At 42.8% G+C, this 287,373-nt stretch overlaps 10 protein-coding genes and 3 long non-coding RNA genes across 23 annotated transcripts; 9 read left to right on the top strand and 4 right to left on the bottom strand.

Annotated features, from left to right (window-relative positions):
- Positions 1-9,211: 9,211 nt before the first annotated feature.
- On the top strand, positions 9,212-10,556 carry bhlhe23 (basic helix-loop-helix family, member e23). The gene has a single exon (XM_053849939.1). It carries the CDS (start codon positions 9,488-9,490, stop codon positions 10,169-10,171), a length of 684 nt encoding a protein of 227 aa, XP_053705914.1. The 5' UTR covers positions 9,212-9,487; the 3' UTR covers positions 10,172-10,556.
- Positions 10,557-33,669: 23,113 nt separating this feature from the next.
- LOC128749644 (solute carrier family 17 member 9-like) lies at positions 33,670-42,572 on the bottom strand. The gene is made up of 13 exons (XM_053849441.1): positions 42,265-42,572; positions 41,801-41,998; positions 41,237-41,376; positions 41,061-41,160; positions 40,846-40,976; positions 40,679-40,775; positions 37,982-38,078; positions 37,360-37,447; positions 37,240-37,274; positions 37,053-37,168; positions 35,093-35,148; positions 34,944-34,973; positions 33,670-34,658 (listed from the first exon to the last, which is right to left on the bottom strand). Exons 1-13 carry the CDS (start codon positions 42,366-42,368, stop codon positions 34,480-34,482), a joined length of 1,371 nt encoding a protein of 456 aa, XP_053705416.1. The 5' UTR covers positions 42,369-42,572; the 3' UTR covers positions 33,670-34,479.
- A 1,136-nt stretch (positions 42,573-43,708) lies between these two features.
- LOC128749852 (glucose-induced degradation protein 8-B homolog) lies at positions 43,709-45,970 on the bottom strand. Its single transcript, XM_053849806.1, has 5 exons — positions 45,762-45,970; positions 45,329-45,458; positions 45,057-45,253; positions 44,668-44,865; positions 43,709-44,526 (listed from the first exon to the last, which is right to left on the bottom strand). The coding sequence occupies exons 2-5, from the start codon at positions 45,444-45,446 to the stop codon at positions 44,353-44,355; spliced, it is 687 nt and encodes a 228-aa protein (XP_053705781.1). The 5' UTR covers positions 45,447-45,458; positions 45,762-45,970; the 3' UTR covers positions 43,709-44,352.
- A 267-nt stretch (positions 45,971-46,237) lies between these two features.
- On the top strand, positions 46,238-66,953 carry LOC128749499 (dynein axonemal heavy chain 12-like). Of its 4 annotated transcripts, XR_008412936.1 has the most exons (75): positions 46,238-46,628; positions 46,802-46,889; positions 46,967-46,993; positions 47,066-47,255; positions 47,430-47,499; positions 47,566-47,724; positions 47,786-47,981; positions 48,049-48,237; positions 48,301-48,454; positions 48,879-48,970; positions 49,040-49,218; positions 49,284-49,419; positions 49,492-49,617; positions 49,687-49,821; positions 49,907-50,100; positions 50,169-50,403; positions 50,476-50,661; positions 50,730-50,930; positions 50,998-51,192; positions 51,270-51,391; positions 51,461-51,596; positions 51,678-51,824; positions 52,232-52,351; positions 52,484-52,640; positions 52,696-52,868; positions 52,938-53,090; positions 53,158-53,397; positions 53,466-53,711; positions 53,787-53,906; positions 53,975-54,084; positions 54,237-54,420; positions 54,481-54,621; positions 54,684-54,767; positions 54,834-55,022; positions 55,100-55,219; positions 55,288-55,476; positions 55,534-55,685; positions 55,762-55,900; positions 55,965-56,131; positions 56,190-56,445; positions 56,503-56,799; positions 56,856-57,034; positions 57,117-57,309; positions 57,377-57,538; positions 57,789-57,983; positions 58,156-58,289; positions 58,350-58,512; positions 58,584-58,664; positions 58,747-58,923; positions 58,987-59,118; positions 59,185-59,274; positions 59,343-59,483; positions 59,571-59,812; positions 59,881-60,028; positions 60,107-60,252; positions 60,440-60,654; positions 60,728-60,920; positions 60,980-61,172; positions 61,236-61,408; positions 62,066-62,206; positions 62,276-62,434; positions 62,505-62,800; positions 62,870-63,123; positions 63,218-63,358; positions 63,426-63,563; positions 63,722-63,955; positions 64,028-64,216; positions 64,461-64,564; positions 64,634-64,838; positions 64,907-65,044; positions 65,116-65,207; positions 65,277-65,344; positions 65,419-65,639; positions 66,572-66,830; positions 66,913-66,953. XR_008412936.1 is itself a non-coding variant. In XM_053849163.1 (73 exons), the coding sequence occupies exons 1-73, from the start codon at positions 46,480-46,482 to the stop codon at positions 65,613-65,615; spliced, it is 11,856 nt and encodes a 3,951-aa protein (XP_053705138.1). In that variant the 5' UTR covers positions 46,238-46,479; the 3' UTR covers positions 65,616-65,756. The 4 variants fall into 4 exon arrangements, 3 of the variants coding, with proteins under 3 accessions (XP_053705138.1, XP_053705141.1, XP_053705140.1); XM_053849163.1 differs by lacking the exons at positions 66,572-66,830; positions 66,913-66,953 and having other exon boundaries at positions 65,419-65,756; XM_053849165.1 differs by lacking the exons at positions 46,238-46,628; positions 46,802-46,889; positions 46,967-46,993; ... (2 more) ...; positions 66,572-66,830; positions 66,913-66,953 and having other exon boundaries at positions 47,623-47,724; positions 47,794-47,981; positions 65,419-65,756.
- Positions 66,574-68,994, top strand: asb14b (ankyrin repeat and SOCS box containing 14b). The gene is made up of 9 exons (XM_053849734.1): positions 66,574-66,717; positions 66,778-66,830; positions 66,913-67,044; positions 67,114-67,272; positions 67,336-67,581; positions 67,650-67,818; positions 67,874-68,408; positions 68,469-68,622; positions 68,816-68,994. The coding sequence occupies exons 1-9, from the start codon at positions 66,593-66,595 to the stop codon at positions 68,992-68,994; spliced, it is 1,752 nt and encodes a 583-aa protein (XP_053705709.1). The 5' UTR covers positions 66,574-66,592.
- Positions 68,995-69,886: 892 nt separating this feature from the next.
- On the top strand, positions 69,887-88,561 carry LOC128749274 (dynein axonemal heavy chain 12-like). 3 transcript variants are annotated; one of them, XM_053848689.1, is made up of 73 exons: positions 69,887-70,058; positions 70,188-70,275; positions 70,349-70,375; positions 70,441-70,630; positions 70,702-70,765; positions 70,846-71,004; positions 71,066-71,261; positions 72,126-72,314; positions 72,381-72,534; positions 72,598-72,689; positions 72,921-73,099; positions 73,173-73,308; positions 73,379-73,504; positions 73,571-73,705; positions 73,781-73,974; positions 74,037-74,271; positions 74,354-74,539; positions 74,607-74,807; positions 74,870-75,064; positions 75,137-75,258; positions 75,322-75,457; positions 75,535-75,681; positions 75,795-75,914; positions 75,992-76,148; positions 76,204-76,376; positions 76,443-76,595; positions 76,663-76,902; positions 76,972-77,217; positions 77,292-77,411; positions 77,474-77,583; positions 77,643-77,826; positions 77,888-78,028; positions 78,173-78,256; positions 78,317-78,505; positions 78,572-78,691; positions 78,761-78,949; positions 79,039-79,193; positions 79,263-79,401; positions 79,465-79,631; positions 79,690-79,945; positions 80,003-80,299; positions 80,356-80,534; positions 80,599-80,791; positions 80,854-81,015; positions 81,077-81,271; positions 81,340-81,473; positions 81,552-81,714; positions 81,786-81,866; positions 81,937-82,113; positions 82,181-82,312; positions 82,379-82,468; positions 82,537-82,677; positions 82,765-83,006; positions 83,090-83,237; positions 83,316-83,461; positions 83,520-83,734; positions 83,808-84,000; positions 84,060-84,252; positions 84,316-84,488; positions 84,930-85,070; positions 85,147-85,305; positions 85,377-85,672; positions 85,732-85,985; positions 86,043-86,183; positions 86,292-86,429; positions 86,490-86,723; positions 86,812-87,000; positions 87,103-87,206; positions 87,272-87,476; positions 87,545-87,682; positions 87,764-87,855; positions 87,928-87,995; positions 88,071-88,561. In XM_053848689.1, exons 1-73 carry the CDS (start codon positions 69,937-69,939, stop codon positions 88,262-88,264), a joined length of 11,823 nt encoding a protein of 3,940 aa, XP_053704664.1. In that variant the 5' UTR covers positions 69,887-69,936; the 3' UTR covers positions 88,265-88,561. The 3 variants fall into 3 exon arrangements, with proteins under 3 accessions (XP_053704664.1, XP_053704665.1, XP_053704666.1); XM_053848690.1 differs by lacking the exon at positions 73,173-73,308 and having other exon boundaries at positions 72,921-73,025; XM_053848691.1 differs by lacking the exons at positions 69,887-70,058; positions 70,188-70,275; positions 70,349-70,375; ... (3 more) ...; positions 71,066-71,261; positions 72,126-72,314 and having other exon boundaries at positions 72,387-72,534; positions 72,598-72,649.
- Positions 88,562-88,757: 196 nt separating this feature from the next.
- Positions 88,758-98,974, top strand: tasorb (transcription activation suppressor b). 4 transcript variants are annotated; one of them, XM_053848696.1, is made up of 23 exons: positions 88,758-89,167; positions 89,895-90,040; positions 90,137-90,229; positions 90,307-90,379; positions 90,718-90,809; positions 90,892-91,026; positions 91,100-91,224; positions 91,312-91,343; positions 91,457-91,559; positions 91,647-91,750; positions 91,835-91,944; positions 92,193-92,265; positions 92,352-92,426; positions 92,505-93,401; positions 94,057-94,352; positions 94,427-94,523; positions 94,598-95,379; positions 95,601-95,723; positions 95,906-96,065; positions 96,204-96,312; positions 96,963-97,141; positions 97,212-97,319; positions 97,416-98,974. In XM_053848696.1, the coding sequence occupies exons 1-23, from the start codon at positions 88,876-88,878 to the stop codon at positions 98,507-98,509; spliced, it is 5,298 nt and encodes a 1,765-aa protein (XP_053704671.1). In that variant the 5' UTR covers positions 88,758-88,875; the 3' UTR covers positions 98,510-98,974. The 4 variants fall into 4 exon arrangements, with proteins under 4 accessions (XP_053704671.1, XP_053704670.1, XP_053704669.1 ...); XM_053848695.1 differs by having other exon boundaries at positions 97,413-98,974; XM_053848694.1 differs by having other exon boundaries at positions 97,212-97,346.
- A 2,382-nt stretch (positions 98,975-101,356) lies between these two features.
- On the top strand, positions 101,357-149,816 carry LOC128749753 (uncharacterized). Of its 2 annotated transcripts, none has more exons than XR_008412986.1 (4): positions 101,357-101,481; positions 102,727-102,823; positions 123,169-123,330; positions 149,713-149,816. It is a non-coding gene; the product is annotated as an uncharacterized LOC128749753 (long non-coding RNA). The 2 variants fall into 2 exon arrangements; XR_008412987.1 differs by having other exon boundaries at positions 101,393-101,563.
- Positions 110,516-114,046, bottom strand: LOC128749752 (amphoterin-induced protein 3-like). Its single transcript, XM_053849657.1, has 2 exons — positions 113,912-114,046; positions 110,516-113,075 (listed from the first exon to the last, which is right to left on the bottom strand). The coding sequence occupies exon 2, from the start codon at positions 113,026-113,028 to the stop codon at positions 111,640-111,642; it is 1,389 nt and encodes a 462-aa protein (XP_053705632.1). The 5' UTR covers positions 113,029-113,075; positions 113,912-114,046; the 3' UTR covers positions 110,516-111,639.
- Positions 149,817-154,800: 4,984 nt separating the features above from the next.
- LOC128749466 (metabotropic glutamate receptor 7) lies at positions 154,801-250,068 on the top strand. 2 transcript variants are annotated; one of them, XM_053849103.1, is made up of 10 exons: positions 154,804-156,369; positions 194,047-194,263; positions 208,902-209,037; positions 210,966-211,120; positions 213,537-213,674; positions 216,433-216,633; positions 226,062-226,201; positions 230,140-231,075; positions 243,295-243,547; positions 249,106-250,068. In XM_053849103.1, the coding sequence occupies exons 1-10, from the start codon at positions 155,890-155,892 to the stop codon at positions 249,153-249,155; spliced, it is 2,706 nt and encodes a 901-aa protein (XP_053705078.1). In that variant the 5' UTR covers positions 154,804-155,889; the 3' UTR covers positions 249,156-250,068. The 2 variants fall into 2 exon arrangements, with proteins under 2 accessions (XP_053705079.1, XP_053705078.1); XM_053849104.1 differs by lacking the exons at positions 243,295-243,547; positions 249,106-250,068 and adding an exon at positions 236,646-243,273 and having other exon boundaries at positions 154,801-156,369.
- Positions 250,069-254,989: 4,921 nt separating this feature from the next.
- On the top strand, positions 254,990-263,560 carry LOC128749906 (uncharacterized). The gene is made up of 6 exons (XR_008412993.1): positions 254,990-255,066; positions 260,729-260,811; positions 260,935-261,284; positions 261,351-261,452; positions 262,218-262,312; positions 263,501-263,560. It is a non-coding gene; the product is annotated as an uncharacterized LOC128749906 (long non-coding RNA).
- A 515-nt stretch (positions 263,561-264,075) lies between these two features.
- On the top strand, positions 264,076-268,272 carry LOC128749905 (uncharacterized). The gene is made up of 6 exons (XR_008412992.1): positions 264,076-264,732; positions 264,837-264,931; positions 265,599-265,655; positions 266,926-267,619; positions 267,706-267,780; positions 267,850-268,272. It is a non-coding gene; the product is annotated as an uncharacterized LOC128749905 (long non-coding RNA).
- Positions 268,273-271,448: 3,176 nt separating this feature from the next.
- LOC128749904 (dystroglycan 1-like) lies at positions 271,449-283,082 on the bottom strand. The gene is made up of 3 exons (XM_053849907.1): positions 282,841-283,082; positions 277,216-277,736; positions 271,449-275,481 (listed from the first exon to the last, which is right to left on the bottom strand). Exons 2-3 carry the CDS (start codon positions 277,570-277,572, stop codon positions 273,172-273,174), a joined length of 2,667 nt encoding a protein of 888 aa, XP_053705882.1. The 5' UTR covers positions 277,573-277,736; positions 282,841-283,082; the 3' UTR covers positions 271,449-273,171.
- Between the last annotated feature and the right edge of the window lie 4,291 nt (positions 283,083-287,373).

Below are 287,373 nucleotides of genomic sequence, written 5' to 3'. Positions count from 1 at the left end.
CTACAGTGAACAACCATGTCAGTCACACGCACATGAACAGACAGCATGCAGAGGCACTCGTCTCAATTGGGCTAAATATGAACATGCATGTGACCGCAAAACAACAACATCATGGAATCTCTGAATAAATCTGAGCTGTTAGTCGGTGCCTTATTATCCGATATTACCAGCATTTCGTAATGGTCAGAGTTGCGGGTCAGGGTCAGTTCTGTGTCAAGAGATGCGCTAAACTGAAGTTGGCTTTGTGGAAAAAAACTGCATATATCGGCTTAAGAGTTTAAGGGTTCGGTGAGTCAGATATCGGCAAAGTGTCAATATTTACCGCCCACTATTTGAGTCATTACAATGACAGTACACCTTAACCCACAGGAAGTTCAGCAGAGCTAGTCTATATATTATGGTATATAGAATATAATATATTATTTCAAGGTTATTTTTATCTGGAAAACCTCTCTTCAATAGCTCCACCCATTTCCAGGTCTATGGGCGGAGAAACAGGTGCGGTTGATCCACTAGCTGGATTTTCTGATCTTTGACATCCGTCCTGACTCTTCCCACCTGACGGAAGTTTTCTGCGGCTCCATTGATTCCAACCCGGTTTATTAGACCCATTAACCTCCCTGAACGAATTTGCCGCTCACCAGCGCCACCCTCAAGCTACATGGCTAAGAGGAGTTCGCGTGACTGATCCCTTCCCAGATACACCAAAAAGGACATGCAGTGTTTCATATCATTAGCATAAACAAATTAGGGCATGGCTCCCTTGTTAGACCAAATATGTCTCATTAGTGCCACGGCTGAACAAACCTCCTGATTAGGCCTCACCGGCTCTTTGAAGCCGGCGAAAGGAGTCTATTTTTTAATTAAGCGCATTTGCATTTGCTAATCAGAATCTAATTATCGGGAGCAGAAATGTTTCAATGCAGCAGCACGAGCAACTTCGTGCGGTGCTGATGGCTTTTATTGACATTTGAGGGCGAAAATGCAGTGAAAGAAGAGGGAGAATGTTGGAATGATCTCGCCACAAATAGCTTCCAAAAAGTCATTCACTAGAGCCGGAAAACAAATGACGTACATGATAAAGATCCCCCTGGTTGGTCTGTAGCTTTGTGAATTCGCCAGCTCCAAATGAAGTATCCAAACAAAAAGGAAGGGCTTGTGTGTAAAAATAAACTTCCCATCTGGTACTCAGTGGATGACACAGCCTCTTTTGAGGGGGTCTCCGATGGACAGGCTCCAGAAGAAGGTTTTAAGAGGCAATCTAAAAGGCTTCTTCCTCTCTTCATCTGCTGATTCACGTTTGTAGGTGAGCAAAACATGGCTGACGCTCTTGCCTCGCTCTTTTGGTGTTTCTCAGAGAGCTCCGGGTATATATATATATATATATATATATATATATATATATATATATATATATACTGTGAAGCAGCCGGGATGTGGATCAGCACCTCGAAGTCTGAGGCCATGGTTCTCGACCGGAATAAGATGGTTTGCTCTCTCCGGGTCGGTGGAGAGTTCTTGCCCCAAGTGGTGGAGTTTAAGTATCTCGGGGTCTTGTTCTCGAGTGAGGAAAAAGGGGAGCGCAAGATTGATAGACGGGTTGGTGCAGTGGCAGCAGTGATGCGGTCGCTGTATCGGACCATCGTGGTGAAGAGGGAGCTGAGTCACAAGACGAAGCTCTCGATTTACAGATCGATCTACGTTCCCACCCTCACCTATGGTCACGAGCTTTGGGTAATGACTGAAAGGATGGGATCGCGGATACAAGTGGCTGAGATGAGTTTCCTCCGCAGGGTGGTTGGGCGCACCCTTAGAGATAGGGTGAGGAGTTTGGTCATCCGGGAGGAGCTCGGGGTGGAGCCGCTGCTCCTCCACATCGAGAGGAACCAGCTGAGGTGGCTCGGGCATCTGATCCGGATGCCCCCTGGACGCCTCCCTGGGGAGGTTTTCTGGGCATGTCCTACCGGGAGGAGACCCCGGGCAAGACAGGACTCGCTGGAGAGATTATGTCTCCGGTCTGGCCAGGGAACGCCTCGGGATCCCCCGGGAAGAGCTGGATGAGGTTTGTGTGGATCGGGAAGTTTGGGCTTCCTTGCTCCGAATGCTGCCTCCGCGACGGATAAGAGGCAGAGGTAAGAGGTATATATATATATATATATATATATATATGATCATGGATGAGGCAAAATGCTGAGGGGAAAAAAGTTGAAATGATGTTAGTGAGTCTTCCTTGCTCCGAATGCTGCCTCCGCGACGGATAAGAGGCAGAGGTAAGAGGTATATATATATATATATATATATATATATATATATATATATATATATATATATATATATATATATATATATATATATATATGATCATGGATGAGGCAAAATGCTGAGGGGAAAAAAGTTGAAATGATGTTAGTGAGTAAACACAGGCACTTCCTGTTTAAAGTGTGGGCCAAAATTGAAGTCATGGGATATTATTTAACGTTTGCCTGTCATCTCGCCTAGCGTAGAGTGGTGTGAGAGATATTCCGTGCAATGATTCGAGGGTGACAGGGCAAATACAGTCTCCATGTGTACAGTGCATGAGTGGAAGAGAACGGACAGAGGTGTGATATCATCAATGAAATAACCCGCCCACACAGCATCTGGTGCTTTCTCTCAGGCCGTCTGTCTCTTTACCCAAATGTTGCTCAGTGGCTTCCTTCCTCAGACTTCGCCCCTCCAAAGTGTGCGACAGGAATTTCAAATGTAAAGTTCCAGCTTGACCCCTTGACCACGCTGGTCATTCCTATCATGATCCACTTCCCAATAATCCTCTCACCCCGCTGCTGCACAACTTCTTATCATAAAATACTGCAGATGTAGAAGTATTTATTAAGAACTCTATTATGAGATCAAACGTCCTGGCTGAGGGAAGTTTTATATTAATAGCGGAATCCAATTATAAGTTTGGCTGAAGTGAACTTACTAGAAATCTCATTTGCATTTGAATATTTAAGTTTGATGTGAAGATGAGCGTGACGATGGGGCAAAACGGCGGAAGCCATTGGTCGATCAAGTCAGTCTCACCTGACTTTTTTTTTTTTTTTTTAAAGGCGGGAATATGTATTTTCCGCTTCCAAAATGCTTCCTTTATGGCTGGATTCTGAATCTAGGTCAGCTCGCGCATAATTAAAAAGCACTCTTCTGCTTGGAAATGGTTTGTTTCTCCCACTGACTCAAGCTGGAGCCAAAAACCAGCATTGATAATGTAATCCAATTTTAGATAGCATCCCGGATATTCCAGGAGATTGGAGGGTGAGAAAGTATTAAAGGAATTATTATCAGACGTGTTGACTAAAAGTGATGAGCGCCTTCAACAAATGAGGGCATTTTCATCACACAGCAGTTCAGCGTGGGGGAATGATGAGTGTGACACCAGTGTGTGGGAATAAGTCGGATTTGATGGAGTCTGCGCTTTGTTGTGGAAACACTCTGGGATAATGATATGCATCTCTCGTCCCTGTTCCCCTCCCGCTCTCGCTCGCGATAACGAGGGAGCAGACAGCCGAAAAAACTTCACAGGAAGGAAAGAATTCAATGCTCGATCTCTGGTGCCGTCGAAGTGTGTCATCTTTGCGTCTCGTACCCGAGATGCTTGTTGAAACTGAGGTGATCAAGACATGGTGCAACTCAAACATGGCCTGAATCTTTGCAAGCAATTCGGAGTAAAACAAAACGGATTTTTGAGGAAGTGAAGTTTGGATTTATGATGCAAACATATAGAAAGTATGATCTGGTTATAATGATCAAAACTTGAGTTCTCCTCCTTCTGATCTGACTTAAAACGTACTTCAGAGACCCATAATGTACAGCAACAGTTCCAGCTCTGGCTTTTATTATCTTCAAGCAATATCCGCCACAAATGTCGTCATCCATCGTGTGTGAGTCGGCCACCGCTCACACGGGTTCACACATGTATGTCGCAACCAAGTCCGACAGCAACCCACCACCCTCCAGAGCATCACGCTCTGATGGATGCTAATAGGAACCGACGCAGGGGTGTCCCCCGAGGGAGGGAACATGGCCAGGCAGGGAGACGAAGCAAGGGTGTGCATGCGTGTGTGTTGGAGAGTGGGAGTCATCATTCTAATCCGCTCCCTTCTTCACCGAGCTGAAGTGAAGGACTGAACCACCCAATGAATAAGTAAAGGCCTCGGCCCCCTCCAGCCTGGAGCTGTGCACAGGAGCACTTAAAACCATTTTAACAAGAGAGTCACTTCATTAAATATGGACTTCCTCTTCGCAAAAAACGGCCCTAGAAGCAAATCTCTGACATATATTGTAAAATATGGGGAGTGCATAAATTAGATGTGTAAAACTGAGGGGTGGGGAGTAATGCTTCTCAACTGGTTTGGTCTTGGGACCGCCACCCACAGGTGACCCAAATGAAGCCAAAAAAAAACAAAAAATTCAGTTTGAATCTCATTTGTGGCACAATATGATTGCTCAGTTATAGTTGAACATAATTAAAGACCTTTTTCTTTACATTTCATGACCCAGTTTTTGGTTCTGATCCACTCTTTTACAACTGAGTGATTCAGACGTTTGGTTCGGTCACAGAGAAATCGATAAAGCTTGAAGTTCAACTTCTTAGAAAGAAGAGAAGGATGAGAAGATGAGTGATATTGTCACAGCTTTCAGTCGTATTGTTCGCCCCTAAACTAAGACATCATCTCTTCACCACATTCTACAGGGCCAGAGGTCTTGAATTCCATATAGCCATACCCCAAAATGTCTGTCAGTTTCCTCCTTATTGAGTCGAAAACTTAGCTTTTGGAGAGGTGAGTGTTTCAGCCTCAGGAGTTTGAAGCTGCCTCTAGGCAACACCTGAGCCTGGATCCCTCCTGTGTAGAGTTTTTTCAGCTGTCATCCCCATCTTCTGGCGTCCTGCACCTTGTGTCCCTGGAAAACTATGAACCGCTGGTTGGTAAGTTAGTCAGAGAAGCAAGTGCCTAAGAGTTTTTTCTCTGCTTGAAAACAAGTTAGTTATTGCTCAATTTCACTCAAAATTCAATTTAATTTTGGTGTCCTCTAATCTTTATGTAGCTTGATGCACAATAATTGCAAAAAATAAAAATAAAAAAAAAATAACCAAAACTAGCCTCCACCGTTTCTTTAAATTCAGTTTCAGCTTGCTTTATTGGCATCTTTTTGAGTAGATCTGGAAAAAAATTAACCGCTGTCAACGTAGCGTGTCTGCAGGTTTCCATCTAGTCATCCAGATGCATGTAGTTTGAAGTTTATCTCATGACATTCTGCGTGGCTTTTATCTTGCTTCAAATGAGAGCTAGCTTTTGCTCATTTTCCACTTACTCTCATCCGATTTTGATTGAAGATAGCGAGCTGCGGCACCTTTTGATGGGGCGAAAGAGACTCCAAAATGGGTCAGAGTAAAAATATCTTCAACAATTATTCATAGAACCCCGCCTATCTCCACCATACCTCGACTCTGTGTGGAGGGAAAAAAAAAATCTGCATTGCACCGCAGTATGGGCGAAGCAGCCGAAGAAGAGGCTGTTAGCATGGGTGGTGATTCAATGTCCCTTTGTAGCAAAGGTTCACCAATGGTCATCTACGGACGCTTCATTCATCTTTCATTCTGACAAGACGTCAAACTGATTGAAAGATGTGAAACAGCCAGCAAATTTGAGAGATGTGTCGTCGTGATGGGTGGAGCAAGGAGACAGATTCCAGCGAAGGAGAGAGGCATGATGGTTGCCAAGTCCCTCTGGGGCCGCACTGTAAATCCACACACTAATCAGAGTCGGCAGCGAGAGATCAAAGGACTCTGTTCCAGCTTCTCTCTGAGCAAGACTTTGATGTGAGTGTGAGTATCTGTGCGTGTGTGTGAAAAATGAAAATGAGTAACAAACTAACGCTAAATAAATCTGATTCATATTTATTCATGTCTAGAGGTATAAAAAGGTCAGAAATGGTGTTGAGTTTGGGGCCAACCCCAGTGTCTGACAAACATGACATGCTTGAGTGCCCTGGCTTCAACCATGAATGAAGATAAGGACGCAAACATTCTTTGAATTATTCTGTTATGAAACTGGCAGTTTGAGAACAACCCCCGCCCCAAATTTCTGAGTGAAACTTGTAGCCTCAAGCAATTTCTTCACGCGAGTTGCAAGACTTTTAGTTTGTGGTGTCCCCCAATTTACTGGGCAGAAGAGAGACGGCCAGGTGACGCCTCAACCTTGAAGACAAGCGATGAGTTGTCAGCCTTTATGATCATTACAGGGACTGGTCTCAAGGATCTGTCAGATTGAGCACTACAGTGGCAAAGCTATCCTCGCAGCAGTAAGCTCTTTTAAAACGATTTTCACTGTCAAATTCATGCTGCACATTGACGCCTATCTCAAGATGGGGTTGCTCACCTGTGTTCATAAACGTGACGTGACTGTCGCTTCGTGGCCATTTGTTGCCACTGCAACTTGAGGAGAAACCACCCCGCTGCTGCTGAGCTGCAGTTACCATGGCGACGCATGTCCTCAGCAAAGCGCTTCAAAAGCCTCAAGTACTTATTGACTGATATATTGACACTTGTGATGCTGCCATTCTCCATGAAATAGGATAAACGTTAAAGGACTGAAAGGACTGCGGTAAAAAATGTTTCCCAGATAATATTTCTCAATTAATAGACTGATAACAAGTTTCCAGTTGATGTGTTTACATCCTGTGCGACAAAAATTACATTAAAAAACATATCTGAATGAATTTAATGGCAAATATGGCTTTAACAAGAGTGAGAGTTGAGGCTCACTTTTATCTGTCACTTTTTGTGAGTATACATATGTTGTGGTTTTACATTTCTGATATCCGTTTGCAAGAAAACAACGCTTTAAATCGTTAAATGTGAACTGTATCATCCTTTTTCTTATTGAACCTTGGATTTCAGGTAAAATGGCTTGCGTCTCCTGGATTTAGGTTTCAGTTGAAACATACTTTGCTGCCGTCTACTGAACATTAAATGTATTGCATGAGTGTGAATTTTTTAACTCCTCATTCATTGTGCTTGATCATCAATATCTACCATGGCAACAGGCCCTTGTTTGATCATCGCGTTTTCTAACCATAAGAATCAGCCCATCAGTTGTGCATCAACTACTGTGTGATGGTTATGAGTCCTGTGGAATAAGTTTATGAAGTAGCTATAGGTGAAAACGTCACACAAAGCGTGTTCAGCGACTCTCAGATCTTTTGAAATTCTGTGCGCAAATATATATTGCGCACAGAATTATATATATATATATATATATATATATATATATATATATATATATATATATATATATATATATATATATAGTTCAGATTTTTATCAGGCACCATCATTTTAAAAGAAAAATTTAAATATAATTTAAATCACATCCCATGAGAGAATGATTCCTGAGAATAAATTAGATTTTAAACTTATATATATTATAGTTTTGGTTTAAGTATCAAGTTTACAGAAAACGTTGTCCAATTTGGTCTAATTGAAAAACAATGACTCGCAAATAAACGATTAAATAAAAAATTAATTTGCATGCTTGCCTTCTAGCAAAGGGAAATAAAAATTAAAAAATCAAATGCAAATATTCTATTCGTCCACGCGATGACGCCAATGCTCAAGTGAAACGTGTTGGACCGCCAGCGAGCATGAGCTGTTTCCAGAGTTCGAATCGAAAGTTGAAAATACGAGCATCCTGCGTCGTATTTTGTCCAAGATCAGGTAGTGTCCCGTGGCCCTACCCAGGTGAAAAGACAGTGAGATAAGAAGGTTCAGCTGGACAAAAAGAAAAATGTGGTCTCCTTTTTCAATCCAGTGCAATGGACTACAGGAATCTTTATTTCTATATAGGGTTCATTTTCAAAATGATGAAAATAAGAATTCAGATTCAACACCTTTTGCCTGTATTGATGTAGCATTTTTCCAAATCATTTTTAATCATTGCGTCACTAAATGTGGTCTCTGTTGCAGTGGTTTCTCTAAGCTCAGACTCCTGACTCATGGGTTCCTCACTCTTCTATCCTTGAGAGGTGGGTTTATAGTTAAGATCAACAGTTTCATGACTTTTCCTCCCTGCCTGAGAACATTGTCAGCAGCGAGGTGGGGCCACTTTGTGTTTGTATTCCCCAAATTCTTCTTATTTCTGTCAGTTTTGTGCTCTTTCTCTTCATTAAACGGTCCTTTTAATTTTGGTACTTCGATTTCGCATATATATTTTTAACTTTGGCATCTCTTTCTGAGCGTAATGAAGGTGTAGCCAGCCAGTCAAGGATGGCAACAAACATGCTGCCCCTGAAACCCCTTCCCAAATTTAAAAAAAACATTGTTATTAATGCCATTAATAAAACGTTATTCGCGGTGAATTATTTTAGGTGAACTAATATTGAAGAAAACTGAGATGCAAAAAGCATCTCGAGTCTCCAACATGTTTCTGTACCACATGTCTCCCCTCTTGTCTGCTCCCTCCCAACAACAGCCTCTTCATCTCTCACACTTCGAGCTCAGCTTCAGTCTCTTCAGAAACCTTCCCTTTCAGCCATGCTGCTACAGCCCCACGTGTCCCCACCATACCTTCACTCTCTTCTTCACCTCCTTGAAAACCCTCTATGAGTGAAAACAGTTCCCAACTTCACATGTTGATCTCCAAACTGGGGGAGACCCCGAACCATGTCTATTAGACATTTTTAAAAGGAAGCTGAGTGCAGATGAATTTCCTCATCTCACCTCATAAAGTATTTGCAAAGAAAAAACTTCATTTACTCCTCCTTTGCTTTAAAATCTCATCCACTGTGTACTAGCTTTGCTGCGCAGTTTCAAAGCAGCGGTGTTTGATGGACTCATAGTCACTTGAACAGTGTGTGTCGCTGACTCTTTGTCTCTGTTTCTGTGGCTTCCGACTGAAGGATCTCCACTCTTTCTACAAGGTAAGCGAACTTCCTGGCGTTGTTTCCATGGCTGACAGCTGGTTTACCGCGATACATGTTTATAAAGTGAATAAAGGACTGGGGACTATTGTTTGATTGTGAGGCAGTGGCGTGTAAAAGTGACAGAAAAGAGACCCGGCTGAATGGAGAGGCGCAGACCTGCGCTCTCGGCCAGTTAATTAAAAGGCTCCTGTGATTGGACGCGCTCATAATCCCACTGGGCCTCTCCGCTACTAACTTGTGAGCAGAACACATCCCAGTCACAAAGTGCCCCAAGGCAAAGGGAGGAAGGAGACGCCAGAGGAGGCCGGCTACAGCAGGAGAGGCTCCTCACCCAGAACAATTACACAAGAGTTTGTGGCTATGTGCGCAACAAGGGGGAGCAGCGAGCAGAGGAGGTGAGCGCTTGTTCAGTCCTTCAAGAGTCAGTGGGAAAGGAGTGCGGAGACTCGACAGCAACTCCTGAAAACTCTCCAAGTGCGCATCCCGAGCTAGAAAAGTCAAGACAGCAAGGCAACTCTTGGATCTGAAAATGAATGTCAATGAAGAGAACCTTCTCAAGTCCATCAGCAACGACGCGCTCCTGGACCTGACGCAGCGCTACGGACAGTCCGCGTTCGGCTTCGGCGCTGGCCATGGTGCTGGAAGCCCCGGCCGCTTCCAGCTCACCCCCGCCGCCGACTTCCTCTCCGGACAGACGGCCAAGTCGAACGAGAGCGGCGGGGAGCACACCAGCGACGACGAGGACGGCTTCGACTCGCTGGAGTCCAGGAAAAGAGGCTCGTCATTTGGGGACGACAAGCCCGGGGGGCCCCTGGCCAAGAAGTCCAAGGAGCAGCGGTCCCTGCGACTCAGCATCAACGCCCGGGAGAGGCGGAGGATGCACGACCTGAACGACGCCCTGGACGGACTCAGAGCCGTGATCCCCTACGCGCACAGCCCCTCGGTGAGAAAACTCTCCAAAATAGCGACCCTTCTGCTCGCCAAAAACTATATCCTCATGCAAGCGCAGGCTCTGGAGGAGATGAGGCGGCTCGTCGCCTATCTGAACCAGGGACAGACCATAACCTCGCCGATCCCCACCGCTCTGGCGCCCTTTGGCCAGGCGGCCGTGTACCCGTTCTCCGGTTCGGCTCTCGCCACCTGCGCCGACAAGTGCTCCACTTATTCCGGGACACCGTCCAGCCTCTTCAAACACTGCAACGACAAGCCTTGATTTCACTCGCTCTCACCTTCCCCCAACTTTTTCTTTTCTTTTCTTTTTTCTTTTTTTTTTTTTTAAATCCAGGTCTAGTGTCGGTCACTCTCCTTCAACGTCCATCTGTGGAAAATAGACGTAATATTAAGTTTAAGTTGCGATATTGGCGCCATTAAAATGACAATTGTTTTTGCTTGAATATTTCTTTTGATTTCATTTAGTTATCTATGCAACATTGAACAACTTAAATTGATGGCTGAAGTGAACTCTTGCACATCACTCATGATTGTATTTACACCTGCGAATATAAACAGATTTAAGAATGGCCTGAAAACACACTGGAGATGTTGCAACGTGAATTTCATATATTGTTTATATGTCTTTATAATTAAAAACATATCTATGCTCGGACTGGCTTGACTTTATTTTCGTCCTCCTAACTTCCACCCCCCCAAATATTCCTTCTCACCCTTGACATGAAAAGATGGGTCGGAACAAGCTCAGTGGGGCTGGTGGGGCCAGTTTGTGCTGAGGGGAAGGGCGCGCTAGTCGCCCCCCGGGGCACCCAGGACCTGTCTCTGGGTATTTGGGTGACAGCAGACTCTTACACCCTGGATATCCATTAACACGATTTCAACCGCTGTCTTTAGAGCGCCACTAAATTTACTGAACGTTACAAGGCCACTGTTCTTTTGCAGGTTTTTGGGCACTCGATGCAGGGACTGTGACTTAAATATACTCACCATAGTGATCATCTAAAATATATATTTTTAAGGCTGGACTTGCCTTCAAATCTGTGGACTAGCGAAGAAACTGCCAAATTTTGAACAATTTAAATACATTAGATCAAACATGTTTCACGAGTGGTGTTTAAGATTGTAAAAACTAAGCGTATATTATAAATTAATGAACTAGTGTCAGGCAAATGTATGAAAACTAAAGGTGTAATAAGTATGCTATGGCTTGCTACAGTGACAGAAAGTATAACATAACATGCATAACATCGGCTTAAATCTGGAAGTAGCGTGATCTAAAAAAAAATCTATTCTAAATCAAATTTGTATTTTTCAGTTTGTTTGTATGAAATCTATCTATCTATCTATCTATCTATCTATCTATCTATCTATCTATCTATCTATCTATATGGTTTGCTTAAATATTTATTTGCCATCAAATAGCGCGCTTGTGATATTTCAAATGGCATCCTCATTCAAGGCGTAAAATTGAAATTTTTTTTTGCGGTTAGATATTGTGGTGGCATGAAAAAGTTGTTGCACAAGATTTTTAACATATTCATTTATTTTGAAATAATATACATGTAGCAAAACTATATATTCCTATTAACTACAAAATGTATTGTCAAACAGAAATAATCCTAAAAATAATGATTATTATTATTACAAGGTATTTGCACAAGATAATAAAAAGTATAATAGTGATTTAAATATATATGTGGATGTCTTTTGATTTGTGTTAAGCACTCGCTCCTCTCAAAGTAAGTCTTCACACACTGCTGGAGCGACAGTCGGAGAAAGTGGATAAGTGTCTCCCTCTCTTACAATTTCGCCATGTGACACAACAACAGGCCACCCATGGCATCTTAAATGGCCCCTCTGATGATACATGTCTTGTTTGAGAGCCCCTGAGACAGTCGGGCAGTGGGGATGAAATGTGACAAATGCTCCTCATGATGTGAAGGCTGCAGCGCTGTGTTCCATCAGTCTGCGCTGCGCCTAATTGCCATAAATGAGATGGTTGCCTTTTTGCACAGACGGATGGGTGGTCACTCTCCCTCCCTACAGGCCCCTAATGTTGAGCTGGTGAAATATATGTTTTATTGTTGCCCCTTATTATCCTAATGGCCGTCAGTGCATGGTGGCACGGTGTCAGTCGTGGGTTGGCCGCCCTGATTCCGCTGCAAGTATTTATGGACCTTTTAGTCGACTAGCAGAAACCAATGAATTGTACACAACACCTTCATTTATCTTTTCGCAATGTTCACTCTTTTATAGTATGATGAGGTACTGTAAATATGACATGTGAGCTTTGCTTAAAAAGGATAAATCCATTTCTAGTTCCACTTTTCATCCCATTATATATAGAAATATTCCTTTTTTTTTTAAGACTTAGAAGCTGAAGTAACAGTATGAGCTGATGTGGACTGTGTTAGACAAAAAAAAAACAAAAGTGGATAAAATCCATCCAAATTTTTGCAGTTAATGTGGACAGTAGCGACTGGTTGTTGCAAAAAAAATGTATATTGGCTGAGTCGGTGCCACTTCACACATATTTGCTTTCGCCTTTTAAAGCCATCTGGAAGCAATTTTTCAAGCAGCAACAGTGGCCTTGATTGTTATTAATGAATAATAACTGGCTAATTGATTTCAGCTAATGACGTGGCCATTTCCTTGGCAATTGTGTGCAGCAAGGTTTAGAATGACAGTAACGTCGCTCCGTCGTTTCGCTTTGTTCGGCTCTATCAATGCAATTTCAAGTGCCAGTCTCATCAACTCCGCCGTGAATAAAAATGGCCGTCCGTCTCTCCGCTGCCTCCACATGCGCCCCAGTGCGGTTCAGAAGTCTGGACCGACTGTGTGATGTCTGTAAACATTTGTGTTTCCTCTCAGTGGGATCCAAAGAGAGTGATTTCATTAGCATGGCTCAGAGCTTTGAGGTATGTTTGTGTGCTTTTCTCCAAACCGATGGTATAGTACTAAAACCATATGCCCTTAAGTGTGTACCTCGGCCTAATGCTTCTGACAGCGCTGCTTTCTCTAATTAAGTTCTCTCCATGTGCGAGCGTTTGTGTCTGATGCACATTGTAGCGCTCCACCTCACACACAGTCTCTCCGCACACGTACTGTACTAGCCACAGAGGCCTTGGAGGAAAATGAACACGCTTCAGCTATGATTAAGTCTGGGACGACCAAAGGGGCTCGCAAGAAATGTTTCTTTTTTTATTGTTTAAAATTGCTCACGCAAGCATGGTCGCGGCTTTAAGATGTCAGGTGACGCAAGGAGTTGTTTATGAGCTCCTCTTTTTGTGTAAAAGCCAAAGGAGCGCCCCGAAAATCCTCTGACGTCATAATCCCTCAACCCTGAAGCAGCACCTTGTCGGACGCAGTGAGCTGGTTGCTTGTGATTTTGTGTGAAGATGTGTTAATCTGTGATCAGAACTGGGAAGTGGCGGCTAAACATGGGGCACCTGAGGAAGTGGTAGGAGCCAGGCTGACCACAACTGTATCCCATGACACCTTCTTTGTGTTGAATACTCTTTCATTTGCGAGACTGTCTTCCCCTCGTTCCCATCCCCCAGTTTCCATCTTCGGTTTTTGTTGGTCTTGACAGACGATCCAAGCTGACAAACGGGTGCATCCGTTACTGTAGCAGTGCCTAATCTCTGTAATGGCCCTACAGATACTGGACTGGTGGTGAGCAAACACTGACACGTTCATGCCAAGCGCACCTCCAGTGGGGAGGAATGGCGCACGCGAAGCCCCGAGGTCAACCATTACCATCCCTGTGTTCAGCCTTTTGTACCCACCCTTCCCAGTCTCTCCTCCTCTCTCCGCTCAGCACCAGCTGAGGAGCACCGTGAATTTGTGGGGAGCAGGGGGAGCGCGTTATCCTCATTAATTAATGACAAAAGCGATGTAATTGGCCATCCATAATCCACCAAGCGTGGACGGCGTGACAGGCCGGGCCGTCCTGTATACTGAGAGCCACTTCCAAACACACATTCGCAGCCGCTCCATTTGATGTTAAACAGCATAAAGCCAAAGAGAAAAATGTGGCAGCTCACTTCATAGCGCTCTTGACACCGGGGCGTGGGAGGGTCCGCAGGGCCGGCGCTACAGAACCGGGCTGCAACATGGACACCCCCCCACCTGCCCCCCACCCACCTTTTTGAAAAGACAAGATTAATGGCAGTTCCTGTCTCAGACTATCTTGCACTCGTCTAATTAAAAGCGTTGGAACATGCGCGTGGCCAAGGATCAGTGGCTTTTAATGAGGAGCTTGTAGGCTGATTTGGGCCTCATTTTCTGCTTAATAAGGCCAGTTTAAAAAGTAATTTTGGGGGCGATGTGACGGCTTTAAACCCGCTCATTACCAATGAGAGCAAGTGGCTTAACCACTTCAGGAAACGCTGTGTTTAATTAATATTGCGTCAGGTGCGCGGGTGAGCTGACAGCCGCGGACGGTGGACCACCAGCCCATGAGCAGTGGAGCTCAAACTGATGAAGAACTTTCAAGGGCACTGGTTCCATTAAGCTGCTTCATTACGGCCTCCATCATGAAACGGAACAATAGAAACTGAACATGGATCTGTTTGTGTTCACGTTTTGTTGCCCCACCTCACTCCCCCCCAGCCCAAGAAGACTCCTATTGAGGTCACTCAGTTTAAGAGCTTTAAGAGTCTTGCAACAACTTTCACTGTGCGTGGTGAACACTTGCAGCGACGATGAGGGCTACAAAGGCTCTTATGGCCTCTTCATCCCATTGTGGTAATCTTCTTAGTCCTTTGACTCCACTGTTCAATATGGAAAGAGCAGAAAAGAGCTGGACTTACGGAGCTTTCGGTTTCCAGCGGCTCAGTTGCTGGGATTGTCTGCTGTCCAGGACCAATTACCACACAAACAGGCTGCGCACTTTCCACGATGACACGAGCCACAAATCAGGGAAAGCAGCCGTCTTGATCATTTAATGGCCCAATAAAGCTCAACGTTATCGCTGCTCAATACTCATCTTTTAAAAACAAACAAAAGTTATGAACACACTGACACTTTTTCAAAGATATTACCTTTAACCGCAGCTTTATTTTTGATGATTCTTATAGCTCCTATTAAACTAGGAGTTTGCTGAGTGATTGATCTGGTCAAATTTGTAGTCAAAGTTACTCTGTCCTTGATGTGTAAACTGTCCTCTTGCTGCGTCTCTGTGATCTTCTCCGCACCACAATTGAGGAATTTAGTTGGATCACCGTGATTAAAGGGCACCTGGAAATAAAAGCTATTAAAATAAACACACAAAAACATGCTGAGCTTTCAAGAGTTTTTGTACTCTAGGTGTGTGTCTGGTTGTCTGTTCATGTGTGATGGACTGGCAACCTGTCCTGGGTGTTCCCTGTGTCTCGCTCCAACTGGTCCAGATGGAAGCCAAAACCAAGAAGCCCCCCCACCCATTTAAATAAAAGCCAAGATGGCTGACAAGTAAAGACTAATATTATTGAGGAAAAGGGACAGTAATTTATGATTATGTCCCTTCATTTTCTGCAGGTTGAGAGGGTCGTAATGGCTAGAAGTGACTTCTCCTTGAGCTTTTGTTTGAGCACTTGGAAGTATTAACCGATTGAAACCCAAAGGAACCCAATAAAGTGATGTGAAAATGTAAAGTTAGTAAGCATGAAGCAAGTCTGGATTTATTCATCTCTAATTGCACATTTTGGTCAAGAAAACCATCCAGAAAATGAATGCAAGACAAGAGGTTTAAATTCAGGGGTGAGATAAATGCGAAGTGTGCGCAGTAATCTCCACAGTGGGGCCCTGCTTACACTACTTCCATCGTGTCCACTGATAATATTCACACTGTACACCATCCTATCAGGTGATATCACAAGTATTTGACGGATTAGCGCCATAAGAGGGGGGTTTATTCTGTTTTGTCGCAGGGATAATTCCTCTGAATATTCCGGCGTTTTCATTCTAATATGAAAATGGATTTTGTCTTTTTTTTTTATCGCCCAATTGGAGTCTTCAGGACACAGCGACAGACGAGGGCACCATTTGATTTGACTGAAAGAGAGACACAAACAAATACAGACGGACGAGGCAATGTAAAGAGTGATTGTTTTCAGCGAAAACCTGATCCATATGACTGTCCCTTCCGTCGTCTTTGTTTGGCGACGTCCAACTTTCTTTGGTTAAGATGATTATTTTCCTGAAGATTGGCTGTAATGCTGCAAAGCCCGAGTGCCTTGTTTTTCCCTTTCACAGAATGCAAATAAGAGGATAATAACACCGGATACCATCCCTGCTGACAGTTATTGTTTTCCAATTGTTTTGGTCCCGACTCAAACGGCAGAAAAAACACCTCATGTTTGTGTCCCGAGGTATCCCCTGCTGTTTTTGTTGTGGGAGATGGAGTCATATGTTCGACACAATTAGAGCATCACCTTATTGAAAGACAATATTGCTCCTAATTAATAAACTGCTGAGTGTGTGGGGGGGAGAAAGTGCCCTTTCTAACCTGCCTGTGTTATCTGGGTGGTCCAGTTCACATCTCCGCTCTCAAGGTTGCGGTGCTCAGACGATGGACAGGAGACAGCTGCCCATCAGTCTCCGGCTCCGACGGGCCATTAGTGCACCAACAGTCCAATGTTTGCGTGGAGGTGTTTGTCATTCGTGGCTTTAATTAGACAGCCTTGTTAATGGAGGAGATGACTTTGGAGCTTGAATGACACACTGTCATCTCAGGGCGGCGAGGATAAACTAGCAGAGAGTAAAAGTGAAGGGTGAAAGCAGGGTCATACTGAGATTATTTATGAATGGATGACTGTGTGGTGCTTCTTAATGGTCCCCATACTGTATCTCTGTGGCTCCAGGTCACCTGCCGTTCCCTCTGTTGTGTTAAGGATAATCCCAGGAAGTGAATTGGAGCAACAATAATGTGAAGCATGCCTCTTATTGTAAGCCCAGGAGTCTCTTACACACATATGCACGCACGCAGGGGGACAGCTTCTCACCGCTTTGGAGGAAATCCATGTGTCCACATACCTCTTCAGAGGTGTCAGTATGCTTCATGATAAGACAATATTTTGAGGCACAAAAAGACTGACCAGGTGTTTAGAAGCCAGTGTGGATCCTGTAGTGGGTTGCCTGCCAGCTTTAAGGACTTAAAGGTGTCAAAGATGTGCTTTGGAGCAGCAGGTGGAGATGTTGACAGAGCCAAATCTGCTGCGTTGTCTTGCCCCAAGTCCTAAGCTAAACTGCCTTCCTCATTGGTTGTCTTCCTCCTCTTCCGCTACCTGGTTCTGCCTCCACCCATCTGGTCTCCACAACTCCAAACTTATCACATCAGCTCTGATATACTTGTTTCAAAACTCGTCAATTGAGAACCAGCACTCCTTCAATTTCTTACTCAGATTCTTCTCTTTGTCTCAGAGGTACTCAAACACAAACCTGAAAGGGCCACAAATTTTTTTTAAACAAGTCTGCATTACATAAAGTTATAAACAAAAATAAAAATTCAACCTCTTCATCCCAGACTTCTGAAGCACATGTGTGTGGTGCTGGTTGGGAGAATAAACACAAAGGTAATGTTACTATACGTTTTTGACTGTTTAATAACTATTTCTAATAACTGTTTCTGTGAAAAAAAAATTGAATTTGAAGCGAAATCTCAACTTCAATTTAAGAACTCCAAAATGACACGAATATACAAAGTGAGACAATGCATCTAAACTTTGAACTATTCTATATATTTACAATAACACACTTGCACTCTTGGACTGGAAACATTCCGTTTATTTGCCAGTTGGTTTTGGGTGGAACTCAGGCTAAAACATGTGATGCAACTCTCCCAAATTAGCCGTCTAACTTACATGAAATCACTTTTCTCAGGTGATAAACATTCTATCAGAGTGCAAACCAGCCCTGTGTTTGTCACGCTCCTTGTTAGTGAAGGCACAGCTGTGCGCATGATTATTTTTTTAAACCTCAATATACATTTTGAATTACTCAATAGTCATTGCGGAATAACTTTTGAACCAAGATGCAGGGCTACAATGTGTTTGGGTACAACCTAGTGCAATAGGAATCAGGACTCCTGTTGTGATAGTGATGTGAGTGTAAAAGCTTCAGCTCTTTTTTTGTCAGATGATTGTTCAATTTTCCAAATAAGAGAAACCTTAGAGGAGATTTGGTCATTTAAAATGAACAAGTCGGCTACAGACCGTACACCTTGTTACTCTTCTGCTTCATACAATATGACCCCTGCCTGTGGTCTCCACCATCTGGGTAGGATTGAGCAACCTGGTGGTCTTTCCACAGTCAAAGTGGTCTCCACTGTTCCATTCTATCTACTCTCCCTTTTTTTAATCCCAGTGCAATGGCACGTTCTGTTGTTTTTAGCCCCAAACTAAAGTGAATTTGAATAAATGTCCAGCAGTTTGTCCAAAAGTACATCCGCTGTAATGCGACAAGCATGTCCAAAAGCTTACGCAGCTTACATGTTGATACAGGTGCATCTGTGCTGACGTGAACGAAAACATGTTTACCTCGAAACAATGAAACAAATTATTTTTTATTTTCTTGGAAATGTTACTAAGCTCACAAATCATAATCTTACCCCTTTTTTAATATGACAAAGCATGGAATTTGGATCTATGGCAGGGAATTACACAGTATCCCCCCGACTGTACACACACGCACACACACACACACTCACACATGGATTTATGATTCTTCTTATGAGGTGAACATGGGATTTCTGGTAATGTCCCAGCTCCATTTTCATTTTAATCATGGCAATGGGATCAGACAAGCTGGTGGGGCACGGCTGAAGGGGCTCGATTGACTGTTCTGATTGAGTTTTCTTTGTTTGCCAGATATGTAATACAGTCTGCTTAAGAGGATTTTCTGAAGACATTATTGTGTTATTTAATCACTGGCAAAGGTTAACCTGCTCTTGTCCGGCACCGGACAACCAGATTGAACTGAAAACTCTATTAATTATAAAGTCTTCATGACAAACAATCCAAAAGCATATTTTTATTTTTTTGACACAAAAGTAAATAAATGAAAAAGCAACAGACAAAAGAAGAAAAAAATGTTATTTTCACAGTAAATATTTAATGAATTGTTATTTCAGCTGCGAGTCCCATTTTTCACTTGCTGTATAGTGATTTCATCTTCACTGCGGTTGATATTCTGGGATTAAAATTGTGGATTTCTCAACACAAAAGGCCACATAGTGTGAGGGAGTCACTCTAAAAGCCGTCTAAATATGTCTGAATATGTAAATAGAGGTCGCTAATATGTAAACGGTCCTGCCGTCTGCCACTGGGGAGATTAAAGGGGTGGAGGTGAAGGGGTGACCCCCTTTGTTTAATGTTCCGTTTTCACTCTTAACTCCTCATTAAAAGGAGTAGCCGTTATCATCACCCCACCCCGACCCAAACATAATCATGATATGCAGATCTAACGCTCACAGATCAAGTGAGTGCATTATAGTGTGCTGGCATGTGTGCGTCAAAGTGGGAGGAGAGTGTTAAGCCTTGCATTAGCTTTGCTCAGTTTGTGGGGTTGCCTGCATCAGTGGAGGTATTATTCCCAGGCTTCCCAGTAGGGTGCAACTCTTTTCACCACCATATTCAACTGCACTCTTTTCTCTCTCGTATTTTGAGTTTACATTTTTACAAGATGAATATGATACCTTAAAACTTCTATGGTTTTCTTAGTGATTCTAAGTGTAAAGAGATGGAAATTGTATTATTTTTTTTACATAAAATAATTATGATTGACAGTACGTTTTTAAAGAACATTCCAGGCAGATATTTTCCAGAAACTTTAATTTCTTAAACTTTAATTTTCATAAAAACGCACGTGCATGAAACCCAATTTGTTTATTTTATTATATATTTTTACAGTGGTTATACTAAAATAATCTACTTTATTAATGTTAGAATCCTAAAAAAAATAATCCACCAAAATACCTACCGAAAATATTGCATATTTTAATACAGCACACCCTGTTTTGTAATCTTTTTGGCTCTGAATGGATCACTACCTATTTAATATCTATTATAATTACTGTAAAATATTCAGAATACCTCCCTCCCCGGGGTATTTGGGGCCTTATAACTGTACTGTGGCTCTGCAGCCGACTTGCTGGCTGGTTGAGTGTGACTGCTTGGCTTAGCGTCAGCTGTTGGCCCAGCCAGGCTCAACTCAGATTGCTCCAGATTAGGAGATGAGGCACTCTGAGAGGAACTATGATCCATATTAAAGCTGCATAAAATGAAAATTGCAAAGATTTAGAAGCGGATCATAGGCCACAGAGAATTTAATCACAACCTGGCGGTGTTTGTGTGTGCGACGGTGTGTATGTGCCTCGCCATGTGTGTTTATGCAACACACAGAAAGCAGTGACATGAGGATTATCAATGTAGGCTGTATTTACTTATCAAGCTAGTGTTCAGAGATGGATCACAAATGCTTTATCTGTCCGGCTGCTTTTCTCAGTCACCCCAGAGCTCGGTGCTGCTCAAAAAAAGTGAGGTTTTTTTGTTAAGTTTGGAGATGAGCGCGCTGTGTTCACAGAGAGAGACTCCAACAGACATGCGTTTGTTCGCTGGTGCCGTTTGAGTGGGCGACACCAGCGAGTGCGCTTCATGTGTGAGCACAGCCGGGATGATACTGTTCCGGTGTCCTTAACACGTGTAATCCCCCTGAAGCCTTAAATACAGTCACTCTGTTTTCCACCGGCCATCGAGGAGTAATAGATAGCTACAGAGATTGTAAATTATTTTACAGATTACAGTTGTTTTATAGCAGGTTGCAATGCCAGGAATAACATCATTGTTTTTGACACATTATTTCAATGAAGATGTTTTTTCTGTGCAAGAATAAAAGAAAATTCAGAACATTATTATTATTTTAGAACTGTGATAAATAAAAATAAACTCCAAATATTGTGGTATAATTTCTTTTTTGGAAATTTCATGCGAATTGCAACACAGAAACACTTTTCCAAATTCCTCATAAAGTCCCCATCTAATTGTGATGATCAGTTTGATGCTGAAATGACTTTCCTTTTTCATTTGGCCTGCCCTCCTCTGTTCTCTCATTTCTTTTCTTCTGTGCCTCATTTCCAAATCCTCCAAAAGCTGTGTGTGTGTGCGTACACACAGGCATGCGTGTCCTTGTGCGAGTGTGTTTGCACAATTGTCAAATACACAAATATGGACGCACACACACACAGATTGAGCAGATGGTGACCGTATTCATTTTTTCCCCGACTAACATTAACCATTCATTATAGACAGCAGAGTAAGCCAATCCCACATCCGCCCCCATGCAACATGTACAACACACACAGTCGCAATGTAATATTGCCATCAGCCCGGTGACAGTCCTGAAGTCCTGCACACCCCTCGGTCAGTGTTGATACTCTCTCCTTCCAGACGGTCCCAGCTCTGCTCTGACTCAATCTGTTGACATTTCTGATTTGGTCCCCATGACTCAATTTTCTCCGCCAGCCCACAACAGGACTGAGGGAACATCTGACGGTTCCCTGCCTCCTCCGTCCAACCCTTTTTCTTTGTCCCTTCCGCTTCACTGTCTGGCTTCTCCTGGCAACTTCCCCACAAGTATCACAGTTCCTTCCACGCACTTGTCTCCCATGTAAATCTTTTTCGGTCTTCACCCCCCAAAAAACCTGCTGGTCTGTAAATCGTGTTTAATCTCTGGCTGGAAGAAAAGATGAGCATTAATCCACATCTGTCATACAAATGTCTCCCGTCCATATTTCAGACCTTATTAGGCCTCGGTGTTAAGCCTCCTCGTCTTTGTCTGTGACCCAAAATGTGCAGGGGGCAAATATTTAAGACTCCTCGGCTGATGAAAGTTTGAAAAAGTGAGTGCTTTTACCAGTCCAGCCAGACGCCACCCGGCAGGTGGACGGCTTGTCTCGCTTCCATTGAGCAGCAAGTCTTTAGCGATGATCAATAAAATCACTGAAAACACTTTGACCACAGGAAAGAAGGTTTTAAATACACCACGACTGGCACTTGATTTATGAAAAATATATGGGTTTGCAATTAAATATTTGTGACTCCAGTATTTTTTTTTTTTTTTTTTTTTTAACTGAAAATTTATGCCCATCAGTGCAATCTACTTTAGTTGTTTTTGTTATGACTCTGGCTATTAATAGATTCAAAGTTTTAATCTAGTTTAATTGCACAGCGATTTAACCTGCGATTAATCGCAAATTATCTATTCTACATGTAATTGCATTGATTAATTATGTATGTAATTCATTCATTGAAATAATTGTCCTGCCTCTGTAACCAGATGGAGCACATTATTTTGCCAGTGGGAAGCACGTACGTATGCATCAGCCTCTTTTTATAGCAGCTACTTTTTGGTGTATTTTGGTGCTTGGGGAAACATTGTGGGAGGGGCTTCTAGAACAAGGAAGTGAGGATGCTCAAAAAAGGGAAAAAAAATGCAGCTTTTCTCAGCCAACAATTTCCTGCCACCCACGGCTTCCAAGACATTCCCAAGCCAGAGTACAGAACTCTTCACCTGGTCCTGGGTTTGACCTCTTTTGGACCACCACTTAAAGCAACTTTCATCACATTTTATTTCATAGACTATAACGTTTAGACTGACTAACAAATATTGACTGTTAAAAATGTCTCCAACAGACAAATGGAACGCAAAAATTCTGAGGTGAAAAAGTATTAAAAACTAGATCTTCACTGTAGAAAAAATTGAGTTTGACCGATCATCTCAGCTTAGAGTTCTTAATGATTTAAGAAAAAAATATATATATGTATATATATGTATATATGTATATATATATATATATATATATATATATATATATATATATATATATATATATACATATATCTATTTTTTTGCATTTTGTTTACCCAAATGAAGTGTGAAAGTGATGCTTCTACTCCAATAATATACTATAAGTATCATCAATGCATTAAATAATAAGCACAAGATGAAATATAAAAAAATCTATTTGAGTTTAAACTGAAGACAATAAAAGAAATAAAAGCGTGTTTCCTGTGCCCCAAAATTGAATCTAGTTTCAACCACGTCATCCCTGCTGTCGTTTTGTTTCCAGACACGTTTGTTTCAAATGCTCATCATCCATTAACGTCAGCCTTCCTCTTGTGTTTCCCCGCGTCTAGGTCTTTCTCTCCTGGTCCCTGCGAGTGGCCTAAAACTGTCCACAATGACTTCATCTACAGGGCGACAGACCTCGGAGAGGCTGGTGAGTGAGGAATGTAAGGGGATTGCAGTAATTACTGGGATCTGTGCACCGTATTTATCTTTTCAAGGGACGAGTGATCCTGCCATAAAAAGCTCAACATTTGGCAGTTAACTAATGCACACCATTAGATTGATTGTGCTGGATTTGTGTTAGTGTGTAAGCATGTAAGTAAGCACGCGGCTTTTGATGTGTGTGTGTGTGTGTGTGTGTCCCATTTTTCCTGCTCTCATGCTTGGTGATGTCCGTTAAATAATGCTCGCTTGTTCCCCGTAATCCTGATTAAATAGGGTTTAATGTGTGTGTCTGTTACACTTTCTCACAGAGTCTCCGACTGTGACCTTCGCTGACAACCCCCACGCAGAAGCGACTGCACCATCGGGCAGGAAGAGGAGTCAGGTAGCCGGTGTGAATCCTGATGTTCCCCCAAAACCACCGGGAGGGAATGAGTGACAGCGAGGTGCAAATTTCATAACAATAAAAGAATTGTCTAATTGAACACGAACCCCCCAGCAGCTTTCAATAACTGACATCAGGAGGAGGGAAAAAAAATAAAAGAGTGGAAATAATGAAAAGAAAATGAAATTATCACTCTTCTTGGATGTGGCAGAGAAACAAACAGATTGACCATGCTCTTCTTTCCAAAATCCTCCCCCGTGCAGGCAACATGTTCCTCACGTCCATCTTGGCTGTTTTTTCAGATATTTGGTGTTAGTGTTTGTGTGTGTGTGTGTGTGTCCGTGTAAATGTGTGTGGCGCTTGTGAAGACGGAGGCTGCACCAGGCTGTCCAACCTACACACAAACCGTCCCGTCGTTAAATCACCTTACTGTTCCATCCACCATCCACTGCCCTGAGCGTGTTTTTGATCTGATGTCTGTTTTGGTGGAAATGAAAGACGTTCCGGGAAAGGAGAGCGAAAATAACAACGCAGGGGTATTGAGAGAGCATGCATAAACATTGGACGCCTCAGACTATTCATTCCGCACCAAGAAAAAAAACTAACTTTCACCAACTTTGTCACTTCAAACTCTCTTCTTTGTCCTCTTTCTTCCGCCGTTTCCTTATTAATTTTTATGTTTCTGACCTCAGCGACGGACATGAGTACACAGATATATTAGAGTAATTATCAAATTTTACAGTGCCATTAAATGTCACCGGGATCCAGAGTTATAGTGTTAATACAATATAAAGGCTGCACTCGAGATGGATGATGTCTTTATGCTGGATCAGAACCAGTTTAATTTAATCAACACTGTCAATGGCTTCAGCAGTTCATTTCACATACCATACATGTTGATATTAATGCCATAATGTTGGATTAAAAATGACTTTGATCGGGGTGTTAAAAAGCTTTATTTCTCCAGCGAGTGTCAGAGTAACAAAGTACACGATACAAGGCGAGTTTTGGTTTGATTCTCTTCATTAAAAATAACACTACATTGCAATACGTTTTTTGTGATTTGATTCTCTACCCTCTGCCAAGAAGGGTTTGATCTCTGGGATTTCTCTGCTTGTCTGATAGCATAATGGCAAATAAATTCTCAGGCAGAATTAAATTAAATATTGCTAGAGCTTCATCTGCAATTTTTCATTTATTTTTCCAAGACGACTGGAGAAAAAGCATCCATTTCTTGCTTGAATTGCCCCTGGAAAATGGAGCGAAAAGCTGTTTTTTTTTTTTTTTATTCAAAACTTTTATCTTATTTGTTTTTATAAACTTTTTACTTATTACTACTTTTATTTTTAAAGTTTAATAAAATGTGACTCTATAGGTCAATGCTTCCCTTAAGTCTACAAAGTAACAGACTTCAAGGAAAGTTTTAAAAAATCCCTCCATTGCTCATGACTCGCCGCATCAATCCACCTGATGTTAACACTAGAATGACTTTTGAAATATGTGGCCGCATCGTAAGCCAAAAAGGTGATGCTCAAAAGTGTGGTTACAGTGTTATTACAGAGTAGTGGACCCGAAACAGAATTTTTAAAACTAATACTTAAGGTAATGCTTGGATTTCATTCCAGTCTCGTAGATGACTCTATTTTCTCAGGCCTCCGAGGTGGACGCATGAGGGACAGAAACTGTGGGCGTATTTAAATGATATTACAGGTTTGTCCAGGTTGTGTGAATCGACAGGCTGATGGTTCCATTGATGTGTGTGTGGGAACGGCGCACACAAAATATTTGACAGGCTTTGAAATGTAATGATTTTTTTTGCCGCTACACTTGGGCGTATCAGAGACATTTGGCTACTTCTAAGTACAGTTGAATATATTTGTCCAGGAGCGGCTCTGCTCGACAGTGGACAGCTTGTTAAAAAAAGTTTCCAAATGGCATTGTGCGTTCAAACATTCCTGTGTGCTTTAACTGCAGTGTGGAGCTGTCGACAGCAGACGCTCAAACACACTGATTGGTTTTGGTTTGTGTCAACAGACCAGCAAATGCTTATTTGCAAATTGATTTATACAAAATTAGTATTGAAATTGTCAGATTTTGTTCAGGCTTATGGCAACATTTTTACTGTTATTATTTCTAAGGGTTGAATGCAGATGTTATTTAACCTCTATAATGGCAAATCCTGTATGTGGATGACAGGATTAAACATGGATATGTGAACAGGTTAGAGCTGTGAGATCAAGACAACCATACTGGATATTACACATCAGTTTCCCAGTAAATGAAGAGAGGAATCATGACCTTTTTGCTCAGCTGGCCACTACTTCATTTGTGGATGCAGAGTGGATGATGCTTGGGGAGACCACGTGGCTGCCTCGATGTTGGATAAGTCTAGAGAAGAGAAAGAGAAAGAGAAATATTTCAATTGTGACTTTGTTGGTCACAAAGTATTGCTTCCTTCATGCCCATATTGTAGCGCAACAGTCCACAATCATGCCGACATTGACTTACATGAAAAACAAGTGCTTTTGTCACTTAAGTTTGTCGGGTTCCGTAATGCTTCTGCCATCTACTGTGTGGGAAATGAGCACTCTCCCAGTGCTTTTCTAAATCATGGTGTTATTCAGCAGCAGCTCAATATCAAAGAGATGCCAAACTCCCGGGTTCCTTTCTGAACCCTCTCCATCTTCCCTCTCACCGGGCCTCCGCTCCTGTCTGTCTGTCTGTCCCAGTCGATGTGAAATATTTAAACACACTTTGTTGTTTGGGGACAATGCCCTTCAGCAGATGGGCCATCGCTGCACAGACCCAATGTATGCAAATCTCCATACAAAGCAGCCCAGGATGTTTTCAATATAACACAAGTGCCTCGGGCCCTGTTTTAATCCCTCTTTACCCGCAGCCAACGCGCCGTTTCATCCAGTCAAACGCCTTAAGCGCTAAGTCAACTTGGACATCTGGCCACATAACTGAACCCCAAAAAAAAGTCTGACTGTGTGTACAGGAAGTGGTATGCTGGTGTGAGGTATGAACAGGTGATGAGGTGGTTGGACTTCATCAGGATGAAGGGGAGGTGTCTGAGGTGCACCTCCACACCGGGGGAAACAGGTGTCAGTGTGGCTTTCTTCATTGTGTCTTAACTTGTTTTGCTGCTTTCTCGCTTGTTTTTCTCACCCTCACCCTCTAGGAACAAGCAGCCACACACACACACACACGCCGCCAGACTTTCTGGTCACAGCGCTGATTTCTGTCGTTGTGACATGTGAAGGGTGCTACACTCAGCCAGACACCTGGATACACATGGCATCATTCACTACCGTGTCAAAGTCCATGTGTGTGTTTTGGTTGGTGTATGCCTGGCGTGTGTGTGCGGCGGTGGGGGGAGGTCACCGCCGAAGGAAGCCTTTCCCGAGGGGTAACTCATCAGCTTTTCCTGGATGCGCCACAAGTTAAAACGCTTGTGGCAGTGTTGTGTGTCCTCGCTGACCTGTGCCGCAAAGAACGCACACGTGTGCAAGTGTGTCTGGTAGCTACTTACGCAGTACTCATGGGAGATTGGTCAGGAAGCACTGAACAATGGCTGCCATTTATATCGTCTCTTTCAGTGTCACCTGAAAGCCAAATAATTTTCTGCTTTAGTCTGTTCGTGTTTGGCTGTTTATCAGTGTTCCAGAGTCTAGTTTAGCTTGTTGACAATATTGGTGAGAATTAAGATGCTACAATAGGAGTCAAATTAGGTGGTTTATCATCGAAAATGCCTCAGCAGGGAGGTGACAAGGAGAGTGCGGGCAGGGTGGAATGGTTTGAGGAGACGGACAGGGTTGATCTGTGACAGAAGAGCAGCAGCAAAGGTGAGACTCAAGAGTCAGAAATCTCAGTGGACATGTTGGATGAATAATATCAGAGGCAGGGATGAAGTAAAATGGTACAAAACTATGATTCATTTCCAGGTTAAAACAGTTATATTTTATTGAAACCTATCACATGATGGTGTCGCTGATATTTTGCTTTGAAATTAGCGCTCTCCAAAGTCATAATTATAATGCAGGTCAATGAAAGCCACTGGAGTCCATGTCATGTCCTGACTTTGATGTGGACTTTGAGGGTGAAACTGGGTCCAACTCGAGACTGAAAACAGAACCCTACCCTACTACTTTGTGTACAAAGGGAATGATGGAATTTATTGTTTACACTGCATTTAGAGCAAGTCAGAGCTTTGTTTTTACCCCACACTCACCTCTCATATAAACAAGATGGTGGTCTTTCCAAAATAAATTCCTTAAATGATCTAACACCATTATTTGTGAATGTTTTCAGCTGTTTGGAAGCTGCGCCTCTGCTCCACACCTTTAGCATGTCGAGAACTGTTTATGTAAAAAGTAGTGTTAAAGATAGTTTAAACGCTTTGTGCTATGCATACATTTGTGTGTGTGTGTGTGTGTGTATTTCAGCTAAACAACCGTGTGTTCCTGTAAGTAAATTTGGTTGAGGCTGTTGTTTGTAGAGTGCGGGTGCCTGCAGCTTGTGTGAGTGTGTGTAGATGTGGGGCAGGGGAGAGTTAGCATGTGCATGTGTGCTTAAACCTAAGGCCATGATAGTGTCTATTTGTGTGTCTCAATATGTGTGTGTGTGTGTGCTGAAGAAAGCGTGTAGGTGAGTGCAGGAGACAAACCTGTCAGTTTCGCAGCTGGTTACCGTGGCTGGAGGGCTCAGGCTGGACCAGGGTGACACTCGGCATCACAGCACCACACAACAGAGCCCGAGGAAAACACACCATCATATACTGTAGAAACTCATACACACACATACCTCGGTTGGCGGCTCTCTCTTGTAAGACCAAGAGACCAGTGAATCACACCACCTGGGCAAGTCATTGTATCTTGTCATGGATTTTTTTCCTTCCTTTTTGGCTCAATAGAGGTGCGAACAACATCACAGAACAGATTGCTTGGCAATGGACTGACCATCATGTTGTAAGGAAGCGGGGCGGGGGGAGGTTAAGAGAAGCGGTGGGAGAAATAAGAGCAAAGAGAAAAGGCTTCTTTGTATAAACTTTAGCAGAGTTGGGAACAACGGTTACATGACCGGGTTTTCATGCTTAATAGTTGATGGGATCTGACACGGACTTGGACCGTCCCATCTTACTTCAAATAGAGGCCGCGTCGCCGTCCTTTGGTCTCGTCACGGGACGGTGTTCATAGAGTGTTCCAGAGCGAAGAGGACGCTGTGGAGAGAAGCGCCTGGGGCCATCTACCCACACCCCACATCCATCCCCGCGCATTTCCATCCCAGCCAAGACGGAAGTGATGGTTATCTCTTTAGGCGACGCCAGAGATGATGGCCTTTTAGAAGATATCTTTTAATACGTGTCATCCAAAGACGGGGAGAAAAAAACAGGTGCGGGGAACACTTGTTGAGGTAATTAAGATGACGCGCGCGCGCAGGAAAATCAGGTGCTGAATTCAGCTGACAGATTAGTGAAAGTGAATTCAATTACAGGAACTAAAGTAAGCATGTTGACACGTGGACTGGAACTGTGTTATGACTGCTGCTGTCAAGGGAGGTTCCCCTGTCTAAAGTTTGCACGGCAAATGATCGTGTGGCGTGTGCGTGCGTGTGTGTGTGTGTGTGTGTGTGTGTGTGTGTGATCAACTTCTGCTAAATACTAATTACTGAATACTTAGTACGGATGCCCTTTCTATTGGGTCCCTTTAGTATAAACATTCATTATAACTCCTTTTCTCCTTTGTAGCGGCATCATCATTATTCCGCTGCATCCCCCGGAGGGCGCGGTGGAGCCGAGGCCGGGGCCGGGGCCAGACCGGGCTGGGGGAGACAACAGTGTAGAACCAGAGCGCCAGGACCCGGCAATGCACACAAGTGATATTTGTGCGCCGAGATAAAAAGCATTTACCTTTAGATGTTGGCTGATATGAATATTCAACGTCCTTATTGAAATCTAATTTGGGTCTCCTTGTCTCAGGGGCCTTTTCATCAGTGCCTGTTGCCCGAGGCCACTGCTGATTGACAGCCAAACTTTAGTAAAGAGCAAGCAGGAAAAAAGGGGGGAAATCTGGTAGTGATGGAGATGTGAGCCATGTGAAGCTGGGGAGAACTGAAACAGATGAGGGGGGCGGGGGGGCTGAGCGCTGGAGGGTGGGGTATTTAACCTCCTCACACGCATACACAAACACAATGCCGCACATCATTAAAACTATTGACTAACATTTAAATCCCTTAAGGTTATTTCCTCACCGAAGCCGTGTCATTACCACTGGCTATTATTGCATTCTAATTGGGTCATACTTTTACACAAAGTGTTCTGATTAAATCGACGCCATGAATCAATCTATCTGGATTACTGTACTAACTTCAACACAATGATTTGTGTGATTTATACACACTAAACTTACAAAATACGACATACTTCTGCTGGAAAACTACTAAATAAGTAGTATGCATCCAAACGGTTTGGTCACAAGAAAATGATTTGGTGTTTGCATGAATTAGCATGTTGCTAAAAGTGCCCAATAATAGTAAATAAGAGGTTTTAAATCGTATTGCTACATGCATATCCGTAATATATGTTGCTGTGCAGTGTTTTAGTAATGTGTGAATTAAAATGGCGTCGGATGTAAACTAACAAAAACACTGTCCTACATGACAGGCTAATCTGAAAACAATGATAATAATACTAACTGACCTTTTCTCATCCAGTTTTTCCGTTCAACCCCCTCACTGTTAACACAGAACTTGAAATTTGACGTGATTTATTTATTGATTTAATTTTGTGTGTGACCAACACACACGCAAGGTCATGGTGACGTAATGTTATCACTGGACTAGTAAGGAACCAGGCAATCCGGCAAACAGTTGTGTTTTTTTATGTTATTATAAACAAAGCATTTACGTTACTTTTGGGGCACTATTTTATTTTTTATGTCTTTAAAATAACTAAAAGCACTGAGAGATCACAGACCTCTGTCAAGTGGCATGGCAACAGGCTGACAGATGCATTAAAAAACAGGGACATTTCATAGTTTCTCATCAACCTCGTGGGCCAGGTAATGCAGATAAACTCCCACATGTGGCCCACTGGCGCTTTGAATATGGAGAAATGTGTTTTTGGCGAGAAGCCACAAGATTTTGAATTATTTTTGTTTGAATTTGCTGTTGGCTTTCCTTATCAAGCATGTTACTTTCTCACAAATAACTTTAATCTTTAAAAATCATCAGTAAAAATGAGCCTCTAAAGCTCTCTGCTGAAGGCCAAGTTACATTTTGCTTTTGAAAAAAATATTTATTATTTACACTTGTAACTGGGGAAGGACTGAAAACAAAAACAACCTTTAGCACAGAAAGAACATGGCTGTTGTGAAGTCATGGTGTTGGTTTAAAGTTTGCCAATAAAATGTTTTGTTTTGAATTATGAACTTTATATTGCATGTTGTTTATGTTCTGCAAGAATATTTTCATTATTTTGTCACTGATTTGTTATCTGTGAATGCAATGAAGTGTATTTTTTATCATCATTTTATCACAGTGGTGCTAGTACAGTAACTGGCATAATAGGTCCCAATATATCTGGATATACATTTATATACAGAAGATACTCAAGCTTAAACACTTGCTAATGATGTACACAAAGCATCAACACAATGAAGAATTGATGTTTTAAAAAGATAAAAATATAATTTTGGCTTTAGGTGCAGGAAATCTGTGCAAATGTTGAACCCATTCTCAGGGCTGTGGAGTCCATGTCAGGCCTTCACTGTCACCCACGTGTGCCCTCACCCAGTGCTGTCCTCATCTTGCCAGGGATCTGGGTTTATGTTATGACTGCGCAGGTGTGGGTCGCGTCCCTCTGGGTTCTATTAAAATATTGCCCCTCTCAATAGCTGCTCCATTTGGTCTGCAGACTTAACACAGGCCATATGTCGCACATGAGGCAAACAGCTGATGGGCTTTAATTGACAAAAACCAACATATTCAGTCCTGACTCCGGCGTGTGCTGAGCGTGTCAGTTCTATATAGTTTCTGGCTTAACTTTTTAACATTATTTCTTTAGTGAGGCGAAGAAGAGAGCGCAGGCAGGGTGGAGACGACTGAGCAGAAAAAAAAGGATGAACATAGATGCCACCTCAAATCATTTCGTAGTGCGTTCCACTTGAGTGATTCCCTGCCGGTACTGTAAATGACATACTGTCACCACAGGCACTTGCAAAGCGCGCCGTCGGCGTCGCCGCCAGCAAACCGTGACCTCCGTCGCTTCCAAATTGAAGGCATCACAAGAAGCCGCAACTTGAATCCGTCTGATCCCACTTCCATTGCTCCGAATGGAGGCCGACTATTTGAAAAGTTAAAGGCTCAACTTTACCGAATGATATGTGCACTCTCCAGCGCTGATACATTTTTGAAGACGAGGATTCTTTAAAGAGCTTCAATTCACCTGGGATGGCTGAACATTAACAGGCGCAGCGCAATTAGCACATAAAGCCTGTCAATGGCCCTCACCAGCAGCACAAGTCTCTAAGGGTGGCCGCGCTCATAAAGCCTCCTGATCTATTACTACAAAGTCATTAATCCTCCCCACACAATGACCACTCTTCAGCTGGGCCACTATATTATGAGGTGGCCCTATATGGCAGTTTAGCTTCCCGCTAATTAGCATTCAGATCAGGTGCCGGAGAGACAGAAAAGAAGGAGACGACACAGCGAAATGTCATTAACTTGATGTTAATTACTAATTAATGAGGCTATTTCATTTACATGTATCTTTTGCTCTCGAGTGAAGCGGCTTTTACCGGGATAGTCCAGTGGACAAGCTGGGGGAGGGGGCCACCCTTTTTCACGCCCTTTCATCTGGGCTAATTCAATACAGCAAGCGCCTCATGTCCACTTCGGATTCACACGAGTTTATGTCGCGGCGAGTTGGCGGATCACCTCCTCACCGCTGTTTCATCTGGACTCGGGGAGTCAAACTTTGCAGAGTTGATCGACTCGGACCCCTCCTTTTCATCCGTTGAGCCATCAGTCGCCATGGCGACCGGAGCTGTTCTGTCCCACGAGAACGAGTGGGTTGGGTTGACTAGCGTCTGTCCGTTCACACGTGGGCAGTGCCAAATAGCCAACATGGCACACAGCGTCCTGCCATATGGTGCCACCAAATACGTCTTGCTGGAGATCTGGGCCTATAGAGAGACCAGAACCAACTTTGCACCTCACTCCTCACTCTCTAGCTATAGGGTGCAAGACTTTGTAATAGAATCTTAGTTACAGAAGAGAACTCTTTGAAAAAATTGCTGTTAAAGTTTTTTTTAAATCTTGCTTTGTACTGATCTCCGCCTCTAAGCTAAGATTAACACAGTAGCACCAGTTCAAGTGAAACAATAGGATTTGAAAAAACAACTAATGAAGTGGTTCATGGTAGCAGGACAAATAAGTGAATCAGACCCAGACTTTTGATGATTTCATTGAAACTATTTTGGTTTCTGATCCGCACAAATTGTGAACACACAATTTGTGTAATTTTTAGAACTTTTAAAAACATAGTTTTGACTCGATATGATAATAAAAAAATATTATCTATTGGGACAAATTACTCCAAGATGCCACTTGATTCGGTTAAAATAAATAAATAGAATTGAATGTATAATTGACGGTGATTAATTGAATTTTAATATTTGACACCAGAGTCATAAAACATTTGTTGAATCATTACCCATCGTCTTAAACATCAGAGTCTAACTCATTCAGTCTCTTTCATCATGCATTTGTTTTGGTAGTGACATCACATTATATAATGTAATGCCCCTGGAATTAGTGCTCTGAATCTTTTTTTTTCATTAAATGAATTGGGAGTTACTGGATTTTCATTTTATTTACATTCCTACAGTGGATTTCACTGCAATTTTAGTTAATTTTTGACAATTTATAAAAACCGTTTTGGGCTACCAGCTGCACAAAAGCATATTAGCATAGCATATGTACGTTTTTATAATGTTACAGCGGTCGTCATTTTGTATTTTCAAAGCGTTTGTGTTCGCTTTTTAAAGCTGACGTTTGAAGAAACGTTGCCCGTCACAGTCACGACGCAGTGCTGCCTCCATGTGGCCAAAAGCTGAATGTACACACCCGTCAATGCTGTCAAAATATATATTTTATTTTAAAGCAGGCTTTAAGATACAAATAACTCTATAAAAAAAGTTTGCGTACAGAAATCCGTTCTTTTTGGAATCATATAAATATGTACATTTCGCGGGGAAAAATGTAACAAAAGCTGTACACATGCAAAGGATGACATCAGTGACATAAATGAAATAAGGTCAAATCTGCATTTGTTTGCGCAGGGAAATGTAACACAATACGACTTCTGAAATCAGTATCGAAATATACAACATGAAACATAAAAAAACATGTTCAGCAAGGCACAAAAATAAAGAATGCATAGATTAAAAAAAAAGCAAAAAATGTTTAAGCTTTTGCTACAATTCAAATATTTGCACCCCATTCTGGGATTAAACAGTTCTGCATTCTTTGTGCATAAGCAACACGAATCTCCTGCGGAGCTGTAAAAAACATTCCCCAAAAACAGGGTGAAAAATAATTCATGTGACTTACATTAAATACAAATACTCACGCAGAGTAAATGACCTCGAAGGTGTAACAGTGAGATAAATTAGTAACCACGGCGATGAGGGCTATAGAGGGTAAACGCACAGGACACTGTGCTGCCTTCAAGGGAATTAGTGGGAGGATAATGATGTGTCACTCAGTCTCTCTCGCGCTGATGATTCAGTCAGACGTCTCCTCCTCCTCCTCCATGTTGCTCCAGCAGTGCAATTCTCCTCCAGGTATAATGGCTGAATTTGTACAACAGTGTGAATGCTGACAAAGGTGGGGTGAGCTGAAGTCGTCCTTTAGATGTGGATGTTGTGGTGTCGAGTCTTGCTGGAGTCGATGTCCACGCGGCGGGCTTCGGCGAACGCCAGGAAGATGAGGAGGCCGAGGAGATTGACGGAGGTGATGAGGGCAAACACGGACGACCACGAGTTAGTGGCCTCGATCAGGTACCCTGAGAAGTACACCATGAGGACCCCTAGGAGTAAAAACACACACAAAAACTGGTGAAAAAGGCGCCCCATTTTAAATATGCAACTTAAACTGTGCGCTTTTTTGTCTTTAATATTCATCAGACAAAGTCCCATTTTTGATGAATAATCCATCGCACCGAGGCGTCGGAGTGATTGGCGGTTTGGCGCCGTCGAAACTCACAAAGGTGTTTTAATGAACCCACCAAATCGCTCCGTCAAAGGGAAGTGATTTTTGCAGATGCTTGTTAAAGATTTATGGCAGATGTCTGACAGAAGTTCCCACGACTCACCTGAGAAGGCTCCGCATGTGTTCATAACACCTGCAAGTCAAGCGCAACATATTAAATTTAACAGGGATGTGAATTATTCAGAGGCGTTTCAGTGAATGATAAATCAGCGTTCTGTATTGATGATTATTTCATGATGTTTTTGTACTCACCAAACAAAGCTCCGGCACAAGACGGGGCGAGATCTTGGACGTTTGTGGACACGCCGCTGCAGCAAAGAAGCAGTCAGTTTAATTGATAAGTACAATCCTCACAGCACTTGATGAACAACGCTTATTAATATGAACAAATCCCAGCTGCATGTTGAGAATATACAACTCCCCAAAAAGCTTACTTTGAAGTTCTGCTGCTATACATGGTCAGTTGACTGTTGAAATGCATTGGGAATGTATTGACATGAGCCACAGCTAAGAGGTCAACAATAAGTAATACTGCTACATCATCGACTGATACCCTCTAATACACTAGTAGCAGGTTTAAAATTTACATTTATTGTCGTTCATTCGTTACATCTGTGGTCTCTGCTGCCCCCTAGTGGAGCGCAGCAAAATGGCGGGGGGAAGGATTCACAACTTTGATTTGAATTTTGTTCCTTATTTTCATGGTTGGTTGTGACAGTTGAACACAGAGCACAGAATTACTCAACAGAGTGAAACAATTTTCAGTCGTATTATTGCCACAAATATCCAATATGATTCCTATGAAACAATCCTTCCTTAAAATACAATGAAATACATACATGCAGAGCAAATGGCAAGACAATTATTTACATTTGTGGGATATAATTCAAGTCATTTTTATCCAGAAGTTCGGATATCAGTAGCTTAGACTGATGATGAGAACTGATGTTTATCGTGCTGCTTTCACTTCCCAATAAATGTGTACTAACCACTTAAAGACATGCTGGCAAGTCATGGAATAGAAGTTTTAAGGGTGTCCACCTAAACTTAAGGACATCTCTGTGAGACTATGATGTCATAAATGCTCTTCGTTGAACAGAAACAACTGCTTCCAGTAAAACAAAATGACAGCGTAAGAGCACAGTGGCTGCTGTGTTCCGCTCCTCAGAGAACACTTCATCATACTTGTGGTCACGACCTGACAGTTACCACTTTTCTGGCCTCACACTCCTCCTGCTCTTTGCATTCATTTGCGTGCACTGTGAAAACTGATCATATAGTCTGGCATTTTCCTGTCACGATTACATATTTACAGAAGCTGGATGAAACACGATACATTCAGTATAGTTTGGAAGACATTTAAATGTATTAAAAACGTTTACAATAGTTAATCACTCATACTTATAACTCCACCAGTCACACAGCAACACAAGTTATGCATCAGGGCTCTGTTTCTTTGTTTGTTTGTAAACAATAAAACACTCCAAAATAGACTAAGCAAGCTGGCTTTCAACATCCTTGGCACATCCGGTCATGTGACTAGAAGCTTTACTTTGCATTTACCAATGTTTTGAAGGCTTTCTCATTCACTACCTGCAGAGTGACATCTTCTTCACGTTTCAAATGTGTGCGTTCTAGTCGTTATGCGGCGCTGCTGCCATTGTCATTTTGAGCTTATTGCACTTGGAATATTAAAAAAATAAATCTATTTATAAAAGGCATAATTGTGGATTTATAAACAGTTTTTACAGAAATCGAAAAAAAATAAATTAAAATATATTAACAATATTAATAAATAATATCAATGAATATATTAAGAATGATAATATGAATCCATTTTCGACTAGAACTAGAAAGAGAAAAGGCCAGGGAATTTTATAATCATTCAAATGGGGTGGATCTAACTGAAATAATTTGAATAGATGACCATGAAAAATATTAATATTAATACATGTATTGTGCTCCTTGAACACACATACATAGCATGAACATATAAAATGACACTACAGAAACATTTCTACATATATGCGTCAACAACAGTATGTATTGAACTGATTAAGAAATAGAAAAAATAGCTACAAGTCAAATATATACAATAATAAGCTCTAACTGAAATAATTTGAATTGATGATCATGAAAAATATGAATCATGATATATATAATGTGGCCCTTATATCATCCCAGAATGGAAAACCACTGGCAGACTTTGTACCTGTGACTGAAGGTGGTGAGGCCCATGACGGCGGACACAAAGGCGACAGCCCAGGGGAAGGTTATATTACCACACAGGAGGAGGGTAAACACACTGCAAACACCCATGGAAAAGAACTAGGAGGCAAACAAAATGTCAGGATCCTATGTACACATGTCATAACTCAAAACAAACAGCAGTTTATTACCTGCATTAGCTTCCTCACGGAGGCCGTGTCGTAGCCTTCCAGGAGCAAGAACACACAGTTACACCATGATGGACTCTCGACATGAGCAACATTAGCCATGCACACTTCCGCACATATTACCTTGGCTGATGAGGTGGTCGGACAGGCAGCCGCTGAAGAGGGACGAGGGAATGGCCACCAGCCAGGGAATGACATTAAACACCCAACCCTGCAGGGATTCAGACATGGTGGGCGTTAATGAACTTGACCAGGGTCAGTGTGATATCATGTGGCTGCAGAGGAAACTGTAATCTGATAAAAGAGCACTAAATGATATGATATGAAAATGGATAAATAGAAATGACTTTGTCAAGATTTAATGCTTTATAATATCTATTTGTCGGCCTTTACTCAGCATTTATCTCGCCTTAATAATTAGCAGAATAGTAAATAAAAATACAAGCTAAAAAAATGTTGAAGTAAGAAGTTTTATTTTAATACAGAAATGGTTAATGTGTTACAGTTATGAATGAAAAAGGCAACAAAGAGGTTTTATCCGGGGGCAAATCAAACAGTGAGTAAAAAGTTAAACAACCAGCTACAGTTAACAGTGCAGAGTCTGAATAGAGATTAGGTTTTAATGTCATTTCATTTTAATTAATGAATGGAATACTTTTGATCTTTTTTAGTGATTTAATGATGTATGCACAACAGTGTTACAACCCAACCTTTCATTTTTGACTATGAAGCATGTCACTGATACCTTGGCATCAGGGAACGTGTCCTTAAAGAATGTCGGCAGCCACGACAAGAGTGTGAAGAAGGTACTCGCCGTGCAAAGGTGTGTGACGATGACAGCACTGATGAGGACCAAAAAAAAGATGAAAATTACAGCATTCTTAACAATTTCCATTATAATCTGTAGACACAAAAATTGCCTTCTGTGACACCACTGCATTTGGATCCATTTAAGTTCTAGAACATCTCAGAATGAAGTAAAAAATGTTGATTGAAGTATTGTGAACTACATAATAAATGTTTTAGATGGAAATATAAACCTGACACTTTTACCAATTCTCCCAAATACAATTGGCACCAACATAACTAAACATGTTTTTTTTAATCTAAATTTGTCTAATTTCATGACAAAAAATATGCCCTTACACTACATATATATATATATATATATATATATATATATATATATATATATATATATATATATATACAGGACTGTCTCAGAAAATTAGAATATTGTGATAAAGTTCTTTATTTTCTGTAATGCAATTTAAAAAACTAAAATGTCATACATTCTGGATTCATTACAAATCAACTGAAATATTGCAAGCCTTTTATTATTTTAATATTGCTGATTATGGCTTACAGCTTAAGAGAACAAAAAAATCCTATCTCAAAATATTAGAATATTTCCTCAGACCAAGTGAAAAAATGTACAACAGCAAAAAAAACAAATTCAATCATTTGAAAATTCCCATTAATGCACTCAGTACTTGGTTGGGAATCCTTTTGCCTGGATTACTGCATCAATGCGGCGTGGCATGGAGGCAACCAGCCTGTGGCATTGCTGAGGTGTTATGGATGCCCAGGATGCTTCAATAGCGGCCTTTAGCTCAATTGCACTGTTGGGCCTGGTGTCTTTCAGCTTCTTCTTCACAATACTCCACAAATTCTCAATGGGGTTCAGGTCAGGGGAATTGGCAGGCCAATCCAGGACAGTAATGCCATGGTCAGTACATCTGTGACTGGTGGTTTTGGCACTGTGGGCAGGTGCCAGATCATGCTGGAAAATGAAATCATCATCGCCATAGAGCTTTTCAGCAGACGGAAGCCTGCATTGCTTTAAAATCTCTTGGTAAACACATTCATCTATTCTGGACTTGATGAAACACAGTGGACCAACACCAGCAGCTGACATGGCTCCTCAAACCATTGCTGACTGTGGGAACTTCACACTGGATTTCAAGCAACTTGGATTTTGCTCCTCTCCAGCCTTTCTCCAGACTCTGGCGCCTTGACTTCCATATGAAATACAAAACTTGCTTTTGTCTGAAAAGAGGACTTTGGGCCACTCTGCAACTTTCCAGTGCTTCTTTTCCATAGCCCAAGTCAGACGCAAGACTTCAGAAGTGGCTTGACCATGGGAATAAGGCTATTGTAGCCCATTTCTCGGACACGTCTGTGAACAGTGGCTTTTGATACCTGGACCCACAGTGCCAAAACCACCAGTCACTGATGTACTGACCATGGCATTACTGTCCTGGATTGGCCTGCCAATTCCCCTGACCTGAACCCCATTGAGAATTTGTGGAGTATTGTGAAGAAGAAGCTGAAAGACACCAGACCCAACAGTGCAATTGAGCTAAAGGCCGCTATTGAAGCATCCTGGGCATCCATAACACCTCAGCAATGCCACAGGTTGATTGCCTCCATGCCACGCCGCATTGATGCAGTAATCCGTGCGAAAGGATTCCCAACCAAGTACTGAGTGCATTAATGGGAATTTTCAAATGATTGAATTTGTTTTTTTTGCTGTTTTACATTTTTTCACTTGGTCTGAGGAAATATTCTAATATTTTGAGATAGGATTTTTTTGTTCTCTTAAGCTGTAAGCCATAATCAGCAATATTAAAATAATAAAAGGCTTGCAATATTTCAGTTGATTTGTAATGAATCCAGAATGTATGACATTTTAGTTTTTTAAATTGCATTACAGAAAATAAAGAACTTTATCACAATATTCTAATTTTCTGAGACAGTCCTGCACATATATATATATATATATATATATATATATATATATATATATTTTTTTTTTTATATATATATATATATATTTTTTTTAAGAAAAGTATAATTTCTAATACGTCATTACTTCAGAAGTGTGCATGCATCAACCAGGCAAGTGGTAGCCATTGTTAGCATTTTCGTTCCCATACACAGCATGAAACATAACAGATATGCATCAAACAATAGCATGTATTGAACTGATTAAGAGAAATATAGAAAAATAGTTAGAACTCAAATATATGCAATATTACAGGCGCTCTTCCCATTCTTCACACTCCAAGTGGCCATCTTGGATTGTAAAGGACTGTCCCACCTTTTTCATCCTGTGGTCGGAGCTGGGAATTGCCCAGTTCCAACGAGAAATGGAAGACAGTTTTATGCCCATAAAACTCTGTCACAATAATAACACAAAATGTTGCTGATACTGATAGAGATTTACACCTTTTTTAAGGTCATATAAGCAAAAAAGGCAACACTAAGAAAAAAAAAAGTCTGCACCTGTTACTTAGAATGAGCCAGTTCCCTTCCAGGTTGACTTTAAAACAAATATTAGCTCATTCAGATTTGAGAAAAATTGTAGTTTCAATCAATCTTGCCGCGACAAACTTTCACACATTTGAACAAGTCTATTTGTCAAGTATCATAAACCCACCAGACTGCGGGCTGCCTGAGGAGCCGGAGCCAGTGGCGCTTGGTGAGCTTGGACTGTCCTGCGCCGCTTCCCAGAGACTCCAGGGTAATGATGGGTCCTGCACACACACACCAGCCAGCGTTACATGCAAATCATGCGGTGACACAGGCGGCCCATCAAAACCGAACCTTCTCCTTTCAGCAAATATTTCCACATGAAGTACGCCCACAGGACAGAGAGGAGACCAGGCACGTAGAAGACACTCTCCCAGCCGTACAGGTCCAGCATGAGGGAGCCAGCCCCTCCAATCACTAGCGTTCTAGCAAAGGAGACATGTCATTTTAAGCATTGCGAAATGAAGACAAGCTCAGGCATCTAAACACAGCAATTACATAAGACTCACCCCAGATAAGAGCCACTACCCACAGTGCTCATGAGGAAGCCCCGCTCACTCTCCACAACCTTCTGGGAGCACAGACTCGCCAGAGAGGGATAATGAACTCCTGCCCAAAACAAATCAACATGCTCAAGGATGGGATGTAAGGAGGCGACTTTAGAAGACGAAAGGAAGGGTCCAACCTTGCAACAGCCCCATGAGGAAGCGCGCCAGGGTCATGGAGATGATGGGCTGGGAGCAGAAATGGGCCAGGACGGGAGTGAAAGCAGTCATCGACCCCCAGGCTGCAGCAGACAGCAAGAGAACCTTCTCACCGCCCACTCTGGAGAGAAAAGTGGATCATAATCTGTCAGTAAAAGGATCAAGATAAGCCACAAATTAAATTCCCAAGAGTAGTTCAGATAAATAACCTTCAATAACTCTCTAGAATAAGGCGGAAACCAATGACTATTTTGATCGTCGACCTGTCTCCTTTTAGAATTATAGTTGACTGGTCATTGCAGTTCAACTATAGAGTGCCACTTCTTGAAAAGTGTCCCTTCATTCCTATCTTTTTCATTGGATTTCTAACAGTTAAAGAGTTGGCTCATGTCTTCGACATCGTCAACATGAATCTCCTGAATTCTGACAGAACAGGAAAAACGGTGAAGAGGAACCTGACATCACGGGGAATGTTTGGTATCAAGAAAACACCCTTGAAAGTGAATCACAAAGGAGGATTTGTTCCGCCGTGACTACCCCCTCACCGGTCGCTGACGTAGCCTCCAAGAACTTGGGTGAAGCAGTAACCCCAGAAGAAGCTGCCCAGCACCATGCCCGACTCTTTCTTGTTCCATCCGAACTGCTCGGCCAGGCTGACGGCGCAGATGGGCATCGCCACGCGGGCGCAGTAGAGCAGGCAGGTTCCAAGGAGAAGCACCAAAGTCCATACTCTGGCAACAGGTCTGAAAGTGGAGAGCTTGAGTCAATAAACAGCCAAATTTAAGGTTCACAAATGAGGTTATAGACAAACAAAAGCAAGAGCTCAACTCCAAGTCATTTGAGAAGGATAAAGCTCATCTTCATCTTTGACTTACAGCTCAGGAAGTAGTTTGAATGTGAAGAATAATCTGGGTCAAACTGAGCCGTGAAACTCATCTATGGGCGTGAAACTACGCGCAGTTTCGATTCACATAAGAACTTGGCTCAAGAAGCCGCCTATATTTCTCACCTTGTCCAGTTGGTGTCCGGCCACTTCTTGTCCGGCGGATGGTTTTCCTTGTGACAGACCAAGTCAGGGCTGAAGCTCTTGCCATATTTTTGGATCACGGCCATTCAACGAGGTAACGACTTCTTCTCTCCACACCCGCCTGTTCACTTTCTTCCCCGTAATCACACGGACGCGGAAACGTCCACAAACATTCCTGAAAGAGTTGGAACAATCATGGCTCGAAACGTGGCACGGAGAGGTGAAAGGATGACCCGAGCAGATCACGGGTCCGGTGGCGGAACCGCTGCTGGAAGAGCCAGTCTGTTGTCCTGATGTAAAGGAGGAGTTAATCCACGTGTCAGTTTCTGCTCGCAATCTCCGCGCAGTTCTCTCTGCGGCCGCTAGGGGCAACCAGGAAGTGGATTGGTGTTTTCCCTCAGAACCGGTCTCGAGAGTCCAGTCAGCTGATTCCCTCTTCACTGCATCACAGGAGACGCCGGGCGGTGCTTCTGCCCGAGTCATGACTCTGCAATATGCTGCAGGAGCATCAGCTTTCTGCCGGCCAAAAATGCTCTGGCTTTCACATTAATGTCGCATAAATACCGGATAATGACATAGTAATGCATTCATTATATGCCATCGCGTGCACGGCCTTCAAACAACAACCCTAAATCGTCCTCAAGAAAGGTCAGATATTTGACCTTGAGCTTGGCACTGTGAAACACCCCTTGTATGTTTAGGGGACATTGAATTCATGACCTCTAGAATTTCTTACCAAACAAAAGAACACAACTTTCCTTTGCTCTCCTTGATGCCATTTGACCCTAGAAAGCACCACATTTGTCTCTCTTTCTCCGCTTGTTTTTCATTTCCTTTGGCCTAGCAACCATACATTAAATAAAACTAATGAAGCTCCAAATGAAAGACATTAACTGTAGCGGCATCATGTACTTTATAACTGGGAATTAGTCACAGGATTCGTTGAATGAAATCAATGTTTTGTTTTCAACGTAGTCCACTGTGACCTTTGTTTCTGGTACCTCACTACTGATGGGGTGCTTGTCAGGTCAAGGACTTTCAGCACAGCCTTTCCTATGAAATTGGATGCGTCACATGACTGATCTTTATCTTTCACCAAATTTCAATCATTTCAAAATGTTTTTTTCTTCATTACATTCATAATTTTTAAGAAATCCAACAAGGAAAAATGGTCTACTGTAGTTGTACCTCTTTTCATTGGTAAGTTAGCATCCTGCCAATTTCACCTTACATAGATTGAGGTTTTCCTCACAACTGCTTCAACACCTACACGGAGAAAAAAAAAAAACACCAGGCAGATCGAACAGGGATGTCGTTTCCCAGGTTTAAAATAATTTTATTGTAAAATCATGAAAAGAAAACATCAAATTTTCTCGAAAGACCTGCTGATGTCATACACGAAAATACTCAAACCAAAGTGTCTGTGAATATAGATGTATATTATTAACATTTATGATATTGTTGACTTTAAGCTTATACAGTCACAGCACACGTTCTCTAATAAATCTTGCCGTTTCACTTTGTTTACCGTCATATAATGGTGACATGATGAACTTCACAGTAGTTGAAACATTCCGAGTTATTTTGTTTGACTACCACGCAAAGTACAAGCTGATGACATTTAGCTGAAATAAGTATATCTCGTGTTAGCGATGAAAACCATTTAAAAAGCAGTGCAGACTTTCCCTGGACAGCATTCCGAGCCCATTCAAAGTGGTCACACAAAAAGTAGCCTAATTTAGGCTTAATTCACACATTCCTAAGCCAACTTTCCCTGCCAACAGACAGAAAAACTAGTGAATCTGAAATATGCAAAAAGAAAAAAAATACAAATTTACACATACAATAGCAAAATGATAAGGAAGGTCTGCATGTTAATCTAGTGTGAAAGGTATTTTTTGAAATGCCATCAATCCAGTTTGCACCTTCTAAACCCCTAAGTATCAAAAAAACAACCCTTACAAAAAAGGTTGTACTATCGATTTATGAGTCAGTTTCTTGGGATATAAATAGATAAAGGAAATGTGTCCATTCTGTAACTCTCTGTTCTCTCTGTGTTCAACATTGGTCTTATTTGGGGTCTTCAATAGTTCCCTTGCTCAGGTCGGTCATTTTGGGATACTTCACTTTCTTTTGGTCGAGTTCATTTTGAGCCCAAAGCAGGAGCTTCAGAAGTTTGGCCAGCTTGGGTGTGGATTCTCTGTTTTCATAGTCCAACACAGACTGGTTCACCTCGCTCCATACCTGCAGGTGAAGAGACCAATCCACAGTATCAGACACACTACATCACGACCCTTAAACTCCAAGATCAGTTATAGCTGATCTTCAAAATACAGTACTCCAGTCATGAATTAACACCTGAATTTCCGATGCAACTAACTTTACCTTTTGCCGTTGCATCATGTTGAGCAGATCTCCAAATGGTGACTCTTCCGGGTTGTCAAAGGCGAGCAGGGCCAGTGTCCGCTCCATCTCAGTGAGACACTCTCGGCTCTCCTCGCCCTGCTCTGCCAACTGAGACTGAGCAAATTCAAGAGCAGCCTCGGTCTCCCTCAAACGAATCAGCTCAATAAGATGCTGTTGCTGTATATAAATGATAAAGACAAACACATGAATGAATTTCTACAGCAGTGGAAAATAATCATTCATATTGACATTACAGAACTATATCTAGACAAAGATAATCCCAACTATTTGAGACTCAGTGCATAGATGAAGATTCCATTTTAATAGCTGTGTTTTTATGTCACTAAAGGACGAAGAAGAATTTTTACCTGAAGGTGAAAGTAGAGATAACGGTTGGTGTCGAGCAGCTCAGGATGAAGACTGTTAATCAGAGCGATTGCATCCTGGATCTGTCCCTTCAGGATCATCTCTCTGATTTTAATTCGCTCATCCAGTGAATCCAGGTCCACACTGGGCTCAATCCCAGACTCCATCCTGAACTTCTCTGCAGCCTCTTTGAATCCCTCTGTCAAACAAACGAAATGATCCTTATCTGAAAGACTGAAAGACGTTGAGACGACGACTGAACGTCACTCCTCACCTGTGACAAGGTAATTCATGATGAGCCTGTTCATATCAGCCCTCTGAATGTGCACATTGTTCAGTTTGTCCATCCACTCCTCCCTCGTTATGTCGTCCGGCTTCTCTGCATAACTCATGTTGACAGTATCCTGCAGGAGATATTTCAGGGTTCGTCACCATGCAAAGCTACTGTCATAAAACATTTTGAACGCCGTCAAAACGGCGATGTTCGATCAACAAGGTAGCCGGGAACAAGATGAGGCCTCAGACGAAAACACAACACCGAGGCCTGACTTTCAATCAGCAGGAACCAAAACAAACGTATCTTCAGATAATTTTGCTCAATCCTAGCAATCGAAACACCCCCGGAACGTTGATGCGTTTCCTCGTTTATCGAACATTGTGGAGTTCGACGACCTAATGTGAAAATTAAAGCACATTTAATGACAAACCTGTTTTAGTCGCTACTTCCCAGCAGTAGCTAGCAAACGGAGAAGCGGTCCTTCTTCTTCTTCGATGCTGACGTCGCGTGCTTACAAATTCACATGCACGTGCTGCCCCCTGCAGTCCATTGAAAGAATTGCGGAAGATTTTTGCGAGGATTTATTTCGAAGTACGAAAAACAAAACGATTCATGGACTTTCCCTCCCGTTATGAAATTAAAAATAGCTATTAGAGCTACACGAGTCTCCATTGCAAGCAGAGTAATAAATCATAATTTATTTTCACCCATATTAATGACTCCTCAAACATCCTTTTCCTCTTTGTGTATTGTTCATTGTAGTAGTAGTATAGTTGTTGTGCTGTTGGTTGTCTTTGATTTGGTTAGTCAACGACATGATGGATTTCAAAGGAGAGTGCCTTTACACTCAGGTTATAAATACACTGAATCATCCAATGAAAAGACAGATGAAAGCGCAGAAGTCGAGCGAAGTATGTGCTGCAAAACACAGTTTAGAAAGGTGAAAATACTGCAAACATCAGCACCAGTTAGTACTACTTCACTTATTTATTATTACTTTTTAATTGATAAAAAAAATGTTATCAACACAGAAAGTTGCAACTGAAGACGGCGCTACCATCTTCCCTAGCTATGTCAGAAGCAGTGTATTGAGACGTAACTCTTCTTGAAACTGGTTTGCTTCGAAGATCCAGCGGATATAAGTCATAATGGATAAGGGGAAACTGCCAGGGCCCTCCTCTGCAGATGGCAGAGAGGAGGTGGACACAGCAGGTATAGATGAGGAGGAGATGCGGAGACAGAGGCTGATCATGCACCAGAGGAGTAGCGAGGAGCAGCACCAACTGCACATGAAAATGTAGGTTCAGTTCGAAATCATCAAATAATTCTAATAATAATGAGATTAGATGGCCATTATTAGTGCCACAGTGGGGAAACGCACGGTGTCCCAGCAGCCAGTGACAACAAAGACAGTATACAATATATAACAGTATATTATGAAATGATAATTTCTTCTTTCATTCTGACTAGGGTGTCCGGTGCGATGGATTTCTACAGGCAGAGCATCGAAAAGGGGCATGTGAGCAGTCAGTGGGCAGAGCCAGTCTTTCCATTCCCAGTGAGATCATTTTCCCATGATTCATCTTTTATTCTTTATTGTGCAAAAATAGTTTACTGTGTGACGTCACGTTGCAGATGCTGACCGATGAACGCAGACGACGAGTGAGTTTCCTTCTCTAGTTTTATATAACTTGCTCTCCAAAGCTGTCGGATGACATTCTTTCCTGTGTCCAGATGAACTGGATGTGTCTGAAGCATTTCATGGAGAGTCGTCCGCTCTCGCCCATCCCAAGTCCCTGGTTAGACTCCATCGTTGGACGAGTTCCATCAAAACTTCAAGATAGTTTTGAGAAGTATTGCCTGCTCCAAGAGCTGTGCAAGGAAGTCAGAGAAATGTTTTATGACGTTATCATGGAGCACATAGGTACACAGTGGTTTTCTTCTCCTGCTCCTCATCTTCATCTCGTCGTGTCCCCCACTGTCATATACTGCAGCTGCCTCTCTGAAGTCAACCATCATCATTTCCAACCATATATCATTAACAAAAGCTAGCATTTTTATCCACAGAAAAAGACATTTACCGTCTCCCCCTTTTCAGTGGACACAATCCTAAAGAACCCAGAAACTGAAGGAACCATCATCGCAAAACAGACATCTGTCAAGCTAAAGTAGGCCTCAACTACATCCCGAAAAGAGTCATCCTTCCCTGCTTTGATGTTCACTTCTGACTCCAGGATTCTGGAGTATTCTTTTTTATGGAGGAGCAGCTTCACTGACAGCCGGAAGATGATCAAGAAGAGTCTGAACATCCTTCATCCAGTCATGCAAACTCTTTTGGATCTGTGCTACTCTACCTTCACCCCAATAGTGCTCATCAATTTCCCCACTTACAAGTAACATGACAAAATCTTTTTTTGTGTGTGTGTATGTGTTTTAACATGCATATTTGTCAAGAGTTTCAGGCCCTTTTGACTGCAAAGCCCTTCTAAAGAAAGTAACAGAAGACTGCCGGAGGCAAGAGAACCACATCATGAACACCTGGTTTCCAAAGGTCATACACCTACTAACTAATGAGGAAACTTTGGAGGGCGTGAGAGAAGAAAGAGTAGATGCCTTCTTTAACTGTGCATCAACACTGTTGTCGAACCAGGTGGGATTTTCTCACGTTTTCTCTAAAGAATGATGTGTGTTTAACTGTTTCTTTCTCATTTTTCCAGCTGAAATCTTTTCTTCAGAGGAGTGTCGAGGAGTTTGTGGACTTGTTTGAGCCTTTTGATGATTGCTGCACGCCACTCTATTGTATGGCGCTGACATTCAAGCGAGAAAAGATGGGCATTTTCCCCACTCTGGATGATCTGGAAGTTGCTATATTTGAAATTCTTAACTGCATCACGAACACATTGCAGGTGAAAAAAATTTAAAATGAGTTTACCTCCGGCTCTAGAGTAACAAAACACTTTGCTCAACAGAAAGTGAAGACAATTCAGTCGTGGCTGACACCCATCTCTATTCGATATGTGGACGCTAAAGTTGCCGATCATGTCCTCGCTTGGGCTCGGGAGACCGTCAAGCGTGTTGTACGAGGGAATCTAGAGGAGCCTGACCAACATTTCAAGACTTTTGGTAAAACTTCTCGAAAGGCTTTACTGTGGAGCTTGTCTAAAAACATCACAATTTATCCGCAAAACTTACTTAAAATAATCAAAATCACACTTGCTTTGAGTGGTGAAGTTAAATAATGTATTTAGACTGGTAAATCTATTCATTCATTTGTCCACCTCAACAGCCAGAAATCCTTCTCCAAGCAAATATTCCAGCAGCAGATAGTGTATGTAGCAACTACTAACCGTACACGGGTAATAGGTGCAAGTGCATATATTCAACACTCCTGCTCCAGAATTGTTATGTGTAGCATTTATTTAGCACAGGAACTGTCAGATTTGTGACAGTATAAACATTATGGCACACCACATTGAAAATCATGGTGAAAAATCTGAGCCACACAAACAAACCTGAATGTATTTGTATTTTATTTTTTTATCTGCAGTCAACAATTACAGCTGGTTGGTCGACGGAACTGCAAAAGCCAGAGTGGAAAAGTTCATCAAAGGGAATCACTCTTTCGACCAATACATCGAGGTATCACATCTGTTTTTAGCTTGTCGTGTCCGTCGACTGGCTGCCTGATATTGTGTGCGTACTTTGCAGAAAGTGGAAGAGTTCAGCAACCTGACCATAGAAATCCTGAACCTGTCCGATAAAGTCAACTTCGCCATGGTCCATCTGGACTGTGAGGAGCTCAAACAGGGGCTGGTCAATAAAGCGAAACACTTTGCTCAGGTCCTTCTGAATAAAATGATGGATGATCTCCGGGATCAGAATTTACAGTTAGTTCAGTTACTGAGCGAGTAAAACCCGACTGTATTTAATTGATTTATTATTTGTTTGCAAGGATCTGCTCTGACTTTGAAACCATCAAAGACACGGCGCTGATGGTTCCAGAAACGACTGAGGAAATCACTCAGATGTTGGAGTACATAGAGTTTACTAAAACAAAAACCATTCCTCGGTTGAAGGAAACTATAACGGTAATAAATGTCATATGACAGTGGAGATCGTCCGGCTGTGTATAACCTCTAAATATAACCATGTTTTGGCAGGATGCTTCATACCGTCTCATCTACCTCCTGGATTTCCACGTCATGGATAAAGACGACCCTGAATTGAACACCACAGTCTTCCTCTGGCTGCAGAAAATGATGGATATATTTGACAACAATGTGGAGGTAAGCGAAAAGGTTCATGTATTTCACAACAGGTTCCCTCACAACTGCATTGTTTTCCAATTTTTTCAGCTCGTCCAAAAGTCGAAAGATAAGGAACAGAAGTCACTACTAGAAAGACGAACGAAATTAGTGGAACATTTGGAAAAGTTGGGGAAGAGTATAGAGATTTTGCCTTATTACTGCGAGCTTCATATGATGGAACAGGTACCTCTGTTTTTTTTAAGTAACTTTTTCCCTGGTTCGGACTGCACTAGTTTGCTGTAATTTTATGTTCTTTATGTTTTCACAGTACATGGCAGAAGTCCGAACTTTCAAGAAACTTGTTCAGGAAGCCGAGGATGAGATTATCTTCATAAATAAGGAGGAGAAATTCTTTGAATTTGAAGAAACTGAATATCCCGAAGCTCAAGTCATCCAGGAGACGATTGAGCCATACAACAATCTGTTTAAATTTGTCCTCAACTGGCAGTGTTTGGAGCAAAAGTATTCCACAAATCCTGGTAATTTATGGTAAAAAAAAAAATGTCTCATGACTCTTATTTTTCATGTAGATGGATGGACGGGTCCTTTGACGACCTGGACGGCGAAAAAATGGCGGGAAAAGTGGACGAATGCTTCAGGGAGATGTTCAAGATGATGAAGTTTTTCCAACAGAAGCCTTTCAAACCTGACGAAGAGACGGAAAAGAAGATGGCTAGACGGAGACCGGATGAAGATCCAAGCAAACAGCTGAGTCCCACGATGCAGTTGTGCACCAATGTTATGAATCAGATTAAAGAATTTAGGGTATTCTTTTTGCCTATTAATAATGATATTTATTTATGGGCCTGCCTCTAATGATTTGGTCTGTTCTGACAGGAATATATCCCGATTGTGTGCGTGCTGTGCAATCAAGGGTTGAGACCACGTCACTGGGAAAAAATGTCTGAAATTGTGGGCTTTGACCTGACGCCGAATGAAAGCACCACGCTTCGCTCAGTGCTAGCAAACAATCTGACAATCCACTTAGAACCGCTCGAGTCCATCAGTGCTGCTGCAACTAAAGTGAGGACAATTCATCAGTCACTGTTCTGAGGCTCATTTTTGATTTCATGTATTTTTTTCCCCCGCAGGAATTCTCACTGGAGAAGGCCATGCAAACCATGCTCACCATCTGGAACAATATATCCTTCAACCATCAACTCTACAGAGAGACAGGAGTGTCAATCCTGACCGCAGTGGATGAGATCCAGACCATGCTGGATGACCAGATTGTGAAGACTCAAACCATGAGGAGCTCTCCCTTCATCAAGCCTTTTGAGACGGAGATCCGGGTTAGCTAAAACCAAATAAAGCTTGAACTGTGATCCAGATTTGGAGTGAATAATACCTCTTTGTCAGGAATGGGAGGCACGTCTGCTTCACATACAAGAGACGATAGATGAGTGGCTGAAGGTACAAGCTTCCTGGCTCTACCTGGAGCCCATCTTCTCCTCTCAGGACATCATGCAGCAGATTCCAGAGGAGGGAAGTCTCTTTCAAATTGTGGACAAGAACTGGAGGGAGGTCATGAAGCACTGTGTCAAAGACTCAAAGGTTGTTTTCAGACAAATGAAAATGAATTGGAAAAGAATCACAGTTTGCGCTAAAATACTGGCTCTTGGTTCCTGTAGATTCTACCGGCAACGTCAATGCCTGGTTTGTTGGAAAAACTGCAACAATCCAATGAACATTTGGACACTATAATGAAAGGGCTAAATGCCTATCTGGAGAAGAAGCGTCTCTTTTTCCCAAGGTAACCAGATTATGGTGATAGCTGTTGGAATGATTTCTTTTAATTCCAGTTTTGTTTTTCCACTTACAGGTTCTTCTTCCTGTCCAATGATGAGATGTTGGAAATCCTGTCCGAGACCAAGGATCCTTTGCGAGTACAGCCCCATCTTAAAAAGTGCTTTGAGGGTATTTCCAAACTGGATTTCCTTCCAAATCTGGACATCCAGGTGCGACCTTTACGTTCAAGAGGCTTTTGTAGTGTAGGATTCGCATGTGAAAGTCCCAAATGAATTCCTGTGGAATTCCAGGCCATGTATAGCAGTGAGGGAGAGCGTGTGGCGTTGATCGACCTCATATCGACAGCTGAAGCCAAGGGAGCCGTGGAGAAGTGGCTGGTGCAGGTGGAAGACTTGATGCTGCGCAGCGTCAGAGATGTCATCGCGCGTTCCAGACTGGTGAGATCATGTCCTCATCCTCAACCTCCGTCTGTCCAGTTCAAGAGCTGTTCAATATGGGTCTAATTGGTCTCATTTTTGGGAGAATGATCATGTCGAATTATATTGTAAACCTAACTTAACCTGATAAGGAAAGACATTATCATAGGCTGTTTGAGCCACTGCAAATTCTCCTCCATAACTTATTAAAGGGTTTATCATCTTAAAAATGGGTCAGTTATATTCCCATAATTTTTAAATAAATGCTGCCTTAAATGAGGAATTTATTTTTCCAAATTTACCCTATTAGTTTTTTCTTATTTTGTTACATTCTGGTCACTCCTTCACCTTATTTAACAAGAAATCTTTTGGGATAAAGTGTCTGCCCTCCATCATCATGTGCAATCATCTAGACGTGTATTTTGCAGGCCTATGCTGAGACTAAAAGAAGCCAGTGGGTGAAAGAGTGGCCTGGGCAGGTGGTTCTCTGCACCTCTCAGATCTTCTGGACGTTGGAAGTCCATGAAGCCATCAGATCTGGCCCTGGGGTAAGTTTTTCCCCCCGAGGAATTTATGAAAAATCTAAAGCAATGGCAGCTATAACTTTATCTGTCGAGGTGATTTCTCTCATTTGTGACCACTGTGAAAGCATAAGTCCGTTTTCTATTTTCCCTCTCCAGGGTTTAGAGAATTACTATGATGAGCTTCAGAGCCAACTGAATGACATTGTGGAACTGGTGAGAGGGAAACTGGCCAAGCAAACACGAACCACTCTTGGAGCTCTGGTCACCATTGACGTTCACGCCAGGGACGTTGTCATGGAGCTCATTGAGAAAGGTGTGTTCTGATTGAAAGGTGCTGCCAGGTGGGACGCTAATCATTTTTTTATCAGGTGTTTCCAAAGAATCAGACTTCCAGTGGCTCGCACAGCTCCGATATTACTGGGCCACCGATAACGTCCGTGTCCGCATCATTAACTGTGACGTGAAGTACGCCTATGAGTACCTGGGGAACTCCCCACGCTTGGTCATCACCCCACTGACGGACAGATGCTACAGAACACTGGTAACGCAGAAAGATAATCCTAAAAAAACACATGGTAATTAACATTAAAAACCATTGTTTCTGTTAAAGATTGGGGCGTTTTACCTGAATTTAGGGGGGGCTCCTGAGGGTCCTGCTGGAACTGGAAAGACTGAAACCACCAAGGACCTTGCCAAAGCCCTGGCTGTGCAGTGTGTGGTCTTCAACTGCTCCGATGGGTTGGATTACCTGGCAATGGGCAAAGTATGATGGTCAGAATTCTCTGCACTTGTGTCTCACTGTCACACTGAGCTTGCCACCGTCATTCCAGTTCTTCAAAGGCCTGGCTTCATCTGGCGCCTGGGCCTGCTTTGATGAATTCAATCGCATCGAGCTTGAGGTGTTGTCTGTGGTGGCGCAGCAGGTCCTCTGCATCCAGAGAGCCATTGAGCTGAAGCTGAAGCAGTTTGACTTTGAGGGCACCATGTTAAAGCTTAACCCCAACTGTTTTGTGTCAATCACGATGAATCCAGGCTACGCAGGACGATCAGAGCTTCCTGACAATCTTAAGGTAAAATTAAAATGAATAAAATTGTCTTTATTTTTACATTTTTATTGAAATACTTTTGCGCTCCTTAGGTTCTGTTCCGAACTGTCGCCATGATGGTTCCTAACTATGCATTGATCGCAGAGATCTCACTGTATTCGTACGGCTTCTTAAACGCCAAGCCTCTCTCTGTCAAGATCGTGATGACATACAGGCTTTGTTCTGAGCAGCTGTCGTCCCAGTTCCACTACGACTACGGCATGCGGGCCGTGAAAGCTGTTCTTGTGGCCGCCGGAAACCTGAAGCTCAGTTTCCCTGATGAGAACGAAGACATATTGGTACTCAGGATTACTCACATATGCCTAGGATGGGTTCATTTGTTATTGATCTTTTTTCCTTCTCTCAACTACCAGCTCTTGAGGTCCATTAAGGATGTTAATGAGCCCAAGTTCCTTTCGCACGATATCCCACTGTTTAATGGAATTACAAGTGATTTGTTTCCTGGAATCACACTCCCAGTGGCAGACTACAGGGTCAGATAGAAAGTCATAAATAATAATGAAGTATAATAGAGTCGCGGCTAATGTCTTGTTTTTCACAGTTGTTTTTGGAGGCCGCTGAAAAATGCTGTAAAGAACACAATGTCCAGGCAACGGAGGTCTTCATACAGAAGATGATTCAGACCTATGAAATGATGATCGTCAGACATGGGTTAGTGATGCTTTGTCTCATTATTATGTCTCAGCTATGGATGTTATGAGATTATCTGTCAGGAACATTATGTTGATAATGGAATTTGCTGTTCTGTAATGCAAATATTTTCTTTTCATGTAGTCAAATATATATATATTTTGGAATACCAGGTTTATGCTGGTTGGAGAACCCTTCGCTGGGAAGACTAAAGTGCTGCAAGTTCTTGCTGACACCTTAACATATATGAATAAAAAAGGATACGGCGAGGAAGAGAAGGTCATCTACAGAACTTTGAATCCAAAGTCCATTACCATGGGGCAGCTTTTTGGACAGTTTGATCTGGTGTCCCATGAGGTGGGTCAAATCTGACTTGAGAAATAAACGAGAAAACAATATGAATATTCATGTTCGCAGTGGACAGATGGGATCGTGGCCAACACCTTCCGTGAGTTTGCATCAGCTGAGACGCCGGAGCGTAAATGGGTGGTGTTTGACGGTCCCATTGACACTTTATGGATCGAGAGCATGAACACTGTGCTGGATGACAACAAAAAGGTAGCCAGACTAAATGCATTCTGAATTTAAGTATCAGTGATGAATGAGTCTTGCCTCCACAGTTATGCTTGATGAGTGGAGAGATCATCCAAATGTCCAATCAGATGAGTCTTATATTTGAAGCTATGGATCTCTCACAGGCCTCGGTAAATGATCCTTTTAAACTGCCTTAAACAAGTGAACACAATTTGACCACTGCCTTTTCCATCTAGCCTGCCACAGTCAGCCGGTGTGGTATGATCTACATGGAACCGTCTCAGCTAGGCTGGGAGCCGTTGGTCATCTCCTGGATGAACACCCTCCCTGAAACCTTCCAAGAGCCAGAGTGCACCACGCTGATGATGGATCTGTTTCACTGGTTACTGCCACCATCCATTCGGATGTTGAATAAAAACTGCAGAGTAAGTACATGCTGGTGAATCCACATCAATAGTCAACAGTGATATGTTGTATTTCATTTTTTTTTTGTTGTGTTTAGGAGGTGGTTCCAACCAGCCCCAGTAATACAGCAGTGTCCTTGTGCCGCTTGTTTGAGATGCTGCTCACAGAGCCAGTTAAGACGGAGCCAGATGAAAAAACTCTGCGTGTTTGGATCATGGTAATGGCACAGAAATGTTCTCATATATTTTGTGGTTGCCTCTGTTGACTGTGTTTTTGAAATCACAGGCAGCCTTCGCATTCTCCCTGGTGTGGTCTGTCGGTGGCAGCTGTGATACAAGCAGCAGGGAGAAGTTCAGTGACTTTGTGAAGGTGATGCTGACAGGAAAGTCGGAAGAGCTTCCAATCCCAGACACTTTGGGGAAATGGGAATGTCCCTTTGACGACAAAGGCATGGCGTACGACTACAGCTACGAGGTACAGCAGCATTGTATTGGTTTCTCTCTAAGCAGAGCCTCATTGTACGTTGTTCAGTTTAAAGGAAGAGGCAGGTGGGTTCACTGGAATGAAGCCATCCAGGACATCGAACTGGGGGACAAGAACACAAAAGTGCAGGACATAATTGTCCCGACAATTGACACAGTCCGTTACACCTACCTGATGGATCTTTGTCTCACATATGCAGTGTAGGTAGATCCTCATTAATGTCCAGACTTTTCTCAAGGCGATTTCTAAATCATCTTTTTCTTGGCTTCTTTAAAGGCCCATTCTTTTTGTGGGTCCGACTGGAACTGGAAAGTCAGTCTACGTGAAGGAAAAGTTGATGAACAATCTGGATAGAGAGCTTTACATACCCTTTTTCATCAATTTTTCAGCACGCACAAATGCGAACCAAACACAGGTGAGGTGATAGTTTTATGGGTAAATCCATCAATTGTCTTGACAGTTCTTGTTGAATGCTTTAGAATATCATGATGTCCTGGTTGGATAAGAGAAGGAAGGGGGTCTTTGGTCCCCCAATGGGAAAGAAGTGTGTCATCTTTGTGGATGATATGAGCATGCCTGCTCTGGAGCAGTTTGGAGCTCAGCCTCCTGTGGAGCTGCTACGACAGTTTATAGACCATGGGAACTGGTATGAACCTACTAGAAATGATAGAAAAGCTAGAGACATAAAATACTTGTCCTGATAGGTATGACCTGAAGGACACCTCCAGAATCACCCTGGTGGACCTCCAGCTCATCTCAGCTATGGGTCCCCCTGGTGGAGGACGAAACGCTGTAACATCTCGATTCCTGCGTCACTTCAACATTGTCAGTATCAACGCCTTCAGTGATGACACAATGGTTCGCATCTTTTCAAACATAGTGGCCTTCTATCTCAAAAATAACGCATTCCCTCCTGAGTATTTCACCGTGGGCAACCAAATAGTGACGGCCACCATGGAGGTAAGTCCTCTTGATCCTGTTGCTGCTTCCAAATTTGAATCACTTGGACATCCACAGGTGTACAAGAAGGCGATGGAGAACTTGCTTCCCACTCCAGCAAAGTCCCACTACACTTTCAACCTCAGAGACTTCTCTCGTGTCATCCAAGGCTGTTTACTCTTGAAGAAGCAGTCACTGGAGAACAAACGCACTATGATACGGCTGTTTGTCCACGAGGTCTTCAGAGTGTATTACGACCGCCTCGTGGACGACCAAGATCGAGCATGGCTCTACGAGCTGATCCAAGGCATCCTGAAGGATCATTTCAAAGAGTCATTTGACCAAGTGTTCGAACACCTGAAACAAGGAAACAAAGTAAGTCATGTATTTCCAGCGAGTTTAGTTTAAAAACTGAGTGAGATGTGTCTTAGTTGGTGGAGCAGGACTTGCTCAGTCTGCTGTTCGGTGACTACATGGAACCTGACCTTGAGGACGACGCACGCTTGTATATGGAGATTCCTTCCATGGACAGTTTTGCTGAGATTGTGGAAGGTTGTCTTGAGGAATTCAACCAAACCCAACGAAATCGGATGAGTCTAGTGATATTCCGGTAATGCTGGAGTCATTCTGCCATCGCAATGTTATTTAAATAAGCATAAATCAATGTAGTAAAACATTAATTTGATTGGTAGCTATGTGCTGGAGCATCTCTCACGCATCAGCCGTGTGCTAAAGCAACCTGGAGGCAATGCTCTTCTTGTGGGAGTAGGAGGCAGCGGACGCCAGTCCATCACCCGTTTGGCCGGGTTCATGGCCCACATGAACATTTTCCAGCCTCAAATCTCAAAGAGCTACGGGATGCAGGAGTGGAGAGACGATGTTAAGGTCAGAATTTGTGGACTTTACAGGACCGCAGAAATAATTGGATTTATGTTGATCTTGATGGTGACAGATGCTGCTGAAAAACGCTGGGGTGAAAGGTCAGAAAACAGTGTTCTTGCTAACTGATGCTCAGATTAAGGACGAGGCTTTTCTGGAAGATGTGGACAGTGTTTTGAACACCGGAGAAGTGCCCAATCTGTTTGCTGTGGACGAAAAACAGGAAATCATGGAGGTGAGCTTTTATATATTTTTAAAGAATTTATATTGTACTTATTTTGTTGTATTTTATGGTTGAGCTGTGTGGAGCTAAGCTGATGTAAGTGGTTCACTGTGACACTGCTGAAGAGAGGCAAAATGTCTGAATCCACTTCATAAAAATTGATGATTTACTTGCACTGTCAAGAAGAACTTTTCAATGATATGGAGCGCAATCGATGTGCATCAATCATGGAAAGTCATCTGACTTGATCTCTTCCTTCCAGACAGTACGTCCTTTAGCCCAAGCAGGGAACAAGAATCTGGAGTTGAGTCCTTTGAGTCTCTTTGCCTACTATGTGTCACGCTGCAGAGCAAACCTGCACATCATTGTGGCCTTCAGTCCAATTGGAGATGCTTTCCGAAATCGCTTGAGACAGTTCCCCTCCCTCATTAACTGCTGTACCATCGACTGGTTCCAGGTAAAGGCCAAGGGTGAGAGCAAGGGTTTCAAACTCAGTCCAAGTTACAGGCCAAACAAAATGTCGATCAGTCATCTTTAAAAGTTGGTCCCGATTTGGACCCCAGGACTAGAGTTTGACACCTGTGATTTAGTGGTCCTTCATGAGTTGATACATATGTCTATGTCAACAGCCCTGGCCTGAAGAAGCTCTCGAGCGTGTCGCTAATTCTTTCTTGGAGTCTCTAGAAATGAATGACAGGGAGAGACAGGATGTTGTGGCAATCTGCAAAACATTCCACACCACTGCAAAAGACCTTTCAACCAAGTAAGACTGTCTTTTGAGCTTGAAGCTTTAGTTCTGCTTTTATTAAAACTTCCATTGCAGGTTCCTGACTGATCTAGGGCGACATAATTACGTGACACCGACATCCTATCTGGAGCTGATCGCAGCTTTTCGTCAGCTGCTCACTCAGCAAAGGGACAATGTTTTGAAAGCCAAGCAACGGTACACCAATGGTCTGGACAAGCTTGCCTTTGCGGAATCTCAGGTAACATTGTTTCGTAAAATGACTGGAGGAGGTTTTGCTACAGAATGTTTGTTGTAACTCTGTGTGTCCAGGTTGGGGAGATGAAAAAAGAGCTGATTGATTTGCAGCCGAAACTGGAGCAGGCCAAAATTGAAAACACGAACATGATGAAGGTAGTTGCATCGTTGCAGCCTTTTCACTTTGAGGGTTGCCACAGTCGATCAGACCAACTTTCATCAACGATAATTGTCCCAGGTGATTGAAGTGGAGTCTGTGGAGGTGGAAGCTAAAAGCAAAGTGGTGCGGGTGGATGAAGAAGCGGCGACTTTGAAGGCCGCAGGTGCTCAGGCGCTGAAGGATGAATGTGAGAGCGACTTGGCTGAGGCCATCCCGGTTTTGGAGGCTGCTCTTGGCGCCCTAAACACAGTGACTGTAAGCACCTGTTAAAACAACTGGACGAACCACTCTGAGTGTAATTAATACGTGTTTGTTTAGGCCTCTGATGTCACGATTGTGAAGTCCATGAAAAACCCCCCTGCTGGTGTGAAGCTGGTGATGTCAGCTGTCTGCGTCATGAAGGAAATCAAACCGGACAGGATCGCTGATCCAAACACGCCAGGAAAGAAGGTTGCTTTCTGAAAAAAAATGTCTTTGAATATCTGTCTAGTTCTGAGCTTATTCTTTGGATTCCAGATCATGGACTACTGGGGTCCAAGCAAGAAGTTGCTGGGTGATATGAACTTTCTGAGAGATCTTAAAGAGTATGACAAAGATAATATTCCGGTGAGTCACAACAATGTGTTTCCATTAAGATAGTCAAGCGGTAAACCATGCTCATCTCTTAATATAAGGTCGCTGTGATGCAAAAGATCCGAAGTGAGTTTATCAATAACGAAGACTTCGACCCTGCAATCGTGGCTAAGGCCTCCTCTGCTGCTGCCGGACTCTGCAAGTGGATCAAAGCGATGGAGTCTTACGACAGGGTGGCAAAGGTGACCTTTATTTTTCTTTTTGTTGCCTTCATTCTTTCTATTAAATTCCATTTATCTACATTCATTTACCACTTGTGTTCCCAACAGGTTGTGGCTCCTAAAAAAGAGAAGCTTGCAGAGGCTGAGGAGTCCTTGGCTGCCACCATGGCCGTTCTGGATGAAAAAAGAGCAGAACTGAAAGAGGTCATGGACCGTCTGGCTGCTCTTGAGAAGACCTTTCAGGAGAAAACAGATGAGAAAGCACAGCTGGAGCAACAGGTGGAGATGTGTGCCCGGAAGTTGGAGAGAGCTGAGAAGCTCATTGGTGGACTGGGTGGAGAGAAGACCAGGTCAGACTAGTTTCTGGCTTTAAATTATAGTTCAAATACCTGTAAGTGACTTTAACTGTTGTCCTTAGATGGTCCAATGCAGCGGATGATCTACAGAACACATATGACAACCTGACTGGAGATGTTCTGATCTCAGCTGGGGTCATCTCCTACCTAGGCGCCTTCACTGTTGGATTTAGACAGGACATCACCAAGACATGGACTCAGTTGTGCCAAGTAAAAAGCATGTTTTCTTTACAAAGATATCTGTCTTATACGCTTAAGATAAAATTGTATTTCCCTCTGTAAATGTAGTCCAAGAACATCCCATCATCAGATGACTTCTCGCTCAGCAAGACTTTAGGAGATCCCATCAAAATCCGAGCTTGGAACATCGCTGGTCTTCCCAGTGATTCTTTCTCTGTGGACAATGGCGTTGTTGTCAGCAATTCACGTAGATGGTGAGGATCCCTTTCACTGAGCACAGTTCAACATGGAAATGACACAGGGGTTTCCTTGAACATGATGTACAAGAGTCACAATTTAAGGAAAAATCTGTTGTCATTACCAAGGCCATCTGGGTGCCTTTTGTACATTGTTATACTGTCTTCTGTCACATCAGACGTATACTGCCTCTCTGCTCCCCAGGCCCCTGATGATTGACCCTCAGGGTCAGGCCAACAAGTGGGTGAAGAACTCAGAGAAGGAGAACAACTTGAATGTGATCAAACTGACTGACGGGGACTACATGAGAACTCTGGAGAATGCCATTCAGTTCGGAACACCCTTGCTGTTGGAAAACGTCGGTGAGGAGCTGGACCCTTCACTGGAACCTCTACTGCTCAAGCAAACTTTTAAACAAGGTAGGGATGGCAATGTCAGGCGGGGTTTGATTCTCTTGTACTTTCAAGTGAATGGTTTTATTCCCTCCTCAAGGTGGTGTTGAGTGTATCCGGCTGGGGGAGAATGTGATTGAGTACTCCTTCAATTTCCGCTTTTACATTACAACCAAGCTGAGGAACCCCCATTATCTACCAGAACTGGCGACCAAAGTCACCTTGCTCAATTTCATGATCACCCTAGAGGGTTTGGAGGATCAGCTGCTGGGAATCGTGGTGGCAAAAGAAAGGTAACACCAATGTTGTGTGGTTTCATTGTCGGTTCAGCTGAGCACCTGTGTCACGCCAGACCAGAGCTGGAGGAGGAGAGAAACGCTCTGATCTTGCAGTCGGCGGAAAACAAACGGCAGCTGAAGGAAATCGAGGACAAGATTCTGATGACACTTCAGTCGTCAGAGGGCAACATCCTTGAAGATGAGAGCGCCATTCAGATCTTGGACTCTGCCAAGATCATGTCCAATGAGATCAGCCAAAAACAGCAGGCAAGTGGCGCAACACATGTAACCGCGATATAAGCATATAACAAAGAGGATTCTTGTCCTTAGATCGCAGAGAAAACTGAGATCAAGATTGCTGAGTCAAGAGAGGGCTACAGATCAGTTGCCAACCACTCATCCATTCTGTTCTTCACCATTGCCGACCTCACCAACATTGATCCCATGTACCAGTATTCTCTCACTTGGTTTGTCAACCTCTACATCAAGTCAATCGGAGACAGGTAATTCACGCATATTTCTTTTGATATTTGCACTTCACTCTTGGAGCCGTATACACATTTTTGGACTGAGTTAACTGATTGATTTTCCTATGCTATAGCTACATTGCTTATTCATTATATACATGTTCTGAAGGACTGTCAAGCTAAGATTAAAATAATGGTCGATGGGCCTTAATATGATAAGAAGACTAATCACAAAAATAATCACATTTTATGTCTTAATTTACATAAAAACCATAAAGGAAACATGGACAAAGTATGTTATATACAATATAAAGGCATTTTAACTCAAATATTTGTTTCATATTTTCATTTTATATCAAAATATATTTTAAAATGCTATTTATTAAAATGTATTTTTTATGGACAATAAATGCTCATGATATTTAAAATGGAAAAACAAATAAATAAAATAATAACTAAATAAATAATAAGTAGAGTTGAACCGGTGATGATTTTATGGGAAAGCACAAAGGAATTTGGTTGCATTTCAACATTAGATTCGATCTCCTTCATTTGTCCCACAGTGGGGAAATTCCTTCACATGATCAGGTTTATAGTTTTACCCTGACCTCATGTGGACTGGGTGACAGCTATGCGTTCGCATGTGTCCTCCGGGCCAGTGTAACACTAGTTTACACTTTTATTCCGCCTCAGTGAGAAGTCTGATGATCTGGAAGAAAGACTGCAGATCCTCACCGACTACTTCACCTACAACCTATACAGCAACGTCTGCCGCTCTCTGTTTGAGAAGGATAAACTGCTTTTCTCCTTTCTCCTCTGCTGCAATCTGCTCCTGTAAGCCCTCGTTTCCATTACGTCAGTCTTTTGAATTCTGTTTTAGCTTAACCCAATACTTTTATTCAGGGCAAAAAAAGGCATTGACTACGGCGACTTCATGTTTTTCCTGACTGGAGGAGTTGGTCTGCAGAACACGCTTGCAAACCCTGACCCCAGCTGGCTCCAAGAAAAGAGCTGGGATGAGATTTGTAGAGCAAGCGATCTCCCTGGATTGCAAGGAGTCAAGTAAAGGAACTTGAATTCTTCACTGTGAGACATATTTTAATTCTTAATGAGCCTTGAATTTGTCTACCAGGGAAGCATTCATGGAGAATGCAGCGGACTTCAGACCCATTTATGAAAGCAAGGACCCCTGTAACGCCCCTGTGCCATCGCCGTGGTGCACCAAGCTCAATGAACTGCAGCAGATGATCATCGTCCGCTGCCTCAGACCTGACAAAATAGTCCCAGCTGTGGTTAAGTATGTCACCATCAAGCTGGGGAAGAAGTTTGTGCAGCCGCCACCTTTCGACTTGACCAAGAGCTACCTGGACTCCAATGCCACCATCCCGCTTGTGTTCGTGTTGTCCCCTGGAGCTGACCCCATGGCGAGTAAGTCCAAACTCTCAGTTTAGTTATTGTATAATGTGACCTAAATTCTAAAAAGACATACCTTCACAGGCTTACTGAAGTTTGCAAATGACAAGGACATGGGTGGTAGTAAGTTCCAGTCCATCTCCTTGGGCCAGGGTCAGGGACCCATTGCGGCCAAGATGATTTTCTCTGCCATGCAGGATGGAACGTGGGTGTGTTTGCAGAACTGCCACTTGGCTGTCTCCTGGATGACAAGTTTAGAAAAGATTTGCGAGGAATTGCACCCAGATTCATGTCATCAGAATTTCCGTCTGTGGCTCACCAGCTACCCGTCACCCAAGGTGAGAATGAATAAATAAAACTTTCTTTTCAGTATTTTTCTGTTAGAGAGTAGAGTAGCGAGAGTAGAGTTTTTCATTTCCCCTTCTGCTCCAGTTCCCAGTGACAATCCTGCAGAATGGGGTGAAGATGACCAACGAGCCCCCGACTGGACTTCGACTGAACCTGCTCCAGTCTTACATGACAGATCCTCTGTCCGACCAAAACTTTTTTAACAACTGCCCGTCTAAGGAGTTGGTGAGTTGCAGTAGTTTTGATCTAAAAGGCTGGTCACTAACTATCGGTTTTGATTGTCTGCCCTTAGATTTGGGAGAAGCTTCTGTACGGCTTGTGCTTCTTTCACGCTCTCGTTCAAGAGAGAAAAAAGTTTGGTCCTCTTGGCTGGAACATTCCGTACGGCTTCAACGAGTCCGACCTCCATATCAGTATCCGGCAGCTCCAGGTGAATCCTTATATTTTGAAAATATATATATATATATTTTGAATATATTGAAGAATTAAATCTCATGAGTCACCCTAAAAAGTGTTTTTTCTTTCGTGAGTTACTGTGGCAGGCTTTGTTCCTTTAACTATTTTCAAAGAGTTGTGTTTGTGTTGCAGTTGTTTGTAAATGAATATGATGAAGTTCCCTTTGAGGCCATAAGCTATCTAACCGGGGAGTGCAACTATGGAGGACGTGTGACAGACGACTGGGACCGACGGCTGCTGCTAACCATGCTGGCTAACTTCTACAACCAGGATGTGATTGACAAGTCCTGCTACAATTTCTCCCCCAGTGGGGACTACTACTCTCCTCCGAAATCTAAATACACCGAGTACATCAAGTTTATAAAAGTAAAACTTCCTGTCACCATTTGAGTCCATATTTAATTCACTGATACAGCGTGTGTTTTTCTCTCCACCAAGGGACTTCCTTTAAGTCAACAACCAGAAGTCTTTGGGATGCACGAGAACGCAGACATTTCCAAAGATATTCAGCAAACCAAATTGTTGTTTGACTCACTGCTTCTCACTCAAGGAGGCGGGAGTAAAGGAGGGTCAGGGTCAGGGGGCGACAGTGCCCTCTATGACATCGCCAATGATATCTTGACAAAGGTATTGACCTTGGAATGATATGAAGGAAAATGATGCAGACAAGCCCCTATTCACTGCCAATGGGGATCTGTCTGTTATCTGTCTGATAACTGTCATTGTGTTTGGCAGATTTATTGCACTACTGTAGATATAAGAGACAAGAGTAATTCTGACAACCTCCCTACATGCACTTTGTTTCTCAGCAATTCTTGGAAATGATAAACAAATATTATTAATATCCTGAAAACATGATTTTATTTTGTAGATGCCCCCCAATTTTGACACGGAGGCTGCTCTTGCCAGGTTTCCCGTCCTGTATGAAGAGAGCATGAACACCGTCCTTGTTCAAGAGATGGAGCGCTACAACGTGTAAGCATCGCCACTTTTTAAAATTCTTATTCCCAACTGGAATGTTCATAACGTGAGCCACCTTTCCAGGCTGACCAGCACCCTGCGTGTTAGCCTGCAGAACTTGCTGAAGGCCATCAAGGGTTTGGTGGTGATGGACGCAGAGCTAGAAGCAATCGCTGGCTCTTTGCTCGTAGGCAAAGTTCCAGAGAGGTGGGCCAAGCGCTCGTATCCGAGTCTCAAACCTTTGGGGAGCTACATCACTGACTTTCTTCTCAGACTTAAGTTTTTACAGGTAGCCTTTAACGCCCAATGATGTCATCAGTGCAAGGACTTGATTCTCTGTCTTCACCTTTGTCTCAGGTTTGGTTTGAAAGCACTAAGCCCAACGTTTTCTGGTTGTCGGGCTTCTTCTTCACGCAGGCCTTTCTGACTGGAGCGATGCAGAACTACGCCAGGAAATATCAGATCCCCATTGATCTCTTGAGCTTTGATTTCGAGGTTGGACCAGTATCATCTGCATTAATAGCATTAGTGTAAGATTGTCATAATACATTCATTTTATGACACAGGTTCTGCCAATCGACGAGTCAGACACCTGCCCTGATGATGGTGTTTACACCATCGGATTGTTTTTGGACGGAGCACGGTGGGACAAAGAAAGGTAACACCCACACAAAATATTTGTTTCTAGAAACTTTATATAACTGCATGCTTACCTCCTTCAAATCAGTGGAGTCCTGAATGAGCAGTATCCCAAGATTCTTTTTGACACTATGCCAATAATCTGGATTAAACCAAGTAAGTGTGAAGATGGATTCCTATTGAAGTTGACACCACTCCCATTTCTCACCTCCATTCCTTGCTGTCGTCAGTTAAAAAAATCGGCACGGCTCAGCAGGCTCAGGTGATGTACATGTGTCCGCTCTACAAGACCAGTGAGAGGAAGGGCACCCTCTCCACCACGGGCCACTCCACCAACTACATCATTTCAATGACACTGCCCACCAGCAATCCCCCTCAGCACTGGATCAAGAGAGGCGTTGCATTGCTCGCTCAGCTGGACGACTGAGATGGGAAGGTCACCCTTATAGTGGTACACAGCACTGTTGTTTTATAAAGATATGGCTTTTTAGAATTTTACATCCAGAACTCAATGTGATTTTAAAATACGAGACAGTGACAACACTATGGCTCTGTGGTCTTTATTTCTGTCCTTCTCATGCATCTTTACATGCAACTGCTCTGATTTTTACTTTTGGTTTGTAGTCTCTTGTAAATATTAATATATATTTTTCGGTAACAGGGGCCATATTGGTTTGAAATGTATTTACTATTAAAGGATTGACTGGTACACTCAAGTGTAGGAGGTCAGCAATGGTATTGCCACCTGCTGTCTACTTGCGCTCATTGCAGCCAATGTTATTTCAAGTGCAACTTATATATATTAAATGTGAGAGGAAAGGAGCAGATTCTTTTTTCAAGGGTATTTTCCTGGGCAAAAATTATTATCTATTTTATTTGATTAAGAGGGTCACGTTTTGTCAAATAGGGCCATTTCGGGTGATTGTGGGCCCCAATGAAAACCACTGGTTCCAATGGATTTTTGCTTCAAAATAACAGCGAACACCTGACGTTGTTTTGGAGCTCAGTAGGTCACAACAAGTCTGGGTTGGCCCTGTGAGCGGCTATTTATGGCATAAGAGATATAAATACCGGCAGCATGTGTGACACCAAAGAGCTCTATGGCAATGTGCAGTCGTAAAAGCTGCAGAGAAGGATCGCACCGTTCGACTGAAGGTAAATGCTGTTCAAAATACACAAGTTATTCTACATATTTTAAAGTTCTCTTCTTATGTGTGGCATCTAGATAATTCTGGACTGAGTTGCTACGAATGTTAGCAGTTTTCCGGTTCCATTTAATACACACTAATCTGACTAGTATTGGCTTTTAGATATAACACGAAACACGCATGCAGAAAAGAGAAGAAACTTTTGTTCTGACTGTATGTTGCGACCTGTTTGCAGAAGCTACTGAAGGACTGACAGATGACCTCTGACACGAAAGAAGACTTGGACCTGTCAGAGGATGACTTTGATGAGGATGAGGCAACACAATATATCATTGAACAAAGCCTGATTCAATACCGGAAACTAAAAGGACTCAATCCAAGGTCTGTTTTAAGTGTTAACTGTCCGTTGTAATTTCTTATCATACTTTTTCTTTTATGAAGTGACGGGGATCTAAGTGACAATCCAGATGAGATTTTTAAGGCAATCAAGGAAGGTTTGATTCTAATTTTTTTTGTCTAATAGTTCTCAGTTTTCTCTTCATACATTGCCTTCATGCCATTTCCTGTTCATTCCAGGTGATGTGGATTTGATCAACACTCTGGCCGAACAGTCGGAGTCTTTGTCCCGAGTCAATGAACATGGATGGATTCCTCTGCATGAAGCTGCGGTGCATGGAAACAAAGACGTCCTGGAGATTATCTTCTCAGGTTTCATCCAGAAACAACTGCTTCATTGAGCCTTTTTGGATATTGAGATTCTCACGTTTTGCGTCACAGCTTCGCCACCGGGAGCAGCTCAGTGTCGCACACTGAAGGGGGAGACACCGTTGTTTCTAGCTGTGGTTTACGGACGGAGAGAGAATGCAACCTTCCTCTTGCAAAATGGCAGCAGCCCTGATCTTCAGAATGATGAGCAGGACTCACCCCTGGTTGCGGGTATCACCACCTTCATCTCAATTTCTTGTTTTGATACTTTCAACTTTTATCTGTCCCTCCCAGCCATTTTGAACGACCAGTACGACCTGGCGACGCTGTTACTGCGATATAACGCAGAGGTGGATCAGATCGGCCCATTGCAGAGGACAGCCTTGCATGAGTGTGCCTTTTTAGGCTTGGAGAATTTCGTCTACCTGCTCTTAGAGTCTGGCGCCAGCCCGAATGCAACTGACATTAAAAGGAAAACTCCATTGGCTCTGGCTGCACAGAACGGTCACCTGAATGTTGTTGAGGTTCTGTTAAGCAAAGGTACCACTCATATCTTTTACAATTTTTCGGCTTCACTGAAAATCCCTTTTTATACTTCTATTTTCAAGGGGCTAAAGTTGACTGCGAATCGGACTCTGGCACTGTCCTGTTTGACGCAGCAGCTTCTGGAAATCCTGATGTCATATCTCTGCTGCTGGATCACGGGGCAGACCCCAATATTCCTCTATACAGCGGGCACTTACCGATTCACCGTGTGGCATACCATGGGCATATACTGTAAGAAACAAACTGGCTTTTAATGATGGCACATCCTTATGCATTTCTTTGACAGGGCCTTGGAACACCTTGTCCCGGTCACAAATCTCAGCGCAGTGAAGGACAGTGGAATGAGTCCTCTTCATTCGGCGGCAGCAGGAGGACATGCCAACTGCGTGGAGCTGCTGCTGAAAGCTGGCTACGATCCAAACTTTATGCTGCACCCAAGGGTGCGTCGCAACTACGACGATCAGCGGCGGTCCGCTCTTTTCTTCGCCGTGTCCAACAACGACTTGCAGTGCAGCCGCTTGCTGCTAGAGGGCGGGGCGATGGTGAACCAGGACCCCATCAGCTGCCTACAGTTGGCTCTCAGACAGGGGAACTATGAATTGATCAACACCCTGCTGAAGTTTGGGGCGAATGTCAACTACTACTCCCGTGTCAACACCACTCACTTCCCCTCTGCGATACAGCATGCATTAAAAGACGAAGTCATGCTGAGGATGATCCTGAATCACGGCTATGATGTCAAGCGCTGCTTTGACTGCCCATATGGCAACAATTCACACGACTATGCCCCCTGGACCACCACGGTCATCAAAGATATGGTGGTGAGAAGAGTCGACAGCACTATTCAGGCGATATAATAAGAGAGTCTATTTTTTTTCCAGTTCTGTGAGGTGATATCCGTGGCCTGGCTTCAACACCTGTCTGCTCAGGTCGTACGCATCATGTTGGACTACACCGACCACGTCAAGTTCTGCACGAAACTGAAGGAGACATTAAAAGATCAGAAACAGTGGCTGGAGATATGTCAAATACAGCGTAAGAATTTGTTTTATTTTATTAGAGGATTCTTATTACACACACACACATGTATATATATATATATATATATATATATATATATATATATATATATATATATATATATATATATATATATATATATATATATATATATATATATATATATATATATATAAAATTGCATCCCTGACAATGTTATGTTTTTCAGAGAATGCTCGGAGCCTGAAACATTTGTGCAGACTCCGAATAAGGGACCACCTTAATGGCCTGAGGTTGAGAGCACCTCTCTTCATCAACTTCCTTCCTCTTCCTCCCAGACTGAAGGGTTACCTTCGCTTCAAGGAGTATGATATCTACAACAGAGGGAGCATTTTTCCCTGTTCATGAAAAAAAAATCGGATTTTAAACAACTTATTTTATACTGCTTTAAATAAAGTTTAAGACATTTCTTTGTTTTGTTTTGTTCTTGAGTGACATATTTAGCAAAATGACATGAAAAGTAAATTATATATGAGGATTAACTTTTCAGGAAGCTTTAGTAATGAAGAAGACTGAGGACATTTTGGTCGCGTTCTGGACCCAGGAAGTGGAGCTGAGCTAGCCTTTTGATGGTGTACTTCATAATGAAAATAATTTCTTGAGACAAAAACCGGTAATAACAATTTTATTTGCATTCTGGGGCAACAAATTATTATTTTTCCATTATTCATATTTTGGTCACAATTTGAGATGGCTAGACACAGGAAATGGAGTGAATTGAAATGGACTGCCTTCTGATTTATTCATCACACAAGAAAAAATGATTTTCTCTATCAAAATTTTCGTCCATCCTTTCTGTAATAATAATAATGTAATAATATTACACGTCAAACTCAAGGCAAGGAGAATGAATCCAGTAATTTTATGTAGCCTGCAAGAGCATTAAATACCTATAGATGGCTCAAAACAAAATGTAATACAAAGTAACATTCAACAAAAACTAGACCACCTACAATATATGTTCTAACCATGACACACAGAAAAGCTGAATGCAAAGATCACCTCCAATCCAAGATTGAACCATTGTTTAGAACTAATGTGGTCTCCAAATTAATGAATTTATTTGCCCCTTTGATCATCTTGATCTTGACCTGTGTGTTTGATTTTTGTCTTTATTTGGTCATTTCTTCATTGGATTGTTTCCTTTCTGCTGTGTCTGATCCACTCCCATCCCATCAAAGACTATAAAAGAGTCCGAAGGTCTGTTGAGAACACAGATGCTTTTTAGTTTTGTGTTCGTTTTTTGCACTTGTTTTACGCTTTTGTTGTCTTAGAAAATAACCTGCTGCCATGTCACAGGTGGAGCAATGCGAACGAGTGGCAAACCTGGGGGCAGAAATGGATGAGAGGCAGCAGAGGCTTAAGAAGCCGAGGCGAAGTCAAGAGGAGCTAAAGGAGCTTCACAATACACGGTTAAATGAATGAGCCAGATTTAATTATGAACGGCCAAAAATAATTAATATTCTTTATTCATTTCTTTGAGCTGATACAAAGGGTCTTGCAACTTGTATTACTATTTTAAAATTATTTTTATGTTCCAGTGCCTCCAAGGCGTCGGCTAACTATGACCAGACCATTGAGATGGAAGGCGTGCGTGGCCTGTCCCCTGAGCCCCAGTTCCCTCACACTGTATGACTTTTCTCATGTCTTCTTACCAAACTCAACTACACTAAAATAATGCCTGAAACCCTTTTCTTTACAGATGTTGAGCGAGAGAAGAAAGCGAAAGGTTTGCATATCGATTTCTCGATCTGAAAAATGTAGCTGTGAACTCGATTATGGCTCCCATTGCAGATGAACTACATGAGCTTGAAGAAGTTTGTAGAGCGTCGTCCGCTTCCGCCGATCCCCCAGCACTGGCTGAACTCCATCGTGACCAGCCTTCCTACAAAGCTGAAAGACAGTCCAATGAAAAATGCAATCCTGGATCACCTCTGCACAGAGGTCAGCAAAAACTTCCTTGATGTGATCAAGAAGAACACAGGTATCAACAAGTTAGTCTGGTGTGGATTACAGAGTGGTGTATTCTGAAGAGCCCTTTCCTCCTTTGTTTAGTGGACACAATACTAAATGACCCGGAACTGAGTGACTCTGATTTCAGACTTTCGAAAGAACTAAAGTAAGACACAGGCAAACCCCCCCCCAAAACATATTAACATATTACATATGATATGACTCTTTTTTTAAACTTTTTTTTAGAATTCTTTTTTTCTCTCAAGCCCGGTACGATAGCTTCATCAAGGGTAGAAAAGCAACCGAAAAGTATCTGCACATCCTTCATCCAGTCATGCTGACGCTGCTGGATATCTGTCACTCAACCTTCTCGTCCTTGCTGCTGGTCAACTTTTCGCACTACAGGTGAGCTCATACCAATATAGCTGAATTGCTGTCATCATTGCTATTAAATTTTGCGGTCTAGAGTTTCAGGGCCTTTCGACTGTATCGATCTTCTTAATAAAATCAAAAAGGACTGTAAAAAGGAGGAGGAGCATATTATGCACACCTGGTTTCCAAAGGTTATTCACTCGCTGACAAGCAAGGAAACGTTGAATGGAGTACCTGAAGTTCAAATAGAGGCCTTCTACAATTGTGCATCGACTCTTCTCTCTAATCAGGTGAGACTGAAACTGTTAAAGACAATGGTTAAGTTAAGAAGATCATTTTCTTATTCACAAAGTTTGACCAATGATCTGAGGGACTCTTGTTCTTGCTGGTCCACTTCTTCTGAGGTTGTGGATGCTGCATTCTAGTGGTACATCTTCAAGCTCTCTTTGTGGAGTATTTAGGGCATATTCTTTTCAGGGCCTCCTGGGTCTGCTTCCTTTCCAGATGTCCAAGGCCCTTAGCCGAGCTTGAAGATGTCCAGAAACTTGCGGAGATAACTCATTTTCACCCCAGGTCCTTGTCATTTCATTCTCTACCAAAGCACAGTGAGAGTAGAATCATTCTGATGGCGCATTTATGCTCCCTTTATGTACGAAATTGTACTGTCATGCATTCTTTTCGTCAAAGGTTTATGACAACGACAAACTCCAAAATACTGAGTGACTGTGGAAGAAGTATTGATAAAGTGCCTCTTGCACAAAAGAGGAAAACAGAGGCAGCATTATAGAAGGCAGTGGTCAGTTAAACATCGGACTTTCCACCATTGTTATGTCTTCTTTGTGTCTCATTTGAGCGACATATCGGGTAGTAACAGCAACACTGCCACTGTTGTTTCCAGTGGTATTGCTCCGTTTGGCCCTTAAGCTTTGTGGAAACGTGCAGAACTACTCACTCGCAAACTAGTGCTTTGGAAACAATTCAACCAGGATTATAATTACAGCAGAGCATTCAAAAGTTTTGTATTTCACCTACTCCCCATTGGGTCCGACATTTCCTCCCTACGATATACACTCTGAAAACTTGCTCCAGAATGGACACCTTCGGAAGTTTACTAATGGAGTGGATTGACTGACTTGTGTTTGTTTCAATTTTAGCTAAAATCGCTTCTTGAGAAAAACATAGACGAGTTTGTCAGCTTGTTCCAATCCTGTGGTGACTGCTGTTCGCCCCTGTACCACATGGCTTTGACTTTCAAGGAAGAGGTGATGAACATTTGTCCGACCCTGCAAGAGCTGGAGGCAGCTGTTTTTGAAATTCGCAGTGCCATCACCAACACTCTGCAGGTACGGTTATTACATATAGTTAAGATGATGATTAGATGCTAACTGACCCATCATGGCAACCGACAGACGGTACAGACAGTTCAGTCATGGCTGGCCCCGGCAACAATCATGTACGTCGACGCCAAGGTTGCCGATCACATCCTGGCCCGGGCAACAAACACTGTGCAGAGAATCGTACGCAAGAATCTGGAGAAACCGAATAAGCATTTCCAAAATTATGGTATGAATCATATTTTGGAAAAGTATGTATGAGCACACAAGATAATTCTGATGTGTCTTGCAGTTAAAAAGTACAAATGGCTGGTCGATGGAACTGCAGAAGCACAAGTCAAAAAGTTTGTTGAAGAAGAGCACTCATTTGATGAATATATCGAGGTACCCTCTATCAGTCCATGCATCCATCGACAGAGCGATCCATTTATCCATCCCTTTGACCCATCATCCCTCCATCAACCAATCCATCCATCCTCCAATCCATCCATCCGTCAGTCCATTCATCCATTCACAGATCAATCTATCAGTCAAATCCATCGGTCAATCCATCCATCCATCCTTCCATCGACGGATCGATCCATCATCCATCCATAATATTAATGTCCTTTGCAGCGGGTGGAAAAGTTCTGTGCCCTGTCAAAGAAGATACTGGACCGTCCAGACCAACTCAACTACACCATGGTGCATCTGAACTGCGAGGAGCTGAAGCAAAGTCTGGTAAACAAGGCAAAGTACTTTGCTGGAGAACTTCTCAATGAAATGATGTGCAACCACCGCAAGATGAATTTACAGTACGTTGCAGATCCTAAAGACTTTTATTTCCATTCCATATAAATCAAAAAGATGTTTATTTATTGTTAAAAGTATCTGCTCTGAATTCGAAACCATCCGAGAGACAGCTTTGAAGGTACCAGAAAATACGGACGACATAATCGAACTGATTGGTTACACTGAACGCACCAAAACACAAACGATCGCTTTGCTCAAGGAAAAACTAACGGTAAACTTTGACCTTTTAGCATTTTAAATGTGCATGCAAGTATCACTGTCTGCATCTTGTGTTCCGACAGGACGCGTCATACCGAGCAATCTATCTACTCGACTTCCACATCATGGATTCAACAGATCTGAAGCTGAATTCTACAGTGTTCCTCTGGCCTCTGAAAATGCCCGATATTTTTGACTGTAACATGGAGGTGAGTGTTCCTGGTTGTGAAACGGCAATGGACGTTGTTTCATGTGTAATGATCTGTGTTGAACAGGTGGTGCAGAGGGCCAAAGAGAAAGGGAAGAAGGATCTAATCGAAAGGAGGCAGGCGTTCGTCGCCCATTTAGCGAAGCTAGGAGAGAGCATTGAAGTGTTGCCTTACTGTTCTGAACTGTCTTTGATGAAGCAGGTATTTTCCCCCAAGATAGTTTTTATCAGTCTTCCCCTCCACTTGACTAATTGAAGACTTGTCCCTTACTGATAGTACATGGCCGAAGTCACAACCTTTCAGAAAACTGTCCTGGAGGCTGACGAGGAAATCATCTACATCAACAAGGAAGAGGAGTTTTATGAATTTGAGCAAACGTTCTACCCAGAAACTCAAGTCATCAAAGAAACCATCGAGCCCTATCAAAAGCTTTTTGGATTTATCCTGAACTGGCAGGCGACTGAGAAAAGGTGGTCCAATTTCAAACGGTCGTGAGTTGTTTCACTAAACATGACTCTTGTTTTTTGCATAGATGGATGGACGGGTCCTTTGACGAACTGGACGGCGAAAGCATGGCGGGAAAAGTGGATGAATTTTTCCGAGAAATGTTTAAGATGATGAAGTTTTTTCAACTGAAACCATGGCCGCCAGAGGGAGAGAAGAATCCGAAGACACCAAAGCCACAGCCTGATGAGGTGAAAAGCAAGAAGCTGAGTCCCACCATGGAGTTGTGCACCACTGTCATGGAGCAGATAAAGGCGTTTAAGGTGCTGCTTTAATGGATTTATTGTCAGATGTGCTTGCTTAAAACCATTCTGTACTTAATTGTGTGTTACTTTCTATTTGTAGGAATACATCCCAGTTGTGTGCATCCTGTGCAATCAAGGAATGAGACCACGTCATTGGGAAAAAATGTCCCAAATTGTGGGCTTTGACCTGACGCCAGATGAAAGCACCACACTACGCTCAGTTCTACAAAAGAATCTGACGTCTTATTTAGAGCCATTAGAGTCCATCAGTGCCGCGGCAACTAAAGTAAGGGTCACTCATTCTTTAACACGCTGCTTTTTTTTTTACGACTTTTTGGTGTTGTATTTGTCAGGAGTTTTCACTGGAGAAGGCAATGCAGGTGATGCTAACTGTTTGGAATGGCGTATCCTTCCACCACCAACCCTATCGAGAAACCGGAGTGTCAATCCTGACAGCAGTGGATGAGATCCAGACCATGCTCGATGACCAGATTGTGAAGACTCAAACCATGAGGAGCTCTCCCTTCATCAAGCCCTTTGAAACAGAAATCAGAGTAAGTTAAAGACATGTTGAAAAATTTGAACGCAGACAGTGACAAATGTTTTTTCTCTGCAGGAGTGGGAGGCACGCTTCCTGTACATGCAAGAAACAATTGATGAGTGGCTGAAGATGCAGGCTTCCTGGCTCTACCTGGAGCCCATCTTCTCCTCTCAGGACATCATGCAGCAGATTCCAGAGGAGGGGAAACTCTTTCAAACTGTGGACAAGAACTGGAAAGAGATCATGAAGCACTGTATCAAAGACCCTCAGGTTGTTGTTTGTCAAAGAGCACGATAAAAATTGGTCAGGAACGGACTGTTGATAAGTGATTTCACAATGTAGATTCTGGAGGCAACAGCGATGCCTGGTTTGTTAGATAAACTGCAACACTCAAATGGTCTCCTCGATGTCATCATGAAAGGTCTGAATGCTTATCTGGAAAAGAAGCGTCTCTTCTTTCCAAGGTACAGACATTCATACTGTGCATTCATAGACATGATTTAATGCTTGTTTGGCGAAACCACCAGGTTCTTCTTCCTGTCCAATGATGAGATGTTGGAAATCCTGTCGGAGACCAAGGATCCTTTGCGAGTACAACCCCATTTGAAAAAGTGTTTTGAGGGTATTTCCAAACTGGACTTCCTTCCTAATCTGGATATCCAGGCAAGAAATGATTTCCAATGTAATCCATATTTTGGGTGTCTAACAATGCCCAAATTAATATAATGTTCATTCTACAGGCCATGTATAGCAGTGAGGGAGAGCGTGTGGCGTTGATCGACCTCATATCGACAGCTGAAGCCAGGGGAGCCGTGGAGAAGTGGCTGGTGCAGGTGGAAGACTTGATGCTGCGCAGCGTCAGAGATGTCATCGCGCGTTCCAGATTGGTGAGGTCACTTTAAACGCACCTGACACAAACTTTTAAATAAAAATTAGAAAAGCAGAGTCAGTGCATACCTCAATTTTTTTTCATGCGTATTTCTCAAATTTTCAATTCCAGGCCTATGCTGAGACTAAAAGAAGCCAGTGGGTGAAGGAGTGGCCTGGGCAGGTGGTTCTCTGCACCTCTCAGATTTACTGGACAACAGAAGTGCATGAAGCCATCAGATATGGTCCGGGTGTAAGTTCGTGATCGCAATTTTTTGGAATAACTAGATCAAAGATTATTAAAACAGTGAAAACATGCATCAACTCTAGGGTTTAGAGAAGTACTATGATGAGCTACAGAGCCAGCTGAATGACATTGTGGAACTGGTGAGAGGGAAACTGGCCAAGCAAACACGAACCACTCTTGGAGCTCTGGTCACCATTGACGTTCACGCCAGGGACGTTGTCATGGAGCTCATTGAGAAAGGTGTGTTCTGATTGAAAGGTGCTGCCGGGTGGGAAGCTAATCATTTTTTTATCAGGTGTTTCCAAAGAATCAGACTTCCAGTGGCTCGCACAGCTCCGATATTACTGGGCCACCGATAACGTCCGTGTCCGCATCATTAACTGTGACGTGAAGTACGCCTATGAGTACCTGGGGAACTCCCCACGCTTGGTCATCACCCCCCTGACGGACAGATGCTACAGAACACTGGTAACGCAGAAAGATAATCCTAAAAACACATGGTAATTAACATTAAAACCATTGTTTCTGTTAAAGATTGGGGCGTTTTACCTGAATTTAGGGGGGGCTCCTGAGGGTCCTGCTGGAACTGGAAAGACTGAAACCACCAAGGATCTTGCCAAAGCCCTGGCTGTGCAGTGTGTGGTCTTCAACTGCTCCGATGGGTTGGATTACCTGGCAATGGGCAAAGTATGATGGTCAGAATTCTCTGCACTTGTGTCTCACTGTCACACTGAGCTTGCCACCGTCATTCCAGTTCTTCAAAGGCCTGGCTTCATCTGGCGCCTGGGCCTGCTTTGATGAATTCAATCGCATCGAGCTTGAGGTGTTGTCTGTGGTGGCGCAGCAGGTCCTCTGCATCCAGAGAGCCATTGAGCTGAAGTTAGACTACTTTGATTTTGAGGGCACCATGTTGAAGCTTAACCCCAACTGTTTTGTGTCAATCACGATGAATCCAGGCTACGCAGGACGATCAGAGCTTCCAGACAATCTTAAGGTAAAATTAAAATGAAAAAAATGTGTTTTTATTTTTCCATTTCAATTGAAATACCTTTGCGCTCCTTAGGTTCTGTTCCGAACTGTCGCCATGATGGTTCCTAACTATGCATTGATCGCAGAGATCTCACTGTATTCGTACGGCTTCTTAAACGCCAAGCCTCTCTCTGTCAAGATCGTGATGACCTACAGGCTTTGTTCTGAGCAGCTGTCGTCCCAGTTCCACTACGATTACGGCATGCGGGCTGTGAAAGCTGTTCTTGTGGCCGCCGGAAACCTGAAGCTCAGTTTCCCTGATGAGAACGAAGACATATTGGTACTCAAGATTTATTCATTTGACAGCTGGACTGAATGAATATTTGATCAACTCTGGCTCCTCCTTTTGAATAGCTGTTGAGATCCATCAAAGATGTCAACGAACCAAAGTTTCTCGCCCATGACATTCCATTGTTTAATGGAATCACGAGTGACTTGTTTCCTGGGATCACACTTCCTGAGGCAGACTACAGGGTCAGATATGAATTCATGGATGATACTCATGACTTCTAATAATGCAACATATTTTTCTACAGTTGTTTTTGGAGGCCGCTGAAGAGTGCTGCAGAAACCATAATGTCCAGGCCACCGACGTCTTCTTGCAGAAGATGATCCAGACATATGAAATGATGATCGTCAGACACGGGTTGGTGATGCTTAAGTTTCATTACGGTTTTTAAAATGATATATTTGTGAACATGACAGGTTCATGCTGGTGGGAGAACCATTTGCAGGAAAGACAAAAGTACTGCATGTCTTAGCCGATACACTGACACTAATGAACGACAAGGGATACGGCGAGGAAGAGAAGATTGTCTATAGGACCTTGAATCCAAAGTCCATCACCATGGGGCAACTCTTCGGGCAGTTTGATCTGGTGTCCCATGAGGTACTCAAACATCTCTGCCATTTTCATGAGAAGAAGATTCTGACTTTGTCTCTGACATCAGTGGACAGATGGGATTGTGGCGAACACTTTCCGTGAGTTTGCTTCATCTGAGACTCCGGACCGCAAATGGGTTGTGTTCGATGGGCCTATTGACACTCTGTGGATCGAGAGCATGAACACTGTGCTGGATGACAACAAAAAGGTACAGAGTCATTTTGTATTTATGATGTGCTCTGGTGGTGGAGTCAGGACTGCAGACTGCAGTCTCTCTTCTGGCCATGGAAATGGATCATGCCTGGGCATTCCAACATGAGCCCCTCATCATCACAAATTGTATTTTTTCCAGCTATGCTTGATGAGTGGAGAGATCATCCAAATGTCCAATCAAATGAGCTTGATTTTTGAAGCCATGGATTTGTCCCAGGCCTCGGTAAGTCCTTCTTTTTGTTCGCTGAATGATTGAGCAACAAAATGTGTTATCGCTTCGCAGCCAGCAACCGTCAGTCGATGTGGTATGATCTATATGGAACCATCTCAGTTGGGCTGGGAGCCCCTGGTGATCTCCTGGATAAACAAGCTTCCCAAAATCCTCAGGAAAAGAGAGAACCCCAAACTGCTGATGGGACTGTTCCACTGGCTACTGCCGCCAGCTTTTAGGGTGTTGAGTAAATACTGCAGAGTAAGTTTCACCTGGACATCAGGAGGCATTGATACAAGTGTGTAAATGAAAGTTTTTCGTTCACAGGAGGTTGTCCCTACTGGGACCAGTAATACAGTGACGTCTCTGTGTCGACTCTTCGAGATGCTTCTCACTGAACCTCTGGAATTAGAGCCTGATCCCAAAACTTTACGTGTTTGGATGATGGTAAAAAAATAAAATAAACAGACATTTTCTGCATTCTAGAAATGCTTTATTAATTTTTTTAAATCATAGGCAGCATTTGCGTTCTCACTGGTGTGGTCCATTGGTGGAAGCTGTGATGCGAAGAGCCGAGAGCACTTCAGTGATTTCTTAAAAGAGACTCTGGCAGGAAAGTCGGAAAGTCATCCCATCCCAGAGATTGTAGGCAAATGGGAATGTCCGTTGGAAGATAAAGGCATGGCATATGACTACTTCTTCGAGGTACCTTACTCTTCTACAATGCAACTTTCATTCGTAAAATGTAGCAGATGTTTCAACAATGCTAACTTCAATGACGTTGTTTTGTGTAGTTCAAAACTAAAGGGTTCAAATGGGTTCACTGGAATGAAGCAATTCCAGATAGTGACCTTGGAGACAAGAACACTAAAGTGCAGGAGATCATTGTTCCGACAATCGACACAGTTCGTTACACCTATTTGATGACTCTTTGTCTCAAATATGGAGTGTAAGTATTGTCTTGATACCAAAGTCAGTTTTCAGCCGGATTGCCAGTCAAACTTGATTTCATTTCAAGACCTCTACTGTTTGTGGGCCCCACTGGGACGGGAAAGTCAGTGTATGTGAAGGAGAAGTTGATGAACCACCTGGACCGGGAGCTTTATTTGCCCTTCTTCATCAACTTTTCAGCCAGAACGAGCGCCAACCAAACGCAGGTTGGAATGCATGAGATTGGAGATGTGTTTGCCCAATTTAATACAATAATTTGCCTCTTACAGAATATCATGATGTCCTGGTTGGATAAGAGAAGGAAAGGGGTCTTTGGTCCCCCGATGGGAAAGAAGTGTGTCATCTTTGTGGATGATATGAGCATGCCTGCTCTGGAGCAGTTTGGAGCTCAGCCTCCTGTGGAGCTGCTACGACAGTTTATAGACCATGGGAACTGGTACGAACCTACTAGAAATGATAGAAAAGCTAGAGACATAAAATACTTGTCCTGATAGGTATGACCTGAAGGACACCTCCAGAATCACCCTGGTGGACCTCCAGCTCATCTCAGCTATGGGTCCCCCTGGTGGAGGACGAAACGCTGTAACATCTCGATTCCTGCGTCACTTCAACATTGTCAGTATCAACGCCTTCAGTGATGACACAATGGTTCGCATCTTTTCAAACGTGGTGGCCTTCTATCTCAAAAATAACGCATTCCCTCCTGAGTATTTCACCGTGGGCAACCAAATAGTGACGGCCACTATGGAGGTAAGTCCTCTTGATCCTGTTGCTGCTTCCAAATTTGAATCACTTGGACGTCCACAGGTGTACAAGAAGGCGATGGAGAACTTGCTTCCCACTCCAGCAAAGTCCCACTACACTTTCAACCTCAGAGACTTCTCTCGTGTCATCCAAGGCTGTTTACTCTTGAAGAAGCAGTCACTGGAGAACAAACGCACTATGATACGGCTGTTTGTCCACGAGGTCTTCAGAGTGTATTACGACCGCCTCGTGGACGACCAAGATCGAGCGTGGCTCTACGAGCTGATCCAAGGCATCCTGAAGGATCATTTCAAAGAGTCATTTGACCAAGTGTTCGAACACCTGAAACAAGGAAACAAAGTAAGTCATGTATTTCCAGCGAGTTTAGTTTAAAAACTGAGTGAGATGTGTCTTAGTTGGTGGAGCAGGACTTGCTCAGTCTGCTGTTCGGTGACTACATGGAACCTGACCTTGAGGACGACGCACGCTTGTACATGGAGATTCCTTCCATGGACAGTTTTGCTGAGATTGTGGAAGGTTGTCTTGATGAATTCAACCAAACCCAACGGAATCGGATGTATCTTGTGATATTCCGGTAAGTAGGAAACTGTTACCAAAAATGTTATTTTGTTGTACCTGTCTCTCTCATAATTTTGTAGCTATGTGCTGGAGCATCTGTCACGCATCAGCCGTGTGCTAAAGCAGCCTGGAGGCAATGCTCTTCTTGTCGGGGTAGGAGGCAGCGGCCGCCAGTCCATCACCCGTTTGGCCGGGTTCATGGCCCACATGATAATATTTCAGCCTCAAATCTCAAAGAGCTATGGCATGCAGGAGTGGAGAGACGATCTTAAGGTGGGTGTGAAGGTGAGTGTTCAAGCTCAAACAGTGATTTCATGTGGTTCCTCATAACACAGATGCTGCTGAAAAACGCTGGGGTGAAAGGTCAGAAAACAGTATTCTTGCTAACTGATGCTCAGATTAAGGACGAGGCTTTTCTGGAAGACGTGGACAGTGTTTTGAACACCGGAGAAGTGCCCAATCTGTTTGCCAACGATGAGAAACAAGAGATTATGGAGGTATAAATACGTCAAAATGCATATCGAGAGACATGAATATGAATGAAACCTCTCTTTGCAGGCCGTACGTCCTCTTGCTCAGGCTGGGAACAAGACTTTGGAGTTAAGTCCGTTGACTCTATTTGCGTACTTTGTGGCTCGCTGCAGAGAAAACCTACACATCATTGTGGCCTTCAGTCCAATTGGAGATGCATTTAGAAACCGTTTGAGACAGTTCCCATCGTTGATCAACTGCTGTACCATTGACTGGTTCCAGGTAAAAATCTATAAATTATGACACGTTTTTCAGATGTTGATGCCTTCTCTTTTTATCTGTGCCTGAAGCCGTGGCCTGAGGAGGCTCTCGAGCGTGTGGCCAACTCTTTCCTGGAGTCACTGGAGATGGGTGACAATGAGAGACAAGAAGTTGTTTTGATCTGTAAAACATTCCACACGACTGCCAAAGACCTTTCAGCAAAGTCAGTATTTCAATGAAGATTAGAATTGTCAATTTTCCAGACAAACAGATGTGACGTGGTGGGATGTATTTTTGCCAGATTCTTGAGCGATTTAGGTCGACACAATTACGTGACTCCTACATCATATTTGGAGCTGATCGCAGCATTTCGTCAGCTACTCACTGAGAAAAGGAACGAAGTGTTAAAGGCGAAACAGAGGTACACCAACGGCCTGGACAAGCTGGCTTTTGCCGAATCACAGGTGCAAACCTCAACGTTGTTTTCCGAGGGGTGGAAAATGAAAAAACTCATTATCACTCTGGATGGTTTTAGGTTGGTGAGATGAAAAAGGAATTAATAGATTTGCAGCCCAAACTGGAAATTGCTAAAGTAGAGAACACCAATATGATGAAGGTAAAACGTGAAAATAAATGTTGGAGTTGAATGAAACAGATTACAAAAATGTATTTAATTGCATTTTTAGGTGATTGAAGTGGAGTCAGTGGAGGTGGAAGCCAAAAGTAAAATTGTCCGGGTCGATGAAGAGGCAGCAACTGTTAAAGCTAATGAGGCTTTAGCACTGAAGAATGAATGTGAAAGTGACTTGGCCGAGGCCATTCCGGTTCTAGAGGCTGCTCTTGCTGCCTTAAACACTGTGACAGTAAGCACTTTCCAAAAAAGTATTTGGATCATCATTGAAAAATGGGTTGAAATGTTCCCCTTTTCAGGCGTCTGATGTCACAATTGTGAAGTCGATGAAAAACCCCCCTGCTGGTGTGAAGCTGGTGATGTCAGCTGTCTGCGTCATGAAGGAAATCAAACCGGACAGGATCGCTGATCCAAACACGCCAGGAAAAAAGGTTGTTTTCTGAACCAAAATGTCTTTGAATATCTGTCTAGTTCTGAGCTTATTCTTTGGATTCCAGATCATGGACTACTGGGGTCCAAGCAAGAAGTTACTGGGTGATATGAACTTTCTGAGAGATCTTAAAGAATATGACAAAGATAATATTCCGGTGAGTCACAACAATGTGTTTCCATTAAGATAGTCAAGTGGCAAACCATGCTCATCTCTTAATATAAGGTCGCTGTGATGCAAAAGATCCGAAGTGAGTTTATCACTAACGAAGACTTCGACCCTGCAATCGTGGCTAAGGCCTCCTCCGCTGCTGCCGGACTCTGCAAGTGGATCAAAGCGATGGAGTCTTACGACAGGGTGGCAAAGGTAACGTTTATTTTTCTTGTTGTCGCCTTCATTCTTTCCATTAAATTCCATTTATCTGCTTTCATTTACCACTTGTGTTCCCAACAGGTTGTGGCTCCTAAAAAAGAGAAGCTTGCAGAGGCTGAGGAGTCCCTGGCTGCCACCATGGCCGTTCTGGAGGAAAAAAGAGCAGAACTAAAAGAGGTCATGGACCGTCTGGCTGCTCTTGAGAAGACCTTTCAGGAGAAAACGGAGGAGAAGGCACAGCTGGAGCAACAGGTGGAGATGTGTGCAAGGAAGTTGGAGAGAGCTGAGAAGCTCATTGGTGGTCTGGGTGGAGAGAAGACCAGGTCAGACTAATTTCTGGCTTTAAATTATAGTTCAAATACCTGTAAGTGTAGTTCAAATAATTGACTTTAAATGTTGTCCTTAGATGGTCCAATGCAGCGGATGATCTGCAGAACACATATGACAACCTGACTGGAGATGTTCTGATCTCAGCTGGGGTCATCTCCTACCTAGGTGCCTTCACTGCAGGATTTAGACAGGACATCACCAAGACATGGACTCAGTTGTGCCAAGTAAAGCGCTTTACAAAGAAATCCATCGAATCACTCCAATGTGGAATGTTTAAATTGTATTTCCCTCTGTAAATGTAGTCCAAGAACATCCCATCATCAGATGACTTCTCGCTCAGCAAGACTTTAGGAGATCCCATCAAAATCCGAGCTTGGAACATTGCTGGTCTTCCCAGTGATTCTTTCTCTGTGGACAATGGCGTTGTTGTCAGCAATTCACGTAGATGGTGAGGATCCCTTTCATTACAAACAGTTCAACATTCAACAGATCTGTCTGCTCCCCAGGCCCCTGATGATTGACCCTCAGGGTCAGGCCAACAAGTGGGTGAAGAACTCAGAGAAGGAGAACAACTTGAACGTGATCAAACTGACTGACGGGGACTACATGAGAACTCTGGAGAATGCCATTCAGTTCGGAACACCCTTGCTGTTGGAAAACGTCGGTGAGGAGCTGGACCCTTCACTGGAACCTCTACTGCTCAAGCAAACTTTTAAACAAGGTAGGGATGGCAATGTCAGGCGGGGTTTGATTCTCTTGTACTTTCAAGTGAATGGTTTTATTCCCTCCTCAAGGTGGTGTTGAGTGTATCCGGCTGGGGGAGAATGTGATTGAGTACTCCTTCAATTTCCGCTTCTACATTACAACCAAGCTGAGGAACCCCCATTATCTACCAGAACTGGCGACCAAAGTCACCTTGCTCAATTTCATGATCACCCCAGAGGGTTTGGAGGATCAGCTGCTGGGAATCGTGGTGGCAAAAGAAAGGTAACACCAATGTTGTGTGGTTTCATTGTCGGTTCAGCTGAGCACCTGTGTCACGCCAGACCAGAGCTGGAGGAGGAGAGAAACGCTCTGATCTTGCAGTCGGCGGAAAACAAACGGCAGCTGAAGGAAATCGAGGACAAGATTTTGATGACACTTCAGTCGTCAGAGGGCAACATCCTTGAAGATGAGAGCGCCATTCAGATCTTGGACTCTGCCAAGATCATGTCCAATGAGATCAGCCAAAAACAGCAGGCAAGTGGCGCAACACATGTAACCGCGATATAAGCATATAACAAAGAGGATTCTTGTCCTTAGATCGCAGAGAAAACTGAGATCAAGATTGCTGAGTCAAGAGAGGGCTACAGATCAGTTGCCAACCACTCATCCATTCTGTTCTTCACCATTGCCGACCTCACCAACATTGATCCCATGTACCAGTATTCTCTCACTTGGTTTGTCAACCTCTACATCAAGTCTATCCAAGACAGGTAAGAATCATGCGAGCATGACTGCTTACACATGCTCACCATTTCCTGATCATGAATCACACAGTTCATCTTGTGATTATAACTCAGATTGCTTTAGTTTGAATGAGAAACACAATGCCCTAGATTTGCTCAGAGTTTCCCCCAAAATGTCCTCTGAGCTTTAAACTCGTAGTTTTCAATTTGCCTGTCCATTTACTCTGCCACACCTCCAATAAATGGAGCATGCAGGTTGAATTGCAGCCAACATCTCTCTTTGTTACTAATGGAACTGCTCCCCGGAGGCAAGGGACTTTAGTCTATGAGCAGAAAAAAGTATTTAAAAAATTCCTCCTCCCCCAGCTATCTGGTGATGTTTCTCTTTGATGCCATTTTTTTCTGACGTCTACTCCCAATTCATCCATGCGTGCAAGGTGTTTTCTTCATCTTCATCCTTGATTTCAGCAAAAAATCGAAGCACCTGGATAAAAGGCTACGGATATTGACGGATCACTTCACCTACAACCTGTACAGCAACGTCTGCCGCTCTCTGTTTGAGAAGGATAAACTGCTTTTCTCCTTTCTGCTCTGCTGCAATCTGCTCCTGTAAGCCCTTGTTTCCATTACCTTAGTCTTTTGAATCTTTTGAATTGAGATAACTCAACTCTTTGCTTCAATTTAGAGCAAAAAAGGACATTGAGTATGGTGACTTGATGTTTTTCCTGACTGGAGGAGTGGGTCTGCAGAACACACTTGCGAACCCTGACCCCAGCTGGCTCCAAGAAAAGAGCTGGGATGAGATTTGTAGAGCAAGCGATCTCCCTGGATTGCAAGGAATCAAGTAAAGACTTGACATCTGAATGTGGGAACAGACTTTATTGGGAGTAATCATGTGTCGAATTTATTCTGTAGGGAAGCATTCATGAAGAATGCAGCAGACTTCAGACCCATTTATGAAAGCAAGGACCCCTGTAACGCCCCTGTGCCATCGCCGTGGTGCACCAAGCTCAATGAACTGCAGCAGATGATCATCGTCCGCTGCCTCAGACCTGACAAAATAGTCCCAGCTGTGGTCAAGTATGTCACCATCAAGCTGGGGAAGAAGTTTGTGCAGCCGCCACCTTTCGACCTGACCAAGAGCTACCTGGACTCCAATGCCACCATCCCGCTTGTGTTCGTGTTGTCCCCTGGAGCCGATCCTATGGCGAGTAAGTCCTTGTGAGTCTGACAGTTCTGTTCATTTAAGATACTGTGAAATCTCCTTTAGGCTTGCTGAAGTTTGCAACTGACAAGAGCATGGGCGAATCCAAGTTCCAGTCCATCTCTCTAGGCCAGGGTCAAGGACCCATTGCTGCCAAAATGATCAACTCTGCCATGCAGGATGGAACGTGGGTGTGTTTGCAGAACTGCCACTTGGCTGTTTCCTGGATGTCCAAGCTGGAGAAAATATGCGAAGATTTCAACCCGACAACATGCCATCCGGACTTCCGTCTGTGGCTCACGAGCTACCCTTCACCCAAGGTAATAGTCTGAGTCAGCAAATATACAACATTGTGCACTGAAATCTTCTGACATCAGTTTCCAGTGACCATCCTTCAGAATGGGGTGAAGATGACCAATGAACCACCCACTGGTCTTCGGCTTAACTTGCTCCAGTCTTACGTGACAGATCCTTTGTCTGACCCAAACTTTTTCAACAACTGCCCAGACAAGGAACTGGTGAGTTCACAGAAAAACAAATTAGGAAGCGAATTGCGCCCTTCGTCGTGAGCGTTTTGTGTCAACGTGATCATCTAGTGTAAGGTGCAATCTCATTTTTGATTGCAGATTTGGGAGAAGCTTCTGTATGGCTTGTGCTTTTTTCATGCTATTGTTCAAGAGAGGAAGAAGTTCGGTCCCCTCGGTTGGAATATCCCCTACGGCTTCAATGAGTCCGACCTTCGGATCAGTATCAGACAACTGCAGGTAAACTCTTTTACAAGGTAAGTCAGAGGAAAGGCTTCATCTAGTCATGTTTCATTCCAGTTGTTTGTCAACGAATATGATGAAGTTCCCTTTGAGGCCATAAGCTATCTAACCGGAGAGTGCAACTACGGAGGACGTGTGACAGATGACTGGGACCGACGGCTGCTGCTAACCATGCTGGCTAACTTCTACAACCAGGATGTCATTGAGAAACCACGCTACATGTTCTCACCTAGTGGTGACTACTACTCTCCTCCTAAATCTGCCTATGACGATTATGTGAAATTCATCAAGGTAACCACTTTAAAATGTGATATACAGACACATCATTTAACTATCTTTTAGATTGTCACCCCCAAAACTTATTTTGTCACCCTCTTAGGGACTCCCTCTTGCACAGCTACCTGAAGTATTTGGGATGCACGAGAACGCAGATATTTCCAAAGATATTCAGCAAACCAAATTGTTATTTGACTCACTGCTTCTCACTCAAGGAGGTGGCAGTAAAGGAGGATCAAGTTCAGGGGGCGACAGCGCCCTCTATGACATCGCCAATGACATCTTGACAAAGGTATAATCAGACTGCTTATTAAAAGTAGTCTCCTCCCTCGAGTCTTTCAAAAACCAGAGTGTACCGATATATTAGCCTGTATAATACAGCCTCTGTTCACAGTTGCCTCCCAATTTTGACACCGAGGCAGCTCTTGAGAAGTATCCCGTACTCTACGAAGAGAGTATGAATACGGTACTAGTTCAAGAAATGGAGCGCTACAACACGTAAGACCCACAACATGGAAGTCCAAATCTTTACCACGATCCTTAATGTCTTGTGTTTTTTAAAGGCTGACCAGCACTCTGCGTGTTAGCCTGCAGAACTTGTTGAAGGCCATCAAGGGTTTGGTGGTGATGGACGCAGAGCTAGAAGCAATCGCTGGCTCTTTGCTCGTAGGCAAAGTTCCAGAGAGGTGGGCCAAGCGCTCGTATCCGAGTCTCAAACCTTTGGGGAGCTACATCACTGACTTTCTTCTCAGACTTAAGTTTTTACAGGTAGCCTTTAACGCCCAATGATGTCATCAGTGCAAGGATTTGATCTTCTTTCTTCACCTTTGTCTCAGGTTTGGTTTGAAAGCACTAAGCCCAACGTTTTCTGGTTGTCGGGCTTCTTCTTCACGCAGGCCTTTCTGACTGGAGCGATGCAGAACTACGCCAGGAAATATCAGATCCCCATTGATCTCTTGAGCTTTGATTTTGAGGTTCTGCTTGTTAAATGACACTGATTTTTTTTTTTTTTCTTGACTCAACGTTGTGATTATTTTTGGAATTTCATCGCCCAGGTTCTTCCTCTTGATGATTCTGACTCTTGTCCTGATGATGGTGTCTACACCAACGGGTTGTTTCTGGATGGAGCACGTTGGGACAAAAAAAGGTGAGATCAACTCTGATGTTCTACCTTTCTTTGGTATCTTTGACTCATTATTGATTTTACTTGTCTAAACAGTGGAGTTCTTGGCGAGCAGTTTCCAAAAATCCTTTTTGATACGATGCCCATCATTTGGATTAAACCCAGTGAGTCAGCGTGCTTCATCCTCCTGTTTACATCTTTTAATATATTCATTAATTGACTATTTCTTCTGATTCAAGCTCAGAAAATCAACAGTGACCAACCTCGGATGCTGTACATGTGTCCGCTCTACAAGACCAGCGAGAGGAAGGGCACCCTCTCCACGACAGGCCACTCCACAAACTACATCATTTCACTGACGTTGCCCACGAGCCAACCCCCTCAACACTGGATCAAGAGAGGCGTTGCTTTGCTCTCTCAACTTGATGATTGAGGAGCAGGACTCAACTCTGCTCCATTTCGGCCTCTTTGTAAATAAGAAGCACTGACTTAAATTGTATGCAGTGTAACAATAACAAAGCCATGAATCCATTGTATTGGAGGACATTGAAACAAACGCTGATTCATCCATAAACATCCATTTAAAATCCAAATAGACGTTTGCACTTCTGGTTGTTTTTTCTGGTCAAGAAAGATTCACCACCCTGGTTTATTTTTATGTATAAAAAGCTAGTGTAACCATTCCTTCTTTTATTGATGTCGTGGTGCACAAATACAATTTTATATTATTATTTTTGAGTGTATATTTTATTCGTTTATTCGTTGTTCAATCAATAAAAGTGTCCTGATAATTTGATCATATACACACAGTATGTCATACAGCATCAGTGGTCAATATAGAAGTGCTCCAGTCTGCCTCTAGGTGTCGCAGATCTTCTCGTATGTAAACACAGTGACGGCTGCGTCTGCACTGAGAAGAACATGTACGTCATCTTCACAATGGCGGAGGCTGGCTGAGGAGAGGACTGTGTGTCCATATGATAGTCAAGTAGCGCCGCAATCTTCGCACCATTACCGCCCGTGTTACGTGCACGGTGTCCGAAAATGGCCCTGAACCCCAGCGTAGCGGGGAAGAGGGACCAGGAATGCACCGGGACGGGCGATATCCACCGGGAGACTGGTGAATCGCACAAGAGTTCCACCGCCACCTCGTCCACAGCCAACCAAAATGGCGGTCAGCCTGGATGTGGAGACGGTGTAATGCCCGAAACAGAGGCTTCCGAGCGGCGAAGGAGTGTCCAGGCGGACGCCCGGAGCTTCAACAGTTCCCCTTTACAGAACCAGCGGCGAAGCGAGGAGCTCCCGCGGATACCGAGGAAGATTAGACAACGGAAAGGTGGTGCCATGTCGCTACTATTTTGAAGGGAGCATGTCCTGTCTTCACCATTTCTGGGGTTCTTATCCGACTAGCTAGTTAACTTTACGCTCGTGTGGTTAACTTGGCAATTCGATTCCATTTTAAACGTTTGTTTACTGTTATGGCAGCTGGGTGTGAGTGAAACGCCGGGGTCCTGCAGGGTTAGCATTAGCTACTTGTCAGTGACCAACTCAGTGCAACTTGCTCCGCTGATCTTCTGGTAGTGGACACTATTGACAGTGCAACAAGAAAGCCCACACTGTCAACCTGCTCATATTTATGTAACAGTAATCCAGTAATATCAGTGTGCTTCAAACACACCGTTGCTGGTAGTAGTCACATGCGTTCTGACGCATCGTCTGATCACACTGTTAATGTAACTTACCTCAATGAAGGACACGGTTATGCATCAAAATAATTCACACAAGTGTGAGCCCTTTGAACCCCTCATTCCTACTGGTGACCCTTCTAACATTGAAGTCTCCTGCTGCCATCATTTAACTCTTTTTTTAAACTATCAAATCACGCCTGGACTGATTTACAGATCAAAGTGTACAACCTGTGTGTGTATCCGTGAGTTGAATTACTGCCCAAGTCCTCCTGTTTCTTGGTTATTTTTCCAGTTCAAAGCAGGTCAATCCCTCAACTAGATAGCGCTGGTGTGCGACAATACATAAGCTTATACACAATGTTTGTCTGTCCGCAGGCCTGTACCAGTTTCTGCCACCTGACAGTCGGGAGTTTGATGACTTAGTGAAGATTGTTTCTTCATTTTACTTGGATTCGTCGTCCCGAGGAACCTTCTCATATTCTAAAGCCAGACTCATTTACAATGAGCTCCTGGAGAAAGAGGTTTGTGATGTGTTTTCCAATGCCTCATGTTAGCTGTACCATCTATAATTGGCGATTGTTATTGTGAGATTCTTACCCACTGTCTGTTTTCTCCAGTTCATTGAAAAGCGGCGAGAGATGAAGCAAGAAGGGCGGACTGATCAAGAACTGGCTGAGTCGTACTGCTTCCTCTATCCAGACAAATCTAAAGTTTGTGTGCTGCAAAGTTGACTCATTAGAGCCATGTTCTGTTTGAGCGCTTTCTAACTTTTATCTTCTGCATTTAGCTCCAGTGGATCTGCGAGAAGGGTTTGTCGGTTGGGCACTCCAGGATAATGACAGTGGGAAACCCGTCAGTGGGTAAGAGTCTGGGTTCTTTTTACCTTTTGGAATTTGTTCACTTTATTTTAGGACCTGTGTAGCAGTGTCACATAACAAGCCTCAACAGCAAATATTACCAAATAAAAGTATTTTTAGCAACACGGCTGCCCAAAATAGACCTAATTTTAGCAGCTGTCTTCTAGGTTTGTCAGTACTGGATGTGTAACTCTCATTCACAAGATGGATGTCCGTGTATCTGTCGAGATGTCCTCCAATTTAATAGTGATTTTCATTTAATTTTGACATGAAATGATCTTTGAATTTGTCCATTTTATCCATTGTGATGTCCTCTAAGTGCTTTTCTCTTTTCTTTCCAGGAGTCTATCTCTCAAAGTTCTCTGATTTATTACAAATCAATCCTTTTGAAGTGGGGTCGTCTGGAGATATGATTGTTTTTAAAGTTATGAGGGTAGGAATCATTTGTCCTTTTAAAAAAAAAGCAGGTGGTTTTTGAGTTGATTTGTGAAGTTGTTTTGTTTTTTTCCTCTCAGGGAAAGATAAAGCACATCCACGAGAACATGCCTAAGAATGCAAAAGAACCCACACCCAAATTTGACTGTCATATCTCCAAAAGTGCCAATAGGGTCACGTCCCTGCTGTCCTATCGGGCTTTTGAGCTCACACAGGTAAGCTTTTTTTTCCTCGTAACTGCAAACCTCTCATCATAACACATTTAACACATTGTTTTCCCAATCACAGCAATATTTTTTTGAGTTTGCCTTCGACGAGATCAAAGCAAGGCCTCGGCACCTTTGTCCCTATGCTGTCCTCTCCTTTCATTACAAGGGCAAAGACTCGGCGACATCGTCCTTATCCTCATACAGGTCCTGACTTCCTTTCTGCTCCTGACAGTTTACACTATTTAACTAAAAGAATTGTTTTTTGAAACTCCATTTTTCCTTGCTTAACAGGTTTAACACAGTTTCTTCTGCAGGAGGGAAAGGTAAACATGTCTAATGTTGGCTAACCTTTTGAATCAATTACATTTCATTTTTCACATTCTTGCAGAATTCTACTTGTGATTCAGTCTCACCAGCATACTTGATGTCATTGCAGGGAAGAGTTACAACGTGTGGAGCGGTCCACTTGTAAACAAAGGCCAGGACTTGTTTCCAATCTGTTTACGATCCTCCTCCCGACCTTACCTGCCTTTCAAGTTGTGAGTTGTTGAATGTTTTAGCATCATAATAGTTATTTTTTTATTTTTATTTTCTATGACCAAGTATGATGGTCTCTCTTTCACCAGGCCTGAGAAGTTGGAGTTTGAACGAGGGATGCAGCTGGATCAGGTGAAGAGAAAGATTCCTTCCATCCTCTTCTCATCAAACACCTACATGGGATCAAGAGAAGGTCAGGAAAGCACCCTGGAATATCATAATGCTTAGTGTGCATTCATTTTGACTCGTCAATAACTCTCATTCTTTGTTGAAGCAGTGATGAAGTACGGGATGTCCTGCAGCCTTTTTGATATAGTCGAGGGGAAAGGCAAACCCACGAGTGGCACAATAGCAGCACTCATTAACAAGTTGGAGCGGGACAGAATGGTGAGTCACACACGTTCATCTGCCCTTATATAGTGCTGTCAGTCACATATTCCAAATCACGTTTAACACATACGATTCCTACATTACATTTTGTGTGTAATAGCTTTTGTGATGTGGGCTTTAAAACACATTCCACTACTTTTATCGTGAATAGATTAACCTGTTATTATTTGTGTCATGTGGAGTGTGGTGTGTGTAATCATATTGCAAGTAACACCTCTGTTTGCATTGCCCTCATCTATATTCAGGTGCTGGTGAAAACATTATTTGATCGCGGATTCCTCTTCATACTCTCTTCAAGTCAGATGTCTGAGTCCAAAGGTACCAGGAAAACCCTGTTTATTTCCCTCATGTCTCAGTTCACCTCACCATCAGGGAACCATCGTAATTATTTCCTTGTCCTACAGAGTGGAGGGGGCGGCCTGAGAAGCACCTTCAAGCGCTCTTCATTTTTCAGGAGTCGAGAATGGTCATCAACCACTGTAAGTCCTGAGTGTCCGTTTTTTTTTTTTAACATTTTCATCTGGAGTGATAATGACTGCGATTTCTTCTCCTCTCAGCTTCCAGACGACTGGAACAAGGTGACCGGAGAGTGGAGCAGCAGCCGGTTAACTTCTCCTCCATGCAACCCCTCGTCCCTGCTCTGCATTATGCCTTTTTCAAGTTAAGATCCAATCCAAGCAAGGACGTTGGCGCTGGAGTGGAGCGCCAGGCTACTGACTATTTAACTCGCATTGACTCAGGAACATTGCGACCGTTCATTTTGCCCCATTACAAAAACAATGCAGACGATCGAGCCAACTTGAATCTTGGACCCAAGCCCAAATATAACATGGAATCCATTCTGCGAACTTATGTGCACAATCCTGCCAACTACACTTTAAATGTTGACAAAATGAAGGAGGTTGTTGAACGGTTGAGGACTCCTGCACCTGCCCCTCCACCAACACCAGTCCCAGTCCCTATCCCTTCCCCGGCACCTGCAGAGGCCCCAGTCCCAGTCCCTGCCCCGGCTCCTCTTCTACCTGCAGCCCAAGCACCGGTAGAATATAGTCCCGTCTCCGATTGGGGGGGCTCCGACAGGAGCTCGGACCGGGCTGAGAGAGGCCCGGAACGGTTATCTCAAGAGAAGCCACCAGTCGAGAGCAGCAGCCAGAAGCAAAGTCAAGCTCAGTCAAACGGAGCCCAACCGCAGCAGAAGCCCCTGGTCGACTACCAGTCTCAGTCCCAGAAGTGTCTGTTATCGCAGAACGAGTACGATAAGGACAAAGTAAGCCAGTTACTGAAACTGATTCAGTCTCGAAAGAAAGCGCTGGTGAAGGAACCCAGCAGTGAAAGGGTGGAAGACGGAACCTGGGAAAGCAGCAGTGTGAAGAGAAAGTTTGAGGGAAACGAAAGTGGAGTCGTGAACAAGCACCAACGCACTGAGCCACTGAGAAATGGTGAATCCAGTAGAGGTGAGGAGGCCTGCATCACTTTGCCCATACTCAACTAGTTTGGTCCAGTCAACTCCATTGACTTCTGGTCTCCACTCTTCCACTGAATTTCTGAGATTTGTCTGGGGTGTCACTGCACTGGGATCAGACCATTGCAGACCTCTAAAATATTTAGGCTGTGGAAGTCCTTCCTTGCAGTAGTGACCTTCAATGTTACCCAACAAGCTGCAGTATCATATGTTGGTTATGAGTAAGAAATATATGTTAGGGATATGTCGTTTTATTGAAAAGCAATTCAGAATGGTAGGTATGGCGGCTTCTTGTGCAAAATATTCCAGGGAACCTTAGTAATGTTTATAATACGATGATGTTCAGGTATTTATATTTTATTTTTTACCCTGTATTTCAAAGTAAGATTTTCAGTCAGATCTAAAGCAGCCGGGGTAAAGTTTTCATTCATGCCATCCGCAGCATATTAATCATTTTTTATAGCTTTAGGTAAGGAAGGAGGTAAACCGTGTGTGAAAACACTGACTGTATGTACTGTAACACTGACCAATTGGTGTTTTTGCAGATTATAATACTGTGCAGTGTCTTGTTTATTTAATTTTTGTCTTTAACTTGCCTGACGAGTGTGCATTTGCCCACACATTGTTTTTGCTTTTGCACCTCACAGATGCACGGGACGGGATCCAAGAGGAAGGTGGGCAGAGTGACAATCTAACCGCAGTGATGGAGAGCATGGGCATCTACGACACAGATTTAAGGAACTGTGGGAACAGCTCTTCCTCCACTGAAAATGATACCCAGCGCCTTTGGAACGTTCTAATATCAACCCTCACCAAAGCCATGAATCAGGGAGCAGCTCGAGCTCAGCAGAATCTCGGGGAAACGTCTCAAGAAAGAGTAGAGCCCAAGCAGTCTGAAGCTGATCAACAGAATGAGCCACCTTCGCAAGCAAACTACACTCAGGTTTGATTGTTGATTTTAGGCGGTTTGCTGTGTTTCGTTTCCTTATAATAATGACAGTCTCTGTCTTTGTCCAGGAGGACATGGACTGTAGTCCTGGAAGTCCGTTCACTGCCGACACACCTCCAAACAGAACTGACACCTCAAATAACACAATATGGGTCACAAAAGAAGGTACGTTTATAAGGACAAAGCGACGGATTGAACATACTTTAACACACTTTAACCAGCTTTCTTAACTGTTTTAGAACACCCGCAGCCTCTCGACGAGAAGCCACAGCGCGTGTCTGACAGCGTGACAGTGGCTCAATCCGTAAGTGCGCCAGAGCCAAAGAACCTTGCACTCAGCGAAGAAAGAGCTCCCGCTGCACAGGCAATTTTCCCCGTCATGGAGGAGACTCCCTCCAGGCCAACCATCAGCTTGGACACCATAATAAACCAGGAAATCCGCAGCATGACTTCAGATGTTCGGAAAATCCTGCACAGTCACCGAATGCCCTACAATTCTCAGCTACCTCCGCGGTTGCCCAGACACCACTCCTGGCAGCCCAACAGTTACTTCTCAAACTTTATCGTCCCTTACGTCACTCCAGTCCCTCTCCAGGGGCACGTCAAGGAACTGTGTGACAGAATGGACAAGTTGATACAAGTCTCTTCACCTGTAGTTCTCTCATCATCGGCATTAAATCCTGTAACACCCCCGTCCTCTGGCCAGGCCATCAAAACTAAGGAGGAGCAAGTCACACCCCAAACTACTGGTCAGCTAGTAAGAAAGACTGATGACACACCGTTGGAAACGGTGAAAGAAGTATACTCGCCTTCTCTCACCACCTCAGCGTCCCCAGAGAACGGCTCTCATAATCCGGATCATGCTCCCGGTCTTCTATCAAACAGTCTCATCAGTCAGCTGAAGCCCGAGGTTTTCAGCAGTCTGGTGGAGATCTTCAAGGACGTCACCAAGAACACGGTCAAATTCTTCATCTACTCTGGAGAAGAGGCTGACGAAAGGAGCATCTTCCGGGAGATCAAGGTGGGATTCCCATTCAAACCTGGCTTTAAATAAGGGAAGGATCCATTTATACAGAATCAATCACCGAATGATTTGTTATCGTAATATCTCAATTAATAATGCATCTGTTGAGTGACACAATCTGTTCCTTTACAAGAACTTAATGCATGTGGAGTTGTTCAGTGAGGAAAAAAAGGGACTAAAATGTCTTACATAATCCTTTCTTCTGCCTGTCAAAAAAGGAGTACTTGAAGAGTCTTGGCAACAGTGAGTGCAGCCCACAGACCTTTCTGGAAAACAGTGGCAGTTTAGATAAACTGCTTATCATCATCCAAAATGAGGACATAGCTGCACATGTGCACAAGGTAAGATTACTCTCTGTCAGTCTTCTCGCAGCTTCCTTCCCCACTGTTTCCTTTTATCATCTTTATTCTCCTAGGCTTTATCCCACGTTGGGTGCAGCGTAATTATGAAGCAATTGGAACTAATTGCGTTCATGTCTATCAGTGTAAAATGTGAATTGAAATGGGATCGACTTGTGTTTCAGATCCCGGCGTTGGTGTCTTTGAAGAAGCTGCCTGCCGTCAGTTTTGCCGGCGTGGACTCGCTGGATGACGTGAAGAACCACACGTACAATGAGTTGTTTGTCAGCGGCGGCTTCATCGTGTCGGACGAGTTCCTCCTCAATCCTGACCTCATCACACAAGGTGAGTCTTGATGCCACAGGAAGCACCTGTTTGCTGTTCTTTTCGTCCGATTTCCCTGACTTTTAAACAGAGCTGATAGCCTGTTGAGAACCTCTTAAAACCTTTTAAACCCCTAATTTCGCATTGCTTCTTCTTCAGAACACCTGCAGAGTCTGCTGAAGTTCTTGGAGGAGCAGAGTACACCCGAACATCCGTGGCAGTGGAAGGTACACTGTAAATCCCAGAAGAAACTCAAAGAACTCGCAAGGTGAGAATTTACATTGAAAATAAATGGAGGACAAAAGCACAGCTTGTTCATAACGTTACATTATAACGAATCCTGGTTGTGATATCTTGCACCCATTCAGTAGATGAATGGCTCCAGAAAGAGCACCATAAAACATTTGAATTCAACAATATATTTTTTCGCATTTATTTGCGATGTAAATCCAGGACACTGAAACCCTCATATAACGGGTAAACTAAACTTTTGTGGGCTTCTGTTTGTGGTATTTGATGAAATGCATGGTTGGTTTTATACATGTAACATCAACAATCATTTTCTGCTTTTAATTCACTCCCATCGGAAATGTAAAGCTTCAGTTCTGAAGGAAAATGACATGTAAACGCTGACTGTGCACAAGTAAATTTTGGCAGTGCAGTATAGTGTGGCGTGAATATTTTCCCTCTGTCATCTTTATGCTTTTCTGCCTACGTGAAGATGAATCACCGTTTTGTACTCCTAATTAAACGCTTTCTTTGCCACAGCACATTTTAAAATCTCAGCTGGACAGTTCTCTAAAATGCCAAGTTGTTTTTCTTCTCTTAGCCTTCTGCAGCTTCAGTTCTGCTGTCCAAAAGTATGTTAGGGATGCAGCTGAATATATGCTAATCCACTTTGTGATTCTTACCACATAGGCTGAACAGCAATGCCATGGGTCTGCTCAACCTTCTGACCACGTATCAGAAGAAACATCTCGTGGAGTTCCTTCCTTATCACGAGTGCGACACACCCTCGAGGCAGGCTCCGGATCTGGAGTGCCTGATCAAGCTCCAAGCTCAGCACACGCAGCAGCGCCACCTCATTTTCCTCACAGGTCAGTCAGTATATAGAACTTTATTTTGATGCTTATTGGATTTGGGACGCTGTTGTTACGCTCTTCTCAGAGAGACCATTTGAGATGTTCCTTCAGTACTCTCGAAATGGAATCGTAATTGCCAGCATCGATGACATCCTGACCGGTTTCCATAGCCTGATCGGATCCATCAGTCAAAGTGAGCTTCCCACGCCGCCCTCTACTGGTTAGTATTAGTATTGTCTCATTTATTTATCCTTGGATGTTTTTCAACGGCCCTCTTCTCTCCTAGTAGTGAACGACGAGTGTGTAGGAGAGGAGGACATGTCATTAGACTCTGATGACGGTGAGGCGCCCACGGCGTTGGACAAGGTTCCTGACGACAAAAAGCTTTCACAGCCACCCCCCGAAGACTCGCACCCCGCCCCCATGGAACTGCAGAGGACTCCCGAGGCCACCACGGACTACAGCACACTCAAGAGTGCCATCTCAAACTTCAAGGCCTCCAACCAGATCGGATCTTCAGACCTTGGCAGCATGTCTCCGGGGGGTTTTCACGTGAACCCGCACCAGAGCTTCCTCTGTCCTTCGGGGTCTTGGATGTCCTTTACTGGCTCATCCAGCTACACCGCCTCCCCAGCCTACCCAGGCTCACCGTGCAGCAGCAGCACCCAGGATCAAGAGAGCCGCCCCGCCACCACCACAACCACCACCGCAGCCGCACCGTCCCCACCCGTCACCACGCAAGTTCTCCCCATCCCTTGTACCCTCCCTCTGGAAGTGAAGCCCCCACCGCCGCCGCCCCATATCCTGCTAATGGGGCACACGTACAGCTCAGAAGTTACAAGTGTTGCCGGGACCTCTTCAAACACTGACCAGTCAAACTGCTTGACCGGTGTGGATTCTAGTGCAAAGACACAAGTGGACTCAACTCCATGTGGACCTGGAGATGCCATGTGGGGTACTGCAGGGCTAGTACCTTCAAGCAACTTGTTGGCTGGCCCCTCAAACACAATAGACTCTAGTGGACTTCCTAACAGTGGGGAAGCCGTCGGGAGCAGCGCTGCTACTGGACCGGTTGTCAGGACTCAGGTGAATTCCCATCCTGCGGTACCCAGCAGAGGGGGCTCTACCAGACCTCTGTTACCTCCCCCTCCACTAATGTGTGGGGTGGGTTATGGACAAATGAATCATGGACCACCGCATGGTTCTTTTCGGGGCTACCAACAGAGAGGACCCCCACCTGTGAGACCCTGGCCTCGGCCAGGACGCGGACATGACAGGATAGTCAGGACTGGGGGACCCAACGCTTGGGGCTACCAAGGAGGAAGGGGTGGGCAGGGCTACTATTCAGACTACAACTATTCACACAATTATGCTCCAGACTAGACAATCATGGACCAGAAAGCATTGGCTGGTTGAATGTATATAAATAAATACTGTCATAAATAATTTGAATTCCTAATTTAGGATCCCTTTTTTTTTTTTTACATTTGCGAAACCTGATTCGGGCTGTGCCGAGTGTAAGTGCACTCTCTGTCCTTTAAGACCCTGATCGAACCACTATATTTATATTTGCCCGGCAAGCCAACGGCCTTCCAGCCTATCCAAAACCATCCACCATCTAAGTTTGTCCTGTTTTCAAAGCGGTTATTGAACAAGGGGGTAGGGGATGGGTGATATTTTTTTAAGGAAAAAAAATCATGAATGAATTTCACTGTTGCAGTTGGGTTTTCTTTTTTTTATTTGACCATATTTGGTTGTTTAAAAAAAGTTCTATGAAAATAAAACATTTCAAATATTGTTTGTGTGACAGGGTTTGATGACGGTGTCAAGCAAACATTAAAGATGTTATTGTATTCATAACAGACTGTGCTCTGTGAGTCATAACTGTGTCGGGAGGTGGCGCTCTAAATACGCCCAACTGGCGACTACTTTTTGTCAGTACAGGCGAGGAGACCCGAGGGGGCGCTGTTTTCCTTCAATGAGAAAATGGGTTAACGTTGAAATCTCCAGAGCCCAACTCCAGTTTTACAGGAAGGAAATAAAGCATGAATGCAGTCGGACGACAAACGTCTGAAGAAAGCCTCCTGGAGAAACACAACTTGTAATATGGAAATATTAAAGATTTGTTGTCCATCTCTTAAATTCAAATCTATTTAAGGAGGGTAATCTCATTGTAATTAGATATACTATCATTTTTACAAGGGTATAAGGTCAAGAAATTTGATGGTGAAATTCAAAATTATTAGGAATATGAAACAGAACAGATACAATTCGACAAGAATAGCAATGCAAAAGAAAGATGTCTTTTAGGTCCAGCGCACTAGCGACAATAAACGCGGCTCCAGAGACACCTTAACTGAAATGATGAGCAAAGGGAAGCAGATCTGAGCCATAAATTCAGGCCTAATGTTTCTCAAAGGCAAAACAGGTTTGTACGCCATCTTTCATGGTACGAGTCGAAGGAGGCTGAATCACACATTTGTTTTTTCCCCTCCTTTAAAAGCAAAGCATGAATAATGAATCCAGATTGATTTCGGGGGAATGCTGATTTAATTGAGTTGCAGTCCCCTCAGGAGCCCCGGAGGTGGCTCAGAAGTGTTTGGGGTTCAGACTCAAAACAACTTGGAGCATCTCCACTCAAGCTTTGAAGTCCTCTTCCGGTTTGGCGAGGCTTCTGGCGCCATCTAGTGGAGACCTCCAGGACTCATTCGCGATCCTGAATTGGCAGCAGCTGCGACTCTGGCGTCTCCTTATAACGGCTCAAGTCAAAGCACGGTATGTTTTGGCTTCCACATTACACTTCAGTAGCATTTTACCCCTCTAATATGTGACCCACATTATCTGGCGCCGAGCCTGCTCGTATATCAAAGTTTCAAGTCCCTCCTCCAAACTCGGATCACAACTTCAGAAGATGTAGCTGTCACGCGTCTCCCCATTTTTCCTATTTCCCGGCTCATTAGTCTCGTTCTGGCGGGCCACATTTTTCACATGATTTGCGACATCAGTCCCAAATTGAAAGGGAGTCATGGGCCGATGTGCGATTGAAACAAGTGTGTGAGTTTGAACGTCTGTTTAAAGTGACCTTAAGTGAGATGTAGAGGTCTTCTCACATGTGCCATGTGTCTGTGGAATGAAGGAGCGAGGGAGAGATCTGGAGCTGGGAAGCACTTTTACTCACCACGTGGGCATCACACACGTCCCGGAATTCAAACGTAGGTGTTTTCAATCTTGTGGCCATCTCATAATTAATTCCTGAAGGGCTCATTATTGTGGCTTTTTTGGACCAGGTTATTTCATTAAACAACTGGGACAATATATATATATATATATATATATGGTCAAGAAATGTGATGGTGAAATATGAGGCACCACTATATATATATATATATATATATATATATATATATAATAGTGGTGCCTTGGTTTGTGAACGTCTCGGAATTGGAAAAAAAATGTTGAGATTTTTTTGTTTCGGATTTCAAGCGAAAATCCAGAACTCGAACGCCCCGGAAAAAAGCCGGAAAAAATATAACGTGCGCGGCCCGATCAGCTGCCCCACGACGCGCTTTGTTATTGTGTATAACGCAGCCTTTGTATGCAGACGTGTCCCGTTAGCTACATTTACTGGCTGTTTTTTCTTCATATTGAGGTGTAAAATCTTTCCTGTCTCCGGCTGGAGTGCGCACTCCAGGGTTTTGATGTCCTGTTGTCGGCTGGAACTGGGACAGGGATGAGGCGAGTCTCGGACAGAGCGTTACTTGGTTTATGACTTTGTCACAGCTAAATTGTACAGAAGCGCACATTCAGAGCTGGACACGCACCGGGCACCTCTTCACTTCTGGAGAGACGTCACTCACTCAGCAACCCCTCCCACATGCAGCGGCCACACACATAGACGAATAGCGCACCTGCAGCAGACACTCTACATTCACTCCTACAAAAGACTATTTTGAGGCTTGGAACGCATTATTTCTTTTTCCATTAATTGTAATGGGAAAAATCAATTCCAATTTTGAACAAATCGCTTCTCGAACGGCCGTCTGGAACGGATTGTGGTCGAGAACCGAGGTACCACTATATATATATATATATATATATATATATATATATATATATATATATATACATATATATGCACACACACACACATAATGTATAATCGCCTTGCAATTCATGAACCGTATCAATAGGGGGCGCCGGGGTGCCGACAATGCTAAATTTAACCAAAAGAAAAAGAAACTGTGACACAACGTTGAACAACAACGAGGTGTTGCAGTTTAACTACAAGCTATTATTTAAAAGAGCTGCCCGTTTATTTTTTTGAAATTTTGTTGTGAGGGTCCAAGATTGTCTTTGTGAGTACGGCTTTTTCCAACGAGAATCTCAGCTGAAACTACTTCTATGTCGAAAAACATCATAGGTATCATTGTGTTGAAGGTAGAGACTTAAAACTTAAGCACTTCCTGTTAACACCAACATAGTTATTTTTTTTATCGCGACCGTAATTTATGTTTTCATGGATTTGTATGAATGAGATTGAGCTCACCTAGCTTCTTGAGGTATTGGTGTTGAGTTAGTGAATGAAATGTCAAAGAAAAGTACAGTTTAGTGAAGAGCTGCAGTGACTAGTCGGGATAGTTGACAGTCCGACGGTACATTATGCATACATGCATTAAGAAGAGAAATTGCTGACGTGACCCAACTCAAAACATTGAATGCATGCGACCATTTCACGAAGGAGCCACTATATATTGAGCAATTTAAATTCAAAAATAATGTTTCAAAACGTTTTTTAAAAAGGGCAATGTTTACAAAATGCATGTACATTTTTAATTTAGATTTATTTTCTATATACAAGACTACAATCCGACTTTGCAATGTTCCTCTATCAGTACACGTCCTCTGTATCATAATCGTCAAGTCTTCAGTGACCAGTCGACTGTCAAAACAGGTTGCAGCCCTAATCTATTGTGTTTTTGAACAAAAAAATAAAATAAAATAAATAGTAGTGTTTCTAAATGTTCATTCATTTTGGATTAATGAAAGGCAGCAGAGCCAAGGCAGCAGCTTTAACAGTCCTGCCAACTGTATTTGGTGAGCCTCTCCGGGGCAGATTTAGCGAATCAAAAAAAGAGCATTCTGCAGGGTGTGCAACAGATGTTCTGCAAAAGGCAACCCTCGGCTCAATCATGAAGTTGAGTCTGTTTTCAGATTTGCAAAAAAAAAAAAGCCCTCGAGGGCAAACAGCAGTCCCTCTTTTTAAATCTGAAAAACAAGTCCAGTAATGTTTCCTAAAGCTATATCAGATGCTGTATCTTTAAGAATTCAGAAATCACATGGAGCTGCGTCGCTTTAGTGCTGTATTGTTGTACCGTGATGCACATTATTGAGTACTGCAAACAGTGGAAAACAGACACTGGACTTCTATAGTGAGGTCGTAAATATCTTTTTTAATAGAAATAATAAATCTATATTTCATCACTGTTGTCCTTTAGTGGGAGAGAAGAAATGACACTAGCCAAGCTCAGAGGAAGAATAAAAATTGGGCTCTTGTACGTGAAACAATATCAAACCTGGTCATTTTTTTCTCTCTCATCCAGGCTCATAATATCCAGCTGGAACCTATTGACTGAGGCTGCCTTGATGCTGCTCGGGTTGTGAGCCCAGAGCCTGTCTCCGGCAGGATGAACAGCTCAGGTGTGAGCTCATCATTTTCTCCTTTAGAATGAGATGTGATCCATGGGTTTGATTGAATGGGAATCGATTCACAAATCCCACTCAACATTTACAGTGGGGCGGATGTAAGTTGGAACATGGCCCGAGTTCATTTTCGCTGCGGTGCGGTGATAAACAGGCTGTTGTCTAATGTGCAGCAGGATGCATTTATTTCCTCCCGTTCCCAGAAAGAGCCAGCCAACCAGAGAGGACAGGATGTAGCCAGGTGCCGCGCCGAGAGGAAGTCTCAACCTTTCAGGTGTCCAATTAGAGTGAAATAGGAGTTTAAGTCTTGAACCCGTAGATTGCCAGTATGTGGGTGTCGCGGCGAGAGATGTGCATGTATCTGTCACAGCTGGATGCCTCCTCTTCTGCCAGATGACTGTTTTGACAGCCTCAGTAATAACCCTGCGGTTGACAGTCGAGTCAGCCCTCCGCTCGCTATTGAACTATTCAGAATGAAACTCCCCTTTCACAGTAATTAGATTCTTGAATAAGATGATCTCAAACCCCTCGGAGGCCGAGCGAACGAGGAGAAAACAATTAATCGGGAAAGGGAAGTACACACATTAATTGAGGCTTGACGGAGTGTTTTGCTTTGGAGGAGGGGATATTTTCAGTCTTTTATGAGCTCCTCGTTTTTCCAAAGCGGAGAAATTCGCAGGAAGCAACGTGCACCTTTCTGTGGTTTTCTGGCTTTGACTGTGCGATATTAATGGCAGACTTGATTCGTAGGTCGGTTGCTGGAAGCGTCCTCTGGTATATTATTTATTCAGCGGTTGTCGTGCCAATTGTTTCATCAGAATTGTGCCGAGCACTGGCTGTGTAGGAGCCGATCATCTGACGGTGAAATTAATGATCCGTCTTTTAAATAATCGATGATAAGTGGGTTTGCTGATGATGCTTTGTGTGTCGGCTGGAAACATTTGGAAAGCTTGGTTCACTTGAGGCATCATCAGCGGTGCGTCACCTCATCAAGAGGCCATGTTCCCTTCCGTGTTCCGATTGTGTTTCAACCTCACAACCCACCTCTGCACCAGCTCAGTTGATCCATGCGGTTAGATCAGCCCCAACTAGACGATCCAGAGTCAAGATTATTGTGATCAACATCCATGATACTGGGGACTGGGATTACTTTCAGTGCAAAATTAAGATCTAAATTTTTTCAAAAATAAAGATAGAATTGAAACAGATTAAATATATTTCAGAACGGACGTGTAAGAGTCGGTCGAAGATTGACTTGTGCTGTTTCATTGGTTCGCAGTCTGAGGCCTAGTCAATGAATAAGCACAGCCTCATCGTGGCAGTCAAAATCCTGATCCTCGTGCTAGCATTCAATAAGTTTGCAGCCCGAGTCTAAAGGCTGTTGCTGAAATTGGCACATAAAAATAATAAAAAAACGATTTCAGATCAACTCACATTTAGTAAATTCCACTGGAGACTCATTTAAAGCGCACAACAATCACCACTAAAGAGTCAAACTCAAGCTCTTCACCTGTATTATTATGGATTTAAATCATTGTTCTCTAGCTGAATAACCAACATCAACCCAACAATGAAGAAAAATAAATTCAATTTGTGGTCTGGTGCCAATACATATCATATCCATCCTCTTTGGAGTAATTTTAGTCCAGTAAAATACAATTCCTCATTCCTTCTATCAGCGGTCTCACTTTTCTCTATCCTTATTTTTGGTTTTAATATTCAACATCTCCTCAGCGCTGAGCCATAGTTTCACAGCTCCAACCCCACATGTATATAATGGTGCTGATGGGAGAGGAAGTGTCAGGAGAGGCATTGATTCGCTCATCACTTTCACTTGCAGCCTTTTTAAGCTCTTCCATTAGCCCTTCATTCTCACGACAAGTTGTGCCTGCCTAATCCAAGGCATCGATCGTGTCCTCGATTGGTTATTTTCTCGTCATTTTGGAGCTTATTAGACAGAAAATCCTTTGCAAAGATTTGCATAGCCTTTAAAGGACTGGCTAACTTCGAATGTAAGCTCATTCAGAAGGGTTCAATAATCATATTTGGGTTGTTTTAAGCCAGTCTAGATGATAAGTGGCACCCTTGAGTCGGAATTAATCTGCTCCTGTGATCCATCAACTGATCCACGTCATCGGCCGACGTGTTTTACAGCTGTTTTGACTGAAGTCTGATTACAAAAAAAAGTCGTTTTGGAACTGAAGTTTGGAAAGCTGGAGGCAATCGGAGTGGAAGTCTTCGCTGTCGGTGTCACCTGTCAGAGCTTGCTCGTACTGAATGTCATTGTGAGGCAGTTGTTCGCGGATGCTCGGAGATCAGCGTGTAAAAATGTCTTGACTGAATCAGTGCAGCAACTCAAGCAGACAGAGAGGCACACAAGTCAATTCTCAACTTTTTTATTTTCATTTATAAATTTGAAAAGATCTAACAATGAGTTACTGTTTATTTCCCTTGTAAGGTGTTTTATCTATCTTTATATAGTGGGCGTTCTCGAATTCAACTCAGTTAAATGCTGGTTCATTACAGCATTGCTGTGCACGCGTACAACTATGTTTTGCAGTGTTTTTGGACAGGAATCGCAACTGTCAAAAGGATACTGCAACAACAATTTAAATATTTATTGTGTCCATCAATATGCTGCGGTGGAAATGAGAAGACATTGTCGCAAGAGCTTCAACAGTTACAGTACATTATGGACATTAATATATAGAAAGCCATGGAAGAGAAGATTCTTATACATCACACACGTGACTATCGTAGCGTGCCATTCATATGCCCGCGCTGTGATTGGCGCGGCATCACTCTCGAGGAACCAATTTGCAAATAAAACAAATTGGCCTCGGCTGAAGTGGCTCAGCGGATTGCTATTTATTTAAAAGTCAGCGATTATAAAGCTGAGTGACTGGAAGTGGTCTTAAGTGAGACACTAATGACCTACTTTTTAACAATAAGGAGCTTGTGTGTTTCTGCTCCACCTAAATCAGAGTGCGCACAAGGCAGTCAAACTTTTATTACATTAAGATTTAAAATCCAGAGTCTCTAAAGTAATCCTGAATGACTCATTCCACACCTGCTGTGTCCCGTCAGGCTCTCCTGCCGAAGCTGTCTTTTAATTCTCAGTCATAAATGTGGTCTGACTCCTCAGTCAGATTGTTTGGTACCTCAAATTAAAAAGCCTTTTACAAAAAGATATGTCCTCAGCGTTTTAACCTGTGTACTAATCGTATAAAAAACCAAACAATAAATCCCTGCGTGTCCCAGGAAGGGGGGGGGGGGCAGAGTAAGAGGATTTAAAAACACTGGAAATGACATTGCACCTGGTTTTTATCCGTTTGATAATCTTCTAAAATGCAGCTATAAGTCATGTCCTCATGCAAGTACACAAAATAAGAGTGTCACGACTTCACATGGGCATTAAGTGGGGAATATTTTTTGCCCATGAATTTGTGCATGAGTTGACCTTTTTTTCCCCAAACAAATGTCGCCATCCCCTAGACGTTGCTGCGTAATCTCTGATGCCTGGAGGGATCTCTGACTGAAGACACTGTTTGTGAGACTTGGATGAGATGAGACCTTTAAGTAAAGTGAAACCCAACTTTTTATTGATCAAACCAGAGGTATGAAAGTAAATAAAACCTTTTAATTGTTGTTTTTCCTTGAGGCGACATTTAAGAGATAATCCAGCGCAATAATCCCTTGCTCACTGGTGATTCACCTTTCCCTCCTCCATACTTTAAGGGATATTTCTTTTATTTATTTATTTTTAAATCCTCCCAATGTAGGGCCAACATTGCAAGTCGCACTTGACTTCAAGTCCACAAAAGCAAAGGAAAAATCCCGGATGTTGGGGATCAAAACACCGCGTAGGGGGCAGCACCGCTGCTAAATTACTGGAGAGAACCCTGCTTCATGAATGCGGTGTTGCTGTACAGGATAAATCTCAAAATGGCGAGTTCAGGATTTGTAAAAATTTGACCTTTTACTTTGGCAGCCGTTGAACTTGCGATGCATTTGGGGTCCAATTATAAGTAAGTGGCTCCTGCTGGTGTCTTGTACTTCACCTCTGTTTATCATCTCCTTTGGGACATTGTAACCCAAAAAAAATCAGGTGTGCATCCACAGTCAAACCGCCACCTTGAGTGAGAGTGACGCTTGCTACTGAACGTTACTGGATGGTATTTTCGAATGGGCCGTAGAATGGGATTACCTCTGTAATGGCAGTGTAATTACAATGATCTAATGCTTTAAAACTCTCCGACTGGGCATGTCTTTCTATTTTTATATTTTTTTAATATTTATATTTCTATATTTTGGAAGTGTCCATATGCATGATAGCTTCTGCATATTTAGTTTTTCCTCCACATATTAATGAAGCTGCAGTCCTTGGATTGATCCTTAAAAATATTTACAAATGAGGTTTGGAATTTCAACTGTGGAACTGAATCAAAATGCTGTTGGAAATGTGGCTGGACTGCTCGACTGTGGTCTCTAACAGCAGAAATCATTGGATGTGATGAGATGATCTCTGCAACCGCAGGAGACTGGGAGAGGAGGATGTGGTGTGGTTGGTGCTGGGAAGATGAAAACCACGACATTAAACTTCCAAGAGCTCAATGGGAAAGTAATGTTTATATCAGAAATGTGTTGAATTTAAGCCAGTTCATGCACTGCAGTGCCTTGTTTACGTTGATCTTCTCCCAAGTTTTAGCAACAGAAAATTTTAAGCCAAGCACTGACAAGACGATATGGCCTCTAAAGTATTTAAATATTTTATCATACTGCACTTTGGTGGCACATGCACAATGTGCTGCTTCGTGACCTTCCTGAAAATACACTGACACTCAATGACCAGGCACAGTTACTGCAACGCCACTCAATGGTCTGAGACCCTCATGACCAACCCCCTCCTACTGAATTGCGGCAGATGGACCTTCCGTCTGAGACTCATCGCCCCCCGATCATGACTTGGAGACTTCTTTTTAGTGATCAGACTCCAACAGTAACAGAATTACTTTTCAGTTCAATGTCCAGTTCATCTCCAACAACCTGAAGCTTCATGCCATGGGCTTCCTCAAAACTAACTCTGCATATGCTGTTTCAACTATGTGGCGCTCTTGTTGCTGCCTTGCTGTATCTTAGATATGCTTGAAAGTTGAGGTTTGGTGATGCGTTCATGCCATTTCATAAAATGGGAGCTTTGTGTACCAGTGCAGGGAAAATCAGGCTGAAGGCATTGTGAGATAGGATTTTCTAAAATGTGAAATGAAGTTAGCTGAAAATGGTGTGTTGAGCTGACAAAAAGGGAAACCGTTCTCTGTGAAAGTTGGCTTTTTCATTTTCTGTAACAGTGCGCAATAGTGACCCTGGCATTGTCCTTGTTGTTCACTGTGTGTGCACGATGATGGTGCACAACGACCACAGATGTTGTTGCACATCAAAAGCGCAAAACTTTTCACAGCTGCTGAATGAGCGCTTTGAAAAGTATTTAAAAGTGCTGCCAGATTTCGTTGACAGTAAATGAAGGATTACATGTAATCCAGCTCAATCACTGTGCACAGTGCATTTTGAAATTAAAACCAAAATATTTAATAGATCCTGAAAAGAAAATATTCCTTCCTTCCTCACCTTCCTAAGCCTTTTCTGTTTTTTGTGTAATCGACTTAATGTCCGCATCCCACGCGCTTACGCTCCTTCATCGCGGATCATGAAGTCCTACGTGAACATCTCTCGCTGCTGTTACGGATTGTAAATCTCTTTTTTGAAGCTTGTTGCGCCCAGTTACCAACAAAGTGGTGACTTCCTCTGGCTTTTGTGTGGCAGTTGTTTTGAAGTGTTTGTCGCTCCATGTTTTTCTCTACCCCCTCGCTGTGCTTTTAAGTGTGATCCTGCTTCACATGAAATGTCTTTGAAGAGCGGCCCAATCACCGGTTGGTTGACACGCCTGATTTCTGTCCTTCATTATTCCCATGAAAAGCACCAAAGCAGATAAATTGATGGTCCTTTTTATGCTGACAGATTAATTCAACAGGTTGGTGTGTGGTTTGTGTTTATATATAATGGGTAGCCGCGGGACTCGGCCCTGTTTCCTGCCAGATAAGGCTCCGGTGTTTGCTGTAAGCGATGGCTTATGTACAGAATCATTTCCAGATTATCTCACCGGGACCTAATTCTTTTTTTTTTCTTCTCGATATTGTAATGTTTTGTTGCGTCATCAGATCAGGACGTGATATCAAGTGACACTGAAGATAGTCTATGATTTCCGCTGACGATTTTCAACCATCACTGATCAACCCAAACGCAAGTCAAAAGTTTCAATCATAGAAGTCCCTTTTTGATTCAGCTTCAATCCCCCATTAATCCTCTTTGCTCTCTGACCCACTTTACGCCTGGTCACTTCAATTCTACTGTCAGATTTATGTCACATGGCCACATGGAAGTTCAGGTTTCACTCGCACCCAAAAAGTAGGGACACATACGGTGGCCCAAACTGACTTGGAAATGAAAGCCGGGATTTCTAACCTTCTGTGCCAGACTAAACAAACTCAGTAATTTTTAACAGTGAAATTATTTTTAATTCATGAACCTCTAATTATTCTTTGTTCTTTCGCCTGATTCACTCTGGAGCTGCTTCAGGAGAGACCGTTTCAGTGCCCCTGTGATCTAAAAATGTAGTCACTCATGAATCACTTTTGAAATGAACGTTTACTATTACTCACTATGAATATTGAATCACACGCTCAACTGTTTGCTTTTCTCAGCCACAAAGTGAAGAAAATGCTGTGTAATAAGGTGGCTTTTATTAGTGTCACTGTTGCCCCTATGGAGAAAAGGAATTCATCCTTTGGAACATGAGAGGCAGGATGAGTTAGTGTAAAACTACCAACTACCAGAGGAGTAACTTCATTTTCATGGTTTCCATCGTTTGCAATCGTCCTGTGATGTATATTGCAAGAGGAGAAACCAGATGGCTGCTACTGCTCTGCCTTGAACATAATTTCTCTGTGTGTTTGTTGAGTATTGGCTATCAGGATCATCAAGTCAGGACCGCTATTGTGTGTGGAAATAAGATGTGTTGTGTATTTGAAACTGCTGTGTGGAATGATTAATTATTCAGTTTGCTGCTCTTCATAAACTTGGCTCCTGTACAAAGAAACATTCAAATGTCGTTGGCTGGATATGGTTTTGCATGCCCTGTCAGCAAGTGGGTTACTCATAGAGATTCCAAGAAGTCTTTCCAACTTCAGGAAGTTGTTTTATTGATCGGTCCGACTGCGCACGCTAATGGAAGGAGCTTTTAAAGAATGTCTGGACTGCACCCATCGGAAGACAGGCTTGTCTAAATAGGTAATTTCAATAGCCTCTGTGGGTTTTTTGTGTCGTGAAAAATGCCCCTTTCTATCATTTCTGCTTGTGTGGGATAAGTGACAGCTGGCGTTACGACTTTTTCTTTAAATGTCAAGACAAGTGTGCTGCTCATTTTCAAAATCTATTATAGTGATTCAAGCTGGAGCTGCTTTCTCATTGTGGATACCATGGCTTCATCTATCTTCATCGCTAGTTTGCAGACGTGAGCCAACCCTCCTTGGCAACAAACACAATGTGTTGCCGTCGGGACAGACACCATTTAACATCATAGGCAATTTGAAATCGTCTAAAAAGAAGGATAGTGAGAACATGGTGAGACAAGGGTTGCTTTAATCTGGCACTTATCATGGACACATTTTGTCATATGAATTGCCTCCCCCTCTTGGTGTGAAATGTTTTTGGAAACCACTTATTTACTCAATAATCTAAGGTGTCTCAGTGAGGTTTGGATTTTGATTTTTAGAATGTACTGTATTTCCATACAGTTAATGGAGGATCATGGATCCTCTAGCTTGACAAGTCCCAGTTCATTTTTTTGGGTATAATCTCTCTTGTACGTGCACTAATGTGCACGTATTATGAAGGAGGCGCTTTCATGATCATCTTGAGGAGCTTAAAAAAAGTGTCAACTAGCTTGAGAACACGACACAAGACGCCAAGATCTACAACAGAGATTACGGTTTGATTTTGCCGATTCTAACCACAGTAGCTGACAAGACTGTGGTCAAGACAACAACTATTCATCAAACAAAACAAGAATACATTTTAAACCACCTAGCTACACTTTGCTGCGTATTGTGAACATTATTTTCGAAACAGTTTCTGATTTGTCAGTACCTCATCTCATTTAACAGAAACAGTAGTTTAAACATGTTTTGCAAAGCTCCTACTGATTGAAAAAAAGAGTTTGCTACCCACTTTTAATAAATTCCTTTGAAAATAAACAACTTCTGTATCATTCAGTCACTTCTGAAGCAGCTGCTAGCATCGCTGACAAGAGGAATTACGACCCAGCTACGCCACCTGATCTATTTTCTGCACTCAATTAGAGTAATAATCTTCCCCAGGTTTAAATCCTTGTTAAACACGTTATGTGAAAATGGATCTACATTCAGCCTTGATTCCCTGAGACAGAAGTGTATATATGGCGCAGCAGCGCTGGAGTATACAGAAGTTATTAGCTGATTTGGAGTGCTGATAAAAGCCGGGCTGTGATTCCACACTGTCAGAAGACTCTGGGCCTTAAACTTGAGTTGAACTTCCATTTAAAACCCGGCTTGTCCAGTTTGTTCCTCACTTGTGCTTGATGTAAGTATCAAAATAAAGCTTTATTAACTATTTATTTTTCCTAGCAGGGACTTTTCCATTTGTTGTCGGGGATTAAAGGAGTCCAAATAATGCAGCTCAGTCCTCCGGTGCTATTTCAGTAGTGTCCTCCTCTCATTCGATTAGCATCCAATTTCAGAAGTCCATTGTGTTCTTCCCTCACCTGCCATTGGCTCTATAAATGCCACATGCTTATTCACTTGTACTTTCGGCTGGTCCATTGATGAGGATGCGAAAACGGAAGGAATGTCCGCAGGGTCGTAGGTGGGGATGGATATGGCCGGAGATTTGGGTTGTTTGCAGCTGCTGCAGCGACATGGAGTCATATACAGATAGACAAGGATGACGATCATCGTGACCACACAGCCCAAAAGAGTTGTGTAGCCGGTGTTGAAGGACTCGGCAACAGCCGCTATCACCGTCACGTTCACCTCTCTGGTGGCATTTTGAGCGTTTTTACTATCCACCGCGGTGCACACGTACAAGCCTGAGTCATTGACCTTGGCTGCTTGAATCTCCAGGGTGCCATTAGGAAACAGGCTAATTAAAGTGTCATTTAAGTTGGAGACGCCGAGGTAGCCCTTGCTTGGGGAGAGCCATGTAAATGAGCTCGCTGTGCTGCTCAGCGAGGTTTGGCAGTCCAGGCGCACTCGCTCGCCTTCTGTAACCAACACCTTGGAGAGAAGCACTGTCACAGGCAGCGAGACGCCGCTCTCGATGGAGCAGTTGTTGAAAAAGCGGGAGTGTCTGAGGAACTGGATGGATGCTCGGGGGTCCCCGTAGAGGCTGCACGTGTGCTCGTCCGTGAAATCCTTCGCTGACTCATACCCCCTCAGGTCCCAGTGCCAGAAGACGCTGAACATAGAGCAATCACATATCAAAGAATTATTATGAAGATAAAGACCGCGCTGCACTAAACCAGGCAGAGCTTTCACATCCTCCCACGGGAGACGGGTCAGGCGGTTAGAGGAGAGGTCCAGCATGGTCAGGAATGGATGGCTGTGGTCTTGAATTGAGAAGAACGGGAAGATCGTGATGTGGTTTAGGCTGAAGTAGACCTTCTTCAGGCTGCTTAGGCCGTTCAGCGAGTTGGCCTCCACTTGTGTAATTTTATTGTTGAACAGAAGTAGCTCCTCCAGTCGCCACAGTCCCTCAAAGTAGTGCCGCTCCACAATTTGGAGCTTGTTGGAGGACAGATCCAGATGTCGCAGGCCGGAGCTGTTCAGAAACACCCCTTGCGTCAAAGCTGTGAGCTGATTACTTGACAGCCTGAGATTCTCCAGGCGAGGCATCTTGTGGATAGATCCGGGATTTAACCAGGATATGTGATTGTGGCTGAGGTCAAGGGTGATGGAGACGGCCGGTAGCGAGCGAGGAACCTTACTGAGACCGCAGGAGGTGCAGCTGACCATGTCAGCGGTGCAGAGGCACATGGAGGGGCAGGTCGCCGCAGTCGCTCGCAGGAGACACAGCAGCATCAGGAGCTGACCTGGATGTGTTCCAGTGGTCATGTTTCTGAAAGTCTGAGCTTACAAGCCTTTAATCCCTTCGGTTCTTCCTGGGTGGATAAGAATCAAATAGAAATGACACAATCAAATACCGTTGCTTGGATGCATTACAAAAAAGAAGTTGGATTTTTTTTGTTGTGTACCAGTGCTTTAAACTTGACCTGATGCAACCATTAGCGGCGTGATGTGAAAGCACTTTGTGAATTACATTTTAAAAGTGCTACATAAGCAGAAATCACAAACATGTTGTTCCACTGAAGCTGCAGTAGGGCATCAGTGTGGAGTGGCAAAGAAAGGCTTGTTGTCGTGTTTGTAATGTAGCTTCATTCAGTCTCCCTTTTTAGCATGAACAATGTGCTCGGAGACAAATGTGTGTCTAGATCCCTCTTCTCTGTCACTCATTTGTTTCTCTTGTGCGTCCTTATCTACCAATTGCAAAGTATTAATAGTTAAGACGAATTATTCTCTACTTAAACGCTGCGATATTTGCAATGCTAGAGATAAATAAGTCACTCATGTTGGCCAAAAATATTTTTCTGTGTTAATCAAACTGAATGGAGGGTCCTTAACAACTGCATTAGTCACCGCACATCAGACCCGTGTTGACAAACCAAGCTGAAATTCAATTATTCCAGTGACTGTCTCAAGAAGTCATTAAACAACAGCAACTACTTTAACTTGCTGATCCATGACTTCTAATCTAATTTGGCTACAGCCGCAAACACACTCCCCACAAGTGGAAAATATTCCATTAAACATAGATCCAAAGCAAACTGATGACACACAGACCCGAATTAACTCAGTTCTTTCTTTTTTGAAGTGGAATCCAGTAATTAAATGCAGAGATCTTTGCGCTCTAATCCTTATCTGTGTCTCTGATCCTCACCCCAAAGCAGCCGGGAAACAATTCGCCGCACGCGCCTTTCTCCTCAGCCAAGTTGAGGGTCCCCAGAATAGTTCTCCCGTCTTCCCAACTGAGACCGCCGTTCAGCAAACATCCTGCAGTGCTTTGCAGTTTATAACAAACCGCACAGAGCTCACTTAATCTCCCACAATCCCCTCCTCCTTCTCTTCTGTGTCATTTAGAGACCAGCCTTGTGTCTCCCTCTCTCATCATCAGGCAATGATGCTGATGGCTGCTCCATGCTCTGAGATCTCCTTTCAGTTGCTCCCTCTCTCCAACAATATCAGTTTTCTTGCAACGTTCTATTAATATTCAACTTCATTAAACTTTTAGTGTTATGCTTACTAACAGATTTATAGAACCTTGGTGGACCCTTTGTTAATATTTAATGTTATACATTAACCTTTCATCGATACTCATTTGGGACGGAAGTTTAGATCTGGTGGCTGTCTTTCTGTGCCTGAAGGTGCTTTTGTGTGTCATAGATTTCCACATTTCTCGGTTATATTGTTGCACTTACATGACAATGCTGATGCTAAGTAATTGCTATTAACATATTTTCTAATACCAGTTAACGTCCTCATGGTTCCGTGAGGATAGTTCAATTCTTTATCATTATTAAAAGGTGTTACTAAGTTATTACATGTATAGTAGCTAAATAATGAACTGTTCAAGTGCTGACACCAACCAACGGTAATTTTTTTCACCCTACATTGTTGCCCTACATTCATGCTTTCATTTGCAATTGGATAAGTGTCATAGCATTTGAAATCACGTTTATAGTGTAATTCACATTTGCTCTATTGTCAGTAAGTGGCAGTCGTGATCGGGAACTCCTTTTTCTGTGGCCTGCAATAGCTTGGGAATTTCATGGTATGTTTGGGGGTTAGAAGTGGCCATTTTCAGTGTCAAACTTTCTCACAAAGTGTCCACAAATAGGTATGTATGAGTGTTACCTTTAATACTCTGATTTGTCCCCCCTTTTGTGATTACCATTGACCCTTTTGTGATCATTCTTCCTTTGGCGTCGGGGTTGTCACATTAAATCAGTGGCCTCCATCTTAACCGGTCTTGAGCACTGTCCCTAGTCACACATCTCATGAGAGCCACACCTGGTTTATGACGCAGGCGTTAAATCTAAAGTAAAAAAAAAACATCATTTATTGTTGGTAGAATTCACGGACATTTACACGGCTGGCTTCTGACTGCAGTCCCCTTTCTGCTTCCTGCCTAGGTTTCCTTTCCAGTTGTTGTGAAGGGATTGTTGTTGCCACCGCTCCACACATCCCCCGCCACACATTTCCTCTTTAAGTACCTTATGCAATACATCTCTTTCTTTCTTGCTGAGCCTCCTCGGCTGTGAGCCTTACTGGATACACACTGTCCGTGCTGCTTGGTCATGGTGGTACTGACAGCTCTGATTTCTGTCACAGCGAATTAGGTTTGCTTTCCTTGCAGCCACCTTCTCGTCGCTAACCCTATCGCTCCTCCTCCTCCATTTGAGTGCTCGAGGCCGTGACTGACTCCCACTCCTACACTCACTCGGTGTGCACAAGCACCTGTTTGCGGTGGGTCTTTGGGCTTTTAAATACATACAAATATAGGCCTATACAGTAAATAGATGCATTTATAAATCAGGTTCCCTTGACAATAGGATTACGCCTTTGAAATTAAAATCGGGATGTCTTTTCATTCCAGATAAACAAGATGTCATTTTAGGCGTTGTGACATTTCACACACTCTTGTCTTAAGGCAAGTCATCCTCCTGGCTGGATCTTGTACTCATTAAACACACCCACACCTTTCAGACTCGTTCATAATGGATTGCGGCCCAATTCTGTGTGTAGGTGTTCTACTTATACAAGCTAAAACATCCTCAAATCTCAGCAGGCTGTGTTGCTGTTTGAACTTTGTCCTCCTGTACAGAAAACATTTAGCCATGCAGCTGTTTAAATATTCATGCTCCATTGATCCTTCGGGGGGATTGTGTGGCACATGCTGGTTGAATGGCTCACTCCCATCGTGCTGGGTTCTTCTAAGTGCCTCGAAATTTAATCACATCGGATCCATAAGCGTGTGTCTTCATGTGTGTATAATGGTGATGAGTCATAGATTGGCACTCTGTCTGCATTATTGTTACACAGTGACGACAACTGCTGTTTGATTTTCCTATTTATCTGCCCATCATTTTTCTTGGATGTACATGTGTGTTCCTTTGGGTACTTTGTATTCACTCAAGGGTTTCAGAGACAAAAAAGGGGTAGCCATTTTTAACCCTCAAATATTTTTTTATCTAAGGCTTGTTCTTCATTAGCTAGTGTCTAGAACTATTTAAGCAGTGTCCAAAGGTTAGGGGCAGGGTTGTTCTGGAGGACAGTATGCCATGGCACCGTGCATCCCGCCCTTACCTCAAAGTGTGAGCTATTAAATATGTTAATCGTGGGGAGTTTGAAAACTTCAATATGTTCTCTGTTCCAAGGCATCAAATAGCGACTATTTTCAAGTCGACTTTTGCCTTCCGCAACACATTGACCCACATGTTCTGCCTTCCGCTGCATGTCTTCCTTTCACTCTGTCTCCTTCATTGTGTCACTTGGGATAAAGGTCTGTGAAATGATCATGTGCTTCAGTCATGGTGACCACAGCAAGGGAGGGTGCTGTATATACCAAGTGACGTCTATTCTGAAGTAAAGGTTAGAACTGATCTCCACCCCAATACTGGATGGGCAACTTTTCACTCCTCAGAAACACCTAAGCATCAACAAACAATGCAGATGGTGGACTTCGTCGTCATCGTAAGACAGTTTATGTACCCTTTAAAGTAGGCATTATTTGACGCCTTTAGGAATCAGAATGGGTTGGTTCTTTTCTAATTGATTTAGAAACCTCATGTATTGTACACTGTGTTGTAAACAGAGGCCGCTGTCCGTCTCATATCGAATGAATGGCCGCAAATGGCCTCCTGCCCTGACATTGGACACCACTGCTATAAAGGGTTATGAAAAATAGACATTTTCACCCTTTTAACAGTTCTGCCGATGTCAGCATGAATATGAGGTTGTCAAGATTCACACAATTAACACCTGTGCCGTCTCAGCTGTCTTTATTATATGAATTCCTCCTCTTCCCATGAGTCTCTCTTGTCTGACTTGAGCCTACGTGTGTTTGTGTGTCACTCAAACATGCCGCTCCGTCAAACTAATCTGTATCTCTGGCATCAAGCTGCCTGGAAAATCTTCCCCTGCCTATATTTGATTAGACTCCGTGAATGCAAAACAGTTCTGTCAAATCAGCCAGGTTCAGGGTGGACCTCAGAGCTTAAACCCTGACCCTGATGGCTCCTGCCTCCAGCAGAAAGTGATTTTCTCTTTACCATCTGCTGCAGACGAGAGAAGGGAAAAAGAACGGTAGCACACAGCAGCATAGAGAAATGTCGGCTCTTATCTTGCCCTTGAGGAACGGTGAAGCTCGCCAGGAGTCGCTGATATTAGACTGTACACACTTGGATGCATGAAGAGTATTTCAGTTGAACACCAAAGCAGTGGATTATGGAACTGCAGGGATGTGTTTAAAAAAACGTTAACTGCCCATCTTTAGGACCCAACCTTACATAAAGCGACATGTGGTCGGCATGCTGAAACGTTATTAAAATGCTCAAAGAAGTTCTGTAAGGAAATAGATGGAAAGTTTGGGGCTTCACTTGGAAAGCTGCTTCCAATTACTTTCTTGTCACTTGCCTATTGCCACTGCAGCAGGAACCGGGGAAGTGGAATTTACTACTTATTAAGATTCAGGGAATGTTTTGATAAAGGCAGTGCAGGAAATCTCTTGCATTATTTATATAAAAGCTACAATGCCCACTAAAAGCAAAGCTACATTTTATTTACAAATGCAAAGGAGCTTGCTGGTGATCATTATTTCACGCTCAGCCTGCATTATTTCTGCTCAGATTTCACTCCCTCGGTGTGGCTGTTCAGGCCTGAGTTTTAATTAGGTTCTGGGCTGCTAATTGTTTTTGTCGCATAAAACGTTTTTTTTTTTTTTTTTTTTAATCTGAAGCCAAGTCACAATTCAAATGCTTAATGTAGACAAATTAGGGCGAACAATTAAGCTTGGAGTCCTTGTCACGTCACTGTCTGAGCTTGACTGACTGAATTATCCAGCTGCTATTTTTAAAACTCATTCCAGAGTGAAAGTCGCAAATATTGCTTTCATACAGGAGCTGTGTTGCCCCCTTCCATAATTCATGTTAGTCAGTGGAACAATTTAAAACGTCTGAAGGTTGATGAGGTGAAGAGCTGAAGTTTAAACTACCAAAATAACTTCACTGAGGTCCTCACAATAAGAGTTCTTGACTCACCCCCAAATTCCATTGGGTGCATATGTCTCGTGTTCTGCATCCCTGGATATGTACGGTGTCTATTTTTATTGCCACATATAAAAGTAAGTTGCGCTGTTATGGTTTAACTGATGGTAAAAATTGTGACCACAATTTCAGAAAAGTTGCTTGCACACTAATACATCATCTTGTCACTGTGTGCCGCATGTGGCGCATGGTCCTAACTTTGAACCGCCCTCATTTAAAGGGTAACATTTCAATAGTTCCCGCTCACATTTCCTTAGGCGGGCAGAACGTTGATTTGTGGTGAGCCCAAATCCGTTCAGGCTTTTATTCTTGCAAACAAATGTGGTCTTTCAGGTGTTTGTATCTGTAAATCTCTGACAAAACGTTATAATCCAAGCAATGTTCTTAAAGTTATAGACGTCCTCTTTAAACACTTAAGTAAGCTAGTAATGTGTCAAGATGTCTGCGCAACTGAGGAGTCAACAGGTCCTCACATCCATTCGCGTCATATGATATTACTGTATTATCATATTATGAACTCTTATAGATGGAATCAGTGTTGCCCTTAAGCCTACACATCGATAAACATGCAATTCTGCTGAAGTTATTTGGCAATAGGAGGAGAAATAAGACGCACAACCCTAATGTCGCTTACATAATTCCCGACCCGTGAACCTCAATATCTTCTCCCTTGTTTCACATTTAATCTGCATTTCAGCAGCTGATGCGACCATGGATGCCAGCCAGCCACTCAATTTTATATAACATGAGTCAGTGTCGAGATAGAGACTCCGAGGATCCAGTTAATTCTTCCCTCTCCCTGGATGAATCTGCAGTCTGGATGAGCTCTCTGTTGCGAAGCAGTTTCAAACAGTGAAGGATTGTTTGCTTGTCGAGCTGCACAGCTCAGATCCTCTTTATTCGCTTCCCATTGTGATCACAGTGCCCTCTTTCTCAATGTCTTAACCCCAAACCTCGAAACCACTCTTTTGACTTCGGGGATTCACACACACATAAACAGTGGGTTTGAGGAGAAGATGACTGCCTCTGTTAGATCTTGTATCCGCTCATAGCCCACATGGTGGATGGAGGATGATGTCAAGAGACAAGTACACCATCTAGTGGTTTTAGAGTCAACTGGGATGGGAAAGCCTTCCAAGCGTTCTTATTCTCCTCTCTCTGTCTAGTTGGGAAATACGTCAACCACAGCACAGTACAGGAAGATACGTTTTCAGATTTTATTTTTTTAAAATCCTCTCAAGGACTCTATTGTTTACAGACAAAGAACCATGACTTTAAATGCAAATAGATGCTTTATTTACGTTTAGCCTCGCTTCTTACCATGAGGTAATAGGCACTTTAAATGTATCACTGCATGTGTTCTGCGAAGGTGGGGATGAACCATATAAAATTGTTTTGATTGACATAATAGCATTATGTATGCTTTCTTCTTGCGATATGACAATGGTGCTAGTTGCACAAGCATATTAAAAATCATCAGTTGAAGTACCACAAAGTACATGAACAAGATAATATGGCAAAAAAAAAAAAAATAAATAAATAAATAAATATATATATATATATATATATATATATATATATATATATATATATATATATATATATATATAGTGTAGCATTGGTTTGTTTACATCTCAAATATCTCCTTGTGCCTGAACAAGGCGACGTACTCATCCTCATTTCATGACACTATTGTTTCACCTTGAGCATCTATCGGACTATGACTGCGATATAGAGTAGTTGGTTCGAGGTCAAGACCACTTCTTCTTCACAAGAACAATATCACGTTTATTAATACTGCTACTCATGTAACTCTGCACTAAATTATTTCATAAGAACATCTACTCGATAAACATACTGGAGTGTCATAAAAAAGATCAGTCGAATTAATCAGAATGATGTTCTAAACCAAAGCCGTGTTTCATGAATCTAGCGTTTGCAAGTGGCTTCACACAGTGTTGCATCTCAACCGCTTGATCAAATATCCCATTAAAACGTCATCTGGGAGAATAACCGCGTTAGATACATATATGTTTCAAATGGCGCACATGTTTTTCTGTTTCGATGCAACGGGGGAGGCAGAAGAAGAGGGCAAAAACACATTAGTTTACTCTCAGTTTATCCACAGTATGATCTATTATATATAATAGCCATGTGGGAAATAGATTTAAAATCAGCATGACGCAATTGACTTTCCAGTCAATATCTGATTCAGCCAAACGGGTGAAATATGGTGTCAATTATCATATTGATTGGGTCCAAAATAACATTTGTTTCTCGAACATTTAGACTCCTGAAATGTAGCGGTGAACCAGAAATAATTCTGATGGCCAAGGGAGGAAACGTACGACTGTAGTGTGGAAGGTTTCGCTCCAAACCAGGGATATCGCATGATTATCATGCAGCCGCACGTCTACACTGGTGTCAAACATAGAGAGCATCCAGAGGAAAATGGTGCTTGTGGCATGAGCCGCCGTGCACCTCCTCTGCCTTCATCATCCCTTCTGATTGTTAGCAGATTTCAATTAGGATTCTCCGGAGTTAAGATGATTGCTTGCTGTTTACCCTTTCCTGCTTCCTTTCATGGAAGCCAATTATGCACGAGGAGCGGCAGGTGAGTGCCGGACGGTGCTAATGGTTCAGCTTCTCCTTTTGTGTTCACGTAACTGAAGGATATGGGATGTGAAATGAGATCACGGCAGACTCCTGCACCATCAGCCGTTGTGCTGCAAAACATTATGGTCCAGAACATGGTCAACTGTGTGACAGTGGGTAGGCAGGAATTCTGCTCCAACTCTTTAATCCGTCTTATCCTCCTTTTTTCCCCCCTCTAGTTTGTTTTTGTTACTCACAGTCTCTCTCCCCTTCCACTCTCTGCTGGCTCTCTCCCACTGTCTCTAATTGTCTCCATTCACTTAGTATCTTCACGGTTATCTCACCACTCTGCCCCTCCCTGTCCTTCATCTCCCACTCTGTGGTTATCAACAGAGACAGACAAGACAGGAGCCAAGCCTCTGCCTCAGCCCCTTCCAGATCACTTAAAGATGATTGACACCTTTAAGAAAGGTGCATTAACACCTTATCCACATGGGTTAATGTAAGGAAAAAATGTCATATTAATGGTTGACATGACATATTTTCTTTAATCTGTATATTTATTGTTCAAACTGTCAGGGATATGGAGTAAAATACTCTGTCTTCTCTCATATATTTGTTCAACTCTGGCTCTGAAGCTTAACAGCTTCATTATCTTTTTTGCCAAGTCAGTAACATTGGACCTTCCCAAACCTGACTTATTTCGATGCAGAGAAGCAGCAGACTCGTATCTGGGCATGGCAAAATCAATCTCCACACATCCAAAGGGAGAGGAGAGGCACACTTGTTATTAAACCACTTGGCTCCTTAATCTTCCTTTCAGTCGCGACCCAGATTTCATGGCCGCAGGTGAGGCGAGGAACCCAAACGTGCATGTTGACCGTCCTCATGCAATATTGTCAGGGGGTCGAGGTGTTTCGCGGCGAAATTATAAAGGTCGCAGGGCACAGGATTACAGGCTGGCATGAAACTCCAACACTGGCCCGTGCATGTCTGATGGCTTTTCTCATAAATCTCACATCAAAAGTCAGGTCGAATGAGGAGACCAAAAAAAAAGGCAATTTAACAAAAGTGCTGCATAGACACTTTTGGACTTCTCAGGATCCACAATGCATCAAAAGTTTGCAGAGCTTTGATGTGCTTTAATGCTCACATCTCTCTGCAATGTGGGGGTTTCCATCTAAGATTATATGAGCATTAAAATACTGCTTTTGATAATTGTGTTCACCGACAAACACTACTGTATAGTTGCTAATCACCAAGTAATAAAATCAAATTACTCTTGCGTCGGATTTCATTTTTATGGTGCGAAGCGTACCACCTTGAGTGGTATTTGCTCAACGGTGGTTAATTTATATTTATATACCAAAAATTGTGCTGGAATCTTCCCAAGACTGATAGTCATGACGCTGAGGATTACGAGGAATCAGAGGCCGATAATGTTGTGATAATGTTCCTGGCAACAGCATCAGGGCGGCAAAAATCCAGTACACTCCGCAGTACTCCTTTATAGGTCTCAATCCAACCCCTTTCACCCCTTGCTCCCCAACATGACTCTACATGAGAAAATGAGTAGTTACCTGGATATTACGTCAGTGCTATGATCATATGCTAAGCTTTCTAACAGGTCCTCGGCGTGGATAACCAAGCCTGTATATGCATATAAGCAGCTCAGCAACAAATGTAAGCCTAAATGTCAGCACCCCACCCCAAAACCACAATTCGCTTCTCTGACCAAGACATCACCCTCTCATCTAATAGTCACCAGAGTAATACCGGACCCACAATTATCTCCTCTTCCCAACTGTCTTCCAGAGCAAACACTTTTCCAAGCTCCACTTCAGACTTGTCCACAGCTTCATCTCCAGGTTGGACTAACCAGGTTTCAATCCAGAACAGTAATGCTGGGATCCTGATAAGAGTAAGAGCACAAAAATGCTCATTCTTAGCTAGCTCCTCATCACCTCCAGTTTGGAAAATAAAATAAACCTCCTCACCTACTCTGAGGAATACCATTTGCCCACACCTTACTAAACCCAAGCTGAGAATCATGGGAGACACTGTGAGTGCTACAGACAGTGGGAGACTTCAAGTCGTAAATAAATTCATGTATCCTGACGTGTGGCTTCACCATTCTTGTCTTGTTGGATTGTGATGGTGATAAAATCGGATGTATTTCTGGAGAAATTGCTGCCCGCATCAAATGTGCCCTGGACTTCTGTCACATGAAACAAACTTGGTGTCCTGACCGCAGACTTTGTTTGTCTGATTTCCACAGAGGAGTGACGGATCCTTCACCACCTGAGCCACGCCACTGCCCTCGTGTCGCAGCTCTCCATTCTAACCGATGCTGGAGGGACATAACGGGTTGATGAGCAGTTAGCGCTTCCATCAAGAATCTCCAGAGCCATCCGTGGAAAATGAAACCATCTCTGAACAGGTAACTCAATTTAGCCGGTGGCCGCCTTCTCTGGAGCTACAAGCACAAATACTTTCCCAGCTGATGAGATGAGCTAACAGAGCATGGCCAGAGTCACTGACTGCGACAAGAGAGGGCCCCTCTTCTTAAATTGCCTGGACATGGTCAAGGGAGGCATTTTCCTCACTTGTATGGGCTGGGAAGACGGGACGGTCGGTGGAAAGGTTCTGGTTTTCTCTTCTTCCTTTTCAATCAATAAAATAGGATGGCTTTAATCATGAAGCTATTGAGTGCTGAAGCTAGCAAAATTGAGAGCTGGTCTTCTGGAACCGTTTCTAACTTTACCCCGCTTCAAAGGACAGACAGAAAGGCAAAAACACTGCACTTGAACCTGGGGGATCCTTTTTTTTTTTTATGAATTTGTCTTCTGTCCTCCCCCTCCCACCAAATGTCCTAACAAAGGCTTTTCATTTAAGGGTGAATTTATGTTCCCCTTTCAGTCTTGACCTGTTTGCCTGTAGTTGACTGAAGGAGTGAAACTCATCTGATTGCCAACAAAAACATCCATCTGTAACATTAAAATCAACTGCTTTTATGGACAATGGTAAATGTGTCACACCTTTTGTGCATGATAGGCCACTATGTGTCACACGATTTCATCTCACATCAGTCCAACTACAAGTCCCATGATGCACTGCAGCCCAAAAATTCTCAGGTTGTCTTGAGGTCACAGCCACGACAAACAAGAAATGTTGAGCTAATATCAATTTGACTTAACCACTGTGTGTGGAGAAAGTAGGACAATAGCATTGGGTGAAGATCACAATGGAACTTGTGAGTATTTGTGAACAACGATGGTGTTGTCCGGCCAGCGGGTTCTATGGATCTCTGGGCGTTGAGCAAAACAGAACGGGGTACGGAAAACCACAGACGTGTGGGATGCAACTTAGTTTATTTCAAATCCAGTATGAATGGTTGCGTGCGCATTTCGGCTACAGAGGCATGGCGGGGTACTCTTCTTGGTCAGGCTACCCGAGAGGGTTTTATCTGCAACAACTCACACTGACAGAAGAAATAATGTTTATTAAGCCCACTGTCAGCCAACCACGCAATAGCCAGACATATTTAGTTGAGGACACTTTGTTCTGTGAGTCAGTATGCTTTGAAAATTGAAAAGAAAATTGCATAGCTCAGGTGGATGCATTCGGCTGTAAACGGCCCCCGTGCCAGGCTTTTGACTCACCTGGGTTTAGTCACTTGACTTATATTCTGGCAGAAAAGATTGCTATTATCAGTCTGCCTATGGATTTCTGTAGCAGTGAGCTCGACGTCTCGTGTGACACGTTGAAGTCTAGTAAAAGATACTGTCCGTCGTCCTGTCTCATTAGAAACCCGCCCATTCCCCGATAGTTTGTCTACAAGATGATGCAATAATGGCATTGACCTTTCTGACCGTCCTCCTTGTTCGTCCAAGTTGACACACTCTGGAAAACCAATTAAATGAGTCCAATTGAATTATCGGCTCAATAACGTTATCTTCTCCTCCATTATTAACCACAGTAAAATAGTTAGCTCGGCTAATTATTGCAAATGTCTCCCGATAAAAATGCCAATGTGCCTTAAATGCCTGTGGGTAATCCCGGGTCGTGATGTGTCCAAATTCTGCAAAGTAAAAATCTCTCTTTTCCATGACACATTACAGCAGGTAGACGTCCAATGCACTGCATTATCTTTCAGCGAAGCCTTCAAGACTCTACTGGAACAGATTAAATGAAATTTTAATGTTCCCTTCGGGCAAACCCACTCAGTCTGAGGCTCTGAACGTATAGCATGTTACATGTTTTACAGGAAGACTGTGGAAGCGTAATGAGATAAAAGGCTCTTCTTTAGTGGTAATGACTAGAACTTCTGTCATTGAAAGCGCTTTTTCTTCCTCCCTGGAGTGACCTTGAACAAGATGTGAATTCACTGCCATCTCCAAACCTCGGGCTAGCAACACAATGAGTGCAATGGAACTGAAAAGTCCATCTTTGAGTGGAATTATCTTACGTCTGAATGAATTATTGTTTTTTTTTTCCAGCTTCATTGTCTTCCTGTGTCTCCTTAAAGAGGATGCAATGTTTCCGCCCCCTCCAGGTCCCTCACAGCTTCTCCTGTCTTTGCCATCTCAACTCCTGTCTTCAATATCTCAAGCACCTGCATTGAGATCAATGGGAAATCTTGTGTATGACTCCAACTCTCTATTGAACCCATGCTGCCCGCCACTTCGCACATTTGGAGTTTTGAATGGCCGTACTTAATTTAGCATCTATTAATCCGTAGGCAGTTTCTGTGCGAGCCACTTGTCGCACTTCATTATTTAAGAAAATCCAATTAAATAACAATTTTACAGGAGTAATAAATGTTTCTGCTTAAAAAAGGAGCACATTTTATGTAAATGTGGCGCACTACTAAACAAAGCAAGAGCAATATTTATTTAGGTCTTCTTGTCAGACTTTTGTGAGCGCGATGATAATAAGTTTTTGCTTCGTAACATGTAAATGTTTGAGCAACACTGCTCGGATTAGCAGCAATTACTGGCAGAATATGACAGCAAACATGGAGAGCAATTCAGATCTGTTTTTTCTTTCCACTCAAGGTAATAAAAAAAACAAAAATCTGTTTAAATGTCATAAAATTCTTTCCTTTTAAAGGTCCTGAATATGGATGCTAATGCGTGGGCTGCAGGTGTAATGGAGAGATGAGGACAGGAGCTAAGGGAGGATGCTTTATAGATGAAAGAAGGGGATCTGTTAATAAGGCCCCCCTGTTTGTCTTATAATAGCTGCTTCCTCTGGTTCTATGCGATGATATGTAAGTTAAATTCTCTTTCTGTTCTCAATGCAAGGGCTTAATCAGGCAGGTTTTTGAAGATAGGGAAATGCTCCGTAACCACGTGTCGGCTTTATAACTCTCGGGACCCCGAGTGCTGAGTGTGGGAGCCGAGAGCTTGAGAGGGAATAGGTTATGTTGCGGCAGCTCAGACAAACAAGAAGGTGCTAGTCTTCCAAATTTATATTTCATCTGAAGCACCTTAAAGTCGGCTCTGATGTGCACAGAAAACCAATGAAGGGAAGATTAAACTGAAGCCGGAGATCACACTTTCGGTGGAAAAAAAAAAATCTGTCAGAGGATTTGATGTAGCAAAACTAGCGTAGCTTCAGAGTGTCAAATAAAAGAAATAAAAGTTGGTCCCAAAGTCTTTCGAAGATGTGAAATTACAACGCTAATACTGAGCTGCTAAACACAACTACTTGTGTGCTAAAGATACACTTATTTTTCCATTTTGGAAAACATAACCTTGAAATGGATATGAATTTGATTTTAGCTACCTTCTCTCAGTAGATAAAAAAACAATTTTAGTGAAATACACAAGAATATATTGGCTCATTTTTACATATTCTTAACAGTATTTCGGAATTAAAACTAATTCGAATTAGACCCTTTTGTGGTGTTTTCATTTGACTAATGGGATCTTGTCCTAGACAGTTGATTTAGAAGTTTTGAACCTATTTATTAGCTTTTGTATTATTTATTTGTAGGTTGAACAATAGACATGAAATCTGCCACCAGACAGTCTCCTGTATCTTAGCAGTTCATCAGTATGTCTTGTGCTCAATATTTTAGAAGGTGCCCAAAAAAAAGGTTGATATTTGAGTGCAACTTCCATGTACTTGTAGTTTTGTAAAGCATTTCACTGAAAACCGTAGAACGTTTTCTTTTGGCTTTTCGGCTAATTTTTTTTTATCCATCCCAACTTTTGGAGAAACAACTGAATAATGTTTGATGAGACCAAAAAAAAGATAAATAAGTTGAGGTTCAAATCCTCAAAATTATGCCGTGTTTCTACAGTTCAGCTGGGTGGAAGTTGTTCATGCAAACAAAAACAAAAAAAGAAATGCAAAAAAAAATCTCTTTTTGTTGCTTTTTTCTTTAACCACCCAACAGTTGCAACATTAAACTGGTAATTGAGGCCACTCTCGCTGAACTCTTGAACACCCGGGGGCAGCGTGCCTCCAGTTTTGATGGCCCATGGTCTCCGCCTGCTGCGTTGCCACCAGTGGCGTAAACTGAGCCCCCACATCTAGAATCCTGTAATCTCGCCTAATTTGACATAAGTGTTGGCATCCAATGTTGTGCGTCTCACACTCCTCACTAACCACTACTCCTATCTTTGTACACTGTCATTAACTCCCTCCATATTTCCGGACACCCTTGTGTTTCCCTCCCATGGCAAACCGCTGCAGTGCTGTCATTTGGCATGAACCCATATTGACAGATGGCAACCTCTTCTTTCAGAGCTGTCGCCTTACTGGCGTCTTGTTGTGGCTGATCAACCCTCAAATCTATTTAGCTAATTTTGTAGTCAATTCAGCTCTTGCTTGTGGAAATTAGTACCACTCCACTTACACCCCTCCAGCACCCTCTCGCCTGAACCCTGCAAATGAGGAAGGTTGTGTCAGGAGTTTCCAGCCACCAAGTGTCCTCTACATGACCTGTCTGACTGCACGCCAGCTTAAAAAAAAGAATCAACATAGCTTGCGCATATGCCAAATTTGCATATTCCAAAACAATCCGTTTTTTCCTTGGAGTCCGCTTTTAGCACAGATGCAACAACTTTTACTCTACAATGCTGATTAGACTCGCCGTCTTGCTCCCCTCTGTCAGTGCCCTGAACAGAACATCTGGATAACTCGAATGGCTTCAGCTAAATCAAAGTACATTTGGGAGAAGCAGGAAGGAAATTAATATATTTGACAGTCATTACCAAAATGAATGAGCTGAAGTCATTTCTTCACTGCGTCAGAAAGCTGCGTCGAGCTTATTAACATCAGGGGTCGAAGCTGGCTCTGGAGAATCATTCATACTTTCATTTGACCTCATAAAATGAAGTGCAAATACTCTCAGCTATACCAGGTCAAAGTGATTGAAAGTCTTTCAGATTTATCTGTTGCATTTGTCCAGGATGTATTACACATGTTATAAGGTCAGATATTTGACTCAAAGCTGAAAGAAAGTATTCAAACTACTGCAGCTAGTTTGGCCTGTTGCCGTCTTTGGCGTCCCAACACCAATATTAAGAGCTATGGATTAATATGATCGCCGCCACACGTTAAAAAAAAAACATACAAAAGGGAGACCATTCATCTGCTCAGAGAGAGTGCTTTTCACCAACCTTTGCCAATGAATCTAAATAGGAGTCAAAATGGCTGGCCATCAGAAAAACCCTTTTTTTCTCAACAGAACTTTTCTGTGTTTGGAGTAACATTAAAACTGTTAGTACACCAGAGTTATAATAATTCAACGTGTTTTTAAAGAAGCCTGGCACTGGTTTGTGTCCTGACATCTTCTGTTATGATGAATTAAGAAAACAAAAACACAGACGCAGCCCCTTCTCTTCCTTTGTATATCGTCACAACACTTCCCTGCAAATATTAGTTTATATAAAGTGCACTTGCAAACACTGTGGCTTCACATTATTTATACATCTCATCCCTGCTGTTGTGCTTGCTGCTGAATCTGAGGATCTTGCCGGCTGTTTAAACGAAGCCACAGCCAGGACGCCGCTCTCCTGGAGTGATTCTCATGGATTATTCCCTTGCACATTCACGGGCCTCACTTATAACAAAATGTGTACAAAGTTGTCTTATACAGATGATGGAAAGGAAAAACAAACACTTCACAACAGGATGTAGACATGGCTACACAGTCTAGATGTAATTTGCGATCCCAAGCTCTTTTTTTTTTCATGACACCACAAGGTCAGGTTGATAGTTTCCTGCTGAGCTAGTGAGGGCCGGGCCAGGCAAATGGCTGCACGCGGCCCGGGGCCACACCTTGTGCAGGTCTGCCTCAGACTATCACCAGACTGACCATCTCAGCGCTCCCATTTTCTGCTCCAATTGCACCAGCATTTATTTTCAATCCATCAAGGTTATAAGACCTCAAGGAGGCCTTGCTTATTGCTCAGATCCCATGCAGGCCAAATCATGAGTGAAAGAAAAAAAAAAAACTGGTCTGCTCAAGGGGTGACTGGAAGCTCAGCCGCTTGGATTCAGGCTGTTGTTTGAAGGATCACAAAATGATTACCACCCTCTACGCTCTGTTACGCACAGTGTACACCACTGTACAAGGGCACTTTAGGGATTTACACTGTTCCTCTCTATCATAATTTAAATAGCTGCTCTGATAAAATCTATCTAAAACTAAACCGTATTTTAAAAGCTTATTTCTCCCCCTGCAATGCCCCAACACTCATCAGAGACCAAAGCTAATGAGAGATAGTGAAGTGCAGATAAGGGAGTTTGGGCTTACGGGGGATTCGCTGTCTTTATTGTGAACTAAGTGCAACAATAGTGCGGAGGCTATAAAGAGCTAAATTGTCTTGGTGAGCCAGAACATTACATTATTGTTGGTTGGTTTTGATTCAAAGACGAGAGCAGCCCATCTGTCAATGCAGTCTGGCTTGAGTTGGCCTTGGCCTCTGTGTTTTGATTATTTCCTTATCTCTCCATTACCGGCTGGCAGTGAGTAACAGTGACCCGCTGGATTTCTTCCTAGACCGTATTTGCTCATCGGACTCTGGCATGTCCATCTATTTTTAACGTCAGTCTTTTTGTTATTGGGCTGTAAATCATGGTAGGCCGCGAAAAAAAAAGAGTTATCCAGACAAGCAAATTAAACATCTATATAGATCACAACAAACAAAATGAACTGAGTGTCGTGACTACATCAGACTCTGAAAGCCAAAATTGGTGCACAAAACTTTTTATTTAGAGAGATATAGTTAATGTACTGTACATAAAACTCCATGTTTGCAGAGGATTTAGTCTGTTATCAATGTGAAGCTGGATCTAGTTAGACTATAGAAGGAAAATGGAGCTCAGGAAGAGTCTTTAGAGTGGAGCCCAACCCCCAGGCCGGGGATCGGTACTGGTCCGTGGATCAATTGGTACTGGGCCGCAAAAGAAAAAAATAATAATTTCCTTTTTTTTACGTATTATCTGAGTTTGAATGATCTTTTATTTTGAAAAAATAAAAATAAAAAATGGCCGGATTCTCTTGGTTAAGCCTCAGTCACTTGAGAGCCAATGTAACCCACAAGGCTCAGTGAAGAGACAGGAGAAGAGCCCACAACTTCCATGAAGAAGAAGGTCTTTTAACAGACAATACCAGGAGTTGTACATCAAATATGGATTTATCGAGGCCTTATCTGATGGTTCAAAGTGGCAAGTTCAGGTGTAGACCGGTCTGAGGTGAGGTTGGGGACCACTGTTTTAGAGCACAGATAGATCAAACATATATAAAGGGTGTGTTGCCTCTTTATTTGTATTAAAATATCATTGCTTTCCCAACAAAATCTGAGCAATTCTTCTGGGTAATTCTGAAAATATTATTTTTAATGGTGCGTGGAAATAATGACGACAAGGTGGATGATAGTTTTTTCACTAGTATTTAATAGGTTTCATGTCTAACTTGCTTTGTTTTGCATGATGTAATTTTATTTTTTGTAGATGGAGAGGCAAAAGTGGAAACTAGCTTGCAAGAATGAAGGGCTACAAACTGCATTGATAAAGTAAACTCCTACTTCAGCCTAAGACCAGAAGCTATTGTGTTAGTCAGTGGTAAATAAAATTGGTTCAATGTGATTTGCTCAATATGAAAGGCATTGTTACATTGTTTTTTAGCAATCGAGTTCCTACAGTTTTCTGATGTAATGACATTGACTACTATGTTCATGTAAGGTGGGTGATGAAAGATGCAATATGCAAGGTGAGTGTTTACCTTGGGTGTAGCCTCAAAAGACCCATTTCTAATGCATGAAAACGAAGGAACAGGCTGCCCCTTCCTGTGGTTTGTGCACCGTGTTGACTTTCCTCGTGTTCTGTCCAAGTAAACAGTGTCTTTGAAGTATTTCCTCCAATGTTAATAGCCTCTGCTCATATAATGGTGAGGCAACAGACACGGCCTCTGAGAAATATTTGCTCAGCAAGGTCATTGCAGACAAGGTCCCATCTGTCTCCCAGGCGCCCGTGTGGATCCCGGGCCCTTACATTACTGTGGCCCCGGGGCAGGAAAAATGGATCATCAATCTGATTTAGAGCGCCTCTGTCCAACACTGTCATTTTCAAGCCGAATGCTGGCTGTTTCTTTTCCTGTCACCTTTTGGTAAATTCATAATGGATACTGATGGATAAATGTCGCACAAGTACCGTCGCTGCGGTCGCCGTGCCTTTCATCACTCAAACACGCCACACTGTGGCACTCTGCAGCAGCGGCTCGAGGTGCGCTGTGATCCTGCTATTGGTCTGAAGTGAAGTAGAGCAGAAAAAGGAGTAGTAACGGATGTTTATTTATATTTGCTTGTGCAGATACTGCTGCAGTGTTCTTGGGGGTAATCGCCCTAGCTTGGCCTAGAAGTTTAAGTCAGTGGGTGAACTCAATGGCCGATCATTTTTCTCCAACTTCAGGAATGCGACGGGTGTCAAAGCAGATCAGTGACGCTTTTAGTGGACTACTTTCCTCTCAACAAGGACACACAAACGCATACCTCGACACTCGTCTTGCTGACGCTGCCGAACAGCGGTGTAAATGACAGCTCTCAGAGGCCGCATGGTGATGTTGATAATGAGTCTGTAATCCATTTGATAGCCAGTAAACAGGGTGAGATTTTTATGAGCCGTCGCCTGTCGTGCTAGCTAAACTGCACCCAGAATTTCCCATTCAAAGTAAGCACGATGGAAAAAATAAAAAGCTGGTGGGTCGTTGATGCTCCCCTCAGTGTTTGCAAAGCAAAGGGTGCTTCTCTTGCTGAATCTGTCATCTTTTTTCATGCTGGGTTTCGGCTCCTTCCTATCCCAACTGTCGTCTTATCAGACGTGCCCACCTATGATGCTACTTCTTAAGAAACTCCGCCGCAGGAAAATGTCACAATCCTTTCGCAGCGCAAATTTGCTTATCTTTGACAAAAAAAAAGCACATGAGAGGGTCGCCGTTGTCTCCACAATATGGTGCCTTAAAGGCGTCTCTTCAAACGCAGGTCTTTCCTGCTCAGCATCCATCTAATATGACACAAATCCCTCTCAACCTCCTCAGGTTGCTGCAGGTGTATTAGCTTTATTTTCCCTGTGTATTGAGTGGTGCATTCAGAGTCTCACGGGGAAACAATAGGGGAAGCCTCGCCGTTTCCTGTGGATGCTGTTTGGCAACGCACCAACAAGCTAGCGGGTGGCCGGGGCATGCTTGCTGGACTCCAGCAGGCATTGAACCTGGTACCTCTGAACCGTGTGTGTTTTTCTTTTCACCTACAACTTCAGTGTCAGTGGCTTCTATCAAATAGAGCTTTATATGGAGAACTTGCCTTGACCTCCTTCTCCCTTCTGTAGTGCCCCTAATATTCGTGGTATAGCTTCAACAAGGTTATTCAACAGGTTAGTCAGCTCCATGTGCATGATACGAATGTCCCAGAAGTGACCTATTGGATGAAAAGAAACAATGTTCCATTAAGTGACCCAAAGTGTACCCCCACCCCCCACAGGCCCATCAGCCTGAACTATACACGTTCATGTTTATGTCAAATTGTGACTGCAACTCCTGAGCAGAACTTGAGACTCGTCAACAACATGTAGTTTCCAGTCCTTACTATACTGTCTCATACTATACCAGCCCCATACAATAGTTGTAGCAGGGTTCTCCTTGGGACTTTTTCTCTGCATGGACGGTGTCTCCTCTACCGCTAACCTGGGGCCATGCGGATGCACACAGTTTGAGAGCAGGCGGAGGGGTTGACTTGGAGACTCCTAGTCCTCCTTAACTCATGGGAAGGTAGTGGCAACAATGTGAGTCAGACTTGATCACATACGAACAAAGACAGCGGGTAAAAAAAATCCCAGAATAGGGGGTCAAAATCCCAGTGTAGGGGACTCCTATGCCCCCCAGTGCATTCCGAGGCATTTCCGTCACCCACAACTGGATTTGGGGCGATTCTCCACAAACCCTCGAGTTCGTGATGCGTGAAAATCCCCGTAGATTTTTTTTTTAACCAGCTGTACCATGTTCAAAGCCACTTAAATCCTATTTCCTCCAGTTTGAAGTCATCTCCACCCCTTCTCGATGCCTAACTGTGTTGCCGCCATGTGATTGGCTGATAAGCAGTTTGTGTTGCCAAGCAATTGAGCACCTAATAAAGTGTCATGTGGGTACTTATGCAATCCCTGTTTTCTGTTATTATTGTGGGCCAAGAGCAATTTCTAAGCCAGTGTGAGAATTCCTCCCCTAATTATGTAACAGGTCTACTCTGCAACATTTGGCTCTCTCTGGCTCGAGACTCATCAACCCGCGTTCTCAGAGTCCAAGCATCCCTGCAGAATTCCCTTCCTTTACAAGCAGTCATGGCATGCTTTGTTCTCCCTGGCACGGTAAACACTGCCACTTACTAAGCAAGGGATGGCTCAGGAAGGACAACAAAGTGCCTCAGATGGAGCACCGCCCTTTGATGAGGATTACTTTTATTCTGCATATATGTAAATAGCATTGATAAAGCCATACGCTGTGCTTCCCCTGCTAGAGTGTGGCGCAACTCTCCAGTCGATGATCTTCTGAAAGACGATAGAGACACCTGAGCGTAACAAACGCTCAAGATAAACAGCCATCATCACACCGACTTAGAGAAAATGTCGTGACAAATTGTTTGTTTTCCTTGACACAATTGCAGATCGACAGGATTGCAAGCGCACCTGTATTTCTAGCCTTCACATTCCATGAGTGTACGATCTTATCGCCCTCTTTTCATGCGACTTTTAACGTTTTAATCCCTCAGCATATTGCAGAAGATTATCGATCTAAAATTAACTAGCCCCTTGAGACTGCAGTGATGGCAGCTGCTTCTGCCACTCTGAGTTTTCAACAAACAAAGAAGCCCATTTCATTTGGGCTGTTTTCTTTAGGTAAATGCTATGATGATAGAGCTATCATGCTGATTCTTCTTTAAGGTTTTGGGGATGTTTAAATGCTGTTTTTTGTGATGCAAGTTTCCTTGGCGTGGCAGGATGTTTCCCTCAGTGCAGTTTCTGTTTCAGGGATTTAAAAAATGGATGGTTCTAAAGGACTGCCAATCTCGAGTCACTGAGGGATAGTCGGTTTAAAGCGCTCTGAGACAAACTGGCTCATCTTGCAATACACACAGAAACATCAATTATTTTCATAGTGGTGAGCAAAGTCCATTCATTGTTTCAAGACACAGGCTTCTTTCATCATTTATTGTCTCTTCCATACATCCCTTGTATCTTACGTCTCCATCAGAGGGTGGCTGTGCTATAGTGGGCAAAGAGACTCACTTATTGACTCACTGGCATGGAGGAAGGTTTTTTGATGTTTGTGTTATATCTAGGGATGTAAAATCATAAACCTTTTTTTTTTCAATGCAATGTTTACATGTGGATGAATGGTGGAGGGTGACCACACGTACAGTGCCTTTTTCCCCCTTCAGAAAGGGCAAAACAGTCAGACCTATTCAGAAGGCTGAATGGAGCAAATACGTCAAATTGAATCATTTCATGCACAAATTTACAGCAACTGCAAGGTAAGTTAACTTTACTGTTTCGATAGCTCTTCAATAGAGGACACATACTTTTAAAAAGTTACCTCATTGCTCCTTTTTAGCACGTTACTGGGGGCAATTACTGTGTCGTGCCTGCAGGTCGCTGCACATGAAATATACAGCAAGCAGCATGATGTTTCCACAAAGCGCGGTGCGTGTATGTATGGTCTAGCCCACATGGGTCGCACTATTGCCCACAAACATCCCGCACACCAGCAGCCCAATGATCTGATTCACTACTGAGTGAGAATATTGCATCTGTTTTTCCTTTATTCATAGGGTGGATGTGCAGCAAGCAAACCTAGTCATGCAGCTGGTTCTACTGCAGGGTTTGAGTTGCTTCTATGTTTTGTTCTTCAAACTACTTTGTACTAAATTAAACACTGTTAAATAATTCCATTCCAAGTACTTTTTTTCTTGTTCTTGCCCCCCTCATTGGTCTTTGTCTTCTTAGTTAGGTTCTAATATCCGAGACAGGGTAGAAACTACCATCCACATAAAGATCTCACTCTCTGATAAAGTCTTCAATTGACTGAGACCAGGCGGACATTAGCATCTCTGCTCCCTAATTTCTCCTCACTGTCACAGCCGATGTGATGAATACCGGCTGTCAGCCTCGTCCAGCCACTGGCCATAAACATAATCTGAAAAGACATCATTCGTGTCAAAACACACAGAAAATGCTTTGACTTGATGGGCAGGAAAGGAACGGTTTATTTGTCATCAGATTAGTCGGCCATGACAGATGAAATAAACATAGCTGTACTGCTCGGTGACATGCATTGATTATATGCTGCTACTATTCATGCAGCTGCAAATAAACTCTGTTTGAGATCACAGATTAAGATATCAAAATATAATATGTTTTCTGCTTCAAAGAATCTGGGGTAATGCTGGGCTTTGACTATTCGAAGGTTTCATTGAGCATTGAGATCTAATATTAATCTAGTGAAGTGTAAATACAGTTGTACCTCGCAAGCTTTGTAATGTGAAGAAGTAGCCACATGGAGCTCCGTGTTAAAGTTCTATGTACCTTGAAAAGCTTATAAGTTTATTCCTAATATGATGAACTTTGTCATATTTATGATCAAAATGAAAAAAGTGAAATAATTTGTCTGAATATTTTTTGATGGATAGTCTTTAAGCAGGGTATAATTTCACCCCCTTCTGACACTAATGTGTACTAGCTGTCACAACCACAGCAAAACTTTTAAAGGGGTGATATTTTCAATTTTGTTCATCTTTCACACAATCCATGGCGCAATAACGTCCGGCGGCTCTGTCGGCAAGTCATGTGTCATCATTCCGTTAATATAACGTGATGTAAAATACGATCAGATTTCTTTTAGCGCCCTCTCCGATAAAGCTTTTTAAATGGCTTTCTACAAATCTACACGGCATTAGAAAGCGATTAATGGTGACATTAGTTACAACTCATAACCCCCCTTATCAAACATTTATTAGCGCCGCTCATAACCAGGTTCATCCAACCCATTTAATCGTCTGTTATGAAGAAGCCGGGTCGTATCGATACACACTTATTTAACTTTCAATTCGACACCCATGATTAGCCTCCGATGACTGTCACGCAACCTTAGCCTTCATTTTCTGATGTTTTTTAGTCGTGCATGTGAGACAGTCGTAGAATACAGATTGTGTTTCTTCTCATTTGCCAGTCGCCCGTGCACATATTATCTCAGGCTAATACCCTCGGGTGATTAGCAGCCACTCTTCCAGCTTCTTTGCACGTGTTTGGTTCGTTCGCTCAACTCCCATTGAGAGCAGCGGCGAAGCTTGCTCAGTGAGGAGCTCTAGGAATCACTGACTTGATGTTCATCAAGCTATTATGGGGTGTGAACCAGTCTCCACCTTGTTTTGTTGCAATTTTACCATGGATGAGACACGTTGAGTGGCTGGAGCAAGATAAGCAGCACTTTAGAATTTGTAAAATTGTCGTCGATATTTTTAAATTCACGCATTGCGCAAATATTTCGACGCATTTCAGTACTACAACCGACAACCCCACTGACCTTTACAAGGGCCATGTTATTCCACATTGAGGGCCAAAAACGGCCCCTGAGACACACTTTGCCCAGGATGGAAATAGTTGTAAAATAAACTTTGAATAAAATGTAAATTAAAAAACACTATATTTAAACCAATATTACAATCATAATACGATGCCTATAAACTACATAATAAAAATAAATAAATAAACCAATAAAAATATTCTAGAAAACATCCAAAAATATGGAATTGACTCACTGCTTTAGGACATAAAATAAGTAACATTGTTTCTCATTATGATTAATCTATTATAAATTTGCACCATCCCACTATATATTAATGTATTAATATTTAATAAATAATATTTGGATCTTAATTATTTGAACTGACATCACTTAGCCCTTGGTAGGGAAAATAATGATGAACTTCATTTTAGAAATACTATATATAAAATATAAAAAGGCTGGAAAATATATTCACTTATCTGTCATATTTAAGTACATTGAGTCAGAGAACCAATATAAGATAAAGACAAATATGAGAATCACTTATGGGAAGAAAAATATGTTGAAACCTGCAAGTATGAACTGCAAAATAGTAAAATACAAATTGAGAATTTATAAAATATCTGCAATCACCTTACGTAATATATAACACCTAACATGTTGACGTCGGTGTTGCCGGAGGGCATGTTGGTGGTTTGGCCGGTTCAACAGTCATTCATCATGCAGAGCCTGGGTTGACAGTATTTGGGGGTTTTACATCCTACAGAGGTCATCTTCACTGAGCTGAGAAATGGAGAATGCCTACAAATTCTATCAGACAGAAGATAAAAGAAGGAAAAGAATACAGGGCAGGTGTGAGTTTAATCATTGATTTCCTCCCTGAGAGAAGCTCCTACCTCATGAGGCTCGAAATATAGGTTATGCTTATTCTACTGAAAGGCTACTTAACTCTTTAAAGAGGCTCAACACTCCTTCTTCTCTGACCCGGACGTGGGTCTAGTTGTGGAGGTCCGCACCCATCACTGTGGAGAGCAGGTGGAAGCAGCTCAAGCCCTCTTCAAATCCCATAAATGGTCCTTTTATTCTCAGAGTAATGGGCGAGAGAGCGGGATGGGGGGTCCTCACCTGTCTCACTGCTTCCGTCTGAATACATGAAATTATCGTCATTATTCACTGTTTGTTGCTGCAGCGTGTCAACTCTCACGCCACTCACCTCTAATACGAGCTGTTTTATTGAGTGGATCTGTTTTCTGTTATCTGATAAAGATTTCATAGCCGTGCTCGGCTGCAGCCTCCTGTGTGCGCAGTAACATTGAGACTCAGGCGAGTGAGTCATGTTCAAAGTGACAGCAGATATTTATCACTGCCACTGTTTGTGGCGCACACCGCACAAGGCACTTTTTTCCTTTCAATCTGGAGGCCCTACCGTGAGAAAGAAAAGATTCCGATGCCACTCCAAATGAAGGTTGGAAGTCTGCTTTGATGTGTCTAAAGGTGTGAGAGTTACAGTCCGTGGCATTAAATAAAACCCCACTTACTGTATTTGCTGGCGTAATTCATGTCCACCATGCAACAACCATCTGCGGTTTCGATGCGGCAGTATAGTGATTTTGGTAATAATTGTGCTCCTCGATTTACTGCCACTGCAAGCTCAAAAAATAAAGCGCTGGAGATAACTACAATGAACCTGCAGCCCACATAAACAACAAACAGCTGTTTTACATTCATCAAAGAAGAATAATTGGATCCCATGTGCAGGAGGATTGTAGACGTAGCAGTTTTATTTAGGCAACTCGATTTTCACACGGCGAGGACAGTGACTTGAGTGTGCTGGACTGGATCTTTTGTGCATAAGAAAGTGCCGTTGAAGTCCAATGTTACTGAAGGCACAAGTTGCTAGCCTCATATGAGGACAGGAAGCACTTCAGATTCAGTGGATCCCATTTGTTTGAGTCAGGCGACTGACATTGACCAGACAACTAGTCTAGTCGTGTGTCGCTGAAGTCCGGGGAGTTTTTGTCCATCCACTTCACAACTGTGACTCATGCCATGCTCATCATGGCCCCTCAATTACTCCTACACCTCAACAGTCTGGCTGCATTTGATTCAATTGGCTGCTGAAACATTGAGATTGAAATTAAGATTCTATTACGCCATAGTTGCTTGCACCAATAGTCGATTCCTATTGCGCATTATTGAAGCCAATGTGAACATAACTTTATCCCCTCATAACCTGAGTATCAAACAAAAGGTTATCATTCACTATAATACACAAGAATCCATTCAATAAATGTATGTGTTTATGATGATTTGAGCGGAACGAATTATCTGGCTTTTCAGCAAGTGAAGCCGAAGAGAAGTGGGATATAATTCATTTGTACTGTTGGTCCGTGCAAGTGGACACGTTTGGACTGCTTCACCGTGAAGCTAAATTACAGCCAGCTCTGCGGTGTAAAAATTTATCTTGGCGTTACAGGTGGGCCTCATTTACTCATGTGTAGAGAGCTGGGCGTATCTCAAAAGCCATTGTTTCAGCGCTTCATCAAGTTTTGGAGCTCAGCAGGGTGACTGGTCTTCTAATTCTCACCTCAGGGCTCTGTACTTCTTCTTCTGCTAACATCCATGATATGTTTGAATGTACCGTAGCCTGGACCCCCACTGACATTGAGAAGTGGTGTGGAACAAGAGCACATCCTGCTGCACATTGACGTGAAGAGTTCAATTACTTTTTGATAGAATTTATGTCTTATATGAAGCACCCTTTTGCTTTATTGACATAAGGAGAGGAACTTCATTTTGTCTGCTGTTTGACTCACTTATCATTAGTCTATTCGGGATTTTAAAAAAGTCAGTTAGTTGCATTTACTCAACTCCAAAAAAGAGGCTATGTGATCATGGCACTGTATCACACACATTTTAATAAATTCATTTCAGGAAAAAACAAGTAATTGATCAAAATAATACAGTATTAAGGAGCATTTTTCAGGGCACCAAGCCCATGTCATAACTGAAATATCCATGATGAAAGAGACTGAACAAGACTGCACTGATGGTTGGAAAAGTTTGTCTGTGCATTTTGTAAAGAGCTCTCTCATCACTGACATAAATGTAGGGCAATAATATAGATACTGTAGAGGCCGCTCTCTGAGGCCTTTCTCGTGGCATGGTTCAATTCTATATCAAGCTTTCTTCCTTAAATCAAGCATGTGTCCACCTTTCATGCTGAGGGGAGATACGATGGACGATTATGTCCAAGGATTGGGGTGTTGCTAGTGAGCTCCATGGCCTGAACTTTCCAAACTGCTTTTTTCCCCCCCATCTGAACAAGCTGGCCATTTCAAATTTCCTTTGGGAACTGGGTGTGGAAGACCTCTCTGAGCGGTTATCCGATAAGCGATACCTGTCCATGCTAAGAAGATGCTACCTGTGAACACGATCCGGTCTCTTCACTCGTCTTCTTTTGTCGTCAATCTGCACGCCTTTGTCCCAGACCTCATATTATCAAAGACATTTCCTGGATGCAATCCTCACTCCTCTCTGTTGACGCTGTGGTTTCAATGGAGGTGGCTGGGAGATAATGATATTTACCTTAATTATGTTCCCACCTGAGGTGTCTTACTTTCATTTTAGTGCTGTGTCCGTCCCTCCAAATACCGAGAGGGAAAAGAATGAATTTGTGTTTGGTTTCAGTCAGTGATCATGATGTATCCACATCCCCGCAGCTATGTTGTGATTGCTTAGCTTGTCTTCTAATGGTTTGTTTTTGCCTTCAGTGCACTTTCAAATTGCTTATGTCATCGGGTGAACTTCGACACACATGTTCTTAAAAGCATTCTGTGTCAGTTCCTCGACCTGGTCTTTCCCCTGCGCCAGGCCTTATCTCAGAGGACTTCGATTACGTCCTGGACCCTCTTTGGAATGAGTGGAACTTTCTATTATTTAGCTGCTAATATGGCCCTGGAAGTCTGACAGGAAGGTTTCACGTTTGATGCTTTCCTGCACTCCAGTGTGTGAAATGACGGGGTCTGGCCGCGCTGGTCATTTTGTCTCTTCTCTCCGGTTCCTGCTAGCTGCATTAGCTGGCCCGCTGGGGCTTCTTTTTGCACATTAAAACAGATTTAGGTTAATAATTGATGCCGCGATTTATGGACTGGAGTGCCTGAGGTTCAATTGTAAGCCGCCACTTAAAAGGAAATCATGCCTCTGGTTCTTGCCTTTGCATCCGAGTGCTGCTGTGATTTATAGCTGCGGTCTGATGGCATGTTATTTATTACATAGCAACCCTTTAAAAGAAAAAAAAAAGGCACATCATTTATCATCTCAGTCATTCTGATGTGATTATGTGTCCAGTTCCGGATTTCTCATTTAGACATTGTCTCACGACACTGAAGTAAAAACATCGATCCACATGCCTTATGCTTTTAGATCTTTCTGTGTTTGTGAACATTGAGCTCTTGGCCTTTGTTTGATGGAGGAAACATTGCCTGAAATTAATGTCTGACATCAGCAGCTGTATTAGAATATATGTGAATGGATCTGCTGCACGGTAGTCAATACTAATATTTAGGTGGTAATATAGAGCAGGGGAAGGCAATTATTTCTTCCAAGCACAGCAGCCTGTGGGATTGTTCTGCTGCCAAATACAATTACCAACACAATCGGAAAAATTAAGATGAAAGAAATGAAGGTATTGGAAAGGCAATGTGGGAGGAAACAAGAGTGAGATGTTCTTGTTATCTGGTGGGAAACTGGATTGAAAAGGAGCCTGTCGGAAATGGTGAAAATATAATGGGAATTATGGCATTTTTAAAAAGCTTCCACCATATTTGCTGTAGAGTTGAATCAAATATTAATCCACCTGGAAGATGAGCAAGGTCCTGCTGGGCTGTAGCGCTAATCGATTTTTAATTTTTGGTTGCAGCAGTTGCATAAAGATTGCCCCCATAAGTGGAGACAGTACACTTTTGCCCTCCTCATTATGTGGATTTGCATTAAACAAAATAGCCCCGTGGCTTCTGACTGAGACCTGTCAATCATTGGTGCATGACCCACCTGAGGGACCAGCTGGTAGTATGGGGTTGCAGTAGTGCCCACTGTCTGCTTGCTTCTCTTTACTTGCTGACAGGTAAAGGGAGGTTTGAGGACAGCACTACACCTCACCTCCAGTTCAAACATGTTTGTACTGGACCGTGAATTACAATTTCATCTCCACCCCGCTTTAAAAAAAATACTCTAATCTACCTAACAAGTGCAGAATGTAAAATTGAAATTATTTATTTGTGTTGTTTTCTCATTAAGTTTGTGTTCTGTGCGCACAAAAGCCGTGATCTAAATTAATGTTTAAAAAAATGTGTTGGAGTTCAATGTTAATTTGAATTCTGCTGTCAGCCACATTATGACTCATTCTGTTTCCCTCTGTGTGTTTTCGTCTTCAGCTTTCAACCGAAGCGCTCCGGGCTTCTCTCACAGAGAAAGTGTGATATATTCCTTTACGCATAGCCAATGAAGATGTGTCTGATCTAGATTCGGAGGCTTAAAACAAGAAGTAATGCAGCAGAACCTCCTTGTTTCTTTAAAATGTTAAAAGTCCGGGCATCCCTTTACAGAACGACACTCAGGCTGGAGTGATTTTGGACTGTTCGTAATCTCCTCAAGTGCCACTCTCTAATTCTTCAGGAACGTTTAACACTTTTTTTTTCTGGTAGGGCATTAAGGATTAAGTTCAAAGTGCGCAGCTGTTTGTCGCAGAGGTTGAGAATGGGTGATGGACCCTCCCATCTCATTTCAGGGGAAGAGCTGAACATTTTATTAACTTTCTTGGGAATATTACAGGGACTTTAGAGGAATGTTTCCGCAACCACAAGATGGATTTTCATGAAATTTTAATCCGGGGCTCATGTTCACAAATATTATTAACTCCCAGGGAGCTTCTAAATCTGAGCGTACAAATATCTAACATCAGAGTTCAACCCTCTTTTTAGAAGTGAAAACTGTTTCTGGGGCTCATAATTATTGAACTGTGGATTTTGATGAATAAGCAATGGCTTCGATGTCATGTTTAAAGTCATCACCTGAGATATGAACCTCAGGGGTTCTCAGAGAGGTCTCTCTTTGGCATCCACATTCAATAGTTGTCCTCCTTCACTTGACTCAACTTTTCATTTAGTTACAGTGTTCATAGATGGCTAGTATTTTCAGCCTCTGCCTCGGAAACACTGCCATCTCATGGTGGGAGGGTGAAGAGTCGAATTTTTCTTGGCCACACACAAGGACCAAATTTGGGGTCTCAAGTTAGCTAATTCTTTTGTACTTTTTTTATTATAGCCCAAGAGATTTTAGCAGTGGGGGTTCATGCTCTTTGTTAGGCCTGTGTAAAGATTTTGTGGGCTCTCACCACATACTCGGGGAATTAAACCTCTTTATGGCTGGCCGGCGGCTGAACCTTCCGAGCTCCCCATCTTTACAGTATTTATATGTATTTACTTACTTGCTTACTGTTGATTTTAATTTTTAATTTCCTCCATTTTAAATATTGATTTGGCCGGCTGGTGTGTGAAAGAAGAAGAAGCTGGTATCATTGCTATGGTGAAGTCATCTCTTCTGCGCCGTCCTATTTATACCCCTGTTTTGATGTTATGTTTCTTTTCTGGTCCAATTGTTTTGCATTAGCAACACAGTCATACTTCTTGCATGGATTAATCTGGAGCATTTCATTGACCTACTAAGACGCTAATACATTTGTCTTTGGATTGAACCACTTTGTCATTCAGTGGGCTGAAGGTTGTGTGATGATACGATCTTGAAGGGACATGCTATGGTGTTGGAATGTGGTATTGGAGAAGTCATTTTTAATATGTGTCCTTATTATAATCCCCGACTGTCATCCATCTCCTGATATTAAGATTCTTAAGAGGTTACTCTGTGAGCCTGGAGTGGAGGAAGGCAACTCACACTAACCACTGCTTTGGATTGCGTGAAAGGTTGGCTACATTTTAGTGCCCCATCCGCTCATTGAACTGCAATAGAGAGGACCATCCACACAAAGTAAACAAAAGCACTGTTTTTTATGTGCTCTCATTGCTGCAGTCGTTCTGACAGGAAGTCATATTCAAGCCAGAGTGGAGATCCATTTGGCAGATGACAGCGTTTGTACTTAATCTCTGAGGGAGACACTGAACTTGAACTCATTATTTTGGTCATTGCCAGCCGTGCATGGCCATATACAAGGGGAGGACGGGTTGAAAAGTACGAAGCTATTTCCTAGATGTCTCCAATTCTCTCGTCCAAATTCCCATCCACTCTCTGATAAATTAGACCTCACTGTACTGGAATCCCTACACAAATGGTGACAACCTCATTGGTCGCCAAAAAAATCGGACCATTTGGTGAATGACTTTGCTACTTAGTAGCAACTGAAAAACATCACAGAAACAGCAACAGCTTGGCCGCAGCCCACATGGTTAGCGCTGCTGCTTACTGTTCATGCATTCATTCTGTGCCTCGTGACCAGTGCACGGATTGTACTGGGGTCAGAGCATTTCAATTTTAGTATGTCTAAATGGATAGCTAGGTTACAAAGAGCCATCACCTAATGTACGTCTGACATGATAGTTGTATTGTAAGGTGCAATTCTATCTGACACTGGCAAGCATCACTGAGTGAGCGGAGTAGTTTGCTGCGCTCTGAACTTTAAATTGGTGTTGACGCCAGTGTGCCAGCTATTTCTCCAACAGGGGGTTAATAGCCTGCCCTTTCTTCTTCTTCTCTCCTCTCAGAATTATGTTTTTAGGAGGTGATATTAATTGCTGAATATTTGTGTTAGGTTTTGATTATAATCATTCATCTCATGAAAATGTGACCCATTTATTGGGTAACATGAATATGATATTACACAATAATAACATGGAGCACAATGAAGCATCATAATATCTGAGAAACACAATCGTGGTGTCAGACTATATATATTTTTATGAAGCTGAGAAAGCTCTAATATACAAAAAGTCTTTTGTTAATAATATTATGCTAGTAAATGCTGAAAGAAAGGATTTTACCAACTGCAGTCTTCTAAATATTTTCCGACTTATTCTGATTCAAAACTGCTATATATTTGTTTGTGAGTCATAGGTGACCTAGGGAACCTGGGAAAAAGGTGCATCCATTTTTTTTATTTTTTTATGTCATCATCTTTGCCTACATCAAGAGAAAGACAGTCTACCTGAGTTTCCTCCTCGGTCACATCTATCTTTGTAATTCACATCAACCATCCACCTCATTGGTTGCCTTCCTCTCCTTCTTTGACCTGGTAACTCAATTTCCAACATTCTTCCTCTGACATGTGCCTGTCAACTCCCCTGCTTGTTCATTCGTTTATGAACCGTTGCTCTGTTTACGCACCCTTGGGGTACTCAACAGAAAGATTTCGAAGTTTTGATAGCTAATAAAACCCTGTACAGAACATCTTCTTATGAAGCGAGTGCACTTCAGTTCATGATGAAATCTTATTCACCTGCCTATTTAAAGCTAACTTGAAACATTTTTTAAGACTGCTGAAAATCCCAAGTAGACTTTGACAAGACCCTTGTGTGAATCAAAATAAAACATTCCCACACTTACAAGTGTGGGATTCCTCAATCTTTCCTCAAACAGAATTAATAACAGAGGAGACGATGGCTTGAAGGGACCGGGCTGTAAAGCAGAAGGGAGCATTAAGAGAGGCACCTGGTTTCAATCATCTGAAAAAGAGGGATTGCCACCATTTCTAGTTCCATTTTAATTTCCTGTTTATTTCACCATGTGAAGCTTTGGGGACTGTGAAGGGATTTAAATGCCCTTCACTCTCTGTGTCTTTCTCCCATTGCTTTTGATTTATAGATTTGATTTTCAGCTGGAGAGCAAAAGGGGGGACTTTCCAAAAGGGGGGAGAAAACACCATCATGACATGGAGGAGCTTAAAGCGAGCTGAAAGGTGGAGGAAATGGGAAGGACATAAAATACCCATTGCCCTCTCTGAGGATGAAATATTGGGAATTGTCAGAAACCATGTACCGAAATGTGATATGCAGCAAATGAACTGGGCTTTATTCAATCCCCGAGCAACAGTAACAAGTCCCTGCCTTGGAATGTGGTGGGAACGTCGTGGGCAGGACTCACCTTCTCTCGACTCCGTTGGGCAGCTATTAAATGCAACACTACACATTCTTTCGAACTCTGTAAACACCCCTTGTTTGTCATTTCCTCTCCGAGCAATGATTCCTCAGCAGAAAACGTCATTTGGGGATTGATACACTGACCTGACCATGACTTCCTTTGTCTTCATTGTGCACCCAAAACAAGCAGTCCTCGTTGAACCCCTGTTGGGCTTTCATGAATTATGCAATGCCACGCTGTGAAGTTGGCTCTGTTTGGTACAGATCACCTTAGGTGGCTCGAAAAAGGCATCCGATGTGCTGACACGGCACCTGCCTTGGGGAAACTTCGACTTCAGTGACCCAGTTCAGCAGGAGACCACAAGTGGCAACCAAATCAAGCCCCTAAAGGGTTTTTCAGATCATGCTTTACAAAAAGGGTCACGACTGACGTCCTAATTTGTTGACAAATATGAGTAATGATGGTGGCAAATAATCTTCCCCTCATCTTGTCGCGAGTCTAGTGGGGTGAGAATCTCCAGTCTGAGACTACAGATCTTGTTTGGAGTGGGATGGATGGAGGTAAACAACCGGTCTATGGACTGCAGCTTCACAGAGTGGTCCTATTTGATTGGGTGAAAGGCTTTGTAAAACTGTGCACCCAGAATGCTGGATCAGATCTGGGACATGTTGGACAGAATATCTACAGTTCTAGGGTTTCTGTGTCACTTCTGCTACCTGGAGCCTAAGACGAATATGAATGAATTAAATTCTCTCAAAGGCCTCTCTTAACAATTGCTTGGGTGAAGACAACTTAGTATCTCTTGTTCTATGTAATGTAAACACCTTAAAGCTAAACGGTGTTTCCATTATTTTGTCCAACCCATGTACATGTCACTGGGAGGGAGATGATATCCTTGTCTCATTATATAGAATAAGCAACCACCAGGCAGGATTCTAACACTATTAAATGAATGGCTTTAAAGCAAGGATCTGCACCTCTAAGTCTGAGGCCATTGTTCTCAACCAGAAAAGAATTGACAGCTCTCTCCAAGTGAGGAATGAGTTCGCTCCACCACACTGTTGAAAGGGCTGAGCCAAAAGGCAAAGCTTTCTATTTAGCGATCAATCTTCATCCCAACACTCACCTTTGGTCATGAGCTGTGGGTCATGACAGAAAGAACAAGATTCCATCTTCAAGTGGCCGAACTGAGAAGTGATAAGTTCTGTCACTTGGAGTAGAGCTGCTGCTTCTCCATGTTGAAAGGAGTTGCTGTGTTTCGGGCATCTCATGAGGAAGCCTCCTGGACATATGTTTCAGGCGAGGCCAGATGGGAGGAGACCGAGGGGTCGACCCAGGACCAGGTGGAGGGATTATATATCTTCACTGGGCTGAGAGCATCTCAGGTTCCTCAGTCGAAGCAGGTTCCCGGTGGATGTTGCCCAGGAGATGGCTTGACCATGGCTTAACCTTTTGTAGCTGCTGTCCCCGCGACCCAACGACGCATGAGCGGATGGGGATGGATGAATGGGTTTATAGCAAGGATACCTTTCTTGTGAGCGACATTGCTCACCACTCGCAGAGACTCTCATTTTTTCTCCAACAACAAAGGCCCTGAAATGGGGCATCATCTGGTGCATCTAGTAAATCTCCCAACCAGCTTTGAAGCCTCAATTCATCTGCCCCTTCAGTGGAGACCACCTGACGCTAATGCCAGAGGGGGATTGCTGAAGTTCCCCCGAACTGATGCACCTCATCAAACTGGCAGAGAGTTTCATTTATTAATTGTGTACAACCTTGCATTAAAAGGGGAGATGTTCGCTGCATGAGCGGCAATCATAAATGCCATTTCGAGAGGCTCCATGTACCGGTGGTGATTTATAGTCAAGCCCTACGTGATAGTGTGGTGTGGCCATTTGTAACAAAGTTAATTTCCACGTAATGACTCGCGGAGATTAATCCATGCATGTGATGAATTGCAGAGGTGACCGGGCTAAGGAAATATTTGTTCCGAATGTTTCCGACCGTGTGTGTGTGTGTGCGAACCTTTAAAGTTTTCCCAAAACATTGGTAAAGACTGCAGGGGCACTTATCTGAAATAAGTAGGCCTGCCCTCCACCGCAGTCCTCGCCGGCAGCTCCGTATGGTAATGAGCTGTGTAAGAAAAAGAAAATGTGTTATTTGCAACACAAACAGCAGCACTGCAGTTAATTCAAGCACTATGGGCATCAGTCACACGCTTTCAACAACACCTCTTTTCAAAGAGTAATCTGAAAATGGAGGAATGAGTTTATTGGTGTTGAAATAATACAATGCTGGAGGAATGGGGCTGTTTGAAGTGAGGTTGGTGCAAAGCTCTTGCTAAATAACTTCCATAATATAACATGGGTAGAATAACTGAACGTCTGTCTGCAAAGGTTTTACAGCGTTTTGATCATCATGTAATCTGACCACATCAATCCTCAGAGATATCACAGCACCTCTTCAGTCTGCTGTAGGTGTTGTGGCGTCTTTTATGCCACCTCACGACTGCAGAGCAACTAAATATACATATTTGGACCCACACTCTGTATTTCACACAACGCCTGCATGGCTGGACAGCATTTATCATGGGAAGAGAAAGCAATTCAAAAGCAGAACGAGGCTTCGGTGAATAAAAATGCTAATCATATATTGATGAAAACGGTTTGGTTGCACACCACAAAGAGAATGTCTTGTTGTTTATCACAGCGGAGGTTTCATCTCTGGGAGATTTCTGTCTGGGGCGATGTAGAATGGGGAGTTTTAGTGAAATGTATTTGACGAGAAACAACGCTTTAAATTAGACTCAATCTCCAACGGTTGTATTGTTCCAGCACTTTGGCTTAAAGAGCCCCGATAATAGGCTTTGAATCTTGATCTGATGTAGCAAGGGGAGAAACTGGAGTTGCACAAAGAGCTTAGCGACAAGTTTCCCTTAGCGGTGGGGTCACCAACATCCTCATAAATGTAAAAGCCAATGAAGCGATCTGGAATTGAGAACGTCCAGAATTGCACAGCAACTTCTATGTTGACGGCATCGAAGAATTGGATGTGACATTGCGTGTCAAACCCAAGTCCCGGGGCCAAATCCGGCCTGTCAACTCACTTCTGTGGTCCAGGTTTGAATACAGTTTTGTTTTGCCTGATTGAGTCTGTTTCCCCCCCCCGACACGAACTCCTCATTCACACCACAGAGCGCCAATCTCGGGTAAAAGCCTGTGGTTCCTTCTGTCAATATCTTTTATGGTCGCTTTTAATATTTAACTCCTTCTGTTAAAGCTTGATGCCTGTTGCTAGACTTGTTAAATGCTGCTAAAGCTAAGCATCACCGTGGGAAATAGTCATTTTGATCGCTCACTACTCATTTTACAGCCTTTGTTTTGGTTGTAGAAAATGCATTCTGGTGGATTATTCTCAAATTTATAATCATATATAAGCAGGTGGTCATCGTGATGTTTACCTTGGCATCAGATTGTGGGGTGAAAAAGCAAACCCACATGGGTGTTCATTCATTCATTTTCTGCTGTTTGTCCAAGCAGGCTGGAGCCGCTCGCACAGACATCAATTAACCTCTGCATGTTTTTTTTTGTTTTGTTTTTTTTTCAGGAGGAGTCCAGATTGCTGTAGGAAGTCAAGCAAGAGTAGAGCAAAAGCACAACCTAAAGAGAGGATTCCAGTATTCCTTGGAACTGGACTCCAACCTTCTTGCTGTGAGTCAGACTCAGTAATTTCTTCCTTCAAATTTAACCATCTCAAACTCAGCCTTCTCACTGCCTGTAATAACATATTTAATAGATCAACAGCAGAATATGGGGGGAAAAAACTTTGAATGAAGTAACTAAATGGGGGCATTAAAAAAATCTGGCAACATGAATAACTCGGTCTTGTAAACATCATTTGGATCATTTTAAATGGGTCAGGTAGAAACTGGTGAATACAGTAAGTAGATACCACAAAAATACAGCAGGTGATGCTCACAATATTGAGGGCAGGACACCTAATAATTCGCTGTTGTAAACCAGTGGAACGGCGCAGGCAACTTGGATTTATTTCACCACGACATTAAAAATGCACGTGCTGCTCGCAACTATACAACAATCCAAAACTTTCATGAAGCTCCACGAGTCATTAGACAACTCCACTTGCACATTATGTCTTTTGTTTCTATTGACCTGAGTGTTTTTCTTTTCTTTTCTCCTGTCACTTAGTCTCTCCCTTATTACTGAAGGGGAATAATTGTCTTGCGCGTAATGAGGCTGACGCTTCACTTGGTGCATTAAGATTATAATTAATTTACAACTTATTCAAATCAGCAGCACTTTGGATGTCATGTATGGCCACGTTTTTGTTTTTTTTTTTTTAAGTTTGTTTGACTCTTGCGGTGCATAAAAAGCGCATCAGATTTAATCCTCAGTGGTTAAAAATTATGGATTTATAACTTATATTTAATGCATATATATATATATATATATATATATATATATATATATATATATATATATATATATATATATATATATATATATATTTTTTTTTTTTTTTTTTTTTTTTTTTGTTTATTTTTAAATGTTTTGGACCTTAAAATGTCTGTGAACTTTAAAACATGTTCAGGAATCTGTACTTTTTTTTTCCCTCTCTATTCCCTTGGACAAGATTGTGAGGCTATTTTCCAGACTTTCGGGTGTAATCATGTGGATCTTCCTTGTGAGGAAGCAGGTTTTCAATCATGTCGACAGCACATGAAAGCATCAGACGTGAGAGCGCTATTAAGCAATGTTCCATTGTATCTGAAGGTTAGATTGAAGTCCATATTGTTTCACAAACATTTGATGTCGGCGACAAAGCGAGTCTCTCCCGCTGAAATTTGTCACACCAACCTTAACACTCAGACTGACACACAATGGTGGAGTCATTGTGACTCATTCACAAAGGCTGCAGATAAAACCTTGTTGGTTACAGTGCACCGCCGAGAGACACTTGTGATAAAATAATTATTAGAGGTCTGGTGTGGCTGGGAAAGTCAGCAGATTAACAGACACAAGGTGAGGGGCTTTTGCTATCACAATCAAATTTGCGGGCATAGTCCTCCTGGCTAACTAACACAGCTGCACCCACTTATCACATAAGCCCAGTGGAGCATGAGGTTAGCCATCAAAACAAAGGCTCTGTCACTCGCTAATAAGGCCTCTGGAAGAATCTAACATTGTGTGGGAGGGAGGTCAGCGCCGTCAGGCCTGTTACTGCCACATATAATACCACTGATCATTACAGCTACCAACCTTGCTCCTCATCAGCGGCAGGTACTGCTGCAAGACGGAGAAACACCAGGTTATTTTACTTGGTTTTATTCTTGTCTGGAGAGCCGCATCTGTGTCGCCATCGAGGAAGAGTTGTCATATAAACCCCGGCGTTCTGGCAGCCATACAGACAGCCTGAGGGAAACAAAAAGTCAACTGTCGCTGTATTTTTCTGCAGCCACTTGCTGTCTCTCCTTCTGTTTGTCCCGAGCTTGTGGCAGCTATGCACAGATGTAATTAAAAATGAGCAGGTATGACAGATGGATTACGATCGTGATGGAGAGCGCGTGGCTGTGCCGCACCTGCCTTTGTCTTCGGCGTAAATAGGGAGAGCTTCAAGGAAAGGGGGATGTTCACCAGAGTAGTGAGTCCCGAGATCCTGGTGTTGCTAATCTAACGTTGCCCCCACATCGATCCGACATTAACGCCTCACCTCTGTCAGCATATGCATGACTCCAAGAATCCGGTGGCTTGATCGAGCAAATCATCCCGACATCCAATTACCTCCTGCTCTGGGTTCCTCCTTTCCTGTGGATTTGATGGCCCTTTCATTATAGTAGGGGAATTAAACTGGTTTCTAGGTTAATTAATTTGACAGACAGACCCTATTGTGCCCAGTGTCGGCCCAAACGGAAGCCTTATTGCCTCCTCTCCTGGAGGTGCTCCTTTTATCGCAGTTAGATTTGCTGTTTCCATTGACTCCGGGAAGACCAGACGTGGTCGACACCACTTCAAATGCTGTCACCACCGAACCCAAGTTGCTATGAATAGTTGTCCATCTGTGGCGTATGGAAAACATGGCTGTTTTCTTTGTTTACCCCGCTGTTTATTCGATGTGTACCTCGTCCAGGATGAGGTCTCCTTTTGCGTGGGCTCTCTCAGCACTTCATTCCACAGTTAGAAATGGAATTTTGTCGAGGTGTGTGCGCACGTTTGTGCATCTTTGCCAGTGTCTATGAGCCAGTGAGGAGGCAGACGAAGAAAGGATCCAACCAGAAGTATAATCTAAGTCCAAATCACACCGCCTCCCGGGGGGGAAGGCCTCTCTTCCTGAGGTTAGTCAGTGAATTAAATCATAGTGAGGGCCCCATTTTTCAAAAAGTAACCTTTCGGTTGACAGTGGAAGTAGGAGTCAGACCATCACCACGGCTTCCGAGCAGAGGAATTAGTGTCGAGCCTTGCCACACCAGTCTCTCTGGGTGTCATTTATAGACACCCTGGCTGCATTTTTCCAGATTTGCCGAAGTGTTCTTAGTGGAGGTTGTCATCTGCCTCCTTCATTCCCACACTCCCTCGGTTTATTTCTGGTGCATTTTATAATTTCCACCATTGGTGCCCACATGATCACGCCAGCACTTCAACATGCACAATGTTGTTACTGGAAGATATTCCTGAAATCACTGCAGCTAATGGAGATAAATATGTCGCATGACAGGTTCGTATTAAGTCTTACTGAACTAATTACAGAGACGTTTGACGGTCCACGCATGGAAAGTCAATATAGCATGATTTAATTAGCGTTTTGTTATCCTTTAATTATAAGGTGACAATATGGACGAGAACTGTTCTCATCTCATCGAAGAACAAACTGCCACTGTTTCCTTCCAACAATCTTTGACCCTATTTGGTAAAGTTAAGGGTCTTTACAGACCCTTCCAAAGTGGAAGCAGAGTGAGCTGCTTTCCACCGCCCTGCTGCATGAGCGCCACCACACTGGCGAGTGATGTCAGACACGAAGGACTAGTTTTAAAATTTAATTCTGAGGATTAAGTTATCCTCCAAGACATGGCACATGTCCTTTTGAAGGATCAATTAGTAATGACGCACTGTGATCAGACGACTATTCTTACCATATTACCGTCTTGGGTGTTTAATAATAGAGATCTCTGTCCTTGAGCTCACCCAAAAAAACCTCAGCAAATCCTACTCCTTTCTTGAAAAATAGCGATGGATTAAGATAAGAGAATAAATCCCTCTTCTCCTGCAATGCTTATCAATAATGCTCAATTCTCCTCTCCCTTGTAAGCAACACTTTCTTCACGCCGCTGATCTTCTGGCTGAGAAACATGGCTCAGAGGTGTCGAACCACGTCCCTGTTGCTTTACAGTCATGCGAGTGCTGAAGGCAATGGAGGATGGAGGCAACAAGAGCACATAAACTGTCAGGTGGTAACGCAATCCAGGAGTTATTCATATTTTGGGTTTGACAAATTCAGTTCTCTGGAGACATGGTGCGTTTGAGGAACATTTCAAAAGCCTGCCTCGGAGGACAAATATGTGCTTGTCTTCTGAGAGAACATTGCAAACCTTTTTAAACGCACCTGTATTCAAAAATATACCACCACACTACTTATGAGAAAGAACCATTTGTTTTCCTTCGTTTATCGGATCTTGGACTCACATGGGGTGGAGCTTATCCTATCAACTTTGGATGAGAGAGAATGGACACACAACAGAGTTTTTTGAGGGTGTGGAATTAGGCTAGAGGGACATGAGATGCCTCCTTGGGTCAAGTGGGAGGATGCCTTGAGGCAAACCCAGGTGACGATGGAGAGACTGTGTCTTGGTTGGCATGGGAATGTCTCCCAAAGAAAAACAGATGGATGTATGTGAGCTCTGTTGGTCCGAACTGGAATGTAGCCTTCACGCATGCTTGTTTGCTTGCGATACACTGTGTGTTGACCTAGTGGTCATGCTTGCCAAACTCTAAGAATGGATGTCAACTTATTGGCAATAAAGATAGGTTTGGAGCACAAGTTGAGGTCCTTCTATTGATCCGTCCATCCATCATCATTGCTGGTGGAGGGTTGCTGGTCCAGGGTGTTTGCAAAGCTCTCATCCATGTTAAAGGACCTGCCTCAGTCTCTGCATGAGAACCTGTGATCACTGCTTCTACTACACTGACACATCCTCAGAAAGTAGCTCCAGGTCTTTTCTTCATGCAGCTGTGAGACTCATCATTAGTGACCACATCTGTATACGTTCTGCTCTATTTAGTAGAAGTTATTGTAGCAATGATACATAAATATAAGGTGCTATCTGAAATAGATTTTAATTGGTCGCAATTAAAACGGGCATTTCTGCAAAAACAAATGTGGATGAGCAGACGCTCATGGTCCTCACGATTCCTGTCACAAACTGGCAGGAAGTTCTGTCCAACTGGAGCAACATTAAAGTTTGTAGCGGTGCCACCTGTGATATTAAATAGTTGGTTGATGATGATGAATCCGAGGGCTCCGCGCTCGTATAAAAGTGCAGGCTGTGAATGTGGGTGCCAGCACTGTGTGTGTGTGTGTGTGTGTGTAGGATGGGTCTTGTGAAGAAGGGTTGCCTGGGAGACGAGCCTGGACCCCTCCAAACGTGTGTGATCTCCTCCTCTCCCTCCCCCTCAGTAGCTCTCCTCCGTTTTAAAGGTGCATCCATAATGAATCCAAACTATTTCAGGAAAAGCACTTTCTCAAAGAGGAAGGATCTTTTTCCACATCTGCTGCTCTGCATTCCTTCTGCAAAGCCGCAGACCTCTCTTACATCAAACAGAAAACACTCTCCCACTTTTTGTAGAGGGATAAAAGCGACGGAGGAAGCACAGAGAGCGGGAGAGATTACGGATGCTGCGCACTGAGAGCCTCTCAGAGGAGCAATTGTCTTACTATTCAAGTCTATAAGTGCATTTGTTCGTCTTGTTTACCTTCCAGTTGATCTGATGTCTGAAGACAGCGTGTGCCAACTTCTTCTAAACCTCGCCACGAAGTGATACTACTGTTTTTTTCAGCCGGAGGATGACGTTTTACCAAGAAGGGGCTGCAAACTCGGCAGTGAATCCCTCGCTGTGACTCATTCATTTTGTATAAATGCGACCGGTTGCGGAGACAGAAGAAGACTGGGGGCTTTAATTAGCCGTTCCGATCATACCTCCCTTGCTTTTTCAGCGAGCAGATCTGCATTTTTTCCCTTTTTCCTTGGCTTCCTTGAGACTGTGGGAATGGTGTGCTCACCCGAGGGAGACGGACGACGCAGGCGGCCGAGCATCGCTGCGCTCCCGCGGAGTTGGTCCGAGCAATGTCACCCACTTCTGCTGGTGATAACATCTGAATATTGATTTAGGACGTAGTACTGTTTCCACGTCGCGTCGTGCACTTGCCGTTGCATTTGATCAGTTTTGTTAGCTGCTTCACAATTGGAGAAAATCAGGCCAAATCATTCGCTTCGATTATTACTCGTTTCTCTTCTGATCTTTCGTGTGATGTAAATGTGAAGCATTCGGTCACACGGATCGTCGTGAGGAGCTTCACTATCAACAAGCTGCACCATTCAAAGCGATGGGCGCAGCGAGCCTGATCCATCTCCTGCGTCTTGGCTCCCCATTCCAGCTTGTTGAATCTCCTCCCTGGTGACAGGCATGGCTCGATATTAACACACTTCTTAACAGCTGTGGGGATTTTTTTTTAATTTCATCATCGGATAGCTGACATTCCTAAAAGTTAAACATGAAGCTGCGCTGCTTATGGAGGCTGTTCTGGCTCATTCGGGCTCTGATGGATTCCGCGCTGGCTCAGGAGACTTACGCGCCACATTCTATTCGGACTGAGGGGCACTTGACCCTCGGTGGACTCTTCCCAGTCCACGCCCGAGGCACTGATGGCACGCCGTGTGGGGACCTCAAAAAAGAGAACGGGATCCAGAGGCTTGAAGCGATGATGTATGCATTGGATCAGATAAACCAGGACGACCAACTCCTACCTAACATCACCCTGGGCGCCCGGGTGTTGGACACTTGTTCCAGGGATACTTACGCTCTGGAGCAGTCGCTAACTTTCGTCCAAGCCTTGATCACGAAGGACACATCAGATGTGCGGTGCACCAGCGGGGAACCGGTGTTTGTCAAGCCGGAAAAAGTGGTGGGGGTCATCGGAGCCTCGGCGAGTTCAGTATCGATCATGGTCGCCAACATCCTGCGCCTCTTTCAGGTGAGTCGTGTGATCGTTCTGACGAGCTTGATCTCGTTGTCATCCCCTTCGTGTGGTTACGATGGCGACAGTGCATTGTGATATCAGCAATTCGTCTTTGAGATGTCTGTATTTTGTCCTTTTTTTCCAACCCACCTGTACCTTAATGAGAAGTTTGGAACGGAGCCATTTCACTCACGACTCCCCTCCACCCCCCCTCCTTTTTTTTATATATATATTTGGGGATCCCCAAACTCATTCCTCATATGCAAAGCCACCTCATTCACACATATCCATTTCTGACTCAATTAAAATGTGAATTAATATGCCATTATCAGAAGCGCAGAAGAAGACAGGAGACCAAACTTGAGCTTGTAGGGCCCTCCAGTTTGGTGTCAATAGAACTGAGAACCATTAGGATTGTCATCCAAAAAGGTGGGATGGACTGCACATATATCGTGGGAATACACAGCAGTAACGTTATGAGTGCCATTAAACTGCCCCACAACTGCTTCATCTGTTGACTGTAAATTTGCTTATCTCACGTTAGTGTGTCATTTTAAATCAATGTGTCTAAATAGCTGGTTTGGCCTGAGGCATACTTGAGTCTCCTGTGTATGAGCTACATTTACACTTGAATCAACAGCAGCCATTGAATGGATGACGCTCGACTATATTGTTAATTCAGAGAGTGGCTGTAAAGCCAAGATGGCCTTCCCACTTCACGTATGCTCAGCACAATTTTCCACTCTGCCTTGGGTGTCATGCTCGATGATGAAACTCTTGGTCCGCCAGCTGATTTTGTTGAATAGAAAATGACTAATTATTGCACCCCTAGTGGTCGCCCCCTTCCAACGCACAGTGTGGATGAGACAGCTGATGGTGCTGTTGCTTGTCCCCGGTGGTGCTGAAAGAACAGCTCCCGTCTGTTCCAGTCACACTCCAGAGTCTGGATGAGTGGGCACTGACAGCCTGGCACAATCACACCCAAACTCAACAACCCCCTCCTGAGAATACCGAGCCTGTTCTCATGTAATTGCACATGAATATAGAAGTGTCTTGCATGCAACGGTGAGGTGCGTTGGGTTTTCTGAATCAAACTGCCTCTGTCGTTCAAGGGGGGTTTCCTCAGCTATCTCCATTTTGGAGGCAAATGGAAAGGATTTGCTTCATAATTAAGAAGGAAATATAAACAGTGTGTGTATTTTAATTCCAGTTGGCTGAGAATTGTGATAGTCAGTGATAAGCCGGACAAATGTGAGCTGCTGCAGTCGACTCTGAAATGCAGGGGATGAATAATTAAGTAGATATAACAGATTTCACATGATTTTCATGAGATAAAAAGAGTTGCTCTGTTCAAGTCGGTGTTGTGGAATAATTGCTCAGTGGTACGGAGATTGGTGCTCAGCTGTCCTATTGTGGGTTTGTTTCACATCAATTTAACAAATGATGGTCTCCACTCTAAGTAGCTGTTAAACTGAAGCTGACCATCGCAGTGCTTAACATGCTTTTAGCAACCCGCTATCATTTGACCACATTTTCAGCGCATTTGTTCTGACTCCATTTGAAGCTCCATCTTCAGGATTTCTCTCTTGATGTTTGGGCATGTATTCCTTTCATGCCAAATTGTATAGTGCCCCACATTATTTTTGTTATTAAATTAGAAGTGGGTCATAGTGTCCAGGCTTTTAACTGGTGTTGCCTTTTATGATACGCCAATTTTCTATAGCTGCAGCCATAAGCTTTGTGAAAGCCTAATTGTTCTGGGAGCCTGGATAGGAATTATAAAACATGTGATAATTTACTGGTTAGTGGAAGGTCTAGTTTGGATTCCACTGGTAAGCTAGATCAAGAGTGAGTAGGAGGCTTTATAGGACAGTAGTGCGACCTGACATGAAGTGTGGTTGAAAGCCAGGAAGTAGATGTAGAAGGGGGCGATGCTACCGCATTAGGACTGAGTGGAAAGGACAAGAGAGGCGAGACAGGGTTGGCTGAAGGACGTTTGAGATGAGTATTCCTGTCAAAAGAAAACAGAGGACAACCAATGAGAGTCACAGATGTGATGGGAAATGCCAAGAGATGCTGATCACATCTGGAATATGTGGTTTTTAGCTTTCAAAGCCTTGAGCTAGTAACCAACTTTGATTTCAGTTAAATTTCCATCTGCTTTATCTGACAATCTACTGCTTCCACTTTTTAAAGTCTTAATGTGTTCTGCTATAGTGGGCTTTGTTGTGGCCTGTGTTGTGTCTTTAGCTCCAGGAACTGACTCAAGAATCAATCCTTTGATTGATTCTTGAGTCAGTGCAGAGTACAAAGGTTTCTCTAAGGCAGGGGTCACACAGCGCTGGAGTTTTCCAGAACTGCCAGTGACCTGTTTTCTTAGTTTCTGACTTGTAGATCACAAAACAAATATAAGGATGTCACACTGGAGGGCTCAAACTGAAATATATATTTAGAGAGATGATATAATAACACTGACTGGCAGTGCTTTTTACCTGCAGCCAAACACATAACCAGCCTCAGGTGTTCGACTGGGTGACACATGATGATGCAGCACTGTGTTACTCCGATTTCCCAAATGTATTTCCAAATAAATATCAACTTAACTGCCAGTTAAATGAGAACACCTGAGAGAATTGGAGCACACTTGGTTGCCCTTCAGCAAACGAGGTACCTGCGGCGATTAGAGGTGATGATCGCGTCGAGGATAACGCTGTTAGCTTCTAGTGAGGCCACATGATACTGTAGAATCGATAAGAGATAAGAAATGAGAGCTCCCAGCCCTATTTAGTCTCATTAGTCTTGACGTGTGTTTTGGCAAAGACATCTAATGCTGAATAATAAGTCAAAAGCCTGATGGAGCACCTGGTCAGATGGAAGACTCGCGTGTTTGTGGGTCAAGCAGCTGACTTACTATATTGTACACTGAACTGCCCAGCTGCCCTTGTGCCCTCCCTTTGTTTCCTGAGAGCAGCATCAGGTCATTTCACGCATCACGCTGTGACAAATGATTCATTAGAGAGTCTGATTGTACATTTTTATTGCCAGATTCTAAATATCATGGCTCTCTATTCATGACCCGACAATCTGCCGAACAGTTAATGCTGGAAAATTGATGCGAGTGATGGATTTTTTTCTAAGCACTAGGAGAGTTGATCAATACTGTTGCCATGGAGAAGCCCGCTTGCCACTAAGATGTTTTTATTTCACTGGCTTTCATGCTGTGCTGGAAAATGAGAAGCAACAATGCCACAGGAGGGAGGATAAAATCAATCAGCCGAACTTCTGAATTGTTGCAGGAGCTATGATGTTGTGGACCTCTTGATTTCTTTAGCACATTCACAGAGCACTTTTGAGCACGATGGCACTCAAGCCGCCAAACAGGTTGTGCCCATTTTCACTTGGAGAGTGATTCATCCTTTTTTTTTTTTTTTTCATTGAGCGGGACGTTTAAGCCACCGCCGCTGTTTACATTCTCCATTGTGCTTCATCCAAAAAAAAATCTTTCCATTGAATGCAGGTGAACTCTGTCTTGTCCTCCTGTCTTGGGAAACGGCCTCCTCAGACAAGCTGTCTAAGTGAGGCATTGATGTCCTCTGCTCTCACAGCCCTGACAGCCTCCACTCGGCTTTTTATCTCTCCTTTTTCGCCGAAACATCAGCGTGATTGATTTGAAGGAGATTGAAGCCTTACAGTGTGATCTATTCAGCTGACAGTGGTTAAGATGAGCAGCAAAAGAATATGAAGCTTGTGCGCGATATTTAAATGGACACACAACATCAGCGGTAAAAAATGTCCTCTAAGTTTCCATTTGCACGCTGATGCATGCGGCCGCGTTGGTCAATTAGTCCCAGCCCTGGTGCCTGTGTTCTGCCCCGGAGTGCTAGACACGGGTGGGATGTCAAGTGTGCAGTGTGTAAGTAGATGCACATATATTCACACAAACTACTTCGCCATGGCAGAAGAAATGAAAAACATATTTGTTTGGCGGATTTTTCATTATCCACACCAGTGGTTTGTGTGCTTGTATTCCTCTCCCACCGCTTCGTAATTGCCCTTCATTCTGCGACTGACACTCAGTTCCACTGCACTCCGTTACTTCATTACCAGCCGACGAGAAATAATGAAGAAGGTAAATATTCACTTCCACTCATTTGATGCTTCTTTCCAGCATCTGTTGACTGCTTTTCCAGGTGAGAAGCCAAAAATTGCCGCCATTGAATGAACTCCTCGATCAGCTGATGAAATGTGAGATCTACTGATGAGAGAACTTTGTATTAATTATTCACTATTTCATATGTAATGACACATTAAATTAGACTCAACTCTGTGTTAAATATTCAATGACTTAAAATAATGTGGATCTAATAGATTACGGCATTGAATTAACAAGAGAAAATATATTGGGAAGTGTTCAATTCAATTTTGTATTTTACATGTACAGTAGATGATGCTCTTATTTTGGCATTTCCCATCAGGTATTGCCTGAAAAAGTCCGATTTGGATCCTTTTACCCAGTACCTCCGTCTCTGACATCCTTTGTCCAACATGTTTTGAATTGACAAAGGAGTCGCGTAAAAACTCAGGGTGAAACTAATGTTAAACAATGTCATTGGAAATAGTATTTGAATAACAATACCATAATTTCTGGGCTATAAACTGCTATTTTTCTCTCGCGGTCTAAACCCTACGGCTTATACAACTCGCCTAATATTTGCATTTTTACAGACTAAAGAGCATTGTGCTGCTAGAACACTGAGCCTCGTAACAACAAACCGATTAAATCACAGGCGTTTTATTGACCTTAAAGCGCTCGAAATGCGCTGTTTTCGCCGTGCAAATCTCCTGGCGGTCCAGACGCAACAGCTGAGATCGGCAATGGTATTGGAACTTCGGACACATGGGCGTAAACAGCGCATTTTGAGCACTTGTAATGTAAAAACAAAAATGTGACAAATTCAAGATTCAAGTTCAGGACATTATCAAGTTTGTTTCATGAGTCAGTCTCGAGGCTGAACCCCGTTTTCAAAACTAGTTTTTAAACCGGAGGCACCACTGACCTTTCTACGGCGCAGACAGCACCACTGCACCCGCAGATAATGGACCGGTGCGGCTTATGCAGGAGCAAGATCTATTTACCTTCATAAATTCAGTGGATTCGGCTGATAATATTCTGTTGCGCTGTATAGTCCGGAATTTAGTGGCAATATATGTCAGATATGGGTGTATATTCAAAATATGATTTAGAATTAAATTTGTTTTAATTGAGTGTTGGTTTTAAGTATCTAAAATAGATTAAAAAATAAATTTGAAATTTGAAAACGTAATCCATTCATAGAAAGAATTTGAATTAAAAAAATAAACAATATGTCCATGTTGAGTATACATGAGATGATATTACCAAATACAAAGTTCAAAAAGCAAAGAAAGCATATTCTCCAAAACTGACTGTATATTTGGTGGTTTCTATTTTGCCATTATGCTCATGTGGGCCCAGACGTGTGCCGTCAAAGGGCCTCATGTGGCCCTGAGGCTGCACAATACAATCAAATTTCAGTACGTACTCAGCGGCTGGGATGTTGGAACACAAGCCGAGCAACATATTTACAAGTTCCTGTCGCTCACCTGTCAGTCAAACATATACAATACAACAGCAAGCACACAAGCAACCAGTAATATGTCCAAAAAACACCAGCTCTGAAGGAGTCAAGAGAGTGGAAGTGGAGCGGCAGAGAGTGAAGTGTTTCACAGTCAGTGGCCTTCAACAGCTAAATTGTGGTCATTTTTGTGTGTAAAACGTAACCGGGGGATTTCCGGGGGGATAATTTGAGTGTTCTGCAGGTAGCCTATATCTCAGATTAAATCTTAAAGTGAGCTGGGAGCCATGACTAGAAGCAGGAGCAGGTCTTTTTTTTTTTTTTTTTTTTTTTAACCGAAGCAGGGAAGGCTGACTGATCCATGTATAAGTGGCGTTGCAATTGTCAAGCGGGCGGGATGCTAGTGTGCGTATGACCTTTTCCAGATCACTGAGTGGAGGGAAGGGTTTCATTTGAGGAATAATTCAAGTTTAATGGAAGCTGGATTTGGCGCCTGTCTGTTGTCTAATGACAGACTAATCCGGCTGTTATGGTGGAAGTGAAAAACTGAGCCACAATATTAACATGTCATTAGCTCACTGCTTAACTGATTTGAGGTGTGGTTTTTGAAAATACAAAGGACTTGAGTGGAGCCCTTGAAGAGAGGCTGATCAAGGAGATGGAATTGTTGCTGTTTACAAGTTGGTTTGATGCTGCAGTCAATGAAATGAAGCCACCGTGCTAATGAAGTGAAACACGGAAGGCTTGTTTCGAAGGACTTTTTTAACCGTCTTATGGGCACGAGGATGTGTATGTGCCTGTCAGTAGATTAAAAAAGTGACTGTAGCTTGGAAGATGCTGTGGGTTTTTGTCGGTCTGTGGCTCCAGTGTCGCAGCTGCCGTCTGGCTCAGTGTGACAGTCTGCTGTGCCTGATAGAACGCAACCGTATTGCTTTTACAAGATTTGATTTGCTGCTTCAATACAACCGTCTGTGTCAAACAGTCAGATAGTGGAACCCCTTTTTTAAAACGCACGCAACACTTCCATGAGTAATGAGGATTTTGTTGGACTATTTTCAGCTTTCCAAGCACGGCTGACTTGAAAGAATAGTTGGCAATAAACATGCTTTATTTTAGCATATAAAAATAATGTTTTAACACAGTGAAAGTGGTATCTATGCCTGTAGTTCTACAATAAAGTCATACTTTAACTTACCACGACAAGACCAGCCCGTTTTAGACAAATGTCCTTTTGTTTTGGGAATGGAAAAGATGGATTGTGCAATTGTTGTTTGTCTCAAGAAGAGGGGAGGGTTTGCCAAAAATATCAGTGGGCCCAGGTGGTCCTTGTTAGCAGTGAAGGCCACGTGCCCCGCCCACACATGAAAGACAGGGCCGGTCACATCCAGAAACACACTTTTTTTGGAGCTCAAAACGAAGAGGAAATACAAAGGGGCGGAAGATTGCTTCGCAGAGAATTCACAACAAACTAATTAAGCCAATGTAGCATGAGAGGGCGCGTCTGCTACAACATTATCTTTCCCTCTAATATGCTTAAACATCAAGGCTCTCTGCCTGAAGAAACAGTATTCACTTGGTTTAATTGACGCTTGGGAAGTTATTGCTGACAGGGAAGCGTCGCGGGGTTGTGGTCGCTGCACCTCAGCGATGAGCCACTTACAATACTAATGAGCAGTGAGATGACACGATATGTGAAGTCTGTGATGAAACATGTCTCACGTAATTGGAACACATCAAATTTAAAACAAGAATTTTGTGTGTCACGGAGAAAAATGTTCCTCCCGTGGTCCAAAAAGTGCCCTTGAGTGTCTATATCTTCGCCCTCATCCTGGCAATACTGCCAAAAATGAATGCTAAACTTGTTGTTGTTAACCCTCTCAGGGCTCAAGAATGGCTGGAGTCCCATCGTACTTTTTTAAATAAACAGCCTCTCTTCTTTCCGTGATTTTCACTGTGTCCCGATCAGGTCTGTTTGGTGTCCTGTCGAGACCCGCTTTGATTTGTAATACTAATCAGGCTGGCAGTGGGAACAAGAATTCATCAAGCTGCGGAATGGCACCCTTTGCCTGCAGATGGCACATTCAAATAAGGAGAGCTGTTTATTTAGCTTGACAAACAATCAATACATACTTAGGAAAAGGTCAGTGGCGCTGCTTGTTCAATGGGCCTGGACTTGAGGCTTAACATTCTGCAGGTCAGAGGTGAATGAGATTGATCTAAGAGAGAGGGGTTGCAAGGTTGGATCAATTCCTCAAAAGCTCAGTGTGTCATCCGAAGAGAAAAACCAGTGGAGACAAATTTTGTTGTGCAGATGTTTTTTGGAGGCTGGGTTTGCATGACGAGGAAACTTTTTATTTTAAAAATGTCCTCTCTGCTATTTGCGGAGGATGTTGTTCTGCTGGCCTCATCGGACCAGGACCTACAGCATGTACTGAGGCGGTTTGCAGCCGAGTGTGAAGCGGTCGGGATGTGTATCAGCACCTCCAAGTCTGAGGCCATGGTTCTCAACCGGAATAAGGTGGTTTGCTCTCTCCAGCTCGGTGGAGAGTTCTTGCCCCAAGTGGTGGAGTTTAAGTATCTCGGGGTCTTGTTCTTGAGTGATTGAAAAGGGGAGCGTGAGATTGATAGACGGGTTGGTGCAGCAGCAGCAGTGATGCGGCCGCTGTATCGGACCGTCGTGGTGAATAGGGAGCTGAGTCAAGACGACGCTCTCGATTTACCGATCGATCTACGTTCCCACCCTCACCTATGGTCACCAGCTTTGGGTAATGACCGAAAGGATGAGATCGCGGATACAAGCGGCTGAGATGAGTTTCCTTCGCAGGGTGGCTGGGCGCACCCTTAGAGATAGGGTGAGGAGTTCGGTCATCCAGGAGGAGCTCGGGGTGGAGCCGCTGCTCCACCACATCGAGAGGAACCGGCTGAGGTTGCTCGGGCATCTGATTCGGATGCCCCCTGGACGCCTCCCTGGGGAGGTGCTTCGGGCATGTCCTACCGGGAGGAGACCCAGGACTCGTTGGGGAGATTATGTCTCCTGTCTGGCCTGGGAACGCCTCGGGATCCCCCGGGAGGAGCTGGAGGAGGTTTGTGCGGTCCGGGAAGTTTGGGCTTCCTTGCTCCAAATGCTGCCTCCACGACCCGACCCCGGATAAGCAGCAGAGGAAGGTGAAGGTGGTGAAGGTGATATATATATATATATATATGTATATTACTATTTTCATCACAACCCAAAAACACCATTTGAATATTCCATAAAAATGTGTGACTCACTATAGTGGCGATGAATAACACTCAACAATCAACCTCATAAAGTGTCCTCAGTTCTGACTGGCTCAGTGAAGTAGAATCAGTCTAGCATCAGCCAATATCTTCATTTAATGCAGTTATACTATTAACTTCTTCGGCTTCACTGTCTCCTTATTGTGTAAATCCTTATTGACGTTGAATTTAACAGTCGTGCCCCTCGACATCTCACTCGCTCCAACACTTGTTTCTTGTTTTTACCAGTGTCGCAGCGCATGAAAAATTCATTTGAAATTAACACCAGTGTTGGGCTGAAGCCAGCTGTACTTTTAACATCAAACGTTCACCGGAGCTGACACACATGGAGGAAGCCGACATTCTTGCCTCCATTTTTTTTGGTTTTGAGTGACTGGTGTTTTCAAAGTTTCCCCTTAAATTAGGCGGACGCTCAAAGCACTGGTGGTGTCGTCCCCGCATATTGCACTGTGGTACTCACCTTTACTGATGCGTATACCTGCTCTTGCACATATGATGCCACACCAACAACTTATGCAATATTAATAGAATGAATAAAATATTCGCATGTCAGACAAGTTGTCATTGGAGCCGACATGAGGTCATTAGGTCTGCAGCTCGCCACAGGGCGAATATAAGAAGTCTTGCATGCCTGATATTAAGGTCCTGGCTATTCCCCTCAGGCCTGCTGGGATAGCACGCTATATTATTCAGCGACATAATAGCTTGCTATATGAATAAATGTTTCTCAATGAAAACACAGCCAGTACATTTTGATTTCCAGATTAATTTAGTTTCACTCCCATTCTATTTTATTTCTATGTTACGATTCCATTTGTGGCTGAGCATTGAATCAGGAGCTTTAATGAGGTGCCATCATTCATTTATACATGGAGTTGTTGTTGTTTTTTTTTGTTTTTTTGCCAGATGACTACAGCAGCTTGACATCCACACTTGGCTGATGACGCCCATTTTCCGCAGTTGCATTGGGGGGATGAGGTGTTTCTCAAAAGGCCCGGCTCTGCTCGCATCGAGGTCGCAACGGTGTTCTGTCAAAAGTGTTTCGTCAGAATGACAGTAACGTGTGACAGGAATAGCGCTCTTATCTTTCGGGAAGTTTTTTTTTTTTCTTTTTTTTTTTGGTTTATCTAGCGAGCAGAAGGACAGAGGATCGTGAAAACCCCATTACGTCCGATCCTCTTACAGCGAGGAGTGGCGAGACACGAGAAGTTCTCCGCTTGGAGTTGGTAGACCTCTCACTCTTCCACCCCCCAAAATTGTCCCCATTACATCAGTGGGAAGCGATCCTGTGTGAAAGGCGTTATCGGAGAGCTCACTGTAGTTTCTTCCAAGGCAGTGATCTGCGATCCGTGGCGTCGTTCCAGCCAAGTCATAAAGTCATTCTTTGTTTTTTCACTGTGACGTGTATTACAATGCATAACAATCAGGACACACTCTCTTTATTCTTCCTTTCATGCTACTGGTGTGAGTATATATTGTCCACCCTTCCTTAAGGTGCACAATTTTGGAAAATGGTACAAACAGGTTTGTCTGAAGAACGCTTTGTCTCGGTGGTGAATGTCTGCCGCTTCCAAAACAGCAATGTATTGTGGTTCTTTATAGACCCGGGCTTTATCTCTCCCTCTCACTCCTCTCCTCATTCAGCTCCGAACCCACGTGGTTCCTTAGAAATGATGTGCTCAGAGAGTAATCCACTGGATCTACCTGCCAGAGAGAATTCCCATTCAGCACATTAGAGATGAATTCATGCCCAGCCAGCGGGTGGTTTGGACCACAAAAAAAAAATGCTAATAATAAGCATATTCCCAACTTGCAAATATTAAACAACAATAATGTTTACCACCATGTTAACATGCTATTATGCAAATGCTTTCCAATTAACACAGTTGGTGCTGATGCCAACATTCTGGACTGAAGTCATTAGAATTCATCCCGTGTTTCAACATTTCATTAGAGTCCATCTGTATGATTAATTAATTGCTTGTGTGACATTTGACCAATAAACAAAACGGCAACCTGCCGGTCGCCCTGAAGCTAGAACCGCGCTACTCGCCAAGTCGCCAGGCAGACTGAAGTCTTACAAGAAGCCTGAAGTGCAGGTCAATTCCTGATAACTATCTATTTGTCTACTTTCTTGTCATTTCAGTCGGAGCCACAGCAGCTCCTCTCAGAAGTTAATAGGGCTGCCAGCTACAAACAACACCGAAATAGAGGCAATTTATTACTTCCATTAATATGCCGACTTTTGAAGTGTCAACACATCCTCCCTCCCTACGCGTCTCGGTTAAATTAGCATGCCGGATGCCGAATCTGAATATTTCCCCCCCAATGTTTTAACATTTGTATTATTATGTAACAGATACATATATTTATCAAGTAAATACCTGGCACTGCTCTAACCGAGAGTCTGCACCAATTTATAGACACCGATATGGGCATTTACGACGCCCTCATTGTTGCCCGATCAAAATGACAAATTTAAGCCATTTTTAAAAATTATTTATTTATTTTAATAAGATGTTATTGAGATTTATTCATGATGAGAAATGTTCTTGCTCCTTTTTTTCATGACGTACAAATGACAACAAAACAGACCAGGCATTTGTCCGGAAAGTCTGCAGTGCCTGTCTGAAGAGTAGAAGACTAGCGGCAATGTCAATACTTCTCCATCAACAAAAATGTCAACCGAGTAGCACTTCACAACATGTGCAGCCAAGGACTCTGACGCAGCATTAAAACATGACACTTTGCCTCAAATCACGTCTCCGAATTGAGCGCTACCAAGATGTTAGCGAACAAATGCTAGCAGCAGCTAACAGCAGATCACACCAATGCTAAGTTTAATTTAAGTGTAAAATATAAATAAATAAAATAGTGAGTTTTCTGTGTGATTTAGCTGAAGAGAAAAAGAAGATATTGGTATCGTCCAAAAAAAAATGACAATCGATGCACCCCTTGTTGGAATGTCTTTAAATACTCCCCCATCTAATATTACATCTGCATTACTTGTTAATATCTAGTCTATCCTTTACGTCATGCTCCGGGGTGTTTCATGTCGTTGTTTGGGCACATTTCAAGCTCTCATGGGCCGCGTAAAATGAGTTTACGGACCAGATATGGCCTCTGGGCCTTGAGTTTGTCAGATTAAAGTTAGACGGTCTGATACTATCTGATGCGCTTGGATGTAGCTGTGAAGGAAATGTCCTTTAGAGGCAATATAACACCCAAAGTATTGAGTGAGAAAAGTGTGTTTTTTATTCACTTGTTCTAGACAATTTCCACGGCTAACCAATGAAAAACTAGATTAAATTCAAGACTGATTTGTGACACTTTCTGATGCAAACACTTGCACTCGCTTGATTATCGCGCAATCACCATTCCCTGAACATAAACAAAGGGGCTCTCAGTGGTTGTTGAGGATGGCGTCTTTTACCACCCCGTTGATACTCAAGAGTCATGCTAATCTGAGGTAGCCCCATCAGCATGTCGTAAAGTATCTTGCAATCACGCACTCGTGGGAATCAGGGCGTCTCAGAGTCGGATGAGAGTGCAGGTGTCGACGCTACATACAAGCTGCAGCGGTGTATGGGATCATATTTGAGCAGCCATGTGCAAGCCATTGCCGTCTGGCGATGAAGCGATTTAAAAATGAAGCGTACTTCATTTGACGGACCCCTGAAAATTTTTTGCCTCAAAAATACGGCGTGTTTTGGTTTGAAAGTCTGGTGTTCATTTTGCCGACTAGTTCTTTTACTGTCCTCACGCTGCGACCTGAGCCAAGGAGGAATAAATGAAGTTTTCCACTGTGCTCCGGCTGATGCCTAAGTGACAGAAGGTGCTCCGTTCACATGGATGTCTTGCAGTCCCTCGAGGCTGGTGGCACGATTCTGTTTACACTTCATGAACGTGTAGAGGCGCTAATGCATATCGGCAGCCAGTAATAGACAGGGGAAGATGCACGCAGGGCCAGGCTGCATGCAAAGACACTCCTGCTACAGTCCACTGTTCATTCCTGCAGACACGTTTTCCGACCCAGCACACAGAGAGGCTTCCAATAATTCAAAATGCAAGACGCAGGGAGACATTTTTAAGCACTAGTGAGTAGTTTCGCAAAACCAGTGTGGTCTCTTCTGGGACCATTTCAAGTGATTTTTTTTTTTTTACCCGCTTTTATCTCCACGCTTTGCTAAACCATACATTATGTCTTCTTAAAGAGATCACACCTTATGGCTGTCGTCGTGGATACAGGTTGAATACATAAGTAATTGTCTCTTCGTGATAATCTAGTTTTAACCAGAAAGTGAAACCCCAAGCTCTGGCTGTCCTTGAGCAGGACGCTGAGCCATTTATTATCCTGTCATGTAGAATGCTTGACCTTAATTAGCATGCGTGAAGCCCTATATTGTGACTCTTTTTTGTCACATATATATACATATATATGCTTGAAAGAAAATAGATTTGTGCCTCTAGATTGTGGAACTGATCCTGTAGATTTTCTTAGTGGAAATCACTTCATCGCATTACTTGTTTGTTTCGTCAACAACCTCATTCAAGTCCGCATCTGTAGTTCCAGCACGTGTGTGAGACGTGAGTGAGCTCCACAGTACATAAGAAACATCATAACCCGTCATCTGGATTCAACGCTCGTCCTTCACTTGTGTTGTTACCGAGAGCCTGGGGGTGCATGAGCGCGCTTGGTATCAACATGTAGTCGTATATAACTGCTTTATTATCCAGAACGGTGTCAAGTTTTACAGGCGGGTCCCGAATTGGCTTTAAGGTGGCATAAAATACCTGTCGGCTTTAAACGTGAGGCCCTAAAGAGAAGCGATAACATGAGGGTTCCTCCATATCTACTTTTTTAATGACTAGCATCATTTGCTTTAAACATTTGCGAGGCTTCGCTTCTGCCTCCTCTCTTGACAAAGCGCCCTCTCTCTGAGCGGGGGCCAGCATCCATGATAAAAGGTCAGCTGACAGGATTATAGTTTTCAGATGCAAATCCCAGGAGATCTCGAGCGCTTCTCTGAAGCGCCTGCGTTTGACATCCCCATTGATTTGCACGGAAACCTCAATCACTATTGACATTTTGCAAATTAGGAAAGCTCCCTCCGTTCAAAAAGTGTTGCTCCGACGACAAATGACTTGCAGACAAGAGATATTGATGACGGAACGGTGTTTTCCGACCGCCTTATAGCCATTGTGGCGCTCACTTGAATGGGACGAAAACGTCAATAGCAAGTAATCTATCATGGCACAGAACGCTCTTGTTCAGTTGAACGTTATATACCGAGCACGACAGTTGAGATGAAAGGTGTTGCGCCTTTTACGTAAAGAGATGGCTTTTAAATTGCAGGTGAAGTTCATTACTTCAAATGAATTTGGAAGCCTCTGCACAGCCACTACGTCTTTCCACAGATTGTATTAAGATTAGGCCTCTCCAGTCGATCTAATACCGTAAAATTCAGCTCCTCATGAAACATTTAATCTCAGTAGATCTTGTAGATCGCTACTTCTCTGACTGCTGGCTGGTATTCCTCAGTCATGTTGGTTGTGAGGATCCACTTAAAAGACCCTTCACCTTTATTTCCAAAGACTTCTTCGCGAAAAATCTGGGATTAGATTAAATTATTACGCGAAATATGAAAATAGGATTAGCCCTCGGGAAAAGCTATTTGTGGTGTCAGTGGTTGGGATACATCTTTGGCATAAATCCACGCACGTCAGCGCACGTCTCTCCCGCCATCTCTCCTCACCTCCAGAGACAGAAAGCCCCTTTAAGGATAACCACTGGGTTTTGGATTCTGGTTGAAGCTGCGAGGATTAGACGGGGTAAGGTTTGAGGTTAGACTTGTAGTGGTTTTTATCTTCAGACCGGCTATTAATGTGCGTCTCATGTGACCACTTCTGATCAGATCTTGCTCCCTCGCTCTATATGCATTTAAAAAAAGTGCTTAGTTCCCATATGTATTGGTGTGCTTAATTGCAGCTATGGATTTCCGCTGCTAGTGTGCCAGAAATTTAAAAGAGAAACTGGGAGAAAAAAAAAAAAGAAAGAGAGAGACTTGCTCTATTCCCCGAGGAATTCCTGGCAAGTTAATCTAGCAGAATGCTTGAAACAAATGTACTGAATTTTGTTGTTAAGACTGCTGTTATATAAGAGTTTTCTAAAGATGCGCCACAATTATGCGCCTCAGTTAAAGCTATAACTTTATATGTAATTATCATCTTGTTATGCCTATTTACATACAACTGCTTAGCATCCTTTTGCATCTCATTGCGGCCTCTTAGTCCTCCCTCACGAATATTTAATCATGTGGTTAGTGCTGCGCTCACTTAAAGGTCATGGGTTCAGTTCCTTAGTGTTTGAGTCCCAAGTTGCTGGGACAAGCTGCGACCCCATTGAAGGAATCAGCAGAGGAAGTCGTGAGTGCATCTGAAGTGTTTTATCGGTTCCTGTTTTGCTTGTAAAAAATGAAATTACACTCACCAGTCAAGTTAGATTACTGTTTGTCTCGGTGCATTGTTATTCAGGCCGTTAAGTTTTATTGGATTTATGCTTCATGAATATTGTTGATGAATTACAATCTCAAGTTAATGATGTCATAGATGTTTTGAAATGGGATTATTGCTGTGAAACAGCGCAGTATTAAAGGAACCCATCTTATGACTTACTGAAACAATGTTTTGGTGCGACACTGTTTTCCCTGATAAACACGTGTCGTCCGAGCAGTCCTCCATGTTGTGATTGTTTTTGAAGATCCTGCTTCAGCATGTGGTTGCTGGTGGGAGTTGGGAGTTCTTTTTTTTTATCCTCAGAAATATTTTCTCTCAATGGCGCCGTTGATGATGCCCAAGGTTGTCTGCTTCTGCTCAGCCATTCTCATCTCAGAGAGAGAGCCGCACATTCCGATGATGCTTATCTGTGAAGTCCAGCAAAAGTTCAACCTTCTATCTATTCCAGCATGAAAGGTCAACCTAGCTCCGAGCGCTGAAGTTGATGCTATGATGTTTTGATTCCTCCATTCATTGTTCCGTTTTCACCGCGTTTATAGTGTAGAGAAACCACTCACACAGACACACAATTCAGATGATACTGTTTGGACTGTGGGATGAAAACAGAAGCTGAGATGCCAAAGCACTGACAATTTTATGTGATTTAAATTCACTTTCTTTGACTAAAAGAGGCTCATCCAATGAGACACAAGCTTCTCCAGAGTCCTTCCACTTGGTCAAGGTGAGTGCAAGAGTTCCACTGACCTCTGGAATTTGTAGCTACTCTGGATCAAAAATTTCACTTTGACATGTGTTTAATGGAACTTCAGGGCGGAATGAGCTCCTGGACTGAATGTCTGTTGCCAAGGCAACGGAAAATCAATCACCGCCTGCCAATAAAATGAATAAAAGTGAGAATGTATGAAGGGTTTTTGTGCGTTGTCACTCTGCCTGGAATACACACAGGCCTCTGAGGAGTCTGTTTTGACAAGCACACGTGAGTGCCAGTGTTGAAATAATCTCACCTTCACAGTGAGCAAGCAATTTTGCATTTGTTGTGAACAGTTGGAAGCACATCAGACTATAATTTGTAGAAAGAGTCCACACAGAGGCTTTGGTTCCCAATGTGATGTAATATGGAATACATACATAATGGATCAGCCACTTCACTCAGCCAACTCATCTTTGCCTCTATTCTGAAATGGCTCGACAATGTGACACAAATGCGGCTCACATTATGCGGCTTTAGCGGAACCGTTGGTTGTAGGTGGGATTTGAGAGTGAAGGCTGGGCATTTTAAATGAGCTCTACTCTGGAGTCAAGAGGGTCAAATTCAGTCCAGGTCTGTGCGTGGCACAAAAAAAAATTCTACAAACATGAACGTCCCGTCATCATAAGCAGCACAAACTAGAGATGCTGTGGAACGGCAGTGGCTTTGAAAGTCAAGCTGCTTCATCAGTAGTTACACAAAGCCTTTGTCTCCCAGCACCATGAAGGAGTAAATGATACAAGTCATTTTATTTTTCGGGCTCCATCAAATATTTATCTTCTTCATTTGGCATTGCAAACCTAATCCTAATGCTCCGTCAGTGTGTGTTTCTTGTATTGCCATGGCAACAAGTCTGTCTCTGAGAAAGAGTTCGACACATTAGGAGCAAAAAGCCACAACAAAAGAAATGAAGCGCAACAATCTGCTGTTGGTCATAGAGGAATTGTTTGATCTCAAAATGTTTTTTTTTTTTTCAAATTGTGTGTGTGTGTGTGTGTTTGTTTTTTTTTTAGGTTCCAGTTGATGTAGTTGAAGAGGATGATGTTCTAGGAGTGTTGGGTGACAGCATTGTCGTCCATGACATGGCGCTTCTCTGACTCGGCTGGTTAACTTGTCGGAGTGTAATTGTCTGATCTGGCGTTTGTTGCGCTTCTCTGATTCTTAAAAAAAGCTCATGCTTGTGTGTGTGTACGCGGCCTCCTGACACTTCTCACTGTGAGGGGTAGTCGTGTCAAATTTGTGCGTCGCAAACACACATTCGGCAAAAATGTTCCCGGTCCATTAGTCGAGACACTTGCTGTGATGAATCATAATCTGAGTGAGAATCCCAATCTGACAGAGTCCAGTTCTTCCAGAGATGGCAGGTTATTCAGCGAGTTGTTTGGGGAAAAAAGTCAGCGGACAACTGTCTATTGTTCTGGTTCTGCAGCAGTGCCGGTGTGTTTCTGACAGTACTGTGAGGTCAGGTGCCCTCTGTGATGCATCAGCAGCTCCACCGAGTAGAACAAAGAGTACACAGATGTCCAGGTCATGACTTGATACAAGATCATTCTCATCAGAGTGAGCCACGGGGTGTAAAGGTGGACGCACTGAGACTTTAATAAGCGCCACTCTGATCCTTTCCGACTTCGGTTATTGCCTCACTACTCAAAACAACTGCACCCAAACACGCCACACATCAATGATCTTCACTCATCATGTTGTGGAAACAACAATGTGTGTCTTTAATGTCTTCACTGTCCAGTACAACAAACAACTACTTACACCTACGCTTGTCCTTTAGGATAATATTTAAGTCTCAACAAAGGCTGCATGCATGTTTCTGGACTGTGGGCAGAAACCACAGTGCGCTGAGGAAACCCACGCAAACACAAATAGAACATGTCAAACACTGAAGCCCCCGCTGAGGTTTGAACACCAGAGACTGTGATTGTGATCTCGACCTCTTGGCTTCTTCTGCTTGTTTTATGTTGGCTGTTGTTGTGGCACAGCAGTTGTGACAGAATGAAGGAATAATACATGACAGTTAAAACTTGCATCGGAATTTGGCCATGAATTAGAATTTTTAAACTCCTCCTTAATGAGTGTTTTAAACTCGGCATTCATGTGAACAAATAAGAACTTGGAATGCAAAACAAAAAAAATGGTACTTTGACGACATCATCAGTTGTGTTTGCTCCAGTTTGGCATTTATTCTAGTACTCAAGGTATGTACAAATGTGTGTGCCAAAATTTTTTTTACTCACACTTCATTCTGGAAACTTTCCTTACAGTAGTTAAGCATTTATAAAGTTGTTTTTTTTTTAGTTCTGGATAATATGCAGGTGCTAAAGCTAGTCATTTTCAAACGTGTTTGACTTTCTTTGTTTTGATTTCCTTCCTCAAGAGGCTGGACTATATCGAAATATATTGAAGTGGTACCATTCACTGGTTCTCGGATGCAGCTTTGTTGCCATAGAGTCATCATTGATCTTTGACATTGCCACTGGAAAGGCTCCAGTGGAGAAGTTTTGATATCTGAAGGTCGTGTTTGTGATGCTATATCACAAAGCCATCAGAGCACAATTGCACTAGTCGTATACTAGCTCTTCTTTTTTCCCGCACACTGTGTCAAAAGAAGCTCTTGAAACCGATAATAAAGCTCTCCACGTCTGCCATTTTTCATCTCCACCCTGATCGTGGACATGAGCTGCTGAAATGGGTTTACTCAGATTGCGGTTGGAGCTCCGTTAGAGATGAGTATCTCAGTCTTTCACCAGAATATGGAGAACAGCTGCTGCTTCCCAGCGTGGTGCCTGGTAATGAGGCTTCACGTTAGCCCTCTTTCAGGGGTTTTCTAGGCATGTCGAGCTGGAGAGAGCCATGGGAGGAGCTCACACCACAAGAAAGTAAATTTCCACATTAGAGTGGCTGATGGACTGGGGAAGGAGCGGTTTGGATTTCATGCTGTCGGTCTTCCAATTCCAAAATATAAATAGTGAAAACAACAGAGTGAAGCTACTACAGTGGATGGGGATCTGTACTGGCGGAACAGCAAAAAGAGATAGATACTTCAGTAAATGAATGAGCTACAAGCTAAGATCATGTAGATAGAGCTTCAGAGAGTCTCTTGCAGAGGTTTGTTTTTCAAACTGAGCTTTTATAATTTATAAATACCAGTCCATGCATTCATTTGTAATAGATACCGTTGAAAGATCATAAAAATCAGCGCCCTTCAGGTTTCCCATGGAGTTGTTTCAAATTGTCAGTGACCCCTGTCATTGATAGCGGTTGTCAAACGCTGGCGGCTTAAAATCAAGCGGCTTATTTATACTATTATACTCAAGCAATGACTCTCAGAATGTCAACTTACCGCACTATGGAGTCTATTTTAGGCATCAGCTAAGAATCTGCAAGATTAAGAAAAGCCTGCTGCTGATCTTTGTGAATAGCTTCAGTCTTCCAGCAGGACTTTTATTTCTTCATGAGTCACGCTTCGTCTGACAACCTGCGGCTGCTGTCTAGACAGAGGAGGGAAGGTGACTGAGATTTGGCCATCAGGATGTATAGATTTCTCATCTCAGCCTGGGAAACGCCTCCATCCACCTCTGCCGCTGGAATACTGCAACTTATTAATGGTTTATGTGAGGTCGCTCCGCCGGCGGACTTAAATCAGGAAGTGTTTGTAAATGGTTTTTACTATCCCGTAACTCAGGATAGTGGAGTCACACAGTGCTTAATATCCTGGCCTGATTTCCCTTAGTTGGGCGCAGCTGTGGCTTGAACCAGAGACGATCATATGTTTCTGGTCTCCCTTGCGATTTCACTTGTGCACTGGGTGTAAATACATGTGGTGCTGACCGCCAAAATTTGTCCTATTTAGAATATAGATTTAATACAATTGCATACGACTTCACAGTGGATTCATGTATATTATTATGTCGGTCGTAGCATTTTATTTGGCTGAATTTAACCACCACACCTACAAGGCCACTCCATGAAAATATTGTCTGCCATTAAACCAGACTATGGCCCTAAAATTTTTGGGAAGTGTTTGTAAAATACTTCCACAGCAGAAAAAATGGCAATAATTATGCCTCTCTCATCCACCATGTTGACTTTCTGCTAACTTGAGACTGGCCCCTCAGCAGGTGAACTACCTTTTTAACTCAAGAAAAGGAAGACCACTCAGTTGCTTATAGTCAACAACAAACAGGCACCCGACTTCAATTACAGGAAATCATGCTGTCCTCATTGCTATTTTTTTCAAGTTGCATGGATTGAATAAATGTATGGTAATAATACAAAGTTGGAATAAATCAGAATATACTTGTGAATTTGCACTCTCCGAGTGCTTTTTTTTTTTTCGTTGTATCCCATATAGTGGAAGTCCTCTGATAAAAGTTCCAAATCTTTGGTTTGCTCCTCAGGATAATATGAGTGCACTGGTTGATAATAAACAGTGTATTTATGGCACAAACGACTGTATTCCTCCGACATGCCCATCAAGTTAATGACAGGTTTGCAAAGGTGTTGTTATCTGTGCACTAATCATAATGACAAGCAACTTAATCTAGCTGTTTCGCTGATAAGATAATGTTAGGGTGCTTTGAGGCGTTACTTCCGCCATCGCAGAGAAAACCACCACTTAAAATGTTCCCTTTATCCTCACTTGCCCCATACATCTGAAGTGCAGGCATTAAAAAAGAAGCGTCGCCACAGAAGGAATCAGATTTCTGTAATGTTTCCACGGCTATGATCAGCGGGCAATTACGTATAACCCTTGCTTAAAAATTCCTTGTGTGGAGCAGACGGAGGGGAAAGATATGATCGAAGAGGCTCACCCGCATTGTCTGTGCTATTAGGGGAGAAATGGACCTCGTGATGATGCTCTGTCGAATCTGAAGACAGACCCATAGTGAGGGAGATGGAGCACAGTACAGAGAGATTCATTGACATGCAGGTCAGGGTGCTGCAGGTGCACAACTGACAATGAATGTGTCAGACCCTGCATGCACCAGGTGTAGGTGGGAAAAACATGCGCCTATGCTTGCTCTTTGGCGAATAATATGTCACAGGTGGATTAAGACTAGACAGAGCAATGAGGCAGAGCAGCGTTGCGAAGATGGTGTGAACAGAATAGCAGAAGTGCGACTTCTGTTCCAATATTTGGGCATGTTTTCCCTTCACTTTTTGAGAGTGAAGCCCGTAAAGAAGGCTGCGGAGAAAACAGCTGCGGCCAGGGCACTTTGCAGCAAGGAAAAATCAATAGTGCCGATTGTAATGCGAGACCACGTGGACATAAGGTTTGATAACACTTAGTCATAAAGCTGCAGGCTATGTTTTATTCTGGTCGTGAGAGAAGCGTCTGCCTCACCTGGTGAGAGCGAGCGGCATCGCCACCATCATCAGCTAAGCAAAGTTGTTCTCTGCGGGTCCTACTTCAACTGGAGTGAGTGTCTGAGGAGGCTCAATCAAATTACTCAAAGCGACAGCCACTAAAAACGATCACATCAATTTGACAGGCGGAATTTTGACTCCCAACTCGTTCATTTCCTTTGGAAGCCCAGACTTGTACCTTCACGGAAATTTAGGATTTACCTGAGCTCGACACAAGCATAGAAGACGCGGAGGGAGACGAATTATCTGCTTCCTGTCTGTGGATTACAATGCTAATTCCATCGTGTACGGTGCTAGCCTTAAAAACATGTTTGGGCAAGGCCCGTTTGAAACAGGACCGACCAAAACACTGCTGAGGGATTTCCATTGATGGATTTAATGTTGAATATTTATGTCATGCTGGTGCATTTGTGCCAAACTTCCACACATATCCAGTCTGTACTGACATAGTCGCAATGTGTATGATGACACATACTACAAGTCTCATAACGCACTGCAACAATTGAATCTTATATGACAGTATTATCTTTCACAACGGATCAGGGATGCATTTTTTTGGCGAGCTTGATCAGAAACTGAGAGGACGGGAGACTCGCATATGCATTTATTCGAGGGCGTTTTGTAACACATGAAAGCGAGATGATGACATCTCAGCGGCATGTGGTCAGGAACTTTTTTTTCATCTTCATGCAAACACAAGTTGCCCGAGGACGAAAGCGCTGGCTGGAAACCCGGCTATGTTTACCGTCGCCATGGCAACCTGCTGGCCGTGGCTCAAGACTGGGATATCTGGGGATGAATGGCTGTGGATTCTAGTAGAGTACAGCGCTTTCTTTGGATGTGCGGCATGAAGCACAAACATTGGGACAACACTATGCTCACGGGAACCTTATTTATCTGAACTGTCAATCACATACTTAAAGAAACAGTTTATCATTGGACTGGCTTCAAATGGCTGCTCTTAGATAAAACAACTTTCTCAAAGAGTTGGGGTTCATAATCACACCAAAGTGATTCTCAAATAAATTCATGAGGGCCCCCTTGAAGTTCGAGGCCCCAGGCAACAGCCAACCAAAGCAGTTTTCCCCAAAACTGCCAATGAACACACGGCTGCAGCCGAACAACAAACAGTGACGAAGACAGCTTCTGAGGGAACCTTGGTGTCTTGATACGTTTCATCTCCAAGCAAACCAGGACGTCAGTCGGTGCTCACACAAAGTAAACCTCCATCAGGTAGACAACGGGGACGCAGAAGAGACAAATATGCTAACAGTTCAAGTCAGGATATGTTTCACTGGCGAAATACAGATAAAAGTCTAGTGACAGAGTGACAACCTTTGTCTTATTTATAACATGATACTCACTTGTACACACACTAGTCCTCTTTTCTCCTTGCCCCTGTTTTGTGTGGCCGCCCTCAGTCTGTTTCTCACAGTGTTTCTGCCTTAAACTGACAGTACTTACTGCACTCAGACTATTTTGTACAACAGCAGTTATCGGCACAAATCAGGAGTTTATGAGTACAGTCTTTCTTCGTTCTCCTTGCTTTCATCTCCATCTCAAAAGATTTTCATTTTCCATCTCTGTAAGCTGAAGTTTCAAGACCACTTGTAGCCGACAACACGTTTTCTCTTTTCTTTTCCTGGATTGCACTCATCTCTTCAAATGGATGGAAAGATTTGTAATACCTTGCGTAGTTGAAACATCAACCTCGAGTATCCACCGCCTCCGCGAGGCTTAAATCTGGAGGAATTTTGATGAGAACCGCTGTGATTTCAAACAGCATCATCAAGTGTATCTATGGGGGAGAAAAGCAACGCTAATGAGAATCTCGCCTTAATCATCAGGACATATCGGGGGCAGGTCTAATATTGATACTGCAGTATGTTGTCAGAAAGACTCACGGATAATACCATCGACGTTCTGGTGCCTGATATTGACGACTATTGACAGCACTGTCTGAGAATGGGGTTTTAACACGATGCTAAAGGCCTTGAATGATAGGTGAAGAACAACAGCATTTTGATTCTGAGGGTCACAATGTTGAACTAACACCACTCCCTACTTTGCATTCTAGCTTGCACCTCCGCTGCTTTTACCTCTTTTTTTTCCGAACTTTTTCCTGACAGATAACGGCCATTGAAGCTTTAATGGCGCATTGAAGTAGTCAATATTTTTATTTTCTCCAACCTATAATTTGAATTTAGACTACCTTATCAGGGGCGACTTGGACTCAATTATAGGGCACCTGAGTTTCACAAGTCATTGCTGCTATGTGAAGGACACAAGTTCCCCTTACAGTTCTCCGATGGCTAATGATAATTTAGTGTTATATTAAACGCCACTCCATTTTCTTCAGCATTTACTAACTAATATTCCCATAGATCACATATATCGTTTATATATATATATATATATATATATATATATATATATATATATATATATATATATATATAGATATATATATATAGATATAGATATAGATATAGATATGCGACGAAGGACATGGATGAAAAGAAGTCAAATTACGTTTTTAATGCACATATACTTTTTTGACAGGGTTTTTGACAAGATTTTCTCTACAAGTAGTAAATGCCCAGGACAAAACTACAAAAATGTTTTTTATAAATCTATATTTTCCTTAAAAATTGCATACAGAAATGTACATTTTAATTGAATATTTAAATATGTGTATTAAAATTGATTAATTTAAATAAAAATAACTCAACAATTTGTGTTTAAAATCTATCAAAAGGTGCATTCATTGTAATAATAATGAATTAAATAAAACAAAAATATATACATGAATATGAAAACAGAATGCTAAATAAACTCAATGATAAAAAATAAATGAAGAGACTTTAGTCAGTCATGGTGGGTTGGCTTACTACCATTGCTGATGAATTATATAAAGTATTAAGTAATGCTGCATCAGGAGTTGTTGGTGTTGGAAAACAATCGTTTCTTTGAAAGCCTGCAAAAGTTGAGACATCAGTCTGTGTAACAGATGGAACGATGGAGGTCGGTCAGTGAGCCATCCACATCCTCCCACGTTTCTACTCCACTGTGTGGCTCTCCTGGTCAAATATCTGGCTTGTGAGTCATGCCTTGCTTCTGTACCCATGGAGAAACATGCTGCTCGTCTTAAAATACACTCAGGCAGGGCAGCCATGCATCAGCTCGGGCCTGGCACAGAGCAGCGCTGCTTCCCGGGGGACTTGCGTGGTTGCAGCAGGAGACGCGCTGTGAGGGAATCAACAGGGAGAATGTGAGGTGGGCTGAAAGACAGTTATGGCAGAAGGTCATATAAGATAAAGCCTTATGAAAGCCATGTAACTGGGAGGCAAGTTCAACAAAGTAGGCTGTGAAGGTAGTTTCTGTGATTCGTGTTGCTCCCACTAAAGCTGGTAGCTGTGAGAGCGTGATGGTATTGTCATTGGCCTTTAAAAAATTGTGTTTTATATTTTTAATTTACACAATGTAACCACACAAGCACTTAGATAACAAACATACATCACCCTGTTTTTGATGGTCTGAACGACTGAAGGTTCCACTCATAATTCTTGATGACCTCAAGCAAAGTGTAGATTATGTCTGAGTAAACGGTTCCATTACAGTTCACCCCCTCCATCCAGGACTCGGCTGTATCAATCCTGTATGTAGATAGCGCCCCTCCAAATCTGTAATCCTCCATGCGTGAGCTGAGGTAGATTGAACCTTGCAGATGTGTCCATGGCAGCCGGCCTCCAGTTCGCTGGCTACTGAGTTGCAGCGAGCGTTTGAGCTTCACGTCTCACGTCTCAAATGTTTGTCGCTTGAAGGCAGAAGTGTAGCCTGGATTTACTTTTTAAAATGAGGGTCCTGTTAAAATCCTCTTCAGCATGGAGAATTTTCAATATTGGACATGTGAGTCCCTGATGGATTCCATGGCCACCTTTTCTATTTCTTTGGGCTAAATGAGTTTTTTTGTGGGGAGAAAGTCGAGCAAAGGTTTAAAATAAAGGTGTTGCCCTTCGTTTGTCAGAAATGTAATAGCTTTACTAAGAACACTTTTTTTCTGGAAAAAGAAGGGTTGGTGAAAACAGAATTTTCCAATTACTGTTCATTGTGTGAACACAGTTGCAAACAGCCTCCAGCAAGCAACTTAAGTCAACTGCGCTTGACGTTTGAATTAGCGCAAGCAAGGGGATGATCCATACTATTATCTGGTTGGTATAAAAGCAAGCGAGTAGTGTTCTTCATTGATGTTGTGGTACGTTTTTCTTTGTCGTCTGATTCCATTCAGCAATGTTATTGGCTTTTTTGAGACTTCGGATGATGAAACACAGTCATGATATAGCAGTATAAATGCAGTGTGAAAGCCGAGCAATCCATGTGGGCCCTCCACGTGTAAGAGACAAGACACCACTATGAGCAGGAGCGACTCAGTTCCCAGGCGGCCTGAAGGGGACAGCAGTTGTCGTTTATGTCATAAGAACTAACATGTTGACCGCGTGTCAGTTGAGGCGGCTGTGTCGTTCCGCATCATTGCTGATGTCCTGTAATGTTGTTTTTTTTTTTTTCCCTGCATCACTTCTTTGCAGCAGTGACATTGTCACCTGGAATCGGTCACAATGCTTTTGTTGGTCCAGAGTTTCAGCGGTTAGCGTGCAGCTTGGATAACATAGATGTACTGCTGTCTGTCAGAGCTGTCCATGGTGCTGAAAAGGTACACCACACTTTCAATTTATATTAAAATGCCCAGTATATTACAAATCACATCAAAACAATGGGGAGAATTTGGACACCAATGTCTTCAACATAATGGACAAAAATAACATGGTGGGATCATCACTGGATGCTCTGTGGTGACCACGGTGGACCTCGCCTGATGACTTCAGTACTGAAATGAATGATTACTGCATCTCCAGATGTAGTGTTGCTCTCATACGAGTCACATTTACGCTTGTTTTTCTCCTCAAATGTAAGTTAACTTGCTGATAAATTTGCCTTTATGAGTCAAACCCAAGGCTCCAGGGCTGAATCCAGCTCCGGTGATCTCGTCCCTGCAAAAGCTTGAAATGGTTGCTTCAAATTTAGAGGCAACTAGTGCATGAGCAGTGTTTTAGCTTTGTCATTCAGTCACATTTGCACTTCAATTCGTTGCTGACCCAGATATAATTGCACCCAGGCCTGTTTTATTCACCCCATATTTCCTGTCAAAGAAGTGTTTGGCTCACAACATGGGCTGTGTTTGATAGAATTCGACAGCTTAGACATACATTTCAGAGCATCCTTGACACAGATAAAGGCGTGAATGGTGAGGAACATTTTTAGTTATGCCCTGCTGTTCTCTGACAGCACTTGAAAATCCAATGAGTCACTGAAATATTTGGTGAAATTGACTCTTAAACTCGAGCGAAACCAGCTGTGTGCGGTGCGGTGATGTTGACAATGATGAAATAGAATTGCCATTAAAACAGGTCTATTTTTTTTTTTTACATTTTTTCTAATAAAGTGCTGTTAAAAGTCGACCTTAGCGAGATGTCATCATTGAGTTTAGATTAAGAGGAACTATCATGAATAGAGGTGAGGTGTGGGTGTCCTCTGAATGCTCTGGTTTCCTCCCTCAAGTGTGATTGATGGCTCAACTGTTGAGGTGTGTGTATAATGGTCTTTTTATGTTCCCGACGATGGACTGACAACCTGCCTGCAGCGCCTCTGTAACGGCAGTTCAGACTTTAGTGGAAATATTATAAGACGCAGTTGAGAATATTTTATTGAAAAAGTTTTTTGTCACTCTCTCGGAACAAATTACACAAGGCCAGATGCTTTCATTTTTCTTCACGGCAAACTGATTTAGTGTGATGATGATGATTGTTAAACAAGACTCTTGGTCTGATGCTGATATCACTGACAAATAAACCTGCGCGGTGTCAAACAGCTGCTCTGATTCGTGGCTGTTTTGCCGCATTAGTTATCTCTGACCGGACCCACACACTCATCTAAAGTTTGGCTCACCAACCCCAAATATATTCATGTTCTGCCCTCCCTAAACGGCTTTTGTAACTAAAACCCGTGAAATGTTGTTCAATGCCTTTGCAGAGAGATTCACTGTGAATATATCCATATTTACAGATGCACTTGTAATAGAAAACATAAGAAAAATAATCCTCCTGGCATTACACATTTCCTACAGAATCTGTTTGCTGATGCAAATTGGTTACAAATGAGTAGAATTTTTAGGAGGCAGTTTTGGCTCCAGAGCCAGAGAGAAGCTGGAGGGGGTGAGTTAGACTAAGGACAGGAAGGAGAGGGGAGTTGGATGCAGATAACTGAGGGCAGATTGTCTCTTCTTGGGGGCAAACTGGCAGCTCACAGACCACCCTGGGTAGGGAGTGTCTGCTGATCATCTGTGCGGGCGTGTCGGCGAGGAAGATGGAACTCGCCCCGTCAACAGGGGCGCCGAAAACACACAGAGGGGTGGAGAGCGGAGCTGAACGTCTCAGGTTGTGTGAGGGCATAATGATGAAATGTGGCCTTCACACTAGGAGAGTTTGAGTGAGAGACACAGATGGGCAGAAAAGAAGGGGGGCGGGGGGTGACAGATAGGAGGGAATGCTGCCGGTGTCCCCGCCTCTTCTCGCTGCCTCCTCAACTGTGTTGGCAGTGGCGTGCTCTGGTGAAGAGAGATTACCAAAGCCCAGCCTGAGGTTGCATGTATGGACACAGTCATTACCTCTGCTCGACTGACAAATAGGGCTGAATACAAACTGAAGGCTGCTTGATCCTGCCTGTGTCACCGAGATGCACAGCCTTGATTTAGCAGCCCAGATATAAAGCGTGATAACTGCTCAACGACTTTATAGCTCTATTTATCTGTATGGTTTATAGCTTATCGACTGTTTCCTTTCTACCGCCCTGCAACAGGGTGATACCGATAAATCAGTGGCAAAGTGATGCTTTTGTGAGCAAATTTTCCATTATGACTGCGGCCTGTGGATGGCTTTCAAAAGCGGCGAGACCCGACTGTGCCGATCAGCATGTCATTGTGCTGCTGTCATGAGAGCAATCTGCGCACTGGCCGCGCGCCACTGCCAGCCACGGGGTTCTGATTCGGGTCTGACAGAACCGACTGATACTTCCGCGGTCACCATGGAGAGTTTTGAGTGGCGGCGAGTGATGTCAAGATATACTTAGAAGCTAATCATGCAGCAAATAAAGGCGCGGGGTTCCCTGCAACCCCGCTACATGGGAACGCTCTGCCACTCAGGCGCAAGTATGTTTTTGTTCCCACGGATTAATGGGTTTCAAAACCGTGCAGGACAGCGCTTTGGTGCCTAATTTTTTTTTGATGGTGTCAGCGCAGCGCGGCGTCTCGTCTGGAGAACACTGTCTTTGAAAGATGGCCTTTGTTTTCTGTCTGTGTTTTCGCTTAACAATGAATCGACTGTCATGCCCCTTTCTTCAGCGGAGACGGGCTGTTTTTATATCTGCAGACTTTCTTCTTATCAGATGGCGAGGATAGATGGTTGCCATTACCCCGTCTGAGAGCCGTGGCGTACCATATGCTGTCTATTGCCTCTCTTCTTACAGTCGAGTGAAAAGGCACCGCAGCCCTTTTTTTGCATCCATCTGCGGGTTCTTAAGCATCATCACCTGCGTATTAGTGGGGACAGAGTTCTCTGTTAATGTGTAGATTCTCACTTGGAGTCCTGTCTAACCTTTGCCTCACTTAGTCACCTCATCTGATGCACGGGTGGAAACATCTCCCATTAAAACAGAGACACCATGTTTACCTTTCTTGGAAGTCCAGCTACAGATTTTTATTCAGGGCAGCTGCCGCGCTTTGTGGTGGTAAATCAATAAAACAGTGTCCCCTATAAGAGACCTCTTGTGTTTTCCTTCCATCGATCCTGTCAGCCCAGTTACATTCAAGAGCAAGCCAGGCGATTACCCTCAGCAATCCTAACTTTGATCTATACGGCAGATGACAGGTGCCAGACATCAGCTTTGGGTAATTGTGCGTCTGAAAGGGGGCATTGTTAATCTCTCTTTCGTAGTGAGAAACCAGCTCCTCCAGATTAGGCTACTGAGGTAATGGCAGACTTTCACATTGCTGGTGATGCAATATTTCCGGGTCTGAAATGAGAAATGAGAAAGAATAGCAACTGTTCCATATCTACATCCAGTATTGAGATCTTTTCTAAAGATTCCCAACATTGTCAATCCTCAAATTGAAGTTTTAAAAGTCCAGACAGCCTTCTCTTCCCTGCGCAGAAAGCAAGACCCAAGGCTGAACTGGCAGTTTATACAGTCGGGAGAATCTCACAAAGGTCAGCACTTCGGTGCGGGCCGCTGGCTACAGCTGTCATTTCGGATGGTTCCACTAATAGTTGACAGTGAATGTTGTACAAACATTCAGCATATGCATGAAGAGAGGAGCCATCTCTGTGATTATCGACTCTGATTTTTGCTCAGAGATAAATAAAACACCCCTGATGTGCAGGGAAGGAAAGTCATCCAACAACCACTACAATGGTAATTGCTGTGATAATGATGACAATAATTGTGATTTGCTCGGGCAAAAGTTCACATATGGGATAAACAAAACGTAATTTATTCGACTGCAGCTTCAAATGACTGGACAGTGTGTTTGTAAGCGGCAGAGCTTGATAGTTGTCTAAATAAGTAGCATTCAAGCGCAAACATAAGCTCGCATGTTGTTCACTTGATCGCCTGACCCTTTGTCTGACCATTACTTGCTTCCTTGGCCCAACATGTTGATCCCTGGGCAGTGGAGTGGAATGTTCAGGAGTTCACAAGTGGGGCAAGCGCTCTGGGTTCCTTCCCAATCTGCGTACGCTACATTGCACTTCCCTGCTTCAATGTATTGAGACAATGGAGAAAGCACTGAAGCGCTCTTTATCTTGTACTCTACCTTTTATTGGTCATGCTGGAAGCAGCTCTTGCGTCACTTGTGAGACACGGTCCATCATGCACTGCAACAGTAGAAGCTCTTGAAACAGGAAATAGAATGTTGCTTTCAGTTTGCTTCATTTTAATGGACCATCTGATTTGAGTCACCTGTGGTGTACCTCAAGGCCAAGTGTGAGGCCCAGTTTAACACTTCCACACAGACCAAATAGACCGCAATTTCTTGACACATTTCACTTTTTTAACAAGTTAAACTCCTATATTTAGGATGCTATCCTCCTCGATTGTGGTGGCAAGTACTGGATTTCAGCATGAGGTCGGAGTGGACCTGCATCTGTTCTGCGTTTACACAAAATGCATTTTTGTTTATCACACACGTATCTGCTTCCAATCTCATCAAATGCCCAGCAACATTGCTTTTTCGGAAGTGTCCAGGCGTACTCCTAACTTTTTGAAACCTAAGAAAACTTAGACACTCGTGTGGGTCGTACCTCCTTGACGACTAGATTCCTCATGCTAGCCTTCACAAGTCGTAACTATAAAAATATTACAGAAGCATAATAGCAGTAATTCTGGTGCTCAAATCTCATTCTTAATGAGCAGCACTTGTTCGACTCAAGAGCACAATTTGCCAAGTAAATTGTGAAATACTCAGTTGATTGAGGTCGAAAAACACTTGAAGGTACAATGGAAAACTTTTGTTCTGTAACCACACGTGGTAATCACTGAGGTTTAAATTCCAGCGCATTAGCAGCCAGATGAAAATGGAGATGACTTTAGATTGCGATAGCAATCAGTCTGTCAGGATCTCCTTCGTGGGGTGTTTAATCTTCACACATTTGCTTCACAGCAATCAACATTGGGCACTTTTCTTCCTCTGAGGTCAAAGTAGTTACTTAAAAGTACGGTCTCAGGGAAGAAAGTAAAGGTTTGTGCACGGAGGGAGAGATTCCAGGGGAATAGAATGTGCAGAAGTTATTTCAGAGCGGTACGTGTCTGGGACAAAGTAAAAAGACATCAGCATCTTGAATGGATCCCTGTAGCAACATGCTCTGGAGAGAAAAATGTTCAAGCAGCCTCTTCTGCCGGCTGGGACTCAGATGGGATGTGATTCAACAGAGTTATCGCACCTTTTGACTTCAGAGTATTAACATAACAGCAGCTCTGTTAAGATAGATTCTCGATCAAGTGTTGCAAATAGTTGGTTTGGAAAGAGGAGTCTTTTAAATGCAAATCACAGTGGCTGTTGCATTCCTATTACTTTCAATCTCTGACCCAGTACACTCTATCGACCGCCATATTGACGCGCTGAAACCCCTCACGTCACGGGAGCGCCTCCACCTGCGTGTGTTTAATTGCTCAGCCGATTCAGAATGTTGGTATTTTTCTGACCTTAAATATACAAGAGGCGCCTCATGCTTGATCTCCGCTGATTGTCAATTTGTCCGCTTCGTGGGGTTGACCCCCTGCGAGTCAGGGGTCAAAGCTATAACACTGAGTTGAAGCAATCCCATCAGTTTGCGGCTATGTCCTGATTTCTGCTGTCCCCAGTGTCAGTCAGCTTTTGATCACTGTAACAGAAATGGATGACATTCATACGGCGCTTAGATTAGACTCCGTGATGAGAGTCACCAGTGGATGATAAATGCATTTCTTTGTTCAGCCTCTCCTCTGACGGAAAGTGTTTTGATGCTGGAAATGCCACCGTGTGTGTTCTGGGTTTGATCTGGGAGAATCCGGGAAGTTATCGGAATGCTAATGTGAGCTAAAAATACTATTCCCTTTTTACTTTAATTGCTCTGAGAGCTTCCTATTGGGGTCGCCAATCGCCCCGATCTCTTTCTGTCTGTCATTTTCTTCCCCACACAGACCACCTACTGAGCGATCTCCTTTTTCCTCTTCATTCCTACCGCCGCTGTGGTCAACATTTTTCCACAGCTAATCCAAATCCCTCGTTTAAGAGCTATTTTAATGTCAGCTCTCCCGTCTGGGCGCATGAGCACACACCTTTAGCGAGTAAAATCAAATTAAATGGAGGAAGGAATGGCCGACGTAGGCAAGAGTAGATGTATACTTCTGTTTGCAGACTTGTATGTCTCACATTTACATGGCAATACTTACTGTAAGGCTTTATTTTACTAGTAAGGTTTCTTGCTTCCACTGATGATCCTTGACGTACATGTTTGTCATCGCAGCTTTGTGCCACAACTACACGTCTGTCACTCAGCCCAGTTGTAAAAATAGCAGGGCACAGTTTGCATTACCATCTGACGCCATGGTTATAATGAGATTTTCACATATTTGCCTTGCTGAATCCTCTTATTGCATCGTCTAAATTCGAGTCACCTGTGGTGTGCCACAAGGTCATGTGTTAGGCCCCATTTAAGTTGTCATTTATATGCTCCCCGCTCCTTTTTTAATGCATCACATTTCTACACACAATGATTTTCCAACAAATGTCTGCTCAACTTTTCATTGGTGCATTTAATGGGTTGAAATCATGAATTAAATACCAGATTGTCAATTTTAATATTTCACTGGGGGGACCATGTGACCAAGGAAGCACAGTGTTATAATGGCTAGTGATGTAGCCTCATCGCAAGAAGGTCGTACATAAGTAAACCAGTGAAGTTATCCCTTCGCTTCCTACCACAGTCCAAACACAGTTACCCCACATTGTCTGCAGGTATGGAGATATGTTCACACTGGTTTCCAGCCCCCAAAACAGCTTCCCCCACCGTGAAAGTTCCATAAAAAAGCTATATCATTCTGCTATATCATTTAGATCTAAGTTAGTCGGGGTAGGTCTTAAGTAAGTGGAATTGGATGAGACCCTATATGCTGTGGAAAACCCCAAAAACTTGGGACACTGCCATCTCTGGTTCCATCAGATCCAACTGAGTGAGTCATGAATTCCTGTGACCACCACAATCAGCTTCTCTTCCACGTCATCTCTTGGTTTTGTCGACGAATTTCCGCCCCAACATGTTGCCCCCTTGCTGTCGCACTTTATCATACAAAATCTACATTGACTTTACATGTACTTCACTCAAGATAGCTGCTTATGCACAGTGAGTGTTTGCATGAATGTTTGGGTCCTCCATCTTTGCCTGAGAAGTAAGTCCAAAAATGTCAACCAACTCAATCCATCAAAGTCTTAAATCACCGGACTTCATCCAGACTTGGACAGCCTCCTAAAACTATTCACAACTTCATGACTTGACCCCAGAAAACTCACAATTTCTTTTGAACTTTGTCTCTTACAACTCAAATCGATGTCAAATCTGGCTTCCCCCTCAAGGTGCCTGGACTTCACAGGACTCTGCACATATTTTAATGAAACAATTCTTTATTGTAGCATGTTAAACTGGCCACATTTTTCAGCACTTCTTCAGTAGTCTTGGTGTATCCCATACATTTTGGCACACGCCTCCTGTAGGGGTTAATATCACTGGGGTTGCAGGAGCACACAAGAACAATTAAGCACTTTCCACACCATTAAGTAAAAATGACGATCTTGCATGTTGTTTGAAAGAGTGATTGATAACGCCGCACGTGAACCCGCTGGAGTTCATTTTGAGTTCCTTTTGTGTACAATGTTTCGGCGATAGTATCAGCTGTCAGTGGCTGGTGATAATGAGCTGTGATGACAGTGCTGCTTAAAGGTGAAAGCTCATTAACAACCAGCAACATGCGCTCCTGCCTTTCTCTCCGGAGACATCCATCAAGGCAGGGGAGATTTTTTCAGGGAGTCACTGCAAAAAGGATTCTTACCACAAACAAAATCAATTTCTCCCAAACACAGAGGATAAATCGTAGCCAGCAGTGTCATCACAAGATAAAGTCTCACATTTTTTCAACCATTTGTTGTACCAGTGGGGGTATATTCTTTTCATGAGGGCACCACTCTCTTGTCATGCTTAATATCTAAACCCTGTCTGACAACAAAGCTCTTAATGTGTGGGTACAATTTTACTCCAGCTTCACCAGATGTTGACCATATTTTGATCTGGAGTTCCGCTCTGTGTAACCCATCAAGAGTCTGGTTCTGTTGAGGTTTCTGCCGAGAAGAGGTGAGCGTTCGGCCGTCATTTGCTCTTTGAGAGATTTAGGCTGCAGAATTACTAGGGTGTTTACTTGAGCCATTTTAACGCTGACCCTCATTGCTATCAATTCACTGAGTCAATTGTTGGCTACTGAAAAAAAAAAACATCGAAATTGGCTTCTTCTTTGATGTACCCAAACCTGATGTTGAGTCACTTATCAGCATCAGGTTTGAGTAATTTTGGATTTGTAGTTTTGGATTTGACTTTTGTGTTTGTAAAGATTGCTTTTCTCTTTCATCATCACTGGTTGTGTGACTACACAACTGAGGATCACCATCTGTTGTCCATCATTTTTATTTACTACCTTTTGTTGTTGTTACTCAACTGCTCACACTGGTCCGTCAGATCAGCTTTGTATTAGAGGATTACACAACATTCACTCCAAACTAGTGTTGAACTTTTAAGATATTTATGTCCCCAAATTTGTGTCATCAGATTAGACTGGACTTGTCTAGCGCAAAGTGAAGGGACACATAATTTTGTATTATGCATAGTAAAATGCAGTCCCATAATGCACTGCAACAGTCCTTCAGAATCAGGTTATCTATTAAAACTACTGGTGGAATGCAAACATTATACTGAAGGCTTTAAATGAAAGCCGCAGATGGATTTAAAGTGAAAAGGGAAGTGATTTGTCTCTTCCTTTGATGGTTTTTGACCATTGAAACCGAAATGAGTTACTCACCATAACTGTCAGTGGTTGTTGTTTATGCACACTCCAAGAAAAATGTACTGGCGAGAAGTCTATTGTACTATGACTTGTGTGTTCTGCTCCACGAATCTGAGGTGTTAAAACACACAGGTAGCAAAAAGAAGCTTCACTTTGCTGGTTTTAATTCTAACCAGAGTAAAGCTAATAACACATTTCTAAATCACACCGCATCAGCCTGACGTGTGGAAACTGGCCTCGGCTTCAGACGGTGAAGTGTAGCTCTTAAATGCACCAGTGGCTCCTCAAAGTCTTTGTCGTCCACCACTTGAAAGGCTCGCTTGTCAGATTCAATCAACTCCCCCAAATGTTCTTTGATTGCTACAGCTTTTGGGCTCCAGCAAGTGTTTGATGTCTTCGAATTGGGCCGCGTAAAGAAGCAGGTGGGAGCCGTGATTCCATCTAATAAATAAGCTTAGAGAACGTTTACTTACTGAATAGGTTTATGACTGTCAACTCACCAATGCGCTGATACATAAACTAACACACTGACTGGAGAGAGATTTGATGTTTTCATATCTGTTTTATGATCATCTCAGGCTTCTTTACCTCCTGTTCTTTCTGATAACTCACTCCCTGTATTCTCCATCAGGGTGCTAAGAACAATGATGTGTGAGCAGCAGTTTTCTTTTCACTTCTGAAGCCTCTTCTTCATCTGACAATAAGGAACCTTTTTTCATTTTCCTGATGCATTAGTAATGGTCAGTTCTGCGATTCTCTGTGATTTCTCCATCGTTGATGCATATGAAGAGGAATGTCTGATTCACTCGGCAACTCAACAACGATATCAAGATAGTTCGGAACAAAGAAAGTGATGCACAGCTGCCGTACACGGCTCACTATATTGTGCCAACAAATCTGCGGAAAGATAGGCAGTAAAGTAAGATGGATGGCTCTACTGATTTGTCATTTCTACAGCAGGAGGAAGGCTGTGGTGAGGTAACCGACTGCATGGTTTTGAAGGGTTGAAAATACATCACTCTTTTATGTATGTTGTTGTAACAATGGAGGCAGAAAAAAAGCTGCTCGATCGCAGCTTGTTGCGACACCCAACAAGGCTTTAACGTGACGTGATGATTATTACTTTCATGTTTATGACTGAAAAGTCGCTGACAGATGAAGGGAAAATGCACTTCTGTCTCCTCTTTTGACACCATTTCTCAGGGTGGATTGTTGAAACCTGGCCTTCTCACTGGGATTGAATTGAGACCCCTCTATCACAGGTCTCTCTTCGAGGGTTAGTCCCACCAATCTTTGGCGTTGTTGGCTTCCTACGTTTCTAGAGATCCTTTGATTGTTTTATAAAGCTCTTGATCCTTGGTCCACAGGCAGTCATTTCTTTATCTAGCCGTGGTGAGAACAACAACATTTGAAGAAGCCTCTTTGAGCTACCATGGCCCCAATCTTCCCCTTCCTTTGGGCTGCTGGAATGTAAATGTTTTTAACCGTAAACTGAAGACTCTTTTTGGTTATTTAATTTTAGGATGTTTTCATGGCGTTCTTTGGTATATTCTTAAAGCTTAAATACAGCTTTTATCAATGGTGTTTTTTCTTTTTACTTGCAAAATGCGGCCCCAGGTTTGGCTCCAGATGTAGCGTTTTCTTGATAGTGCTTCCCCATGTTCTGTCAATTACGTGTATTGTACTGTCCAGGAGAGCGTGGATTTATGGCTGGGTTCTTTGCAAGTTGTTGAAAATGATTGCATTGTTCATTTATCTTTAACATGCTAATTCAATCTACCACTGATTGGTGCTATATGATGAGACTCCATCGTCTTCAGATCCAGCCTGTCTCTTCCACAGCTCATTACAACTTCTTATGTTCATTGAAATTTTATAGTGTCATTCAAAAGAGCCATCATTGAAGCTACATCATAGTCGAGAAAAGACGATGGGCGTATAGTTTCCATGAGGAAGACTGACATAAAACTCTAATAGAATGGCCGTCCCATTTCCTACACCGTCCACTACCTGACATGCACCTGGCTATAACAGCTTTGAAACCAAAAAAACTCAGCTGCCGGAAGCACTACTGCTTTACCAAGTGACCATCACTTCTGCTGTCTGAATTCTCATAACCATTATCTCCGACTTCGGTGATAATGGACTTTAAAACTCTGCTTGGGTCTTGCCTTCTCGCGTCTTTGGAGTTAATGTTGGTTTTAAAGCCGGAAAAAGGTTCATTAAAGAGAGAAATGGTCTGTCTTTAGAGCACCATCCAATCTCCCGCTGTGCCTGAATGGTAATTATTATTTTTTATAAAGGAAGAACTTCCGCAGAAAAACTGCAGCTCGGTAAATCATCACTTTTCATCATAACTGCAGGGAAAGATCCAGACAATTGAAATTGACACATTCATCTTCGGTGACACAAAGCATTATGGGACCGCGGGCGATAGACACAATCAAAGAACTAAAAGTTGCTTCTCCTCTCTCCTCCCAGATCCCACAGATCAGCTACGCTTCGACAGCTCCGGAGTTAAGCGACGACAGGCGCTATGACTTCTTCTCCAGAGTGGTTCCTCCTGACTCCTTCCAGGCCCAGGCCATGGTGGATATTATCCGATCCCTGGGCTGGAGCTACGTCTCCACCATCGCCTCTGAGGGAAGCTACGGCGAGAAGGGAGTAGAGGCTTTCACGCAGCTCTCAAAAGAAGCAGGTACATGGGACGCCAGCTGCTGAATTAAATTTGTGTTATCCGAACGTGTATTTTTTCACTCTCTTTAAATAACTCTCCAAAAAAAAAAAATCTTTGGTTTCGGTCTGATGAATTATTGATCTGTTTCTGCTTCAGCTCCCTGGTGAATTGCGGGGTGTTACAGGAAATGTAGACAAAAACACATGATACAACATCACAAGAATAAGCACAGCCTTCCACCGCAGTTGTAGTGGTTATTGGTTAATCCAAGCGTTTCAGCTCTTTCCCACGTCAAAACAAAGGGATTTGTTTGAAATGTCAATGCTGCTTTACGCTGGAATAGTGTCCCTAAAACGCTGGGTTTGAATTCTGCAGCGCTTATTTGCGAATACGATAGTATTACATTTTTGGTTATTATCTCATATTAATTACTTAGCTCATATGCACCGTTGATGCATATTTAAATCCTATTTTCACAACTTCTTTGAGGTATTTGAGGACAAACACTTCCATCTTTTTCTTCGCTAGTTTCAAAAAAAAGTGTGCAGTGAAAATGAATAAACAGGTTAGCGGGTGTTTCCATGTTGTGCCCAGTTTGATGACAAAAACCCATCAAAAATGACTTGTTATTTAGCTTTAACCTGGTTAGCGCACGTGTTTAGCGACAAGACAGTCAGAGCTTCTTGCTTAAGGTTTTGTGTGTCCACAGCAATCAATTAAAGACTGCTTTCTTCAAACCCCTTTTCCCCAACCGTCAAAATCCAATCATTTAACAGCTGTTTTCAATGTTGACTCTCCTCATCTTTGCGGAAAAAAATCCATTCATGGCACGCTAATCAGCATTGCTCTGCGGAGATTGACATCGACTCGGCTCCTGAGGCGGCAGTTCCATTAAGCAGCAGCGAGAAGTTTTGACTGGCAAAGTGGATCAGGCAGATTTTTTGTGCGACACTCAGTCGATTATGTTTTTTTCTTTTTTTTAAAGGCCAGGTGCATCCAATTCTGGAATTCCTGACCATATTTTGAGGCATTTTATTTTGCCCTCTTTAACATGGTTTAACATGTTTATGCAGGCGTTATTTACGGCCACTGTTGCTGGGGGCCCAAAAAAAAAAAAGATAAATTATTTGACCCACTAATATACCAAATATGTAAACATATTCTTCAGCGTAATAACCCATAATTAATCTGGATGACCTCGAAGCACAGTTTGAATGGGAATGGAAAACAGACTGGATAATAATCATCTGCCAAAATAAACAATATGTGAGGAAAAAAAATGACAGTGTTGATGTAAAGTAAGTGACATTTCAAAAGAAATAAATCCATAAAAAAGAAGGAAATGAAAAGTGTTTTTAAGCGTTTTCATGTTTTTATTTATATTATTTTATACTCATGAAATGAAGCAAACTCATGTAACAGCCTTCAAACTCATGAGGTCTTCAGAGTCCAGTGTTGCCTTGTCAGCTATTTAAGGCAAATATTTCGCAGGTCCAAAGGTTGGACCAACCAACTATGGTGTTTGGTGTGCTGTGGCTGTCAGCTCCCATTCAGCACTGACCTTTTCCAAATATCAAACATGCTTCAGAGCGGAAAAGAGAGATTTGTTTTGTCACTTTATTTAGTGAAAGGAGCTACTTTCATTGCTGTGATCAATAGAAATAAAATGACATAGTTCTTTGAAAATGAAATTGATTGAGTGGCTTTCAACTGTTGTTTTTTTTCTCCCAGCAGTTGTTTGAGGCGAGAGAAGTTATGTCTTTTGGTTGAGCTCCATTCTCAGATGTTCTGAAGTGAAATGGTCACCTGTGGATCCTGCTTGTGAGTGTGGCATTAGTTCATGATGCATCTCAGAGAGTTGCAGAACAGATGTTTTTGTTCATGTCGTGGAGTGGAGACCCTCAATGTGACCTCATTTTCCTTCTTCTTTATCTTCAACTTCATGGCCTGATACCAATTTCCATCTGCACTGGCATTACTCACTTGCCCAAGATTGTTAACAATTTTATAGCATTAGCTTTAAAATCTGCCCTTCTCTCTCCCGATTTTACAGACTCGCCAAAGGTGTTTCATCCAAACTAGGAGTGAGAGAGTATAATTCAACTGCTAAACTTGATGGCAAAAGTGCAGAAACATCCATACATCTACTCTCTTCTCACTCTGTTTAAGGGAAAATAAAGACCTCTTTGAGCCACCTCCCAAAATGTCTGATCATGGATGAGTCCTGGAAGGTGAACTCAAAGATAAGGGCTGAAAAATGGGTTCAGAAACCCTGTGACAAAACCACAACAGAACAAGCCACATCGCTGGAGTCAGCGAGTATCTTTCACAGCCAAGTATCCACTGCGATTCTCACAAGAATGACCGCTGAGTGTCATCCCGAGGAAGTGGCTTGTCATTGTTGTGCCAGAGCTTGTGTAGCTGTTGTTCAGTCCCTCTCCTCGTCTTCTCTGCTCCTCTGGATTGCCTTCCTGAATTTAAGCTGGCACCAGCGGCCCAAACATCAACACTTTTAATCTGATATTAACCCAAATAAGGCAATTCGACACGTCATCTAAGCGCCACCTGAACCTGAGGAATCACAGTGAAAACATAGTTGCTTGTCTACATGAGGCTGTCAAAGTTGAGATTCCTAGACATAATAATAATGAACAGCAGTCCCATAATGTACTGCAACTGTTGAAACCCTTGTATATACACACATATATATATACAGTGTGATGAAGTCTCCTTTATGGTCGGAGGGAAAGTCCCCCTACAATTTTATTCCCTGTGAGTTAAGAGATTTAGTTTGTACTTTGTCTTCACCATCTCTGACTTTCATGCTGGTAAAAGTGGCGGGCTCTGAAGATGTCAATGATGGGCAGACAGCTTAGAAGTCGGTCAGTTCATTCATCTGTGGACTCGGCGCCAGAACAAAGCTGCTTTTAAAGACATTCTGTGTCATTAGAAATCACGGCTGCCTTCTTTTCGGTGACGCCCCCACATGTTTCTCTTCACAACTCGACCAAGGAGCAGCGGAAAGCTGTGAATCTTCTCTTAACAAGCCATTGGAATTAGTCTCGTTTGTGGGCCTGTGTTATCTTACATTAATGGTAATTGTTTCAAGTGGCAATGATCCTTTTCAGGCTAAATAGTTGTTTATATAGGTTTTAAAGAGGTTAGAGTAAAGAGCCAGGAAAGCACTTAACTAGTGGAATTTACATTTGCACGCTGATGCTGCTTCAGTCGGGGAGGAAATTCGACACAACAGCATCGAGTGATGCATATAGAAGCAGATGTGAATCAGCCGCTAAATCCGAGACGTTCACTGGTCCCACGTTATTGCAGCTTTGTTTTTCCATCCAGTTGTTTCTGCCGACCGATGAAACGTCGGAGGTTGGCTTTAAAGTGCTGTGGGGCATTTTGTGTTGGAGCCAACCCACTGGTAATTACTTAAAGGATTCTCCTGCAAATAATCCTGCAGTGGAGGGTATAAAAAGTTTGTTGAAAATAAGTTTTCCTAAGCCCATATTGTGATCAAAACCCCTTGTGTCCAAAATAGCCTGTGCTGTTCTGCATACATTGGACTTTCAGCTTCACAATATCATTTTTCATTTAATGTCTCAGAGGGGAAAGGTCAATGGTGAATTGAATATTGGAATACTTTTGGGAAGGTGGAGCTCCGAATGTGTGTCTGAAGCAATGGGGTTGCTTTAGTGTGGGCCTGCTTTCATAATGGCCCCGTAGTTGCAAGCAAGTATATAGCTGAAGCCATTGAGTAGATGTGTTGCTCCAAATAAGCGAACATTTTCCATGCAAACAAGGTTCAGTTTTTCGCAGGAATAGCTTTAGAAAGAGCTCCACATGAGCCAGGAAACTGAAACTGTTGCCATCTGTGTGGAGGACTTTTTATTCCGGCGAAAACTACCAACAAACAATGTAGAGTTTGGGAAAATAGCTCATCTCTCAGCCACATTTTTTAAGCTGAAAACAAACAAGAGTTAGTGGGGGAAATATATTTAGTCAACTAATATGTTTGTTATTAAACCAAAATAATTTGAAGCATTTACCCTAAAATAAGATCAGATAAGAGACATTACAGTCATTAGTAGTGGTTTCATTCCCAAGAGAAATTCCAGCACCAGCAAATAATGTCCTGATCACATGCTCCTCTGGGACCACGATTTCCCTATTTGTCTCAACATAGCAGCAGCAATGAAAACAGTTTTTAAAAAACGGTAGATTATTTTATTTATTTATTTTTCAGGTTCTTTAATTGCACCCTTTGGGACACACCAAATGATGTCAAACAACATTGATTCATTTGAGTAATATATGATCAAACCGACTTCCCATTTGAAACTTTACAGTGCTCCTTTCAGTTGTTCTTCATAGTGAGCATCTGCTGAACAACGTCATGTTTGTGTGTGTTTCCATTCAGCACAGACACACCGACCTTTCGCATATGTAAGTCTCGCACTATGGCGTAAACTGCAGCGTCTATTGCACAACTTTCTGGTTAGAAATGCTTGACCCTGTCGTCTCCTGAACTTCCCTGATATGTGGGAAGGCTGGTTTGTTTTGGAAGAAGAACCAGTGATGGAAAACATCAGCTACAGGCCGAGCTGCTAAAGCTCCTCAAGCAGAAATGTGCAGCGTCCTTTCCAAACAACCACAAAACCACAGAGAGCCTGTGTACATTCAACACACACCTACTGATTCCTACTCTCCACAACAGTGCATTCTATAGGCGCAAATGAATGCATGTGGTGTTTGTTGATGTGTTTTTTTTTTCTGTCTGAGTCCGCCACACACAACAAATCCAGAATTTCCACTTTGACCTCGCTGCATTACGAATCTACTTTCAGGACCGATCGCTGTCTCCTGCAGTTTTCAAACCTTGAAACGGATGGAGTCTAATGATATCCCACCGGCTCTGATCAGAACTGCGGCACGCATTAATATTTCATTTGTGTGCGTCCATGTCCAGTGTGATCGCTCGTTAAAACTCTAAGATGTTTGCCCTATGTAATGTGCATCTGAGGGGGTGGGGAGGGTGGGAACACACCACCAAATATCCTGATGCAAGGCTTCTTTTTGAAGTTTCCGTGTGCGGTATACCCCCGCCGGGTTTCAAAGTCCAACTGATTCTCCAGAATCTGGGGGCATTGTGGCCATCGACTCATGGTTTTGAGCCGCAGTCATTTTAACTATATGTTATCCGCACACAAACAAGAATAATTCCCAGCGAAGAAATGCTTCCGTCACCCAGGGCGTCTTATCTTTAATAAACACATTAATTATGTAATAGCAAAGCTGTACATTTGCGACTGGGAAGGCTGCGCTTCTGCAGCGGGCTGACTGGAGATGATTGAAATGACAAGTGAATATGAGAGGAAACAAGTGTGCTTTGTGTTGAAATATTCAACGGGCCGTGGAAACAGACTTTACTGCCGCGGCTACAAAGACGCTCCTGAAATGTAAATGAGGTCTTTAAAACCAGGCAAAACGTGGGATTGTGAAAACTGCAGCTCCCACAATGCACTGTGTCGTGGCTGGCTTTGTCAGTGGTTGTTCAGTGATGAGGCTTCTTGAGACGGTGTCCTGATTTTCAGATGGCACTAGTCAGCTGTAAAACATTTGGACTTCCTCACAACATCTCTACACCAACGGCACCAGCTAGTGGCCTCTGAAAAGTAGAACACTGTTTCATCAATCCTGCAACACTGTTTCATGATACCTATCCAAAAGGAATCTGATTTCCCCCCTATAAAGCAGTTCAGTTGAGGTTTTGTTTGTGTTTTCGAAGCCACACAGAACAACAAAGCCTTTAACCTTTATGCAGGTGAGAGTTTACATGACCTTGTTTGGTAGCAGTTCGATTTTTGCAACCAAAAATATCACAAATTTAAGCATGAAAAAATGAAAACAGCGTTTAACAAACCACTAAGGTAATTTAGAATGCAAATATAGTGTCATTTTTAAACAAATATGCGAGTACAAATTTACAAACGTGACAACTTTGTAAACTTGACGAAGGCGATGTCAGGAGTGGCACTTCCTGGGTGTGTCTCGCCTCCTGCTGACCACCTGGAGGCAGTGCCTTCACTTTAGTGATGGCTGGCTCCATCTAAAGCACAGTTCCAATTTAGGGCCTCAAATTCTCCAAAATATAAAGTGACGACTCAACATGCAATGTGTTTACTGCATTTTCAACTTGCTACTGGATTTTCCTGCATCAATTTGGACAAAAAGGTTTCTTTATATAATTTTCATAATTCACAATAATGTTTGCTTAGGTTATTAGAATGGTCTGGTGTGTAGTTTTTAATGTTTCACGAGGCTGAATTTCATCGCTGTCGTAAATCCGTCATGTCAGCACATCCAGCAGGACTGAAGGATAAACCAAACGTTGCTTTTTATGACTCCAAATCCAAATTAATAACACAAATTGCAGAGGTCAGTGACCTGAAATTGTATATATTTTAACTTTTTTATTTACATTAACTGTAGCGTTTTTTTTGCTGGAAATTGTTCTTGGACTCATGAAAATAATATTCTAGCCATGCAAGATGTTATGAATAATTGAGTGTTTTTAGATATATATTCACCCTGTCTGGTTTTCTCTGAGCCCAGTGTTTTATGACATGTAGCCTGGATGGACCCCTTCACCTGCTGCGCTGCACAGGAATAAATACCTGCTTAAATGTAGTGCTTTCACTCAGGTCATCTTGGTCGTGTGTTTTGATTTCTCTTCAGCCTTCCTTTCATGTTAGGTAACAACCAATTTTATTCTTTCGTTCTGACATTTCAGTGCATCTTTTTCCTCATTATCTATTTTGATAATGTTATTGATGACATCACTGGGTTGCACCAGCTGTAGAAATGAGGGTAGTGATAAAGGCAGATGTCTAATAATTTTGCTGGTTTCAAGTCAAAATTTGTATTGAATTTGTTGTGCATCTACTGCTCAACTAATACAAAATATAGTAAGACAGCCTGTGCAATTCTCAAAATAATAAATAATATTTGGGGTTTAAAAAACAAGAATCAATGCAGTAAAGAAATATGTTGACATTTTTTTAAATACATAAATGCATAAAAATAATAATTGAATATAAGGAATATAGGAGCATAATTGTTTTTCATAAAATTATTTTTCATTATTATGTACTGAAAATTTGTATTGAAAGTATATTTCATTTTCAATTAATTTGTGAGAGAAATGTTTGATACAGCAGCTACTGTTTAACATAAGAACAGAAACGTCTAACTGTTAAAATATCAAACTTTTCTTTCTTATCTGTCCTTATGAGGCCTAGATAAACAGGCCTCTCTTTCAGTGTTCTGAATGGTCAAATGCATGTCCTGCAGTCTATAAAGCTGTTCGGCTGAGTCATAAATCAAACAACAGATGCTCCAGAAAGTTAAAAAGAAAAATTCAAAATCCTTTATTAGTCTCACAAGCGAAAAATTTCATCATTACAGAAGAACACTGGATAAATGTGGAGGGAAAATGAAACCAATCCTTAAAAACAAGCGAAATTACGTTCTACAAATGTGTTTAAATAGGTGGTAGTATACTGCGATTTTAAACTGCTTATTTAAGTGCGTTATATGATGGAAGTGCCACTGAAATCTAGGTTGCTATTGTTGCTGTTAAACATGAGTAAAGGACTCAAACTAAAGAACATGTGGTAAACTGAACTGTTAAATACAGAGCCATGTGCAGGCAGAAATGCTGTACGTTCCAGTGGCACGCTCTAATGGCTCTCTCTATCTTTGCACGTAGATCCATGCCATCTCTTGTGTTCAGCAGCTCTGAAATGTCAGGGGCATTAGTGGGATTCGTGCCTCGCCACTTCAAGGACAACCATCTTTCCAACTAATACAATATGGCTGCCCATTACCTCACGCTGAGACCAAAGTCTGCACAGTCTTTATTGATATTGTTTATTTCTCTTTCTTCCTCTTTGTCCTTTTGTTCCATTCTTGCGGCGCACCTTGTTTCTGGCTCCAGGTGGATCTGGCAGTGATGGAGCTTGTTTGTATTTCTCTGAACATTTGAGAAAAACCTCCCACAAATATCACTGCGGAATTGATTGTACCGAGCTGCCAGCACATTTCATCAACGTAGTCATGGAGAAACTCCCGTCTGCCAGGATTAGAGCGGCGATGTTTAGCTATAGGAGGCGAATCTGAAATTTGAAATACTGTAAAACAGACCACAGTACATCTGTTTGACCCCTAGGGAGTGGAGGGACAGGCAGATGAATGTATGTGCTCCAGATGCACGTCGGCTGATTTTGATCTGTTCCCAGCTGTTTGTGTTTTCACTGTCCAGGTGATACATATAATCCAAAGCATAAATTCCATACACTTCGGGAGGCGCATCACAAGCAGGAGGCGGGAGGTTGAATCTATTATGAGCCTGCACTTTATAGGTATTTCAGCAGGCAAAAGCGCAAACATGCCCAGACTGGATTGGACTTCATTTTCCCAACCGAGAACATTTGGGATGAATAATTGAAGCAGTTAATGTAGTCTGTGACCTATGGCTTCCCTGGGAGATAAGCGGGGAACTTCCAGGGGCCCAATAAATTTCCCTATCACCCAGATGACAGCGATATTCTCATCAAAACGGGGGCAGAGGTTATAACGCCACCATGCAGGTGTGTTTGAGATTAGGGTTGGGTCGAAGAAGGTGAATGAGGAGGAAGGGGTTTTAAATGATCAGGATTTTCCGTGTTGCTTTGTGGCACTGAAAAGTGCGACCATGGGGCCCTCATGAGGTGTGAAGATGCTGAAATGTCACTATTTTTTTAACATAAATGTAACATATCTATTTTTTGTTTATTTTAGAATTTTTTTTTGTGACTTCTATTTCAGTGTATGTATGCATTATTATTATTAATATTATTATTGAAATAACTATTTGAAGCCTAATATATATATATATATTTCATTTAAAAAGTGTCTTTCTGACATATTAAAATAATAATAACAACAACAATAATAATAATAATAACAATAATAAATACAGAAAATTGTTTAAAATTTGAAAAACTGCAAAATAATAAAGATAATTCCCCCAAAATAAAACCATCTCTCTAATATTTAGACTGGTGACACTATGGAAGTGATTCATTATTTTTTAAACCTGTTCTATCTCTATTTATTCTATTATCGTAATGATTAACTGACACGTTTAACCAAATGAAGATCAATTGATAGCTAGATGCAAACACTGGTGACTTCACAAAGACAACAGGATACGCAGGAGTCAGCAAATTTTGCTTGCAACTGGGACACAATGTGCTAGAGGATATAGATGCTCAATTAGCAATTAAAAGGCCACAGGTTCGATCCCCTTCTCCTCCAGTGATTTGTCAAGTTGTCTTTGCGTGAGCGAGCTCTTGTTCATGGTAGCAGGCTCCTCCCAATGATTTTCAATGTCTTGTGATAAAGTTAGACATTGCCTTGAATGACCGTTTTTTTGTGAAATAAAATGGGCCTCAGAAACAAATGCGGTTACAACACATCGCAGTTCTCAGATCAGCTTGTGTCTACAGCTAGCTGCAATTCTGAATCATCCGTGGGGTAAATAAGTCATGGACGTACTGTAATATTCATCATAGCACAGACAGAAAATTGGCTCTCATATGAGGATCGATAAATCCAACCACCCTGACTTCCTTCAGCATTGATGTCTTGATGGGAGGGAGCTGCAACTACACCGGGACGGAGCAGACAAAAAGAGTTGTGCAGTATGTTTTGTTAGCTAGCTGTAAAATGGGAGAGAAAACAAGGGGAAGAGGGGGGAATGCATTTTAGAGGTGACTGTCACAATCTCAGAGATCAAGTATAGCTACTGAGAAGCCTGTTGCCATGTTGAGGAGACTACTAAATTCATCTGTGTTGCAGACTACATTCTCTGAACCCCAGTGCTTCATCTGCTCAGTTGGAGGTCCCAGATCAGAAAGAGGGGCTGTTCCGGCCGATGAGAAAATATAGTGACACCAGCTAGAATCCACAGCCATGGAGCGTGTGTGACAGATTTTGTTTTTTTTTCTAAAAACATTACAATTTGAGAGAGGACGTGAGGCGCAGAAGATTTGAAACATGAGTGCGTCACGTGTGTGTAACAATACTGTGATAATATTACAAGATAATGTTGTGTGGGAAATGTCGGAGGTCTGTGACCAACATGTAGTAATTAAACAGTCATGCGCGAATAGCTTTGTCCATTTGGAGCAATTTTCTATTTTCCAGAGGTCTGCGTTTTTTCCATGCTCAAGCGTGTGGCGCAGTTTTCTGCAGACAAGTCCAGTTCTTTGAATATTATAAGTGCAATTATATGTGTAGTGCTACTGGAATTGAATACAAAAATGTACTCTCAGCATCCATCTTTATTTTGGTTAAATCGTCAGTTATTTTAGAATTAAGTCGTCATAGTCATTGTTGTTTTATTTGAGAGATAAAAACAAGTGAATTTTGTTTATTTTCCAATCCACCAAAGACTGATTGTAAATAATAACTTACGACTCTTGTGTTGTTTGTGTTTAGCAAGTTAGCCTATGCTAACAAAGTTACATTTTTTGAGCTAGAATTTTGTCCTTGACTTTATGATGCTTATATATTTATTAACCATACAAATTATTTTTATTGTCATTGTCATGGATTTATCTATCTTATATCATATCGGTGTGTGTAGCATTCCTTCAACAACTTCTGTGTTGCAACATTCATCATCATTTTAACTGCAGAACAAAACAGACATTCAAAACAAAATATGTTAATTACGTTTTCTAATTCGTTTTTTGCCGTGATGTGATTCTTCAAATTCAGAATCTAAACTAAGAGGGTGCAAATCAAGCTTTGTTAGCGTTTGAAAAAATGAAGTGGAATTTTTCAATTCAGTTTGATTTATTTTCAAAATGAAGAAAAGTGAAATGTAGGCTGCTACAAATGTCGAGCTCACTGTTGTGCACCACAGGAGCACAACCCTTGGTAATAATAGTTCTTGGACAACGCTCAAGGGTGCGCTGTAGTAGACCTAAAAGGGAAAAAGAATTCCTTCTCACAGCCTGACATTTATCAGTCTCAAACCACCAGCAAGACAGACAGCTTCTCTATGAACCCACTGTTTTCGTCAAGGACTCCTTCAAGCCCACAGAATGTCTTCTAGTGACAGGTGAAGGACGGTCCAGCCCACAGAACACTCCAGTGAGAGTGCATCTCGTCTGTCTCTACTGACTGACCGGCCTCTGGACTGAGTGACAGATGAGGTTTTCTTCAGCTGTTCAATAATTTAGCCGCCGCTGCACCAGCGTCAGTCTATAACCTTTAGGTCGGTCTTAAACCTGCGGCACATCTTCTCTCTGATGATTTGACCTACTCATCATGCTTCTTATCTTCATCGCCGGCTCCTGTGGTCTGTCATCGACCGCAGTGACCTCTGCCGTATCTCCCTCTCTGCCAGACTATCATCACTCTCCACGCGGGGTCGGAAGGTTTCTCTGTCGATGTCAATCAATGCAAATTTCAATTGTGCTTTGATCATTTTTCTTTCTGATAAAGTCAAATAATGCATGAGGTTGTAAAGAATCTCAGAGACTTTATCGCCATTGACTTGCCTTTGGGTAACTCAAGGGCTGCGGGCCAAATAAGGCCGGCGATTCGATTTGATTTGCACATGTCCATGTTTGTTATGATGCTCGCCACCTCTTTTTGGTGGAGAGATTTACCAGAGCCAAACTAAAGAACAGATGGACAAATACTGGACGGACAAGCAACAGCTTAACTGACAAACTAACAGTGGAATGGACGGATGGATGGTCCCCTCTTCTTCAAAGGCTGTCTGCGACGGATCAGACAAATAGAGGTGGCAGACGGATGAACAGAGGGACGGACAAAGGGAGGGAAATGAAGGGAGGTGTTTGATGGACGAAGGAAAGATCTGTCTGATGGATGAATGAACAGGACGGATTGTCGCTTGCAAGTCTGCGCTTGACGGTGAGATGAGTGGAAGGACAAATGAATGAACAGATGCACGAATGAACTGAAAGACAAATTGAGGGAGAGACAGAGAGATGGACAAACGGTCAACTTTGTAGGAGGACAGATCTGAATCCACCAATAAAGGATGAACAAATGTATTCATGTCTCATAATAGAACCAGATCCCTGATCAGAAAACCGTGTATGGAATTGGTAAATTAAATATATTAAAATAGCAATTTTGCCATTTAGTTCGCACTGCAATGTCTGTAGGTGAAAAAAAAAATTATTTGCCAAACTCTGAGGCACCGATAAAATATTCCTTGTGACTTGTTTACATGCGTCTCTAAATAAGCGACAGTTGGAAATGGGGCTGTATTCTAAAGCGCTACAGCGTTTTCTGAGCAGAATCTGCAAACTGCCGTGTAAAATAAACCGCGCTGAAAGAGAGCTTTGGTGACATCCCTCAGCTTCTCGCACACAAAACATACAGAGCATTTCTCAGCTTCGCAGGACACCAACTGCAGCCAGGCCATTGGCTCCATTTGTACGTCCACTTAAGAGGGATAAATTCAACCATCCCAACGGTCCTTTGGAACATAACAAATGTTCCTCCCTCCGTCCTGGCTGGCTGAAGAAGAAGCCATATTTAAAGAGGCAGTTGAGCAGTTGTCATTTTGTTACTTTGCGGCTGTGACTGGAGACACGTGATCTGCCAGATAAAAGCTGTTTATATCAAAGTAATGAGCCTGAGGAGACTCGCAATTAGGAGATTCCTTCCATTTCTCTGTCTGTTCAAACTAAAAGTTTTGTCGATAGGCTGTTAGACTGCTTCACTTTGAGAAAGTTTAATTGGTTTTGGGGACAAACACTCGTTCTGCCATGAGGGATCTTATTACCTGTTGAGTCATGCTGATGGATTTGATGTTGAGCTGGAAATGATTGAGTGAAAAACAAATATTTAGTTTAGTCATGACAACTATAAGCATGTTTCCAGGAAGGGTGTGAGAGGTAGGCAGCTGCGGCGCGGTCTTCAAGTGAGCATGTTTTGAAACGGAAAACACTCATTATTTCTCTGTCCTGGCTGAATATTCAAATTCAGACTTCATCAAATTCAGCTTCAACCTTGGAGTAAATTAAAGTTTAAACAATCATCTGGCCTTGTTTTGTCTTGTCGCATTACACTCATCTACTCTCATGCATTTTAGTCCTTTAAATCCAAAAGATACTTCTGATTATTTGGATAATTACTCACTTGTAAATCTTGTTTTTGTCTGCTGCACAAGAAAATGTCAGTCATGGATGGCAGATCATCAGAAATGCAGCTTTAGTGGAGCTGAGTTAGGATGAATATTTCAGTCTGTTGACATACATAAGCCTAACAGTGTTGTTTCTGTATGTAAGGCTTTGCATGTCCCTCTTTTACGACTCCTTTCACATGTGTTTGGAAGAAGCTTCTTCTTCTTCTCTGCTCCTCTTCATCAGAGGTTAGATTAAACTATATAGAAGTCTATTTCTGACCTCAACTATGTGTCTTGCCATCAGTGTTGTAGTTGAACTACACAGCTCTACGACCACTTCCTGTAGCTTTCTCTTTGTAGTTGCAATGCTCAATGTCCAGACTACATTTTTGGCTCATGTAATGAAGAATATTGTGACCATCATTGTGTGCCATTGATGACACTGCAGTTCATCACAGGCAGGCAGGCCCGACCGCATGGCTGTTTGTAGTCCCTAAAGCAGCGTTTTGTCACTGTATGTTTTACAAATGCTCACACTACTGCCAGGCTGAGCAACATGTAGCTTCCCCAACACTGCTCTCCACAAGCTCAGGCAATTTCATGTGCTCTGTAAATCACCTTCTTTGTTCTTCTGGAAGCATTTTTCCATGGAAGAAGATGAAGCTTCTCACCGCCTCAGTCATGAGCAGCACTTGCTCATAATACATACTTGTCTGTCATTCCTGTTTGTTCTCAATGATATGGTAAACGTTCTTTTTAAAAATGTGCTCCCAGTTCATTTGTTCAGACACCATTAATATCTAAACAATCTTGGTCTCAGCACTGAGCCTTGTGGCACACCCCACCACGCCATAAATACGACTCTATTTCAGCAGCAGTGTTGAACTCCATAGTCTGTCTTTAACCTTCTAATAAAGGTGGATAAAATAAATGAAGTGGGATTAAGGCAACAGCTAAATGCCAATGGTGATAATATGCACTGCCATGCGCCTTGGAATCTTTAGCATCACATGGAAGCAATCAGTTAAAATCTCATTAAAGGTGACCTGTCTGCCAGTGATTTATTGTCAGTATTAATACTGTGATTGTTTGTTCTGGGTCACAGTGATCTCATTGCTCTCACCGTCTGATGAAAAGGCAATTGCACGGCCAAATCTTTAATATTAAATGTTTAGCTTGACAGACTGTGAGGCGTCCCTGGAGTCTCCTCGCTCTGAGATAATCCTGGTGATGGTGCGGTTGCAAAATTGCTGGTGGCCACGCGGATCATTGCCAAAATGTAAATGTGGAGGCTGTAAAAAGCACCGTGGAATCCATGTTGTTTGTATGTAGAAACGAAGCTGTTGTTGTGAGCGCGGGTTTCGCCTATACATCTGCGTGCGTGACAGGAGTCGTCCCAGAGGCCTTATCATTTTCTGCTCTCTGTTCCCCATAAAGGTGGAATCTGCATCGCCCAGTCTTTGAAAATCCCTCACAACCCAAAGCTGGAGGATTACGACAAAGCCATTCAACAGCTCCTGGAAACCCAGCACTCCAGGGCAGTCATCATCTTCGCCAGCGAGGAAGACATCCGGTGAGCCCCGCGTCGCATGCCGGCTTCATCCATGTCATTCAGGCATGGTGATGACTTGCCATGTTTAGGTGTAGGATCTGTGAGAAGCGGTTCCAGAAGAACAGCTGGAGGCAGAGCTGGTGCACGTGGGGAAGCTGCTCCTCAAACACGCCTCTGACAACACAAACAGGAGTGTGCCTCGGAGCAGCAGCGGGAATAGAGATCACAACAAGCAACACTGATATTGTTTCGTATACAGTGCCCCCTGGGAAATGTTTATGTAAAGAAACACAACATCAAATATTTACTACCTGCAAAATCAGGGTGAAGAATTCAGATCTTGATGTGGAAAGATGAAGAGACAGGGAATCCTGTCGACATCTGATAAATGAAAATAGCATTTTATCGCTCAGATAAACTGCGAAAATATTTGTTCCAACGGGGGGAGCGGGTGAGCATATATATTTAATACGCCGAGGTCAAATGACTGCTCAGTTCCGCCTTCATAAATATTGGATTTTCCATTCAAATGCAGAGGTGAAACAGGCAGATCATTTTAACGCTGATATTAATGTGAGAAGCTGAGTTAGATTGATAGTAATCCCTACTATATAATACGGTATAAATATTCCTTTTGTAATAATATCTGGGCTCAGCTAGGCTGCTGTGACCAATGTTAGATCACCTCTGATTTTATTTCCCAGTACTTGACAAAAGTTCACCCTCAATCTGGTTAATAATCGAACAAATATCACACCAATAGTCTAAGGTGTACCATGGAAGTGCAGAAGATTGGATCTGAAATGTGAATCCAGCTGCTGGAAAAACCTGGCTTTATTGAACGCTTTATTAGAGCGAGTGTGTTTTTTAATGCATAAATATCAGCTGTCCTCGAGTCACATTTCATACCAATAGTCTGGGGGTGGTGGATCACACTCCAAATACAGGGATGAAGTGGTGCTGCAGCAGGAAGCCCAGCATCTGTCTGTCAGACAGACCTTTTAGTTTGTGATCATCCAGTCAAACCACGTGTTCATCATTACAGTCTGTGCTGAATATACCTGCTTATATTCCACTTCATTGGTACTCAGTTCGAACAACTACTTCGGAAAAACTCTTTCTCAACGTAGGTCTTCAGCAGCCCCTGAACAGTTCCGTAACCCCTTGTTTACGATTTGTCCCATGTCAAAAGGCTTTAACTGAGGAAAGTCATCTCTACCTGACCGGTCAGTGTCAGTGGAAATGTGTTGGAAAACAATTTTATCTGAGGTCTGGGAGTGTTGTGTCACTCAAAACCATGCTGCGACTGTCAATAACAGTGAGACCACCAGGCTGCTCACTCCAGCTTGGACTCAATAAAAACATTGCTCTGCTCAATTGCCAGAAAAACAGAAGAATGAGTCCAGTTGCTTTAATTTATGGAGGACCGTGCAAAAGATTGATGAGAAAACGAATTACGTTTGAAAAATGAAGACTGTGGGATCAACCAAACACCACCACTTACATTTTTTTACTAACAGGGACGTATGCGGCTGTGAATTTCTCAACCATGCAGACTTCAGAAAAGTAGAAATGGACAAAAAAACTTTTAAAATGCTTCTTTTAGAACCTATAGTTAAACATTTATGAGGAAGGATACTTAGACAATGTTATGACTGAGACGAGCAAGCTTGTATGACGTGTTTAATAATAAGTTCATTGTCATCATGGAAATGATAAGGGGAAGAATAATTTATATTCCGTTATATAATGTATGATTCAAAACCATATATTCATGTTGAACATTTCACTAATCTTTCGTGTGGTGTGATGAGTCTTTGCCGCAACCAAGTGAGTCTACATGACAAACTCTGCTTGACACCACAGTAATATTTCTACCCGTGCTTTTATGTGTTATTTAATAGATATTGGAACCCACTCTCTGAACTCTAACAGTAATATCCTTGTAGGGGGGTGCTCAATGCCACAAAGAGGGCCAACCAGGTGGGCCATTTCCTGTGGATTGGATCTGACAGCTGGGGGGCCAAGAACAGCCCCATCCACCAACTGGAGGATGTAGCAGTCGGAGCAGTCACCATTTTGCCCAAACGCTCCTCCATTAAAGGTACGCACACTGGTGCACACATCACATCAAATCACATGCTGCACTGCATGAGCTTTCATTGTTTTTCACTCCCGCATGTTGGCGTTCATTGTTTTTGCCTCCGACAGTTTCCATAATTACAGATCAGAGTCAATCATAAAAATGTGAAGTCTCTTCTTGCCACATGGCTGGATCTAAACCTGTTGTTTTAATTGCTGCAAGGGTTGTCGCTGCTTTATAGGCACTTAAGATGCCCTTTTTATAGGTGGTTAAATTCAATTTTTGGGGGCATCAAATCTGCCTCCTTTCTCTTTAAAACTGTGGTGGAAAATAATTACAAAAAAAAAAAAACTGAGAATGTTCAGTTCAGAAACTATTTTTATTTATTTACTTATTTATTTTTACAGAAGAACTAGATTAACAATACTTATCTTTAAGGTGTGATAAACTTCAAATTCTTCCATGTTTGATGGCTCCATATTTATGAACCAACTTAGCTGTCAAAAGTGTATTTTTCCATTTTTTTTTTCTACCTGCCGTTGAATGTTTTACGTTCACCGTCTTGAATTATTGATGTGACAAGGTTGAGACTGCTTTCACATCCATTAATAAAGGTCTGATCCCAGTCCAATACCCAGAACAAGATAGTGTTGCAGAGAGAAGTCACCGCTGAGGTACAAGACATTTGAAGCGAACTCAGAGTCAAGTCAGCGTTCAAGACGATGAATCGAGAGACGTTCTAATGCGATGGAAGACTGCATCGCACGCGAACCACCAGCGCTTTAAGGAAGCCACATAGCTCATGCAGAGTTGGAAGAGGAAGAGACTTTCAGAGCCAGTATATCCGTTGGAGATAAAAAGGACTTTTTTTGGCAGAAAAACAATGAAGAAGACTGTTAAAATCCAAAAATATACTTAAAGTAATAGAAATAATAATAATAATAATCTGTGAAAAAAACATTACAATTCATATAAAAAAGACTGAAATTGAAAATGTTGGTAAAAATAAATAAATAATAAATAAATCAAAATCATTAACCTGTACAAAAATGTTAGAGATGGAGGTGCCAAATACAAATATGAGATGTGTTCCACCATGGAGGAGGCTCATGGGAGGTTCAGGTGGAGGACGCTGACTGGCTGTGGCAACCCCTGAAGGAAGCTTGTACATGATTTGCTGAAACCTCTGAATATTGATGCTCATGACCGACTTTAAGAGTGAACGCATTTCCAGTCGAAGATGTCTTCCACCACTGAATTATGACTGAAGTTCCGATTTCATTGAGAATGAAATTACATTATTTAAAATCGGATAGTGGAGCAGTGCCATTCATGGGAAGGGGTCAGTGTCTGGGAGGTGGAGGAAGGAGTGGAGCTGGGAAAAGCAAGACAAGTGACTGGTCACTCATGCTCAACAGGTAGCCGGCGTGTTGACACTGACCTGCTGACATCCTCACCACTTGAATGAACCAAGTCAAGTGGCTCATTCTCAGTCTAAGAAGCTGCTGCTCTTATCTGAAGCTCCAATCTTTTGATTCCAAACTGCTGCTTGGAAGGTTTCTTATTATAAAGTGTTACCAATGAGATTACGCTCTTCCCTTAAATGATGGACTTTTACCATGGAAATCAAATATTAGATCTATCCCAGGACCGCCCTCCTAATTTAGCAAATTTAGACCTTTTTTTTTTTTTTTTTTTTCTGGAGCCTCCCCTAATGAGGCTGGGTCTATCCAGGACAAATGGGCTCTCTGGGGAAGACAAGAATATTATTAATCAAGCATGCATCATTGATGGTCTTTTTCAAGAGAAGCTCAGCTGAGTCATTCAGCTCAGATTAGCAATTATCGCCGCTTTCCACCACTCAGCTGATGCGGCCGGATAACGGCGAGCGGAGAAGAATAAACTTCAAATATTAAAGTAACTCGGCGGCTGGAAAATGAAGTGTCAGAGGCAGACGCTAGCGTTCATGAGCTCCAGCGTGCATCTTGGTGTTCCACAAACAGAAGCCGGCGATCTGAAGCAGGCGCTCTCTCTCTCTCTCTCTCTCTCGCTGCCCTCTTATCTCTCCCCCCACTAATGCCTCACACAGGGATCCACACACCGGTGAAAATAGCCTTATGTTAATACCACATGCTTTAATTCATCTCTGCTGGATGCTGCAGTGAAGAAACCTGTTCAGGACTGTGCAGCCGGAGGCACCATTCCTCTGTTATTTATTATGCATCCTGCTTTTTTTTAAACAACACAATTTCCTAGATGAATAACTGATTAAATCTGGTGAAGGCTGTGGTCAGATTTGATCAAGCGCGTCTCGCTGTGGCGCAGCTAACACCTACTAGGCAGCTAGGCTGGGCTTCCTCCCATTTCCTGTAGGTTGGATCCGTGTGATAATTGGTCCGGAACTGAGCCGTCCTTCTGTTTCTTCCTCTTCTTGCAGGGTTTGATGAATACTTTACAGCCCTCACCCTGGAGAACAACCGCCGGAACGTGTGGTTCGCCGAGTTTTGGGAGGAAAACTTTGACTGTCGGCTGCTGAGTTCCTCCAAGAGAGAGGAAGGCAGTCGCAAATGTACAGGTACGCTACGTCTGACATTTGCTAATGAAGCGCATGTCTGGATTGCGCTAATAGAATTTTTGTTTTCAATTTAATGTGCGCTTGACCTTTTTGTTCTCATTAGAAGCTGCAGATGCACTATTGGGGATATAGTCACCCCTTCATGTCACAGCCGGAGAGTCTAGCACCAGGTGTTTCTGCCCAGTGGGTGCAGGACACACTTTATTATTAGAATAATAATGAACCCTGCGTCTCCTCCAGTCATCCTACAGCCACTGCTGCTCCGGCTCATGGACTGTAGCTCTTTTCCCCCCTTCAACCGAGTCACCTTGACAGCTCAACACTGCTTTCTGTCACTTCACTGTGCTGGAAATTACTATGAAAATGACACCACTGTTTGATTTCCATCAGCGCTGATCAGTAACTTACCTAGCTAAAAGTAGCCTGCCAACGCTTTGACAGGCATCGCACCGCATTTATTATCGTCGCGGGTGACGCCTGTACTGTGATGTATTAATCTCACATGTTTATGCATTGATGATGGCAGTGACACAAATTAGTGTTTGCTAGCGGATTTCTCTTTTATAATGGCTGGCGTTTCCTCATTCCTCAAGGAAGCATGTGCTGATCCCCCGTGGAATTGACTTGAAGTAAGGAAATGTTCTCAAATGAGATTTATTTTAGCGATGTGTTGTTGCACTGAACTTGGAGGCAGCAGTCGCTGCCAAACCCGGGCTCCCCTGAAGTTCAGTCATCCGTTCTTCATCAACATTCCCTGAAAAAAAATCTTAAATATGTTCAGAAGTCATTTGTCTAGTTAAATATATAATAGATTTACAAGATAAACCAGATCAGTCCTCATGCACTCAGTGCAATACTGTAATATCCGGATGACAAGCCGCTACTTCTGAACTTTCTGAACCTTGCAGCTTACACAACCCCATGGTTAATGTATGGGTTTTTACAGGCTAAAGAGCAAAAGTGTTGAGCCTTGTCACGGATGAAATCACAGGCGTTTTATTTACCCTACCTGAAAATGCCCTGTTTTCACCTGCGTGAACACAGCCGATCTCCCGGAGGACCGGAGATGAGACGCTGGAGAAGAAGATGTGGTGTAGGAACTTGGGACATGTGGTTGAAAACAGCGCATTTTGAGCACTTTACTGTCCTTAAAAGATGTGAGGAGTTCATGATTCAAGTTCAGAACATTGCCCAGTTTGTTTCATGAGTCAATCTCAATGCTGGACCCCGTTTTCAAAAACTAGTTTAGAAGTCATGCATTTAAAGAGGCCAACTTATGTATGAACAAGATCTATTTCCCTTCTGAATTTTAGTGGCTGTGGCTAATACTCTGGTGTCTATAGTCCGGAAAATACGGTATATTGCCTGTGAAGTGGAACTTTTGCGCCCTATGCTAAGCCTTTCAATGGGCATTTCAATGGGGTAAAAGGTCTTCTGTGACTGAAACGCATGGCCCTGTTAGGGACTTCAAATTACATGTTGTTACCTATGGCGTACCTTACCTCGGCCTTCATCGTTCTTTTGTCTGACGCACTTCCCACAGCGTCAGGATATGTTGTGTAAGGCGGGCACAAAATTCCACTTTCCCAACGGAATGGAGGTGAGGATGTGTTACAGCACACTGTGAAAGCCCAGGCAGGTCTGACATTAACTGACCTTCTGCAAGACTAAAACACACAAGGCCCGTAAAATGTTCTTCTCTCTTTTATGAATGGAATTCTTGTCGTGTTGCAGTACTACTCTGCTTTGTTGCAATTTGTGTTTGTGTCCTTCTATTTCCTTCAGCGTTGCATGTCCTTGTGTGCAGATTAGACAGTCCTCTTTCACCATGTTTGTCTACTTCCTACTGAAATCCCTTGCTTCCTTTGTACGCAACCGTCTCATGATGTAATGCTTTATTTTTCGGTTTGTCTCCTTTAAGGACAATGGTATGGTACAGTTACAGCTACGTTGACAGTATTATGAAACCTTACTATATACAGTTAACTGTCAATAAGGTTATTTAAAAAGACGGAACGCGAGCTAGAGCCTCCACAGCAGCTCTGGATGTAATGGAAACAAAACCCCATCTGTGAATGCTGAATACCAACAGGAGGCTTTTATATTCAGACAGTGTGTGTTCAGCGTAAAAAAAAAAAAAAAAAAAGGTTACGTGGGTGGTGAAATGTATGTTAAGTCCTGAGCAGCGGGCCGAAATGTCAGCGCCGATTGCTTTGACCTCGCTCAGTTTATGAAAGTCTTCTTCAAACTTGTAATCTGTTGGCATCTGCAGGTGAATGCTTCCCAGAAAAGTCAGTATTTTTCGACAATTATTTTCATCTTGATGCGAGAGAACATTAGAATATTGCAGCGGGGAGTGTAATAATGATGATTATAATGATACTTGTTATAATTCAGTGATTGCCACTTTTCCTGGAGCTGGGTTTGTGCATAGATTTTACACAGGAAATTCTGACAGAGGTGACACATGCATTATATATTCAAGCCGTGTACGAGCAGCAGGAGGCCAGACCTTTCCAGCAGCAGTGCAGTGGAAGGGTGATGGGAAAAGAACATTTGAAGAGGATGGGAGTCAAGTCCACCACATTCTTTATCACCGCTGGGACGAGATTCTTTCTTTGTAGCTCATTACTTTTTAAGAGCTTCACATTTCACTGCTGGCTAGGTCTAAGCTAAAACAAGGACTGGTGAAACTTCAAATGAATCTGGAGAGTACAGGCTGCTGAAAAGACTTGATTGGGTTTATTTTGTCCCCCAGGCCAAGAGCGCATTGGGAGCGACTCCAAGTACGAGCAGGAAGGGAAGGTGCAGTTTGTGATCGACGCAGTGTACGCCATGGCCCACGCGCTGCACAACATGCAGAGGGACTTGTGCCCCGACCAACCTGGCATTTGTCCTCGGATGGAGTCGTCTGAGGGGAAGGTCCTCCTGAAGTACATCCGCAACACCAGCTTCAACGGTGAGCTCCTGCTAAGTCATTGTCATGTGCTAACCGTCTTCGTTCCTCGAGCGTTGCTAACTAGCTGGTGAGCGATGTGTGACCTGATTACTGAGTCCCTGAGCACATGTGCATTGAAAGGCGGCTCTGTGTCGTACGCATCACGTCGCGTGAATATTCAATCGACTCGGAATGCAGCTGTCTCATCTTAATTATTTAGTGATGAACTCATAAATCTGTGAGTCAATGTACTGACCGTTTTCTCCGTGAGTTTCCCCCGATGAATTCGGAGCCAGACACTGACAAACGTAAAGACTCATTCATTTCTAATGTATCTGCAAGCTCTGTCTTGTAGATGAGATCTGTGCGCCACGTCACAACTTGGATTCCAGTTACGCGTCAGATGTGACTGGATTTGCCGACAGTCTAGCCGCGCACACGTATAGAGATGGACTTCCATTTCTACGGTTGAGTTGCATCACATCATCTATGAGCATCCGTCACATGAGCGTGTTCAATATTCGTGTCTTTAATCACCGACGTGCGGAAGCAGGATGAACGTGAGCGTTTTAGCTCCCTACTCAGTACTTTTTGATGGGATGTCACGCAAATCTCTCTCTATGATGAAATATAATGTCAGCATCAGTGATATATGTGTTCTCCAAAAATTAATAATCGGAGATTAGATTACATTACATTACATTAGATTAGGTTAGATAAATAAAAAGAAGAAGAAGAAGAAATTAAAAGTAAAAATGAGGAATATATATATATATATATATATATATATATATATATATATATATATATATATATATATATATATATATATATATATATATAAATTTAATGGTAAGAATTTTTAAAACAGTAATAAGGGGAAAAAAATTACATATATAAAATTAATTCAATATATATAATTTTCAATTTTTACTCACTTTTTAAAATTGTATTATTTCATTTTATTTTTTAGTTTAGTTGTATTTGTTTATTTACATAAATAAAGAATAAATAAAATAAACACATTAATTTCTATAATTTAATAATGTGTATATATATATATATATATATATATATGTGTGTGTGTGTGTGTGTGTGTGGTGCATTTTTCACAAAAGATCCTCTATTATGATTGTGATTTTAGCAGGAGGATGGCTACATTGCGAGGCTTATATACTTGTCTACTGACCAGTAAAACTCCAACATTCATGAACAATCCAATAATAGTCATTTTAATGAGTGAATATATGTGGAATCCATAGGTGTGTTGTAACCTAAACCCTCTGTAGTATAGATGGAGACTCTGCGCAGTGTTGATCGTCCTGCAAACTCACTTTCATTTGATTAAAGCGCAATAACAAGATTAGAGTCTTGTGTACTTGGCAGCCTCGTGTTCACTCTATTCATGTTAAATAACAGACTCTGCATCAGCCTGAACGCTGGTGGTTTTGGGGAGCAAATGAAAAAGCTGCTGAGGAGCGTCGCCGGGGCGAGGACATAGTTTCCAGCTGGGTAAAGGTCATGTGTGAAGAGAGAGGAGCTGATACACTTGTTACCGTGGTTAAAACAGATCATTTAAGGCTGAGCGTTCAAGTTCAGCGCCATTTCTGATGACCTTTCTTTCATCCCTCCGTGACTGGGTTTTAAACCGACAGTTTAATCCATACAAATCTCATTCAGATTTGTTGGGAATTGATTTAATCTCGCATTCAATTAAGCTTATTATTTTTAAAACAAGCTTCCAGTCCGATAAACTTTGATCTCTCCTGATAGCGTTGCTTGTGTTGTCTCCTCCGCGCTCTGCAACTTTACGATTTGAGCTCGCGTGTTATGATGTTGTTCAGGGCAAGAAAACATTTAATGTGCTCTAACCTCGGCGCGAAAAGGCTCCGGTTAAGGACTTCAGCCGAGAGCCCGAGGTCTAGAAACAGTTCAGCCCTGTCAAAGCACTCACGAGTTAAAACCTAATCACATCTGAAACTGCGAAATCATCGTTGTGTTGTGCATCCGTTCATAAAGCAGCCAACAAAAGGTTCACAGATAATGTCTGCTGATGACTCTCCGAGGCATCATGAGCAGGAGAGAAGAGCTGAGTGGGTTTTCTTTTATACAGAACCTTTGTCATTCCAAATGTGCTGCATGCATGTCAGCCCGTAATCATTGGAGCTCTTCTTAAGCACACTGTGACTTCACAAAATGTTCCCGGTAAGACTGAACTGTTTATAATAAGAAATAACAGTTTTTCCCTCGCTTCTTTCTTCACGCTGTCCTACTTTTATGTGGGTGTTGTTGCCTGCTCTCGTAAAGCTCTCCACTAAAGCATGTACTGTCGTCCTTTGTGTTAGTAGCGTCGTCCTTGGGTGCAGAAATCTTCCTTTACTGCAGGGGTTATGGGGGTTTAAATGGTCTGTTAAAGTCCGCACAAACAAAAAGTTTACTCTTTATTTAAGCAGTTTAGAACTGGTATTGTACATTGAGCCATCCATCATCCACTAGACCTGGAGAACTTGAAGGAATCCTGACTTGCCTGAGGAAATACTGAAAACATGTGTGCATTTAAAGATTTCATAAGGATTCAAATATAATTTATTTTTCATTTTCATCTCCTTCTTTCCTTTTATATATAATTGCAGATTTAATATGGGAACATTTGTGTACTCTGAATTATAAATACAGATGCATTTAAGACTTTTTTTAATCATGTTAATAGTAAACCATTTTTATTATGCCCTGTAATATATAATGTAGTGATGTGAAATGTCAAATTTATTCATTCACTCATATCCATTCAATCGTATTCTCACACAGAACCCTATTGCTCACCATTTTCCCAATATAGAGCTCACGTGTTCACTGCTTAACTGTATAATATGACTGTTATTTCGATTTTTTAATACTATATTGTGCTTCATATTTTCCTATATATTATATTGTATCATGTCGCATCACATCACATTGCATCGTATTGTCAGTGTTGGTATTATCTACATGTAGATATATTATTCATTTTATTTTTTTAAGTTTATATTTAGCTCCATATTGGTTACTGTATTTGATGTCTGTGTTCCCTTTTTTCTGTGAATGAGTGTGTTTGAAAACAGTGTTCTCTGCTCCATTGAGCCATCGACGCTGAGCTCTATATCATCCGTCCATCCACAGCCACGATGGACAGTGGTGATGTTGATGGTGAATCTTTTTAAGCAGAGCAGTGTTTCTGATCACTGCAAAAAGCAACTAAGTTGCATCTCAAATACTCACTGAAGGACAGAACTGATCAGTACTTGGGAGCGTTGACTTGGCATCAACAGTTCAACCAATTATTTCCAGCAATTCTCTTCTACCTCCACCTTCCAATCTGGTTGGTGCATCACTTCATGTGCTGGCCAGTAGACGTAGGTTGTAACAGCAGTCATGCGGTGAGTAATCCCAAATATGAGACACTGTCAGATGCTTGTTGTGGGACATCTTCTGCTCATGTAACCATAACATTGGTCAATGTGTGATTCAGGCCTGACTGGCTCCTGCTCGGACTTTTCTGTGTTTTCCAATAATTTCGGCATGTTTTGCCTGCAAACTTCAGTTTCTTCATTTTCTTGTCGTAGTCCACTGCTCTTTCCAAACATCATATTTTGTCACGGCAACAACAGGGCTGATATTTCCAAGCCCCGATTCTGATGTGACCCCAATTACCTTCACCTAACGTCTATCCCCAGGCTTTAATTGTGACCTTTAAACCGAAACTTGGACGGAATTGCCATTTTGTTCCACAGGTTTATACAACCTGGTCCAGTTTGCTTCTCAGCTCGCTGTTGCGAAGTTGCTTTGTTTCGCTCCGGCCAATAGAAAGTGAGTGACACATCCATTTTGCTGACATCAGTATGAGTTAAAGCGAAGCTCAGGTCTGGGGACGTGAGGAGACTTCATCCGCGGCGAGATCGGAGGATCGATGGCATTTCACGTCTCTGATTTGCAACAAGTTTAAAAGCAGTGAGTTCACAGTGTGAGAAATATTGAGCCTCACCAAAAAAAAAACCAGTATAAGAGTATGATGGATATTATTTCAGACGTGAGCGCAAACTCTGAATATTTAATCACAAGTTTCTAGGAATGAGAGACACAAGTACATTCCGTTGCACTTTAAAACTCTCCAAAGTGAATCACGGACTGATTGTTGCCAACCAATGTCATCCCTCATTTCCATAAAGTCATCCGGACCTTAACTTTATTCTGGAGCCCACACCAGCCAAGACGCACTGTCAACAACTTTCCCTCCTCTTGCTCTGAGTGACGCTGGCGTGAGGAGAATTTGGCTCCCAGCCAGGTTGATGTTCTCACTTCCTCTTGTCAAGTTTCTGAGATGCGCCCTTTATTTGGGACACAGAGGAACTTTTGAAGAAATGGACTGCCTCAATGGAGCTGCATGGATATATCTGATCTTGTTCTTCGTGGGAGGTGCAAGTTGGCTAGCCAGATAGGTTGTCAAGCTTCCAGTGGGACGGTTGACAGACATTTTCAAATGCGGTTCTTACCATTTTATTCACATTGTTGTTGTTTTTTCCCTGGCGAAGTTGTTTCCATTGATAGGCTGACAGGGACAGAGTGAGGGGAGAAAGACTGGGTTGTGATCTGTCCGACTACTGCTGTGTGTCTCATCTGTGTGTGTCATTCAGTCACTGCCGATGAGCTTTGTGTTATTCCATGGTGATGTGGAGGGATGCGACAAGGTGTTCTTCAGCACTTGTTATCGACCATCTCAGGTCAAACTTATCTTTGAGCTCTGGTCGCCGATGACCCATCACACACGGCCTCCTCTTCCTTCCATCCATTTTTTTTTTCGTCACATAAAATATTCTATGTCAAATTATTCCTCAGAAAAGCATGTTTTTTACCTTGACAGTATTTCCTCATTCAGTTGAAATTGGATCAACTGCATGCACGACTGTTTTGGCCGTTGAGTTCCAGCAAAGCAGAATTTCCTCGGGACGTTAATGAACGTGTTTTCTCAGTCCCTCTCTCAAGGACAACACAACACAAACAGGATCCAAAATAATACGGCAAATGAAATTCTTCCACTGGCGCTGATAAAAGTAACACTTTAAAGGAGCGAATAAAGGAAAGGTTAAATTAAAAGCAGTAACTTCACCTGACCCTAACTTATTTAATAGACTGTATACAGTTTGCCTCGCGCATGAACAAATGGCTGGTGACTGTAAGCCAGAGCTACATTGTAGAAAATCTGCTGAGCGCTATCTTATTCCTTGGATAAATAAACTTTTTGCCTGTCTGGGAGTGTTTACAGCAGCAGGAATGTGTACAGCGGCCAACTTCATTTGCCATTTTCATGATGATGAAGTAGCATGTCACCAGGTGCTGGAGTATGGCTTATTGATGTGTTTTTATTCATTTTGTGACAACCGTGGAGATTTATGGCCCAGCCAAGAATAAGTTATCCAAGAAATTGGCTACTTGTACAGTGCTTGATCAGATTCCCTGAATTTGAGCCTCTTTATGCTGGATTTATTTCCAGCACTGCATTCTAGTGAAATACAAGAAGACAAATTACCTCTTTGAGATGTGTTTACAGAGAAATGTGTGAAAACAAACTTCTATCAGTGAGCTAAAGGCTAAAAGCCTGTCTGCCTCCTACACTGTCGCTATGGCAGCAGTGCATGGATCTCACGGGTGAGATTCCCTCACATTTTAAGGAGGAACTCTGAGTCGGTGGAAGGGCCTCGAAGCGGCAAAAATGGCGAGGAGACCTTAACTTAGTGAAGATACGTGCATTGGATTGAAAATTTAGAGTCCAATCTCCGCAAACCATCAGGGATTCCTTCGACTTTTATGGATTTCTGTTGCCGTTAAAACAGCTACCTCGGCACGGAAACGGAGGTTAATCTAACCTGGACGATAAATAACATCTAAATCTTCCAGCTCACTTCCGTTGTAGCCATTTTCTCCTCACAGCTGCGAGTAGGTTGTTGTGCCGCAGCTCCATTAGGAATATCGCACTGCCCCCTGATTGTGTTTAGAGGAAAACTACACGCATTATCTTGTGTTTGTGTGCAGCTGCTAATGTATATTTGAGAGCGAAGCCATGTGAGCTCCCTTTGTTGATCTCCCCACTGTGCCAGAGTCACAGAGCTGAGAAGTGAAAAAGAGGAGAGAATTATAATGCGAGAGAAACACAGCAGTGGATCCCCAGTCCACCCACACTGCTCGGCACGGCGCGGCAGCAGTGCACCTTTGTCATGTCTTAGTTCTGAGCCACATGCAAATGCATAAATCATTCATCATAGACAGCACGCTCGCTCAGGAAACTTTATTGTCCGCCATCACATAACAGAAATGGATGGCACGTAATTATTTGCTTGAAGGCCGGGGCGCGCTCGTGACTTTGTGAGGTTTTATTTTGGCTGCCATGCCTTTTGGGTAAGAGCAGCAGCCACGTCACAGATTTGATTCGCAGTCGTCAATTCCTTGTCAGGATGTGTTTACGCTGTGTGTAGTGGAGTGTGGAAGCAGACGAGACAGGAAGGTGACGGCCACCCACCGAGTTTAACTTTGGCTTTTGTGTTGAGAGCTTTACTACAAGCGCCGCTTCAAATTCTTCCTCACACAGAATGGCACGCTGTGGCACAACAATCGGATACTGTTGTAGAAAACAAGTATCCAAAACTATCAGATTATGAGCCGCTAAGTTATCTCCAGGTTTAACAATGCATGCTCACTCTTAAGGTGTGTCAAGGTGTGTGTTCAATCAAATATCTGCGGCATTTTCTGATGCCACAGGCAGCACTTCACCTCAATGTTTCACTCTTGGTTTATATAGAACATGATGTGATCTTGGCTCAGGTGGCAACAACTTCGGCACTTTGAGCTGCCCCTGGTTAGATATATATATATATATATATATATATATATATATATATATATATGCCTAGTAGCCTTGAAAGCAATGAGAGCTTGTGGAAGGTTGATTTCTGTGCTACTGTAAAGTCCATCTTTGATCACCTTAGGAGTGGAATGTGCTGGGTTCAGTGAATTGGGTGTAAGTAAAAAACATTCTCTGTGCTCGTCTCCTCACTCTGCCACTGTGGCCTTCCTCGTTTTACTCGGCAAACTTTCATCGCAGCTTCAGAGACAAATGTCCTTGGTCGCAAAATGAAGGGAAAAAAAGCATGTTAGGAAGGTGACACTCCCTTCTGGCGCTGAACCAAAAAACAGAGCCGTGGCCTTCAACCCAAAAGCCAGCAAGCTTGTTCCGACAAAAAAAAAAACATGTTCCCAAATGTATTTTGGACACTTGCTCCGGTGTGTTCTCATTCTTTTTATAGAGTAGTCTATTAAAAACACTTCATTCCCGTGTTAGATGTCAACCGTGTGCCTGTCCCATTTTTGTAAATTGTCTTGGCGACTGAACACATTTTCATACTTTAATCCCTACAGTGATATTGCATGAGAATGACTTTCTTTTAATTCATTATTTTTAATATGAAAACATGTTCCCTATTATTATATTCATGTTAACATGAACATTGTTTTGTATTTTTACTCTTAAATTTCGGCTTCAAGCAGCCGTGTATTGAGTTATGAACCATCATGTCCAATTGTTGTGCGTAAATTGTAACCTGCTGTAGCAGGAAACAATGTAAACACAATGCTGACTTACTAATTTAAACTGAAATCGAAAGTTTGAAATTAAACCTCCAGGGCAACGACAAAACATGTTCAGGAGTCTAGACATTTTTATTATTTTTTTACTTTACTTTACTTTGAAAATAAAATCAAGCTGAAGGGCTAAACTGGGAATACGAACAGAGAAGATGTGAATATGAAAATAACCAGAAACAAAAGGTGAATCACTGAGGATGATCCCCTTTTATTTTTGCCGCTTTATGGCTCATTAACGTGACTGTTTTATCGCTCTTTTTTTCTTCATTTTCAACACCACTCTTCATTTTTACCAGCCATTTATTTATCGACAAATCAAACGTGTTTTATTGAAAAAGCACACCATAAATTTTCCATTGGAAGCCATTTAACATGAATGCAAGAGTCAGATCTCATGTTGACTGTCTCATCTCGCACAGTAGACTGACTAGGCTTCAGATGCCTACACTCCTTTATTGGAGAAAGTCTGCCGTTTCTCAGCTGGCAGGCTTCAGGTGTGTGCCGTCGCCCTCTCTAAGCTCATTAGTGAGATCTTCAGGGTTCTGCTGAAGACAGGCTGCACCACAGCAAGAGCAGATGGGGACTGTATGATGCCTTGGCTGACCTGTTTATCCTCCCTCTATCTCCTGTTGTTGTGCGCTGAGTGATTGACATACTTGGCTTTTAAGCGTAGGTGGTTTATTTTTAATAGGACACCGCTTCTGAGTGGCATTGGGAGTCAACTCGCCAGCTTTATAATGAGGGAATTCATTCCTCCAGTGGCCACGCTGCTGCCGTGATGATGCATAGGAAGCAGGTGAGGGGGAGTTATATTGGTCAGAGAGCGTCACGCTCTCCTGGTGGTGCAGCATCAGGTACCAGATATAGGTCACGATGTTTGGAGGTTTTCACAACGAGGTGCAGACAGTGTTGGTCCATGTCGGCCACAAGCCACTAACAGACTGGGGGTCAAGAGTTCATACGCAGTGGCAGAGGTTGTCGTATTGTTTGACTGTCACTGTTTTCTGAATGGCTGAAAACATTTGGTTTATTTTAAGTGGTTTCCTTCATGTCTATGATGATGTGAAGCACTCCATCGGTCACATCGAGTCAGATTATAAATGGGTGCACGGTTACTATAGTCTGTCCTGCTTCACTGGGGCTGGGTCGTGGGGGCAGCAGCCAAAGCAACAAGGCCTAGGCTTATTGCATGAAAGAAGCTAGTTTGGAATTTTGGAAGCAGCAGTTCAGCTTTGTGCCAGGCTGTGGGGAAAATAGATTTCAGCTACTATCCATTATTATCCTGTCCTCTGAGAGAATAGGAAATTTTTTCAAAACCCGTAATGTACTGCAGCAGTTGAAGCTCATCCAACAGTTACATGTCACCTGGTGACAGTTGGGGATTCAAAAAGAGCTTGCTGTGGTTGCTAGAGGGCTGTTTTCATTTCACAGATTGAGCTTCTTCAGAAATACTTTATCTGATTTTGTGCCTGTTTCTCTGATAAGGGCAGAGGTGGGTTGTTATTTTACCCATGAAACCTTGCGAGAATTGAAACAGTTATACACAAAGATTACATGACAGATCATCAGCTTTTAAGAGGTATTTTTTAAGGAACATTGCATCAAATCATTGTGATTTCAGTTTTAAAAAAATGTGTGAATGGAATGGATTTACTCCGTTTTGCTCAGAGAGTGGCTGACAAAGAGTGGCACACGGCCCCCGGGCAGCACCGTGCCCAGGTCCCGAAGAGGGAAGGCTTTGTCATGTCTGACTGTCTCCTCTCTGCTCCTCCACACAGGCAGCGCTGCCACCTCTATTGTGTTCAACAAGAATGGTGATGCTCCAGGACGCTATGACCTCTTCCAGTTCCAGATGACCAACTCGTCCACCCCGGAGTACAGACCAGTGGGACAGTGGGTGGAGTCACTCCAGCTGCGGGTACGACCATTTACTCGCTGTCACGACGAACACATGCAGCAGACAATTAAATCATTCTTGTCTTTTAAACACTCCGACTAAATGGGATGTCATGGCCTCGGCAATGTTAAGGATTTCATTGCGCAAGTCACTTTGTGTTCCGGAAATTGAACTGTCTTTTGTGACAAGGCGCTACACATTATTTGCATCTCAAATAGAGAGGGCGCGGAGGTGAAGACGTCTAATTGAGTATTTTATGTGTGAAAAAAAAGGTGCAGCGTCTGCCGTTTGGCTTGAAGGAGAAGCCGTCCTTTTTTCTCAGCAGATAAAATTCCCATTTTTTCGAAGACATATAAATGTTTGGCTGCGAAAAAACGAAATAAAAAACATCCATCCTCAAGCTAAAACCTTTTTATTTTCATTCTTTGTGTATCCCCTGCAGGTGCGATTCTTTGGTAGGATATCCAGCTAGCTACAAGCCAACACACAGCCCAGAGCAGCGTGTGTTGGAAGTGCTCGGCAGAAGGGCAGTTTGTGAAAGCTTTTACACATTAAGAGTCCTGCGATGTTGCCAGGTTACAAGGGTGCCAGCTGTGTTGTGCTCCTGTGTGTAGCCACACTGGACTCAACAGAGACTCCCACCTGAGAGCTAGCTCTGCACCATAATCCTAGACTCCTTTTGCTCATCCATTTAGAGAAAACTGTCTCTAAAACCATCTGATTCCATTTCACTCGAAATGATTCAAATGCTGCAGTGCTGGTTCACTAAGAAGTAGAAAAACACAAAGAATTAGAGTACTGTTAAAAATGATGTCCTTGTCTTGTGAACATATGTGGCGTGTCGCTTCATATTGAGCTGTGAAATATGTGAGGCCAAAATTGACTGACTTTTTAGTGCATGTGAAGTGCAGAAGTTTAAACATGGCAGTTCTGTATCAATAAACAAAATGGCTCATCCCTGGGTCTGATCTGAATGGCAAACAATACTGGACAGAAATCCTGCTGACTTCAGAACATGTTTGAGGCTATGCATTATTTTCCTTCAGAATCACTCATTTAACAAATAAAACAGCAAAAAATGGTAATAATAACAAAGTTAAATGTATATTCGGATTGTTTTTCTCAGGAGCGCTCAAAAACAGTTTTGGAGTGCGACTTGATCCTAAGGTTCTGCAATAAAAGGAGGCGAATAACAAGAAGTAAATCAACTTAATTGTTTTCCGCTGCCGCATTTATTTCAGCTTTTGTTTATTGCGTTGGAGAACTCCCGCTGCCGCGCGGCTTAGACGGGCTGATTGAGAGTGGGAGGAAGTCTAAGAACACGGTTTCATCCTAAATGTCAGTCCGTATCGACTCAGCAGTTTGGCAGGAGGGAGCTGCTTATGATGTTGATGATGCTAAAAAGTGACACTCGCGCATCCCCCATGTTACTCCACAGTTGGTTTCCTCGCCGCTGCGACTACTCTTGATGAAACTTTGAATTAATAATCACCACTCGCCCTGGGAATCAAATGGCTTTAAAGCGCTCTTAAATTGGTCCAGGTGACGATTTGTCCTGGCTGTAATAGATGTGGCTGTCAGTGCGCAGAGATGGACCCCGGTGATTCATGTGCCGCATAAAAAAACTGAACTTTCATTTCATTTCTGGGCGCTTGAAACGACTCGTATGGTGGAATGTTTTCTTTTTTTTTATATGAATCCATCGCTAACATGAGGTGGGATTTACATAATGGCTCTCTGGGTCACACAAATTAAGCTCAAACAAGTGCATTTCATTGCTCAGGTGGATATTCGAAGCTGCTTTTATGTAATTACAACTTAAAACATTGACTTCTTCTTGAATACGCACGTATGATAATGAGCTGTATCTGCATAGCTGCGCTTTATCACTGATCAAGGACCTGTTTTTGTGCATCTGCTGGTAATAATTTCAATCCACAGGGATATAAAGTTTCAAACTACAGCAGCCGCACGCGTCCAACATGTCAAAAATCTACTGGTTCCCATAGCAACAGAGCTGTTGGGCTCATTACTGTTTCCACACTGTGTAATCGGGAGGTTTTCCAGAGAGTACCATTCATTGTCCAAATAACAAATGGCACCTTCATGCCCTCAGATAAATGGCAGCTCATAATCTACCAGACGCCACAGAAGCAACACATTTGTCATACAGGTGCACACAACATGGTGCGTGTGCCTCGATTTTTTTAGGAGGAGAGTGTGCTCGCAGCAAAGGTACTCGGCAGCTGCCACTTTCGTGCTATCTGTGTCCTTAACCAGAGTCCCTGCTGGACATGAGGCTTTCGTACCTGCTGCAGTCATTCAGATGGAGATATGTGCAGCGCAAGCACCACAATAAGAACAGGAGAGGGGGGAGGCGGCTCTCACTGAAGGACAGCGTGCCTTGTGATGGTTTCAATCCCATCCACAACCACAAACGTGGAGGTGAAAAGGCATTCTAATAATTCAATTATTTGACATTTCCCAGAATTAGATTATCTCATAAAAGCAGATCAATACCACTTCCACACATTCCTGTAACATATACCACAAAATAAACTGGTTTACTGTAAGATAGCAGCAGCAACGGCAATTATATTTTACGTGGTGGAGGAGTGACATGAGACAGCGGGAACTGTCTCTGATCACCAGCTTGAGCTGAGACTGGCTGGTAAAACAGTCCGTTTAAAAAAGGAACACAGCGATTCACATTACCTTGTAAATGGTGTTCTATTCACCTTCTAATTCACTATCATAATGGGAAGTCACAGGAGCAGAAAAGGCAATACCTGTGCAGACAGGGCAGCTTCTTAGCAGCTGACCGTGCTTCTTTGTGGCAGGAGCTAAGTGGGTAAAGTCTTCAAAGCTCAGCCGCTTTCTCCTGAGATCGTTTATCGGTGGCTTTTTTTTTTCTTGGTTTCTCCGAGCACTCACTGTAACCCAGTTTAACCCTGTCACTTATTGGAAAAGGTTGGATTTTGTTCAGCTAAAATATACACTGCCGGGTCATGCGCCGGCTAACAAGCTGAAGCGTCGTGTACTTTTAGACATTAAGAAGAGAACCGAGAGCTTTTCCATTGATGAGACTCATAGTTGGAACAAAGGAGCGTCTGAAGCCTCCAGAGTTCTGAGCCCAATGGGCCGCTCATGCTTTTGAAAATACATCTCAGGCTTCCACAGTTCCTTGTCGATTCAATTCATTATCTGATTTAAACTCAGGTTGCTTTCCAAAGTTCAAAAGTATGTGGTGAATTTGACTGTCTTTCATCCCCAATTCTGGCCGTCCCTGTGTTGTGAAAGAAACACCTGGCAGCTACGCTTCAGAGAGACAGCAAATCAATATATGATTGAGCAAACCTTCAACGAACGTATGCATGTTTCGGATGCCTCCTCACACCCACTTTTTTCACAGTGTTCCTCTCCTTTTCCTCGACGACTGTGGTCTCTAGTTAAGAATGTTACCGCCTTCATGGATTAGCTGTACAGAGTCGTTGCTTACAATCTGCTGAAGTTTGAAATAGATATATTTCTGCTGTGGAAATTCTAACTTCCCCATCTGTATTCGTGTCCACCGCATCTTTTATAACTTGCTGGATCTTCCCTCAGTTCAGTGGTAGGCACTGTTGCCATGGCGATCTAAATTCCTCTCAAGTTGAAACAAAAGAGAGATTCCTTTGAGAAATTAAAGAAGCAGATGTTGATCCTTGCTTGGTAAATGGGGATTCCCGTTAACTCTGACCTTTCGCAGATGTTTGAGTGCTTTGAAAATGTTTTTTTCTTTGGGAAATATCACGGTGTTGCTGCGGTGTCCTCGGAGTAATGTCAGACCTGTTACACAGAGTGGATTTTACATCTGTCATGAATGGGTTTCTTACCCCGGGGTTTCTTATCTCTCACGGTACTTCTTATCACTCTGTCGCTAACCCTCCTGTGATGTCTGTGTGTCATCACTCTCGCAGCTGGAGGAGCTTCAGTGGCCAGACGGGGAGCTGGAGGTTCCTATCTCAGTGTGCAGCCTTCCCTGCAAGACCGGCGAGAGGAAGAAGAAGGTGAAGGGCATGCCATGCTGCTGGCACTGTGAACTCTGCGATGGATATCAGTATCAGAATGACGAGACGTCCTGCAGGCTGTGCGCTTATAACATGAGGCCCAACCCCAACAGAACTGCCTGCCAGCCCATCCCGATTGTCAAGTTGGAGTGGCACTCTCCATGGGCGGTCATGCCAGTTTTCCTGGCCATGCTCGGCATCATTGCCACCATCTTTGTCATGGCCACGTTTGTGCGATACAATGACACGCCTATTGTCCGAGCGTCCGGCCGCGAGCTCAGCTACGTGCTGCTAACTGGCATTTTCCTATGCTACATCATCACATTCCTCATGATCGCCAAACCGGACATCGCGGTATGTGCCTTCAGGAGGATCTTCCTGGGTCTGGGCATGTGCATAAGCTATGCCGCGCTGCTCACCAAAACCAATCGCATCTATCGGATCTTTGAGCAAGGCAAGCAGACAGTCACCGCCCCGCGCTTTATCAGCCCGACCTCCCAGATCGCGATCACTTCCAGTCTGATATGTGTGCAGCTGCTGGGCGTGCTGGTCTGGTTCGCCGTGGACCCGCCCAATACTATCATCGACTACGACGAGCAGAAGACCATCAACCCCATGTTGGCCCGGGGAGTTCTTAAGTGTGACATCACTGACCTCCAGATCATCTGTTCACTGGGCTATAGTATCCTGTTGATGGTTACCTGCACCATCTACGCCATCAAGACCAGGGATGTACCCGAAGACTTCAATGAAGCGAAGCCAATTGGGTTTACCATGTACACCACCTGCATCGTGTGGCTGGCCTTCATTCCAATTTTCTTTGGCACTGCCCAGTCTGCAGAAAAGGTGAGTGAATTCTCTCTGTCCCCTCCCTCCTCTTTGTTGTTGCCTTCTACAGATGTCCTTTCAGTTCGTCTGCCTATTTTTATCAGGTCTGAACACATGCTCTCATTATTCCTGCTGATACAAAACGAAAACAGGACAGGGTGCTCACTTATATAACTCATTTTTCCTTTGATTTCCAATGCATATGCGATGTGCAGTGGAGCCCACGCGGGGACTACCACTGACAGAAATAAACATACGTAAGGCAGGGGAAAGGTTGGTGTTAAGCGCCGGAATTGTGAACCGCCTGAGGATTGCTATGGATGAAGACGCCACAAGCTCAAGATGCCTTTATCTCGCTGCTCATGCTGGAGCTCCGGCGTATTATTCCTTATTGTGTGGACGGAGACTTGCAGGATGAGGAGGTGGAGATGGAGGTGGGTGAAGCGGAAAAAGGGGGAATGCTCAACAAAGCATTTGCCATGTGGTGCCACTGGAGTTGATTGAGAATCTGACACTCTGACCTTCTCGGCTAGTCACTGCTTATCTGGGCGGCGGTGGCTGGAATACAGATGCGTTTGTCCGCCGGACACGCATGAGCCCTGTGTGTCGTTTGAAGGCGCGTGCCTACAAGACAGAGCAAAGGGGAAGTTTTCCGCTGACAGAATATCGATGCTGACAGGAAAGTGTTACTCGTAACCTTTTGAGATGTGCGCCGCTCAATATCTTCCCCGCTAAGCTGCTGCATGAGATGGATCAGAAACTGATTTTCCTCATCTCAATTTGCTGCTGATTTCATAGATGAATTACACCCTCAGCAGCGATTAGGAGTTCATTATGTTACTCGCAGCGACTACCGAGGCAGTAATGTGTTTATCTTTTCCCTTATGCAGTTAACTCTTTCATCACAGCGGCCTCTGTCTCTCAGTACCCTCCACTTCACACGACGGCATGCCGCTGTAATGGCCTCTCTGGCTGCCTCTCTTCCCGGCTGCTGCCAGTGAGAAGTGCTTTTGCATGTCCTGAAAACATTTCTCACCGACTCTGCACTGTAGTTAATTTGACGTGCGCTCTTATGTATATTTCAGCTTTCTGGAATTATCAGTTTGAACACACATTCCTCCCAGCATCTGTTTCTTTTGTAGTTCTTGGCTTTTAAGACCTCTTCATGAATTCTTCATAAATTGTCCGCAAATAAAAAAAATTCAGCTGATGCTGCAGGAGAAAGGAGATGCAAAGAGAGGTTGCACTTTGCCCAGATAGCTGATTTAAAATCGGCATCATTTTTACATTTATCACGAGCCAAGCCGGACAGATTGAAGGCTGTACGGGTGTGTAACTGAAAGCTCGAGTGGTGTCTCAATACAGTCCTTTTCTATTGGCTGACAAACATTTGGTGAATAGCGAAGCAGTGAAAATGGATTCCAAGGCCAGCTATCTTCTGATATCGGGCAGTTAAATGCAGTATAGCTCCTGCAATATGACTTCAAAGTAATATTAGCGGGTCAATAGTAGCCCACAGTGCTCTGCAATACATGAAGCTGTTGCTAAAGCACATCTATTTCAGAAGGTTCATGGGACGTGAAGGTCCATTGAACACCAGCAGTACAAACTAGGAAATAATTGGAAGGCTATTTTGTTTAGCATTAGCATTCAATTGTTGTAAGACAGTCTTGGATCTAAGACGTCAACGATCGATCGATTTCATGTCGGCTTTTTCATCCACAAAAGTGCTTCTACTGAATCAAATGTTTCCCCTCCTGAGGCATTTCCTGACATCCAAAAATGATGGTTTGTATTGGTATGAGGACGCTCGTTGCTACGTCACTTGTGATGGCATGTCAAGCTAGTCAGGTACTATATACACCAAGTGCAAGGACTGTCACCTCATGTCTTACCCCCAGCAGCACGCTGCACTCCATTTTTGTTTTTCTCTGAAGCACATGGCGACGCTCAAAATCTGACTCAAGGTAACAGGATAAGAAGTCGAAGATAAACATTAGTCTTCCCTGCACCAAGCTCCCATTAAGCTAATCGAAAAGAAGTTGTCCTGGAATGCTCGGCGCTTGTTTGAATTTGACTATCCATTATAATTTCAAATGATTACCTAGCTAAAGTAAAAGTAGGGCAATATTTTTGGGGTGAAATCCGCTTCTTGGCAGAGATCTCAAACATCGCCCTGCTTCCTGTGCACCTGCACCATTTGACTGTTTCACCCTCAAGTTAATAATCATGCACAGCCTCTGAATTCAGCAGCCGTCACCTGTGATGTGGGTCAACACGGCAGCGCACAAATAGTCATCATAATGTTTCTGTAAAGCCCCATCATGAGCGTCGAAGAAACACGAAGGTGGATAAATTGCTTCTCCTGCCTCTGGTTGAACAGCACAATCTCAGTCCAATTTATAAAACCTCCACCAAAGTACTTGTAAAAAGTGTTTTTCATACCAAAAAATAAAAGGTCTACAAACCACTTAGGATCTTGTACAGCGCTGCGTGTGCCCACATGAGCTTCTCAAAGACAGAGGGCGCTGCCAAGTATCATTAACTTGGTGTACTGGGTAAAAGCTTGCCAGCTTCCAGCCGGTAACAAATGCAAATAGCAGCTTGAAATCGCTCTGCAAAACATACGCACCTGGACTTGACACTTATTACAGGGACATAACGTTTTTTTGGAAATAGCACAACGATCATTTGTTTTTATGCGTCAAACCTTGAACACGGGGCTGACAAAAGGCTTACCGAGTGAAAAAGGACAGGAGAGTGGTCGATTTTATGATGATAATGGATTTTGAACGTCCCTCAAGGAGATGATACGCTTTTGATGACTGTCTGGTTTCACGGACTTTTGGGCGCTGTGACATAAAAAATATATATTGCGTTATATTTTCAACCGTGCATGGTATGCCACTTGTTTTATTCATTCACAACTTGAAATGCTCTTGAATGGGCTGCAGTTGAGCTCACTGGAAAGTGGATTTGTCCTTGTAACTTTTCATTTTTTTTCAATGTAATATAGTGGGCAGTGCAAAGGAAAGGTTAAACAAGCTGCTGATGGATTAGCATTGCTTAGCACAAAGAGCTTGAATGACTTGATTTATATATTTAATACATCTACCTTTTTATATTTGTATTTCACACACCTGACTGTCACTAAAAAGTTCCCTCACTTGCTCAGCAGGCTAGTTTAGCCTTGACAATACATTTTCATTACTCATGATTTTGCATGCAAGTGAAAGTCAAGCAGTCGTATAAACGTGCGCCACACTGGAATCCGTTTTTATTTTCCAAACACTTAAAAGTTAAAGTTTCAGTCATGAACTGGAAGCTGAACTGTGTTGGCCTCCGGTCTAATTGCCATTCCTCCACCCGTGCTTTTAGGTCAACACATTACGCTGCCATTTAATGTGGGCGCTGAGGAAACTTTCACTTTTTAGCAGATGGAGGTGTAAAAAGCCTTGTGGTGTCTGTGTGTTCAGGAAGAAGAAATGCATTTTGGAGTGGAGAAGGACTTTAAGTACCGCCAGGGGTCTCGTTCGGATCCGTTTCTTATGAAATTGTTGTTTCATGTCACCAGCCATGACTCTGGTTCTCCGGTCATTTCGGGTTATTTGAGGGCTACACGTCTCAATTCACTTACATAAAAATGTGAACTTGATCAAACTCCCTTTTGGATTTTTGTCTCCGCCGCCAGGCAGATTCTCACTAAATAGGTCAACTCAAATTGTACCTGCTGACATGCCTTTGATAATCACAAATCTGTTGCCATCCCGGAAACGGTGCCGAGTCGTGTTTGATCACAGATTTTACACCGCACTCTTCTTTTCACCCTTTCATCTCCCGACAATTTTTAATCTACATTTCCAATGATCCTAACCTGGCTGTCATTGTTCTGCCAAGCGCAAGACAAGCATCACTTTTACTGGGACATAAACGCTGTTTGATTCATGTTTAATCGCAGTAATAGCCACATTCAATTTAAGAATTCTTCACAGCCTGGAAAGAGGGAAGCCGACTTTGTTTTGGGCTCAAAACAAAAGGTTACTCTTTATTAAACTTCAAATAGCGAAATTTAATCAAGGCTCCCTCATGACTTTGCCAGGAGCAATTTGGGCTTTGGAGACTTGCTCAAGGACAACAGGACACCGCAGCAGAGAAATGGCACCTGCATCCTTCTGAGCTAGTCCTCTCCGAGGAATGCGACCCTTTAAATCCCAAATTCAGTTTTGCATTTATTGGTTTGGGGTGGCGTCCGAGAGTGAGAAAGTTTTTTTTTGTTTTTAATAACTGTGCTCATTGGCTGATGTGGAGCCCCCAACCTCTCGGAAGAGGAGAGAAAATCAACACCATAAATCTTGTTCACCTCGAAGCTGCTGGGTGTTGTGATATGTTTACCGTCACCAATCTGCTGGATTGGTCGTCGTCTTCTTGCTGTGAGAGTGGAAAAGACAAATCAAACGTGCTTCATCTTCATTCACCCGATCCTCTTCCCTGCTGTTTCACATCAAGTTGAAAATCTCTGTCCACGTGAAGCCACTGAAAGAGATGTAGTGTGGAGCCTATTGGTGGCGTAGTGATGCACCAAATACAGACCACAGTAGGCCTTTCGTGCATGACATCACCATTTTCAAAAACAGTGTGCAGTTCGGTCAGTCACACACACATATTCATATTGAGTTCAAAAAGTTGCACTTTCAGTGACTGTCAGGCATGGAACTTGTGCCACTGACATATCTTCCAACTCTGTTTTTTTTTCTCTCGTAAATAGATCACGGGTCTCAAACTTTTGTGGCTCACAGGATGCAGTTTGGCAACCCGCCACTGGTTGTCCAATTATTATTATTATGTCCAAAATGAAATGGTCAGTCATCCCGATTGAAACCGTGAACTTAATCCCTGAACTAAAGGACGTCAAATTATATTCATTTTATTATATTTATCGAGTGGTTTCAGGTTTCAGGTCTCAGGTCTCTTTCAATTCAGCGTCCTATTCTTCTACATGCGATTCTAAGATGGACAAATAAGTACCTCTCTGTAAATTGTCAAAATGGTGTGCAGACCAGCCTCACCAAGACTTTGCCTCGAGTGGCCCCCTGGTCAGTTGCGTTCGGGACCCCTGAAATAGATCTAAGCATCTGGGGTTTCAATTTTGGCCTCCGGAATATTGTCGTTCGTTTGAGACCCAGGAGCCGGAAGAAGCAGAAGACCACCACCCACCACCCTGATGCACTGCAGCAGTTCAAGAGGCAAAGATTTAGATGGAATATGTAACCTTTTGAATGACATTCATTACATTATATTTAACTGAATAGCCCTTCACTGTATAGCTGGTTGGGACACACATGACTTCATGTTTGCAGCACCGCTGCTCTGTTTTGTCTGCTGGTGTATTGTAGTGTTTCCCACTGTGCCAAATGCGCCACCAGCTGATAAATGCATGATTGTTTTTGTTTTTTTATCTAAAATCCAGATTAATTATGTATTTTTAATTATTTTTCTTCACTCTGCTTGACTTTAAATTGATTCATTACTCAGGAGCTGACCATGTGCTCCTTCATTTATTCGTGTATCTGTGGCTTTGTCACCTACAGGTCAGTGTCGGATGGATCCCAGCTCCATAGGATGAGACCAGTCAGCAGCCTGTCAGATTCAGCGTGTCCTGCCTGCTACTTTATGCTGATGCAATTCATGATTTTTGGAGCTGGTCACTGAGGTCTACTGAATATTTGAGGCTGTCCTACATAAAGCTAGTGGATAATGATGAAAATACAGAACCTCAATAACAAAGACACATCTCACTTTAATGCATTCTTATTATCTTCTGACCAATTTAAAGCCAGCTATGCAGCTAATTATGAAGGATAAAAAAAAGCCTGTTGTTACAAGCTGAAATACTTAAAGCAACACTGTCTTTTCCATCTGTCAGAATTTGTTTAGATAAAGTGAGTTCAGATTAAAGATTTAGCATTACAGTTTAGTGAACTCTGATGTGTTTGGGAAGAGCGTTGCTGTGGGAGTGCGCAGCTTTGGTGAAACACTCAGCACTTATTTTGGAGTGTTGGAGGATCAGAGGTTGAGACTAGTGGGAGAGGAAGAGAGTGTCTGCAAAGGTTGGATGAACTCGCAAAGTGAAAGCACTGCGAGATTGGGATCTAATGCAGCGGGTTATTAGCACTCGGACGAAGCGGCCGGAGCAGGAAAGAGGGGTAGTATTTTTTCAGGTGCCAAAAAAATATCCTCTATTCCCGTGGGTTTTTTTTTCCATTTGCATTGTCGATCATCGAGAAATTAACACAACCAACTGCAAAGGAAGAAATGTTTCATAGGAATAACAGGACGTTATTATCACAATATTACGACACGATTATGACGTTGTTATTCTAGTATTATTATTTTCACAACATTGTGAGAGACAAGCGAGGACTGACAAAATCCATCATCACCTCCTCCAATCACAGAGGTTCTATGTTATGGGTCTGCTAGGAGAATAACTCTTAGACAGACGCCCCATTTAGTCTTGTCCCACATGGGTCCCCTCAAAAGCTTGGTCTCAACTACAAAACTGCTGTCTTGTTACTCTTATTCTTGCATTATTATTATGTGGTTACAGTATTACTACTGTGTTACTACATTCTATTATCATTAAAGTGCTGTTACATCGATATAATACAGTACTACTGTATTTGTATTGTTAAAATATTGTTACAGTATTGAGGAGTCAGCATTCAATGATTTTAGTACTGTAATCCAGCACTGTTATTCTTTATTGAATTAATGTAAATAGAAAGATGTCTAAACCTTATAAACACTGTTCTTTTGCAGAAATATTGTCATCTAATGTCAATGAAAATACACCAGGAAGTCGGCATAAGTGGCTTAGCATGCTGAGAAATAGAAAAACAGAGTTAAAAAGTACCATTTATTGATCCAGTTATTTCGCAGATTTGACATTAGTATTAGAGCTAAAGTCCGACGGATATTTTGATGAAATTGAGCCCTTTATATTCCAGACAGCTAATTATATATTCGCACACAGCCCGAGTAGATTATATGTGTTCCATTCTCTTTAAGCCCAAACCGGAAGCCTCTTCAATGTGGCGCCACGATGATGAAAAGCCCATCCACACAAGAAAAGAAGTGTCTCCAATCGAGTGGCTTTGTTAACCAAAGCCAGACAGAGTTACTCATGACACGAGCTCAGCTAGAAAGTAGGCCACCCCTGAAAACCAAAGGGGGAAAAAAAACGCACCAGACAAACCCAGGTACAGTTTGGAAAAAAACAAGTGCGTTGGTGGAGGAAGGTGTTTTCTTGCTCGTGCCCGGATTATTGGGGAAAATTTCAACTCTCGATCACTGTGAATCTTGCAGCCCTCCCTGACTAAATTGCCTTCGCTGTAAGCACATCCCTGGTGGGTATCATTTCAAGAATTACCCTTTACAGCTTTTTTCCCCTCCAAAAGGGAAGACGTGTCGCCCGTTGTGCCCACATGTCGTCGTTTTGTTCGTCAATGGGATGTGAAAATTCTCAAGCAAAGCTCTGGATTCCTGATGAGCATGTTAATAAATCATTACTGTTGCTATAAATAGAGAGTTGCCAAGCAGTTGCGAAAACCAATCCATGTATTTATGTTGGAGGAAAGCAAATCATTTATGGATGTTCAGCGACAGGAAAACATTTATGTTTTTCTTCAGAGAGCCTCCAGATTTGGGTCAGGCTCCTCACATGGCATATGATGCGAAAGGGCTTTCAGGATGGTGTGAGGATGTTTTGTTTCACGCCTACACTTGCTGCTTTTGTGTGCTTGCGTGTGTTGCGTATGAGTAAGCACCTAATGCACGCTGCTCCCCAATAAGCTCGTGCATGGTCAATAAATCAGCCCTGATAGGGTCAACGTCGCCGCGTCTCAGCTCTCCGAATCTTCATTAAAAGCTCATTCCAGCGTTCCAGTGTTAAGTTGCTCGCATCAAACTCTGCTGTGTTTCCATGGATACCAGCCAGGTTTCCAACCGCTCCACATGGAAACGCCAGGCGGAAAATCTCCGGACAATTATATCTGACACCGAGCTTGAAGCGCCTGCCCCTGGTATCTTATCTTATACACCTCACCTTTAAGAAGTGCCTTCTCGCCTTATGGCAGCACTGAGTGAATCACCGGGATATTTCTGCGCTGCGATCACGAGCCGGATCACTTTGTCTGATGCTTGACTGCAGACAACTCCAGGAAGGGAGAGTGAGTGATCATGAAATGAAACACTGGTTTCATCTGTGGTTCATCTGGGGTGGGGAAGCTAATCTTTTGAAGGAGTGATGCTATGAACTTTAAAGAGTGTCAAGTGGACTTTTAAAAAGTATCAAAACTCTATCATAACTTATGGTATTGATGCAATATTACTACAGTGTTATTATAGTGCTATTATTTAATGGTGGCACAATTTTATTTGGTTTGTCCTGACTCAGTCTCCAATTATGTGGGCTCAAAAATAACACTATTCTATTACGATATTATTAGTTTAGTTTAGTTATTAGTTACGATATTACTATGGCGTTATTGCAGTATCATTACATTGTTATGACAATATAACAGTAGTGGCAGTTTTGGTTTAAATGGTGCTCAGTGGGTGCTGTTGGATGTACAATGGCAAATAGACAAGTATAATGTGTTCTGTATTCAGTTGTGACTTGATCATGACCCCTCAGAGTGTTGGTCCTGACTCGGACTACCCTATTGTTGCAATATTTCCATGGCAGTGTTGCACTGTTGTTACGGTATTATTACATGTTATAATGTCATTATTACATTGCTTATTTATACAATATTGCATTGTTGTAATATATATATATATATATATATACACAAGTAACATCTGACTTACGACCAGGATCGGTTCCGACCAACTAGTCGTAAGTCAGATTGGGCATAAGTCGAATGCCATTCAAAATACCCGACGCGAGGGTTATAGGTGCTACTGTAGTGGTAGATGGCTGTGTGAGAGTGAGATGCTGGGATACTGTGGTGCTGTGACTGTACGTGATGCCAGCTGGCTGCCATAATAATTGAAAGAAAGATGTTTCTTTAGTGTTATTCAGTATATGTCCTGGTGAAAATACGATAAAAATGAATCACATCTATATTTTATTACACTAGTGTCGCTGTAGCCACATGATGACAGGCATGGGGGCCGCATGTGGCCCGCGGACCTTGCTTTCCCATAAGCACGAAGTGACGTCTGCTTGGTGAGAGCTTATGTAACTTGCTCATAAAACTCAAATCCTCTTATGATTCATTCTCCTCCATGATCCTTAACTGATCTAATCACAACCTCTCAAAGAAGTTGACGGCACCCTTCACCTATCAAGCCGTTTCCTTTTAAGCACTCCAGCTTGGCGCAGTCATTAAATTTAGATTTCATTAGGAGACTCCTGAATGTGTGTCGGCCAGCGGAATGTTCCGATTCCATTTATGCCTTCACCAAGACGACAAAAGCGGGCCACCTTTTATTAAAGGACTCCAGACGCCAGTGCAGCCTGAGAGCGTCAGCACAAATGCATCGCTAACGTCTTGAGGAGCTGGTCAAGTGTCATGTCTGACTGTTGTTCTACTCATGTAAAATAGCTAAGTGCTAATGTAGCCGCACTTAAAATAAAAACTTGAATTAAACACCACAGCATATTCTCTATATCCCCGGCAGGAAGACTGTCTTAAATTCCGATCAAAGCTCTGTGCATCATTCAAAACGATGAAGCATTTTCTTCCAATAATTATGTCTTTTTCTCTGCCAATTTTCAATTGTTAAAGAACACAAGACGCAAGAAAAAAATATGAATCAGCAGCAAACAATGAATTCAATTTGCATTGAGAAGCTATTGGTCGAGGGGGCAGCGGCCTCAGCAAAGCGGTCCGCCCTCACAGCTCAGCTCCACCTGTCGCCCTCATTCTTCAAGATGCATTGAACTTTCAAAGATTTTAATACACAATTTATCTTGAAGAAATAGGATGCATAAGTAATAATTTCAGCTGTAAAGAAAACCTTAAATAGCATGCTGGGTATATCAAAATGAATATATAATGTGAAATAATCTGCATTTATTTATTTAATTCAGTCATGTTGTGGGGGTTATTCTCCCTGTTTACTGTGGAACATTGTTCCACAGATGAAAGGGAATAATCTCTGTCCCCAGCGGAGGTTCATAAAAAAAAACCCTCAGAATAAGAGCTTTAATTGAGAGCGAACCGGAGGTGAAAATTCCGCCTGGTCAGAACCGGAGAAGCTGAGCCCGCCATTTTCCACGCAAAAAGAGCAGCGCAACTTTCCCCCGAAGAGTCTGATAATTCGCTGGTAGTGGACACTTTTCAGCTCTGTGTCCTCCTTTTCTGGTGCGGCTTCTTGGTAAATGTGAAAATGCCTTTTGTTCTGTATGACAAGTCCAATTTTTTTTTGCTCAGCGTGTGTCACGGGGATAAGAACAATATTGATGGAAACGTGGGAGTCGTCTGTGTCACTTCACACGCTCCTTGTGTAACCAGCAGCCCTTCTTAGCCAACAATTAAAGTGGAAGACATTGACAGAGCATAATAACCCGAGCCCCGTGAAAACAACATAAATAATCCACTTTCGTCCTCTTGGGCTTCCAAATCCAATATCAGCGGAAAAGGGGCTTTGATCGTCGGGTGATTGGATAAATGTCAGTCCTTCCAGGGAGGCTGATCAATCATAGTTGCAGTGATAAAGAAAGGTCCCATCAATTGGAGTGGCTCGCCATTATTGCTGCCCTTTACCAAGAATTTTACAGCAAAGTCACAGCAGAGGAAATATCAAACCTCCGAAGTGCTGGAAAAAAAGCTTTGTCACTCGGAAGTTTACAGCAAAAATAAAGTGAATTCTATGATGAATGTGGATTCATATTGGAGGAGATTTAAAAGCAAGTAAATGCATAATATTACAATTAGTATTTATATGAATGTGTCCTGCTGATCTCAGTGGGGCTGGATAATGCAGGGAGATGTCCACATAAGGCCCCCAGGCCACATTTTGATTGTTCAATAACATTACCTGTGTCGACCAAGAGTCTTATTTTGAAGTGGAATTGACATGAAATTCATTTGCTTTTGCTTATCACTGATCATCTGAGCTCCTGTCACCTCCCTTGCAGCAGCTATTTAGCTCGCGAAAGTCGACAATTTTGACTTAGAAGTCAAGTTTCCCTGCCAGGAATAAGGATGTGTTTTGCATTTAAACTATAAAGGAAGCCAACTGTGACTCGGGGGACAAGAGATTATTGTTTGTTTGTCGCACATTTCTCAATCAAAAGCTTGTATTTACAGGAAGATGATCCTGCCCAAGGGTACGAGCGCCTGACATCACCTGAGACGGAGCCTATTAACACATAACAACGGCAAATAATCCGACCTCGAGCTACTTTAATGATCCCTTTCTGTGAATGTGTGATACAATAACATAAATTACAGCCCAGTGCGGGTTACATAAGCAGAAATAGGAGGAAATTGAAAGGTGTTATGTAACTGAAGTAGAACATGGGAGGGATGTTGTTTTGTGGGGCTCTCTTCAATGGGAGTGTTGTGAATGATCTAACATTGATGCTAACTCGGTAAGAGCCTCTTACAGGCTGCACTCGGCTGAGCTGCAGACAGACACAAAATAAAGTCCTGGCTCACTCTGCACATGCTGTGTTCTTAGTCATGCTCAGTCACTTGTTATATTACACTGGAGACAGGATTTCCCTTCAATCTTGTCGGATTTCAAGGGTTGCAACATAAAAGAGTCATACATGTTTGTGGGGAAGAAAGGAAAACGGCAATTGTGTCGCTCACCACTGCCGCCTGTCAATCTAGTACGCAGTCGGAGTGAGGCGCTGGTGGAAATGAAGGTTGTGAAGTTGCTTTTGTCGTTTTTCGCTTGAGCCGTTTTGACTAGAGTTTGTAGCTGGGAGTCAGAGTCTAATAAGTGCTGCTGGATTATGTTAGAGTCTGCATCATTACTCCTTACCCAATAGCCAGGGAACAAAACTCCCTTCCCATTCTGTTGTCGGATTATCAGGGCCGATAAGATAACAAGCTGCGATAACATTTTTTTACAGCGAAGGCGCAGAGAACTACAGCACACCCTCGGTGACAAGTGCACTTTTGAAAAACTCCGGTGTCATGTCATAGCGTGCCCTTAAAATACTCCTGCTGCAGTCAGTATTATACCCGTTCAAATGTCACTCTGCTCTGTTTCCAGCTCTACATCCAGACCACCACCTTGACCATCTCCATGAACCTCAGTGCCTCAGTAGCACTGGGCATGCTCTACATGCCCAAGGTGTACATCATTATCTTCCACCCTGAACTGAATGTACAGAAGAGGAAGCGTAGCTTCAAGGCCGTGGTCACGGCGGCCACAATGTCATCCCGTTTGTCCCAGAAGCCCAGTGAGAGACCCAACGGGGAAGCCAAGACTGAGCTGTGCGAAAACCCTGCTGCTGATCCCATGAGTAAGTAACAAGCCGAGGCAGCCGAAAACTCCTCACACACACAGAACAAGAACCTACAATACACGTGCAAAATATACATGTCATTCCACATTTACTTGTGATATAATGAAGACCTGATTTTTTTATATATATATTTTCCCATCAAGATAAGCTTGAAGAGTGTTCTGACACTGTTATTATATATCATTGTAGTATTATTATAGTGTTATTACAGTGTTATGTAGTAAATAGAGAAACGGACAACACCAAGAATAGCAATATACAAACAAGTTTAAATGAGAGCTTTTAAAAGTTTATCCAACCAGCTGTGTCATCCATGAGAGACATGGAGTCGAGCCAGTGTGTAGCAAAGATCTGGCTTCATTGGTGTTCATGTCGCCACCTACAGGACGTGACATCACCATGACTACTCAAAGGTTTGTCCTCACTAACAAATGAAGCAGAAACCAGGGTTTTGTTCTAGTCCCCAGCACTTCTGCCATTGGAAGACCACCTCCCACACTGAGTGGAAAGACTACTCAGCTGCTCACTCCTATCACACCAGCTAAAAACGTGTGGACGTCACTCACTTGCTAACTGAATAAACACAGGTCATAAGGGAAAAGTATGCCAATGTAAATTTGTGGGAGAGTTTTACTTGAGAATTCTGTACATGTCTTTGCTCCAGTAAGTGCATTTAAGGCCCCGCCCTAAATTGAGCATCACTCGAAAGCTCCAAAACGCAACGCTGCTCTATTTCCGCGCACCTATACAGTCAAATCTTCTCTGTAATTGGTGGTGGAATAAGAAAAATAAGTGGGTGTAATATCTTCCTGAACAGGACAGCACTTATCTCCTCCCCCGATAATGAGGTCGGACCTTTAGCTCACAAGAGTTTGTGAGGAGAACGGGGAGTCGCTCTGCCGAGAGATTTGAGGGAGCTGCTGGCTTTTATCAGTGACGCTGGGAGGAGATAATCTGCGTGTGCAACCGTGTCTCGCTCACACCACCCTTCATACCAAACTGTAAGAATGATCCTGTTAGCAAAGATAATAGCACGAATTACGATGGGAGTGTTGAGGCCTTGCTCACTCAGGTATTTGTTTTGGATGAGAGAGTTTACGCACTTCTTTTTCTCTCTCCTCTGGCGAAGATGAAGATGAAAATGATTGACGGCTCATGTAAATCACAGCCTCCAAATGCCTCCACTCCCACAACACTTCTAATCACACGGTGCGATCACGGCACCCACAGGTGCACGGGCCCCTCAACCCCGCTTTGAATTATGCCTCAGAGATGACAGATTTTCTCGGGAATGTCTCCAAACACCTAACAGTTGTCGCACTCATCTGTCATGAGCAGAATGAGCTGGTGTGTGCGGATGCCTTGTGAGTCAAAGCTGATGCACGTATATCGAGGGACACAGAACGCATCTCGCCGGTCGCACGTTCAGCATCGCGAGTGAGCCCTCAACATCTGTCGCACACCTCAAGTCCCTGGCATCCCGGCCTTTTGGAGGCCCGCCTACTCTGCTCCATCCTTCTTTCACCTTTTGTCTCCGGCGTGAATGTCTTCTCGCCTCATCTCCCCACCCTGGAAAACTCGCTCCTCCCCGTGCCCTTCTTTTTTAGCAGCAGTGGATGTGACATTTATTAATGGCGAATTTATGTGCATGACTGCCCTGAAATCTGAACTGTGGCTCCCCCGTCCCTGAAGACTGTCCGTCAATTCCTGTAACCATCAGAGCGCCAAACACCTCGCTTTCAGGGCCCATCAGCCATGTATGAGATGACGTGGACTGATTTATGGGATTAGGATTACGAGCACTTTTGCAGATTTACATGGCCGTCTATGGAGCTGGAAGATCTCACCTTTTACCGACCGGAGAGAGGAGTCTCCTTGTGACTCAAGTGCCGCACGGCGAGGTGCTTTTCAAAACCAAATGAACCAAAACAGACAAGTGAAGATGACTAACGTCGACCTTAGTCTACACAGCGTCTCGCTTACAAATTATTCACGTTGAAAGGGAATCACAAATGCATTACTTTTCATGGTTCACGTCCGAGGACTACATCTGCAGTCCATTTGGACTACTAAGTTGAGACAAGGTCGTGTAGTGTGAAGCCGCAAACCACCTTCTCCTCAATCGCACTTCTGATCTTCTAGTACCCCTTTACTGTAGCCATGAAACTCACTGCAGCCGTCAAACCCGTTCCATTTAAAGGAAAAGTGTTTTTTATTTTCATAAACAATGGTCAAGAAAAGGATAAGGGAACATTGATAATTGAGGAAAATAATGAGAAATATTGTAAGTGATGGTAGTGTGGAAAAAACTATGGATGGTACGTCATGAAGCAAAGAAAAAGAGTAAAATCCAATGTAAACGCATCAAACAAAAGTCATCATTTTCAAATCTAGGATTACACTTATTATGTGTAAATATTTCATCATACCACACTGTATATATATATATATATATATATATATATATATATATAAAACCTCATTAACTACATTAGATCTACATTTGTTTGCAGTGGCTTCCAAAAAAGATGGCCGTCAGATACCACAGGAGAATTTTGGATTCGTTCCGTCCGCAAAGAAAGCGAAGTGAAGTGGTGTTAATGGCGTTGTGTCTTGGAGGCGTGCTAGCGCAGCCAAGGCTACAAGGATATTACCCCGGAAATGAGGGGAGATGATGTCAATCAATCATTCTCTTTTGGCTGCAGGTTCCATTTCACCATCTGCTTTATTACCTTCCTGATGCAGAACCTCCCCAAACCTTTGGGTCCGTGGGATAATATCCCTAAAAAAGAGCGTTAGTGTTGCTCCCGTCATTATTTTTAGAGCTGCCTTTCAAGTGTTTGTAGCCCGAGGACGGGAACCAGTCTTCGAAAATGTTTTAAGTTTGAATTCAAAACGTATGGGTTCTAAATAATTAAACACGCATCACAGGCGCTAATTTGTTTTTTGCAAGTCAGTCTCTGATGTCCCGCCCCCGCACAAGCAAACGCACTGGGAAGAAGCTCAAAATGAAAGAGTTAATCCCAATCCAATAGACATGCTAATCTGAGTGTCTCGGTCAGATGTGAACTGCGGCCCGCGGCCCTCGTGCGGCTTTCTTATCCGACCTTATGGTCCTCAGCAGCTCAACTCCATCAGTGAAGTTTGGAGGGCAGCTCTCATCGCTCCACAAGGGGGCGTCAGTTACTCAAGACAGTGAGGAAATTAATATTAATCCTCGTTCATCTGGCGTTTCCCTGCAGTGTTTGCTTGGCTCCACTAGGTGGCACACCCCATTTATTAGGGTGTGGTGTGGCGATTTCCCCTCAATCATGGCCGTCTATCTGTAAATAACTGGATGCTGAAATTGTTTTTATTCGACTGAGGAAACATTGACAGAGCAATTTAGCAGTCATCGTGAGACTCACCAGATGGAGAAAAACCTTTCTATATTCTTAATGTACTCACCAAATAATGCTGCTTTTCATTCTGTTTTTGAGGAAAAACAGAATCAAACTGTAATTACACTGTTGTATATGTCAATATGCAACATACATTTTTCTTTTGGTATAAATTTGAGTGAATAAAGATCAGTTAATTTCTTGATATAGGCCAAAGATTGGCGACTAGATGTGTCCCACAGCCAGATGAGGTGAGACCGATGCAGTTTTTTTATTTAGTTTTTGCTTTCATTATGAATTTATTTTGGTCGTCGTCTCCCCACTGATGTTCATAATGCACTTGTGAGTCGATTTGGATGAAATCATTGTGAGGAAATGTTTTGTGAGAAGCCAAAGGACTCAGTCAAACAGCAGTTCTTGTGAGGCAGTCGTGAAGGCCTCCCAAGATTTTCTATTTCTCGATCCAACCGGAGCTAAAAATCCATCCAAAAGTCAGTTCGTGTTTTGACACCAGCCTCTCATGGAAAAGCAGCTGTGCTTGTAGCTCATATTTGCGGGACCCGCAACATGAGCTGGCTTCCTAAACAAACATGATTTTTTCATGAATGCTTGAGTCGACTCGCAAGCTCTTCAGATGGAACAGGAGAAATGGACCGGAATCTGTGACTCCCCGTTCTCATGAATCTCTATAATGATGAAGCTGCTGCTGTGACTCATAGAGATGCAATGGTTACATTACCAGACGTCAGAATAAATAATGCCTTTTCATGAGACACGCCACAAATACATACCCCGGTTCTTGCCTTGAAAGAGGTTTTAAACACAGCGTTGCCGTTTAACAATAATGTACATCGAGTCATGTTTTATTCATCCTCGCTGCTTAAGACCACAAAATGCGGTAAAGAATGGTGCAACTTTAATTGCGCAGCCCGTGAGAGTTGGTTGCCATAGCGACGTTTAAAGCAGAATCAGAATTTGTGCCTGTGATTAAGAAAATGTTCAGCGACCTTCTTCACTGTACTGAGAGAGGATGACTGTTGTGCTGGCTGCTAATCCTCACCAGCAGAGTCACTTTTTTTTTGCAGCATCCTAAAATAAAATCAGGGTGTGGGGCGGGGAAGAGGTTTGTGTTTTGAATTCATTGTTTTTTGTTTGTTTTTTTCATCTGAAGTTTGATTTTAGGGTCCTAAACTCAGCCTCTTCTTCATGCTAACCTCCCTGTGGAGACAGGCATAGCCAGATGGACAGTTCTCCACTCTGGCGCATGGGCATCTCAGGCTGAGTCAGTTGGAGCTAGCTGCTGTAGATGGGTCCAGGATGTGAGACTCTTGGAGCACGGAGTGAACCTGTTACCCTCGTGACCCAGCGGGGCGGCTGGCTGAATAAAACATGGTGCTGAGTGGCTTTCATCCTCAGTTCAACAATGCTTTTGTCGTTTCTTTCAAGTCGTCTCGTGCAGGTGGTAGAGACCTCCTGAAGATTACAGGAAGACAAGTCAGCGTTTTGTGCATCAAAAACTCAGCACCAGCCAGAGTCTATTTTGTGGATACAGTGGGACTGGTAATTGCCACTTTAGTTCACGTGCTGTTCTTCCAAAACAAGTCGTCTTTTTAGGAGCGAAAGCATCCACTTGCTGTAAGAGGGGGTGACTGGTGTGTGGTTGGCCGAGTGCCGCCTTGCTTCTCACATTTGATTGGTCACCTGGTGATTCAAGAATGGAGCATCTGATTCAGGTGAAAATGCCCAAACACACACTAAAAAACTAGACATTTCAAGCAAATAAGTCATGGGTGGAATCGGGGAGTTGTTTTGCATGAGCAATTTTGAATCAGAGATTGTCGCAGTTGACCAGAGCTCCTGAACGAGGCTGGGGAAATAGGACGAAAACAAAGGCAATTTCTTTGCAACTGACTGTGGGAAGACAATGGGAAGGATCGGGGACAAGCGTCTTGCTGAATGACTGTCTTTCCGATTGTCTCAACGAAACATCTAGACATCAGAATGATAGCAAATGATATTCAGGATGAGCTGCAGCAAGACATCGTAGAAGGAAGTATGAAACTAGAAGGCAGTTTCCCAAAGATCTTAATCTTCTGTCCCACAGATCAGGTCCGAGACAGTGAAGCACCAACTGTGTCAATTCTTTTAGTAATTCTGGCATGTCTCCCTCTTCAGGCCAAGCGACCAAGAAAACGTACGTGAGCTACAACAACCTCAGGATCTGATGGGGGTGAAACCTGCGTTAAGGAAGAGGAGCTCTGGGAGAGCAAAGACAGACAGTAATCCCAGCTGCAGCAGCAGCTCTTCTGCGCTCCAGACCTTAGGATTGCACCCAACCTTCATCCTGACATGACCCACGTGTCCTGACCGAGGCTCGCTCTGCTGCAGGCCTCCACTCGCGTCGGCCTTGACACTGCAGGCGGAGCTCAAGCTAACGGAGATGAGAACGATGGAGGACAACAACAAACAAAAAAAAGTGGACAGCGACTTCTTTTATTTTCCTTTAAAGTGTCATTAAAGCCATATTCTCTTGGATCCCCATGACTTTGGTTTGGTATTTGTTCAAAGTGATGTACGTACGTGCCTCTTTTTTGTCTCTCATTCGATTCTCTGGAACTGCAAATGATACTTTATTTTCATGAGATCGACATGTCGCCATCCCAGATGATACTCAAGTGATGGGCATTGTTAGTATATATTTTTTGTAAATATTTCAGAGTATTTTCATGTTCGGAGTGCAAAAAAAGAAAAAAATAAACTAGATATTAAGTCTTTGTTGAAATTGGATTTGGATGGTTATGAAACAGCACCACAAAGTGTTCACTTTGCATGTGCCAATGTATGTCTGTTCTATTTGATGTAAACAACAACAGGAAAAAAATAGAAATAAATTCTGAAATGATAATGAGCTTCAGCATCCCCCTGCGGTTTGTTTTCCCCGCCAGGATCTGGTTAGGTGACGGAATATGGCTTTAATCTGTTGTTGAACTGACCCTCGTGTATCTGCAAGCATGTTTGTTTTATAGAGTTTGGTACTGGGTATATTGATGCCTCGTTCTCGTGTGCAAAACATTAACATCGGAGCAATCATGCAAGTATGTTGTGATGTCTTTCGATTTATGTAATAAAATCATTTTGTTATCTTTTTACGATAAACCCTGGCGGCGTATCATAATTATTTGGGAGCCGATTGAAACCTTGTGTCACTAGGACGTCGTGCGCGAGGGGAAGACTCGGTCTCCCCTGCTGTTGCTTCACTCCTCCACATGAATAATATAACATGTCAGATCAATTTGTCCCGCTGATGACCAAGCCGTTCTGAGCTAACCGCTCTTTATTCCCGCGCCTGCCTGCGAGCACAGTGTTACTATTTTCAATATTGATTAGAATATGAAAACAAGAATGGGCCACGCATGAGGGACTTCTGTTTCTGTCTGGAGTTAGCAGCCACCTCAGGGCTGTAACGCAGAGGAAATGATGTATGACCGAGAGATGCTGATGCCTCTTTTCCAGCCTCCCTCAAGACCACATTAACTTCACTATGGTGAAGTGAGTCAAGTCTGATTCCTCTCTGCTCGCAGTGAGATGTTGGAAATGTGATGCATTTAACTGTCATTCGGAAGGAGGCTGCGACTTCCGCAGTGAAATGATTTGAAGATTCTCTGCCTATTGAACCAAGATTGCTTGTGAGTCAGAGACACTTGGAGCCTGACAGTTGGGGTTCATGGCTTGCTTCGACATTTGTGTCAAACTGGAGGCCAGGCGGCCAATTGTGGCCCGTCAGGTCATTTCATTTGACTTGAAATTCATATTAAATCCCAAAACTAGAGGAGTGACACCTACCTAAAGTACAAATCACTGTCGAGGTGTGATTTCAAACTATTGCGCTACAATATGGGAAAGAAAGATGCAGCCACCTATACAGAATCAAACGCAGAGGAGCCCAGATTTCAGAGCAGTGGTCTCAGACTTGCGGTCCGGGGGCCATTTGACGCCCTCAGCACGCAGTTTTGGGGAGTGCCCCCCACACCTTCTTTTTCCAATGTGACATGCTGAGAAGACACTGTATAAGTGGATTGAAATGGATGGCTTCCAGACCTGCAATGCATGATGGGATGCCTGACATTTGTGGGATGACTTGTGGTCCTTCTTAAAGGAGCCAGTCCTACAGATCCTCAAGAGGCTCATGCTGAAATCAAACCAGCCCCCACTCTTTGAGCCCAGCCTCACCAAGCCGCTTTCAATTGAGTTTGAGACCCCTGTTTTCGGGTGTCATATGCATCGAGGGAAAATCCATCCTCAAGTTGAAGTTCAAGTTGCTCCTTTAACGTGACTTAAGTGACAGAGGGAAGCCGTTTATGTCCGTGTAACACATGAGCGGTACCTTTACAGCAGTGTGTTTTCTATCCGAGACTGTCGGGGTCTTGATCGATTATAAGTCAAAGTCTGTGACCAAGGCCGATTTATGTATTTTGAGTCAAATTCAATGATAAAGATGAATTATCTTTTGCTGCAAATGTGTTTTTGGCCCCTCTGTGTTTGGATCTGACACCTCTGATGTAGAGTTCCTGCTCTCGCGACTGCGATATAATCTCCTTGGCAGTTAAAGAGAAAGATGCTTGGTACAAAATGCGTTCATCACAAAGCATCTCAGATCCAAAGCAACAATGAGAAGAGGCAGGTTTTCAGGCCTCGCCACGGCTCACAGCTGAAGCAGACAAATCCAAACCAAATAATCGCTTCAGTTTTTTTTATGTAGTAAAAATAAATTCATCGCAATCGATCCGGACATCAGATCACTAAAGTTATACAGTACTGTTGTGTCGCACTAGGAAGACTCTGAGTTGTCTGTCCAAGTCTAACAGTGGGTGTGATGCAGCTTCTGTGACTCAGAAGTGATTTTGTGGGCGGAGCCTAAACCTCTCCTTGACCTCTCACTTTCTTCACACGTTCCAGGCTGCAGTGCTCACCACCAGTGAATGTGGCTTTTGCTCATCTTCCCTGTTGTCTGCATCCCGAACCTGTTCCAGATTTTATCAAACTCTGTGGCGGCGCTCACTCACTACATCCTCACGCCGACGACTTCTCCTCACCAAGTATGTTAGAGCTCATTAACCTTTTTGGCCCCCGACAGGCATTGATTGGTGTCAGTCAGCCGGCTGTCATGATGAAACAATGGTGAGGAGCCGCGACTGAGTCTCCCTGAATTCTGGAATTGACTTGTCATGTATTTTTAAATGTGATTTAAAAGGAAACACAACAGGACAGATACCCTTTGGATGCAGCCTTCGCATGTCAAGCTGGACAGCAACATTCCAATGCATTCGCTGGGATTCCCGACTGTTTCCTGGTGGCCTTGATGATCTCACATTTCCTCCCAATGATGGCCCTAGGACTCCCCTCTTCACTGGTAAACGACGTCACCCTCCCGTCTCCTGGTTGGCTGGATATGTTTTCTCTTCCTTTTTTTGAGAACTATTTGCGAAATGTAAAGCAAATGAATCCCCAGTGGGACAAGACAGATGAGCTACATCCTTCCATCCATCACCTTAATCTCAGCCAGAGAGCGTGTCAGCCATCAGCCAGGGACTTTGCCTCCAGCTGCCCTCGTCTGATACCTGGGCGATCCAAGACACGCCATCTTTTCTTCTGCCTTAGAATAAGCAGCAACTTATTTGGCTTTTGTCAGAGGTGGCCCTTGTCTTTCCTCTTCTAGGGGAGTCGCTTGCAGGATGACTTTGAGATGTAGTCCCTGCAGCACGTCCTGGGACTGGGGTCTCACCGTGGTGTACCTCCCGATCCACCTGTCTCTAAGGGAGGTGCCCTGCAGTAGGATACTTATTTTGGCCTCGACACAAACCTCCAGAAGACCCATCTGTTGATGGCACTCCCTTGGGCTTCGAGTCCTCCACCTGGGGAAGGAGCTGGCTTGCCAAAGTTAAAAATACAGCTCAGATTCCGAGTTGTTATCGAGCGAGAGTGGCAGCCAAGATGGATTTTCTTGCGTGTTAGAGACGTGGTATGCATCTGCGCCGGCGACTTGGAGCAGAGCAAGGCGAGCTAAGGCCGTCTCTGCGCCGCATGTGAGTGAGGAAGTCGTGATGAAATGAAAAGGTTGATTCTCTTTCCATTTCTGTGTCATCTCTCTCTCTCAGCTCCTCCGGGAGCAGATGGTCTTCGCTTCTCACCGACAGTCTGTCATTTTCTGTTGCACAAAGCCAAGAAAAATCCCACTTATGCCCAATTAAGACCCGCCTCCTCCCCACCAAATAAATTACCAGCGTCTGCGCCTGGGCGAAAGTAATCATTGGGGGCTGAGCGGGGACCTCAGTGAGGCGGCGAGAAATTCCTGATATCACGAAGCACACATTTGGACATGCAAAAATCATGACCAGGCAGTTTTTATCGACGAGAAAAACGCCTTTGTTCTCGTTCCCAGAGCGCCTGCATAACGGCCCACCTGCTCAGTATTCACCTGTTTTCCAGGCAGCGCTTCCATGGGACAATCAAAAAGAGGAACATCAAAGATGGAAAACTCATCACGACTGCGAGCAAGGAGCGTTGCACCTGGAGGATTTCAGCGTTTGCCGCTCCCCGGATTTCCACTCGGGGGTGACTATGTGTGCGACATTAGAAAGCAGGATTTTTAGATCCTCTGACAAATACCCGCCTCAGACTTCTGGCTGTCTAGACGTTGTGACAATAACAATTGAAAACCAGTGTTGCCCTTCGGATGATGCAACTCCTTTTACAAGGCTCTGCGTAAACACTATCAACAACCTCATTAAAGCACAGACTGAAGTCGTGTTGTTTCTTTGTTGCCCTCAATTCCCTTAAAACCGCCACAAGCAAAAGGTGCGCTGAACTAGATTGTTGGGAGATACAGGGTTTGTATATATGTTTGTATGCTTGCTGTAGTGCCTCATGAATCCATGGTGACAGTTGGTACAGGAGCCACCTCATCTTTACTCCGACTGCTGCCCCCGCGACCAAGCCAAAGTGGTGGATGTGCAAATGAAGTCAAGGTGAGCAACTTCCTGTCTGGACAGGAATTGGCATTGATTGGACGAGTTCGTAAAAGGCGCTTTTAAAATTGAGGGAAATGATAGGGAAAGTGAGATGGCTGCCCAAGCTGAGAAGCTTTAATTTGGCTGCTGCCCTAGTGCAATTGATGGATTTAAATCAGTTAAGCTGTGCAGTGAAAACTAAATTCACAAACATTGCCATCAGATGAAGTGATTTCGACTTCAAGCTCGGCATGAGGATTAAAGGCAAGCTAGAGGATGTGTCGTCAGGTGTGGAACCCAGTCACGACGGATTCAGGTAAATATTTTGCTCGCTCTTCCCGCTCCTGACGTTTATCTTGGAAGCCAAATGTAACGTTTTTAGAGGTTTTGCCAGCTTCTTTCCTGCACTACTGCCCTCTGCTGGATCTCAATTATTGTCAACAGCAGCTGATGAGTTAAACTTTCCTAATTTCTGGATATTATCTGTCATGCATTACATGACATCAGGACATAACTTCTCGACAGAAGGAAGGTATTCGACAATGAATTCACAGCAGCACAGCCATTGCACGATGAGTTAGTCCACCTGTGAACTATGAAGCAACTATTGTTTCGGAGCTACTAAAATGTGTATCTTCCATTCCTATTCTACTAAAAGTGGCGATGGAAGTGGAAATTTGGAATTAATACATAACAACTTAGGAAACGCTCCCATTTAGTGTCAGATTTTCCACACAGAGTCAAGAAAATTTACGAAAAATGTTTTCTAAATTCAATCTGATACTACATACTTGAAGCCCTCACTGTAAAATGGTAATGTCAAGTCCCGCACTAGATCCCTTTGGTTCAGCAAGCAATGGTAGGATAAGGTAAGGTAATGTAAAAGTGAGGATTTTTTTTTTGTGCAAGAATTGTTAATGTTTTAAAATGCATGCAAAAAATGAGGATGAATTGTTAAGTAAAGTAGTAGTTTTAAAAATTGAAATTTCATCAGACTTCCTGTCTGGACAGGAAATTACACAAGAGGGAGGAGTTTGTAAATGCAGCACAGGTGAGTTTGAAGAGGAAAATGGAGTGAATGAAAGATGGCTGCCAGAGCAGGAACACTGTGCAACAGGACTCCAACAAGGTGAGGAAGCTTAAACTTCAGAACATGATCAACAGAAATGATTTTGGTTTGAATTGTTTGTTTATATTTTGTCCAAAAAAACGACTGAATGTGAGTGAGTGGCAGGTTTTTGTAGCGGGGTCGGACCTAGTGATGTGTAAGTGAGGCATACATCTGTGTCTCAGACGTCTTGATCTATCATTTGTGGAAGAGTATTTTATACTAAATATGTTTGATAGTTTGATCTGCTTCAGCTGATTTTAATTGCCTCTCATGTTGTGAGGGGGATCGAAACTACGTCTTAAAATCAGTTTGACGCTTGTGTTGGTTCTGCAGTCGTCTGCTGATCATTGACTGTTGCGATTTATTTTAATTTTAAATTTATATGCATTAGGTTGTCTGGTTTTCTATATTTATTTTTAAGTCTAGCTTATGTTGTATATTTAACCATTCATGGCAGAAAGTATTTCTAGAATAATACGTATTTAATAGTATTTGTTTATTTTTTATTCCCCCAGAATAAATGAGAAATATCAAATGCCTCTAAATGTATATGAACAGTTTATTGCACGATTTTATCAACCAAAGTCCCTGACAAAACTAGTGAATTTACATTTATAAAAAAACTTTTTTTTTGTTTTTTTTTTTTTTAATTAGGAAAATAAACTGCATTCAAGGGGTTCAGATTATTCATGATTTTCCGTCGCATTGCTTGAGTCGTGAGTTGACCAAAGTGCATCCCAGTGTGAGGAAAGGAAGAAGATAAAATATTGCATGTTTTTAATCGTTACTTCCCAAGATATTCATCACTTCTCATATTCATAAATTCATATTGACCACCTTTCAATAAAACGTATATAAAGTACATGTATATAATCAATAACGTATTTTATGCGCATAATTTCATCGCCTTTTTCCTCAGTTAAATTCAAGATTTATTTTCTTCAGTCTGTTGGCTTGACAGCCCCTTACAACAGGCCCCCGTGCTGCCTCTCCCTGCTCTAGTCCAGGTGTCCTTCAGTAGCTCAGCCTCATTGTGAAATGGAGCTTCCCTGCTCTCATCCTGAGGTTTTAAAAATCTGAACATATTTCTTTTGATTGCTTTATTTTTAAAAGGAATACAGTAGTTATTAACGCCAGTTTTAAAATAAACATTTCTAAGTGCTTGACGGTCCCTTACAGGGCGGTTACTTTGGGCTTCGTTCTGGAAAAGTGATGGGATGTTTGGGTTTCCCCGTCTCCCCAAGCCGTCTCATAAGTTCACCTGACCCATTTTAAAATCTCCTCCTCGCACACGAAGCGCCCGGCACCGGCCCGACTTCTCCGTTTTCTTGTCTCCCCGGTCCAGCTGTGCCTTTGAGGAAAGCCTTCCTTATCTTGTCAGACCTCTTGATGCGCTCTTTCACAGACAATTTACCGATGCCGAGTCTAGATTAGCTCTGTTTCATGGCTTCTGGGCCGAGGGCATTCCTATCGCTCCATGAAGGTCCAATTATCCAAGTCCAGCCGGAGTGAACTCTTATCGCCTCCCCGTCACTGACCAATGTGTAGCGTTGGCTGGATAAAGACACGGCGCTTATTTTTCTTCAGAGTTTTCGGGAGGTTCCTGTATCTGAAGAATCTTATCGCAGATCAACTGACAGCGCGCTAGTTTTGACGATGTTCCTGAACATATTCCCTGGAGTTGTGGGACTCATTCATCACCGATGGCTTCATATTTATTATGGCTTCTTTCCTCTTCATTAAATTGGGTTTTTCCACCACGGTTAACGCTGACAAATGTCAGGATTAACGAGCCAGAGTTTGCCAAACAAAAACTCGTCCCGAAAGATCAGGAAGGAGCTCGGTGAGCAAGATTGATGGAAGAAACGTCGGCTTCACGCCAGTGGATGAAATATGGGGGGGCTTGATGATTAATCCCACCAATCCTCCAGAGGTCTTGTGGTCTGAATACGACTTGTGTTTCTGACACCTCTCAAATGACTTCTGAAGAATCACAGTGCTGCCTGACCCATTCCACCGGGAATCACCTTGCTTCTTCTTGATCCGCTTTCGAGGGGTTTCTAGACTTGTTCCGTTGGTGTTGAATTATTCAACGATTTGATGTGTTGCAGTCAGTGAAGTTTCAAACTTTATTGATCAATGATCTACAATAAAACAACGCGTAAAGTGTAAACAATAATTTGACAGTTATTTAACCATCATCATGTAGGTTCAATGTTTCTCTGGGTTTAGAGAACAGTGGAGACGAGAAAATATTTCGAGTTGAGCTGGCACTTGACTGGGATGCATTGATTTTTCTGTGGTTACGAAGAAGTGAGTTCACATTCCAAGTATTTTTTTTTTTTTGTCATTTTTCATGAGATCATGAGAGAAGTCACTTGTTAAATTATAAAACTTGAATCAGAGCGCTCTTCCTGCGTCTCTGCCGCGTGATGAATGACAAGGAGTGCTTGTTTTCATCACCCCTGTCTCAGGTTGAGCGCGAGCGATTGTTCTTATGCATTCATCCACTTGCAAATAATCACGAAACATCTCCAGCAAGCAGCTATCACTGCTGTTGTGCAACTCAGAATGCTGGCTGAGCATCTGTTCCTCGGAAGTTCTGATGCTGCATACCATGCCGGCGTTGTACCGAGTCGGGAGCGAACAGTGGCTAATATTTGCGTCCAACACACCGTATAAACAGAGGCTCAAGCGCTCTCGCTGACAGGCAGAGCCTCGCGCTACTCTGTGTAGCAGGCACACTGTGCCTTCCGGATGAGGCCTGGTGCAGCATTTGGGTGCATCGGGACACAATGAGAGAGGAGGCGGGTGTTTGTCGTGGTGATTGTCACGTTTTTCATAATCGGAGGAAGACATAATCATAGTCCCGATTAAAAAATCGATTGATTGACCAGCCCTAGTGTGAACCGTTCTAACCTTGAGTCCCTCATCCACATCCTTCCTCTGTAAATGTCTTAAAACTCTGCCCTGTTCTACTTCCAGAAAACATTTATTCCCCCCTGACGTCGTCCGCCCGCCTCTGGTTTTGGGTGAGTAAGGCGGCGTCACCAGCTCTTTGCCCTGTTTGTGTGGGCGCGTGCCTGCCACCAGATTATTGCATTTTTAATCTGCAGGAGAGACCAGGCATCACTCTCATCACATTAGCGTCTCCTGGTGTTGACTCCTCACTCGCTTCCTCTCACCGCCTTCACTCCAGGGCTGAGGCGAGTGAGGGCAGGAGGGGGGGCGTAGTAGAGAAGGCATCAGAAATCTGCTCATTTGACAGTGGCTGGAGATATGGACTCTGACAGTCCACAATCAGCTCAGTCACCTCCTTTATCCTCACTTATCTCCAGCAGGGGATTCCAGATGTGCTGGATACTCTGTAATGAGCTTTGACTTCCTTCGCCCATCACTTTCCCATCCCAACTTCTAATTCCATTTTCCCCCTGTTAATGGATATTTGAAAATTACATATCTGACTGTGAATTTAATTGACTGCTCTGCAATTATTCTATCTAAGTGAAATGAATGGTTTCCGGAAAGCGCAGCCGAGTAGGTGCACTCATCACAGGCTCGCCCATTTCCCCTGTCAGAGCCAGGCATTAATAGGAAGAAAGGGATTCTTGTCATGTGTCACACTGCTGTTATGATTTTGGCAGCGGCAGAGATGTGACTCAATTTTACATAGCAGAGTTCAAGCGCGTTTCAGGGAGTAAATAGCTGCTTCATGGCAGGCGCCCATTTGAGGTGAGGGTGATCAGCGCCGGTGGGAGCAGGGGTCGACGTGTGGAATCTGAGATTGAAGCCACAAACATATAGATCTTTCCAAGAGCCCGGAGTGAAACAAAGCCGAAATGAAAATGAATGGGTGGCAAGCGAGGATCCACACCAGAAGATGAAATGACATCTCAGAGCCAAACACAGAGAAAATAAATCAGGTTCTGCGCTTGTTTGCTCACAGGCTTCACTTGTGCTTTTACCACACCGTTTGTCACCGGATCACAAAGTTTCATGCCGAAATTATTCAAACACATCAGCAGGATGTGGATTCAGGTCTTGCATATAGGTGAGGAGTGAGGTTACAAATCCTAAATTGTGTCCTTCAAATACGGCATCTTAGCAGTGTCAGATTTTACTCATGTTTTTATTATTCACTACACTTCAACTGAATTTGTTTTGTGTGCCTCTGTGTGCATTCTTTTTTTTTTCTTTTTTCATTTGTGTCTCTTTTGGTTCTTTTTCTTTCAGTGCGTAATGGCATGCTGTGTTGCTCACGTGTCTCAACTTTTTTGTATCGTTCGCATGCAACTCTGCTTTCTTGTGCTGCTTACGTGCCTCTGTGCCTTCTTGTGCCACTCATCTGAATCCTGCTGCCCTCGTGCCACTCGTGTGCATCTCGCCGTGCTTTTCAGCTACCTTGTGCGACTCACCTGCATCCCGCCGCCCTTGTGCCGCTGGCGTACGTGTTGCCGTCCTCGTGCCACTCGCATGCGTCTTGCCGTCCTTGTGCCGCTCGTGTGCGTCTCGCTGTGCCTTTCAGCTACCTTGTGCGGCTCACCTGCATCCTGCCGCCCTCGTGCCGCTGGCGTACGTGTTGCTGTCCTCGTGCCGCTCGTGTGCGTCTAGCCGTCTTCGTGCCATTCGCATGCGTTTCAGCTACCTTGTGCCAGTCACATGCATCTTTGGGGAGCTCGCGTAAGTCTTGCCATCTTCATGCCGCTCGCCTGCATCCCGACGCCCTCGTGCCGCACGTGTGCATCTCGCCGTCATCATGCTACTTGCTTCCTCGTGTCACTCACGTTCGTCTCACCATCCTTGTCTCTCTGAATCCTTGTCACTTTCATGCTTTTTGGCGTCCTATTTTTTTGGCCTTCTTGCGCCACAGTCTTCTTGTGCTCCTTGTCTCACTTTCATTCCTGTGCTCCTCTGTGGATATTTGTGCCACCTGAGTATTTGTTTCTTTCTTTTGCCCTTGTCTTTCTGCCTCTTTCCTAAGCTAATATTTAGCTTGAGGAAAAAGGACACTAAAATACTGGTATTTGTACTACTACAAATACAAAAAAATGTTTCAATTTAAGTTATTTTTAGAAAGACAAAACATAAAAGCATTGAATAATCAAGATGGTATTGCTTAAGCATATTTTTCTTTTAATTGTTCAGACTGACTAGCGTCTAAAAAAATAGACACAAATAACCTTATATCTGTTTAATATCTCAAGATGAATTGCGTACAAACTTTTAAGAGAAACTGCGACATTTGAAGTGCTGTCAAACTGATACTATTAAAAAAGCAAATTAAAGTATATTAAAATTGTGGGAATAAAGTTAGGGAAAAAGGCACTATTTTGGGGAAATGGCCCATAATTGCATTCTAAAATGCAAAATAAACTGAATGAAAATGGATGCAATAATGAATGAAATATCTTAGAATTAAACACAATAAAAACACCCTCACATCAAGATAAGGGAAATAGAAGTCACGTTGAAATACCTTAAACATGCGACTCATTTGTTAAAAAGAAAGTTACTTCATAACAGAGTTTAGAATAGTTATATTTGAAAAAAAAAAAAAAAACAGAGTGGAAAAACGGTACACTTGATTTTAAAAACAAGACATAGACTTCCCATTTTAAATGGTTGTATCACAAACAGTATAATATATATCCCAGTATGACAGACTACTTTTCTCTGTCAGTGAGCTCTGCAACAGCAGCCTGGGTCCAGCGTGTTTGAAATGAGCGTTCTGTCCTGGAAAAGACGCTGAGCTACAGCGTTGAGGTAAATTTAATTCCTGTTACATGTCGGCCTTCATGACAGCTATTGGCGGCATGCTAATAACCAGTACACTTAAAAGGTTTGGGCTGAGTCTCTCCCAACATGTCTTTGCTTTTGTGGCCTCAGGATGCAGACAGAAGTGCTGAGGTAAGATAGCTGTCTGACGGGCGATGAAAAATTCATCGTTTACAGTAGCATCAACACTTTCCCAGCATGTGAGTATATAAATCATCTCCAACTTGCTCTTATTGTTGAACTTTTTAGAGGGAAAACATGGTATGAATTGTATGACTTTGTGCGTGGTTCTGTGCTGTCAGATGGAACCATGTCTCACGTGGATAAGATCAAGCTTAGTAGCTTAAATTGGTTTGTGCATTGGTTCCTGTTTCTGAAGCATGTGCCAGTGTCACAGCAGGATCCGGGCCCCTGCTGGTCGAAGCAAGAGGTTTCAACCTGACGAGACCTCGAAGTTCCAGGTATGAGTAGCTGCTAAAAAAAAAAAAATCTCAGCACCAAAATGTTAACTCATAGACGTCTTTCAGCTGGTACCAGCTGTCAGGAAGCAAAAGCAGCATGAACATCAGCTTTGTTCAGGCCTAACCAGAGGGGTGCAGCTGGAAAATCCATTCCCACTCTCACTAAAGGTGACCCCCTCTGTGTTCTCTGCTTACACTGGGACATTTCTAACTAGCAAAAAAAGTGAGGGAGATGTCAAGTGAAAATGAAAGTCGCAGTGGAAACTTTTAATTTAAACGCTTATAGTTTTGCAAAAACACTTTCCAACCTCTGTTGGACAATATACAACTGTTCCTTCAGTAAACTGAATACAATATGGCTGTAAAGATCTAGACAAATTAAATATTTAATCCTTTAAATAATACATTCAATGTGGTCTTTCATAGTGTTATAGCATATTGCAGATGAAGGTAATGGAGTGAGATATATTCTGCCTGACTCACCCATTAATACTGTCCATAAACGGTGAGCGACTCTTAAATAAATGTCATCATGTAAACTCATCTAGGTGCATCTTTCAGTTCTAAAATCCAAAATGGGCACATTATTATGCCAAAGTTTTGACTCTGATCAAAGCTTCTGCTTCAGGGACTGATAGGTTTGGGAATATGCTTTTAGTTTATTCATGTGTCTGTGTGAGGTCGAGTGATTATGAATCTCCCGAAGCTGCAAGTTTTCTTCCTCTGCAGAGGGCGACGTGGTGGTTTCTCCCATCCTTCGCTCGGCAGCGAAGTATACAGCTCCCCGCGTTTGATTAAATTCCACCCAAAGGCTGCATCAATTATGTATCTTCACAATGGAGTTAATGGACTATAATAACTGCCGAGGATGAGTCGACTAGATTTCCACTTGACATGACAAGAAAAACCTCACTCTGGTCCTGTCATTTCCAGAACAGCACCGCAGGAAGAGAAGACCGGGTCGACAAAACCGCAGTTTCTTGTGGGTATCACTTCATCGGAGTTCATGAGGAGACGTAGCAGCGAAGGTAACCGAATGTGTGTCAGCTTGCTCTGTCCACCTTGCTGCTATCCTGGGACTGGGTCCCCTGAGTGGCTCCACATACAGAACAGAAGGGGCCTTCACTGCATATTAGCTGACCCATCTGGACAGCAGAGTCCAGACAAAAGCTCGCTGCCGAGCACAACCTACATTAGCGATCAAGCTTCACGTATCACAGTGCTTATTGGCGAGATGACAGGCTTCCCAGCTAAGCGGATGATAGCATCCTCCATGTTCATGACAGTCCTCCTGCTGTAAACGCGTCTTCCATGAGAGGAAAAGTACATATTGATTCTGCTGTGATCTCTGCTAGTCGAGCACTGAAAGGCTCGACGTGGCATCATAAGGAGAGGAGGGGTGTGGATTGCGGGGGGGCCTTAACCTAGCCATTATCAAACATCGAATGCCGCCGACGCTTCACGTGGCAGGCGACAACAAGCCTATAAAATGCACCATTAACACACCACTAAAGGCAACATCTACCACCGAGCCCCGGCCCGTTCATCATGGATCTCCTCCCAACTACTTCTTGGCTTTCTGAGTATTCACAGCATCTGTCTCTGCGAGCCGTGTGCATGACAGAAGACGCGGATTTGCCGCTCTGGAGTGAATCCAATTTATGTGATAAGAAGCAAAAATTGAATTAGTCCACACTTTCTTGAGAATTGCTGAAGAGGATGTTTACTTTTCAGCAGTTGTTGCCACACTTTAAACTTGATACTTGAGTACTAGGTGACCACCAGGAAAAAGCCATAAATCAACGTTTTAGGTTGCAAGTTTTTATGAGGTGTAAATGCAAACGACTGAGTTTTATATATATATATATTTATTTATTTTTATATTTACATAAACAAAGTTTTTATGAGGTGTTAATGCAAATGGCTGAATTTTATATATATATATATATATATATATATATATATATTTCTAAAAGTTTTTATGAGGTGTAAATGCAAACGACTGTATATACATTTACTTATTTATATTTATATATATATAAACAAAGTTTTTATGAGGTGTTAATGCAAACGGCAGAATTATAAAAACACAAAGTTTTTCTGAGGTGTAAATGCAAACGACTGAATTATATATATATATATATATATATATATATATATATATATATATATATATATATATATCATTTTATTTAATTGAACAGTTTTCTCTCCAGAAAACAGGGAACCTTAAGTGCAGGAGTTCCTGGTCCATTGATCACACTGATGCACAAGACACGTAGCAGGTAGGATGACAACAACAAAAAAAAAAAACAAACATGGACGAATCCCTGAACTAGAAGCAAACAAAAGCATCTGTTTGCTTTTGTTCCGGGATGTTTTTCGCTACACAATGGCCAGGGTTTCCACTACTCTGAGTGTATTTGAAATTCTTATATAAATATTTTCAAGCCATTAAAAGACCTTTAGTTTAAATAAGCTGATGTAAAAACTTGAATATAGCCACCATCGTGATTTATTGTCAAACTGATGCAAAATAAACAATATTTTGGGTCCAACATTTGATCGAAAATACCCAAATCATTCACTAGTTGTACCCCTTTTTTTCTATGCAGGGACCCCACCCCACTCTCCTCACAATAAACAAGTGGGGTGTATTCTCCGGGATCTAACGCAACTCAACTACCTTTTGCAAATAACGTAATAATTCAAAACGCTGAGCAAAGAATCAGTCAAGTCTACAATAGACAACTGGCAGTGGAGAGATATAAACAACACGCCACTAATTAAAGCGGTGACTCCTATAGAGAGTCAAACAGCTGTCGTCTTTGTGAGCACTTTATCAGCTGGCACTGATGCATGAAGAAGAACAGGCTGACAGCTCCTACATCTGCCTCACTTTTCCTCATCTGTTTTGCTGTTGAGGATTTGAATCTAGTTGACCTGTGTAGGTTGGGAATCTGTGCCACTGCTGCACTTGAAATTCAAGTGGTTTGGCAGAGACCTCAGAAGAGCCCGGCTGAAATGACTCGCTCTTAAAGGAAGGCTTCAAATGTTGCAGTGCGTTATGGGCCTTGCAATATGAATAAAGAAATGTTCCAGGTCAGGTATATGAAATGGAAGGTCACAGGTGGCCCCGCCCCTCAAGCTTCTTCATAACTTCAAGCAAACAGCGGTTATTCAGCCATGTTGCAGCCTCTAAAATATCCAAGCTGTAGTCATGGAGACGTGTTTGCATGTCGCACCGATGATCATGAATAAGTGGGAGTGTAGCCGAGCGATTGCCACAGCAGGGATGAGACGTATCTGTTGCTAACTTCTCCGTTGTCACCACTGAGAGTGTGTCGCATGTTATTATGCATGGAAATTAACTCTGCCTCTTTCTGAGCGATAGGTACCAAAACATCAGTGATGCCTTCATTGATTCGCATGTGGAGAGAGACTCATGGTAATGTATTTAAATGGATTCAAACATCCTATAATCAGATCTTGTAGCCTCACCAGAAGTATCTGATGAATCTTAATTGCAGACTTGTATTCTGTTTACCACAGCTTAAGGCTGCCAGTTATTTGACTGCTGAAGACATGAGCCAGCGCGTCAACCAAAAATGGTGTGCTGCTACTGCCACCTGCTGGCGCTTATGGAGGTACTGCACTCGCGTCTGTCCTCAGGAACACTTGAATCCGCGCACACACCACTGAGAGACGGCCGAATTGACTTTGTGTAGACGCCATACAAGTTGGTATCGAGTCAGAACCAGACGGATCGCTATGTTTTTCCCCCACAAGGTGGCGCTGTGAGTACTGCCGAGGCATCCCAAAATTGCAGGCTGTCTGAGTCCATCCTGGTGTGGGTTCCTATTGTTGTGTTGTACACAGCGGAGGAACACGGTCTGACTCCAACACCTACAATCTGTGTCAATTTTAATTATTTATCTCATGCAGATGAGCTCCCGGCGCTAAAATAGGACACAGATGCACATTATCATATTCTGCAGCATCTGATCTCTCGCTCTGGAGATCAGCTCTCGTTGCTGCGCTTCATGTTCTTAACCTTATGAGTGGACGTGCTGAAATTCAGATTAAACTGAGTTTCATTGTTGGCTAAACATGTACTGGGGTTGCAACTGGGCTGCGTGATGTCTAGTTGTTAGTTGCTAGTTTGACCATGGCAGTTGCAGCCTAGTACCACGCAGGGATGGATCATCACTGCAGTTTTACTCTTGAAATGACACTCCGACATCGCAGTCAATAGAGTACTTCAATCTGCTCAGTAGCAACTATCTTGCTCTCCTCATAATCCTTCGTCTGCAGTGGAAGACCTGAAGTCTTGCTGCCGTCCAGATCTCAACGAAGAACGCATTCCCCAAGGTACATGACACATTTTCCCCTTATCACCGGCGCCAGAGTTGTTTACGTAAAGGGATATCGTGGGGAGTCGAGAGTCTCAGCCGCTTCTGTTGACTCTGATCAATGTCACGGCGTGTTGTTCCCACTTGAGGCAAAGACTCAACTTCCCGTCACCTGTCCTTGTGGCCCAAACATTCCGATGTGAACCCAGTCTGTGTCGAAACTCCCCAAGGTTGCGTGGAAAAAGCACTCATCTGAAAAGGTGAAACTTTCCCTGACATCTCCTGCGGGTGAACCCCTAAGTTCGGAGGAGCTAGCTTTATTTATAGCGCACTTTCTCAGACTAGAACAGTCTGCAGTCCTGACCCCACCACCAGAACAGGCCAGGGCGAGTAAATGATTGTTGACGTTATATGGACTTGTGTGCGTGCTTGTTGTTCGTACCTCATTATGCTTCATCACTGGAGTGCACGGCCATTGTTGTGGAAAAACAGTGGCCCATTTCCCCCGCGCTCCTAATGAGCCTTATTATTGAGTCATCCACGTCACATGACGCCGCTCACCACCATGTGTCTTTGAGCTTCTCTTCACTGCGGTGAGTCACCTTCGTCTCTGAAGAAAAGCAAATGTTATTTTTCAGTCTTCAGCCAGGAGAAATATTCGCGTCAGTAATAACAGGAAGAAGAAATAATAAGCCTTTGGTATTCTCCGGGAGCCTGGCTGCGGCCTTGCTCTGGGCTTTATTAATATTTGTTTTGACCCCAATCTGTGTACAAACATGTGTAGAAATCACCTCTTCGTTGTTATTCTGACGGCGGCTGGCTAAGCTGCCGCAGGTGCAACGGAACCACGATGTGAAGGAATCTTAGGAGCCACTCTGGTTAATTACGGAGCCCCGTCATTTGCATTTTTGAGTCTTCTAAACATGGAAAATGGTGATAAAGCTGAGACGATTTTACAGGCAGCAGCACTTAAGAGCATCAAGCACAACAAATAACCTTTCAGGTTGACAAGATGCTATACATTTTTCATTACATACATTAACTTTAATTTGCGCTGCATTATTAATGAGCGGAGAGAAGAGGCTGATGGAGATTGGCAGAGTATGAAATGACCTCGATGTGTTTTAGACTCTTCTCCGGCTAATAGCAGTGGTTATCGATCGAACTGCATTTGTGGATTCCGACCACATACCGTTCGGGGTATTAATAGTGTGAAGCTCCATAGACGCTGTGAGAAAAGTACCGTATGTCAACGGCCGGTGTCACTGTGCTTGTCTTCTCGACGTCAGCTTCCGGAGCTGGAAGAGTGAGTCACGCCAGGCTGAATATTCAAAAGGGTCCGGGCAAGTCAAAGGTATGAATCACAGCTTCCTGCTGTTGTTGGGGCTTGTTGGCACTTTGGGCAGCACTAAAGACACTGAGGTGAATCACAGGTCAGAAAGAAAATGAGGCCGGTTACACTTCACATGAAGGAACATATATTACCGTATGTGAACACTTGCATATAGCCATATGTCTATTAGCAGCATGTTAGCCACTTATCTATTTAAGTTTAAATTGTTTATTATTGTTCGTCTGTGGTCTTCAGTCTGAAGTGTAACCACCTTTTTCCCTTGCTGTCCTTGCTTAAATGAACTCTATTACAGAATAGATGATCTGCAGCGGAATTTTCCACAATTTTTACTTTAACTTTAACATAATTATTGGCCATAAAATAAAATAGTTTAATGTCAGTGTGGAAGAAAAGGTTGCATTAATGGCTGTGATGGCTGTACAGCTCTACCACTACGCAACTGAGATCTTGGTCATCATATATGAAAGGACTGGGTGAGAAACTTTATTCATTCTTGGCTCACCATATTAGTAATTTATTATTCGTATTTTTTTTTTTTTAAGGAATGCCTCATTCGGAATGCTCTAATTGTATGGGTGACTTCAAAGGACGAGCCAGTGGAAACCAGCCTTCTCCACTCTCCCCCATTGGTGTTATAACCATTAAATAACTCTAATATTAAATGACTAATATCTATATACATCTACTGTATATACATATGCTCCTTTGTTTGCAGGGCCCCAAGTGTCCATGGTGTTCTGGGATCCTGCTGCAGCTCATGTGGTGGACATCAAAAGTAAAGTCCTCAAAGGTTTTGTTGTCTTTTCCTGTCTGCAGAAAGCATCAGCTTTCAATCGTTCAACAGTTCATTCCTGTTCAGGTTTGCTGGAGCCGATCCCAAATCCAAAGTCAGATGGACAGTTGGTGATGAACATGGGAGGAAACCGGAGTGCCTGAGGAAAGCCACGCCAGGACAGGGAGTAAAGCAAAACTCCACTCAGCTTTGAAGATAATTGATGAGCGCTATGCGTCATTTAGATCTGTTGTTTCATTTAAGTTTTTTTTTATGTCAGTCAAACTCGTAAGCGTTTCTCATCTTTGTACTTGACAATCTCTTTCTCATCCCACGCACCACGACACGCAGCTTAATTGCTTGTTTAACTGTAAAACGGTCTTTCATTCTTGAGTCATAAATCCGAGGAGCAGCGTGGTGGTTTCCCCCAGTTTTCCCACGCAGCACGGCTCTTTCAAAGTCAAGACTCCTTAACAGCGGGTCGTGTTAAGTCCTTCCTGATCTGCAAGAGGGAGCAAAAAAGCTAACAAGAAAAACTTGGGGGTGGGTGGGGGGTTAGATTGTTGAATTTGATTTCTTCAGCAGGGTGTTTTCGAGTGATAAAAAGGCTTTTGATGTTAATGTTCATTCTTTGAATCCGCCAAGGATGAACCAGGACAGGACGGGTGTCCAGAGGAGCAGCTCACAGGCCAGGAAGGTGGGGGCGCCCCTCAAGAGAGCTTCAAAACCTTTCTGAAGCTTTTGCCTGAAGTTTTGTTTAAGATCCAGTATCTCATATTATAAGATGTTTTCATATGGAAAATGTAGCGAGTGTCTGTCTTCTATATTTCCGTATTTAATTCCTTTATAAATTCCACACCACAGAACAGGTTCCTGGAACTAAACCCTCATGGTCATCTCAATTCTTCATCCACCACAAGAGTGATGACGATGAAGAGCAAGTCAAAGCTGCAGTGGTGTAGTTGTTAAGTCTCACTGGGCTCACTCACTCACAGAGGTGGCACATGCACTGTTTTCTGTTACTGTTTTCATGTGTCTATCCCTGGCACACACCCTCTGCCATAGGGGAACGATATCACCAGCGACAGTCTGAGGAGAGCGTCGTGAGTATAATCTAGAATACGAAGGCGTTTTTTACTTCACCAGCTCTGTGTGTCAGCATCAAACATATTTAATATTCTTGCACTCATTTAAAATCTTGCACTCAGACGGTGAATATTGTTGTAGTTCAGAACGTTCCAGAGAGCAGGGTAGCAATAAATGTGAAAATATTCAAGCATTTGCCCTCAAGTCACGAGTTTGACACTCTTAAAAGACTTGATGATACCAGCTGTCAGGCCGACGAAAACTCAAGCCTCTTCACTCAGTTTTCAATGAATTGCGTTCTCGGTGAGAGCAGCCATGGAGTGTCTAATTCATTCTTCGCCGCACATACAGTGCGATCGCAACTCTCAGTGCAGACGAATAATCTCCATCCAGGAGCAACAGAGCAACCAATCAAGACGTCAGCCCTTGTAAAATGAGCAGTCTGGGTCTGCAGCGTCTCCCGCCGCTGATCCGTCTTGAATTAGCCAGCGCTGGCTCCGGCGTGGAAATTTGGAAGCCCACATTAGTCATGATTATTGATTATCCTCCAAGAGGAGCGGCTGCCAAAAAGAGTTCCCGCATAAAAGCTACAGAATGAGGACACTTGTCCCAAATATCAGGGGAAGCCTGATATGTGCTTTGTTGAGGAACAACAAAGATGTTATATTCAGGTGTTGGTCGCATGAATAAGATAAATGTCTAGCACCTAATTATTGTACTCATATTTCTCCCTTTTTTTCCTTATCTGTCATTCCTTCATGTAGCCATGCCAAGTACCACCACCTGAAATCTTCAAATGAGATGAGGACCAAGTGTGGTGCAGGTGGAGGAGGCTGATGTGCCGTGGCACCTCCTGATGTCTGCATGTTGTGTTTTTCAGGTAAAACTTTTTCTTCCATCTCAAAAATGTATGTACATTATGAGTAAAGTTCTCTATTTTCTAATTAATGGTTTGCTAATGCTATTGCTTTCTACTCCATGTTTTCCCCCTCAATAATTCCCGTTTAATCTTGATCTTCTCACATTATATACAAAAATGTTTTCATTTCCCTTTTACATTTTATGCTGAATGATGACAGTGTATTTCCAGGTTTTGAAAATATTTAGACTTTTATTGCTATATCTAAAGTAATATTTCCACTTTTGTATTTTATTTAAATTCATTTTCTGCCACCATTAAACACCAACTTGTCGCATAATTATTTCCTCTGCAGACTGACCCGTTTCACTAAAGCTCAAGTCAAGAAGAGAACACCTCTTTAAATGTGTGAAGGCAAATTGTGTGATAAAATATTCAAACATTTTTCCCCTTATTTTTTATACAGAAAAATAAAATCATTGAAGTGGAGGAGGACACAAACACCAGGAGAGTGATGTAGTTGTTCGATCTTCCAAGTCCAAGTGACGAGAGCTGCAGTAACTTGGTAACTTTTCTGTTGTGACTCACTGGGCAGGCACTCACTCACAGAGGTGGCACATGCTGCATGTTTTCTTCTTTGCATTTATCTGTTCCAACTCTGCTCTGTTGTGCATATGATAACATGCACTGTCTTGCCAGCAGTTATGCTCTTCTTCTAGCAAATTCAAAAATGCTATTTTTACTTGATAAAAAAATAAAATGGGAGGCATCCCTGGTGCCCCTAAAACCGAAGAACTTTTCCTTGAAAGGAAGACCATTCAGTTGCTGCAAGGCAACGCTGCAAGTCATTACAGCACTCATGTTTGAAGTGTGATGTTCACCTTTGTCTTTAAAGTTAAACAGTACTGTATCAAATGGTCTGTACTGCAAGAGGAATTTATACTTATTCTTCCCTAACTATTCTCCATCATTCCTGCTGCAGCATCACACCCTAAAGTGTGCAACAATTAAAAACTTTGTTTCTAAATATGCCTATAGATACAGGGGTCAATAGTCTTTTCATTTGATCTACTCATCCTCTCATCCTGTATCCTTAAACTAACACTGGGATAAGTACATGTTATTACCCCACTGCTCGCACACTTCCTGATGTGTTGGCTCTTTCATTAATATTTCAGGCTCATTATAGTCACTGAGGCTTTCATTAAGTTTCACCTTTTTCTTCTAAAACAACCCATGTCTTCAGGACACTGTACTTCCTTTCAATGGTGGAACATTCTGTCTTGCGTTAAACTATTTGACACACTTGTCAAATTAAACGGTTCATTCCTTATTTGAATGTTTTAAAGTGTAATAGAACCTATGGACAAATAATTGTTTTTCACTTAAGTTACCTGTAACTATTTTGCTCTAATTCATAGAAACATACTTAATATTTTAATAATCACAAATGTATTTTAATATTTTCCAGTATGCCATGATTGAACATGAATTCTCATCAGCCTTGGGTCTAATAACCGATGTTTATTCTGAAGTGTAATGACGCTAGACTTTATGTTTTTGGGGTAGGGTGGGGTCAATGTATGCCCTTTAATTCTGTTTTCTTTATCCTACACCCACTTTTTTTGTCTTGCATGATTGGATTGGATTTTGTCTCAGACGTCTTCCTTCCTCCATACAGTTTGCAGTAAAGGTGCTTGCAACCATGCTGTAGTGATCTTCCTTCCTTTTTATAAAACCTTTCGTGATCAACCAAATTCTGATTCACCTTTCAATATAAATGACATATTTAAAATGTAATCTTTAACACAGATTATTTTTCTTTTAATCTGGTACCTTATTTTTCCACAGAAACTCAACTCTAACTTCTTACTTCATGTTACATTTTAATATATTCTGCCACACACACCATTATTTTTGGGGGCATCTTTGTTCTTGCTGCTAAATTACTGCATCCTACTCACTTGTTCTCTGCATTGTCTTTCAGAAAACGTGGCTAGCCTGGCGGTGTTCTCCTGAGACTTACTCATTCGAGAAAGAACGTCCCGACGCAGAAGAAAATCCACTGTAAGCACACACAAAACAACTCCTTTGAATAAAACCCGTAAACACAGTTGAGGCTTTACAAATAGTATTACATTTTATTAATATACTTTCATAAAACAAGTTTAAGACTGTATCAAAAACTCGGTAAAAACATTAGATTTTAATCATTTTTTTCTTACGCTGATATGAAATGTACATAATTCACATCTTTTTATGGGCTTTGTTCAGTCATTATGGATTATTCTTTTTTTAACGATGGGCCAGGTCGACTTGTTTGTTCGCAACCCAGACAATTTAAAAATAATTTCCCTCTTGCCCCTCCCCCCCTCCAGACTAGGTTCACTGAATAAACACAAACATTATGGGATTTCACAGGCACACGATTATGTACATCCTAATGTCCACACAACGCCTCCAAACTAACAAGCACCCGGCATGACAGGGCATCACCCAGAGGCTGAGCAGTGATCATACAGTACTCTAAGGTTCCCTCCTCCCCATTAAATGACCAAACGTAAGACGGCCGATTCGAGTCCTGCTGTGAACCGCAGCATTCCACTGGCGCCTTCATTATTGTTGTGGCAACCCCTGCCATTAGCCTTGTGACCGAGGTGACCGCCGTCACCATGGCGACGGGAGAGTTGGTCATCTCATACGCAGGTTCAGTGGCACGTTTCAGAGTTTTGTAACTTATTTGAGCTACATCTAGAAAAAACTGTGATTAAGTACCAGAGTTATAATGTGAAAAGTCAGATGATAGAAAATGAAACCGCGCTCAGCTCTGCACAAGACATACATTTAGTGCAAGGTTTAACAAGAGTTTGCATAAGTGCGACGTATGTATGTTATTGTCAAAGGGGAGAAAGCAAAGGAGATAACGGACAGATTTAAAAAAAAAAAAAAGTAATTTTAATGCTTCATGCGTTCAGTTTTTTTGTTTCGTCCCCTCAAGAAATAACGTCAGCAAAGTCTTAGTAAACCTAGCAAAAGACAGATCAGAGCGATATGAAACTCAAAGATTAACATAGTGGGTGAGAGCCTCAAGTCTGTTGTCATGGCGACATCTGCTTAAAATGCCCAGAGGGCTTCAGTCTTTCCTGCGTCTTTATTATTTTCTATACAATAGAAATAGTACATCATTGAAGATAAAATTGACTCGTCTTGGCAATAACAAACTAAATCATTTTGCAAGAAGTCAAAAGCGGATCGGTGGGAGAAAATCAAAGGGTGGGGTAAAAATGGTTGATCCTGTGCCAGTAGTGGTCATAACCAGAGTCTCATCCATGATGGTCGGTGACATGGGTATGGTTGCCAGCTCCTCTACAAAGCTGAGTGTCATTGAGCACATCTTCAGTCACTCATGTGGTTGTTTTCAATGAGAATCCCCAGTGTACCTGCCTGTCACCTCGCAGTGAGCATTAGGGAGGCACGTAGGGAGGTGGTGACCTGTACGAGGTCATGTTCTTGGGTCGAGAGCCTTTGCCCTCAATGGGGACGGTGAAAGGGGGTGGAGGCTGGTAGGGAGGAGCGTTTGGGTCGTCGTCTTGGTAGATGGAGTAATCCTCGAGAAGATCCTGATTGAGCAGGGTGCTGTGTGGTCCGGCCATGTTGGGGTATTCCGGAGGCGGTAGAGGGGGCTTTTCCTCCTGAAGGATCAGTGGGATGCTGGATGATGGGGGAGACTTTGAATCGTCCAGCTCATCAGCAAAAATGATCGGAACGCCTTTCTTGATAAAGGTGGCTTGCTCTTCTATTGTCATCTTCCCCTTGCGCTTCTTACGATAGCACACCATCGCAATGATACCAGCGATGAGCAGGAGCGCCGCGACCACAACAGCAGGGATGACTGTGTGCAAGTAGACATCATCGGTGCTAACTCGCCCTGCCCCTGGTGAGGGCGACGGCGTGGGCAGGACAGGCACAGGAATCTCTCCAGGTGGAACAAACGTGTACCTCTGACACTTGTTGGTACCACGAACTGAGATGTTTATGGGTTTGAATTCAGGCTCCATGGCTTTGACAAAGGCAGGCTTTGGGGTGCCTTGCTGGTCTGATATCCTGTTACTGAGAATCGAAATTTGGTCTTTTGGACAAGGACTCTGCTGGAGACTATTGTTGGTCCACTCCACCACAATGGAGCCTCGAGTGATGCTCTTCAGTGTCACTGTGCTTGTGTTGCGATCACCTAGCGCATAGGCCAGTTTTTTAGTGAGAAGAATCTTTTTCTGGACATCATTGCTCAATGTTTTGGGATCACCATGGAATCGAGCAGCAAAAACAACAGATGGTTTGTCTTGGGTTGACCAGCGGTTCACTTGAACTTCAAATGCGTCCATGATACTCCGCCCACCTTTATCAGTGGCGAGCATGAAGTACTCGTGTTTGCCCACATGCTGCTCCTCTGGGAGTCCATACAGCAGCTGGATGGTGCTGTTAAATTGGATCCAAGATTTTTCACCCACCACATCCTTAGGTGTTTCTTTCAAAGTCAAACGCAACTTATCAGTTGTACCATCCTCTTTGTCATAGAACGTGTCAGGAGGAATCTTGACTTCAAAGTATGTTCCAACCCACGCATTCACCTGATCAATAGGGTTCTGGATCTCTGGGGTTTGATTCGAATCTGGAACCAAAGAAAGAGTGGTTGCACGTCTGGGAGGTTTTGCTGTTGTAGAATTGGGTACTCGAGGTGTAACGTTTGAAGGTCTGGGTTTCTTGGGTTTCCTTGTGGAAGATGGTTTGGGTCTTTTGGTGGTGCTTGGCAAAGTTGGTATCGCTGTGGCCTCCACAAATGTGGGCCTGGTCATTGTTGGCTGGATGGGAATTGTACTTGTTGTGCCAAGTACTCTGGTTGGTTGAGGAGGACCGAAGACTGGAGTGTGGGCAATTTGGTCACGGACTCTCATCGTGGGTTTTACAGGGAGTGGTAAAGGACCACGGACTGGCGGTGCAGAGATATCTGTGGCTGGAGCAATGGAGGGGGACGTTGGTGTGGGAATGATTCGCATGGGAGGTTCTGGGTGAGAAGTCGGAGGAGGTAACGATAGTGATGGCGTTGGCGTGTTGGACAACTGTCTTCTGACACGCTTTACTCCATGAGGTTTCTTGTTGACAATGTGCCAGCCAACAACCGGGTACCCAAGCCTAGCAGACATGCTTCCGTCTTTGGCAGAGGACTGGACGCTGCTGATGTCTGGAACAGTGCTCTGGTCAAGGCCACATCCGAGTTTCCAGGACAGAAGAGCTCCGTTTTCCACCACCTTTTTGGCATTTCCGGGTCCCGCCATGAAAGCAGACATGTCGAACAGGCGGTTGTTAACGACAGGGACAACCCTCATGTGCTCAGGGGGCACGTGGGAAAATGTGTTCATGATGCCCAGTAAATTAACCCTCTGTTCAGAAACCATCTTTGTCAAATCCGCATCCAGTATGATTGTGAGGACTGTCACCGGTTCCTCTGAGCCACAGGTGAATGGCTGGTGGCTGCCGATATCTGACTGCAGAGTCAGCAGAGCAGGTTCAACATCTGCCCGCTCCTCTGGGTACACTTCAATGGAGAAGACTGTGCTTTGAGATACTTGGCTTCCAGTCTTGTCAGCAATCTCCTCTCTTGACACCAGGATGTGATACACGCCTTTATCTTGTTCCAGGGCCAGACCTCTGAGAACGCAGCTTTCGTTGTCCCAGTGAAGCCATGACGGTAGAGATGCCTTTCCCATCTCAGTGAGCTACAACAGAGAACACAGGTAGGTGTTATCAGGCCTGAAATTCATCTTTTCTTTTGTGTTTCCATTTACATTTTCAGACCAGCTGAGATGGGACCAAGTCATAGATGTGCAAGTCTCGAGTAAGTCTAAGTGACAGGTTATGTCAAGTCCAAGGTATCGCTAATTGTCACGTAACATCAGAAGCAAAAACAAGAATATATCATACATATTGCTGTATTGCATTTTTCAAATTTGGTGACCTTTATTTCAAGGAATGTTTTAACAATTCTGTCTCACAGCACATCTACTTACTTTGCTAAGTTAAAAAACCTTGTCATGTTCTGATGTTATTAGTTTTTAGCTCATAACTGCAGCATTTTGATCCAGACCCACTTTTAATCCATCTCAAACAGTAATACATTGACTTAAAAATTGTACAATATTGAGGTGACTTATTTTTAAGGCTGCAATTACTTCAAGAATCAATTCAGTCATTTTCGGAATCGGACAATTATTTTTATTTATTTATTCATTGTTCTCACATCCCATTCAACAAAATGGCATGAATATAATTCCTGTACTTCCTACAAAAAGGTATATTTGGAAGATGTGAACCATATATGAATATGTTCGTTGCGTTAGTCTGTTAGGTCATTTATACATTTTATTTTGTAATTATTACTTTTAACAGTTCAAAATCATTTAAGAAGCATTTTAATGCACTTTGTGAGGACCACTACCAGATTTGTTCACATCAGTTTTTTTTAACTGATCCATCAATTGAAAAAATATTTTTCACCCATATTTCAACAGATTTATTTGAAAGTACACATTTTAATAGTGTTTAATTGATCAAATAAAACAGTGATGCTGGGTTCACTATAACAATATCCACAAAGTCTTATGCCTACAAATCTTCCTGCAAGCAGTCCTCTGGATTTTTGCGGTTTTGTCAGTGTTCTCTTCCAAAATATCTAATTTTCCAGCCTTGTTGAGGATGGGTCTCTGAATGACAGGTTTACCTTGGAAAAACAAAAACTGAAGATGTTTAGCCTCTACTTCAGTTTTTGTTTTTCAATGTACAAACACTACAGTATAAAAAAACAAAGGTGCAATCGCTTCTGGTTGAATTATAAAATCCAACCTGGTTGCACTTTAGTTTTACATGACTATTGTTAACATGTTCTTAATTCAACAGCAAGTATTGGATGCATTTTTTTTTTAATAAATGTGAATTTGCTATTGACTGTCGACTTGTTTGTACCCAGAATTAGTTTCACAAGCACTCGTCTACTATACATGTAGTTATTTCACTGTTACAAAGACTAGAATGTTTGTCTTAAAATCTTGTCTAAAATCAGTTTAAAGTCACTGTATTGTTTTGAATCGAGTCGTTCTACATGAGCCAAAATGCTACTTCAAAAAAAAAGTGTATCCAGTTGATTTCGATGAAATATTAGAAAGTACTTTGAAGGGGTTTCAAGTGTCTATTAAACAAAAAAAATTGATCCAGATTCTTCTCACCTTTTCCCTGACCGAACAGTGTGAGAGCACTGCATTTCATTGAGGCAAAGTGTTGGAGGGATACCACAACTATTAAGCTCCGTACAATAAAAAAACTATCATTAAAAGCCTGTGTGCATTTTGTTGTACTGATTTTTCCATTTTTTTTAAACTGTTAGTTACTGTTCAACCAAATAATCAATCTATTGATGCAGTTCCTTTTCCTAGACATGCAACAGTTTTTGTGCTTACATGAAGCTGGCAGGTTGCATTGGAGGCTCCTGGTGAGACCTTCAGCTGGAAAACTTGTCCAACTATTGCAGAGGAGTCTGGGATGCTGGTGTGCATCTTCGTGGAGGAGTCAGGGGTAGCTAAAGGTGGCCCGTCACCCACAGAGGAGGCTGCAGTTTGGAGGTCGGATAGCACAGAGGACTGCATGGACGCCTCCAGGTCCAATGAAACAATCTCCACCAGCTGATCAGGCTGCTCCTGCACAGCGCCTCCAGTCACTGCCACCAGAAGCCCCATCACTAGGGAGATAGTTCTACTTGAAAGAAATGTGCGCCTCCGAGCATCCCCACAGCCCATGTCTCTCCGTTTACAGTACATCGCAATTGGCCTTCGGCTGCTACCAGATGTCTGTGAACAAGTGAGGAGGCCACATGCACTGTCAGTCAGATGATGAGTTCAGCTTTGCTCCGTAAAACTGTTTTCATTGTTCTCTGTGATCCATGAAGAACTCTTAGGACCGTTAGATGGCCATTCCACGCAAACTGTGAAGGAAAGCACAAGAAGAATTGGTCATATGAAGCATACTCATCTGTCCAGTGGTGAATAGTAGCTCCGTAGAGAAACAACATTTTCACAGAGACAGTCTCACAAGACTCCTGTGTCAAGGGCTGTTTGTCTTGGTTGTAAGTTTTAATTAGGAGCCCTGAAGGTAGGAATTAAGAGTCTCTATTGCGCTGTGACCCATCTAACCCCAATCCTGAGGCCGTCAGAAGGGCCACAGCAGGTCTGCGTCTTCTGGAACCAACATGTTTATGTTTGGTCATTGCATTATGATCTACCGTGCATCAATATTGCAATCACAAAAGCCCAAAATGACAGGTGACTCCAACAAATATTCACACTTGCGATAGACCTCTGAAATGATTTTCCTAATCTGAGACGCAATTTCATGAAAATATGGGAAAAACACTGGTTCAATTGAAGTGTATTTAAGTACACACAACTGTACACAACTGGATTCAACTACACCAAGGTGGTTTTTTAATATGTACACATACACCTCAAGTCATGAGAAGTGTCAGTAGAAATAGATCACAGGAGACTTATCTCAGTGAGCTGTCTTCCATTATAGACCTGGGTTCGAGTCCATGTTGGATCATTCCAAGGTTTTTGAATTTTTCTGTGACAGTTTTCTCAGTTGAAAACAATAGGTGAGCCGAGTGACTGGCTCAGTGTGACAGAGTACCTTACTGAAGTAGACAGGTATGGTGCAGTTGAGACCTGCTCAGGTTCAAGTCCTGTCTGGGACACCTTTGTTAAGAAATCTTTTCACTTTCAACCCAAATGTGTATGATAAATGTGCACAAAGTACAGGCCCAAATGTGAAAGTGAACTGGCAGAGTGGACAAGAGTCAGTGGCAATGTGTGACTGGTTCACCTGTAAAAGGGGGAGGAAATGGAACATGACCAGTCAGGGCATTTATACGCTCCAACACTTCACCTCCACTGGGGCCTTTACACAGTGTATTGCCCCAGTAGACTTCACATCCAACTAGTGGTGAAGAGAGTGGGACTCGAACCCACAGAACCCATCAGAGCGTCACATTCACATTTGGTCCTGTACTCCATGTGCATTTATCATACACACTTGGGTTGAAAGTGAAGTTTTCTCAAGACATCCCAGACAGGACTTGAACTTCTGTGCGCTATTTGGCCCGCAACCATCATCTTAAGTTGAACTAATTGTCAAACTGAAACTTTGGTATGGTGTTTGAGTTGTCGTTCTCCATGTGAACCCATGTTTATAATGGAAGAGAGATCACTGTGGGAAGACTTTTCAGTGAGCCATTTCCCTGGATGATGGGTAAGTGGACATATAACGCAAGTCCCACATATTCAATAAAACTATATGCAATCTGAAGGAAATTGCATCCAAAACATAGCTTGAACTCCTTGGTACAATTGGAATTAATACAAGCTAACATGAAGCATCATTTATTTCAGCTAATCAAACAGCATCTTACATACACCCAGGAAACACTTGTTGCAGCACTACTTCTCACTGTAATCTCAAACACACACGAATTACAACTGTTGGCACATCACACAGTTCCAGATATTAGGATTATAGATGCAGTGATAGAGCAATCATGTAGAAATGAACAACCTCCAGTGACCTTGTGGCAAAGCAGTTAGAAAACAAACTGCACTTTGTAGTGAGATGAAAATAAGCATATATTGCCAGGCTAAATGAGTTTGGATGTGGAATTGATGGGGGTGAAAAAAAACACTTTTGTCCAATGTCTGTCCAATACTTATCCCTTTAGAATAGTTTAGAATAACTTTCATGGAATATTTGCAGTCCTGTGCCACTCTTTTTGTTTTTTTTAAGTTGCCTACCAAGTGCACTTGTGAAAAGTGCACTCCTGCAAATGTCAAGTAACAGAGGTGCTGAATTACATCACGTCCTCTCATCTTGCTTTTTAAAACATCCATGTAGAAGATCACACTGCATGTCCAAAGAGCTACACAAGTCACAAAATAAATAGGAAGGACAAAGCTTCGAGGAAATACATAATCTTTCCCTCAGTTGTAGTCACAGCACAAAAATTAACAGCATCAATTTCATTGTGAGATCAGCAATTCACATTGTATACATTCCTAAAAGAGCCATTTCATACATCCATTGCCAACTTTAGTGCTAATACTGCAAAAACATGAAGCAGAGACAGCGCATAGAACTGTTTCCTGCGCAGAAATAGTGAATGAGATGTGAGGCTTGAAAGGGTGTCTTGCAGGTAATTTTTAAACTCCATTATACACTTAAGATACAGGACTTTAGCTCTGTCATGCTTCACTACAAATCTTCTGTCCCCCACACTGATGAAATTACCAACACCATTAACACTAATGTTGTCCTCGCACAACATGGGGATTTGTGAATGAAGAGCTGGAGAACTGCATCAATAAACCACAGCAACACTTGGCAGCAGTAAAAGCTCGAAAACCGTGCAACGTTTCAGTCCATTTAAAGCTAAACTACAAATGTAACAGTCACAGGTCAAAAAGTGTTGGGTGTGATTGGCAACATGGATGTTTTAAAGCGTTTTTTTTTTTACACACAATATAATAAATACACACAAGATCACAAAGTGTTGCAGTAATCTGATATAGACATACAACACATAAAGCAAAAGCAAATGGCTACACTATGCAGTTATTTCTAGTCAGACAAAGTGGGGCATTGAAGACGTTGTGGTTCGAGGGAGTCTGTCGCGTGGGGGGAAATATGGGGTTAAACCCTCCAAATATGAGAGATTACACAGTACAGGGAAGTACAAGTACAGGGAAAAAGAGACACTGCAACGCAGACACTCAGCAACACCCTCACTCAATACTGTTTCATGTAATGAATGAGTGAGAACCAGCTGTGAGACATGCAAGTGTCAGTGAGGGAGCCGAGCTCAAGTGCTTGTTCCCCAGAAACATCTGTAACTGCTGGACTCCTTGGCCTCAAACTACAAAACTCCTTTGTCATGAAATTCTATTTGTGGACAAAGAGTCTCAACCATGACAACACTGAAGCATTTGGACACTGGTGCTAAATGAACATCGTGGTCTGACAGTTCACGTTGTTAACTGAATTGAGAAAAATGTCAACATCTCTTGAACATCCCATGTGAATGACGCCAAATCCAAATGATGCTTTTGTGGATGGAAGCTCGACCCATAATCAATTTTGAAAGCAATTAATATGTAGCAGCCATGATTCTTTTAAGGTTACAGCACTGAAAAGTAAAATATATGACATGAAAATAATCTCTCGCCATTCTCCCATCAGTTCAAACGTTTCCCCTTTTGACTCCAACTGCGGCCAAATAGATAATCTAGGAAAAACAGTAGCATCAAGTACACAGTGACATTGATGATATAGAGACAATCGTCAACATAAAGTAGCTGAAAGCAAGCCAATAGTCAATGAATGCATTACCTCCACAACCAAACACTCCGCTCACACATCAGAAAGGACATTACCATAGGAACTAGTCACAGTGCAGCAAACACTTGAGTCGACAGATGTTTTACAGTGTCACTCTCATTCATAAAAACTGAGTTTCATGCCGAGAAAATGTAGATAACGCAGGTGCCAGTGAGACAGATGAGCTTTAGTGCTGTAACAATATATTATGAATATATGCAGTCCATCATATACTTACACAACCATGCATTTGCTCCATTTCCAACCTGACTAGAAATGAGAAATCACCCATAAAAACACAAGATGTAATCACAAAATGTGGTACTTCTCCAAATCACCATCTCTAAATCACACCAACTGAAAAGTAGCTGTAAAAAAAACACACAAAAAGTTTTAGAATTACACCTGCAGAATTCTGAAAAAACCACTGACGGTTGACTCTAAACTAAATTAACAGCCTGCTGACTCGTGAGTGGAGGAGCAAGGAGCGCCAAATACTGTCAAATATTTAACAGTTACGGCTGAGTCCATCACCACCTATAAAAACACATGTCAATAACAAAACCTCAAGAGCCACTGAGCTATTTCAGTGACGTGTCCTACATCCACTAGACTCGGGGCTATACTACTAGTGTAGAGCATTCCCAACACTGTAGTTCAACTGTACATGGAACTTGAAAACCATCAGAAATAATTAAGACTCCCATGCTGAGTGCCACACTCGGGGCCAATTGAATTGACGTAGCACATCCAGCAGCCTCTCCATGAGGCATGAGCTGAATAACAAACATATTCACAAGACACGCTGCCTCTGCGATTGCCTGTTTTCTCGGGTATTTCCTATCGCAGTGAGCAATGGAGCCCACATGTTCTTTCAAGAACAAACTAAAATTGCTTGACTGCTTTTTTTGTCGTCATTCATGACAGATACATTTGTCATTCATTGTAAGCCAACAACAAGCAAAACTTTGACTTCGGTTCAAATCAGAGGATGTGAACAGCAGGAAAAAAAAACAGTGACAGGTACTAATACAGTTAAGCTGTGATGTAAAAGTGTCATTTCTCCTTCTAACGTGCCATCTTCTCCCACTACCTGCTCCGAAGCTTAACTGGCTAAATCTTCAGGTTAGCGACTGGGCCCACATCTCAAACAAGGCCTGCGCAAACGACAAATCCACCGCTACTCCTAAACACCAGCCACTGCATTCGACAGCTTCGACTGCTTAGCAGCCATGCGAGATATATTTATTGGCGATAAGATTATTTAAAAGGCAAAACACATGGGAGAATCTGCGCTGCTCAGTCCTCCCTCCTCGCCAGACATGCACCTGCCATGTTCCGAGAGGACAATCTCCAGACGCTGCGGGAGCAATGGGCAACATTTCACCACATAAATAGCCCGTACCATCCTTTACAGGTGGAAACTGAATACACATGATGCTTTAAAGGCCATCCTTCTTCACTTTTAAGACGTAAGAGAAGAGCTGCGGCTCACTAACGCGCTAACACCATGACAGGGTGACAAACAAAGCTAACAGTCCGTCTTGCACCGCCATAAAAGCCTGGGTCCATTCGGGTACAGGTCCTTGACAATGTATTCAACGACAGCGTTCGATTTGTCAGCAGTATCTCTGAAAACATCCTTAAAACCAGGCATCGATACTGACCTTGTTAGCGAGCTAACGTTAGGCCTCCTCTGCCCCACGAGCGCGGCGGACGCTTCCACATAAATGCCATCAAAAACGCGATTTCTCATCAAGGTTGGGGGTGACTGCGCTGTAAGAGGTGTCTCCGAAGCAGCTGCTTCCCGCTTGCTGTGGGTCATAGACGGCTAGTAGCGAATGGATGAGCACCCCTCCCAGGCTGCCTCCGTCCTCTCGCAGGTCCACAGGTTGAGTCAAGCAGCAGGACTCCGCCTCGGATCGCTGTGAAAGCGAGGTGAAAACAAAACGCTGCTTTCATTTCAAGTTAAGCACATTAGTCCGCACTAATTCCTTCCTTCAATTTATCACTATTTTGGGGTCAAAAAAAAAAAAAAAAAAAAAAAAAAAAAAAAATCAGTATTTTTGAAAAGCTTTTAACCGAAAAAAAAAGTTGGAATAGTGAATACACGTGTAATAGCAGTGTAATAAGAGTATTTTTCCATATCAACAACATTCTGAATTCATACTTGAGTGGAGATTTAAAGCAGTTATCCAAGTTTGGAGAACATTAAAAGGGTTGTTACAGAACTGGAGGGAACTTTACTTCTAGGGTGTAAAATTTGACATAATCCATTTACAAAATACTAACGCATAAGGTTGTTGGTTTAATTAAATGCCCTTTAAATATTTTCAATCTCATTTAAATGTTTGTTGTTTTGGCATTATATTATCCCAAGATATCTCTGGTAATCGTGGAAACATTTAAATTTGATGAACAGATGTGTTTTTTTTATTGCTCACATACAAAATAAATAGCTTGCGGCGGATGTAATAACACATAACCAACCAGCCAAATCAAAAAGACTGAAGTGCAGATTAAGACATTAAATAGTCCAAGGGCCAGCGAACCGAACACTCCTTCGAAAGGTGAGGGACTCCAGAAAAATGCACCACCATTAACACACTAAAGCCTACAGACAATATGGAGTCGAGCGCTTATACATTTACAGACAACAGATTTTCATCTGACCTACCATCTGGATCAACAAATCTTCACCACTCATCATCACTCTGTTGTAAGCTGCAAGACTTCGATATTACCTGTGTGTGCCATGCAAGCGAGTTCTGGAATACTACTACCACCTGTTGTCCAATCAGAACTGGACTACTAATGATATTTTAAACGCTATGACAGTCCATATATGATGAAACCTCAAAATATTGGTGGAGGTCCACACTCTCTGAGCATATTCTAATGCTGTGTTTTATTTAACTATATGCATTTATGTTGAACTATCTTACATCAACTACATAAAAGTAGCATACAAACCCACTGGCTACTTAATTCACATGCACATATAGGTGATGCAGAGAAGCTTTCAACATGCAGACATATCACTGCTTTAATCTTTGATGTTATTCAAGCTGCTTAACAGTCGGAGTCAGCGGGTTCACTGATACCTAGTTCTGTGTATTGTTTGAGTCCCACCTACTGTCTTCCATATCTATATCTCATACATGTACACTCTCCCACACACATACAGAATATATCTCTTTACTTTCTCAAGTCAAGAAGCAGAAACACTGGAAGTCCAGCTGTTTCTATCACCAAGCAGAACATTGTATCCTGCACACCTCAAGAAGGCCTCACCACCTGATTTGTGATGACCAACAAATCTTTGAGGAAGTTTGCTCTTCAGAGGAGACTGTATTCTAAAGTAATTCTAATATTCCTAGAAAAATATCCAAACAGGAAATTGCATTGCAGTCAGTTTCATTTCAAAAGCCAGGATTTAGGCTCACTTGACATAAATGTGTTGAACCGCAAGTGAAAATTGGTGAAGTGAAAATTACCTTGTCAGCGCTAGAGAAACTGATATTCTGAACTGCAACTCAATGTTTACAAATACCTTGCCTACTTTTTGATTATTTACCATAAAACAAATTGCTAAACACTATAAATTTATTTCTAAAGGCAGTGTGTTTATGAACCAAGCAAAGGGAAGCAAATTTACCACACAAAAAGGAGTCCTCAAACTGATGACACGTAACCCACTCAAATTTAATGAGTTGCCCTTGATAAAAACCCAAAAAATGGCATGGACATACCAGCAGGTGAGCAGAAATGAATCCATTTTTATATGTCAAATAAGCGTTTGTGCCGGGTGAAGAAGAAGCAGATTTAAAATCACCATGTTTGAGGGTAAGCTTCCCTCTTTTGAGCTTCACATTCACATGACCACAAGTTCTCATTATCAAAGGAGAAGTATAGTCTAACACTGGATACATAACCTGTTTTATCTGACTGTGGAAAAACTACTTGCAAGTACATAAAAGACTGCAGTCCTCCAATGACAACAATTGAATCCTCTGGAGCATTATTATGGAATTTAGCCCTGACAAAGTGTGCATGACAGGTTTGCACGCCAGGTTATCATAGATCCACGTTGCAGACAGTTTGGAACAATGTGCATTTGCATCACTGCTTTTTTTCCCCTCAGAGAAATGCAGAAGAAACAGACAACATTAATCACAAGATTAGAGCATGTGGATCCTTAAAAGTTCAGCGGTTGAGACGTCCACGCATGACAGACTGTGATTCACCATTATCCAAATAAGGTAGTTTTTAAGGGTGCTCACATAATGTGGATCTCCAATGCTGTCAGATCTCCTTTTATGGCTCAGTATATTCATCAAAATGTCCTTTGGTTATTTCATTCTAATGTCAATTAAGTCCACCTTTGAGAGCTCTTTAAACACACATTCTTCTAATTCAAAACAAGCGTCTCTCTTCCCTAGGAGTCGCCGTCGAGTGCTCGCTCTTGAATAACTGCATTATTTCGATGGGTGAAAATAGGCCACAAACTCTTTGGGGGGAAGCAAACGCATGACAGAAAAGGAAAGTGTTGAAGAGGCAGCAAGACGTGCATCACAACATTCTAATGAAACCTTAGTCACAGATGTCATCGCAGCGATAAGGAAACAGTGGAAATGGCAGTTGCTGTCGTTTGCCAACAAATGATTTGATTTTTTTTCCCCCTGCTGGATATATTTGCGTGAAATGTGTGCTGCCGTTTATGCGATGCCATCATCATAGATTATCCTAAACTGTGTGAATATCTCGGAGCAATAATGTGACTTGATGTTCGTGGCTGCAGAGGAGGAGGGGTGGTGCGGGGCTTTTGTACACTAATAAAAACCCTTGGAAAGTATAATGGGGATTTTAAGATGGAGAAACACAGCATGTCTATAGAGGTTCACAGAAGTGTCAATCATGTGTATCCACAGTTCCACATTCAACCCTGCAGGGGGAAAACATAAAGGCAAGAAGCGCTACTTTACAGAAGTCGTGCCTAAAAACTAGATAATACACAGAAAATATTTACACATCAGATGAGGGAGTCACTTAATTTTCTAGAAAACAGTCCAAAACACCTGCAGGCCACCAGAACCATGACCCCCTCACCCCACCACAGAGGCTTTCACATGATTGGACATTTCAATCCAACTCTTGATGCGCGAGAAACGGAGCAGATTAGATATCAGCTGACTCCCCACATTTTCTTCCAAGTGACTTATTAGGAGGGTTATTCTGAGTGGAGCGCTTGGGGGATTGGTGGAGCGCTGACGCTCAATGGAGCCAATCTCCTCTCACCTCCACAATGGTGGATTACTTTAGACAACACTGCTCCGCTTTGGTTAATGGAAAAACAGGACAAGGCTCTGTTTTCTTTGCATCCCGTGCTTCAATCACAGTGATTATTTAAGATGCTGCAAGAGAGCTTTTCGGTTATTACCTGAAAAGGCTATAATTAGTCGAGGGCTATTTTTCGTCACCCTGCTGTACACAGCTGGGAAACGTATAATTGACTTGTTTTAGGATATTGTTTTCACAGTGTTTAGTCAATCATCACCTGTTATGTTGAGCCGATAACAGAACAGGAAGGAGGAGGGTTTCCTCTCTGCACTATATTTAAATAAGAGAGTCATCCTCACAAGAGAAATGAGTCTTTATTAAATAGCTTGTAATTTTAGTATTAAAATAATTAAATGGAATAACAATAAATAAATGCCATCCATGCACAGGTTTCTAGGCAATTTGATCTCAGCTCGGTGTGAGTAAAATATCAAAAGGTCGATATCACAATATTTTTTAGTTGACTTTTGAGCATCGTCTGGTTCTTCTTACTCACCCCTAATAACTAACTGTGGTTAACAGCTGTCGAATTGATGATAATACTACCAATAACCAAAAACAATAATAATAAAAGGGTGTTTTGTGTATTACAACTTGGAAAGAGACTAATGAAATATACACAAATCGATTGAAGAAAGAAAGGCACAAATTGTTTAATGAACAATAATTAACTATTTTATTATTATTAATTTAAATATGAGTGAAATACTTTAGTCTGCATATAGTCAACTTGCAACATTAAATGTTGTGGGGGAGTAACAAAAACTAGTTTATGCATTATATACTTTATAGATATATGATCATTAGAAATAAATACAATTAATATAGTGGTTTGAAAGGGTCATACTTTGTCACATCGG

Source organism: Synchiropus splendidus, chromosome 18 (assembly GCF_027744825.2).
Source record: "Synchiropus splendidus isolate RoL2022-P1 chromosome 18, RoL_Sspl_1.0, whole genome shotgun sequence".
Taxonomy (NCBI): Eukaryota; Metazoa; Chordata; class Actinopteri; order Syngnathiformes; family Callionymidae; genus Synchiropus; species Synchiropus splendidus.
The sequence above is the reverse complement of the archived record's forward strand: the minus strand, read 5'-3'. Positions and strand labels throughout refer to the sequence as shown.

Excerpts from the sequence above, each read along its gene's own strand:
- bhlhe23 (XM_053849939.1), top strand. The coding sequence starts at position 9,488 with ATGAATGTCAATGAAGAGAACCTTCTCAAGTCCATCAGCAACGACGCG.
- LOC128749644 (XM_053849441.1), bottom strand. The coding sequence starts at position 42,368 with ATGGCCGTGATCCAAAAATATGGCAAGAGCTTCAGCCCTGACTTGGTC. Across the intron at positions 41,999-42,264 it reads CCGGACACCAACTGGACAAG|ACCTGTTGCCAGAGTATGGA; the intron begins GTGAGAAATATA and ends CTCCACTTTCAG. Across the intron at positions 41,161-41,236 it reads CCTCATGGGGCTGTTGCAAG|GAGTTCATTATCCCTCTCTG; the intron begins GTTGGACCCTTC and ends TGTTTTGGGCAG.
- LOC128749852 (XM_053849806.1), bottom strand. The coding sequence starts at position 45,446 with ATGAGTTATGCAGAGAAGCCGGACGACATAACGAGGGAGGAGTGGATG. Across the intron at positions 45,254-45,328 it reads CATGAATTACCTTGTCACAG|AGGGATTCAAAGAGGCTGCA; the intron begins GTGAGGAGTGAC and ends TTTGTTTGACAG. Across the intron at positions 44,866-45,056 it reads ATCTCTACTTTCACCTTCAG|CAACAGCATCTTATTGAGCT; the intron begins GTAAAAATTCTT and ends ATTTATATACAG.
- LOC128749499 (XM_053849163.1), top strand. The coding sequence starts at position 46,480 with ATGGATAAGGGGAAACTGCCAGGGCCCTCCTCTGCAGATGGCAGAGAG. Across the intron at positions 51,392-51,460 it reads AAGCGTCTCTTTTTCCCAAG|GTTCTTCTTCCTGTCCAATG; the intron begins GTAACCAGATTA and ends TTCCACTTACAG. Across the intron at positions 60,655-60,727 it reads CAAGCAAACTTTTAAACAAG|GTGGTGTTGAGTGTATCCGG; the intron begins GTAGGGATGGCA and ends TCCCTCCTCAAG.
- asb14b (XM_053849734.1), top strand. The coding sequence starts at position 66,593 with ATGACCTCTGACACGAAAGAAGACTTGGACCTGTCAGAGGATGACTTT. Across the intron at positions 67,045-67,113 it reads CCTGGAGATTATCTTCTCAG|CTTCGCCACCGGGAGCAGCT; the intron begins GTTTCATCCAGA and ends TTTGCGTCACAG. Across the intron at positions 68,409-68,468 it reads CGGTCATCAAAGATATGGTG|TTCTGTGAGGTGATATCCGT; the intron begins GTGAGAAGAGTC and ends TTTTTTTTCCAG.
- LOC128749274 (XM_053848689.1), top strand. The coding sequence starts at position 69,937 with ATGTCACAGGTGGAGCAATGCGAACGAGTGGCAAACCTGGGGGCAGAA. Across the intron at positions 79,946-80,002 it reads TAGTGACGGCCACTATGGAG|GTGTACAAGAAGGCGATGGA; the intron begins GTAAGTCCTCTT and ends GGACGTCCACAG. Across the intron at positions 87,207-87,271 it reads GAAATGGAGCGCTACAACAC|GCTGACCAGCACTCTGCGTG; the intron begins GTAAGACCCACA and ends TGTTTTTTAAAG.
- tasorb (XM_053848693.1), top strand. The coding sequence starts at position 88,876 with ATGGCCCTGAACCCCAGCGTAGCGGGGAAGAGGGACCAGGAATGCACC. Across the intron at positions 91,225-91,311 it reads TCGTCCTTATCCTCATACAG|GTTTAACACAGTTTCTTCTG; the intron begins GTCCTGACTTCC and ends CTTGCTTAACAG. Across the intron at positions 97,347-97,412 it reads TCCCACGCCGCCCTCTACTG|TAGTGAACGACGAGTGTGTA; the intron begins GTTAGTATTAGT and ends CTTCTCTCCTAG.
- LOC128749752 (XM_053849657.1), bottom strand. The coding sequence starts at position 113,028 with ATGACCACTGGAACACATCCAGGTCAGCTCCTGATGCTGCTGTGTCTC.
- LOC128749466 (XM_053849103.1), top strand. The coding sequence starts at position 155,890 with ATGAAGCTGCGCTGCTTATGGAGGCTGTTCTGGCTCATTCGGGCTCTG. Across the intron at positions 211,121-213,536 it reads CAAACGCTCCTCCATTAAAG|GGTTTGATGAATACTTTACA; the intron begins GTACGCACACTG and ends CTCTTCTTGCAG. Across the intron at positions 216,634-226,061 it reads CCGCAACACCAGCTTCAACG|GCAGCGCTGCCACCTCTATT; the intron begins GTGAGCTCCTGC and ends TCCTCCACACAG.
- LOC128749904 (XM_053849907.1), bottom strand. The coding sequence starts at position 277,572 with ATGTACTGTAAACGGAGAGACATGGGCTGTGGGGATGCTCGGAGGCGC. Across the intron at positions 275,482-277,215 it reads ATGCAACCTGCCAGCTTCAT|CTCACTGAGATGGGAAAGGC; the intron begins GTAAGCACAAAA and ends TCTCTGTTGTAG.